The 261,595-nt window shown below is 41.2% G+C and overlaps 3 protein-coding genes and 1 long non-coding RNA gene across 6 annotated transcripts; 2 read left to right on the forward strand and 2 right to left on the reverse strand.

Moving 5' to 3' along the window:
- The first annotated feature begins 42,850 nt into the window (after positions 1-42,850).
- On the forward strand, positions 42,851-61,527 carry LOC111750291 (uncharacterized). Its single transcript, XR_010318066.1, has 3 exons — positions 42,851-43,661; positions 55,348-55,632; positions 59,539-61,527. It is a non-coding gene; the product is annotated as an uncharacterized LOC111750291 (long non-coding RNA).
- A 49,298-nt stretch (positions 61,528-110,825) lies between these two features.
- SMNDC1 (survival motor neuron domain containing 1) lies at positions 110,826-122,960 on the forward strand. Of its 2 annotated transcripts, none has more exons than XM_010588996.3 (6): positions 110,826-111,018; positions 112,282-112,401; positions 117,609-117,751; positions 118,324-118,485; positions 120,633-120,786; positions 121,722-122,960. In XM_010588996.3, exons 2-6 carry the CDS (start codon positions 112,282-112,284, stop codon positions 121,857-121,859), a joined length of 717 nt encoding a protein of 238 aa, XP_010587298.1. In that variant the 5' UTR covers positions 110,826-111,018; the 3' UTR covers positions 121,860-122,960. The 2 variants fall into 2 exon arrangements, with proteins under 2 accessions (XP_010587298.1, XP_003409171.2); XM_003409123.4 differs by lacking the exon at positions 110,826-111,018 and adding an exon at positions 111,029-112,109.
- Positions 122,961-129,402: 6,442 nt separating this feature from the next.
- Positions 129,403-230,761, reverse strand: MXI1 (MAX interactor 1, dimerization protein). 2 transcript variants are annotated; one of them, XM_003409124.4, is made up of 6 exons: positions 230,304-230,761; positions 207,594-207,726; positions 175,312-175,341; positions 141,272-141,386; positions 140,513-140,684; positions 129,403-131,204 (listed from the first exon to the last, which is right to left on the reverse strand). In XM_003409124.4, exons 1-6 carry the CDS (start codon positions 230,572-230,574, stop codon positions 131,041-131,043), a joined length of 885 nt encoding a protein of 294 aa, XP_003409172.2. In that variant the 5' UTR covers positions 230,575-230,761; the 3' UTR covers positions 129,403-131,040. The 2 variants fall into 2 exon arrangements, with proteins under 2 accessions (XP_003409172.2, XP_064125407.1); XM_064269337.1 differs by lacking the exon at positions 230,304-230,761 and adding an exon at positions 210,252-210,404.
- LOC135227953 (uncharacterized) lies at positions 210,640-229,790 on the reverse strand. The gene is made up of 5 exons (XM_064269885.1): positions 229,480-229,790; positions 229,097-229,267; positions 228,412-228,634; positions 221,408-228,327; positions 210,640-219,743 (listed from the first exon to the last, which is right to left on the reverse strand). Exons 1-4 carry the CDS (start codon positions 229,788-229,790, stop codon positions 227,527-227,529), a joined length of 1,506 nt encoding a protein of 501 aa, XP_064125955.1. The 3' UTR covers positions 210,640-219,743; positions 221,408-227,526.
- Positions 230,762-261,595: the final 30,834 nt, after the last annotated feature.

Consider the following 261,595-nt stretch of genomic DNA (forward strand, 5'->3'; position numbering starts at 1 on the left):
CCTTAGTTGCATTCTACTTCTTTTAGGAGGAAAATTGCTGATGACACTTGCATCCTCTGTTCCTAGAGAGCGTCTTTCAGAGCACTTGTGAATTCATGCCAAGGTCCATGCCTCAGAGCACCTGACTATTCCTCCTCCTCAGCATTGTTGTCATAAGTCTGGAAAGTATTTGAAAACAGCCACACGGCCCAAGAAAGCTGAGCCTTCGTGTGGGGCTGAGAGGAAGTGAGGCGGAGGGGAAGGAGGAAGAGACAGGAGGAGGAGGAGCGAGGCTGGAGAAAGGCTGAAGAATGGAAGGGGACCAGCACAGAGGGGCTTTCTGACCAGAAAAGGGGTGATATGCCGCATAATGGAACTCTAGGCAGGGTCTGAAGATAGGAAATGACAGAGATGGCCTCTAGTCTGGGGGAGGGGGTTAGATGCCACTGCCTTGTGGGGCCAGTATGGGAGATGACAAGGAAAGGGGCTTCCTCTCCCACCTGCATCCTTTTCATGACCCCAAATCCTCTCACCTATGGGGGAGGTGCAAGGCAGGGCTCATTGGGCTTCAATTAAAAGGCCCCACCTTGTGAGGTCTCCTGCCCTACCCATTCCTGAATCGCTGCCCTCAGCCCCAGACAGACGCTAGCCAAGAAGGGAGACTCACTCCTCTTGCCTTCTGGGGAGGGCTGGCTAACCCTGGCCGGGGAGGGGTGCTCCCAGGGTCATATTTGGATTCCAGCCAAAAACCCAAACTGAACCCACTGCCATCGAGTCGATTCTGACTCAGTCAAACTCTGTAGGACAGAGTAGAACTGCTCCATAGGGTTTCCAAGGCTGTAAATTTTTACGCAGGCAGGTTGCCACATCTTTCTCCCGTGAAGTAGCTGTTGGATTCAAACCGCTGACCTTTCTGTCAGCGCCACGTGCTTTGACCACTGCTTTACCAGTGCTCCAGATTCCAGCCACACCTGTTAAAACACAACAGAGCCCGACACCCCAGACAGGGCTGCTCCCAAAAAACAATTGCTGGGTTGCTGGGCAAAGCGTTGCCAAATGACTTTCTTCTCCAGAGTTCCGTTTGGGAATGATGCGTAAATAAACATCCTCTCAATACACCGCGGATTGACTCAGGCTAGCTTCCCAGTGGCCCGTGAAATAATAGTAACATTTATTGGGCACTTTTTTTTTTTTTTTTTTTGCCTTGTGCCAAGCACTGTTAAGTGGGTCGTAAGGAGACAAATTACTAGCAGCTTCATTTCTTAGCAGAGGCAAGGTTAAGTAACTCTGCCAGGCTCACATACATGGTCAGTCTATCGTTCCTTATTGTTTGTGGATTCTGTGTTGGCAAAGCTGCCTTATTCACTAAAAACAGCACTTTCATGGACACGTGTTTGCACAGGGCAACGAAAAATGCCCAGCTGTGGTCTAACAAGGCCGTCTTGGTACCCGCTTATTCGGGGTTTGAGGGGGCTTGTCGGCATGTAACTACCGCAAATAACGAAAGTCCACTAGGGAGATCCAGGGCTGAGGCTTGAACCCAGGCAGCTGGCCGCCAGAGCCCTTGCACTTAGCCATCATGCTGCCCTGCTTCTTGAAGAAAAGTAGGCTTGTGAAATGTGGGAGGCAAAGGAAGTCTTCTGTGAGTATCCCAAGGGCCTGAGGAAGCTGAGGTCCTGGAGAAAGTGAGACACAGGGTAAGTGTTCTTGGGAAAGTAGCCCAGCCCAGAGTGGGCTCCCTGACAGTCAGGGCAGGATTTCTGGAAACACCAAATACGAGAGAGAGAGAGAGCAAAGGCTCAGCTTGGTTTGTAGATACAAGGCAGATGGATGACCAAGAAAGAACCAAAGGGCCAAGGAATGAAGGTTCTGGAGATAGGGCTGAGCGTACCTGGAGCAGCAGCTGACTGCACAGTTAGATCCACTGCCTTGTGGCCCGACCCCAGTGCTCCAAGGTCCCTCACTCTGCAAGCAGACTCTGGCATCCTAAACAGCTGCCGAGCCTGTGCTGGCTAGAGAGCACACTGGGGAGTGTGGGTAACCCGAGGGCTGTGATCTTGCAGACAGGTCTTTGTAGGAAGATCTGGTGAGCCCTTGGGTGAGGGTGGAGAAAGGGTCCCAGAACCATTTTTCACTGAGCAATACCTTGAGTTTCTGCCATTATTAGTGTACAAAGAGCCTTTTTGTGCTTTTTCACAGCTGCATGGTATTCTGGTGCGTGGACGTCCGACAGCTTATATGGCCAGTCCCATACTAGTGGACAGTTAGTTAACTAATGGCATACTAGTGGGTGTTTCGGTTGTTTCCTATCTTGGTTATTGCAAATAATGTACCTGTGGGTCAACTTGTAGGGTAAATTCCTAGAAGTGGAATCACCAAACCAAAGAGTACAACAATCCTTGATAGTTTCACTAGATGTTGCCAATTAGCCCTCCATAAAGGTTGTACCAATTTGTCCTCCCCCACTCCCCACCAGTGGAAACCCTGGTGGTGTAGTGGTTAAGAGCTATGGCTACTAGCCAAAAGGTAGGCAGTTCGAATTCATCAGGCACTACTTGGAAACCCTGTGGGGCAGTTCTCTGTCCTATAGGGTCACTATGAGTCAGAATCAACTGGACAGCTATGGGTTTTTTTTAATCCCCACCAATGTTGGCAAACTTCTGGTCAAGTTTTCAGCTAGTGCTTGTTAAGGCACCACATTCACAAATAAGCAGAATGAGTTCGAGTTTACTCAGCAGTTATGTATACATATATATCACTGGTCCATATATATATTTATATACCAGGCGCTCCTTGGAAACTCTATGGGGCAGTTCTCTGTACTATAGGGTTGCTATGACTTGGAATTGACTCGACACCAACGGGTTTGGTTTTTTTGGTATAAATATGTATAAATATCACAAAATATATGTGTTATAAGAGGTCCTTTCTAGATAGTGAGAAATTTTTATTTTCCTATTGTTTTTCTTCTTTTTTTTTTAATGGAATATGCATTATTTGTGTAAAAAGAAAAAACATGTGCTCATCTCCAGCCTTAGAGGTAAGATGTCTTCAGACCCATTTCCAAGTCCAGCGTGGCTGGTAGGGACGACAGCCACTGATCTGGGGCAGCACTCAGGGTCCAAGGTGTTAAAGATATCTTGTCTGGGGTCAGAGGTGGGAATGGATTCATCTTCCCAGCAGCCTTTGGGGAACCATCCTTTTCACCCCTTTACAGAAAGTGGTGGAGTGAGGGAGTGGCTATGGACTCAAGCCGTGGACACTCTGCCCAATGACTGGTATCTAGAGAGCTTTTAAGACTTAAACCTGGCTGAGTTGCCCCCTTGAGATATCTCAAGGGAAGTGTGAAGACCTCAGCCTGCCGGGGGACAAGGGGCAGATGCAAACAGAGGATAGCGCAAAAAAAAAAGATCCTGATTCTTTTTAAAACACTTTTTTAAGGCACCCAATGGGATCATTTTGTGAGTCAATGATGCTATAAACAACGTATCTTCTCGTTTCTAAAATAACCAAACAACTCTAAATTTCTAAGGAAGTTTTGAAATTTAAAACAATTAAGGCCAGAAAAAATAAGCCCAAATATTAACAGTAGCAGAATAGAGGATGGATTAGAAACAGGTTTTAGAGCCAGACACAATGGAGTTGAGCCTAGCTCTACCTGTACTGGCACATCACCTGGTCCTAAAATGGGGCCATAGATAAATGTAGGGCTGCTAAGGACTGGAGGGGAGAGCGTTGGGGAAGCATTTGAAGTTCAGTTCCCAGCACGAGGCACATACGCAATAAATGGTACCTCTTATTACCTCGGGATGGTGGCTTATGGTTAGCTTTTTCTCTTTATACTTTGGTCGGTATTCTATAAGCATATTATTTTTAGAATCAGGAAAAAGAAAGCTTGTGAAACAAAAGAAAGGTGAGGGGTGGTTCAGTTGCAGGGAGCAAAGGGCAGAGAGACAGGTGCTCTTTAGAAACTGTGGTTCTGGGGCTTGGAGTTTAAACAAGGCTGAGAGGCAGGTGGGTGCGCCCACAGGTTTCCTAACCGAGAACTTCCTGCCTTTGAGCCCACTCACCTCCCCCTGGTTCACAGACCTCAGGGAAACCCCAAGGTGATGACCTGCCCCCACCCCTTCCCCCAGTCGAGCATACTTACGGGCCTGGCTGGGATTTACTGAAACTCACCCAAGCCTTGCCCACCTCTCGTCCTCTGCCAACTGGTTTCATCCGCTGGCCGTCTCCCTGGAGTAGGGGTTTGCATCACAAGTGATGTTAGTTTGGGAACAAAGGCCGAGGACCACAGAATCCAAGTTTTGTTCCATTACATCTGCTTTACGTCAAGTCCACACGCCTCTGCCTGATCTTTCTTTTCTTACTTTCTATTCTTCTTCCTTGCTTCTTTCACTTCAAAACCAAAATAAGATACAACTTCACATCCAGTAGGAAGATCATAATAAAAAAGAGAGACAATAACAAGCAAGGCCAGATTAAGGCATGTGGGAGCCCTAAACACTGATAATCTGTGGTGCCCTCCTCTGCTTACTCCCACATTTGAACAGGATATGTGAGTTATATACGTGTATGTGCACGTCTTAGCTATCCGTGCTGTAACTTCTTGTGAAATGTGACTATAATACTAGCAATTGAATGCAAAATTGGCGTATGTCATTTTAGCAGAATGAGATGATCTGGACTATAAAATTTTTAGTGGATGTGGAGTATTAAGATTTTTACTATATACCACATTTTCTACAAAAAGAATATTCCACATATTCTACAACGAAGAAAATGAGCCAGTGAACTTAGTTGTTTCAACAATCAACGTAAGATTCTATTGATTTCCTACAATGAATAATTATGAAAAATTGACTTTCACCAATTTTTGCTTAAAATGGCTCGTGTTTCAATTTTGATGATAGTTTCATAATAAACACTGTAATTATAAATGAACAAATGAAAAGATGTCATAAAAAGAAAACTTAATGATCAGAAAACAAATATTACAACAAATTACTGCATTTCATTTTTAGATAGATCTTTCTTCTCTAACGTGTTATAATTAAAAATATTTCTTTCTATTCTTTGCTCTTACAAATTCTTCATTGATTTCTTCACAATTAAGCTGCCAAACAATATCTACTTCCATACGTAGTAAGATAATGAATTGAGTCTTTCTTGAATCACTGTTGTACACCGAGGGTTTTGAGTCTCTTTGGGGATGAAGACGAGCTTTCTGTCATGCAGTTTGTGATCATTAAAGTTAGGAATATGTGTAAAGCAATTTCAACATGGGGAAATACACATTGTACTTTATCTTCTATTACGGAAAGGTACATGCCTATGTGAGTAAAATTTGTCTTTCCTGAATCTGTAAACTTAGCTCTCGTGTAGGGATGAAATTGTCATGCTTCTCTGTAAAGGTTTGTATTTAAGTCATCAGGATAAGCCTGCACTAATTTCTTGGGTGCCTTCATGCATTCTTTATCAGGTACACCCACATTGTTTAAGAAGGCAAATCTATTTGAAAGAACTTCATACAATTTTGCCTTCTTTTCGTACAAGATTCAATTGTGACAATGACGGTATAGTACGTGGTTACATGAAATTGTTCTCTGGCACTCAGAGATACTTCTGCAGCACTTCCATCATTTACTCATTTCTTTCTGATGCTTCTGTGAGGATGAACTGCTTGATAATCAGTATATGGCAGCGTTTGTTCTGTTGTATTTTCAAAATTTTCTCTTAAATTATATAAATATTCTGTTAATGACTGGTAGAGATCTGTGTATGTCTTGGAGAGCTCAATTCATCTGATGAAAATGCTTTATTATTCCACATAACCAATATAAATACATACTCTTGTGTTTACATTTGGTTGGTGATATTTTCAGCTTTTCTCTTTTGGTGTCTCCTTTTTGTGCCTGGTCTTCAGGAATATTTTCTGAGGCATCTAGGCTCTGAGCATACGATTCCAGGACTGCACTCATTGCTACAGCATATGCTTCCCAACAGGTATTAGAAAGGCATTTTAATACTCAATCATTGCCTAAATAAATTTTAAGAACTGCCCATTGGTGAGTAGAGGCAGCAGATAATGTGTAGGGTAACTGAACAGTAGAGAATAAAAATCAGCTGCTTCAGGACAACGATCTACTGCATTATGTCCTACGGTGAATGGCCAGCACATGGTATGAAAATTGCATAATTTTTTTTTTTTTTTACATTCTAAAATTTCCTGTTGTTGCCTTTATAACACCCTGACATTTTGTCAGCATTGTCATAGAACTGGCCTCTTCACTTAGAAAGTCAATTTTGCAAACTTCACACAGATAGTGAAGTGCTTAATTTGCAATTTCTTCACTGGTATGACTTTTTAAGCTAGTAAATGTGATAAATGGCTTGACAGGCTTTCCATCTGTTGGAGATACGTATCTTAAAACAATACTTAGCTGACCTGTATGAGAAAGATCAGAAGTGGAACCTACAGACAAATAGAGATATCAAGCTATACTTATTTCATTGAAAATAATCGGTTGAACTTTGTCACTTATTAAGTTTATTAATTCTACACACATTGTTTTAACACATACAATGGGTTGCCCTTTCCTGTGTTACTATATTTTGAGATATGACCTGCTAAACATGGATCAAACTGAGCAACAAATTCAAGTAAACCTCAAAAATTTCCATTTTGTGGGGAACCAAACATTTCATTTCTTCCTTGAAAAGATAGTCCACATTCAGAGATTATTATAACAACAGCAACAATGTATTGCAGAACAGCTTTCCAAAACAGACATTCTTCATTTATTTGTGTCTCCAGTTCACAAAATTAAGCCAAGACCATGTCTTTGGTAAAATATGACAACATATAATCTTTGTGAATTGAACTGTTATCATGTTTGTCAGTCGTATTCGAACTGTGCCAATCACTAAATCCATCTGTAGCAAATCGAGAATTAAATGATTTAGGACTGAATAGTTCACAAACAAAACAATACACAGAGTCGACTGATGGAGAATACAGTAGCCACTCCCTCTTACAATTTTCTTTATTAGCTTTGCACCCTAGAAATATATGCTGGCTACAGAGTATTTGTTTACCATTCAGAAATTTTTGACACAAATTTTCAAACGGTCCACTGTGGTGTTGACAATCACTTGGGCTTCTTTTTGATCCAATAATTTACATCACTGGAAGAAAATTTTTTCCACAAAGCAGGATATGTATTTCTGTTATTTATAAAGTCTGCAGATGCCACAATTTCAGATTCTAAAATTTCACTTTCTACACCATTATTAATTTTTTTTTACTACAGCAAGGAATGGACGCAGAATTAGGAACAAATTCTGTTATATTTGTATTGCTATTAGTAATGCAGCACTAGTGGTACTAATACAACAATTTGCACCCACTAAACTTGAGCATTCAATGGAAGAAGTCTCTTCTGATTCATTATGTTTTAAAAAGAAAGTTAATTTTGGGATTATCTTTAGGGATTCACAAATCCTTTTCTTTTATCTTCTGTGAGCTTTCATTTTTGGGCTTAATTGTTGCCATTTCATTTTACCTGCATCAAAAGAAGATGGAAGGAATACACAGAGTCACAGTACCAAAAAGAATTAGTCAATGTTCAACCATTTCAGGAGGTGGCATATGATCAGGAACCGATGGTGCTGAAGGAAAAAGTCCAAGCTGCTCTGAAGGCACTGGCGAAAAACAAGGCTCCAGGAATTGATGGAATATCAATTGAGATGTTTCAGCAAACAGATGCAGCACTGGAGGTGCTCACTTGTCTATGCCAAGAAATATGGAAGACAGCTTCCTGGCCAACTGACTGGAAGAGATCCATATTTATGCCTATTTCCAAGAAAGGTGATCCAACTGAATGTGGAAATTATAGAACAATATCATTAATATCACACACAAACAAAATTTTGCTGAAGATCATTCAAAAACAGCTGCAGCAGTATATTGACAGGGAACTGCCAGAAATTCAGGCCGGTTTCGGAAGAGGGCGTGGAACCAGAAATATCATTGCTGATGTCAGATGGATCCTGGCTGAAAGCAGGGAATACCAGAAGGATGTTTGCCTGTGTCTTATTGACCATGCAAAGGCATTCGACTGTGTGGATCATAACAAATTATGGATAACATTGCAAAGAATGGGAATTCCAGAACACTTAATTGTGCTCATGAGGAACCTTTACATAGATCAAGAGGCAGTTGTTCGGACAGAACAAGGGGGTTACTGGTTGGTTTAAAGTCAGTAAAGGTGTACATCAGGGTTGTATTCTTTCACCATACCTATTCAATCTGTATGCTGAGCGAATAATACGAGAAGCTGGACTATATGAAGAAGAACGGGGCTTCAGGATTGGAGGAAGACTCATTAACAACCTGTATTATGCAGATGGCACAACCTTGCTTGCTGAAAGTGAAGAGGACTTGAAGCACTTACTAATGAAGATCAAAGACCACAGCCTTCAGTATGGATTATATACCTCAACATAAAGGAAACAAAAATCCTCACAACTGGACCAATGAGCAACATCATGATAAGCGGAGAAAAGACTGAAGTTGTCAAGAATTTCACTTTACTGGATCCACAATCAACAGCCATGGAAGCAGCAGTCAAGAAATCAAAAGACGCGTTGCATTGGGCAAATGTGCTGCAAAGGACCTCTTCAAAGTGTTGAAGAGCAAAGATGTCACCTTGAAGACTAAGGTGCACCTTATCCAAACCATGGTATTTTCAATCTAAATCATATGCATGTGAAAGCTGGACAATGAATAAGGAAGACCGAAGAAGAATTGACGTCTTTGAATTGTGGTGTTGGGAAAGAATATTGAATATACCATGGACTGCCAGAAGAATCCAGCAATCCCACTCCTAGGAATATATCCTAGAGAAATAAGAGCCATCACACGAATAGGCATATGTGCACCCACATTCATTACAGCATTATTCACAATAGCAAAAAGATAAAAACAACCTAAGTGCCCATCAACAGAAGAATGAACAAATTATGGTACATACACACAATGGAGTACTATACAATGATAAAGAACATTGATGAATTTGTAAAACATCTCACAACACGGATGAATTTGGAGGGCATTATGCTGAGTGAAATAAGTCAATCACGAAAGGACAAATATTGTATGAGACCACTATTATAAAAACCCAAGAAAAGATTTACATGAAGAAAAAAAAAATCTTTGACAGTTACAAGGGAGGGAAGGGGGAATCAGTAACTAGACAGTAGACAAGTGTTAACTTTGGGGAAGGGAAAGACAACAGACAATATAGGGGAAGTCAGCACAACTTGACCAAAGCAAAGTCATAGAAGCTTCCTAGACACATCCAAACATCTTGAGGGACTGAGTTACTGGGGCTGGGAGGCATAGTCTCAGGGGACATCCAGGTCAATTGGCATAATAAGTTAGTTCATAAAGAAAATGTTCTACATCCTACTTTGGTGAGCAACATCTGGGGTCTTAAAAGCATGTGAGTGTTGTCACGAAAGGAGAGACTGAAAGGGCTGACTCAAGAAGGCGAGAGCAAGTGGGAGTAGGGAATGAGATGTATGTAAACTTATATGTGACAGACTGATTGGATTTGTAAACGTTCACTTGAAGCTTAATAAAAGTTAATAAAATAAAAAAAATAAAAAAATAAAGCATGTGAGTGGCCATCTAAGATACATTTGTTTGTCCCGTCACGTTCAGAGCAAAGAAGATGAAGAAAAATGAAAGACGCAAGGAAAATATTAGTCCAAAGAACTAATGGACCTCATAAGCCACCACCTCCACCAGCCTGAGCCTAGAAGAACTAGAAGGTGCCCAGTTACTACCGCTGACTGCTCTGACAAGGATCACAATAGAGGGTTCTGGACAGAATGGGAGAAAAATGTAGAACGAAATTCAAATTCACAAAAAAGACCCAACTTACTGGTCTGACAGTGCCTGGAAAAACCTCCAAGACCATGGCCTCTGGACACCCTGCTAACTCAGAACTGAAGCCACACCGAAAGTCTACCTTTCAGCCAAAGATTAGACAGGCCTATAAAACAAACGACACGTGTGAGGAAACTGCTTGTTAGTTCAATCAAGTACATGAGAACAAATAGGCAACACCTGCCCAAAAGCAAAGACAAGAAAGCAGGAAGGGACAGGAAAATGGAAGAAGGGACACAGGAAACCCAGAGTAGAAATGAAAAGGAGGAGAGTGCTAAACATTATAAGTATTGCAACTAATGTCACAAAACAATTTGTATATAAAAGTTTTGAATGGAAAAAAAAAAAAAAAGAATAATCAAAGGATGGAAACAACCCAAACATCCATCAATTAATGGATGCATAGATAGAATGTGGTCTATCCATACAATCTACCACTCATCTGTAAGTTTGTTGTACTATGGTGGTTTGAGTGTTGCTATGATGCTGGAAGCCATGCCACAACTATTTCAAATACCAGCAGGGTCACCCATGGTGGACAGATTTCAGCAGAGCTTACAGACTAAGACAGAGTAGGAAGAAAGTCTTGCCACTCTACTTCTGAAAATTAGCCAGTAAAAATCCTATGGATCACAACAGGACATTGCCTTATTATCAATAATCGTGAAGATGGCACTCAGTTCTGTTACACATAGGGGCATTAATGAGTTGGAGCAGACTTGATGGTAATTAACAACATCCGTACAATGGACTATTACTCAGCCATAAAAATGAATGAAATACACTCAACTGATAATAGTGAAGCTATTTCCACGGAGTAAGTTTCTCTTTTTTTCCACAGGAGGATGAAAGCAATTAATTAATTTTTACCATGGTAAAATAAACAAAATTTACCACTTTAATCATTTTCAAGTGTACGATTCAGTGGTATTAAGTACATTCACGAGGTTGTGTTACCATCACTACTATTTCCAGATTTTTTTTTATCATACCAGACAGAAATTCTATACCTATTAAATAACTCCTCATTACCCCCTCACTCCAGCCCCTGGTAACCTCTGTTCTGCTTTCTGTCTCCAGTCATTTGCCTATTTCGGATACCTCATATAAGTGGATCAGATAATATTTGTTGTTCCGTGTCAGGCCTGTTTCACTTAGCATGTCTTCAGGGTTCATTTGTGTTGTAGTACGTATCCAAACTTCATTTCTTTGTATGGCTGCCTAATATTCCATTGCATGTGTATACCAAGGAGCCGTGGTGGTGCAGTGGTTAAAGCACTTGGCTGCTAACCAAAAGGTTGGCGGTTTGAACCCATCAGCTGCTCTGAGGGAGAAAGATGTGGCAATCTGCTTGCTAAAGATTACAGCCTTGGAAACCTTATGAGGCAGTTCTATTCTGTCCTATAGGGTCTCTATGGGTTGGAATTGACTTGATGGCACTGGGATGTATATACCACATTTTGTTTATACATTCATCTGATGATGGACATTTGGGTTGTTTCCACCTTTGGTTATGGTGAATAATGCTGCTGTGAACATTGGTGCACACATATCTGTTTGAGTCCCTCGTTTCAAGTCTCTTGCTTATGTACTGTCATGGGTTGAATTGTGTCCCCCCAAAATATGTATCAACTTGGTTAGGCCATGATTCCTAGTATTGTGTAGTTGTCCTCCATTTTGTGATTTTTCTATGTGTTATAAATCATAACCTCTGCTTGTGGTTAAAGAGGATTAGGGTGGGATTATAACACCCTTACCCAGGTCGCATTCCTGATCCAATGTAAAGGGAGTTTCCCTAGGATGTGGCCTGCAGCAGCTTTTATCTCTCAACAGATTAAAAAAGAAAAGAAAGGGAAGCGAGCAGAGAGGGAGGACTTCATACCACCAAGAAAGCAGTGCTGGGAGCAGAGCCTGTCCTTTGGACCCAGGGTTCCTGCACAGAGAAGCTCCTAGTCTGGGGGAAGATTGAAGACAGGGAACTTCCTCCAGAGCAGACAGAAAGAGAAGGCCTTCCCCTGCACCTGATGCCCTGAATTTGGACTTCTTTCTCTATGTTAAAGCCATCTACTTGTGGTATTTCTGTTATAGCAGCGCTAGATGACTAAGATATATATCCAGGCATGGAATTGCTGGGTTATAATTATATGTTTACTTTTTGAAGAACCACCAAACTGTTTTCTATAGCTGCACCATTTTACATTCCCACCAGCAATGTACGAGGGTTCCAGTTTCTCCACATTCTCATCAACTCTTGTTATTTTCTGTTTATTTGATAATAGCCATCTGTTATAGACTGAATTATGTCCCACCAAAATGTGTGTCAACTTGGCTAGGCTATGATTCCCAGTATCGTGCGGTTGTCCACCATTTTGTGATCTAGTGTGATTACCGTACGTGTTGTAAATCCTAACCTCTATGATGTTAATCAGGTAGGATTAAAGGCAGTTATGTTAATGAGGTAGGGCTCAATCTACAGGATTAGGTTGTATTTTGAGTCAATCTCTTTAGAGATACAAAAGAGAGAATTGAGCAGAGAGGAGAGGGAACTTATACCACCAAGAAAGAAGCACCGGGAGTGGACCCCATCCTTTGGACCCGGGGTCCCTGCACTGAGAAGCTCCTAGACCAGGGGAAGATTGATGACAAGGACCTTCCCCCAGAACCAAGAGAGAGAGAAAATCTTCCTCTGGAGCTGGCACCCTGAATTCGGACTTCTAGCCTCCTAGACTGTGAGAGAATAAATTTGTTAAAACCATCCACTTGAAGTATTTCTGTTACAGCAGCACTAGATAACTAAGACACCATCCTAAATCAAAGCCAAGCCCATTCCTGTCAAGTCAGTTCCAACTCATAGTGATTCCACAGGACACAGCAGAACTGCCCCATATGGTTTCCAAGACTAATCTTTACGGAAGCAGAATGCCACATCGTTCTCCTGTGGAGTGGATAGTGGGTTCGAACTGCCAAGCTTTTGGATAGCAGCTGAACACTTTAACCAGTGTACCACCAAGGCTCCTTTTTTTTTTTTTTTAATTTTTCTTGTGCTTTAAGTGAAAATTTTATAAATCAAGTCAGTCTCTCATACAAAAATTTATGTACACCTTGCTATATACTCCTAGTTGCTCTCCCCCTAATGAGACAGCACACTCCTTCTTTCCACTCTCTATTTTCATGTCCATTTGGCCAGCTTCTGACCCTCTCTGCCCTCTCATCTCCCCTCCAAACAGGAGCTGCTCACATAGTCTCATGTGTCTACTTGATCCAAGAAGCTCACTCCTCACCAGTATAATTTTCTATCCCATAATTCAGTCTAATCCCTGTTTGAAGAGTTGGTTTTGGGAATGGTTCTTGTCGTGGACTTACAGAAGGCCTGGGGACCATGACCTCTGGGGTCCTTCTAGCCTCAGCCAGACCATTAAGTCTGGTCTTTTTATGAGAATTTGAGGTTTGCATCCCACTGCTCTCCTGCTCCCTCAGGGGTTCTCTGTTGTGCTCCCTGGCAGGGCATCATCTAGTTCTTCTGGTCTCAGGCTGATGGAGTCTCTGGTTTATGTGGCCCTTTCTGTCTCTTGGGCTCATAATTAGCTTGTATCTTTGGTGGTCTTCATTTTCCTTTGCTCCAGGTGGGTTGAGACCAATTGATGCATCTTAGATGGCCACGTGCTAGCATTTAAGACCCCATATGCCACTTTCCAAAGTGGGATGCAGAATGTTTTCTTAATAGATTTTATTATGCCAATTGACCTAGATGTCACCTGAAACCATGGTCCCCAAACCCCCGCCCCTGCTATGCTGACCTTCGAAGCATCCACTTTATTCAGGAAACTTCTTTGCTTTTGATTTACTCTAGTTGTGCTGACCTCTCCTGCATTGAGTGTTGTCTTTCCCTTCACCTAAAAGAGTTCTTGTCTACTATCTAATTAGTGAATACCCCCTCCCTCCCTCCCCACTCTTGTAACTATCAAAAAATATTTTCTTCTCTGTTTAAACTATTTCTCAAGTTCTTATAATAGTGGTCTCATACAACATTTGTCCTTTTGCAACTGACTAATTTCACTCAGCATAATACCTTCCAGATTCCTCCATGTTACAAAATGCTTCACAGATTCCTCACTGTTCTTTATCGATGTGTAGTATTCCATTGTGTGAATATACGGTAATTTATTTATCCATTCATCCGTTGATGGACACCTTGGTTGCTTCCATCTTTTTGCTATTGTAAACAGTGTTGCAATGAACATGGGTGTGCATATATCTGTTCGTGTAAAGGCTCTTATTTCTCTAGGATATATTCCAAGAAGTAGGATTGCTGGATCTTATGGTAGTTCTATTTCTAGCTGTTTAAGGAAGTGCCAAATCGATTTCCAAAGTTATTGTACCATGTTACATTCCCACTAGCAGTATACAAGTGTTCCAGTCTCTCCACAGCCTCTCCAGCATTATTATTTTGTGTTTTTTGGATTAATGCCAGCCTTGTTGGAGTGAAATGGAATCTAATTGTAGTTTTGATTTGCATTTCTGTAATGGCTAATGATCGTGAGCGTTTCCTCATGTATCTGTTAGCTACCTGAATATCTTCTTTGGTGAAGTGCCTGTTCATATCCTTTGCACCAGGGCTCCTTTTTAATAGCCATTCTAGTAGGTATGAAGTTGGTATCTTCTTATGGTTTTGATTTGCGTTTTCCCAGTGACTAATGATGTCAAGCATGTTTTCATATGCTTCTTGGCCATTATTTGGAGAAACACCTATTCACGTTCTTGCCCCTTTTTTTTATTGAGTTGTTTGGGGTTTTTGTTGTTTAGTTGTAAGAGTTAATAAAAATATGAAATGAAAGTTATACATAAGTGAAAACTCTGAAAAGAAATGAAAGTAAGTCTTAAAACTGAAAATGGATTACCTTTTTCCTTTCTAGCAAAAGAAACTGGGGTTTAACATTTAAAACATCTGTTCACTCAATTTCTCATTTAAACATATGTCAGCTTTCCACTGGATTCTTTTTACTATACTTCTAGTTTATCAAAAGACCACAAGCAAATAAATGAAAGCACTAGATATATCAGAGGATTATCTATAAAGATGCCTCTTTTTTTTTCTTTTAATTTGAACCTTTCTTTTAAATCCTTCATTTTGATATTACTGACATCAGGTGAGGTTGGTAACTATATGGAGTATTTGTCCTTCCTCCTAGTCCTTTGATGACCGAGACGTTTAGTGAAATGTCATCCATCTTATGAGCCCTAGGAAACACCGTCCTTCAAAAACAATCTTTGAAGTTTCTTTCTCTGCCTTCTCCTATCATTTTCTGCCCATAATTTTCAAGAAAAAAGGGGAAAAAAAAATACAGAAAAATGTGACAATGAACTAATATTTACAAAAACCAGAGCACATGTTCAGAATAGATTCTAGTCTCCTGTACAGAATCGGCCATTTAAAATATTTTCTGTGAATTTGAATTGCAAGGCTTATTTGCAATTTCCCCAATCTTTATGTACAGTGAAAAAATTATACGGAAACCGTAATTGAATTGTCACCTTAATAGAAAAGTATGAAAAGGTGTGAAATGGATATAAAAAGAATTTAAACTCAATATTTAATACCTGCAAAAATAATACCTGCTAAATAAATGTAGAATAATTCATTTTGGATAGGTCATTATTTTTATATTGGATAGTAACTGGCTTACTCTGAAGATATAGCTCATTCAAACTAGAAAAGATATTGTTACTAAAAAAAAAATGAATGAAGTACTGATACACGTTACAACATGGATGAATCTTGAAAAAATTACACTGAGTCAAAGAAGCCAGATACAAAAGGCACATATTGTCTGATTCCATTTATGCAAAGTGTCGCGAATAGACAGATCTATAGAGACAGAAAGAGGTCCCTCAGTGGAGCAAGAGACTTTGCTTGGCTGCCCATCTAAAGGTTAGTGGTTCAATCTCACCCAGAGGCACGGCAGAAGAAAGGCCTGGTGATCTGCTCCTGTAATTACAGCCAGGAAAACCCTATGGGATAGTTCTACTCTGTAACACATGGGGTTGCCGTGAGTTGGGATCAACTTGAAGGCAACAGTTTGTTTTTTTTTTACAGAGACAGAAAGCAGATTTGTAGTTATGAGGGACTACATAGAGGGGGGACAGTGGAGTGACTGTTAATGGTTCCTTTTGGGGGTGATGAAAATGTTCTGGACTTAGATAGTGGTGGTGGATATACAACTCTGTGAAGATACTAAAAACAACTGAATCGTACACTTGAAAAGGGTGAATTTTATGATATGTGAATCTCAGTAAAAGGACAAAGAAAGACACATGTGCACAGTATGTAAGTTGGTAACAGAGAAAGCGGAAAAGCCATGGATAATTACGCCTCTGCGGGAAGGCTTGCTAGAGAGAAGGCACCATCTGAGCCTAGTTTTGAAGGACCAACAGAAACCACCAAACAGACACAGGGAGAGGTAGAGAGGAAGGACTTTCTAAGCGGCAGGAACAGCCTGTGCAAAGGCCCAACATGGAGGCAGGAAGCAGTGTGGCATGTCTTGTAACTACAGGTTTTATGGTCATTTCAGCTATAATCCTTGATGCACAGACCCAGAAGCCATATTTTATAACTCCAGTTCGTTTCTGACTCTGAACTTTATTCCTCCAGGCTGCAGAAAATGCCGCTCCCCTCATTCCTGTGTTTCCAGGTTTGTGGTTTGTTCCAGGATCCTCCATAGTCAGACACAGTCTTGCTGCCTCCATGTGCCCTGCCAGGAGGCAGGGCTGAGGTTCCTGCTGCTGGGGGCCCCCCTTTCCTACTGGAGCAACTGCTCTCTGGGATTGGAATGGGTGAAGCACCTACTCTCCACTGCTCCCCCGGGCATTTTTTCCATCCCAGTAAACTTTTCTGTTTATCTCCTCTTCAAACTTCCCAAAATTGTACTAAATCTTTGAGCAAGCAAAAACCCAGCAAGACTTTCAAATTACTCCTGCTTGAGCGGGGGAAGGAAAAGGAGACACCATAAGGAGAAAAATGACTATCCCAAAATATTCAGGCTTGTAAATGACCAGAGCATCTGATGGTACAGGCTCCAGATGGAACCAGAGCCCAAGGGTGAAGGTCCTACTTGAGAGTCTGAGGAACACAAGCCTAAGACCATTCTGCCCTTCAGTGTTGGGGCCCGTCAATCACAGAGCTGTTTTCAGGCTTGCGTAGTGGGCTCTGCCCTCTGCAAGTCCCTGCCTCCAAAACATTCAATCGCACACAGTTCCCAGGTTCCCAGGGCCTGGGGGGCGAAGGGAAGGAAGGAGGTCTCCACCCATTCCCACCCCCAAAGTAGGGCATGGAATAGGGGGAAAAAAAAAAAAAGGAATAGGGGGAGTAGCGCAAAAACTGACATCATGGAGACGGAAGCAGGAAAGTGGGTCCAAACCCATTGTGGAGACAAGGTGGGGATGAAGAGTGGTGTCAGAAGCAGGAAGAGTTGGCTTCCCAAGTTCAAGAGAGCAAAGTGGACAGCAAGAAGCAGCAGATTAAAAGGCAAGAGCAGGAGGTTGGTCTGGGTTCCCTCCGCCCCTTGTCAAGGTGGGTGGCTGGAGCCATCTAAAAGGTCAGGAGCAGGAGGGACCAGGAGCTGTCAGCCTAAAGAACTGACAACTAGCAATTCCAGGTGGCATTAGGGGTGTGGACCAGGAGAGGGGGAGCTTCCTCAGGCTAAAGAAAGGTCTAGAATGGCTGTAGCTAAAGTGGAGCAAGGACCCCTGGGCCCACTGGTGATTCTGATTCCCAAGCTGTTCCCACACACTGTGATGGGATCAGGGACACAAAGAACCCAGAACACAGAGGTGAAAACAGTTGCCAGGGTCAGCGGGCCCGGCCTCCAACCTTGTGTTGTGGGGAGGATGTTTGTTTAAGGAAATTCACTGTGTTTACTCAAAGCTTTGGGCTGCAGTCCTCAGGGTGGAATTATCAGTGAAAGCTGGGCTATTAATCAACTGTGGGGCCCTGTGACAGTCCTTCTACCGTTCCGGAGAGAGGGAGGGAAGAGAGCGGAAGGAGAGAAATGAGGCTGGCCATGGCCCCAGCCAGTGTGGGAATGACTCTGATCCCAGGAGGAGGAAGGTTACACGGGAAGTGGCCTTGGGGTGGTGCCGGGGGTGGAGGGTGGCGTTTCCATGGCATAGTCGTCATGGGACAAAGCCGGGCGGAAATCTCACTCTGGGATGCTCCCTGGCCAAGGCCAGGTTGCACGGGGAGGAAGGAGAAACTTCCCGGATGGACACTCGGATGATGAGCCCTGGGGAAGAGGGCAGGGTCGGATGGGGGTGCTGCTGGGGCAATGGGTTCTTCTCAGGCCATGGGCCAGGACTTAGGACACAGCCTGAACACCACCTGCCTCGAGAATGCATGCTGGTTGTGGCACTGAGCACGGCGGAGGCATGCGGCCCTCACCAGTTTCCGGCTCCCCTGGGCTCTGCTTGGCAGCCTGGCTGGGCCAATGGTGGGATGTCTGTCCCCACAGTGAGCGTGCAGGCAGGTGGGGTGGGACTGCATGGGTGCCGGGTGGCAAGGCACGGCCCTGAGAGGCGGCACAGGAGGGGCCAGGAGGCCACGGGGAGCCGCAGCCAGCAGGGTAGCTGGTCAGGCCGGGAAGGAACAGAGGAGGGAGGTGTGCAGCAGGTGTGTTCTGGGCCTGGGGCAACTGAGGCCACTGACCCCACACGGCTGACCAAGGTCTCTTTTTAGTGGACTCAGGCCAGAGCAGGGCTGCTAGAGAGAAGCCTAATAAATGTAGAATAATTCATTTTGAATAGGAGGTTATTATTTTTATATTGGATAGTAACTGGCTTACCCTGGAAATACAGCTCATTCAAACCATAAAAGATATTGTTACTAAAAAAAATGAATGAAGTACTGATACATGTTACAACATGGATGAACCTTGAAAAAATTACACTGAGTCAAAGAAGCCAGTTGCTCTGTGGGAGCTAGAGCAGTGATAAGTGAGGGAAGGAAAGAAGGAAGGAGGAAAGAAAAGAGGGAGGGAGGAAGGAGCAAGGGAAAGAGGAGGGCAGGGGAGGAGGAAAGGAAGGATGTCTCTCAATGATGGCATCAGTAGTTCCTACCTGTCTTAGTTATCTAGTGCTTCTATAGCAGAAATACCACCAGCGAATGGTTTTATCAAACAGAAGTTTATTCTCTCACAGTCTAGGAGGCCAGAAGTCGGAATTCAGGGTGCCAGCTCCAGGGGAAGCCTTTATCTCTCTGTTGGCTCTGGAAGAAGGTCCTTGTCATCAATCTCCCCCTGGTCTAGGAGCTTCTCAGTGCAGGGACCTTAGGTCCAAGGGACACGCTGTGCTCCTGGAACTACTTGGTGGTATGAGGTCCCCCATCTCTCTGCTGGCTTCTTTTTTATATCTCAAAAGAGATTGACTCAAGACACAACCTAATCTTGTAGGTTGACTCCTGCCTCATTAACATAACTGCCTCTAATCCTGCCTCATTAACATCGTAGAGGTAGGATTTTCAACACAGAAGAAAATCACATTAGATCACAAAGCGGTAGACAATCAGACAATACTGGGAATCATGGCCTAGCCAAACTGACCCACATTTTGGGGCGACACAATTCAACCCTCATCGCGGTGTTTGTGAGAATGAAATGATACATGGAAAGCATCCGGCCCAGGACCCAGCATACACTAGGGGCTCAGTAAACATCACTGGTTCTGCGGTTATGATTCCTTTTATTACAACGGAGCTTTCTTCTTACCTGGCCCACACTCCACTAGTATGAGAGCTTCCTTCCTCCCTCCAAACAGGCCTGTAGAACCAGGAATCATGGAAACATCCACCTTGCCACCCTGGGTGGCCCCAACGGCCTTCTGGACCCTAGGACCTAAGAGCCCCTTTCCACTGCTTGGTAGCTGTGTATCCTTGGTCTACCTGCTTAACCTCTCTGTGCCTCAGTGTCCTCATTTGCAAAATGGAAGCAATAATGGTATCTTACAGTGTTGCAAGGAGTAAGTGAGCTGGTGCATGTGAAGTGCCTCACACAGGGCCTGGCACAGGATAAGTCTACGTGAAGGTGACTAATGTGGTGGTGGTGTGATTATTTGTGCGCTTGCTCCAAGGTGAGGTTGCCTGGTCTGCTGAGCTACCAGAGCTGGGTGTGCAGGGGTGCCTGACTCTGTCCCCTATGGCATGTAAAGTGGACATAGCCCAGCTCTCACCACAGGGTGGCCTTGGGCACACGAAGAAGGAAGCCTGAGCAGCAGCAGTAGTGGAATCCCCTCAAGGTGCATCCTGATCCCAGTTCTGGCTGGCAAGGCGGGAAGGGAGCCCCGCTTCTGCACATCCAGGTCTGTGCCCTTGGTCCTCCTGGCTCTTCTGAGATCCTTTATCTCCTCGGTAAATGGGCTGTATCTTTAGCCAGGAGACCTCTCCAGATAACAAGCTCCCTGGGGATCCTTCTTGTCTCATAAAGAAGTAGCATTTATAAGAATACAAAAAGGCAATTTAAAAACCTACCTGGGCCCTCTGCGTTATCTCAAAAAAATACAAAAACATTATGAAATGGGGTCAAGCGTGTGGTCCGATGGCCTTTGAGGGAAAAGAGCACTGGACTGTTCTTTTGGGGGGGGGCACCTTTCAAGGAGTCTTCAGTGGTGGTGGAGAGTTGGCAGGAGGGGGCTGGGGAGTGGGGGCCTGGTGGCGGGGTTGCCATGACTCGGTGCCCACTCAAATGCAACTAATAACAACAGCCTTTAAGAAGCGTGATGCATCTAAAGTAAGCAAGTTTCAGACAATATTGTACAGTATACTGGAGGGCCAGTGAAGGCAAGGGAAACCCTCAGTGAAATGGATTCAAGCAATGGCCATGACATACACTTAAACATAGCAATGATCATGAAGATGGTGCAGGACCAGGCAATGTTTATTCAACAAGTATTCAGCAAGGGACCGCTGCGTGCTTGGCATTGTGTTAGGTGCAAGAAATTTGCAGTGAACATGGCGGATACAGTCTCTTCTCCCAGAGAGCCATCAGTCTAACCTACACCTCCCACCACACTAACTAGGAATCCGTCCTCTCCACTGTCTGTACCCTACTAGGAAAGTCCACAAAGTGCTACCTCCTTCTCACTAAGCCTATTCTGACTTCCTCAGCCCTTCTGTTCTTTATACTTCTAAAGGTCTGGTAATACAGGTGCTCTGAGAAGCAAACACCAAGATGGGATTAACCACGAAAGGATTTTATTAGGGAAAATGCCTATGTGTGGAGGGAAAAAAAAAGGGGGGGGGGAGGAAGCCAGAAAAGTTGGGAGAACCATCAAACCTCAAGACAGGTCTGGCCCCAAGTGAAGGACAGAGGGAAGGAAAATTGAAAGCACCCTAGACTGTCATGCAGTTTAAGGATGATTTGTTAGAGGCTACTGGAAAGTCCTTGGCTGAAGCCCTCCGTCAAAGGAGTCCCAGAAGTCCACTGTCTCCCGGGAATGAGACTGCCTTAGTGACCCTGCTACATTGCCATTGGCTGGGAGCAGCAGCAGTGGATTCCAGAACACAGCAGCCAGAGCCCACGGTTAATTCCACTTCCTATAGCTAGAGGTGTGCAATGCTCGTTCTCATGGCCTCCCCAAAGCACTGGACTCTACAAATTACACATTCAATTTGTTGCTTAAGCAAACATCGTTTTCAGCACTCGCAAATTCTCTCGGGTTATATCTTGACCCCTCAAATGGCCTGTGGCAAGGGCAGCATCATAATTCTTCTTCCATCCATTCATCTGTCCTCCCGGCCACCCACCCACCCATCTGTCCATCCATCTATCCATCCATCCATTGATCCAAAACAAAAACACAAACAAAAACTCATTGCCATCAGTCTATTCTGACTCATAGTGACCTTATAGGACAGATTAGAACTGCCCCATAGGGTTTCCAGGGAGCAGCTGGTGGATTTGAACTGCTGACCATCCATCATTTACTCTTTCAACAGATGTTTACTGAGCACACATTGCCTTGGGCACTGAGGGTACAGGGGTGAACGAGATGAAACTCAGGGAGCTTACAGCCTAGAGAGGAGGGACATTAAATGACGAATTGCACAATAAACAGGGAGTTTCTAGGTAAAAAGTCAAGGGAGTCTCTATTTCCCCTTCACACCGCTTGCACTTCCCCCCATGCTAGGCGGAGTTTTCTCCGAAAAGGCAGCGCACTTCCAGGGGACAGCTCCTGCCTTACCAGCATGAGTCGGCCCTCAGTTGGGAAAAACACTCAGGCATGCAGCACGAGTAGGAGCCCAGTGATGACACAGGCCCTGAATTCTCCTGAGGAACCACTCGACGCTACGTCCCTGGAGCCCTGAGGTAGCAGGAAAAGAAATTACTGAGGGCAGCCTTTCTCCAAAGGAGAAACACCCCATCACTTCCTCCGTGGCACATGACAACCTGGGGAGACTCCCTGAGCTATTTCTTCCCCCAGGGGCTCATCAGTGTACTCAACAAAATACAGAAAAATCAAGTCTCTTTTCTTGAAGGTCTTTCAAGAGTAGACTCCCCTTCTTCTCATAGAGAAAAAAATGAAAACATGGTGAATGAATGTTGAACTGGAAACCACGAGAGAAAGGAGGCAGATCACGGTGCTGAGTTATCCTTTTTCCTCTTCACTAGAAGTCAGGCTCTGAGCTAAGCCCCTCCCATGCAGGCTTCCAGCTAATCCCCACCGCAGCTCTGGGAGGGAGGTTCAATTAGGATCCCCATTTTACAGAGGAGGAAACTGAGGCTTGGAGATGGTAAGGAACTTACCAAAAATCACACTACTTGGGGTGTAGTGGGCTCAGGAGGTGACCCCAAACTTTTCTGCCCCCAAAGCCCCATGCTCTTCATCACCCACCATGCCACCATGAGAGGCCTTCCTCTGTCGTTCCTTTCAACTTTGCAGGTTGAGGTGACTTGAGCCATTGGTGAGGAGTCAGCACTTGTAACCAAGCAGAGAATCTGGGCGGGGCTCCCTTGCCCTCTGCCATGTATAGCTGGTGACCAGTTGATCACACAGCATTTCTTCTGTGCCCATATTCTATGGAGTCAATGGCAGAATTGGGGTGCTGAAACCAGAAGAAGCCGTTATAAATCAGACTTCCTTGCAGTTGTGTATAGGGAAAATATGGTTCCAAACCTCGTGGAAAGCTTTCGTCTCACTTTATCTCCCTCTCTCCACCCCGTAAAAGCAACTAGAAAAGGTCAAGGGAACAACCACCATAACCACTGTACACAGAGAGAAACTGAGGCCCAGAGAGTTTGGCTGACTTGCCCAAGGCCACACAATTTACAAGCTCTGTAGCAAACTTTATTCTGAGCCCTTTCCTTCTCTCTCTCTTTTTTTTTATTATGCATTAGGTGAAAGTTTACAGAGCAAATTTAATTCCCCTTCGATAGTTTGTACATAAAGTGTTTCATGGCCTTGGTTTCATTCTCCCAAATGTGTTAGCACTCTCCCCATTTCCGCCGTGGGCTCCCCATTAGCTTTCATCCTGATTTTCTACCCCTTACTGCCTTCTCATCTTTGCTTTTGGGCAAATGTCCTTTTGATCTCTTATAATTGATTGTTCTAAGGAACACGTTCCTCTTGGGTGTTATTGTTTATTTTATGGGCTTGTTTATTGTTTGGCTGAAACATGGTCTCCAGGAATGGCTTCAGTTTCAGGTCAGAAGGGTGTCTTAGGGCCATAGTCTTGGGGTTTCCTCCAGTCTGTCAGACCAGTAAGTCTGGTCTTTTTTGTGAATTTGATTTTTTGGTTCTACATTTTTCTCTCGCTCTGTCCTGGCCCCTCTGTTGTGATTCCAGTCAGAGCCGTCAGTAGTAGTAACTCTAGTTCTTCTGGCTGTGTAGTCTGTGGTTCATGGGGTCCATCAGTCCTTCGGACTGATTGCCTCCTTGGGTGTTTGATTTTCTTCACTCTCCTTTGCTTCTGACTTGAAGAGACCACAGTTGTATCTTAGATGGCCGCTTTCCAGCTTTTAGGGACCTAGACACCACTCACCACGGTAGGATGCAGAACATTGTCTTTATGAACTATGTTGTGTCAGCTGACATAGATGTCCCCTGCGTCTATGGTCCTTTGCCTTCTAGCCTAGGAACTCCATCCTGAGAGGTGTCTGGGTATGTCTAAGAGGTTTCCCTGACTGTGCCCCTTGTGTGCTCTATTGTCTATATTAATATATGAGGACCACCTAAGATCATGAATGTAGAAATACCCACCACCAAACCTATATCTGCTGGTAGATGTGTCCCCTTACACCCTCCCACACCTCTTAGCATATCTATCTACTTATGTATCCATTAGTAAATTATTGTTTGTTAATACTATTGTTGTATGATTGTCTAGATTATAGTAGTTATTTGTCCTTTATTCTTAGTTCCTCTCAGTGTCCTCTCTTGCCTTAGTCATGTGGTGCTGACTTCTCCCACATCGTGTATTGTCTTTCCTTTCACCAATATTAACATGTATCTTCTATCTATTCAGAAATTTTCTCTCCCTCCCCCCCATCCCGGTAACCATTAAGAATGTTTGTTTTTTCTGTGTTTAAACCTTTTGCTGTTACATTATAATAGTGGTCTCTTACAATATTGGTCCTTTTGTGGTTGACTTATTTCACTCAGCATAATGTCCTCCAGATTCATCCATGTTGTGAGCTGTTTCATGGATTTGCCATTATTCTTTATTATTGCATAATATTCCACTGCGTGTATATACCACAGTTTGTTAATCCATTCATCTGTTGATAGGCACTTAGGTTTTTTCCATCTTTTTGTTATTGTGAATAATGCTGCAATGAACATAGGTGTACATGTCCATTTGTGTCATGGCTGTTATTTCTTTAGGGTATATACCTAGGAATGGGATTGCTAGATCATGTGGTGTTTCCATTTCTAGCTTTTTGAGGAAGCGCCATACCATTTTCCATAGTGGTTGTTACCATTTTACATTCTCACCAGCAGTGTGTAAGAGTTCCAGTCTCCCCACAGCCCAGCCAATACTTGTTATTCAATGTTTTTTTTTTTAATTCTTGCCAGTAATGTTGGGGTGAGATGGTATCTCTTTGTAGTTTTGATTTGCATTTCTCTAATAATGATCATGGGTACTTCTTCATATATCTGTTAGCCACCTGCATGGCTTCTTTAATGAAGTGTCTGTTCATATCCTCTGCCCATTTTTCGATTGGATTGTTTGTCTTTTTATTGTAGAGGTGTTGAAGTTTTCTATAAATTTTAGAAATTAGACCCTTGTCAGATATATTGTAGCCTAATTTTTTTCCCCAATCTGTAGGCTTTCTTTTTACTCTTTTGGAGAAGCCTTTTGTTGAGCACAAGTGTTTAATTTTTAGGAGGTCCCATTTAACTAGTTCATCTTCTGCTGTGTGTGCTTTTTTAGTTATATATGGTATTCTAATTATGCCATATATTAGAGTCCCTGGTGTTGCCCTATTTTTCTTCCATTATCTTTATCATTTTAGATTTTCTTTTGGGTCTTTGATCCATTTTAAGTTAGTTTTGGTGTATGGCATGAGTATGGGCCCTGTTTCATTTTCCTACAGATAGAGATCCAGTTTTACTAGCACCATTCGTTGAATAAAGTGTCTCTTTCCCATTTAATGGTCTTTGGTCCTTTGTTGAAGGTCAGCTGTCCATAGGTAGATGGATTTACATCTGGGTTCTCAATTCTGTTACATTAGTCTATGTGACTGTTGTTGCATCACTACTAGGCTGTTTTCACTATCATGGCAGTATAGTAGGTTCTGAAATCAGGTAGCTTGAGGCCTCCTACTTTGTTCTTTAATATTGCTTTACTCATTTGGGGCCTCTTTCCCTTCCATAAAAAGTTAGTGATTAGTTTTTCTATATTGTCGAAGAATGCTGTTGGGATTTGGATCAGGATGGCATTATATCTATATATTGCTTTGGGTAGTAATGAGATATTCACAATGTTAAGTCTACCTCTTCAAGAGCATGGTATGTTTTTCCATTTAGGTAGGTCTCTTGGTTTCTTACAGTAGTGTTTTGTAGTTTGTATAAGTCTTTTATGTTCCTGGTTACATTTATTCCCAAGTATTTTATCTTTTGGGGGGCTATTACAAATGGTATTCCTTTCCTGATCTCCTTTTCAAAGTTCTCTTTGTTGATGTAGAGGAATCTAGCTGAGTGTTCTATGTTGCTCTTGTATCCTGCCACTTTACTGAATATTTCTATTAATTCCAGTAGGTTTCTTGTTGAATCTTTGGGATTTTCTACATATAGGATCATATCATCTGTGAATAGGGATAGTTTTACTTCTTCCTTACTAACTTGGATGTCCTTTATTTCCTTTTCTTGACTTATTGCTCTGGCTAGGACTTCCAATACAATGTTGAATAAGAGTGGTGATAAAGGGCATCTTTGTCTTTACTTCTCTCTTGCAGGAGCCCAATGCTTTCTTCTTTTACCTCTTTTCCAAATTGTTCTTTGCAAAGAGCTGGGAGTTCAGTTATACTAAAGTGTTAATGACTATTGTGATGATAACTACTAACTGCTTTTGCTATTAGCTAATAACAGTCAAGTGCTTATTGTATGCTAGCCACATTGTCAACACATACACTATATAAGAGTTTATAGTTTATAGTGCTACTTCTTCATCTGTGGAGTTTAATGGGTTTCAAGGAGCCCTGGTGTTGCAGTGGTTGAGCACTTGTCTTCTAACTGAAAAGTCAGCAGTTCAAACTCACCAGTCACTCCCTGGGAGAAAGATGTGCCAATCTGCTTCTATAAAGATTATAGCCTTGGTAACCCTATGGGGCAGTTATACTCTGTCCTATAGGGTCACTATGACTTGGAATCAACTCAATGGCAATGGATTTTAATGGGTTTCAAAGCACTCCAATGGTAGCATTTCAGGCAGTAGAAAAGACAGATGCTTTCAATCCATGGGGTCATCACCTTATGTCTCTATATTCACCTCAAACTCTACTGGATACGTCCATTGGAGAAACGTAAGGGAGGGTTTTGAGAAAACTTGGTAGAATCTGGCTGCCAAACAGTAATTCTGAGTGGCATTTCTAAGCTGGCCCAACTTCCTGGGTTGCTCCTGCCCTGTCCAGTAGCCTCTCTTGTTGCTGTGGTCCTCATGGGAATGGTATACCTCTGTGGTCCACCTTCAGAGTCCTCAGCATACAGAATCCTGCCTCCAGGGTGTGTGAGATGAGCTGCTTCCAGGGTGTGTGCACAAGCCTCTGTATCTGAGTCTGGTCATGATTTCTCAAAGAAGAGCCCAGGAGGTGGGTTCTGGAGGTATGGAGGCACAGAGTATCTGGAGAGGAGCAGGAGTGTGAGCACAGGGGCACCTTGGCTGAGCTGACCCTGGTGGGTCCATTTGTCTGAGGGCAGGCCCAGATCGGGAGGCCAGGGCAGGGGGAGGGTTTGGGTGCCAACAGCCTTGGAGCTGAGAGCCTCATTTTCCTTACAAGGTTCTTGGGGTCAACACATCTCTGCTGAGCCCATGTCCATTCACTCTGGTTCCCAGTTAGCGGAGGTACTAATCACAAGCAGACTTCTGTTTTCTTTTCAAAGCCAAAAAGAGACATCAAACTGTCAAAGGGATTTTCCAACACTCAGGCCAGGCTGGGTAGAAAGTGCTCAGATGGTCTTTTGTCTCTTCGCTCCACATGGAAATAGCCAAACATAGGATTGTAATTCATCTTTGTATGAGAAAATGGGGTCTTCCCTCAGGGGTAATAAAGAAACACAACTCTCCAAACTGGGAGCAGATTGCCCCTAAAGTCCCTGCGTCATTTCCCCTAAAGAATAGGACGGCTTTGAGTCAGAGCCACAAACACGTCATGTACATTGAGTACCTCCCTGGGGATGTGGGGGTGGAGGAAGCAGGGAGGAGCCTGGGTACCACCAGCAACACTAGCTAACATTTATTAAGTGCTTGCTGTCTCCCAGGCAGTCTGTTGAGCCTTTTCACAAATTATCTCATTTAAGCCTCACACAAATTGCCTAAGGAAGGTACTGTCATCATTCCCATTATACAGATGAGAAACCGAGGCTTGGAGATCCCACAGCTCGTAAGCGGCAGAGCTGGGGTTTAAATTCTGGTCTGATTTCAGAGTCTGAGCTCCTAACCATGAATGCAGCATTCTCTAGTAGGGTCCAGATACCATCTGCATGGGGACACCTGATAAAAACAGTGTCCGGGGGCCCACCCAGGTGGACTGAATCAGAACCTCAGGGAATGGGGCCGAGGAGCTGCAGTTCTGACAAGCTCTCCAGGTGGCTCTGATGTACCTGGGTTTATAATCCCCCTTTCTGTGCTCACTGTCGGCTTTGTGAGGGGAAGACTGAGTACTGGGGTGAGCGGGGCTGAGGGTAAGAACGTGCCAAGTGGTACAAAGTCCTGAATGACACTAAGGAGTTTAGAATTATTCCAGTGAGCAGGTGTGTCCTTTGGAGAGCTCCTCTGGGGCCTGGCAACTGTTCTGACTACTTGCATTAGCCAATGATGTACCCAGGCCCAGGCCTGAGCCACGCAGGCCAACAGGAGATTCCTCCCAGGAGGCCTGGGATGGTGTTTCTACTATTTTAGTCCAAGTTCTTGCCTGGACTGTGGCCAACTCACCTTGTGGACAATCCAGCCGCCGTGGTTGAGAAGCCGCCCCCTGAAGGCTTCTTTCTCTCGCCTTGCTGGGAACCTCATCATAGCCTGCACACTCAGCACGGCCCTTCTAACCAAGTAACTAGCCCAAGAGGATGTTTCCCCAGCATTAGTGGCAGTGACTTCCTGGGTGGAGGGTATCAGATGGCACATCCATCCTCTGAGGCACAGTTAGAAATAGAGAAGGGAGCCGTGTGGGCTGGGTGCCAGGAGACCCATGACAAGCCAGGCAGGCCACCCTGACTTACCAAGGTGACAGCAGATGGCCTTTGGGCCACAGTGTAGCAGAACGACCCTCCTGGCCTGAATATGCCAGTAGGTGGGCAAGGGAGCGGGCTGCTGCTGAGACCTGCGACTTATAAACCCCTCCACAGACTCTACAATCTATTCCTGTCCCCCAGCCCCCAGCATTACCCCAGGAAATGTGTGGGACCCACTCACACCCTACACACCCTGAGCCCTTGTGACTCAACTGGACCTCACAGGTGCCTTTGAGGCTATTTTTAACCCAAGTTCACCAGGATGGTGGTGACCAGTTTGCCTGGACAATTTCATTACTAGGGCTGGTCCTAAGCAGGAGAGGAAGGTGTGACAAACTCCCTTTCCAGAACCTCAAAGAGCCTTTCCCTGGATCAGCTTTCCCCTTTGGGGCCTGGGAGGAAGAAGCTGGGGCTGCCTGTAAAGTGAATGCCATACAAATCACCCCCAAACTGATGGGCATCCACTCCCCTTTTCCTAGTTCACACGTCAGGCCACTTTTTGTCTTGGGACAGCACCTGGCACCCATCTTGATGGCATCTCCAGGCTAGGCAGGAAGGCATCCCACAGCCTGTGGAGTTCTCCGAGATGGCAGCTCCCACCCAGGGTGGAAGCTGCCCAGATTGCTTTCACTGGGCCAGCTGAACTCTCTTTCTCTTCCACCCACCATCCTACCTCCTCCTTATGTCCTCCAGGATAAGGGCAATGCAAATGGACAAGCTCCCCGTCTGTTCTGTGATGGCTGGTCCAGACAGCAAGTCCTGTTCCTTCTCCATCTGAATGCCTTCCAACCCCACCAGCAGCTCTCCTGCCAGGAGGAGGCCATGCCAGGGAGAGCAGAATAATTGTCTCTCGGGTTGTGCATGCAGAGCCTTCATTAACACATCCCCAGAGTGGCATTTGCAGCCCTCTGTCACAGCAGCCCGCCCTTGAATTGCACGCCATTCATCACCCCCAGAATCTCCCCTGTCTTGAAAAAGCCAATTAGCCCTGGGTTTCCTGCATGTTGCTTTGGCTCACTCAGAAAGTCACGTTGTTGGAGCTGTTGTTATTTATGGAGAGGAGGTTTCTCTATCGTCTTGCTCACTCAATGACACATATAAGCGACCTGGCCCAGTCACTCTATTTTTCATCCTATCTTTGGTATCAGGAACCAATGTTTCTAAGCCAAGGAGAACACGGGAGGAAGAGTATGGGGAAGGGGGACCTCAGGAGTCAGGATACCCGAGTTTCAGTAATGGCTCTGCCAAAGGTTATGTGTGTGTATTAGTTTCCTAGGGCTGCCATAACAAAGTACCACAAACTAGAGGCTAGAAGTCTGAAATCAAGGTGTCAGCAGGGCCATGATCCTTCTGGAGACTCTAGGGAAGTATTCTTCCTTGCTTCTTCCAGCTTCTGGTGGCCCCAGTAATTCCTTGAATTACGGCAGCATCACTCTAATCTCCGCCCCCATCTTCATATGGCCTTTTTCTCTGTGTGTGGTCTCTGTGTGCTTTCTTCTTCTTATAAGAACACCAGCAATTGGACTTAGGCCCACCCTAAACCCAGGATGACTTCCTCTTGAGATAGGCAAAGACCTTATTTCTGAGGTTCCAGGTGGACATGAATTTTGGGGGGACACTACACTATGGTGTGTGACCTTGGCCAAAACTCTACATTTATAATTCTCATTTTCTTCACTTACAAAATAAGGGGGTTGGCACAGACCCACAGACTCAAGGAATCTTAGAGCTCTTCTAGTCTACCCATCATTTTACAGATGAGTAAACTGAAGCCCAGAGTAGCCGTTCAACTCACTCAAGGTTGTACAGCTAGGTAGTGTTAAGACATGGCACCTCAGTTCAGGATTTCTGCCTCCTGGATTCTAGTGGGATTTGGATAACGAGGGAAGTATTTTAGGAGAGCAGAGATGTGGCGAAGGGCTCTTTGTGCATGTAGGGAAACTACTAGAGATGACTCTTCCTTCACATCAAAATTTCCAGGGCTTAGAGCAGTGGTTCTCAACCAGGGACAATGTTGCCCCCCAGGCAATGTTTTATAACGTCTGTAGACATTTTTTATTGTCACAAGTAGTGTGTATGTGTGGGGCGGGAGGGTGCTACTGTCATCTAGTGGGTGGCCAGTGATGCTACTGAACAACCTACAATACACAGGCCAGCCTACCACAGTAAAGAATTATCTGGCCCAAAATGACAACAGTGCCCAGGTTAAGACCCAAGATCTCTTAATCACTGCTACAGCCATCCTTCAGTGTCAGGATAAACCCCCACCCAAAATTTGGTTCTGATGTCATGACTGATGATGCCACATATATACCAAGAGGGTATGGACAGGCTTATTCCTGACGTGACGTGGCTTTCTGGGGAGAAAGGGGCAGGCTCTCAAGCAGGTCTGAAAGTGCTTGAGAGAGCAGAGAAAGAGGCTCGTGTTTCTATGGTGTTTAGAAGTGGGGTTGGGTGATGATTTCTGCAAACAGAAAGGGGCTTTCATGGCTTAAAACTTCCACTGGTGCCGAAGAAGGGAGTACCCGGGCTTTTTTTTTTTTTTTTTTAATCAGCCTTCCGAGACATGAGGCAGAAAGGGGAGAGATAGGGGTGAAACTTAAAAGCTCTCAGCAGTCAAACATCAAAAAATGGAGTCAGATTCTTTGTTACAGCCACCCACCATACTGCCCACACGTTGTTTTTCTTTCAACTTTGCAGGTGGATGTGACTCCAGCCATTGGTGAGGAGTCAGCACTTGTAACCAGACAGAGAATCTGGGTGGGGCCCCCTTGCCCTTTGCCATGTGTAGCTGGTGGTCAGTTGGTCTTCACAGAGCATTTTCTCTGTGTCCATAGGTTATGGAGTCAATGGCAGAATTGGGGGGCTGATACCAGAAAAAGTAGTCTGAAACCAGACTCTGTTGTGGTCATATATAAGATAAATATGGTTCCAAAACCCATAGAAAGTTATTGTCTCACTTTATCTTAATGTAAATAAATAAAGTCTTAGGAGCTAGAGACAGGCAAGGGAACCACTATGACTGCTGTATATAGAGGGAAAGTGAGGGCTGGAAAATTTGGCTGACTTGTCCCAAATGTCAACAGTGCCGAAGTTGAGAAACCCTGGCTTAGAAAAATAGGGAATAAAAAAATAAGTAATAGTCGTGGGTAACTGAATTCTTCTGGAGGGTGCATAGGACTGATTGGTACCATATAAGAATATTGCAAAATAAGTTTTGGGAAAGAACTGCCTTCCTTAAGAACGCCTCACAAAAGGAGAGGAGGTCAAGGTGATATCAAGTAATAAAAGACTGGTTCAAACTTAGGAAGATAAGGGTAAATTTCAAGGTAACCACAAAGAAAATTAACAAACCTACTCATCAGAATAAAAAAGAAGAAAAACATGAAGTCTCAACAAACATAAAATCTATGATAAGAAAAGAAAATCTACAAACAAAAGCACAAGAAAGTAAGAGGAACAAAGAAAGCATCAGCACCACAAAAAAAAAAAAAAAGCACAATATAAATTCATACATATCAATAATCACACTGTATGTAACTGGCTTAAATGCACAGAGAGTGGCAGAATGGGTAAAAAAAAAAAAAATACAACCCATCAATATGTTGTCTACAAGAGACACAAAAACATAAATATGTTAAAAATCAAAAACATAAATATCTTTTAAAAATCAAAGGATGGAAAAAATATACCAAACAAATGTTTATAACCAAAAAAGAGGAGGAGTGGCAATACAAATCTCAGATAAACTTTGAGGCAAAATCAACTATAAACAACAAGGAAGGAATTATATAATGATTAAAGGAACAATCCACCAAAAAGACATAACCCTAATGAATATCTACACACCCAATGACAGGGCTCCAAAATACACAAAACAAGCTCTAACAGCACTGGAAAGAGAAATTGACAGTTCCACAATAATAGCGGACTTCAGCACACCACTAGACTTCAACACACCACTCTTGTAAAGGAGAGAACATCTAGAAAGAAACTCAAAGATACAGAAGATCTAAAGGCCACAATCAACAGACTTGATGGCATAGACATATATAGAACACTCCACTCAACAGCAGCAAAGTATACATTCTTTTCTAACACACATGGAATATTCTCCAGAATAGACCACATTTTAGGCCGCAAACCAACACTTAATAAAATCCAAAACATCAAAATTACACAAAGTATTCTTGCTGATCGTGACACCATAAAAAAAGAAATCAACAACAGGAAGAAGGAGGAGAAAAAATCAAATACATGGAAATTGAATAACACCTTGCTTAAAAACAACTGGGTAATAGAGAAATCAAAGAGGGAATCAAAAAATTCCTAGAAATAAATGAGAATGAAAACACATCATAAGAAAACCTTTGGGACACAGCAAAGGCAGTGCTCAGAGGTCAGTTTATAGCAATAAATGCACACATCAAAAAAAACGAATGGGTCAAAATAAAAATGTTAGCCCTATGACTTGAACAAATAGAAAGAGAACAGCAAAAGGAGCCCACAGCCACCAGAAGAAAGGAAATAATAAAGACTAAAGCAGAAAAAAATGAAATAAAGAACAGAAAAACAACAGAATCAACAAGACCAAAAGTTAGTTCTTTGAAAAGACCAACAAAACTGACAAACCAATGGCCAAAGTAACAAAAGAAAAACAGGAGAGGAAGCAAATAACCCAAATAAGAAATGAGATGGGGGATATTACAACAGACCCAATTGAAATAAAAAGGGTCGTAACAGAATACTATGAAAAACTGTACTCCAACAAATTTGAGAACCTACAGGAAATGGACAAATTTCTAGAAACACACTACCTACCTAAACTAACACAAACTGAGGTTGAAAATCTGAACAGACCCATAATGAGAGAAGAGATTGAAGACGCAATAAAATAAAACTCCCCCCCCAAAAGCCCTGTCCCAGGTGGCTTCACTGGAGAATTCTACCAAACATTCAGAGCAGTACTACTCAAACTACTTCAGACCACAGAAGACGAAGGAACACTCCTGAATTTATTCTGTGGAGCCAGCATAACTCTGATACCAAAGCCAGGCAAACATACCACAAAAAGACAATAACACTCAACAAAATTCTAGTCAACAGAATTCAGGATCATATTTTTAAAAAAGAAAAAAAAAAAACTACGACCAAGTGGAACTCATACCAGGTATGCAAGGATGGGTTGGCATTCGAAAATCAATCAACGTAATCGACCATATAAATAGAAAAAAAAAATTTTTTTTTTTTTTAACAACAACAAAAAAAAGAATCACATGATGTCTGAGTCATCTAGTGCTGCCATAACAGAGATACCACAAGTGGATGGCTTTAACAAAGAGAATTTATTTTCTCACGGTCTAATAGGTTACAAGTTCAAATTCAGGGCACCGGCTCCAGGGGAAGGCTTTCTCTCTCTACTGGCTCTGGAGGAAGGTCCTTGTCCTCAATCTTCCCCTGGTTGAGGAGCTTCTCAGGCGCAGGGACCCTGAGTCCAGATCACACACTCTGCTCCTGGTGCTGCTTTCTTGGTGGTATGAGGTCCCCAACTCTCTGCTTGCTTCCCTTTCCTTTTTATCTCTTAAGAGATAAAAGGTGGTGCAGGCCGCACCCTAGGGAAACTCCCTTTACATTGGATCAGCGATGTGACTTGGGTAAGGGTGGTGTTACAATTCCACCCTAATCCTCTCAACATAAAATTACAATCACAAAATGGAGGACAACCACACAATACTGGGAATCATGGCCTAACCAAGTTGATGCATATTTGGGGGTGACTCAATTCAATCCATGACACATGATAATCTCAATTGACATGGAAAGGGCATTTGAACCCATTCCTAATAAAAACTCTCAGAAAAATAGGAATAGAAGGGAAATTCTTCAGCATAATAAAAAAAAAAGTTGTTTTTTTTTTTCATACACAACCAATAGCCACCATCATTTCAGTGGACAGAGGCTGAAATCATTCCCCCTGAGAACTGGAATAAGACAAGGATGCCCTTTATCACCACTCCTATTTAACATTGTGCTGGAAGTCCTAGCTGGAGCAATAAGCCAAGAAAAAGAAATAAAGGGCATCCGAATTGGAAAGGAAGAAATAAAACTATCCCTATTCACAGATGATATGATACGTAGAGAACCCCAAAGATTCTACAAGAAAACTACTGGAACTAATAAAAAGATTTAGCAGAGTAGCAGGATACAAGATCTATATACCAACAAAGAGAGCTTTGAAAAGAAAATGAGGAAAACAATACCATTTATAGCCCCCAGAAAGAGAAAATACTAAGGAATAAATCTAATCAGGAACATAAAGGACCTGTACAAAGAAAACTACAAACACTACTGCAAGAAACAAAAAGGGACCTGCATAAATGGAAAAACATACATGCTCATGAATAGGAATACTCAACATTGTAAAAATGTCAATTCCACCCAAAGTGATCTACAGATATACTTTGATCCCAATCCAAATACCAACAGCACTCTTTAACAAGATGGAAAAACTAATCACTAACTTTATATGAAAAGGAAAGAGGCCCCAGATAAGCAAAGCATTATTGAAGAAAAAGAACATTCCTGGCATAGTAGACCATATGATTGTCCAATTCAAAATGGCCAGTACCAGTCCATTTCTGCTCGCTAATGCCTAGGATATCAATGTTTATGCATTCCATTTCATTTCTGAGGATTTCCAATTTTCCTAGATTTGTACTTCGTACATTCCATGTTCTGATTATTAATGGATGTTTGCAGCTGTTTCTTCTCATTTTGAGTTGTGCCACATCAGCAAATTAAGGTCCTGAAAGCTCGACTCCATCTACGTCATTAGGGTTGACCCAACTTTGAGGAGGCAGCTTTTCCCTAGTAGGCTTTTCAGTGCCTGTCAACCTGAGGGGCTCATCTTCTGGCACTATATTAAACAATATTCCGCTGCTATTCATAAGGTTTTCACTGTCTAAATCTCTTCAGAAGTAGACTGCCAGGTCCTTCTTCCTAGTTTGTCTTACTCTGGAAGCTTGGCTGAAACCTGTCTGTCATGGGTGACCCTGCTGGTATTTGAATACTGGTGGCATAGTTTCCAACATCTCAGCAACATACAAGCCCCCAGAGCATGACAAACTGGCAGACACATGGGGAAAAATACCTTTTTACACTAACATAATCACTGACTATACATGTGGACCTCAACAGATAGAATACACAGGGATCAAATCGACTACATCTGTGGAAAGAGACAATGGAAAAGCTCAATATTATCAATCAGAACAAGGTCAGGGGCCAACTTTGGAACAGGCCATTAATTGCCCATATGCAAGTTCAAGTTGAAACTGAAGAAAATTTGAACAAGTCTTTAAGAGCCAAGGTGCAACCTTAAGTATATCCCACCTGAATTTAGAGACCATCTCAAGAATAGATTTGATGCATTGAACACTAATGACAGAAGACTAGACAATTTGTGGAATGACATCAAGGGCATCATACATGAAGAAAGCAAGAGATCATTAAAAAGACAGGAAAGAAAGAAAAGACCAAAACAGATGTCAGAAGAGACTCTGAAAGTTGCTTCTGAATGTAGAGCAGCTAAAGCAAAAGCAAAAAATGATAAAGTAAAAGAGCTGAACAGAAGATTTCAAAGGGCGGCTCAGAAAGACAAACTATTATAATGACATGTGCAATGATCTGGAGATGGAAAACCAAAAGGAAAGAACACCCTTAGCATTTCTAAATCTAAAAGAACTGAAGAAAAATTTCAAGCCTCAAGTTGCGATATTGAAGGAGTCTATGGTGAAAATATTAAATGACTCAGGAAGCATCAAAAGAACATGGAACGTATACACACAGTCACTATATGAAAAAGAATTGGTAGATGTTCAACCTTTTCAGGAGGTGCCATACGGTCAGGAACCGATGGTACTGAAGGAAAAAGTCCAAGCTGCACTGAAGGCTTTGGTGAAAAACAAGGCTCCAGGAATTGACAAAATATCAATTGAGATGTTTCAACAACCTGATGCAGCACTGCAAGTACTCACATAGATGTATGGCAAGAAATTTGAAAGACAGCTACATGGCCAACTGACTGAAAGAGATCCATATTTATGCCTATTCCAAAGAAAGGTAATCCAACTGAATGAAGAAATTATCGAACAATATCATTAATATCTCACACAAGTAAAATTTTGCTGAAGATCATTCAAAAGCAGCTGCGGCAGTATATCAACAGGGAACTGCCAGAAATTCAAGCTGGCTTCAGAAGAGGACTTGGAACCAGAGCTATCATTGCAGATGTCAGGTGGATCCTGGCTGAAAGCAGCAAATATCAGAAAGATGTTTACCTGTGTTTTATTAACTATGCAAAGGCATTCGACTTTGTGGATCATAACAAATTATGGATAACATTGTGAAGAATGAGGATTCCAGAACATTTAATTGTGCTCATAAGAAACATGAACATAATCAAGAGGCAGTCGATCAAACAGAACGAGGGGATCCTGGGTGGTTTAAAGTCAAGAAAGGTGTGCGTCACCCATTTGGGAACAAGGAATAATGTAAAGATACCAGGGAAAGATTAGTCCGAAGGACTAATGGACCGCATCTTACACAGCCTCCACCAGACTGAGTCCAGTACAACTAGATGGTGCCCAGCTACCACCACTGATTGCTCTGACAGGGGTCACAATAGAGGGTCCTGGACAGAGCTGGAGAAAAATACAGAAGAAAATTTTAACTCAAAAAGAAAGACTAGACTTGCTGGCCTGACAGAGACTGGAGAAAATCTGAGAGTATGGCCCCTGGACACCCTTTCAGCTCAGTAATGAAGTCACTCCTGAGATTCACACTTCAGCCAAAGATGGGGCAGGACCATAGAACAAAATGAGACCAAAGGGGCACACCAGCCCTGGGGCAAGGACTAGAAGGCAGGAGGGGACATCAGGGTATATCCTTTCACCATACCTATTCAATCTGTATGCTGAGCAAATAATCCTAGAAGCTGGACTGTATGAAGAAAGGGGCATCAGGCTTGGTGGAAGACTCATTAACAACCTGTGATATGCAGATGACACAACCTTGTTTGCTGAAGGTGAAGAGGACTTGAAGCACTTACTGATGAAGATCAAAGACCACACACAGCCTTCAGTATGGATTACACCTCAGCATAAAGAAAACAAAACCCTCACAACTGGACCAATAAGCAACATTATGATAAATGGGGAAAAGATTGAAGTTGTCAAAGATTTCACTTCACTTGGATTAACAACCAACACCCATGGAAACAGCAGTCAAGGAATCAAAAGACACATTGCATTGGGCAAATCTGCTGCAAAAGGCCTCTTTAAAGTGTCAAAAAGCAGAGATGTCACCTTGAAGACTTAAGTGTGCCTGACCCAAGCCATGGTATTTTCAAGTGCCTCATATTCATGTGAAAGCTGGATGATGAATAAGAAAGACTGAAGAAGAATTGATACCTTTGTATTGTGGTGTAAGAGAATATTGAATATACCATGGACTGCCAAAAGAACCAAGAAATCTGTCTTGGAAGTACAACCAGAATGCTCCTTAGAAGCAAGGATGGCAAGACTACATCTCATATACTTTGGACATGTTATCAGGAGGGATCAGTCCCTGGAGAAGGACATCACGCTTGGTAGGGTAAAGGGTCAGCAAAAAAGAGGAAGACCCTCAAGGAGATGGACTGACACAATGGCTGCAACAACGAACTTAAGCAGAACAATGATTGTGAGGATGGTGCAGGATCTGGCAGTGTTTCATTCTGTTGTACATAGTGTCGCTATGAGTCGGTACTGACTCAATGGCCCGTAACATGGAAGAAGCATTATTGATTCCTTTTTACAAATGTGAAAGCTCAGGCTGAGCAAGGCAATGTAACTTGCCCAAGGTCATTGTCTAAAGAGAATAAACTCCAGGGTTTAACCCAGAGTCACTTGGGTCCAAGGCTATTGTTACCTTCCCGAAGTTTCTCAAATCTTGTGGCATCAGCCTGCCCCTGCCCACCTCTGTTTCTACAGCAACAGGCAGCAGGTGGGTGCACCAATGCCTGTGGACAGGATGGCACCATGCAGTGTATCTCCCTTTAGGACGTCACTCAGCCCATTCCAGCTTCTTAGCTGTGGCAATGGTCGGCCAGCTCAGTGAGCTGCAAGGGAGCCTCATGGACAAGGTGTGTGCAACCCAGAATCACAGGAGGCCGAGAAATTGCAGCTGGATGAGCGGCCTGTGGGCAGGTGGCATCATGAAGTATGTCCTCTTGGTCTGGTGCTTCCTGATGCCTTATAGGGAGGCAGGGTGATGGGTGGCTTACCTGCAGACACCTGTCTGCCGGCAGGCAGCCACCCTACTTCTCATTGGCAGGGGGCTGTTCATGGGCCCCTCAGAGCAGGGGAGGGCTGGGGCTGAGTTCTGCCACAGGAAGACACAGCTCTCCTTTCCAGACCATCTCCTCCTTCTGAGCCAGGCTCAGCCCTGCTCTCCAAGGTTCTGAAGTCATTTCTGCTGCTTCTGGTGGGTTCTATTGTCCTTCATGACGTGGCAGACCAAGTGCACAATCAGGCTTAGCTTCGTCCTAAGCCCAGCTCTGCCAGCTAAATGGCTTTGAGTAAGTTGCTTGCCTTTTCAGAGCCTCAGCATCTCCATCTGTAAAACAGGAAGAATGACATCCATCCTTGAAGGGCTGCGATGAGGATTAAATGAATGGTGGAGAGAAATTGAAATGCTGTAGGTGTTTGAGAATCTCTCTCCTCCTTACTGGTAAACATTGGAAGATGGTGGTGGTAGGGTGGTTGAAAACCATGCAGAAGAGAAAAGTGGGTTGGAATGGGGATGCTGGGAGGGACAGGCAAGAAGTGGCCCACCCATTCTTTCCCTTTTGTTTTTCAGCCTGGAGCCAGGGGGAGGGGAATCCCTCTGCCAGTCGCGGGCACGCTTGTTCAAACACACTCAGTCATTCCTCCTGCTTAAACCTATTTTTCTAAAACTCTGTGTGGGCTCAGAGTCAGCTTCACTCCATTTCCATGAGGCAGTGGAGTACAGTGGTTAAAAGAACAGTTTTCAGGCTGTCTGGCACACAGGTTCCACCACTGTGTGGCCTTTGACAAGTTTCTCAACCTTAAGGCCTCAGTTTTCTCATCTCTAAAATGGAAATATTAATAGAAATCATATTACTGGGTTGTATCAGGCAATTAAATTAGATCCTGCATGAGTTGTGTTTGGCTCAGAGCTCGGCAATAAAATGTGGTTTATCAAGGCTAGCTGCTATTGTTCATCATTGTAGTTATCATCAGTCCTAGCCACAGGCTGTGTCCTTAATTTCGGCTGGGTGTTTTGGAGACGTGCCCTTTGGGAGCATAAAGTTGATTTGCCAGGGGCCTTTTAGCCCAATGCCTATCAAGCTGCATCATCTGATGGGTGAGCCAGCTGGTCAGCCTGATCCAGGAGCCCAAGTGTCGGTAGAGACTGCGTCTCAGTGACACTCCTCCTTGGCAGGAACTGCACAACCAGAGGTGCATAATTCAGGTGGGCTGAGGAGGCCTCCAGCATGTCAGACCTGGGTCTGAACCTGACAGTAATGTGGAGTGTGACAAGAAGCATCAACAGTGCTGCTGGTCATCCTGAAGCAGAAATGGGTAGGCATAAGGTTGAGGGTGGGCAGGGGAGAGGGTAAGTCCAGCAGAGGAGGACAAAGTCTGATGGGAGACCCCACTCCACGCTAGGTCTTACGTGAAGCCCCTGGAGACAGAACCCTTCTTCCTTCCACCAGAGCTTCCCAGGACTCTAAAAGCTGTGACCTCCTAGTCCTCGTTATGAGGAAGTCACCTGGCAGGTGGGGAGGAGGTTCAGCAGACCTCCTGACTCATGTTTTCTCCTATGAGAATGAGGACTTCTGGAGCCTCCTATTGTAATAGGCTGGTGGGCAGAGGGAGGCTCCTTTCAGTTGGAGGACTTTCAGTGGCACCCGTTATGAGCTTGACCCGGTGCTAGGTCTGGGAGTCCTGAACTTTGAAAGACCCTAGAGGAGCTCACAGTGCATGGGGAAGGCAGGCAGGTAAGTCCGTGAATTGGCAGAATAGCATAGCATGTAACAGCACAGAACCAGGTTCATGTCCTGCCACCTAGTAGCTGTGTGACCGGCAAGTCACTTATCCCCTGTGTACCTCAGTTTCCTCATCTGTAAAATGTGCATAATAGTACTTGCCTCACAGGGTGATTTTATGGGGATTAAATGAATTAATATGAGAAAAAAATTATAACTTGCTTATAGCAAGTTCTGTATTCGTTAGCTGCCATTATTAAGTGCCCCCAGTGCCATGAGAGATGGATTCAGGTACCAGAAGGAAACAAAAATAGGAGTGGTCAGTGCTGAAGGGGGTGGTATAGTTGGTATAGTGGAAAGTCTTCAAATAGAAGTGATACTTAAACCAAGCTTGAAATTTGAGTTGTTGGTGATAAGTAGAAGGCCAAAGGTCAGGTGGTCAGGCAGAGGTGGGTCATGGAGGTGACAGTGAGTAGTTTAGATTAGTGAGAGCCCAAGAGTGAGATCAGGGTAGAGGAGGCTGGAGAGGGCAGAAGGCCAGTCCTGAAGGGCTGCAAAGCCAAGCTGAGCATGGGAAGAGAGTAGGCACGGGCAAGGCTGGAGGCAGGAGGACCAATATGAACGGGAGGTAGTTGACGGTGTCCAGACCAGAAGCCAGAGACCAAAGATGAGAAGGGTTGACCGGGGCAGTAGCAGCACGGGGGAAGAGGAGAGAACAGGGAAGCAAGATGCAAAAGCTGTAGATCCTACAGCCCTTTGTGGCTGCTGAATGTGGTGCAAAGGGGAGGGGAAGCTCAGAATGCTGCTCAGTTCTGCCTGGTAGGGGGGATATGCTCCACCCATCCTCAGAGACAGTGCAGCCAGAGGCAGAGGAAGGGGCGAGGAAAGGAAAGGCGAGGAAAGCTGAGGCAGAAAACAGGGAGGCAATGAATACGTGTTGAGCACCTACTACATGCCAGACAACTCTGCTAAGAGCTTTACATACATCCGATTGTATAATCCTGAGGTAGGTATCACGGTTCCCCACAAAAAGGAAACTGAGGCACAGGGAGCCTCACACAGCCCAAAGTGCTGATTCTGCATCTCTAACTTCTCATCCTACACCTCTCAGCTTGTTTATCTTCAACCGTCTTCAAGCAAATCAGACTTGAGGGAGGAGGAAAGGTGCCTTTGCCAGTGTGAGCTGGCTTAGCAGAAACTGTACTATTGAGTTACATGACACAAACCAACGCTGTCCCACACAACAGGTAGATATATTTTCATTTATTTGCTTATATTTTAACTCGGCCAAGAACTTAAAGGAGCATTATTCCTGGAGAATTTGTTTGTTGAGATGTCACAGTCTAGCTCTCCAGACTATGAGCCAGAGTGAAATGGGCAGGCTCAAAGACCAAAACATCTGTCCTTTGCAACTTGAACAGCTGGGGAGCCAGGGCTCCTGGGAGCCACAAGAGGGCTGGACTTCACTCTGGTTTGCAGGATTTGGCCATCCCCAGAGCAGGTTAAGGCTTAGACCACTGGTCCAATTCTTCATTTGGGGTGGGAGAAGATGCCAGCAGAGGCAATTCCAGGGCCATGAAAGTGCCCTTGCAGGTCTAGGGCTGCATCAGATCCCTCAGCTCTTCTTGCCACCCCCGGAGGAGGGGAACAATTAATGAGTGCCTGCTGGGAGCTGGGCACTTTATCTGTCACTGCGGTTAAGTCTCACCGAAATTATGTCAACCATTGTTCCATGAGGATGAAGAGCCGGGGCTCAGAGATGTTAAGTAAGCTGGCCTAGGTCACACAGCCAGGTAGACATTGATCTGAGATTCAAACAGGTCCCAAGAGCCGCCATCACCTGCTAGTCCCAGGGCAGCACATGTGAATCTTGTAAAAGTCTTCACTGGCCTGGAGCTGAGTTCCTTTTATGTGTTGCTTTTTTCTGTTTCTTTTCTTATTTGAGGCCTTGGGGTTTGGGGTGGGAGACTGAAGGTGGGGCTGTACTATTTTCTACAACTGACTTGCCTTGCGTGTCATCCAAGCACCAAGTTCTGTTCACAGAGGAAGTGAGAGGTGCCCAATTTGGTCATGCAGAACACAGCTAGGCTCCATGAAACGAAACACAGTGGCTACTCCGAAGGAGGTGTCAGCCCTGGGCCGGTCCAGGGTTGAGTCACAGCAGACGCCACTCCCATGTCAAGAAGAGCAGCTTGGCCCTCACTTAGGGCATTTCCGCCCCACTCCCTGGAATCTACATTAATGGAAAAAAGAAGGGAAAAGAGAGGAAAATAAAAGAAGCCAATACCAGAATGACCAAGCAAGTTGAGCAAGACGAGGGTTGCCTGGTCATAGCAGTGCCTGGTGTGGGTCACAGCATCTGACCAGCCCCACCCAGCCAGGGTTAACCCCCACTGGGGCATCTGAGCCTTGGGTACCTCCAGGACTTATGAGCAAATCTAGGTTGTGTGAGGCCAGAAGATTTACAATTTTGGGGCACTCTTTCAAAAGCAGAATACCAAATTACAAAAACAACATGAAGTATAAAAGTGAATATTCAGATTAAGGGGGGAAATCACATCAAATTGCTGACGTCACTACAGATTTAGGTCTCTTTCTCAGAGGTCTCTTTAGGCAGTTTACCAGAAATGCGTGCATAAAAACGCTTCCTGTTTGTAACTTGGCTTCCTTTCCTTGCCTAGAAAACTTGACAGCTCCCAGCATCTCTCACAGGGCCCTGGAAGCTTCCATCTTATCAGCTTTATGGTAAGTGCACCTGTGATGAGGCTTCAAAGATCCTGGAAGCTGTGGGCTTTTAGCCATCACCGAGGGCAGGGGTTCCTAAACTTTTTGGGGTTTCTGATCCCTTTTGAGAATTGAATGAGAGCTATGGACCCTCCCCAGAAAAATATATAGTACTCACACCCACTAAATTTTCAGTACAATTGCAGGGAGGGATTCTTAGACTCTGTGACACCTACCTATACATCCCAGGTAAGGAACCTAGAACCTAATGCGGTCCATTTGTTTCCCATTCGTTCATTTCACAACAAATGCCCCAAGGGTTAGTGATTTGCTCAAGGTCACTCAGTAAGCTGGTGGCAGAGTCAGGCCTCAAATCCAGCACCCTGACTTTCTCCCCTCCACCAGCACCAGACAGACAGTGGGGGGTCTCCAGGGAAGGAGACCCCACACTAAGGTCTTTCTCTTGTCTCCTTCCGGCCTCTTTCCTAGACATAGATGTTTGCATAGAGTAACTCAGAGAGGGCAGAAACGATGGCACTTAAACACAAGCACAGATGGGGGGGTTTGGGCAGAGGAGATAGCAGGGTCTGGGGATAAATGCAATGAGAGATACAAAAGAAAGGGAAAGACACAGAGAGGTAGGTAAGGAAGGGAGGAAGACAGGAGGGAGGAAAGAGAGAACCAGTAAGCAAATAACATGCAAATCTCTTGAGAACAAGGCTGCTCTGTTGGTACTCAAGCTCCCAAGTCCTGGGGAAATCCCAGGAGAAGTCATATCCGATTGGGCCCTGTCTGAGCCCCTGGCCTCCCCTCATCCCGCTCTTTATCCTCCTACCCAACTCCTGTGCCCGCTCAGTACCCCAAGCTGTGTGCTTTGCACTGCTTCCCCCTTCCCCGGACTCTGAGGCCCACCCACCATGAGACTGCACAGCTGCCTTGCCACTTCCTCAATTAACCTTCCCTGAGCCCCCAACTAACTGAGGTCTTCTGCTACATCCCCTCTTGGCACCTGGTTCTTCTCTTTCCTAGCATGTGATGTCATTTACAGTTCATCCTTTGTTTCAGGCTGTGTTCCTGCCACGCACACACACACACACACACACACACACACACACCTCCATGTGCACAGGGTCTGGGTCCTTGGTGCCTTTGGCCTGGCCTATGGAAGTTCTCTACAATTACCGGCTGATTTAAATGAATGGGGGCATTGAGTGGTTTGGTCTGGGGGCCAGTGTTTTTATCCTGCTGGACTTGGTCACCTGGGACAAATAGCCATTCCCAGCCCATCCCTGAAATCCCAGGCAGGCCTCCCTGCAGTTGGGCACTGGCTTCAGCCTTTAGCTCATGGCCCAGAGGGAAGGACAGCTGGTGGCCAGCTGAGAGGGTCAAGGTGGAGTGATGGTGCCCAGCCCCTTGGAAAAGTGCACCAGCCAAGGGGGCACAGACCTCCAAGATAGGCTTCCTGTGTCTTTAAAGTGGATTCTGTGGCCCTGTCCTTCTTCCAAGAGTCCATGTCTTTGAGCTGGGAGGGTTACCACCCCTCAGCCAGCTAGCTCACCAGCATTTGTGTTAGGTGCTGTCAGCCAAGATCGTGGGGATGTGGCTGAGGTGGGTGCCCTGAGGGCCACAGCACACTGGGTCCTGGTTCTTTTTCCCACCTTGTGGGCTCACCTATAGATAATGGAGCTATCTTGAGAGGGCAGCCTGTTATTCACATCCAAGTATTTTTTCTTTCATTGCATTTAGTGTGGGGTAGAGGTTTTTTTTTTTTTAGAGGGTATTCTTTTCTTTTCAACTTGACACCCACGACTCCATGACTGGTGCTGTGTGTGACTAACTCCCAAGGACCCGGGAACCCCAATCAATTATTCTTTCTTCTTCTTGTCAGCATTGGGTTGGTGGGGTGGGGAGGAGGAGGCTTTATGTGACAAAGAAGCACAACCTGTTTTTCTTCTCCCAGGCTGGCTGCCTGGGGAGCAGTGGGTTGTGGGTGGAGAGGGCTGATACGATTGTGGACAAATTCCCCTTAGCAGTCAGTTTCTCTTCCCCCTGCTCTCTCCCCAGCAGCTGCAGGCGGAGTCTGGCCACAGCCGCCCACAGAGCCGCAGGAGGCCAGGAAAAGGTGAATTGCTTCAGCAGGTGGCTGCGCTGCCCTTAAACACACTCTGAGCAGCCTCCTTCCTTTACCGGTCCCCAGATGAAATGATATAAGAAATTTTGTGTCTCCTGGTAAGACACCAGATACTTAATATTCTTGTACCAATCCGTTTTTGCAGGGGGATGAGAAATAAGCCATGCTAGGCTCTTTAGGGAGCTGATTGGTGCTGATGGGGAGGAGGGGACAGTGCTGGAGTCTGTCGTTCTTGTCATCTCCAGTTCATCACGATGTCTCCTGCACCATCAATAGATGTGAGACGTCCTGGAGGCCACAGTGACTGGCCTCTGAGCGTCACTACAGGCCCACAACCTTCCTCCCTGCCTTACTCAACTGGTGACTCTGTCTTTGATCACTGCACTGTGGCTTTAGCGCTTTATCTCTGTTCCGGAAAAGCCTTTACGTTCTCTCTGTCATCACTTCCCTGACCTCCCAAGGCCAGGGCATCAAACGGGAGTCACCATCCCTCAAAAAGTGTTTCTGCTCCCAGGTGAGTAGCAGGCGTCACATACCAGGGTGTGTGGGGCTTTCAGGAAAATGGTAGGAAATGCCTCAAAAAAAAAAAAATCTTTTATTACAGCACCCAGCACAGCTCAATACATTCTTGTTGAATGAATGACTGCCCAGGACTCCTAAGGGTATGAGAAGCAATATGGAGGTGGTTCTGCACACAGCCACTGGCGTGCACTGCCTGGCTTTAAACACTGGCTCTCCTACTTGCTAGCTGTGCAAGCTCACGCATGTTGATCTCTCCGTGCCCCAATTTTCTCATCTTTAACTTGGGGATGATAATAATAATAACAATAAAGAGTCTGATTTGTGGCGTTGGTGAAGAATACTGAATATACTGCCAGGAGAATGAACAAATCAGTCTTAGAAGAAACACAGCTGGAATGCTCCTTCGAAGGGAGGACGGCAAGACTTACTTGGACACGTCACCAAGAAAGACCAATAGCTGGATAAGGGCATCATGTTTGGTAGAGGGTCAGCAGTGAAAATGAGGGAAATCCTCAATGAGATGGATTGACACAACAATAGGCTCAAACATATCAAAGATCGTGGTGATGTCACAGAACTGGGCAATGTTTTGTTCTGTTACACATAAGGCCACCATGAGTCAGAGCCAACTCAACTACAACTAACAACAACATTGTACATCAGTTAAAACACTGCCTGGCACAAAAGAGGCAACATATGTTTGTATTATTAAGACTAGAAGAATTGTCACTACAAAGAAGTGAATATTACTTTTAACCATGAGCTGTAAATTTCCTTACCTTGTAGGCACTGGAATCTCTCATTCACCCTCTCACCCCACTGTCACATGTCACAAGCTCCTCCCCATACACATGGAGACATCTATTGCAGAGGTTGGCAAACTTTGTATGTAAAGGGTCAGGTAATAAATATTTTAGGCTTTACAGGCCGCACAGTTTCTGTCACAGCTACTTAACTTTGCTTTGTAGCATAAAAGCTACCATAAACAATAGGTAAAAGGATGAGCATGTTCTAATAAAACTTTATTTACAAAAGCAGGAAGGGAACAGATTTAGCCCAAGGACCACGGTTTGCCAGTCCCTGATCTATTACCATTCCACTGTTCTACAAGACCTTGTTCAAACCCCACCTCTTCTGAGATGCCTGCCTGGATTCCTGCTGTGAGACTTCAATTTCCCCTCCTTCGGACTTCCAAAGCACTGGTTTGGAGGGAGTTTAGAGAGTAAGGCAGAAAATCTGGGTTTAAGTTCTGGCCCTGCTGCATGATTTTGAACAAGGCACTTAAAATCTCTGAGGCCTCAGTTTGCCCATTTGCAAAATAGGTATAAAAATTTCTGCCTTCCCTACCTCACAGGATGGTTTGAAGATCACACAGACACACGGTTGTGGCTTGCAAACTCAAAAGCACTACACAAGTAGAAGTGGATCTTCACAGCATCCCCAGTGCGCAATGCCCAGCACAGGGCTTGGCACTTGGTTAATGTTGACTGAACACCAGCTATAAATTTGTTTGTTATCAGACATACTGATATGTGTCTATATGTGTGTCAATCTTGTTGACTGAGTGAAGAACTCAAAGGACACAGGCCCAGGAGAGGAAGGGCAGCGTTTCCTAGGATGGTTCTGCAGAATGTTCATCCACTTGAGTTGTAGACTGGGGTCAGACTGCAGTGGATCTGATCGCCATGACAGGGAGTAAAGTATCTGAAAGCATATGCAGTTTGAAATCTGTGGTAAATTGTTACAGCACAAACATGGTGACTTAAACAACAGGAATTTATTCTCTCAGAATTCTGGAGGCCAGAGATCTGAAATCAAGATGGTAGCAAGGCCACGCTTCCTCCAAAGACAGTAGAGGGGTATCCTTCCTTGCCTCTTCCAGCTTCTGGTGGCTGTTGGCATTCCTTGGCGTTGCTTGGCTTGTAGTCACATCACCCCAACCTTTGCCTCCATCTTCACATCACCTTCTCCTCTTTTTGTGTCTTCTGTCCTCTTGTAAGGATGCTTGTCATTGGATTTAGGGCCCACCTGGGCAATCCAGGATAATCTCATCTCCAGATTCTTACCTTAATTACATCTGCAAAGGCCCTTTTTCCAGGTAAGGTAACATTCAGATTGCGGGGATTTGGACATAGACATCATCCTTGGGGGGGTGGGGGAACCATCACTATTTGTGCTTAGCCTTCTATCTAAAGTATTTCTTACACCATTGAACGGTCTTTCAAAAACATTATCTTTGTTAACTGTATATTATATATTGTGAACACACTATAACTCAGTTTGTTTTCCTGTTGCTAGACATTTAGATTGCTTATGATTTACCTATGTAATGCATGGACTTTGGAGTCTACTTTTCCGGTCAAATTCTGGTTTTGTCATTTACCAGGGCTGTGACAGTAGTCAAGTTTCATAAACTTCTCCAAGCCTCAGTTTCTCATTTATAAAATAGGGATCATAATACTTATCTCATGGGGTGGCTAAGAAGACTAAATGAAAGAATATATGTAAAGTAGCCAGGAGCAGAGTGTTGGCACATGTAAGTGCTTAGTAAATTTCAGTCAACTATTATTTTATTAATATCGATGACATCTCAGCTGATTTCTATCGGTAATGAAGTGCCATCACCCAAAACCAAACCCATTGCTGTCAAAACAATCCCAACTCATACCAACCCATGTGATGGTGTAGAACTGCCCCATAGGGTTTTCTTGGCTGTAATCCTTTTTTTTTACGCTTTAGGTGAAAGTTTATGGTTCAAGTTAGTTTCTCACAGAAAAATTTACACACATTGTTATGTGACCCCAGTTGCGATCCATATAATGTGACCACACATTCCTCCTTTCCATCCTGGATTTCCTGTGTCCATTCAGCTAGCTCCTATCCCTTTCTGCCTTCTCCCCTCACCTCCAGACAGGAGCTGCCCATTTAGTCTCGTGTATCTGCTTGAACTAAGAAGCACACTCTTCATGAGTATCATCTTATGTCTTATAAACTTCAGTCTAATCTTTGTCTGAAGAGTTGGCTTTGGGAATGGTTTTAGTTCTGGGTTAACAGAGAGGCTGGGGGCCATGTCTTCTGGGATTTCTCTGGTCTCATTTAGACCATTAAGTCTGATCTTTTTACTAGAATTTGAGTTCTGCACCCCACTTTTCTCTTGCTCCATCAGGGATTCTCTGTTGTGTTCCCTGTCAGGGCAGTTACTGGTGGTAGCCAGGCACTATCTAGTTCTTCTGGTCTCAGGCTGATGGAGTCTGGTTTATGTAGCCCCTTTTGTCTCTTGGGCTAATATTTTCCTTGTGTCTTTGGTGTTCATTCTCCTTTGCTCCAGGTGGGCTGGGACCAATCAATGCATCTTAGCTGGCCACTTTCTAGCTTTTAAGACCCCAGAAGCCACTCTCCAAAGTGGGATGCAGAACATTTTCCTAATAGACTTTGTGATGCCAGTAGACCTAGATGTCCCCTGAAAGCATGGTCCCCAGACCCCCACCCCGATACACTGTCCCTCAAAATGTTTGGTTGTATTCAGGAAACTTCTTAGCTTCTGCTGACTTCCCCCGTATTGTATGCTGTCCTTCCCTTCACCTCAGATAATTCCATTTAGTTAGTGAATTCCTATCTCCCTCTCTCCCCACCCTCATAACCCTCAAATAATGTTCTCTTCTGTGTTTAAACCTTTTCTTGAGTTCTTATAATAGTGGTGTCATACAATATTTGTCTTTTTGCGACTAACAGATTTCACTCAGCATGATGCCTTCCGGATTCGTCTATGTTTTAGATGCTTCACTGATTCTTCATTGTTCTTTATCACTGCGGGTAGTATTCCATTGTGTGTATGTACCATAATTTGTTTATCCATTCATCTGTTGATGGGCACTTAGGTTGTTTCCATCTTTTCACTATTGTGAACAACGCTGCAGTGAACATGGGTGTGCATATGTCTAGTCATGTGATGGCGCTTATTTCTCTAGGATATATTCCAAGGAGTGGGATTGCTGGATCGTATGGTATTTCTATTTCTACCTTTTTAAGGAAGTGCCAAATTGATTTCCAAAGTGGTTGTACCATTTTACATTCCCACCAGCAGTGTATAATGGTTTCAGTCTCTCCACAACCTCTCCAACATTTATTATGTTGTGGTTTTTAGATTAATGCTAGCCTTGTTGGGATGAGACGGTATCTCATTATAGTTTTGATTTGCATTTCTCTGGTGGCTAATGATCGTGAGCATTTCCTCATTTATCTGTTAGCCGTCTTGGCTGTAATCTTTATGGAAACAGATCACCAGGCCTTTCTTCCGTGGTGCCACTGAGTGGGTTTGAACCACCATCCTTTTGGTTAGTAGCTGAGAGCAAACCATTTATACAACCTAGGGACCTAATGAAGTGCTATTAGTACTACTAAATAGCACTAGAAGTACTATTCCCAGGGCAAGACCCCACAATACCAGCACATTCCAGACATTGGTAACAAGAGCTGGAGGGACTCTGGGGATACCATATGGGTATCGACTGAGTTGACTCCTTCTGAGAGCTCTGAGACTCTGGAGGGACTCTGGGGACATGCCATGTGTATGGAGAACCCCTCTTCCAACCCAACCACAAGGCCCATTCCTGAGTCATAGGCCCAGCGGTGGAAGTGAGAGGTTGGCTTACTTAGTATCTTCTCAGAACACAGACAGAAAGAATTACTTCCCTAATTTCCTCCCATTCCTGTAAATTGGGCCTTACAATGCACCCCTACCCAGAAAGGCATGACGATTGTCTAGGAACTCAGGCAAACCTACTGAGGTCACTTCACAGTGACCCACGCTCTGGGTTCTCCTGGGTTTCACTGAAGTCGGGAAAGGGTGACATACACTGACCCCTGCTCAGGGGACCCACGTGAGCTGTTAGAACTGGTGGTATGTTCCAGATCACTTGGCCAGCCCCTCATAGCACAGAGAGGAGCAGCAATGCACAGGGCCACTCATCAGCATGCAGATCTCCTGTATCCAGACTGGAGGCCCTCCCATTGCTTTGCCAGGAGGCTGGAAGGTGGTCTGCCCTTCTTGAAGGTGGTTTTCACCAATAGAGGTGATTTCAGTCTACTATTACCTGGTACATCCCTCTTTTACTTAAAAATAGCAAAGTTCCTAAATAGGTCAGAAAAATTAATGAATCCATCTCAACCTCAAACAAAAACAACCCAGGTAAAACCACAAAAGTTTAGAAAAACTTGTCATAGGGAGACTACTTACTTTTCCTACACAACCAAAGATGAGTGTTACTGAGGGCCAGTGTTGAGATGGAAGAAAGGGAAACTGAGGAAGTTCTTACCAAATGGCCTTTATTTTGAGGGAGAATGGGGTAAGGAACTTAAACAGAATGGGCAAGGTTAGGAAAGCCTACGAGAGGAAATACAAAAAGGATCTTACCAGGAACAAGAAGAAGTGATCCATGGAAGCTGGGGACCTTCTTCTGCCTACACATGGTAGGCACTTGGGACATAGCGCTGAGGGACGAAATTGGTGGTACGAAAGCCTCCAGTTCACAAAGGGCCCTTTGAGAAGTCCAGCTCATTCAAGGACCTGGAATTTATGAATGATCTAAACTCTTGATTGTCTGGAATTATACTCCATGCTTTACTGCCTTTGACCCTTAGTTCATGCTGTTTTTCTCTGATCTGCTCTTCCCGGCCATCTCAGTCTGCTGACATCCATTATAGATTGAACTGTGCCCCCGCCCCAAAAGACACATAGAAAGCCTAACCCCTGTACCTGTGAATATGACCCTGTTTGGAAATAGGGTCTTTGAAGATGTTATCAGTTAGGTCAACATGAGTAGGGTGGGTTCTAATCCTATATGAATGGCGTCTTTATAAAAGAGAAGATACACAGAGACAGAGGAAGGTTGCCATGTGATGCTGCAACTGCAAGCCAAGGAACGCCTCGAGCTACCAGAAGCTAGGGGAGAGGCCTGAAACAGAAGGAGTCAACACAGCCAGTACCCTGGTTTGGACTTCTGGCCTCAGGACTGTGAGACAACAAATTTCTGTTCTTCAAAGCCTCCTACCTTGTGGTATTTTGTTTATGGGATCCCTAGGGAACTAAAATACAACACCCTAACAATCCTTTCATTCATTTATCAGTGTATAATGAGCACTCAATTTGTGCCACAGGCTGGAGATACAACTAGGAACAAGACAAACGGGGTAACTGCCCTCCCTGAGCTCATGTTTGGATGATGGTAGAGGTGGTGGTGGCAGAAACCAAACAATAAATTGCACAGGTAATTACTGGACAACAGCCATGATAAGTGCTATGAAAGAGAAGTGCAGGATATTCTGTGCATGTGACAGGTTCAGCCTAGTCCAGAGCAGTCAGGAAGGGCTTCTTTGAGGAAGTGACATTTTGTGTGGAACTCTAGAGAATGAGTGTGAATTAACGAGGGGGAGAGACGAGAGGACACTGCAGAAAGAGGGGTGAGAATATGTGAGGATCCTAGGGTGGGATGGCATGTAACTTACTTAAAGGCTTGAAAGGCAGCTGTGGAGAGTGTGGCCCAGTGAGGCGGTGGGTGAGCAGAGTTTTGTACTCTTGTTGAGGAGCTGGGTCATTCTTCTAACAGCCACGGGAAAGCCATGGAGGAATTCTAGTGGGAGTTTCAAGGCCAAGATCAAATGGGTCTTCCTCTGCAAAACCTCCCATGATCCTCCACCCCACATGTGGCTTCTCTTTCCTCTCAATGCCTCACACACTTGTGGCACTGCCACTGACACTTTGTGCAGTAACCATTTGTGTACCCATCCTACCTATCCTTCAAGATGGAAAACTCATCAAGGAGAAGGAATTCCACAAGGCTCTGTATATACCTAAAACCAAACCAAACCAAACCAAACCCATTGCCATCGATTCTGACTCATAGTGACCCTATGCCTAGCAGGTGTTCAATAATTTCCATGGACTTGAATTGACGGATCAATGGATTCCTGACACTTCTTGAAAGTGGAGCAACTTATAGGATAATTTTAAAGAGGGTCCAGCATACTCCCCTTCTCCCGCCTCCTTTTTGTCTACCTCCTGTGGTAGCCCCTTTCTCTACCTCCAAACCTCTAGGGCCGCAGGATCCTCTTAACAGAATCTGCTGTCAGGAGTATGTGTGCGTGTGCATGCATGCATGTGTATATGTGCGTGTGTGTGTGTGCATGTGCGTATGTGTGTATGTATGTGTGCATGTGTGGTATGAATGTGTATTTGAGTGTGTGTGCATGTGTGCACGTGAGTGTGTGTGTGTTGACAGATGGGGAAGGGAAGGAAGAAGATGATTAGCACACTCTTTGCAGCCCCCTGCTGGGGTTACTTCCAGCCTACTGCTCAGGACAAACAGCTGCACAGGAATTCTCTCCTTCCTTCTCTACACCCCACCCTGGCTCCTCTCTCAGGAGGGTGACGACTGACTTATGTGAATGGTGAGAAGGGAACAGGGCCCATGAGCAGCCATTCTTGGCTCAGGAGGGCCTGTCTCGTCCACCTGCTCTGCCTCTAACTAGGTGGAAGGGCCCCTCGAGAGGGTGAGGAGAGCAGGAAGCCAGCTCCAGCCAGAGGATGGAATTATCACTCTCAACCAGAAAAAAACTGTCACTTGCTCCTCATTGTGAGTGAGTCTAAATTCAATCTGTTCTCTCTCTCAGAGGTTCCTGGAATTTACTCCCTTTCTAAAAGGGTCTTTCACCCCAACAACCATGCCAGAAAAGTTTTGATCTCAGGTGAAGAAACCTCAGGCAGGAAAAACCATGTGCACCTGCCCATTTTTCCCTTAAAAGATCAGCTTCCTTGAGCTTGAAATGCAGATGAATGGAGCGGAGGCATGGGAAGAGGCGGACACCCAAGTCTGAGTCATTACTTGAGGCTGTTTACTTCAGGCAGAAAGAAAGGAGGAGAGAAAATTAAGGGGGTTCAAATAAAAGGGTTGACATATAACCCACCAACTTAAGGTTGGAATCACAAACTCATGGGATGGGCAGATAAGGTACATTAGTGGAGCAGGCTTGTGTAAGACAATAGGGAGTGGTGGGGACTGTGGAGCTGAAGGATGTATACTGCACCCAAAGGCATTTACAATTAAAATAATGTTAAAACTTGTTAGTGGCCAAACAACTCTGTGGGTCAACAGAGTTTGGGGCCCCTGATAAAAGGGGAATAGGTTGCCTGGTAGCAAAGAGGGTGAAGGAAAGAGCTGGGAGCTCCTCATCCATGGGACCAGGAAAAAGCTGAGATCTCCCTCTCGTTCGTTCTTTTTCTTCCCTGTGACCATCAGATTATCTGCTCTCCACTCACGGCTTGTGGCCCCCTGCAGCCTGCTGGGGCTCCCCTCTCCCCAGAGTCAGCCCACTCCCCCTTGCAACCAGATTGCTGGTGGCAAGGACTGCTGGCTTCTCCTGTCCTCAGTGAGACTGGCAAGCTCTGGTGACTTGAGGATTTGGGGGTGGGGTGCAGCTGGGAAAATGAACAGAAGGAGGATGCAGGAAGGAGCTGAAACCAATTCATAAGCCAAGAGAATAAGATCAGAAAGTTGACAAACGCATCAGTTATTTCAGCGTTCATTTCCTAGCACAATTTAGGGTCGTTTGCATCTCATTATTGGCTCTTTTAAAGCTTGAAGGTGGGGGAGCTTATTTGGATATGTCCCCTGCTATCTATTGGTGACACTAAAAGCACAGCTGAGCTCATCTTAAAGCCCATCTTAAAACATGCTTGTTCAAAAAACAATGCCTGCTTCTTCCCTCTTTGCTAGATTTAAATGGGCTATGCTATTGGCAGTTTCCTGCTCCTAATCCCTTCTCAGGTGTGCAGAGGGACGATGCCTGGCCTCTGTGTTTTCACTTTCCCTGCAACTGATTAAGAACTGAATTCATTTTGCCAGACCTTTGTAGGGCAAACCTCTTTACCTGACGGGAGGAAGTTTTTCTCCTGTCTCATAAAGGAAGAAATATTTTTCAAGGCCATTTCAATGCGTAAACATTTCTCTTGCCACACATATACGTCTAATTGCTTGTTTCCGCCACCCCCGACAACAGAACACAGAGATATTCCTGGAAGGGAAAACTCAGCTGTCTGAGCCAGAATTCGGCAACGACTGGCTCACGAATGAGCACCAAGTGCAGGTGCGCTTCAAGACCCCAGAGGCCAAATAATCTCCACAGGAGCAACTGCGACAACCACAGTGACGACAGGCGCCAGGGGCAGCGGGAAGCCAAGAACCCATCGAGGACCCTCCCTCAACCCCACAACGTGTGTGTACCAAGCCGGGTGGGCTCTGTAGAAGAGAAAGGCTCCAGCACTGGACTTTACAAAATTTATAGGTGAGTCTATCTGGGCGATGCCCTGAAGATCCCAAGGGGAACCAGACCAGACCAAGGGAGCTGTCTGCAAGCTTGGCCTGCGTTATTGCCTGAACCTGGGGCTTACTGGTTTTCAGTAGTGTTTCCACAGTGTAAACACAATACCATTTGTTTATCCTATCTGCTGTTGGTGGACGTTTGGCTTATTTTCACTTTACAACGCTGCTGTGAATGTTCCCATCTTCTTAATTGTGTTGCCATTTTCTTCGTCGGGTTCGTACTCTTCGTTCCTAGACCCAGGACTAGGGGTGGAATTGCTGTTCTTGGGTGTGCATATGTTCAGTTTCCTAAAAGGCTCTGACCGCTTTACTCTCCCACCAGCCTGGTTTGAGGCCTCCTGCTGCTCCATGTCCTCACCAACATTTGGGATTGGGAGACTTTAGTTGCGGGTGAATTGGTGCCTTGGTGGCTTTCATTGTGGCTTTAATATTCATTTCCCTGGTGTCTGTTCACATTTTTTGCCCATTTTTATTTGAATCGATTCTTATAACTCCCTTGATGACTTATGTGTTGCATTTTCCCCCCATATTGTGGTTTGTTTTATCATCTTTTGTGTGTCTTTTTATGAACAGAATTTCTTGATTTTAATGTTGTCTATTCCATTGCTTCTTGAACTGTGATGACGGACCAGTTTTTTCTTCTTTTTTTTCATTTCTGTCAGTGGCAGACCAATATGTTTTACAATTAAGTAAGATTGTGTCGTTGTTGTCGTTGTAAGGTGCCGTCCAGTTGGTTCTGACTCATAGTAAGCCTATCCACAACAGAGCGAAACAGTCCTGCACCATCCTCACCATTGTTACTAGGTTTGAGACCATTAGGTTAATAAAAAGTTTTTTAAAAAAATGTATTAAGACAGTTGTCAAGAAAAACTTGTACAGCCTGTTTTCTGTGAATTTGGCTTTTCATAGTCTATTGGTTTTTCTTCAAGTGAAGTACTTGTATTGAGCCAGATACATTTAGACACTCAATAGATGCTTTAGGATCTAAAATAGAGAGGACAAAGATATCACATGTTGAAATGCTGAAGATGGAGCATGACAGAAAAGAAAATTGAGCTATGAGACATAAAAAAGAAGAATGCTAGAAAAATAATGTTAATGACAAAATGTCCTCAAGCAGAAAAGTCTGGAAACAACTTGATTAAGTATGGAATACATTCTACCCTAGCATATTTCTTGCCATATGAAATTGTCTACCAGAATCAAAAACAGGGAACACAGTGATCTGCTCATTGACATGCTATTACCCAGAATGCTCTCTGGGCTTATCATTTTGCGGAAGAACTCTTTGAATGTCAGAGTTTGGAAATGAAAGCACATTAATTTTAGATATGACAAGATCATCTATTCCATTTGTTCATGGGATTCTTCATTAAAGTTTAGTTTTACATCACAGATGGTACCTGGATTATTCTCTAAACTTCAGGCTTTGACGGAGTAAACCCAGGGTAGCCCATTCCAAAAAGGTCTCTTTAAAAGCCATGTTGTTGTTGTCTTTAGGTGCCATCTAGTCAGTTTCAACTCATAGCAACCCTGTGTACAACAGAACAAAACACTGCCTGGTCCTGTGCCATCCTCACAATCTTTGTTGTGTGTGAGCCCATTGTTGTAGCCACTGTGTCAATCCATCTTGTTGAGTGTCTTCCACTTTTTCGCTGACCCTCTACTTTACCAAGCATGGTATCCTTCTCCAGGGACTGATAACATGTCCAAAGTTCCTGAGATGAAGTCTCACCATCCTTGCTTCTAAGGAGCATTCTGGTTCTACTTCTTTCAAGACAGATTTGTTCATTCTTCTGGCAGTCCATGGTATATTCAATATTCTTTGCCAATACCATATTAAATTTTTGTTGAGCTCATTTCTAAATGGATCATCCTCTGAGGCAGCTTTTCCATAATCAGAGAAAGAGAAATGGGAATACAGAGTCAGAGACAGACAGGTGGGGGGGGTGGGAAGAGCACGCTATGTCAGTTCTATCTTCTTTTGTAAGAATTACTTGTGCTTTTTTTTTTTTTTAATCCCCTTTCCACCAGATTCTGATCTGGCAAGCAAGAGGAATAATACTATAATTGAAAGTGGTGAATCTTTTCTGACTCACTTCAATTTTCCACAGTGGCCAACTTTCAGTTTACTGGGAAATAAAGGCTAAGAAATGAGAAGTATCTCGTAGCTCACGAGCATCACGAATGCTCAGATTTTGCATGAATGTTAGTGTAAGAGTTGAATGTGTAGGTGCTGAGTATGTGTGTGGTGTGTGTGTGTGTGTGGACTGCACGTGTATCTGTTGAGTATGTATGCGTGTGTGTTGAGTACAGATATTGTTTGTATATGTATTTTCAGTATATGCATTGCGCGTCCGTGTGTATTAAATGTCTGGGTATTGTGTGTGCTGAGTGTATATGTATTGTTTGTGTTGAATGTGTGTGTTCTCAGTGTGTGTGTTGAGTGTATAGGTATGGTAAATGTACGTGTCAAATGTATGGGCTGTGAGTGTGTGTGTGTACCCACATGTGTGCCTGTGCTAGGGATGTGTGTGGCAAGGACACCAGGGGGATTAAAACACACCTACTCTAGGTCAGACATGTTGCATCAGGAGTCAAAAGGGCTGCTCCCAGAATCTAATTTATTTTGTGTGGTTGAAGTTTGGCATAAAGGAAACAATAGAGACCAGCTATTATTTGGAGGAGATCATTTTGAATAGCTTGGACAAAAGCAGAGAGGACATCAGGGTTGGTGTCTGTCCTTGGCCCACTCTGTGATCTCATGGTTGGTATCTTGTTAATCGTCTCTTTCTTCACTGGGGCTCACAACCCACTCTTGCTTCCTTTCAAGTTCAAAAGAAACCTTAATTATCTAGAGACAATCACTGGATGAAGCACAATTCACCAAGGAGGCACAAGTGGGGTGGGGCAATGACAACAAATTGACCACCAAGGAAACCAAGTAACTCTTGTCTAGTTATCTACGTAACAGGTATAAATTAGACCCTCAACTAGATGGAAAGACCTTCAAGGCTTGGGATTTCTTCTTTGTTTCTCTATCCTGCCTCCCTCTCTCATACTTGGCACATTGCTAAGCTCTTAATAATGGTGAGTACTAACATTGAGTGGGTACCTGCTCTGTGCCAAGCATGGTCCTGAAGCTTCACTTTAGTCCACAAGGCGCATGAGCTGGATCCTGCAGACCTCTACCTTCTCAGCTTATACCCCTTTCTCTCTGTACTTCCGCCACACCAGCCTTCTTTCCATTTGTTGGACACACGAAACTTGTCCCCACCTCAGGGCCTTTGTACTGGCAGTTTCCTCTGCTTGAAATGATCTCCCTCCTACTCAGCATTGTCAACTCTGCCATATACTTCCAAAGGCCAACTAAGTTCAAAATAGAGCAGTAATCATGCAACTTGGGCAACATACACATTATTGGTGATGCTGATAGATGCCATCTCAGTGGCTTAGGGGTGACAGAAGCCCAACTACAGAGGACCGAGGAGAGAACAGAGAGGGAATAAGCAGAGACAGTTGCTGCAAAAACATTGCTATGAAGGGAAGCAGGAAATAAGGAGATGGCAGGAGGGAGACATGTTCAAAAAAGGTTTTTTGTTTGCTTGCTTGTTTCTTTTTAGGGTAAAAGATAACAGAGCATGTGTGTATGTGGATGGAAATGATCTAGGCCCCTGGCATGAGGCCCAGACACTGGAGAGGAGGGATAATAGCCAGGAAGAGTGGTTTTAGAGAGGAGAAAAGTGAAAATGGGGCCTGGTAGGAAAGCACTGTAGGATTGCCAGGCAATATTGAGTTTGTTCAATGAATTTAATCCTCACCAAATCCTATGAACTGTGTAGATATTGTTTTTCTCCTTACTTTATAGATGAGGAACCAAGCGCCAATGATGAGAAGTAGCTGCTCAAGGTCACACTGCCAGCAAGTGGAGAAGTTGGGGTTTGAACCGGGGTTCAGACTCCTGGTAGATCCAAGTGCAAGATTATGAAGAGTGAAAAATCAACTCCTTAAATCAAAGCAAAGCCTGAGAGAATCACAGAAACACCCTGAGGATCACAATTCAGATGCTAGAGAAATGTAGTCATTCTCATGATTTATAAATGGGGAAATTTTCAAGATTTTATTTAATTGTCAAAATAGTATCTGTTGGCAATGCTCTATTTCTCAACCTGGGAGGTGGACACTTGGGTGTTTCTTTGAGCTAAATCATTTCACCACATTTGTTTTGTATGCTTTCTCTGTGTTGTTGCATTTCACAATAAAAGGTTTAAAAATAAGCCTGAGCTGCCCTATGGATGGATGATATACAACCATCTTCCCTTTAAAAAGTGGCCCAATTTAGTAGTTCCCAAACCTGGCTGGCCATTAGAAGCACATGAGGAAACCTTTAAAATGCAGATTCCCACCCAAGACCTGGGGACTCAAATTCCCTGGCTTGTATCCTCAGAAAGCTCCCTGTGGTTCTACTGCTCAGTCAAGTTTGGGAACTCCAGGCCCCAAGTCCTTCGGCTCAGTTAAAACTGATGTTTTCTGCGGAGTTGTTTCTTATGGCCTCTTGAGATGCTCAGAATAAGCCTCGTGCCAGACAGAAGCCTGGTCAATTCAACAATGTTGTGTGTTCTGCTTTCCTGCCCTACACCCTGAACTCAGCTTTCTTCTGAACTTTTGATCACTCTTTACCATGGAACTAAGAAAATATATACATGTTATAAGAAAAACCCTTTAGCTTAAACATCAAATGAACATACATCTGATTCCTTTAGCCTATCTCCCTCTTGATACCTTCTGGGGAAAGACCCCATGACACCCAGAGAAGAGACCTATGTGGGGAGGTCAGAGGTTGGGTGGAGGCAGTCACATCCATGTGGGATTCTACCAGCTCCTCCATTCCTGAAATTAACGTACTAGCAGTTAGTTCATACACCTGCTAAGAAGGTACACTGGTCAGGGAAGGAGACATTCCCCACATTCTTCTTTAATCTAGAGACAATTGAGGAACCATAGCAGCCATGGCCACTCTTGGAAAGGAAGGGCAGGCAGAAGGGCTTAGGTGTGGGTTGATGATTCAGGAGAAGGAGAGAACACCACCCCCGTGTTCAAGAGCAAGACTCATGGGGACCTTAAAGCAGCCAGCTTTGAGAGTATCACTTTCCCTCATTCTTTATCCTAGAAAGAACACAATCAAAATACAGTTCCATACGCTGCCCTTCCCCAAAAGAAAAAAGAAGGGAGCAGGAGTTTGGGACTTGCTTTGCAATTTGAATCTCAGGAATGCATAAGAAACAGCAGTTGCTGCCTTCTGAGCAAAGACGCTCTATTGAAATTTGACTCATCCCTGGCAGTTTATTGTGTTTTTTTTCCCCCTTCTTCCTTGTGACACAGAGGAGTGAGGTGAGTAATGCCCTGCGCAGCAAGAGAAAAATAGAGCCCCAAATGCCTTCCATTATGCTAAAGGCCTATGTCACCAGCTGTGGTGCAGGGGGTGTGGCCACCACCCATTCGTAGGGGAAGATTCAGAACATCTGACTCCCTCTCTCCGAGGCTATTTGTGGTTCTAAAAATGGAACAAGCAGGGACTAAAAACTGATAAACACAGAGATGTTGAAAAGCCCTGCTGGGGGTCTTGTCGTAAGAGCTGAGGTGGTAGAGGGCCCTGGTATGCAGGAGTTCCCAAGGCCACACAAAAGGAAAATAGTTGGCCCATTTTCTGTTGCTTAACACCTCCTTCCCCGCAGGGGTAAGAACGGCCTCTTCTTCCAAGAGTAAAAATAGCTAATATTTACCGAGTGCCTGTTATAAGGCAGGCAGCGAGCAAAGAATTTTCCAGGGGTTATGTATGTCATCTAGTATGTATACACTTGTGCTCACACACACACCATGCACAAATGCCACACACACCACATGCACATGAACCTGGAGGTGGGTACTATCAGCATCTCCTTATACAGATGAGAAAATTAAGGCTTAGGAAGCTTCGAAAACTTGACCAGGGTCACTAGGTGAACACAGGCCTCAAGTGCAGATACTCTTCAGAACAGAGCTCTAAACAAACATCTACCTACCAGTTGCCGTTGAATTGATACCAACTCACAGTGACCCCAGGTGTGTCAGAGTAGAATCGTGCTCCACAGGGCTTTCAATGGCTGATTTTTCGGAAGTAGATCACCAGGTCTTTCTTCTAAGATGCCTCTGGGTGGACTCAAACCTCCAACCGTTAGGTTTACAGCTGACCTTTAACTGTTTTCACCAACACACACCAGCCCAACTGACCCATTGCCGTCGAGTTGATTCCAACTCATAGCAACACTATAGGATAGAGTAGAACTGCCCCATAGAGTTTCCAAGGATCACCTGGTGGATTTGAACTGCTGGCCTTTTGGTTAGTAGCTGTAGCTCTTAACCACTATGCCACCAGGGCTTCCACCAATAAACACATTGTCATAACTGCTTGGTTAAATGTAGTTGTTTGAATGAGGATCAAGGGACATATAGGAAAAAACTTCTGTTTATTTTGTTTTATAGACTCATCCCCAATCTATGCAAGTATCATGTCAGGAACAGGACTGCCAACTGGTAACCCTCACCTTCCCAGAAGCATTTTTTGTTATCAAAGACCTCCTAACAGGAGGAAATGGGGATGTGCTCATTGCTAGAGCTATAGGCTTGTTAATAAGGCTACAGAGGCTGTAAATCACAGGCAATTATTTTGAAGCTTCTTCCTCCCTTAAAGAAACTTAAAAAAAAAAAAAAAATTTAAAAGCCTCTATCTTCCCCTCTGCAGTTAAAAAAAAAAAAAAAGTTCTATTATATCAGAAACATATTTCTCCCCCTTCCTGAAACTGACCACATTATCTTCCTACCCAGCTGGAACCGTGCTCGGGAGAAAAATAAATGTTTGTCTCAATGGCATTCTCTTATTCAGCTAATTGATTTTTTAAAATAACAATAATGCTTGAACATCCTGCCACCTAATTACCAGCAGCTTTTTATTTGGACTATCATTAACTTCACAGCTGCCTTGTTGGTGACAAGTGGTACCACAGAGACGTCAGCCGCAACTGTTTCTCAAAGGAAGAAGAGGTACATGAGAAAGCCCGGATCTCCCTCTCCAAGGTTAGCGCAGACTCCAGGCAGGCTTCAGCAGCCCAACTTCAGATGTAGGAGACTGGCAGTTGAACCATGAGATGTTGGGTGGAAGGGTCCTTGGAGGGCATCTGATTCAACCCTCTCCATTTACAGATGAGGTAACTGGATGTCCAAGGAGGTTAAGCCACTTCCCAGGATTGCACAGTCCTGGAATTGAAACCTAGGCCTTCTGGTTCCTTAGGCATTTAAAAAAATTTTTTTTAATTGACGCATACATACAGAAAAGTACACATATCCTAACTGTATACCTTGAGTAATTATTTTTATGTGAATACATCCATATAACCACCACCCAGGTCAAGAGATAGACCATTGCTAGCACTCAGGAGCCCCTCTGATGCTCTCCTCTCATTTCCTACAAACTCTCTTCCTGCTCAAAGGTAACTACGCTGCTGACTTCTAACATCATGGATTAGTTTGGATTGGCCAATGTTCTTTAGATAAAGAGTTGTTTTATGTGGAGCTCAGCTATTGGACCTAAAAAATGAATCTTGCTCTTTCTTGAAGTGTATTAAATGGTGTACTCAGACAGCATGTTCCTAAAAAAGGGCTCATCAATACATTCCTCATGTCTAAGTTGCCCTATGGTGCCTGGCCAGAAAGCCTTACATTACCCCCTGGATTTTTCCTCTGGCTCTATTCTCATCACACTGCAACACAGCTTTTGTCCTCATCCCTCCACTGAAAGGGCTCTTATTAGGGTCACTTGCCAAAGCCAAAGGTCAGTTCTCATCTCCCTCTTATTTAACCTCTTGGCAGTGTTCAACCTAGATGAGAACCCTCTTGCTCTTGAAACACTTGCCTAGGCTTCTGGATCACCACATTTGTTTGGTTTCTTCCTATCTCACTGGCCATTCCTCATTCTTGTTGGCAGTCCTTCTCCCCCTCCTCTGAATGGTACAGAGCCCAGCTTCTATTTTTGACCATCTCTCTCTCTTTTCTTTACCTGGGTGATCTCATCCAATCCATCTATATGTCTATGACTACAGACATGACTTGCAAATAAATATCTCCAGCCTACACATCTTCCTTGGACTCCAGGAGTGTATATCCAACTGCCCATTTGACATCTCTACTTGGATGTCTCACACAGCTGAGATGGAAATATTGATTCCTTCCGACCTAGTCTGCTCCCCACCTAGTGTTTTCTCATTTTCTAAATGGCACCACCATCCACCTAGCTGCTCAGGCTAAAACTTAGTCATCATGCTTGAATCATCTCTTTTCCTCACACCTCACTTCTAACCCATCAGTACATCCTGTTGGTTCTGCCTCCAAAACGTATCCTGAATCTAACCACTTTTCTCTATTTCCATCTCTGTTGCTTCAACCTTGATCCAGGGTCCCACCATTATCTCTTGCCTGGACTATTGCCTTATTTCCTAAAAGGTCTTCCTTACTACCCTCTGGCCTTCATTTAATCCAAACTTCAGCCAGCAACCAGAATCATGTTTTTAAAAGGTAAATTGGGTCCCATCAACACTCCAGTGGCTGCCTGTTGCATTCAGAATAAAATCCAAACTCACAAGGTCTAGGGCTCTGCCCTACGCTACCTCTCCAGCCTTGTCTCTTTCCACTCATCCTCTCACTCACGACACTCCAGCCAAACTTGCCTTCTCTCTGTCTTTGAATGTGCCAGTCTTGTTCCTGTCTCAGGGTCTTTACATTTGATCTTCTTTCTGCTGGGAATGTGCGTCCCAAGTCTTTGTACAGCTGCCTTTTATTATTTCATTATGACCTCAATTCAAATGTCGTCTCTAAGGCTAACCTGGCTAAAAATGGCTTCTCCGGCTCACGATTCTATTCAACCTTCCTGGTAGCTCTTTTCTGTACCCAAATTTTTCCTATGTATTATTTGTTTACTTGTTCAATGACTGTGTCCTCTAAGGCTCTGCCCTAGCCTAGCTCTCCAGCTTGAATGTAAGTTCCTTGAGGGCAAGGGCTCTATTTCGCTCATGGCTGTATCCCCAGTGCTTAGGACAGTATCTAGCAATAGAGGCAGAGTCATCAGTGCCTTTAAGACTAGTCAGACTTGAGAATCAATTTTAAAAACTCATCCTTACAATTTTGTTTTCTCTAGAACCAGTCCTGGTACCAAATGTCTTCGGCTGGGTTCTCTAGAGAAGCAAAACCAGTGAAGTGTATATATATACAGAGAGAGATTTATCTCAAGGAAATGGCTTACATGGTTGTAGAGGCTGGCAAGTCCCAAGTCTGTGTGTCAGGCATCAGGCTGAAGGCTTCTCCTGACTCACACAGCTGCGAGCGCTAACAAGCCCAAGATCGGCAGGTCAGATGGAGGCTACTGGCTCATGGGCTGAGGAGGCTGATGAATCCAAGATTGGCAGGTAAGATGGCACAATGCTGACTCACAGGCTGTGGAGACTGATGAATCCCAAGATCACCAGGCAATGTGGCAGGCAGACAGCTGGCTTAAGTTCCAAGAACCAGAGGTCAGATGATGATTGGTGGATGCAGGATCCAGAGCAAGCATGTGAGCTTTGCCAGAGTGTCCATATATATATTGGACAGGCCACTCCCCCAAAGAAACTCCCTGTCATGGATTGAATTATGTCCTCCAAAAAATGTGTGTATGGGTTTGGCTGGGCCATAATTCCCAGTATTGTGTGATTTTCCTACAGGTTGTAAATCCTGCCTCTATGATGTTAATGAGGGAGGATGCGTGGCAATTGTGTTAGTGAGGCAGGACTCAATCTACAAGATTGGAATGTGTCTTGAGGCAATCTCTTGAGATATAAAAGAGAGAAGCCAGGGGACCTCATACCATCAAAAAGAGTGCCCAAAGCAGAGCACGTCCTTTGGACCCGGGGTACCTGTGCAGAGAAGCTCCTAATCTAGGCGAAGATTGATGAGAAAGCCAACAGAGAAAGAAAGCCTTCCCCTGGAGCTCACACTCTGAATTTGGACTTCTAGCCTACTTTACTGTGAGAAAATAAACTTCTCTTTGTTAAAGCTAGCCACTTGTGGTATTTCTGTTATAGTAGCTATAGATGACTAAGACACTCCCCTTGCAACTGATTGGCTGATCACATTAGATCACATCATGGAGGATGACTACATCATTACATAACTGCTGAACTACTTCATTACAGAACTGCCAAACCACTGAGAATCATGGCCAAGCCAAGTTGACACACAGTCTTAACCATCACACTTGCTAAAAATGGCCTTTCCTGCTCATAATTCTATTTAATCTCCTGGTAGCTCTTACTTGTACCTACATTTTTATTATGTATTTATTTGCTTACTTGTTTAATAACTATGTCCTCTAAGGCTCTGCCCTAGCCTACCTCTCCAGCTAGAATGTAAGTTCCTTGAGGGCAAGGGCTCTATTTTGCTCATGGCTGTATCCTCAGTGCTTAGAATATACTGGCTGAATCTTTTCCACTCTATCTGAGAAGATTGTAAAGCAAAGCTTTTTATGATACTATGGTCTCTACATCTCTATTATTTATCAGTTCAACACGCCAGGTTGCAAGTAATAGATACCCAATTCAGACTGTAATTCACAATAGTCACACAGAAGGCTAGGGGTAGGCCCGTCTTCAGGCACAGCTGGTACCAGAGGCCCACATTATATCACCAGAAATGTCTATCAATCCCCCAATCCACCCTCCCACCCCCCACACCCCCCAGTTTCCTCTGTGTTGGTTCCACTTGCTAGCAGGCCCTGTCTGTACAGTGGCTCCTGCCAGCTCCTAGCTTACATTCTACATTGTACAGCTCAGCAACCCCAGCATAAAGAGAACTGCCCTTCCCCACTAGTTCCAGCAAAAATCTCAGATTTGACTTTCATTGGACCAACTTGGATCATGTGACCATCCCTGAACCAATCACTGTGTTTAGAGGGATGGGATATACTAATTAGCCAAGCCAAATCACTTGCTCACTCCTAGGTGGGAGTGTGGTTGAGATTTGGCATCACCTGAACCAAATGTTGAGGACAGAGGAGGGGTGATCCCCCAAAGAAAACTACAGTGCTATCAACAGGGGAAGAGATATAAGTTAGAAAAAGAAATGTCTACCATGATTATCTTTTTCAGAGAACTAAGACATATCACTGAAATGTTACCAGTTCCAGAAGAACATATAATTTTAGAGCATAAGGATGAAGAACTGTCTGATTGCTGCCATCTCACAGCCCAGCCCAGTGACCTCACTCACCCACTCAATATTTATACAATACCGACCATGTACAGGAGCCCTGGTGGTGCAGTGGTTAAGAGCTCAGCTGCTAGCCAAAAGGTTGGAGGTTTGAATCCACACAGGGAAGCCCTATGGGGCAGTTCCACTCTGTTCTACAGGGTCGCTATGAGTCAGAATTGACTCAACAGCAATGGGTTTGGTTTGGTTTTGTGCCATGTACAAAGTCTCACCAGGCCTATACAGCACCCTCTTACTCTAAAACTAAAACCAAATCCATTGCCATTGAGTCGATTCTGACCCATAGCAACCTTATAGGACAGAGTAGAACTGCCCCACCAGGTTTCCAAGGTGCTCCTGGCGGATTCAAACTGCCGAACATTTTGGTTAGCAGCTGTAGCACTTAACCACTATACCACCAGGGTTTCCCCCTGTACTCTAGATTGGGTTATTCTTTGCCAGTTTCCTTTCCATTGGCCGGTGCTGAGTTTTATTACTAAGGCCTATTTGCCTCAGTCCTGACCTCTGGACCTTAGGGCCAAAGCCCTTGACTCTTGTTTTTCCAGTGTCCAGGCTTTAAAGCTCCAGACCCTGCTCCATAAAGTTCTCTATCTAAAGTCTAGATCTAGAGACCTACCTTTGCCCTGCATCACTGCTGATCTTCCTGATTTTGCCCCTTACCTTGTTTTGCCGGTCTCCTTCCTACCCTACCACCCTGAATTTAGTCTCTGACCAGTCCGGCTTGGGCACCCTGTGATCCTGCTGAATCATCAGATCTGTAGCCACCCATGGTCAGTGTTCATATCAGTCATGTCACTTGCCAAGTGGCTCCTTTCTTAATCTTCAGAGATGGATGTATTCACCTTAGCCAGTGTCCCCCAGAAAAGTAATGGGATCATCCCGTCACCTGTGCAAAGAATACTTCTAAAGCAGTCTTAAAAGTATATCTATCCTAAACTTGGAGCCCTGGTGGCACAATGGTTAAAAGCTTTCGACTGGTAACTGAAAGGTCAGCAGTTCGAGACCATCAGTGGCTCCACAGGAGAAAGTGGAGTGGCAGTCTGCTTCCATAAAGACCTACATTGAAAACCCTATGGGGTTGCTATGATTCAGAACCAATTTGACAGCACTGAGTTTGGATACTAAACTTAAATACCTCTCTACATCATAACCCACTGCCATCAAGGCGACCCTATAAAACAGAGTAGAACTGCCCCATAAGGTTTCCAAGGAGCAGCTGATGGATTCGAACTGCTGATCTTTTGGTTAGCAGCCGTAGCTCTTAAATACTGCACCACCAGGAAGGCTATCTTCCAGTTTTAGCTGGTGATAGAGTATCTTTAAGATGAAGACATCTTTCTTGCTTTTACACAGAGGGAAGCCATGGAGACAAGCTGGTCACTACCTCTTATGATTACCTTTCACAAGCTCAAGGACTGACATTCAGTAGGTCATCAGTTTTCCCTTCTCACAGTTTCATTCACTTATTAAAATCACGTTTTCCTAACCTTTTCAGGTTGTTACTCCCCCTTTGGATCTCCACAATTACCTGTGTTATTATGTTGGGGCTGAGATCTTGGAACCAGATCACTGCAGTTTTCTTCTGAGTCATAAACTTGGGGGCCAAGTACTCTTCATGATCCCCCCTTGTCATTTCCCTTTTTTTAACTACAGAAAACCTCTCTAGTGGTCAGGTGAATTCCTAAGCAGTGACTCTTTGGCACGAGTGCTCCCATTCTAACCGCTTCTGTTGGTTGAACCCGTCAAATTTCACAAGTAGAAACATAACACATATTTCTCTAGAGAAGCTGCTAACCTGACCCACAAATGCAGTTTTATTCCTACCAGAATGTAAAACCCACAAGGATAGAGACTTTAGTTCTGACTTTATCTCTTACACCTAGAATAGTACTCAGCATATATTCATTCATTCAACAAATGCTAATTGAGCATTTACTAAAGAGGTGATACTTGGGATAGAAGGAATAAAAACAAATGTGTCTCAGAGGATGTTTCCAGCCACAAGTAACAGAACTGACTTAAACAATGAGGCATTTATTAGCACACATAACTGGAAGCCCAAAATTAGATCAGTCCAGGCTTGCTCAACCAAGGATTTAGGCTTTTTCACAGCTTCGTCCTAAGACTTGTTCTCTTTGGAGCAGGGGAAGATGGGAGGGAGAAGAGTCATAGGATGGCTGCCAGTAGCAGGGGTAGAGAGAGGAGAGAGTAAAGCTTCCAACAAGAGTGAGAAAGATCCTTCCCAGAAGCCTCCAGGACCCTTCCCACATCTCACTGGCCAGAATTCTTGAACCATGAATTTACCCTCAGACCAATGAGACCCTCACCTGATGGTGAGAGTGGGGCCGACTTCCCCAGAAGCAAAGTGGCTGAATGAAGGAGGGGTGGCCCTCTGAACACACTGAGGTTCTGTTAGAAAGGAAGAAAGAGAATGGGAGCTGAGGGGAGGAGGTGGGGAGAGGCCATAGCATTCACTATAAACCGTAACCAGCATTTGCAATGAAAGTCTATGGTTTAGAAAAGTGCCTGTCCTATATGTTAGCACATGTGATCCTTCCAATAACAGTAGAGCAGTGGTTCTTATTCCAGGGGTAAATCAGAATCACCTATGCAGTGATTCTGATTCAGAAGGTGTGGTGTAGGGGCAGTTCTGATGCCCAGCCTGCATTGTGCACCAGTGCTGTAAGCTAAGCAGCATCATCCCACAGGTGCTGCCTGCACTAGGTATCAGTAAGAGATTCTGACCAGGGCTTCAAACCAGTTTGTTCTACCCCAGGTATACTGAATCAGAATATACAGTTTAACAAGATCCCCAGGTGATTCTTATACATAACTTTCTGGGACCTTGTTAGAAATGCACATTCTCACCAGGAAACTTGTTAGAAACACAAATTCTCAGCAGGGGTTCAAACCGGAAACCAAATGGTTCAAAGCCCTGGTTCTGACCTATGCTAGAGAGCTCAGGGACTGAAAAGCTTACCATAGGCCAGTATGTTGGGGAATGCAACTGGAAGCCAGTGGGACCTCCACAGAAGAATAAGACTTTACTAGAGAACTAGGGGAACAATGTAGCCAGAAGGGCACAGCATGAGCTGGGGTGGAAAAAGATGGAACACGCAAATTCATGCATCATCTTTGTCAGAGGACAGGCTGATCTCTGGTGTGTTGGCATGTTAGTACATGGGGAAGGGGGAAGTTTTCTCAGCTTTAGAGTTTTCTCATCTTGAACCAATGTCTGGAGAAACTGAGCTTTGCTTCCAGAACTCGGTGAATCAGTGCTATTTGATATTCCCGATATTTTGCTGAAACTATCCATCAAGCTTCCTCTTTGAGCACAAAGGGGATTTTAAGAGGCAACAACTGGGGCTTTCACATTTTTATGTTTTTAAAATCAGATTCAATGGGTGGAAAAACCCTATGAGATCACCTCTCTGTTCTACCCAATCTGTACAGGGAATACAAAATGATCTTCTTAGAGAAGCAGGCATTTCAATTCTTCCACAAAGCAAATAAAAGGTAAACTGGATCAAATCTAGCCAGGCTGCAGAAGTGATGAGGGGGAAGGTTAGAAACAAACTGGAGAATTTGGAGGAGTGTGTAAATTGGCTGGCAATTGGATTACATTTAAAGATTCATTAGTGACAGAGCCAGAATAAAGTTTCCTTTAGTGAGTTTGTTAACCAACCCGCAGAGGCTTGGTGGTTTGGTGATAGCACAGAAGGTGAGTCACCCCGTGCTGGCTCGCTCAGCTGGGCTGGGACAAATGTCACCCACTCACTTTGATGGATGTACCCTATGCACAGAAATATGTGGACAAAGATCAATTTTTTTTAACACTACCATTATTCACTGTTGTTGACGATTTATTTTCCTCCTTTGTAACCTTTGTTGCTGCTACTACTGCTGCTTCTAAATTGTTTTTCAGTGAACTCTAAAGAGGTCTCCCTCATGCCAAAGGAGTTTTGTCAGAGGTAGAAAGAGTGGGCAATAGACTTGTGATGCGTGGATTGGGCTGGACACTCTGAAGGAATGCTGCCTCTTCCAGGTTTTGAGGACTCTGCCTGTGTTACCTATCAAGAAGGGTCAGGATAGAAACTGTAGGCAGGTCAAGAGTTATCAACAGAAAGCACTAATATGGTAATTAGCTTTGGCAATAAAAGAAACAAAATGTGTTCATACCTTTCAAGAGTAGCTGTTGTTAGTTGCTGTTGAGTCTGGGCTGACTCATGGCAACCCCATGCACAATGAAACAAAACACTGCCCAGTCTTGTGCCATCTCCATGACCTGTTGCCAATCAGATCTTTGTGATCCATTGGCTTTCATTGGCTGATTTTTGGAAGTAGATCACCAGGCCTTTCTTCCTAGTCTGTCTTAGACTGGGAACTCCACTGAAACACGTTCAGCATCATAGCAACACTCAAGCCTTCATTGACAGATAGGTGGTAGCTGTGCGTGAGGTGCAGTGGCCATGAATCAAAGCTGGGTCTCTATCTCAGTTATCTAGTGCTGCTAGAGCAGAAATATCACAAGAGGATGGCTTTAACAAAGAGAAATCTATTCTTTCACAGTTTAGGAGGCTAGAAGGCCAAATTCAGGGTACAAGCTCTAGGGGAAGGCTTTCTCTGTCTGTTGGTTCTGAGGGAAGATCCTTGTCATCAATCTGGTCTAGGAGCTTCTCTGCACAGAAATCCCAGGTCCAAAGGATGTGCTCTGCTCCTGGAATTGCTTTCTTGGTGGTATTAGGTCCCCCTGTCTCTTTGCTCACTTCTCTCTTTTATATCTCAAAAGAGATTGGCTTCCCACTTTGAAATGTGGCTTCTGGGGTCTTAAATGCTAACAAGTGGCCATCTAAGATGCATCAATTGGTCTCAACCCATCTGGATCAAAGGAGAATGAACAACACCAAGGTCACACGATAACTATGAGCCCAAGAGACAGAAAGGGCCACATGAACTAGAGACTTACATCATCCTGAGACCAGAAGAACTAGATGGTGCCCAGCCACAACCAATGACTGCCCTGACAGGGAGCACAACAGAGAACCCCTGAGGGAGCAGAACAGTGGGAAAAAAAAAAAAATTTTTTTTTTTTTGATGCAGGCCCCAAATTCTCATAAAAAGACCGGACTTAATGGTCTGACTGAGACTAGAGGAATCCCAGCGGTCATGGTCCCCAAACCTTCTGTTGGCTCAGGACAGGAACCATTCTTGAAGACAACTCATCAGACATGGAAGGGACTAGACAATGGGTTGGAGAGAGATGCTGACAAAGAGTGAGCTACTTGTATCAGGTGGACACTGGAGACTGTGTTGGCATCTCCTGTCTAGAGGGGAGATAGGAGGATAGAGAGGGTTAGAAACTGGCAAAACCGTCACGAAAGGAGAGACTGGAAGGAGGGAGTGGGCTGACTCATTAGGGGGAGAGTAAGTGGGAGTATGGAGTAAGGTGTATATAAGCTTGTATGTGACAGACTGACTTGATTTGTAAACTTTCACTTAAAGCACAATAAAAATTATTAAAAAAAAAAAAGAGATTGGCTTAAGACACAATCTACTCTTGTAGATTGAGTCCTGCCTCATTAACATAACTGCCGCTAATCCCATCTCATCAATATCATAGAGACAGGATTTAAAACACATAGGAAAATCACATCTGATAACAAAATGGTGGACAATCAGACAATACTGGGAGTCATGGCCCAGCCAAGTTGACAGATATTTTGGGGGGACACAATTCAATCCATGACAGTCTCCTGCATGGAAGATGAGAATTTCCCACTGAACCATCAATGCTCCCATCTTTCAAGTGGGGGGTCATAATGTAACCTTTACAGAAGACGGTTCGTCTGGGAGCTCCTAGAGAGAAAAACACCAAGCCACATAGGAGAGGACTGGCATCAACCAGTGAGGGCAGATGTAACAGCAGGTTCACCCAGTTCCCAGCTGGTTGTGCCCAATCAACTTTGGAAGATGGGACAGAAGCAAGAGCAGGAATGTGCAAGGGGGTTGTTGACGTGGGGGTGATGCAGTAGCAGAAGTTTCCCCATCAAGTCAAAGAAGCCTCACAATTGTTCAGCTGGGAAAGCTGGATCTTTCTGTGGTCCCATCTTTCCTGTTTGAGCTGGTCTCTAAGTTCAGCGAGAATCATTTTCCTAGTGTCAACTCTTGTGATCATCTCTTCATGGTGGACCTGAAATTAAGAATGCTGATGAGCTAAAACTGATTGTAAAAAACAAAGAGTATATTTGGAGTGTCTTGGGCCTTGTTTTGGCAAATGAGCTGCTTAAACTCATTCTGGATAGACTCATAAACGGACTTACCACTTCTAGGTTAGAAGCAAAGACCCCAGAAATATGAAATGATGGGCATGAGTACTAGTTTATGGTATAAAAAGTAAATAAGGGGGGGACGGAGCCAAGATGGCGGACTAGGCAGACGCTACCTCGGATCCCTCTTACAACAAAGACACGGAAAAACAAGTGAATCAATCACATACATAACAATCTACAAACCCTGAATAACAAACACAGATTTAGAGATGGAGAACGAACTAATCTCGAGAAGCAGCGATTGTTTCCAGAGCCTGGAGCCAGGGTACCAGTCAGGTATGGCACAAGCACAGAGAGTTGCTCCACCCCCCTGAACTAACCCCAGGAGGGAGACCAGCCGGTTCCGCAGGCGGCGTGGGACGCAGCCAGTAGGAGAAGTCTCTGGGAGGCAGTGACTGGTCTTGGAGCAGGAAGAGCAGCGTCCCAGCCGGGGAACCGTCTCCCCGGGATTTGGACTGGACGCAGGCGGCTTCATTAACATCCGAATAGCCTGAGCCAGAGGGAGAACTCTGATAGGGGTCTCACTGCATTTTTTTTTTGCGGATTTTCGGGAAAAACTAGTTTCCCAGTGATGGCTCGGAGACAACAATCCATATCAAACCACTTAAAGAAGCAGACCATGACAGCTTCTCCAACCCCTCAAACAAAAGAATCAAAATCTTTCCCAAATGAAGATACAATCCTGGAATTATCAGATACAGAATATAAAAAACTAATTTACAGAATGCTTAAAGATATCACAAATGAAATTAGGATAACTGCAGAAAAAGCCAAGGAACACACTGATAAAACTGTTGAAGAACTCAAAAAGATTATTCAAGAACATAGTGGAAAAATTAATAAGTTGCAAGAATCCATAGAGAGACAACATGTAGAAATCCAAAAGATTAACAATAAAATTACAGAATTAGACAACACAATAGGAAGTCAGAGGAGCAGACTCGAGCAATTAGAATGCAGACTGGGACATCTGGAGGACCAGGGAATCAACACCAACATAGCTGAAAAAAAATCAGATAAAAGAATTAAAAAAAAATGAAGAACCCTAAGAATCATGTGGGACTCTATCAAGAAGGATAACTTGCAGGTGATTGGAGTCCCAGAACAGGGAGGGGGGACAGAAAACATAGAGAAAATAGTTGAAGAACTCCTGACACAAAACTTCCCTGACATCATGAAAGACGAAAGGATATCTATCCAAGATGCTCATCGAACCCCATTTAAGATTGATCCAAAAAGAAAAACACCAAGACATATTATCATCAAACTCACCAAAACCAAAGATAAACAGAAAATTTTAAAAGCAGCCAGGGAGAAAAGAAAGGTTTCCTTCAAGGGAGAATCAATAAGAATAAGTTCAGACTACTCAGCAGAAACCATGCAGGCAAGAAGGGAATGGGACGACATATACAGAACACTGAAGGAGAAAAACTGCCAGCCAAGGATCATATATCCAGCAAAACTCTCTCTGAAATATGAAGGCGAAATTAAGATATTTACAGACAAACACAAGTTTAGAGAATTTGCAAAAACCAAACCAAAGCTACAAGAAACACTAAAGGATATTGCTTGGTCAGAGAACCAATAATATCAGATATCAGCACAACACAAGGTCACAAAACAGAACGTCCTGATATCAACTCAAATAGGGAAATCACAAAAACAAACAAATTAAGATTAATTAAAAAAAAAAATACACATAACAGGGAATCACGGAAGTCAATAGGTAAAAGATCACAATAATCAAAAAGAGGGACTAAATACAGGAGGCACTGAATTGCCATATGGAGAGTGATACAAGTCGATATAGAACAATACAAGTTAGGTTTTTACTTAGAAAAATAGGGGTAAATAATAAGGTAACCACAAAAAGGTATAACAACTCTATAACTCAAGATAAAAGCCAAGAAAAACGTAACGACTCAACTAACATAAAGTCAAACACTATGAAAATGAGGATCTCACAATTTACTAAGAAAAACGCCTCAGCACAAAAAAGTATGTGGAAAAATGAAATTGTCAACAACACACATAAAAAGGCATCAAAATGACAGCACTAAAAACATATTTATCTATAATTACCCTGAATGTAAATGGACTAAATGCACCAATAAAGAGACAGAGAATCACAGACTGGATAAAGAAACACGATCCATCTATATGCTGCCTACAAGAGACACACCTTAGACTTAGAGACACAAACAAACTAAAACTCAAAGGATGGAAAAAAGTATATCAAGCAAATAATAAGCAAAAAAGAAGAGGAGTAGCAATATTAATTTCTGACAAAATAGACTTTAGACTTAAATCCATCACAAAGGATAAAGAAGGACACTATATAATGATAGAAGGGACAATTGATCAGGAAGACATAACCATATTAAATATTTATGCACCCAATGACAGGGCTGCAAGATACATAAATCAAATTTTAACAGAATTGAAAAGTGAGATAGATACCTCCACAATTATAGTAGGAGACTTCAACACACCACTTTCGGAGAAGGACAGGACATCCAGTAAGAAGCTCAACAGAGACACGGAAGATCTAATTACAACAATCAACCAACTTGACCTCATTGACTTATACAGAACTCTCCACCCAACTGCTGCAAAATATACTTTTTTTTCTAGCGCACATGGAACATTCTCTAGAATAGACCACATATTAGGTCCTAAAACAAACCTTTGCAGAGTCCAAAACATCGAAATATTACAAAGCATCTTCTCAGACCACAAGGCAATAAAACTAGAGATCAATAACAGAAAAACTAGGGAAAAGAAATCAAATACTTGGAAAATGAACAATACCCTCCTGAAAAAAGACTGGGTTATAGAAGACATCAAGGAGGGAATAAGGAAATTCATAGAAAGCAACGAGAATGAAAATACTTCCTATCAAAACCTCTGGGACACAGCAAAAGCAGTGCTCAGAGGCCAATTTATATCGATAAATGCACACATACAAAAAGAAGAAAGAGCCAAAATCAGAGAACTGTCCCGACAACTTGAACAAATAGAAACTGAGCAACAAAAGAATCCATCAGGCACCAGAAGAAAACAAATAATAAAAATTAGAGCTGAACTAAATGAATTAGAGAACAGAAAAACAATTGAAAGAATTAACAAAGCCAAAAGCTGGTTCTTTGAAAAAATTAACAAAATTGATAAACCATTGGCTAGACTGACTAAAGAAATACAGGAAAGGAAACAAATAACCCGAATAAGAAACGAGAAGGACCACATCACAACAGAGCCAAATGAAATTAAAAGAATCATTTCAGATTATTATGAAAAATTGTACTCTAAGAAATTTGAAAACCTAGAAGAAATGGATGTATTCCTGGAAAAACACTACCTACCTAAACTAACACATCCAGAAGTAGAACAACTAAACAGACCCATAACAATAAAAGAGATTGAAACGGTAATCAAAAAACTCCCAACAAAAAAAAGCCCTGGCCCGGACGGCTTCACTGCAGAGTTCTACCAAACTTTCAGAGAAGAGTTAACACCACTACTTCTGAAGGTATTCCAAAGCATAGAAAATGACGGAATACTACCCAACTCATTCTATGAAGCCACCATCTCCCTGATACCAAAACCAGGTAAAGACATTACAAAAAAAGAAAATTATAGACCTATATCCCTCATGAACATTGATGCAAAAATCCTCAACAAAATTCTAGCCAATAGAATCCAACAACACATCAAAAAAATAATTCACCCTGATCAAGTGGGATTTATACCAGGTATGCAAGGCTGGTTTAATATCAGAAAAACCATTAATGTAATCCACCACATAAATAAAACAAAAGACAAAAACCACATGATCTTATCAATTGATGCAGAAAAGGCATTTGACAAAGTCCAACACCCATTTATGATAAAAACTCTTACCAAAATAGGAATTGAAGGAAAATTCCTCAACATAATAAAGGGCATCTATGCAAAGCCAACAGCCAATATCACTCTAAATGGAGAGAACCTGAAAGCATTTCCCTTGAGAACGGGAACCAGACAAGGATGCCCTTTATCACCGCTCTTATTCAACATCGTGCTAGAAGTCCTAGCCAGGGCAATTAGGCTAGACAAAGAAATAAAAGGTATCCGGATTGGCAAGGAAGAAGTAAAGTTATCACTATTTGCAGATGACATGATTATATACACAGAAAACCCTAAGGAATCCTCCAGAAAACTACTGAAACTAATAGAAGAGTTTGGCAGAGTCTCAGGCTATAAAATAAACATACAAAAATCACTTGGATTCCTCTACATCAACAAAAAGAACACCGAAGAGGAAATAACCAAATCAATACCATTCACAGTAGCCCCCAAGAAGATAAAATACTTAGGAATAAATCTTACCAAGGATGTAAAAGACCTATACAAAGAAAACTACAAAGCTCTACTACAAGAAATTAAAAAGGACATACTTAAGTGGAAAAACATACCTTGCTCATGGATAGGAAGACTTAACATAGTAAAAATGTCTATTCTACCAAAAGCCATCTATACATTTAACGCACTTCCGATCCAAATTCCAATGCCATATTTTAAGGGGATAGAGAAACAAATCACCAATTTCATATGGAAGGGAAAGAAGCCCCGGATAAGCAAAGCACTACTGAAAAAGAAGAAGAAAGTGGGAGGCCTCACCTTACCTGACTTCAGAACCTATTATACAGCCACAGTAGTCAAAACAGCCTGGTACTGGTACAACAACAGGCACATAGACCAATGGAACAGAATTGAGAACCCAGACATAGATCCATCCACATATGAGCAGCTGATATTTGACAAAGGACCAGTGTCAATTAATTGGGGAAAAGATAGCCTTTTTAACAAATGGTGCTGGCATAACTGGGTATCCATTTGCAAAAAAATGAAACAGGACCCATACCTCACACCATGCACAAAAACTAACTCCAAGTGGATCAAAGACCTAAACATAAAGACTAAAACGATAAAGATCATGGAAGAAAAAATTGGGACAACCCTAGGAGCCCTAATACAAGGTATAAACAGAATACAAAACATTACCAAAAATGATGAAGAGAAACCCAATAACTGGGAGCTCCTAAAAATCAAACACCTATGCTCATCTAGAGACTTCTCCAAAAGAGTAAAAAGACCACCTACAGACTGGGAAAGAATTTTCAGCTATGACATCTCCGACCAGCGCCTGATCTCTAAAATCTACATGATTCTGTCAAAACTCAACCACGAAAAGACAAACAACCCAATCAAGAAGTGGGCAAAGGATATGAACACACATTTCACTAAAGAAGATATTCAGGCAGCCAACAGATACATGAGAAAATGCTCTCGATCATTAGCCATTAGAGAAATGCAAATTAAAACTACGATGAGATTCCATCTCACACCAGCAAGGCTGGCATTAATCCAAAAAACACAAAATAATAAATGTTGGAGAGGCTGCGGAGAGATTGGAACTCTCATACACTGCTGGTGGGAATGTAAAATGGTACAACCACTTTGGAAATCTATCTGGCGTTATCTTAAACAGTTAGAAATAGAACTACCATACAACCCAGAAATCCCACTCCTGGGAATATACCCTAGAGATACAAGAGCCTTCATACAAACAGATATATGCACACCCATGTTTATTGCAGCTCTGTTTACAATAGCAAAAAGTTGGAAGCAACCAAGGTGTCCATCCACGGATGAATGGGTAAATAAATTCTGGTATATTCACACAATGGAATACTACTCATCGATAAAGAACAGTGACGAATCTGTGAAACATTTCATAACATGGAGGAACCTGGAAGGCATTATGCTGAGCGAAATTAGTCAGAGGCAAAAGGACAAATATTGTATAAGACCACTATTATAAGATCTTGAGAAATAGTAAACCTGAGAAGAACACATACTTATGCGGTTACGAGGGGGGGAGGGAGGGAGGGTGGGAGAGGGTTTTTTATTGATTAATCAGTAGATAAGAACTGCTTTAGGTGAAGGGAAAGACAACACTCAATACATGGAAGGTCAGCTCAATTGGACTGGACCAAAAGCAAAGAAGTTTCCGGGATAAAATGAATGCTTCAAAGGTCAGGGGAGCAAGTGCGGGGGTCTGGGGAACATGGTTTGTGGGGACTTCTAAGTCAATTGGCAAAATAATTCTATTATGAAATCATTCTGCATCCCACTTTGAAATGTGGCATCTGGGGTCTTAAATGCTAACAAGCAGCCATCTAAGATGCATCAATTGGTCTCAACCCACCTGGAGCAAAGGAAAATGAAGAACACCAAGGCCACAGGACAACTAAGAGCCCAAGAGACAGAAAGGGCCACATGAACCAGAGACCTACATCATCCTGAGACCAAAAGAACTAGTTGGTGCCCGGCCACAATCGATGACTGCCCTGACAGGGAGCACAGCAGAGGACCCCTGAGGGAGCAGGAGATCAGTGGGATACAGACCCCAAATTCTCATAAAAAGACCAAACTTAATGGTCTGACTGAGACTAGAGGAATCCCGGCGGCCATGCTCCCCAGACCTTCTGTTGGCACAGGACAGGAACCATCCCCGAAGACAACTCATTAGACATGAAAGGGACTGGTCAGCAGGTGGGAGAGAGACGCTGATGAAGAGTGAGCTAATTATATCAGGTGGACACTTGAGATTGTGTTGGCAACTCTTGTCTGGAGGGGGGATGGGAGGATAGAGAGAGAGGGAAGCCGGCAAAATTGTCAAGAAAGGAGAGACTGAAAGGGCTGACTCAAGAGGGGGAGCGCAAGTGGGAGTAGGGAGTGAGATGTATGTAAACTTATATGTGACAGACTGATTGGATTTGTAAACGTTCACTTGAAGCTTAATAAAAGTTATTAAAAAAAAAAAAAGTAAATAAGGGTAGCCTATCACCTATAGCTGAAAAGAGTGTTAAAAACAATTTCACCATAAAGGACCAAGTTACTAATTTAAGCCAGCTGGTCTACTCATATGCTAATACTCAAACAAGGTTAGGGAGGTGAACTATTCAGCCCATGATGGGAAAATAAGCCCAGTATGCTTCATTGCTGTCAGATTCCCTTACCTAAGCATGTGTACACATTTCTTCTCCTTGGATTTTTATGGCTAAGAAATGGATAGGATACATATAGGCAATAAATTCAAGTTCTGTCTCATTCAGGAATTCATTCAACAAACATTGAACACTTATATATGTCATGTTCTAGAGATCCACAAATGAATGAAACCTGATCCTAAAGGAAAATCAATGACAGTAGAGTGGCATGCAGATATAATAGAAGTATGCACAGGATATCATGGCTTCACAAGGAAAAAGCACAGGGTATGTCCAGTTTCATTTGGAGAGCTCTTCCAAGAGAGGTGATCCTTGAGTTGAGGATTGAAGAATGACTGCAGGTTAGCCAGAGAAATGACAAGAACCTTCCACCAAAAAAGATCAACACTGGCAAAGCCACAGAGGTATGATACTATGGCTCTTTCAGAAGCCTACAAATGGTTTGGTATGATTAAGGCTGGAGATGTTGACAGGACCCAGATCTTGAAAAAACTTCTAAGTTATGCCAAAGTACAGAAAATTTGTCTCCAAAGAGATGGCAGATTTTAAACTGGGAAGTAACATAATCAGAATTGGGGCTTAAATGGCCATCCTGGTAGATGAAAGAGGCTAGAGCAGGATGAGAATTTAGGAGGCTCCCAGTATAGAAATGATAAGGAACTGAACTAAGCAGCAGCAAGAGGAAAAGAGGTTTGAGCTACATAAATAGGTAACAGATGGACCTGGGGTCCTAACAATGTAGAGAAGGGAGAAGAATGAGTCCACGGGAGTTCCAGTCTTCCATCTTGTAGGAAAATGTGACAGGTGGCATCATTTCCTGACAAAGGAAACATAAGAAGAGCATCTTTGAAGGGAAGAAGATAAATTCCATTTTGAACACGTGTGTGAAGTGTCCAGGGCCATCCAGGTAATGGCCATTTGAGATTTTAAAAAATGTGTCTGGAGCTCAGTAAAAAAGTCTTGGCTAAAGAAAGTTCTGTGAGAAGAGGGACTACAGCTACCTTCTTCACTATTTTTTTCCAGAGCCCAAAATTGTGTGTGGCACATAGTAAGCACTCAATAAACACTTTTAAGGGTCTTTTGTTCTTAGCAGTTTGACTATGATGTCTCTAGGTATGGTTTTCCTTATATTTATCCTGCTTTGGGGTTTACTAAGATTCTTGAATCTATAATTTTGTCTTAAACCAAGGAAAAATTTTAACTATTATTTAAAAAAAAAAAATTCTGTATTATTTTCTCTCTTTGGGGATACCCATTATACCTATGTTAGAACCTTTGATATTAACACAGAGGTCGTTGTTGCTGTTGTTGTTAGGTGCCATCGAGTCAATTTCAACTCATAGTGACGCTATGCACAACAGAATGAAACACTGCCTGGTCCTGCGCCATCCTCTCAATTGTTGCTATGCTTGTGCCTATTGTTGCAGCCACTGTGTCAATCCAGCTTGTTGAGGGTCTTCCTCTTCTTCACTGACTCTCTACTTTACCAAGCATGATGTCCTTCTCCAGTAACTGATCCCTCCTGATAACATGTCCAAAGTATGTGAGATGTAGTCTCACCACCCTTGCTTCTAAGGAGCATTCTGTTTGTACTTCTTCCAAGACAGATTTGTTTGTTCTTTTGGCAGTCCATGGTATATTCAATATTCTTTGCCAACACCACAATTCAAAGGCATCAATTCTTCTTTGGTCTTCCTTATTCATTGTCCAGCTTTTGCATACATATGAGGCAATTGAAAACACTATGGCTTGGGTCACGCGTACCTTAGTCCTCAAGGTGAGGTCTTTGCTTTTCAACACTTAAAGGAGGTCTTTTGCAGTCAATTTTTCCAATGCAATGCATCTTTTGATTTCTTGACTGCTGTTCCATGGGTGTTGATTGTGGATTCAAGTAAAATGAAATCCCTGACAACCTCAATCTTTTCTCCATTCATCATGATGTTGCTTATTGGTCCAGTTTTGAGAATTTTTGTTTTATGTTGAGGCATAATCCATACTGAAGGCTATGGTTTTTGATCTTCATCAGTGAGTGCTTCAAGTCCTCTTCACTTTTCAGCAAGCAAGGTTGTGTCATCTGCATAACACAGGTTGTTAATGAGTGAAATTATACAACCCTGATGCGCACCTTTCCTGACTTTAAACCACACAGTATCCCCTTGTTCTGTTCGAACAACCGCCTATTGATCCATGTACAGATCCCTCATGACCACAATTAAGTGTTCTGGAATTCCTATTCTCCACAATGTAACCCATTATTTGTTATGGTTACACAGTCTAATACCTTAGCATAGTCAATAAAACACAGGTAAACATCTTTCTGATATTTTCTGCTTTCAGCCAGGATCCATCTGACATCAGCAGTGAGATCGCTGGTTCTACAAAAAAAAAAAAAAATTGGTTCTACATCCTCTTCTAAATCCATCTTGAATTTCTGGCAGTTCCCTGGTGATATACTGCTGCAGCTGCTTTTGAATGATCTTCAGCAAAATTTTCCTTGCATTTGATATTAATGATTTTGTTCGATAATTCCCACATTCAGTTGGATTATCCTTCTTGGGAATAGGCATAAATATGGATCTCTTCCAGTCAGTTGGCCAGGTAGTTGTCTTCCAAATTTGTTGGCATAGACAAGTGAGCACTTCCAGCGCTGCATCCATTTGCTGAAACATCTCAATTGGTATTCCGTCAGTTCCCGGAGCCTTGTTGTTTGCCAATGCCTTCAGTGCAGCTTGGACTTCTTCCTTCAGCACCATTGATTCCTGATCATATGTTACCTCCTTAAATGGTTGAACATCAATTGTTTTTGATATTCCTTCCATCTTCTTTTGATGCTTCCTGCATCATTTAATATTTTCCCCATAGAATCCCTCAATATTGCAACTCGAGACTTGAATTTTTTCTTCAGTTCTTTCAGCTTGAGAAATGCTGAGTGTGCTCTCCCCTTTTGGTTTTCTATCTTCCAGTCTTTGCACATGTCATCGTAATACTTTGTATTTTTGAGCCGCCATTTGAAATCTTCTGTTCAACTTTTTTGCTGCATCATTTTTTCCTTTTTTTTTTAGCTATTAGACGTTGAAGAGCAAGTTTCAGTCTCTTCTGACATCCATTTTGGTCTTTTCTTTCTCTCCTCTCTTTTTAATGACCTCTTGCTTTCTTCACGTATGATGTCCTTGATGTCATTCCACAACTCGTCTGGTCTTTGGTCATTAGTGTTCACTGTGTCAAATGTATTCTTGAGATGGCCTCTAAATTCAGGTAGCAATTTTTTTTTTTTTTTTTAATACTCAAGGTTGTGCTTGGCTCTCGTCGACCTGTTCAAATTTTCTTCAGTTTCAACTTGAACTTGCCTACGAGTAATTGATGGTCCAATCCACAGTCAGCTTCTGACCTTGTTCTAACTGATATTGTGCTTTTCCTCTCTTTCCACAGATGTAGTCTGTGTGATTCCTGTGAATCCCATCTGTCAAGGTCCATGAGTATAGTCACTGTTTATGTTGGTGAAAAAAGATATTTGCAATGAAGAAGTCATTGGTCTTGTAAAATTCTATCATGTGATCTCCAGCATTGCTTCTATCGCCAAGGCCATATTTTCCAACTACCGATCCCTCTTCTTTGTTTTCAGCTTTCACATTCCAATCACCAGTAATTTATCAGTGCATCCTGATTGCATGTTCAATCAATTTCAGACTGCCGCAATTGGTAAAAATCTTCAATTTCTTCATCTTTGGCCTTAGTGGTTGGTGCATAAATTTGAATAATAGTCATATTAACTGGTCTTCCTTGTAGGCGTATGGATATTATCCTATCACTGACAGTGTTGTAATTCAGGATAGATCTTGAAATGTTCTTTTTGACAATGAATGCAACGCTGTTCCTCTCCAAGTTGTCATTCCCAGCATAGTAGGCCATATGATTTTCCAAATCAAAATGATCAATACCAGTTCATTTCGGCTAATGCCTAGGATATCAATGTTTATGCATTCCATTTCATTTTTGATGATTTCCAATCTTCCTCGATTCATACTTCTTACATTCCATGTTTTGATTATTAATGCATGTTTGCAGCTGTTTCTTCTCATTTTGAGTTGTGCCACATCAGCAAATGAAGGTCCCGAAAGCTTGACTCCGCCCACATCATTAAGGTGGACTCCACTTTGAGGAGGCAGCTCTCCTCCAGTCACACTTTGAGTGCCTTCCAACCCGAAGGACTCATCTTCTGGCGCTACATCAATGTTCCACTGTTATTCATAAGGTTTTCACTGGCTAGTTCTTTTCAGGAGTATACTTTTGGGTCCTTCTTCCTCGTCTATGTTAGTCTGGAAACTCAGCTGAAACCTGTCTGCCATGAGTGACCCTGCTTGTATTTAAACACCAGTGGCATAGCTTCCAGCATCGCAGCAACAGACAACCCCCACAGACAGACAGACTGACAGACATGTGGGGGAGAGGTCATTGAGGCTTTATTAATTTTCTACAATCTTTCTTCTCTCATATCTTCAGCTTTGATAATTTCTTTTGATTTATTTTCAAGTTCACTTTTTCACTTGCCATGTCCAATCTGCTAAGTTCATTGAGTGGATTTTATATTTCAGATATGGTATTTTTTAGTTCTAGAATTTCCTTTTAGTTCCTTTTTATAATTTCTGTTTCTCTGTTGAGTTTCTTAACTTTCCATTCATTATGGGCATATTTTTCTTTATGTCTCTGAGCAATTATAATAAAAAAAAATTTTTTTTTTTTTTTAGCTAGTTTAAAATAATTGTCTGCTAATTTCATCTTCTGGGCGATCTTCATTGTCTTTTCTCTTGAATATAGGTCACATCATTCTGTTTCTTTGTCTAGTACTTTTGGATTATGTCCTGCACGTTGTGAGTGATACATTGTAAAGACCATGGATTCTGTTATGTTCCTGTGAAAAGTGTCATTGTTTTGTTTTTAAACTAAATGGTTAACTTGGCTAGACCCAAGCTCCAAACTCATTCTCCTCTGTGATGGACAGCACTTGAAATTTCTGTTCAGCTATCATTAGCTAGGGTGTTTGGTGTCTGCCTCACATGTGTGTAGTTCAGAGGTCATCCAGAGATTTGGGAAGTTTATAAATAGAATATGGGGCTTCCCCCTCTGTGGTTCTCTCCTTCTAAAATATCCCCTCTCATTTACCAGTGGTTGTGATAGCCCCCAAACTCTGTCTTCTAATTCCTCAAACCAATTCCTCAAAATTGTGGCTTTCTATCATCCAAATCCTAACTGTCCCAGCATGGACCTGTCTGGGGCCTGTTCAGGTAAAAAAAAAAAAAAAAAGCCACTTAAAAAACAAAACAGACAAGAAATTCATCTAGTACCATTCCCTTCTTCCGAGTGTCAACTTTCCTCTAGTTTCTGTCTCTTTTGGTCACTCTTTAATGTATTCAGATCATCTTTTTCCTCCAGAGCTTACAATTATTATTTGCAGGAAGATTAATTCATTCAATATAAACTACACTGCTGTTAACAGACATGGTACTCCACGTGCTCAATAAATATTTGTTGAACAAATTCAAGTACATACTCTATATCTTCATGTGGATCTCTAATAGACATCCCACGCTTAACCAATCCCAAACTAAATTCCTGATTCTCTCCTTTTCCCACCTGCTCCTCATGTCTACTCAATTTATATTTCTAATTGGTATATATATTCAGCTGCTTTCTTGACATTTCTGCTTAAATACAAGGTCTTAGACTCGGCCAAGATGTGGTATATTATAGGTCAGGCCTTTCTTGCAGGGGTTGAGGAGGCCAGCCATCCTTCACCCTGGTGGAAATGGCTTGAGCTGTGCTGTGGGACAGGCCAGCTGATGTATATCAGGTACCAGTAGTAGGGCATGAGCCCACTGACCTTTTGTAGTTTCTATTAAATTTGAACCAAGACCTTGATGATTATATATATATATTTTATATAATAAAATATAATTTTTATAATACAAAATATTAAATAATACTACCCATTCCCTCCTTTTGCATTACCCATTCCCTTACTCCCCTTTACTTTTCTCCGTAGCACTTATCATCTAAATATTATAGATCTACTTTTAAAACTGTTGCTGTCTGTCTCCCCTCACATGAGTGTGATCTCCATGAGGGCAGGGCCATTTCACTGCTTTAGCCCCAGCACTGAGAAAAGAGCATGGCATGAACCAGGTGTTCAACAAATATTTGGTAAGTGAAGAGAGCGAGAGGAAAAAAAATGGATTAGGAAAGAGTACTAACATTTACAGGCTGTCTGGTGGAAGAAGAGCTTCCACTGATGGATGAATGGTGGCTGCGTATGAGGTACTTTGGCCGCAAATCAAACCCATGTCTCCCACATGGAAGGTGAGACTTCTACTCATATCATATGCCCAAGTGTTAGAGAATTATCATAACACTAATTACAAGAAATCTTCAGAATATTCTTCAAAGTTAAATATAATGCTCACTGCTATCAAAAGTTTGTTTCCTCCATGTTCTTGATGAGACCAAATTCAATCCAACCAAACAATCATGTATCAAGAACCTACTAGTGCCAGGCACTCCTTGCTAGGTGTTGAAGCTACAAAGGAGAAGATGTGGCCATTGCCCCTTAGATATGATGCCTACAGGAGTCCAGTTCTAAATACCAATAGTCTAGAATGCTCTTAATACATGTAAAAGTGCTGAGGGAGCAGAAGAGAAAACCAAGGAGATCTGCCTGTGAAAGCAAGTTGAGTAGGCACCAATTTATATTTTCGCCTGGGTCTTTAAAGATAGTCTTCTAGGCAGGGAAGTGAGGAAGGGCATGTGAGGTAGCGCAGACATTAGGAGCAAAGGTGTAAGGCATGGAACAGGAGGACAGGTTCATACATGGAACATGTGGTCAGTGCTGAGGCTGAAAGGCAAATTGTAGCCATATCACCAATGGCCTTATATGGTGGGCTAAAAGCTGGGATTTTAACATGTCAGTGCAGACATGCTCAGAAGATCAGTTGGCTGCCAAGTGTGGAGGCTGCATCTCGGGGAAGGAATTCCATTCTTAGGTTATTGCATCAGGCTAGGTGAGAAATGACAGCCTGGTCTGAGGCTGGAGAAAAGGGAATACATCCAAGAGATAACTGGAGATAGAATTAGTCAAATGAATATAAGAGGGGAAAGTGATTCCTTTAAGTGGAACTGGAAAAAAAATTAGGAAGACCACTAGTGCCACAGATTATAAAAGAAGTCAAAGTCAGGCAAAAAATATAACCTAAAAAGCTAGGTGGTGCAAATGGTTTGTGCTTGACTACTAACCTAAAGTTTGATGATTCGAACCACCGAGGAGCAGTGCAGAAGAAAGGCCTGGTCATCTGCTTCCATAAAGATTACAGCCATGAAAACCTATGGAGCAGTTCTACTCTGTAACACGTGGGGTCACCATGATTTGGAATCGACTTGATGGCAGCAAGTTTGGTTTCACATAGTCAACCATACATTTACTACCTGTTAAAAGGCTACTTTCAGAAATTATCATTTATTCATTTTTTTAAAAATAAAATTCACCTTAATGTCTTGATGTGCTAGAGGAAGTAATCGCCAATTGTGCCAAAAAAAAAAAAAATTGGAGCACTCTTCAAGAACGGAAATGCTTACTTAGCCTTTGTATCTGAGATGTTTATGCATAAGCAAGCTCTTCTACAGCATAAAATATGTATCAGAAATCAATTGGAAACAAACATGGTATCATCTGCAGGAAGTGCCTAGGCATTTTTCCCACTAGCTTTAACCTGGGGAAAACTAGATGAGGAGGTAACATTATTTCTTCTACCAGACAGACAGCATCAGAGGAGCCAGAAACAGGGGCGAAATGGGAAAAGCACACCTTCTCCCCTACTATACGGGATGCTGTGGTGTGCTGCCCAGATTCTTGCTTCAGGACTGAGGCTTCCATTCTCTTGGCAGTTGGGTGTGTTGGCAGCTGAAAGTTCTCAGCTGAACTGTCCTCAGCCTGCAGGTATTGGCTGGTCAATTGTGGGGGGGGTGGGCGTGCAGGGGGGGCATAAAGTCCTGGCCTCTCTGCCATAAGGTGGGGCATCTCTGAAGAGCCAGAGCTCCTATGGGATTGGCTGAGGTCTTTGCTGCAACTGCACTGCAGCTTACCTTCTCCCTTTGCCTAGTCCTGATCCTGTCATCCCTTACAAGTGACGTTTCAGAGGGCACACCCCAATAAACCTCCTGTACAGAAATCTCAGTCCTTTTCCCAGGAAACCTGATCTATGACACCTACCTGAATCATACCAAAAAACCCGCGGCCGTCGAGTCGATCCTGACTCCTAATGACCCTATAGGACAGAGTAGAATTGCCCCATAGAGTTTCCAAGGAGCGTCTGGTGGATTCAAACTGCCAATCCTTTGGTTAGCAGCCATAGCACTTAACCACTTCTGAGGATGAGGGTGTCAGCATGACAGTATGTATTAAATGTACTGGGTCCTGACCAAAATTAGACACGCTTGTCCTACCCTCTCATAGCTTGAGTTCTAAGGCTGACAACACAGAGTCGTAAACAGCACAGAAGTGGTCTAAAGGGCTTGGGATGTAATGCGGCATTCTATTAAAGGAAAAATTTTTAAAAGTTGTATATTTAAACCAAGAGCAAGCAGGAGTTTAGCACAGACAATTTGCAGTTCATTCTTGGATACTGTAAGCAGATTTTTTTTGTTGCTGTTTGTTTTTTTTTTTCCTCTGTCCTCTTTCCCCCTAAAGTTGCTTGACGATGTTCTTTCTTCCTGTGCATCCTTCACTGGGGAACTACGACATCAAAAGATGCCTGTATCCTGACTGCCACCTAGTGGAACATCTGAGCATTAAGGTCTGCATTTTGTGGTTTGTTTTGGTTGCTTTAAATTTTTATTGTGGTGAAGTATAGGTAACATTTGCCAAGCCAATGATTTTTACGTGTACAATTTAGTGACATTAATTACGTTCACAATGTTGTGCAACTATCACCGTTTCCAGTTTTTTCATCACCCTTAACAGAAACCCTGTACCCATCCTTCCCTCTTTTTTTCCAACTGCTGTCACTGTATCAAGAAAATGGTAAAGTATGGCCATATCAAATCATGGGCCACTAGTCTTGATGGGGCAAAACTCTGGGGTTCATTCTGACTTCTGGAAAAAAGTCAAATAACTGTCTTCTCTTTTTCTCTCTTTTTGGGAAAGGGTATCTCCTGTCATAGCAGGTTGTTTGGTTTAAGCACCCTTTAAAAAAAAAAAAAGACTGTGCAATAAAGTAAATGTTTCAGGCTTTTTCTACGATGAACAAGCTGAATGAGACACGAACACAGGGGTGGGAAATAATACCTTGATAAGGTGAGTACTTACAGGGGCTGTGATGCAAATGAATCCAATGAAATCTTAAGACCACCAAGGAGGGCTGTTTTATGAGGATGCCAATCATGGCCAAACATGGAAAAAAAAAAAAAAAACTGCTATCACCACATCAGAGGGCCAGGCCAACTGGACTCTCTCCTCTCTGCGGTACAGTAATTCTTCCACATGGTAATCATGCTTTCCTTCCTGGCCTTCAAAGAGCTTCTGGTGACTGCTTCAGCCTCCGCTGCCCACATCTTTCCTGGTAAGCCTTGACCCATTGACTTTCTACAGTCTTTTAAAGTTTCTGATAACCACGTATGCTTGTGTAACACCCTGCATTACCTCTCAGCCTGTTAAGCCACTACCAGCTCCTAGAGTTCCCCTCAATTATCTCCTGCTCCTCCTGCCCATTGCCCCTACTCTGTATACACACACACAGCATCCCTGAAAAACTATTCTAGGCGGTCTAGCCAGTCTATGAACACTTTTCTCTATCTTTTTATCTTGAAAAATTTGAAATGTACAGAAAAGTTGAAAGTTCCACCTAGGGTCAATGACTGTTAACATTTTGCCATTTTTATTTTTCCTTTCCTTTATTCTTTCTCTCCATATATATAAAAAAAATGTATATAAATGTACACGTGTGTGTGTATATATATACACATTTATATACATACATATATTCATATAGAAACCCTGGTGGCATAGTGGTTAAGAGCTACAGCTGCTAATGAAAGGGTCAGCAGTTCAAATCCACCAGGTGCTCCTTGGAAACTCTATGGGTCAGTTCTACTCTGTCCTATTGGGTTGCTATGAGTCGGAATTGACTCCACTGCAATGGGTATGGGTATATTCATAAATACACATATATGAATTTTGTGAAATTACACTTTTTTTTTTCTAAGCCATTTGAAAGCAAGTTACAGATGTCATGACACTTCACCCCTATATACCTGAGCATAGGGCATTCTCCTAAGTAGCCATGAAATAATTTTCACACCTAAAAAAATTAATAACTCAGTATCATCTGCTATCCAGACCATATTCCAATTTCCCGAAGTGTCCCCATAATTTCTTTTACAGCTTTCTTTTTCCAAACCAGGACCCATTCAAGATTCACCCATTGTATTTGGTTGTTACATCTTTTTGCCTCTTAATCTAAAACAGTTTCCACTCTTTTTAAGGACATTGATATTTTGAAGAATTGTTCTAATGTCCCAGGTTCTGGATCTGATTCTTTCCTCATGATGTTATTTTGCTTGTTCCTCTATCCCTGTATTTCCCGTAAACTGGAAGTTAGGCCAGAAGCCTGGATTATATTCAGGTTAAGCATTTTTGGCAAGGAGTCTTCATAGGTGATGCTGTTTCTTTGTGTTGCAGCACATCAAGATCAAGAGGCATAAAAACTCAAGTTCTTCCACCATTAGTGGTACTAAGTTTGATCACTCACTGGGCTAAGCTGGTGACCACTAGATTTCTTCATTGTCAGGTATATATCCCTCTTTGTAATTATTAAGTAACCTGTGGGGTCATGCTTTGACACTCTTTTCCCAGCCTTTCATCTGATGGGTTTTAGCATCCATTGATGATCCCTGCCTGAATCACTGGGGATTGCAAATAGTGATTTTTCTAATTCTATTACTCCATTTACATTCATTGGCTGCCATTCTTCTGTAAAGGAAAACTCCATCCCCCTACCCTTCATTTTGAATATCACTGATACTCTCATAATCTGGTATGGTTATTATTTTTATTGTCCAAATTGGCTTATATGCACCCACTGGGAGCACCCTCAAGCTGGGCTCTGTGAGCTTTTGACTTGACCTATTACCTTTACAGCACTTCCTTGTTTTTTGGCAACAACTTCAGTATCACCTCTGTACTTTTGTGCTTTCTGAGTCTCAGACCTGAAAACGGCCATTTTTCTAAGAAATGCTAATTCCTGTTAATGGGGAATAGTATTTAGAAACCAAGATACGTGCACTCTCTACTAGGTGACTTTACTTCTAAAAAATTATATACACAATTCTAACTCAACATCAGGGGATTGTTTTCCGATACCTTCTTTTATATTTATATTTCCTCTTGGATTTTCTACTAACATAAATGGTATTATTTACTTTATCTATAGTACACATGGAAACCCTGGTGGCATAGTGGTTAACAGTTTGGCTGCTAACCAAAAGGTCTGCAGTTCGAATCCACCAGGCACTCCTTGGAAACCCTATGCAGCAGATCTACTCTGTCCTACAGAATTGCTTCAAAATTATATTATCAATACTACTACTAAGAATAAATCTGGTTTTTTTTTTTTTTTTTTTGGTTCCTTTTACTCCTAGAATATATTCCACTAAGAATGTATAGTTAGAGCGCTATTATAAACCATTTCTAAATAGGTCTAAAGAACTTTGAATGACTCAAGGATTGTAAGGATTTTTGTTTGCTTACAATTTTGGACAGAAATCCTTACAATTTCTGATCCTTATAAAGCTTTAGATTATAATTTTTTTTCAAACTGAAGGAATCTTTGTTTTCTGTTTTTAGTGGCATGTTTTCTGTTCTTTGGTGGTACAGTGGTACAGTTATTTGCTCTTTAGTGGTATGTGTAAAACAGAATAGCTGAAAATGCACATCCTATGACTACCTGTGTTTTACTGACTATGCAAAGGCATTCAGCTATGTGGATCATAACAAATCATGAATAGCACTGCGAAGAACAGGAATTCCAGAGCACTTAATTGTGTTCATGAGTAATCTGTACGTGGATCAAGAGGCAGTGGTTTGAACAGAACAAAGGAATTACCATATCATTTAAAGTCAGAAAAGGTGTGCATCAGGGTTGTATCCTTTCACTGCACTTACTCAATCTGTATCTGAGCAAACAATCCAAGAAGCTGGACTAAGAAGAATGCAGCATCAGGACTGGAGGACGACTCATTAACAACCTGCAATATGCAAATGACACAACCTTGTTGCAAGTGAAAAGGACTTGAAGCACTTACTGATGAAGATTAAAGGCCACAGCCTTCAGTGTAGATTACATCTCAACATAAAGAAAAATCCTTACAGCTGGATACATCATAACGTTATGATAAATGGAGAAGAGACTGAAGTTGTAAAGGGTTTCATTTTACTTGGATCCACAATCAATGCCCATGGAAGCAGCAATCAAGAAATTAAAGGACACATTGCATTGGGTAAATCTGCTGCAAAAGATCTCTTTAAAGTGTTAGAAAGCAAAGAGGTCACTTTAAGGACTACTGTGTGCCTGACCTAAGCCATGGTGTTTTCAACTGCCTCATATGCATGTGAAAGCTGGATAATGAATAAGGAAGAGTGAAGAAGAATTAATGCCTTTGAATTATAGTGTTGGTGAAGCATACTGAATATACCACAGACTGCCAGAAGAATGAACAAATCTGTCTTGAAAGAAGTACAGCCAGAATGCTCCTTAGAGTAACCATCTCACATACTTTGTACATGTTATCAGGAGGGTCCAGTCCCTAGAGAAGGACATCATGCTTGGCAGAGTAGAGGGTCAGAGAAAAAGAGGAAGACCCTCAATGGGATGAATTGACACAGTGGCTGCAACAATGGCTCAGGCATAACAACGATTGTGAGGATGGTGCAGGACCGGACAGTGTTTTGTTCTTTTGTACATAGGGTCGCTACGAGTTGGAACTGATTCAAAGGCACCTAACAACAACATGACTAGCAAGGCATTGCAAATTTAAGCGAATCAAGTCATGATTGCTATGACTGAGGAATATCTGCACACCTTCGCTGACCAGCATCCATTTAATATTGTTTTTTCATCAACCTTAAATGGATAATGCCATGTAAGGGTCATCCCAAGATATATAAACGTTCAATGCACTGTTCATAAAAACACTCAACAAGCACAAAAAACAAGTCACTTGCCCTACAGCAAATCTCCATGCAAAGATTCAAAACACCTACTATGACTGAAGAAGGAGAGGGCATGGCTATTATTGCTACATACACATCTCTAATGCATCACCTTAGGCATTTGTTGAGATAGAAAAATATGGGGCTACTATTAGGAATGAATGCAATAAAAGCTAAGCTGAAGAATGCAGTCTCTCATTTAACTAACATGTACTCGTGTATTACATACTATTGTGCTTTGCAGTGGGCTGGCACATTTCCAAAGGCAGCTGTGTACTTGGATTTTCTTTGGTAAGTTCTTTAATTTTCTGCAGCAGTGAAAAGAAATACCTGTGCCTTCTGATGACGATTTGGAATCTTTAAATTTTATTTACTTACTGGATTTCAGTAAAATATAGGGTTTAAAGAACTAGAGGTTTTAGATACTGCTCTTTTTGAAGAATAAGTATGATTAAGTTTGAATGCAAATCAGACAGTGAAAGTAGATTTTGACACTTCAAAGGAGGTTCTAAGTCAGAAAGCCTATTTGAAGCATCACTCTCAAAGTTTATACTTGGCTCCAGTATTGTCTATAACAGCACATAGAATTGTTATGAAAATTAAAGGAATTAATACATGTAAAGTGCTTAGAATGGTGCCTGGCACATACAGTTGTTACTATCTCTTTGTGAAAACTAAAATTCAATATAGTTTTTCTTCCCAAATAAAATCTATGTTGCACAGATGGAGATATTAAACACAATCCTGAAAACGAAACCACCAAGATGGTACAGAAGTCTATACTTGATCTTATAATAAATATTTACCTATTTTCTGATCTAGGGGTTCAGGAAGAGTTCTCATTTGAGAGGTTTTTATACAACTGTAAAGTTTATATAAGGAGCCCTGGTGGCACAGTAGTGCTCAGCTGCTAACCTAAAATTTTGAACCCACCAGCCATTCTGTGGGAGAAAGATGTGGCAGTCTGCTTCTGTAAAGATATAGCCTTGGAAACCCTACGGGGCAGTTCTACTCTGTCCTATAGCGCTGCTATGAGTTGGAACTGACTCTATGGCAATGGAATGGGTAAAGTTTACTTTATATTCAATGAAGAGCCTCCTGGCATTTTGAAAATATACAGTTGCATAAGCGCAGTTGAAAATTACATTTTATATTAAACAAATTTCTACTCTAATTATGGAAAAGTACATCCCTTCTGTTTGTCTTCCTTTTTAATTTTAGCTACACACTGCTGCCCTCTACAGCATTTTCACTTCTACAAGTTGACTGCCACCCCAGTCACACTCACAAACCTGATCTAGTTTCCATCATTCTATAGGTGCACATGGGGTTGCCAGGAGATGGAATCGACTCTTGGCAACTAACAACAATAGGTTATCTGACTCAGTATAAGGCCTATGTGTGTGTCTGTACAGAAAAAAATGGAGGGCTCAAATTGAGAACAATTTGAGCATCAGATTTATTAAGCATCATTTAATAATAAACTATATCCCATTGAATAAATAAGAATCCATGTGTACCTTCTTATATAACTAAATAAATAGATGAGATAGGAAAGCTTTCTTTACAGTAAAAAGCCAATAATAACTATAGAAGGAATGATGGAGGTAGAAAGCCATCAATGGTGAAAGTTTGATGAGGGCACAGGACTTTTATGTTGTCTCAAAATATCTCCCCAGAAATCATTAATTAATGACAAAGGGGAAAGCAGCAACATTACAGTAGAAAAATAGACATCACTTTAACCAACTGATCAAACCTACCACTACCACCACCACCACCACTATTGGGACAAACCATCATCCAGAGCCTCCTGCGTAGAGAAAAACACATCACTTCTATGGTATTCCTGCCAAAGACGTATAACTAGAATGTAATCATGAGGAAATGTCAGTCAAACTCAAATTGAGAGACATTCTATAAAATAACTAGCCTATACTCTTCAAAAATATCAAGGTCAGAAAAGACAAAGAAAAGCTGGGGAACTGCTTCAGATTAAAGGAGACTAAAGCAGACAACTAAATGCAAGGAATGATCCTGGACTGACCTCTAGACTGGAAAAGAACAAATAAATAACATTATTGTTCTAATATTAAATTTCCTAATTTTGATAGCTCACTTTGGCTATGTAACAGAATGTCCTTTGGTAAAAAATATACATTGAAGTATATATGGACAAAGGCACATGATGGCTTGGTTGTCTTAAAAGGTTCTGAAAAAAATAGTATGCACACATGTGCCAAACCCACTCCTGTCGATTTGATGTCGCCTCATAGCAACCCAATAGGGTTTCCAAGGCTGCAAATCTCTACGGAAGCAGACTGCTACATCTTTCTCCCCAGGAGCCACTGGTGGTAATGAACCGCTGGCCACTTTAACCACTGCCACCAGGGCTCCTTGCATATATGTAAAAATATATATACATATATACAGTAAGGGATGCATGTACATATATATTTTATATGGATCCTTGGTGGCACAGTGGTTAAGCACTCAGCTGCTAACCTAAAAGGTCAGCAGTTTGAACCCACCAGCCACTCTGTGGGAGAAAGACGTGGCAGTCTGCTTCCGTAAAGATTTACAGCCTTGGAAACCCTGTGGTGCAGACTCCATGGCAGCCGGTTTGGTTTTTGGTTTCTGTATCTGTATATACACACACACAAATGATAAAGCAAATATGTCCAAATGTAAAACATTGGTGAATCTGGATAAGGAATACGAATTCTTTGCATTTTTCTTCCAACTTTTCTGTAAGTTTGAAATTATATCAAAATAAAATATAAGGAGGCAGAGCCAAGATGGCGGAATAGACAGACACTTCCGGCGAGCCCTCTTTACAACAGTGACCTGAAGAAACAAGTGAAATGAGTATATTTGTGACAAGCTGGGAGCCCTGAGCATCAAAGGCAGCTTAGAAAACAAACTGAGGGGCAGGGGGAGGAAGAGACCATTCAGAAACGGAGAGGACTTACTGGACCTGAATCACAGGGAGACCTCTGGCACCATTCCTGGAGCGGCGGTGGCAGCGGGCTGGTACTAGCATTCAGGCTCAGTTTCCTCAGGGAGAAGCAGCCAGCCACACAGCCCACTCACACCTCTGGAACCTGAGGAGAATGGCGCTCTCGGTAACAGCTAAGTACTTGCGTACATTTTACTGCGCCCCACCCCCCCAAAGCCGGCTTCAGTGGCTGAATCCCTGGGCCTGAGATAGACCCTGGTGAACACCTAGAGCCATCCTCCCGGCCTTGGGGAGAGAAAAAACTTGCAATTGGGGGGAAAAGATAATTTGCTAGCTCTATTTTTTATTAACTGGGGGAGCTCAGGACAGAAACGGCTCCTGTCCAGGCATAAACCGCCCGTGGACCTTGAGCACCTTTCCCTTCTGCATGGGCCTGTGTGGGCCTATTTTGGGAGAATAGGCCCATTTCAGCTATGCGGTGCAGATGTGGGTGTTTGACGTCTGACATTGCTTTGCCTATTAAACAAGGTCCTCACCTACCCACATCAAGGACCTAAGGACTAGTAGCTCCACTCAGGTCACCCAGCCACCCACAATAGGGGTCCAAAGATAACTGGTACCTCCCAGTCCTTACAACCAAAAACTCTGGGTGCCCATGGTCTGTCTGCAGGACCCACCCACCAGCACGCTGTAGGGAACAGGGATGCATTTTCCTCAGAGACACTTGGGGCTCAGTTCTCAGCCTCCTGCCTTGTTCAGAGGTGACCCCCTGCTGCAATCAGATACCGGTATATACGCCAGGCACAACTGCCCCTCTAAGGCTGTAGGACAGAGCCTGTACCACACACTTGATGATCAGCTACCTGGAAACCTGAGATAAATTCATACAAGAAAACTGAATGGACTCCTAGACTGATATACCTGACAATAGCTCTAGCCAGCTGGGGACAGGACACCAGAGCTCCAAAGGTGAAAATAATCAAGCTAGCTCACTCAAGCAACCCACAGGGGTATACCAAAACAAAACAAAGCAAGCAGCTACAATACAGTAGGCAAGCATAAACTAATACAATAACTTATAGATGGCTCGGAGACAACAGTAAATATCAAGTCACATAAAGAAACAGATCACCTCAACAAGCTCTCAAAACAAACAATCCAGGGATCTTCTAGATGAAAGTGCATTCCTGGAATTACCAGATGCAGAATACAAAAGTTTAATATACAGAACCCTTCAAGACATCAGGAAGGAAATGAGGCAATATGCAGAAGAAGCCAAGGAACACACAGATAAAGTAAAGAAATTAGAAAGATTATTCAGGAATATAACGAAAAGTTTAACAAGCTGGAAAATCCATAGACAAGCAGCAATCAGAAATTCAGAAGATTAACAATAAAATTACAGAAGTAGACAGCTCAATAGAAACTCAGAGGAGCAGAATTGAGCACGTAGAAGCTAGAATTTCTGAACTCAAAGATAAATCACTTAGCACTAATATATTTGAAGAAAAATCAGTTAAAGAATTTTAAAAAATGATGGAACCGTAAGAATCATGTGGGACTCAATCAAGAGAAATAACCTACGAGTGACTGGAGTACCAGAACAGGGAGGGATAACAGAAAACACAGAGAAAATTGTTGAAGATTTGTTGGCAGAAAACTTCTCTGATATTTTGAAAGTTGAGAAGATATCTATCCAAGATGCTCATTGAACTCCACATAAGGTAGCTGTTAAAAGAAAGTCACCAAGACATATTATAATCAAACTTGCCAAAACCAAAGATAAAGAGAGAAGTATAAGAGCAGCAAGGGATAAACGAAAAGTCACCTACAAAGGAGAGCCAATAAGAATAAGCTCGGACTACTCAGCGGAAACCACGCAGGCAAGAAGGCAATGGGATGACATACTTAAAAAACTGAAGGAAAAAAATTGCCTGCCAAGAATCATATATCCAGCAAAACTATCTCTTAAATATGGAGGTGAAATTAAGACGTTTCCAGATAAACACAAGTTGAGGGAATTTGTAAAAACCAAACCAAAACTAAAAGAAATACTAAAGGGAGTTCTTTGGTTAGAAAATCAATAATATCAGGTATCAACCCAAGACTAGAACACTGGGCAGAGCAACCAGAAGTCAACCCAAACAGGGAAATCCAAAAAAAACAAAGCAAGATTATAATAATTAAAAAAGCCCAAAACAGGGTAACAGCGATGTTATTAAATAAAAGAAGACAACATTAAAATAATAAAGAGGGACTAAGAAATGTAATCATACACCTTCCATATGGAGAGGAAGATATGGCGGTACAAAGAAATAAAAGTTAGTTTTAAATTTAGAAAAATAGGGGTAAATAGTAAGGTAACCACAAAGGAGACAAACTATCCATAAAATACAAGGGAAAAATACAGACTCAGCAGAAACAAAATCAACAACAACAAACATGAGGAACGGACAATATGTAAAGAAAATCTACTCAGCACATAAAATTAAGTGGGAAAAAGAAACTGTCAACAACACACAAAAAAAGACATTAAAATGACAGCACTAAATTCATACCTATCCATAATTACCCTGAATGTAAATGGACTAAATGCACCAATAAAGAGACAAGAGAGTGGCAGAATGCATTAAAAAACAAGATTCGTCTATACGCTACCTACAAAAGACACACCTTAGACTTAGAGACACAAACTAAAACTCAAAGGATGCAAAAAAATATATCAAGCATACAACAATCAAAAAAGAGCAGGAGTGGCAATATTAATTTCTGACAAAATAGACTTTAAAGTTAAATCCATCAGAAAGGATAAGGAAGGACACTATATAATGATTAAAGGGACAATACACCAAGAAGATAAAACCATATTAAATATTTATGCACCCAATGACAGGCCTGCAAGATACATAAAACAAACTCTATCAGCACTGAAAAGTGAGATAGACAGCTCCACAATAATAGTGGAAGACTTCAACACACCACTTTTGGTGAAGGACAGGACATCCAGAAAGAAGCTCAATAAAGACACGGAAGATCTAAATGCCACAATCAACCAGCGTGACCTCGCAGACATATACAGAGCACTCCACCCAACAGCAACCAAGTATACTTTCTTTTCTAGTGCACATGGAACATTCTCTAGAATAGACCACATATTAGTCATAAAGCAAGCCTTAGCAGAATCAAAACACTGAAATATTACAAAGCATCTTCTCTGACCATAAGGCCATAAAAGCAGAAATCAATAACAGGAAAAGAAATCAAACACTTGGAAACTGAACAATACCCGGCTCAAAAAAGACTGGATTATAAAAGACATTAAGGATGGAATGAAGAAATTCAGAATCCAATGAGAATAAAAACACTTCCTATCAGAACCCTTGGAACACAGCAAAAGCGGTGCTCAGAGGCCAATTTATATCAATAAATGCACACATCCCAAAAGAAGAAAGGGCCAAAATCAAAGAATTATCCCTATGAGCTGAACGAATAGAAAGAGAGCAACAAAAGAAACTCACAGGCACCACAAGAAAACAAATAATAAAAATTAGAGCTGAACTGAACGAAATAGAAAACAGAAAAAAAACTGAAAGAGTTAACAAGACCGAAAGCTAGTTTTTTGAAAAAAATCAACAAAATTGATAAACCACTGGCCAAACTGACAAAAGAAAAACAGGAGAGGAAGCAAATAACCCGAATAAGAAATGAGATGGGCGATATTACAACAGACCCCAAGGAAATTAAAAGAATCATATCAGATTACTACGAAAAACTTACTCAAACAAATTTGAAAACCTAGAGAAATAGATGAATTCCTAGAAACATACTACCTACCTAAACTAACACAAACAGAGGTAGAAAAACTAAATAGACCCATAACAAAAGAAGAGATTGAGAAGGTAACAAAAAACTCCCAACAAAAAAAAGCACTGGTCCGGATGGCTTCACTGCAGAGTTCTACCAAACTTTCAGAGAAGACGTAACACCACTACTACTAAAGGTATTTCAGAGCATAGAAAAGGGCGGAATACTGCCAAGCTCATTCTATGAAGCCACCATATCCCTGATTCCAAAACCACGTAAAGACACCACAAGAAAAGAAACTTATAGACCTATATCCCACATGAACACAGATGCAAAAATCCTCAACAGAGGCGGGGCCAAGATGGCGGACTAGGTAGATGCTACCTCAGATCCCTCTTGCAGCAAAGACTCGGAAAAACAAGTGAATCGATCACATACACAACAATCTACGAACTTTGAACAACAAACACAGATTTAGAGACGGAAAACGAACAAATACGGGGAAGCAGCGACTGTTTTCGGAGCCGGGAGCCAGCGTCCCAGTCAGCGGATTTTCTGGAAAAACTAGTTTCCCAGTGATGGCTCAGAGACAGCAGTCCATATCAAACCACATAAAGAAGCAGACCATGACAGCTTCTACAACCCCCCAAACAAAAGAATCAAAATCTTTCCCAAATGAAGATACAATCCTGGAATTATCAGATACAGAATATAAAAAACTAATTTACAGAATGCTTAATGATATCACAAATGAAATTAGGATAAATGCAGAAAAAGCCAAGGAACACACTGATAAAACTGTTGAAGAACTCAAAAAGATTATTCAAGAACATAGTGGAAAAATTAATAAGTTGCAAGAATCCATAGAGAGACAGCATGTAGAAATCCAAAAGATTAACAATAAAATTACAGAATTAGACAACGCAATAGGAAGTCAGAGGAGCAGACTCAAGCAATTCGAATGCAGACTGGGAAATCTGGAGGACCAGGGAATTAACACCAACATAGCTGAAAAAAAATCAGATAAAAGAATTAAAAAAAAATGAAGAAACCCTAAGAATCATGTGGGACTCTATCAAGAAGGATAACTTGCGTGTGATTGGAGTCCCAGAACAGGAAGGGAGGACAGAAAACACAGAGAAAATAGTTGAAGATCTCCTGACAGAAAACTTCCCTGACATCATGAAAGACGAAAGGATATCTATCCAAGATGCTCATCGAACCCCATTTAAGATTGATCCAAAAAGAAAAACACCAAGACATATTATCATCAAACTTGCCAAAACCAGAGATAAAGAAAAAATTTTAAAAGCAGCCAGGGAGAAAAGAAAGGTTTCCTTCAAGGGAGAATCAATAAGAATAAGTTCAGACTACTCAGCAGAAACCATGCAGGCAAGAAGGGAATGGGATGACATATACAGAGCACTGAAGGAGAAAAACTGCCAGCCAAGGATCATATATCCAGCAAAACTCTCTCTGAAATATGAAGGCGAAATTAAGATATTTACAGATAAACATCAGTTTAGAGAATTTGCAAAAACGAAACCAAAGCTACAAGAAATACTAAAGGATATTGTTTGGTCAGAAAACCAATAATATCAGACACCAGCACAACACAAGGTCACAAAACAGAACATCCCGATATCAACTCAAATAGGGAAATCACAAAAACAAATTAAGATTAATTAAAAAAAAATGCTCATAACAGGGAATCACTGAAGTCAATATGTAAAAGATCACAATAATCAAAAAGAGGGACTAAATACAGGTGGCATAGAACTGCCATATGGAGAGTGATACAAGGCGAAATAGAACAATACAAGTTACGTTTTTACTTAGAAAAATAGGGGTAAATAATAAGGTAACCACAAAGAGGTATAACAACTCCATAACTCAAGATAAAAGCCAAGAAAAACGTTAACGACTCAACAAACATAAAGTTAAACACTACGAAAATGAGGATCTCACAATTTACTAAGAAAAACGTCTCAGCACAACACAGTATGTGGAAAAATGAAACTGTCAACAACACACATAAAAAGGCATCAAAATGACAACACTAAACACTTACTTATCTATAATTACGCTGAATGTAAATGGACTAAATGCACCAATAAAGAGACAGAGAGTCACAGACTGGATAAAGAAACACGATCCATCTATATGCTGCCTACAAGAGACACACCTTAGACTTAGAGACACAAACAAACTAAAACTCAAAGGATGGAAAAAAATATATCAAGCAAACAATAAGCAAAAAAGAAGAGGAGTAGCAATATTAATTTCTGACAAAATAGACTTTAGACTTAAATCCACCACAAAGGATAAAGAAGGACACTACATAATGATAAAAGGGACAATTGATCAGGAAGACATAACCATATTAAATATTTATGCACCCAATCACAGGGCTCCAAGATACATAAATCAAATTTTAACAGAACTGAAAAGTGAGATAGACACCTCCACAATTATAGTAGGAGACTTCAACACACCACTTTCGGAGAAGGACAGGACATCCAGTAAGAAGCTCAATAGAGACACAGAAGACCTAATTACAACAATCAACCAATTTGACCTCATTGACTTATACAGAACTCTCCACCCAACTGCTGCAAAGTATACTTCTTTTTCTAGTGCACATGGAACATTCTCTAGAATAGACCACATATTAGGTCATAAAACAAACCTTTGCAGAATCCAAAACATCGAAATATTACAAAGCATCTTCTCAGACCACAAGGCAATAAAACTAGAACTCAATAACAGAAAAACTAGGGAAAAGAAATCAAATAGTTGGAAACTGAACAATACCCTCCTGAAAAAAGACTGGGTTATAGAAGACATCAAGGAGGGAATAAGAAAATTCATAGAATGCAACGAGAAGGAAGATACTTCCTATCAAAACCTCTGGGACACAGCAAAAGCAGTGCTCAGAGGCCAATTTATATCTATAAATGCACACATACAAAAAGAAGAAAGAGCCAAAATCAGAGAACTGTCCCTACAACTCGAAAAAATAGAAAGTGAGCAACAAAAGAACCCATCAGGCACCAGAAGAAAACAAATAATAAAAATTAGAGCTGAACTAAATGAATTAGAGAACAGAAAAACAATTGAAAGAATTAACAAAGCCAAAAGCTGGTTCTTTGAAAAAATTAACAAAATTGATAAACCATTGGCTAGACTGACTAAAGAAAAACAGGAAAGGAAACAAATAACCCGAATAAGAAACGAGAAGGACCACATCACAACAGAACCAAATGAAATTAAAAGAATCATTTCAGATTATTATGAAAAATTGTACTCTAAGAAATCTGAAAACCTAGAAGAAATGGATGAATTCCTGGAAAAACACTACCTACCTAAACTAACACATTCAGAAGTAGAACAACTAAACAGACCCATAACAAAAAAAGAGATTGAAACGGTAATCAAAAAACTCCCAACAAAAAAAAGCCCTGGCCCGGACAGCTTCACTGCAGAGTTCTACCAAACTTTCAGAGAAGAGTTAACACCACTACTACTGAAGGTATTTCAAAGCATAAAAAATGACGGAATACTACCCAACTCATTCTACGAAGCCACCATCTCCCTGATACCAAAACCAGGTAAAGACATTACAAAAAAAGAAAATTATAGACCTATATCCCTCATGAACATAGATGCAAAAACCCTCAACAAAATTCTAGCCAATAGAATCCAACAACACATCAAAAAAATAATTCACCCTGATCAAGTGGGATTTATACCAGGTATGCAAGGCTGGTTTAATATCAGAAAAACCATTAATGTAATCCACCACATAAATAAAACAAAAGACAAAAACCACATGATCTTATCAATTGATGCAGAAAAGGCATTTGACAAAGTCCAACACCCATTTATGATAAAAACTCTTACCAAAATAGGACTTGAAAGAAAATTCCTCAACATAATAAAGGGCATCTATGCAAAGCCAACAGCCAATATCACTCTAAATGCAGAGAGCCTGAAAGCATTTCCCTTGAGAACGGGAACCAGACAAGGATGCCCTTTATCACCACTCTTATTCAACATCGTGCTAGAAGTCCTAGCCAGGGCAATTACGCTAGACAAAGAAATAAAGGGCATCCGGATTGCCAAGGAGGAAGTAAAATTATCTCTATTTGCAGATGACATGATCTTATACACAGAAAACCCTAAGGAATTCTCCAGAAAACTACTGAAACTAACAGAAGAGTTTGGCAGAGTCTCAGGTTATAAGATAAACATACAAAAATCACTTGGATTCCTCTCCATCAACAAAAAGAACATCGAAGAGGAAATAACCAAATCAATACCATTCACAGTAGGCCCCAAGAAGATAAAATACTTAGGAATAAATCTTACCAAGGATGTAAAAGACCTATACAAAGAAAACTACAAAGCTCTACTAGAAGAAATTAAAAAGGACATACTTAAGTGGAAAAAACATAGCTTGCTCATGGATAGGAAGACTTAACATAGTAAAAATGTCTATTCTACCAAAAGCCATCTATACATAAAATGCACTTCTGATCCAAATTCCAATGTCATTTTTTAAGGTGATAGAGAAACAAATCACCAATTTCATATGGAAGGGAAAGAACCCTCGGATAAGCAAAGCATTACTGAAAAAGAAGAAAGTGGGAGGCCTCACTCTACCTGATTTCAGAAGCTATTATACAGCCACAGTAGTCAAAACAGCCTGGTACTGGTACAACAACAGGCACATAGACCAATGGAACAGAATTGAGAACCCAGATATAAATCCATCCACGTATGAGCAGCTGATATTTGACAAAGGACCATTGTCAGTTAATTGGGGAAAAGATAGTCTTTTTAACAAATGGTGCTGGCATAACTGGATATCGATTTGCAGAAAAATGAAACAGGACCCATACCTCACACCATGCACAAAAACTAACTCCAAGTGGATCAAAGACCTAAACATAAAGACTAAAATGATAAAGATCATGGAAGAAAAAATAGGGACAACCCTAGGAGCCCTAATACAAGGCATAAACAGAATACAAAAATTACCAAAAATGACAAAGAGAAACCCGATAACTGGGAGCTCCTAAAAATCAAACACCTATGCTCAGCTAAAGACTTCACCAAAAGAGTAAGAAGACCACCTACACACTGGGAAAGAATTTTCAGCTATGACATCTCAGACCAGCGCCTGATCTCTAAAATCTACATGATTCTGTCAAAACTCAACCACAAAAAGACAAACAACCCAATCAAGAAGTGGGCAAAGGATATGAACACACATTTCACTACAGAAGATATTCAGGCAGCCAACAGATACATGAGAAAATGCTCCCGATCATTAGCCATTAGAGAAATGCAAATTAAAACTACAATGAGATTCCATCTCACACCAACTAGACTGGCATTAATCCAAAAAACACAAAATAATAAATGTTGGAGAGGCTGCGGAGAGATTGGAACTCTCATACACTGCTGGTGGGAATGTAAAATGGTACAACCACTTTGGAAATCCATCTGGCGTTATCTTAAACAGTTAGAAATAGAACTACCATACAACCCAGAAATCCCACTCCTCGGAATATACCCTAGAGATACAAGAGCCTTCACACAAACAGATATATGCACACCCATGTTTATTGCAGCTCTGTTTACAATAGCAAAAAGCTGGAAGCAACCAAGATGTCCGTCAACGGATGAATGGGTAAATAAATTGTGGTATATTCACACAATGGAATACTACTCATCGATAAAGAACAGTGACGAATCTCTGAAACATTTCATAACATGGAGGAATCTGGAAGGCATTATGCTGAGCGAAATGGGTCAGTTGCAAAAGGACAAATATTGTATAAGACCACTATTATAAGATCTTGAGAAATAGAAAAAACGGAGAAGAACACATACTTTTGTGGTTGCAAAGGGGGGAGGGAGGGAGGGAGGGAGGGAGGGAGGGGGCTTTTTATTGATCAATCTGTAGATAAGAACTGCTTTGGGTGAAGGGAAAGACAACACTCAATACAAGGAAGGTCAGCCTAATTGGACTGGACTAAAAGCAAAGAGGTTTCCGGGATAAAATGAAAGCTTCAAAGGTCAGCGGAGCAGGGGCTGGGGTCTGGGGAACTTGGTTTGAGGAGACTTCTAAGTCAATGGGCAAAATAATTCTATTATGAAAACATTCTGCATCCCACTTTGCATTGTGGCGCCTGGGATCCTAAATCCCAACAAGCGGCCATCTAAGATACATCAATTGGTCTCAACCCACCTGGAGCAAAGGCAAAGGAAGAACACCAAGGTCACACGACAACTAAGAACCCAAGAGACAGAAAGGGCCACATGAACCAGAGACCTACATTATCCTGAGACCAGAAGAACTAGTTGGTGCCCGGCCACAATCGATGTCTGCCCTGTCAGGGAGCACAACAGACAACTCCTGAGGGAGCAGGAGACCAATGGGATACAGACCCCAAATTCTCATGAAAAGACCATACCTAATGGTATGACTGCGAGTAGAGGAATCCCAGAGACAATGCTCCCCAGAACTTCTGATGGCACAGGACAGGAACCATCCCCGAAGACAAATCATCAGGCATGAAAAGGACTGGTCAGTGGAGGGGAGAGAGATGCTGATGAAGAGTGAGCTAATTAAATCTGGTGGACACTGGAGAGTGTGTTGGCAACTCTTGACTGGAGGCAGGATGGGAAGATAGAGAGAGAGGGAAGATGGCAAAATTGGCACGAAACGAGAGACTGAAAGGGCTGACTCAATAGGGGGAGAGCAAGTGGGAGAAGGGAGTAAGATGTATGTAAACCTACATGTGACAGACTGATTGGAATGGTAAATGTTCACTTGAAGCTTAATAAAAATTAATTTAAAAAAATGTCTATTCTACCAAAAGCGATCTATACAGTTAATGCAATTCCGATCCGATCCAAATCCCAATGACATTCTTCAATGAGATGGAGAAACAAATCACCAACTTCATATGGAGGGGAAAGAGGCCCCGGATAAATAAGGCACTAATGAAAAAGAAGAACAAAGTGGGAGGCCTTACTTTACCTGATTTTAGAACCTATTATATCGCCACAGTAGTCAAAACAGCCTGGTACTGGTACAACAACAGATACATGGAACAATGGAACAGAATTGAGAATCCAGACATAAATCCATCCATATATGAGCAGTTGATATTTGACAAAGGCCCCAAAACAGTGAAATGGGGAAAAGACAGTCTTTTTAACAAATCGTGCTGGCATAACTGGATATCCATCTGTAAAAAAAATGAAACAAGACCCATACCTCACTCCATGCACAAAAATGAGCTCAAAATGGATCAAAGACCTAAATATAAAATCTAAAACGATAAAGATCATGGAAGAAAAAATAGGGACAACCTCAGGAGCTCTAATACATGGCATAAACGGTATACAAAACATTATTAAGAATGCAGAAGAAAAACTAGATAACTGGGAGCTCCTAAAAATCAAACACCTATGCTCATCCAAAGACTTCACGAAAAGAGTAAAAAGACCACCTACAGACTGGGAAAAGGTTTTTAGCTGTGACTTTTCTGATCAGCGCCTGATCTCTAAAATCTACATGACACTGCAAAAACTCAACTGCACAAAGACAAATAACCCAATTAAAAAATGGGCAAAAGATATGAATAGACACTTCACTAAAGAAGACATTCAGGCTGCTAACAGATACATGAGGAAATGTTCACGATCATTAGCCATTAGAGAAATGCAGATCAAAACTACCATGAGATTTCATCTCACTCCAACAAGGCTGGCATTAATCCAAAAAACACAAAATAATAAATGTTGGAGGGCTGTGGCGAGATTGGAACACTTATATGCTATTGGTGGGAATGTAAATTGGTACAACCACTTTGGAAATCGATTTGACACTTCATTATAAAGCTAGAAATAGAACTACCATACGATCCAGCAATCCCACTCCTTGAACTATACCCTAGAGAAATAAGAGCCTTTACACGAACAGATATATGCACACCCATGTTTACTGCAGCACTGTTGACAATAGCAAAAAGATGGAAGCAACCAAGGTGTCCATCAACGGATGAATGGATAAATTATGGCATATTCACACAATGGAATACTACGCATTGATAAAGAACAGTGAGGATTCTGTGAAACATTTCATAACATGGAGGAACCTGGAAGGCATTATGCTGAGTGAAATTAGTTGCAAAAGTACAAATATTGTATAAGACCACTATCATAAGAACTTGAGAAACAGTTTAAACTGAGAATAAAACATTCTTTTGTGGTTACGAGAGGAGGGAGGGAGACAGAAGGCTATTCACTAATTAGATAGTAGATAGGAACTACTTTAGGTGAAGGGAAAGACAGCACACAATACAAGGGAGGTCAGCACAACCGGACTAAACCGAAAGCAAAGAAGTTTCCTGAAAAAACCGAATGCTTCGAAGGCCAGCATAGCAGGGGCAGGGGTGTGGGGCCCATGGTTTCAGGGGACATCTAAGTCAATTGGCATAATAAAATCTATTAAGAAAACATTCTGCATCCCACTTTGGAGAGTGGCGTCTGGGGTCTTAAACGCTAGCAAGTGGCCATCTAAGATGCATCAATTGGTCTCAACCCACCTGGAGCAAAGGAGAATGAAGAACAGGAAGGACACAAGGTGATTACGAGCCCAAGAGACAGAAAGGGCCACATGAACCAGAGACTACATCATACTGAGTCCAGAAGAACTAGTAGTGCCCGGCTACAACTGATGACTGCCCTGACAGGGAACACAACAGAGAACCCCTAAGGGAGCAGGAGAGCAGTGGGATGCAGACCCCAAATTCTCATAAGACCAGACTTAATGGTCTGACTGAGACTAGAAGGGCCCCGGTAGTCATGGCCTCAAGACCTTCTGTTGGCCCAGGACAGGAACATTTCCGAAGCCAACTCTTCAGACATGGACTGGACTGGACAATGGGTTGGAGAGAGATGCTGGTGAGAAGTGAGCTTCTTGGATCAGGTGGACACTTGAGACTATGTTGGCATCTCCTGCCTGGAGGGGAGATGAGCGGGTGGAGGGGGTTAGAAGCTGGCAAAATGGACAGGAAAAGAGAGAGCGGAGGGAGAGAGCCAGCTGTTTCATTAGGGTGAGAGTAACTGGGAGTGTGTAGCAAGGTGTATATAGGTTTTTGTGTGCGACTGACTTCATTTGTAGACTTTCACTTAAAGCACAATAAAAATTATTAAAAAATAAATAAAATATACAGTAAAAGAAAGCAAAAAGGCGCTAAAGCAGGATGATGCCACGGTCCACGTTCAAAGGAGTCCATTTGTGAGACGGGCCTTCTTAAGAGTACAACAGAGGTTAATCCCCCAGGAAAGGATCCTTCCGTGCCTCCATCTAGGCGCTTTGTGTCTGAGGACTTTAATTGAAAACAAGTAACATATGCATACGGTTAAAAAAGGAACAATAAAGGTAAACAGTACAAAGGGTAACCAATGAAAGCATTTGGCTTCCACTCCAAACCTCTTGATATGTTTGTGTGTTCGTCCAGAAATAGCATTATTACGTCACACACACTTAATACGCATTTCTTTTTAAACGTAAGTGGGACTATCACACGCTCTGCTTTTCACGCAACCATAACTTAGAGACTGTTCCGGAGAGACAGGTTTAACCTATTTAATTTGTTGTTGTTGTTAGGTGCCGTGGAGTGGGTTCCTACTCATAGCGACCTCTATTGCACAGATGAACACTGCCCGGTCCTGAGCCATCCTCACAATCTTATTAAAATCGAATAGGTTTAACAAAATAGGTTTTAAGTAAATCAACCTCCTCTCCAACAGGTCTGCCACAATTCAGTCTGCTTTGTTTCTAATGCTTTTACGGCTACATAAAGCAGTGGTTCTCAAACTTGAGTGGACACGAGTAGTACCTGGAAGGCTTGTTAAAACCGATTGCTGAGTCCTATCCCTAGAGCTTAGATCCGGGAGGTGTGAGGTGGGGCTTGATGATTTGCACTGCTAATAAATTACCAGGAGATGCTGACGCTGCAGGTTCAGGGACTACATTTTGAGAACCAACTACTATTATAAAAAAAAACAAAAACTAGTATAAAGAGTGCATTAATCCCTGTCCCTCCAACTTCTTAGCATCGGTCGCCGAAGAAGGCACAAGCGATTATCTCTGCGGGAGCCCCTAGAAAAGGTCGACAGCACTCAGCCCTAACTGAACAATCCAACAGCTACCGTCTCCAAGCCGGAAGTGAGGTAAGACTAACCTACCTCCCGCGCCTGGCGCAGCCCAGGAACGCCATTTCCTTCTTACTAAATCCCGCCCACTAACGCGAGTAAGAGCCGGCCTCCCAATGGATGCCAGGAACCACGTGAGTCGAGCGACGTCTCGCGAGGGCTCGAAAATCTCGCGAGACATCACGCGCCTGTCTAGTCCTTCTTCCAGTGCCGGGGCTTGCTCCCCTCCCCCTCGCGGCCGACAGATTTCTTCTTTTCAAACCCAGTCGCCTTGTTGTCGACGCCGCGGAGATTTTCCCTGCTGCTGCCGCTACCACTGTACTCAATCGCCCCGACCCTTTCCCGCCGCCCCGCCCCGCTCCCGGCCCCACACAAGGTAACAAAACCAGTGAGGGAGGGAGTAAGGCCTCGCGGGGCCTCGGCTTGTTTGAGTTGAAGCGGAGGCCTGAAGCCGAGGGGGCCGCCGTGCTCGAAGGGCGGGGGCGCCGGCCAAAGTATTAGGAGCTACGGCCTCCTTTCCCACCCAGAGTTGGGCCCTGACCGGCCTTGGCGCGTCTGGGGCCTTCGGGCCGTGGCGGCGAACGTGGCTGCTCTGGACAACCCGTCGGGTGGGGTCGGGACGCGGGAGGCCGCTTTGGGACGCCCGCAGCCGTTCCGAGTAGGGCTGTTTGGGGATGTGCGGCGCCGGCACCTCTGGGCTCCGCTGAGTTCGTGTTTTTAGTTTCCCTGGAAGCCGATGTTTGAATTTGAGGTCTGAAATAATCGGCCAAGGTGTGGCGGGTTTGGGGTTGTTGGGTGATTTGAGAGGAGAGCAACCTGTCTGCTTTAACACCTTTAGAGCCTTTCCAGATTCCAGGCCGTCCTTGGGGAGGAATTTTAAGAAAGAGAAAGGTTCTGAAATATCTTTTATAAATCATTTATAAAGGGTTAATTTGTATCTTATTTTCAGGAGAATGAGTTAGCCCGGTTGGGTGAAAGGCACTTTCCTTAAAATGCTTAAAAGAAAGAATATTTGTGCTGTTTCTTTTTACTGAAGAAATGCATCGGCACTATTTAAGTAGGTGGAAGAATTTTGCTCTGGAGAAGAGCCTTTAAATAAACTCGTATTACTGGAATAGCTCAAGAAGAGAGTTATTAATGTAGTTAGTCCAAAGCCATTTGTAATGGGCTTTGGAAGTTTTCTTTGGTGCTTAAAAAAAATTTTTTTTTTGGTAGTATTTTCCAACAGGTTAGTATTTTTTGTTGTTTGTTTTGGGGTTTTTTTTGGAAGATACAATAACCCTGTTAACTGAGCTGAACACAGTACTTGCCATGTAAGAAAAGAAAATTAGAATTTTCTGTTTCACCTTTGTCTTATTTTTTGCAGTTTTTCTTACTGTATGAAATTTATCTGACATGTTTATAATCTTCAGAATCCATTGCCTTCAAGTTTGTGGTTTGGCTCACAACTTTGAACTAAAAGTAAAGGTAATGGTGATGAATTAAGCTACAGTGTTAATAAGGAGTTGGGAACAAAACTGGTAAAGATTAATTGTGACAGGGAAATTACATTTTATGAGTTTTTTTAATTTCATTTTTATGATCTTTATCTCTCCCACCCCCACCCCACCTATCCACCCTTCCCTCCCCCACCCCCAAGATGTCAGAGGATCTAGCAAAGCAGCTGGCAAGCTATAAAGCTCAACTCCAGCAAGTCGAAGCTGCATTATCTGGAAATGGAGAAAATGAAGATTTGCTAAAATTGAAAAAAGATTTACAGGTAAGTATGGAGGGACACTTTGAGTTACATTCCTTGTAGGGTATTTTTGTGTTTTTCAAATGGTTTATTACTTAAGATCCCTTGGTACCCAGAGCACTCTTTGGAGGGGGTACTCTCCATGTATCCATGTGTATATGCTCTTAGGCACATCTGGCTCAGAAGTAGAGTTGTTTCCTCTGTGTGTATGCATCAAAATGAGTGGATCAGCATTGTTCTTTGTTATGCAAATCTTGAATGCTCATATGATTTTTAAAATAAGAGTTGATTTTGGAAGTCTCGTTTTCAGGAGAGGAGGTACACATAACTTTACAATGGAAAGTGCATTGTTTTTTTTCTTTTTAAAAAAAAAGATCTGGCAAAGAATATTTAGTTAAAAAGATAATGAAGATTAAAAGAAAAAAGTATAGCCTGTCAAGATTCTTTTTAATGCCACAATAGTCTTTGAAAATGAAATAAGTGTGTGTGTTTCAAAGCTAATGAGTTATACCCAGTGTTGAAAACAAATTAGAAAAATAACTAAAGAGATACTTGTTTTCAGCATAAATGTTACATAGGCCAAGTTTTACAGTGTAGTCCTTGGCACTCAATTGAAATTAATGTGTTAGAAAGGAAATCTTAATGTGTTTTGTTTTTGTGGGTCAAGAAGAGTTCAATAGGTACAGAAGCTGCTTTTTTTTAAAACCCACAGTGGGGTTTCAAGACAAAAGTCGTGATAGTAAATAGCTGTTGTTTCTCACGTTGATTAAGAAAAACACGATATATTAATATTTGTAAATATTTATGACTTTTCATCTTAACAAATTTGAGGACTTCTTTAAAATCTGAACCTGATGTTAAAAAGTTTGAAATGATGTTTTATTTAGATCTTTCCTTATTGATTCACTACAAAACTTGGATCACCTTTGTCCTGTCTAAATAATTTTTCTCTGCCTTTCTCATCCCCTTATTCTTTAAAACAATTAATATTTTATATATATTGGAACTTCAAACAAATGAAACTTATTTGAAATAGGGTCCAGATTTGGGATTCTGAAAGAGCCTACCTGGGCATAATTAAGATGAGCTGAATATTTTCAGGTTCAAATTCTAGATTTTTGATAAACTTCCATATAGTTAGAATAGTTATTTATTTATTTAAAACACAGAATACATCTGGGAAAACTTCAGTATGAACAGGACCCCTCTTCAATATGTAGAAGTCAGGCCTGTGGATATCGAAGTGCCCAGTCAGTAAGAAAATGGTGTTTTGGAGGAACTTCTCCCACTCCCAGGCCCCTTAGTAAAAATAGCCCAACAGTTTGGTACCTGTCCAATCATTTGATTTGTACATGTGTTCGGTAAGTATATATCGAAGATGAAGAATATGCATTAAAGATAAAGAGACAGGCAAACTGACCACTTGTATATCTACTTATTTGCTGTAAAGCACCACCTTTCTGCATGCCTCAGAGATGTCCCAGCATGTCCCATCTGCCTTTACCAACTTAAAAGTAGCACTGAAGAAAATGAAACATTGTGTGCTGGTGTTGCATATATTGTTTCCTAGGCAGTGGGAGGAGGCCTGTGGTGGAACTGGTAGAAGGGAGAGTTAGGAATGGAAGTTGAAACAGCATTATGAGAACGTTTTAATATTTCTAGAATACATTATCATTAGAATCTGGGCAGAAATGCCTTACTATGACATGATCTGTAGTGGAAAATACTGTACAGGGAGAGAGACCATTGTGGTTGGCATTTTAGTAAGCACGTAAATGGCTTACCTAGGATTCAGTTAATAATGAGTTGGGAGTCATTTATCTGTAAAGTAGCCCTTTTTCTTTAGCCATTTAGGGCAGTGCTGTCCAGTAGAACTTTCTGTGATGATGGAAATATGTATCTGTGCTGTTCAAAACCATAGCTACTAGCCATGTGTGGCTATTGAATATTTAAAATGTGGCTAATGTGATTGAGGAATTTTGGTTTTCACTTTATTTAAGTAAATAGTCATATTGGATGGCACAGATTTAGAAGCTTAAGTTCTAACTCTTGAGATAGCAATAATAGAGAATGTTTTTACTGACTTGATCACAGTTTCTTTCCCTTTTACTCTGTCATGGAAAAAAAAAGTTTCATTTGGTTACTAAATATAGGTCTGTTTTGAATAAATACTACTCAAAGATGGAAGATATCCTCTAAGATTAGATGAGATTTTGAAAAGTAATTATTGTCTCCTTTGAGACTATAGTTACAGGCTGTATTTTGCCATAGGTTGTTCTCTTTTTTCTTCTCTGCTTTCTGGGCTATACTTTTTGCCATCGTTACAGTGAAACCTGTGAGAGCCGGAACTCCACGGGGCTGCCTTGTTTTTCCAGGTCTTACAAGTTTTCCACCTTTGACAGGGTTCAGTCATACCACTTTCTATCGCTATTAGTGGAAGATATTTGGTTTCCTTCTCTGACAGGTTTCTGCCTTACACAGGTTCCGGCTTTCACAGGCTTTGTTGTATTTAATTCTTCCTGTTATATTTGATGAAACGTCCGTTTAGACGTGGTTCTTAATCACTGAATTTGTGGCCTGCTTATTTTCATATTTTTCAACCATCATATGGTTTCTAGTTTTTGTTTCTCCTGCAGAATTATATCCTGGTTATGAATTGTTTGTCCTTTATTCGATTTAAGATAAAATGCCCTTTCTGCATTTTTTCAGTGACTTCCATTTACCGTAAAATTTCTGTATTTATCTTTCTGTGTACTGTCTTTTGAGTAGAATAAAGTTACTCAGCAGGCAGCACATCAATCTACTGAAATCCTAATGGCCTTTTTTCATGGAAAAAAAAAAAAAAAAAGGGTGTAGTAAAATCCAGGCTAGCTAGCTAACTAGCTCCCCAAGCAGGCTATGATAATCACAAGAATAGTGAATATATTAGGCTGTTTTGCTGAATAAACTGGTTCTAAAGGAGGCAGGGGTCAAGTCACTTGTCTCATATATTACAGTGGCTCTCTGCATCCCCGAAACGCCTTCCTTCAGTAAGCAGAGTGCTTGAGTGCACCCCCTTTGACCTGCTGATATGTAGATCACAACACCTGATGCTTCCTGGAATTGCCGATTACTGTAACTGCTGCCCATCTGTCAATGAAGGAGCAGTTTCAGAACTCAGACTTGGGGGAGGAAAAGTAATTAATGGTATGTACCTTCAAGAACCCCCTCATACATAAAATAGTTTTTCTTTCTGATACTTTGGTCCATGTGCACATGTGGAGAAAAAAATTTAGAAGGTCCTTTCATGGTTTGTTGCGGGGGGGGGAGTTTGTAAAACAGTGGCAAACTTTAATGGACACTAGGGGTATGGCGCAGTGGCTAAGAACTCGGCTGCTAACCAAAAGGTTGGCAGATCAGATCTACCAGCCTCTCCTTGGAAACCCTATGAGGCAGTTTTACTCTGTCCTGTAGGGTCTCCATGAGTTGGAATCACCTTGACAGCAATGAGTTTGGTTTGGTTTGGTTAGGAGTAAATGCTCTGAAATTAAAAAAAATAATAGGGTCATTTTAGTACAGGGCTCTGAAATTATAACACCCATAGCTTTTCAGGACCGTTTTCTTTCATTAAAATTGGTGTTTCCCTATTATGAAAATATAGTGGGAAGTTGTTCTATCCTAAGAGAAATAGAATTCTAAATCTGAGACATACAAATACAGAATTCATGTTCGTGCTTTACTAGTTCAATGACCTGCGGGAGGACATGGGATATACCTTGTGATTATAATCATAAGTGATTACATGGGCTCTCGAGTAAGGCTTACTGGATTACATTCCTGGCTCTAAAAGTGATTAACTGAAAACAAAACTGGATAATTTACTTTCTTTGTATATGGTCTATTTATTTGGAAGTTCTTTGCATTTGCAAAGCAGTGTCTAATTAAAAGCCACTGGGCAACTAATAAAACTCATTAGAGATATTTACTGAATTCTTACATCTGAATCTTCTAGTTAATACATCTGTTCCTTTTATTCACAAAACTGACTTTTCTCCAAGGGCTTAGTGCTTCTCTTTCCCACCGCCCCTTTCTTTTCCTTTTTATTTTCATTTTTTTTAAGGCTCAAATAATTTTTTTTCAGAAAGATTTAGAATTTTTAGGAGAGAAGTAATATTTAACTTTCTTGACTGCTGAGCCAGAATTATTATAAAACCTCAGTGGGAGCCAGAAGAAACTCAGTACAGGATTTAACTTTGCTAACCTTTCTCCCCAAACACACAATGTGGCGTTTTAAGGTGTTTTATATACAACATTTTAGTAGGGGTATGCAAGCTCTTAAATCAGATAAGATGATACATAGTATCAATCTTCATTAGAGTAAAAATATAGCAAATAGCAGAATATATCGGTTTCTACTAGTTCTCAAGTATTTTTAACCAACCTGACCAAACATCTTTGAATGAAACCAATAAGTGTAAGTCTGAAGTTGAAAAAAAAAAAATAAAAAAAATGGTCACACAGAGAAGCATTGCCTGCCTATGTGTGTTAAGCTTTTTATTTTTTCCATTTAAATGAAGCTGTGCTAATGCATTTAAGATTAAGGTATTGGAATATTTTAAATCTAACCTGGTAATTTGCTTACCTAAGTGGAAAAAGTTTTATAATGAATGGTTTCTTTTATATGTGCTGATTGTATTTTAGACGAAACCTGTATAAGCAGGTACATTTATTGCTACAATTAAGGGTGCTTCAAGTGTTTTGGTTTTGGGGGGAAAGGAGGGCCAGGATGGCTAGGCGTTTAATACTACTACCGAGTAATGCCCTGTAAAGCAGTACAGTTGCATGAAATATATGTGGCAGTGATGTACGTGATAAGTGATCTCAAATTTAGTTCAATCCCTCGTACTTGACCTTATTTCTCATCTTTAGAGAGATCTATTGAGCTCCAAAGGGCTCTTAGAAATAATGTATATGCTTAACTTTCTACCCTCTTTCCATTAGTGTTTGTGTTTCATTAAGTTGAAAGGCAATATCATAGTTAAGAGCACAGACTAGAGCCAGACTTTAAGTCCTAGCTCTACCACTTACTGGCTGTATAAAATACCTTATGTCAGTTTCTACTTGTGTAGAGCACTTACGAAGTGCTATATGGTGAGAGCTGTTGTCATAAAAAAAGAAAACTTATTCTTGAAAGTAGCTGACAATATACATTATGAAAATGTTATGTAATGTGTTTTGTTTTTCCTTTTTAGGAAGTTATAGAACTAACCAAAGACCTTCTTTCAACTCAACCTTCGGAAACTCTTGCAAGTTCAGACAGTTTTGCTTCTACACAGCCTACTCATTCATGGAAAGTAGGAGACAAGTGTATGGCAATCTGGAGTGAAGATGGACAGTAAGTGTAGAAAAAACCCTCTAACTATAACATGAAATAATAAAATACAATGGTAAGATGATTTTATTCAGTTTGAAACACCCTATTTTAATCTTTATAACTAATATGATTTATAGTGTCAGTTTGATTCTTGGGTGGTTACCATTAATACGTTAAATTTTTAGCTTTAGATTAAGTTTGGGAGAGGGAAATGATTTGTGTCCTAGAGGGAAGAAAGTGAAAATGGGAAAGTAAATGGGTATTTTCTAAAATAATCTAAATTCTTTTCTCCTCAAATTGAAAATTAAGCTATCTCATGCTTCTATGAAGCACATACATTGAAATCATTCCCATATCTTTTTCACAAAGATTAAAGCACACTCAGACATACAAGAGCCTTTCCTGGCAGTATGTTGATTAGAACTTTCTTTTTTTTTATTTTGGCACATGGCTAACTCCAACTACTCTCTTGAGTAGGTGATTACAGATGTTTCATTTTAGACACATGTAATAGTTGAATCACTGCAGTATAAGTCTTATAGGCTGAGTATTAAACCTTTACTCACCTGCTTACAGCCATGATATCTTTACAGGTGTTATGAAGCAGAGATTGAGGAGATAGATGAAGAAAATGGCACCGCTGCAATCACCTTTGCTGGCTATGGTAATGCTGAAGTGACTCCACTGTTGAACCTCAAGCCTGTAGAAGAAGGAAGGAAGGCAAAGGAGGACAGTGGCAACAAACCCATGTCGAAGTAAGTGATTTTGACTTAAGCATTTTAGATGTAATCTTCCCCGTTTGGGTAGTTGATGTCATCTGCAGAGACAATCTGTGCAGGCTGGATTGGGGTGAGAAAACTATAACGTTTACCATTGTTTTGAAGATTGATCAGCGATACATGGCCAACATTGTCTGAGTAGGGTATGCCTGGGTAAAGTGAAGACAGTTTGGTTCCCACTTAGGCATTCAATGAATATTTATTAAGAGGGTGCCATGTACCTGGCAGAGTCCTAGGTGGTGCATATGGTTAACGCACCTGGGATGCTAAGTGAAAGGTTAAGTGGTTCTGGTTCACCCAGAGGCACCTTGGAAGAAAGGTCTGGTGATATACTTCCAAAAAAATTAGCCATTGAAACCCCTATGAAGCACTTTCTACTCTGACAAATGGGTCACAATGAGTTGGAATCTACTCCATGGTATTTTTTTTTTTTTTTTTTAATGTATCTGGCACTAACCCAGGTGCTGGAACTACACCACAGTGAATAGACCAACTCAGGCCTTGCCCTGACTGAGGTTGTCGTTGAGAGGAGAAAATGCATAATTAAAGAAGCACTTACAATAAAGTGCGGAAGTTACGAAGGGGACATAACTGGTACTTTGAGGGGAACAAAGAAGAGGTACCTAAACTGCACTTTAATGATCAGGACAAGCTTTTTGAGAAAGTAAGAATAGTATCTACCTTACAGGGTTGTGAGGGTTAAATGACAGCATTAATAAAGTGTGTAGCACAGTTCTTGACATGCAGTAAGAGCTCAGTAAATGTTTGCTTTAAAAAAAAAAAATGGAGTCAGAGGTAACAGAAATAACTTGTGACAAAAACTTGGGCTGGGGAGGTGGTTTGACAAGAGAAGAGGTTAAGGAGGTAAAGTCCAGATCATAAAGGAGCTTGTAAGCCAGGAAGCATTTTACATAGAGGGGATATGATGTGATCACATGAGTTTTAGAATGATCACTGGGAGAGAGAAGGCAGCTACTGCTGTGATTCAGGCATAAGATGATGGTGGTCTGAACCTAGGGAGTGGCAATGAGGGTGGAGAAAAGTGTACAATTTTGGAAAGTATCTCAAGAGGTAGAATTAATAGTATTTTGGATAACTGCTGCATATTTGCCACAATTTGCTCTTCTGGATTTGGCAAGAGTTTTAAGTTGCTACATAACTATATTTGAATTCGGGAAAATTATATTGTCTGTTTAAATAACATTTACGCTTCCCAATAAGAAAATTAGATTGTAAAACAACGTACAATATCTGTTTTTAGTGTTTGACCTCTGTGTAATAAAGCCACACTTAGCTTCATGGTGGTGATTATATGGTAGAGGGGAGTCTAGATTTTATCGCTTCTCTTTTAAAGGCCTTTTTCATCATCCTTGTTTTAGTGAGAAGTCAGTGTTAAGTGAGCAGGATTTATTGTGACAAGGTTTAGGGTCTGACCCTATTTAGAATAAGACTTCTTGGAAAACTCAAGAGTGTTTTTGTTATTTCATAAGAATTGTTAGCAGTAATTGCCCTTTGTGCGGCTGCTCTCTTCCAGGCTAGGTGAAGTAGAGTTTTATCTGCATTCAGTCTTCTCTTTATATGTATTTATATAAATCTCTCTCTTTAGATTTCCAAATCCTGCTCACTATACTTGCTAACTATGTCCAGTTGGAAGCTGATAAAGGTTTAGACAGCCATTAGTGTTGAAACTCATCTTATTCCTAAACACAACTGGCTAAAGCTATGTAAAAGTCAAAACAATCAGCCTATCTGATTTACACGTGTAATAGATTACAGTTATGTTTGAAATCTTACAAGCATGTACGTACCGGTATTTTTTCAGTAGTGCTGGGTGATTCGCATTGGTTTTAATGAATTAGTGCTTTTACTCATGGAAGGAGTATGTGAGTTTTTTTTTTTTTGCACGGCTAGTATTTTCAGGGCTTGGAGCCCAGGTGGCGTAGTGGTGAAGAGCTCGGCTGCTAACCAAAAGATCAGCCGTTCAAATCCACCAAGCACTCCTGGGAAACACTATGGGGCAGTTCCACTCTGTCCTATAAGGTCACTGTGAGCCCACACAACAATATCTAAAAGGAAGTTATCTTTTAAATCTCAAAAGTTAAATTTTTATTTCTTCTACACAGAAAAGAAATGCTTGCCCAGCAGCGTGAATATAAAAAGAAGAAAGCTTTGAAAAAAGCACAGAGAATAAAAGAACTTGAGCAGGAAAGAGAGGACCAGAAGGTGAAATGGCAACAATTCAACAATAGAGCCTATTCTAAAAACAAAAAAGGCCAGGTTAGTAAATCGTTTCATCATACTTTGAATTTGAAAGCTGCAGCTGGCATTAATACAACTTTAAATTGAAAAAGGAGGCACATAAGTGTAAGAAAATATCATATGATAACCAGACTTGAATTCAAAATCCTCTTCAATCCTCAAATTTGGCTTATTGAAAAAAATCTCCATCAGCCACTGTCTCTGCAATATAAACAGTTTGAATTTACATGAGAAATTGAAAAAGGCTTACTAGGCTCTTTACGGAAACTTAAATTTGGAAAGTGATTTGCTACGTCACATACCATTTAGAGGCAGTGTGCTGAACTCTTTGCTGTATTAATGTGTCTAATGCTGATTGTCACTGGTAGATTTTATTTAAAAGAGCACTGAATGAGTTCCATCGGCATACTTTGCTTTCTAAGTGTATGTTGAATAGAAAGTATCCATAATATTCATATAGTTCAGAATAAGGGTAACCTGACTTTCACCCTAGTATAGTTCTCTTTTGTATCAAGAGAGCCCCTCCACTGATGGACATGGCTCTGGAAAGTAGTGCTTCCTTTTCATAAAGATGTTTTGTGACTAACGAAGGCTGAGGGGCTCTACAATTTAGACATCATAATAGGCCCTGTAGTAGACTTCGTTCGGTACAGCCAGAGTTCTGGTCATGCTAAAATGGATAATCATAGCTGAAGTTAGGATTTGAGTCTACAAAACTACTTAGATGCCTGAAGGTAAATATGAATGTTAGTGTGTAGTGATAACAGTTTGTCAGAGTGAATGGCTTCCAACATGATACCACTTCACCACTCATTTTTTACACTGAACAATGCAGCATACTTTTTTTTAAAAAAAAATACTGAAACCAGAGTATATTTTAACATAACTTAAAATTTGAATATTCTTTTTCTTTCTGAAACTAATCAGGAATGGTTTCTGTTTTATTTCCCTAGGTAAAGAGGAGTATTTTTGCTTCACCTGAGAGTGTAACTGGCAAAGTTGGAGTAGGAACTTGTGGAATTGCTGATAAACCTATGACACAGTATCAGGATACCTCTAAATACAACGTTAGGCATTTGATGCCTCAATAATCAGAAAAAACTGTTGGATTTCATCTCTGCAGGGCTTTACATTTACCTTTTTATCCTTATATTTTTCTAAAGGTAAATTATTTGTTAGATGAGTAAGGAAGAATACCGTTGTCGTCATTGACTTCAATAGAATGAAACTTGAAGAAACTGTATTTGATAACTGCTATTCATGTAACTTTTTTCATTACTACTACCACAGTTCCCTTAAAGTTTGTTGAATAAAGTGACTTTTCTAGATAAGACACTGCTTAAATAGAGCACCTAGAATTGTTGATCTTCCTAATGTCAGATCCCCATTCAACTGATGGTATACATACTTTTTTGTAAGGTTGTAACTTGGACTTTTCAGATCCTTTGAACTTGTTACATATTCTTGCAATTCATCAGAACTTCAAGGCAAAAACACCACCCTACTAAAGAGATCTTTTCTTTTTCCTTACCTTCAACTTAAACCAATTAAGCCTAAATATAGGTTAATTTGTAAATGGCAACAATTTGTTCTGAGGTTTTTCCTTCAAGAACTTGTTTCCTAATCCTATTAGGCCATCTCTAAAATTGATTCAGCTTTCATTCTTTTCATGAGTTTTGTGTAAGCAACCATGTTTAGGACCACCTTGCCTTTTCTAAGATTTTTTTTTTTGTTGTACATCTGCTTTTTTTTTTGGCTGTTGATTTTTCACTTATGGTAGTGGTACCATTTTTTGGATGTAATGTTTATATGGGAAAACAAAAAGCTAATGTATAGCCCTGTATACAGTGTAGATACTATTTTTGTAAAAAAAAAAAAAACCCCAAGGCTAAATTAATGAACAAGAGTACTGAATGTTTTCATCATTAAAAATCTACTGTATTTCTTGTGCATTAATATGACCATAATTTCCCTGTATATTATGTTCATGTAGTTGTTTGTAATTTTTGTTAACTAGATCAAGTTGTCAGCATTTGTTGGTGTAAGTGAACATCACAGTTATCCTGAGTTGAGTTTAAGCCAAATACATACATAGAAAAGGATCTTCCTATTGGAAGAACGGGATTTTTAGGATGTGTGTTAATTTCAGTTTTGTATGTTTAACTTTTATTAAATAAAGTGCTTTAAAAATCTCCAGGGTGTGTTAACCAAAGGTTGAACTCTTAAGTCATCAGTGTTGATAAAATGATTAAGCTGCTATGTACTTGCACACATCATTGCTACAGAAAATACTGAGTATGTAATACAGGTTTCAATAAATCATTGAGCATTCCTTCCTTTAGAATTAAATAGGATTCTAAAATACAAGCCAGTTTTATTTAAAGAGCTTGTGCTATGTTTGGAGGTGCTTGTAAACTTTTGGTGGAAGGGGAAAATAAAAGTTTGTATTTCATGAATTTCAAATTTTTTTGTAAAATGAAACTTAGGACAGTGATGAGAGGTAGAATTCCCCATCTCTCCCTGCCACCTCCCTCCCAACTGAGATCACAGTTCTTCTGTATAATCCATGGTCACAAGGTAGAGCATCTGGGATAGAAAGTTTAAATAAACAGTTTTTTAAACACAAGGCACAGACTAATTGAAAAAGGCCTACTTAGCCTGAAAACTTTCAAATAAAATAGATTGTTTTCATTACCATTGTAAAAAGCATTTTAAGATCATACTAATCAATAGTATTTAGGGTCGCTATGAGTTGGAATTGACTCGACGGCAACAGGGAATCAATAGTAGCCTTTAGGCCACATAAACAAGAGACTCAATCAGCCTGAGACCAGAAGAACTAGATGGTACCCAGCTACCACTGATCACTGCCCTGACAGGGAACACAACAGAGAATCCCTGGTGGAGCAGAACAGTGGGATGCAGATCTCAAATTGTTAAAAAACCAGGCTTAATGGTCTGACTGAGATTGGAGAGACCCTGATGGTCACGGTCCCTGGACCCTTTGTAAGCCCAAGATCGGAACCATTCCCGAAGCCAACTTTCCAGACAGGGATTGGGCCAGACTATAAGACAATGATACTTGGTGAGGAGTGAGCTTCTTGGCTCAAGTAGACACATGAGACTGTGGGCAACTCCTGTGAGGGAACAGGGGAACAGGAGCTGGTTGAATGGACATGGAGAATACAGGGTTGAGAGGAGGAATGTGCTCTCAGGAGAAGAGCAGCTAGGAGTACATAGCAAGGCATGTGTAACTGTGAGACTGAATTTGTAAATTTTCACCTAAAGCACAATAAATAAATTAGTAGCTTTTAAGGATTGCAAGGAAGATCCTTTGAACAGCAAAGGAAATTTAATTGTATGGCCACAGGAAATGGCTTCTGATGAGATTTACCTTGGTATGGCTGTCGGGATAGTGGTTCACCTGGTGTTTATGTAGGAAGGGCTATTGTAACTGACACTTCCTACTCCTTTGGCCCTGTGGGCCTTCCTTTCTGCACATTAACTTTCCTCATTGGTTTTGCAGTAGCAGAGAAAAAAAAAGTAAAAGACCATACCATAATAAAACATGTGTTTTGAAAACTGGAGGCCTATAGCGTGAGGTAAGTTAAGGATCCCTTGTCGCAAAGACTTAGATGTGGCCTTCAGGAAAACAGTGTCAGGATGGTCATCTGGACTGTAAAAGGGTCTTTGGGGACATAAGACTACCTATCAGTGTGCTGAATTTGAGAAGATGCTTAATGAAAAGTATGTCTATACACTAAATGTGAAGCTTGGTGGCTTTAAGTTTTGTTAAAATTTTATTTTTTCCTTCTGTGTCAAGAAGCTTCACTTGAAGCTCTGAAACTGACAGACTGAAATATTAAATACTGATTTATGGCCCTAAATTGCTGTGGTTACATGTATCTTCTCAAAGGTTGACATTTCACTTTGTTGTTCACCTTCAAGGAACAGTCCTAACATCCCCAAAATTAGTAAACAATTTTAATTTTAGTAGTAATTACAGATAACGCTGTTTTAATTAATGTGTAGAGGCGCAGTGGAGTACAGTGAAGAGTAAGGATGACTAACTCCTCTTTGCCTCAATTTTTTTCAGCTATAAAATGGAAATACTGTTCCATAGGTTGTAAGAATTTGTGCTTAACAGAAACTGGTTCATGGAAAACACTATAGAAGTGTTTGCTATTACTATGTAGAATGGTAATAGTTATCTTTTTTCCTTAATAATTTACATAACAATGGATAATTGCACCATTGCTTATGATTTGAGGCCCCAATTACAATTGTATTCCTGAAGTGTTACCAAATTACCAGAGATATAACATTAAATCCAGTAAAGGTTTCAGTTAATGTTTGTATCAGAATATCCTAGGGCATGGTTCTGAACAGGAAGGGGGTGCAAATTATAATAAAATTACCCCAATGCTTGTTTGAAAAAAGGAATTCCTGTGTCTGGGTCCCATCCTACCCAAGACCTATCCCTGGGCCAAGGCGCGTCTATCTTTGACAACCACCGCCAGTGATTCTGATGCACATACCTGGTGAAGAACCGTATTTTAGGTTAAATGTAAAAGCAGTTTGATTTTTGAAGTGGCAGTTTCATTAGCCCAATTATGAAGACTAGGCATCAAGCCAAAATGAACTGCATCAGTTAACAACTCATTTTAAAAAGTGCTTGTTTTTATCACGAAGGATGTGTATGTTCTCATGATGCAGTTTTAATGCTGAGTGTCTGCCTTGAAAATAGCAAGGGAAAACCATCAGGTAATACAAAGGAAAACTACATTTGTGAATTGCTAAGCATGTGTACAGATTATGAAAAGGAAAAAAAAAAAGCTAGGAATTCAGCCAAAAAGTATTTTTAAAGTTTTGATTTGACTTTATGCCTCAATTATGGATGTTAATTGGAATATAAAAGAAAACCTATTAAAACCAACAAGATTTTATGTTAAAATCTTTAGAGGGTTCATTAAGTATCTCCTCAATCTATTGAATATATTATACTATGAAGCAACCAATTAGTATAAATGGTAATTTACAAGTTCAACAGTAAATGTAAATATTCTTTATATCTAGGATTTTTGAGTTGCAAGTTAAACTGAATTTTTACTGCAGTGGAGAGGAAGAGCATAGGCAAAGTAACAGGTAATGACAGTTTAAACAAAAACAAGTAATTCAATCCCTTTATCCCATCTATATCTGAATATATATATTCCTATAAGACATCTTAAGAGGCTCAAAAACCAATATTGTAGATGGGACGTTCTAAGAACTTTTTGTTTTGGCCTAGACAAAAGTAAGTCTAGTAAAAGAAAACTTAAGATGAGGATGTTAGATTTGTGAAGATTTTCATTTGCCCTTTTAGCTTATGTATAGAGAATAGGTTGCTCTTTTGTGGTCTTGAGTGGGATAAAGCAGATGGACAGGTGAACTAGCGAAAATGCCAAATTTTGGATACACTCAATCTTTCAGCTCTCGGGCAATAAACACTGGCAATTTACTTCCACCAAGCACCTTACCAATTCCCTTTTAGGAAACCAGTACAGACTTAAAACCAAAAATGAACCAAACCCGCTGCTGTGGAGTCTATTCCGACTCATAGCAACCCTATAGCACAGAGTAGAACTGCCCCACAGGGTTTCCAAGGAGCACCTGGTGGATCCGAACTGAACTTTTTTAGCAGCCAAACTCTTCACCACTTCGCCAACAGGGTTTCCAGTACAGACTTAAGTCACTAGTATTTATTTAAGTTGTAATCTGTCCCCCCATTTAGTCTTTTTTAAGAGCATAACTAAAAGGAGCCCTAGTTACACTTCATTACGAGAAAGGTTGGTTTTAGAGGTACTTACAGCCCAAATTTATGGTTCTTATTTTGTTGGCTCATGATTTTCCTTCCTTGGTGAAAATGGACGTGCATTTGCTTTTTCCCCTTTCAAGCCCTGTGCTAGACTTTAGCAAGATGCAGTGAACTTCTGACCAGAAAAAGAATTAGGCTTGGAGGAAACACTGACTGCATCCTGGGAGAACTAGAGTTGAAGCCTAAGATCTATGGTAACCGTCCAACTGGTCATTGCTCAGAAGCAGCAGGAAGGAAGTATCCCTTTGGTTCTTTAGCCTGGAATTTTTCCTCAAAAACATGTTAATTTAGAAACAGTTGACCTCAAATTTACATTATTTTTGCATACATTTTAAATTGTTTTAGGGCTTTCACTGTGGACTTTTACAAAATTCTATTCTGTGCCCTGGTGTCATTTATTCATGAATAATACTATTTTAAAAATCTAAAATATCCCAGTCATTGCCCTAGCAATTAAGACTGTTTAAGCATTCCCTCACGACTAAGAACAAAGTAGTTCACAGTACTTTAAAAGAGCTTCCTTTTAAGCCATTTGCCCTAATAATTTATGATTTCACAGAAAGGCAAAACCAGAACCATGAAGTTGTTAGCCAGTACATATATTCTGAACTACACGGTCTGTTTAAGGGAGTCAGACATACTCCACAAGAAAACCAGTCTCCTATTAGATCTGGTATACGAGCCAAGAAGATGGCTGCTGGAATCCGCCCCCGTTTCTTTTTGGCAAGGCCAGCACCAAATACTGAAACTAGGGCACTCGATTATTAGGTAGTCATTACTATCAGTGTGTAATAATGTTCTCAAACTCAAGTTATGCAGTCCTTTTTAAAAAAGAGCACATAATCACTGAAACTGGTAATAATATCAATCTTACTATAAAGACTTTATTTTAAAAATTCTATACGACATCAAAATTGGCTTCTTACAAAGTATAACCTGCCATGGAATTTTGTTAAAATGAACTAATATATATTTAGAAATAGCCCTTTTAATCAGACAAAGAAATACCTCTTAACTTCCTTTTGGTGCTACAAGTTCCTAGATTTGGGGAAAGGGTAATTTATATATATCACCTTTAGTCCTTGCAACCTTCCAAGATAGAGGTAGTGTTTTTAACAATTTTTTTAGAAGGAAACAGGCCAAATTAAGAAATTAAGTAACTTCTGTTTGGAGTGTAGCCAATGTCAGAACTGGGATTTAAATCTGATCAAAAACCCTTGTTCTTCCCACCTTATCCTGGTTTTGGTAGGTACGCTGGGTTAGTTTGACAATTTGAGGTGGAGGGATAACACAAAAACGGGAAAACACTGTTGCTTCTTTAAGTGAAAGAAAACAACACACACAAACATCATTCTCCATGAGGCTAAACAATTTCAGGAGGCAGTGTGGTCTTAGGTTAGGAGCTTTGCAATCCTGCTTTGCAATGCTAAAAGTGGTCATTGCCATGTGGATTAGAAAAGGCATTCTACAGGGTTCTCATACCTATTCTAACCAGGAACTGCAGGTCATAATAGCGATTATCAGAATCCTTCCCTGGTGGCACAATGGTTAAGCAGCTGAGCACTTAACCACTAAGCCACCACAGCTCCTCAATATAAATATCTTTTATAGACATTTTACATTTCCGGTACCTTAAGGCAGGTTAGTGGGGACTAATTGGAAACAGACTTGAAAAGTATTTGAATAGTGTAGCCAAAGGGATTCCCTAAAAAGTTATTTGGAGAACAGAAAATGAGAATGACAGACAGCTTTGCATCTAACGTGAAGCAGTTAAGATTATCAGATACTACACCATCTGCAGTCAGATTGTGAGGAGTCATCAGTAGGCTTGGCACCTGTTTAAACTGTGGAACAGAAAATAGAAATGATCATTCAAGCTGCCAGTAATTCCTGACTGCTGAGGTATCAACACAGGCATTCATAAGGCAGTTGCCGCTCAAGGTGTGGATTCTCATCCGTAATTTTTTCCTTCACAGAGAAGGGTGGTACAAAAAGCACTCGGGTATTCTTCTTTCACAATTTTTATTTCTTGCAGTTAACTGTTGTATCTTCAAAGTCGATTTGTCTTTTAAAAAATTAATACTCCTTACTCATGGTACAATCCACCCCCCGCCCACCCTCCTCAAGGAAAACAAACCCAGGGAAGGAGTAATTTCGGGGGCAGCTGAAATACGTACTGTAGTTTTGCAACAAAGGCTTTCCAGCCCACCACCTTGTACATATACAACAAAATGGCAGCACCTCTCAAGTTCACCTGAATGAAGTCCCGAATTTCAACCCTAGGCAAAATGACATAAGCGAATGCCATGGGAATAACAAAATGAAAGCTTAGTCATCAGCTTCTATTTAATTTCCATGGTAGTTGGCACAGTCTTCAAACCATGTCTCACTTGGGAAAGTCAAAATTAAGCAAATATATAGAGCAACATTTTGATCTGGCCAGGAGTAATTTTAAATGAAACCAGAAATAATTTACCTGGGCCAGATAAATGAATTTGTCATGTTTTTCATTAAGTCTCCAGCCAGCACCTGAAGTAGCAGGTTTAATGATGGGCTTCTAAAAGCATGCAGTTTTTCACACCCATCTACTTCAAAGAATTCTTCTGCTCAAACATAGCACAATCAATAATAAAATATTTCTGGAAGCACAGGAAGAGCACAAGAACAGGTAAGTAAATGCTGAGGCCTTACGTACGGTACACTTCATAGACAGAAGCAGCTAATGCTGTTAAAGTGCTACTTACAAAGGATAGTCTAACATTAACACACAACTCAACTGCACTGCTAAATATGGTTGTCTTTATTTTCTTTTTCCTTGCCCAGCCCTACCTAAAACATAAAATAAAACTACAGGACTGAAATTAACAACCCATTAAAATCAGCAATAAGTTATGAAAGTCATAAAGCTTTTTTTTTTTTTTTTTAAGTAATTAGGGTAGTTAAATTATTTAAAGTATACAAAGTTCAAACAGCCAGGGGTAAGGTCTCCAGGAATGCTCCCTGTGGTAAGGAAGAGGGCAAGAGGGGAACCTTGGAGTTTAAAAGACAGAGGGAACACACGACATCAAAGTGCAGGCTAGAAATTTCACTTTTAAGAAAATAACATTTCTGAAAATATTCATAACAGCAACAATAGCACCTGCACAGTGGAATTTTGAGGAAGGAGAGAGACTGCCTGCAGGAACATGGAAGCAAATCTTTACACTAAAATAAGACAAGTGCTGAACTTAACTATGTTAACTATGATAGCCTACTATAGATACCAGATGGTTAAAAGCTGGTAAAGGGTAATGATTCTAAAAGAAAACAAAAACATTAGCATTGACCTTTTTTCTACCTAGCCCAGACCTCATTCATTTTGTGCACTATAAAGAGTGAGGTGTGAGGTGTTTTATCATTATCAAATGCTGCATCAAAATAGATGATTTTTTCCCATGTGTTTTTCCACTATAAAAGACATCTATGTTTTTTATGGACAAGCTTTTAAAAAGATGTCATTTTGGTTTCAACATATACAAACAGTTATCAAAATCTGAAATAAAAATGCTGCCGTGGCTCAGACCTTGGCCTGCTTATCTGCGTGCAAAATCCTTCTGGCCCACGCAGACACAGAGGCACGTGGAGCTTTTTCCTTCTGGCCCCCCAATCCATACTCACGGGCCTTGTATGGTGGAGGCTGTCACGCACTGACTGCCTCCCTGCTGCCCAGGGGCCTAGAGGCGGCTGGCAAGCTGGCGGTTTGGTGCCCTAGTGCTAACAATGCAGGATAAGGTTAGCCTGCTTAGCATGGAATCCAACAGAAAGCTGAGCTGCGTGATGATCCCTCTCAACAGGCTTCATGGGAATCTCTCCTTTAGCAGAGCATGAAATGAGTTTGTTTTTTTTTTTTTTTTAAAGTATTGATCATCCACAGGCTTCATGATAATCTGTCCCAGGCTGAGTAACAATAGCTCTTCAGCTATCCAGGATTAATGCCTGATTTCATCTTGTCATTACTACAGGTTTGATTTTATTTGTTTTTAGGACCATAAAGCTCAGGAAGGGTTCATAACCCATCCTTAAAACGTGTCTACTCTGTGTAGTATGAGCAAACTAGAAAAGAAAGAGAGGATGGGATTTCCAATGTCCTCTTTTAAATCAACTAAATCAAATCAAAGAAATTTCTCACAAGTTTTCTGCTGCCATTAGAAATTGTGATTTTCCAATATGAGTATTACAAGTATTTATTCAGCTGGGGAGGCTCTGCTCCACTTTTTGCTATGTATTTGCTTAAATACAGGTCTTTTGAGACCCTTTTGTTCAAGTATAGTTTTGTTTTAAAGAGGAGACTGCATCATGAACCCAATTTAAGAGATTGTTTGGATTGAATTGGCCCAGTGAATATTTTGCCCTGCACTGTTATGTCATGCTGGGTTCTAGGAAGTGAACGAAATTTTGACACTGGCACTGGAGTAACCCTCGTCACTCCCAATACTCTGCAGGCTGCTGTGGTCATCAATGTCACTGATGCTGGTGGTACTGATATTGTCCACTTCTCCATGGGAGAACTCTGTGCTTTCAACATCCACTTCAATCTCCTCTGCCAAAGAGAAAAAAGGAAGAACATTAGTAATATGTGGTATATGCAAACCTTCAAAAAATAACGGGGCATGAGGAAAAAAATCATAAAATAATTATTACATATACAAGCTTATTATTGGTGATCTCTGCAGACAAAGAACTAAAGGTGAAGACACAGGGATATTTTTTGGAAAGGTGAATATGTGGTTGTCTCAGTCATCTAGTGCTGCTATAACACAAATACCACAAGGGGACAGCTTTAATAAAGAGAAATTTATTCTCTCACAGTCTAGGAGGCTGGAAGTCCAAATTCAGGGCGCTAGCTCCAGAGGAAGCCTCTCTCTCTGTCAGCTCTGGGGGAAGGTCCTTGTCGTCAATATTCCCCTAACCTAGGGGCTTCTCAGTGCAGGAACCCCGGGTTCAAAGGACGTGCTCTGCTCTTGGCACTGCTTTCTTGGTGGTATGAGGTCCCCTGTATTTGTCCCGCTTTTCTATCTCAAAAGAGATTAACTCAACACACAACCTAATCTTACAGACTGAGTCTTGCCTCATTAGCATAACTGCCTCTAACCCTGCCTCATTAACATCATAGAGGCAGGATTTACAACACATAGGGAAATCATATCAGATGACAAAATGATGGACAATCACACAATATAGGGAATCATGGCCTAGCCAAGTTAACACATTTTTGGGGGACACAATTCAATCCATGACATTGGTATATTATGGTGATTTCAATTTAGGGAGCAAGTTTACTAAACCCTGTGATGCCAGTTCGTCTGGACCTCCCACTAATAAAATCACTTAGCCTATTTGAGAATTAGTGCTTAATATTAAAAGATTCCAACCCCAACTGGTTAAATAACATCTGTTTTGCACCAAACCAGAATCTAATTCTCAATCCTGTTTATTAATAAAGATTGCCTTAAAGGGGAAAAAACATAAACTTAATATAGGTGAATTTGAATATTTATCTATGCAGACCTTTGGTGGTGTCATTCTATAGATAATTCTACAGACTTCTAGGATTCATCATAAAGATCTCTGACTATTCAGTAACCAAAATAAACCAGTCATTACAAAGACTCAGAGATTTGTCTTCAAGTCACTGTAATTTTCTTACATTAAACATAGCTTAAAGTAAGGGCCTGAGGCTTTAAAATCTCTGAATTATAGTGAGACCTGTAGTAAAGACTATAATAAAGGCATTTTGGTGGTGGTATTTAACTTTTACTTCAAAAGCCAAGCATTATAAACCAAAACCCAAAACCACTGCCATCAAGTCAATTCTGACTCATAGCGACCCTACAGGACAAAGTAGAACTTGCTCCACAGGGTTTCCAAGGAGCAGTTGCAGATTCGAACTGTCAATTTTTTGGTTAACAGCTGAGCTCTTAACCACAGTGCCGCCAGGGCTCCAGCATAATAACGCAACCAAACCCAGTGCCGTCGAGTCGATTCCGACTCATAGCGACCCTATAGGACAGAGTAGAACTGCCCCATAGAGTTTCCAAGCCAGCATAATAAAGAAACCCTAAATATATACATGATCCAGCTATCAGTGGGTACCTTAAAACCTTAATGGTTAAATATTACACACATAATCACCAAAAACCAAACCCACTGCCACTGAGTTGATTCCAACTCACAGCAACAACCCTACGGGACAGAACAGAACTGCCCCATAATGTTTCCAAGGAGCAAGTGGTGGATTTGAATTGCCAACCTTTTGGTTAGTAGCCAAACACTTAAACCACTGTGCCACCAGGGCTCCATATAATCACCTATATGAAAGCAAACCATATTTTAAAAACAAAAGGCAACTGAAAAATGTTTCCCCCACAGCAGCTAGAACAAACTCAGGATTTTTTAATTCTCTTAAGAAAGACTATCTGCAAGCCTGATGTTTCCTATTTGGCACTGACTTTAAGGGCTCACACTGATCACAACTGCTTCAGGAAAAGTGGACTCTTGCTAAGCCCAAGAAGACACAGTAAAATTATTTCAAAGTATAATTTTTCAAAAGGGCTCGTTGCTTCAAAAGTTTTAGAGATCTGCTTTTAAAATGCGGGTGGCTGGCCAAACAAGCTATATAAATAATCCTAAGAATTCATAACTATTTGCTCTATATCCATAATGCTTCATAGGCCATTCAGTGTTTCCTAGCACCACAGACACTCATCCAACCTACAACTGGAAAATAAAATCAAGACACCCTGTCCAACAACACATGCTAAACTCAATCAAATCAAAGTAAAAAGAAAGACTGCTCTAGCCAGATGGGCTAGAAATGTTAATAAAAGTCCCTTGTAACAATGGGAAAAAGGCACTGCCAGATAAGAACAAGAATGGTACTCAGGTGCTAGCAAAAAATAAAAAATGAGAGCTATAATAGAAAGAAGATATACCCTCTCTGAAATCTGGAGGTGGGGGGTGGGAGGTGCTCGTAAGCAGTAGAGAGGAGTACAACTAAGATCCGCCTCCTAATTGAGGGTTATTTCTGTCACACTTCACTGTCACTCATACAGGGAGCATGTCCTTAAAATTTCTGCTGCTGTCTTGGGTAGATTTTATTCTTCAAAACAGGGTGCCACAATCATAACACAGTTTATAATGTTCTACATCCTAATTTAGTGAGTAGCATCTGGGGTCTTAAAAGCTTGGGAGCAGCCATCTAATATACACATTGGTCTCTACTCAACTGGAGCAAAAGAGAACTAAGGAAACCAAAGACTCAAAGAAGAAAATGGTTCACAGGGCTAAAAGCCCACACACACCATGACTTCTTCTAGCCTGAGACCAGAAGAAATAGATGGTGCCTGGCTATCATTACCGACCATCTGACCAGGGACATAATAGAAGGTCCTGGATAGAATGAGAGAAAAATGTAGAACAAAATTCAAATTCCTAAAAAAGGTCAGGCTTACTGGACAGATAGAAACTAGAGGAACCCCCGAGACTATCACCCTAAGATACCTTTGAACTTGGGAAGTTGGAACTAAAGCTATGACTCCTGGAGGTCACCTTTCAGCCAAATAATAGATTGGCTTATAACATAAATAGTATCACTGGTGAGTAATGTGCTCACTTAAACAATCAAGTATATGAAACTAAACAGTCAACATTTACCCAAAGCAAAGATGAGAAGGCAAAGAGGGGGAGGGAAGCTAGATTGATGAAAACAGAACAGAATGTAAATAATGAGAAAGCTGACACAATGTGGAAACTTAACTAATGTCATAGAACCATTTGTATAAAAATTGTTAAATGGGAACCTAATTTGCTGTGTAAACTTTCTCCTGAAACACAATATTGAAAAAAGAAAAAGCGCCATAAAAAAATTAACTCTTGTGTAACGAAAAAAAACAAAAACAAAGACTTCCAGAGTTGTATTAAAGGGGATTAAAAACCAATTTGAAGGATTCCTACTGACTAATTATGGGACAGCTTGAGCATTAAAAAGAATAATGATAGCAATGGATGGGAACACATTTGATACATTAAAACATATGAGGTCATAAGGTATTAAAAAAACAACCAAACAAAAACCTTATCACACGGTTGCTAAGGTACCAAAACTCATTATTCAGAATATCCATAAAGCAAAAAAAAAAATCAAACATTTATCTCATCTTTCCTGAATTGGACATTACTTCTGGGTATCCCAAAAGTTGGTAAGGAAATGATCTTCTTTATAGAAGGAAAACAGTTAATAAACGCAAGAATGACAGAATTTTTAAAAATCACTGTAATACCTAATGAAATGATCGGGGCAATGATCAGCAATGACTTCTGAAACCATTAAGTGAAAGGCTGACAGAGAACTTTACATAAATGTATGAAAATAACATTACCTAAACCCACTGATCAATCTCAACATCACTAAAAGTAGGACAACCAGACATAATGATGCAATATGAAGTACACAGCACTACCTATGAAGCACTCTTGCTCCAAAAAAGAACCTTAATTCAATCAAGCCTCCAGATCTATCTTTCTTTCTACAGGGAATAAGAGGGACAGAAGAACATGTTAAATGACACCAAGAGGATTCAATCAGCCAAATCTATAAAGTGGGAAATTCTGTAAGAAAGATGACCCAGGTTTCCATTTTCTAAAACAAATAAATGGCAAGGAAGAAAAGGTAGGGGAAGAAAAACTTCTAGATTAAAAGTGACTTAAAAGTCATATTAAACAAATGCAGTGTGTGGACGTTGTTTGGATCCTGATTCAAACATACCAATGGTAAAAAGCCATTTTTGAGACAACAGGAAAAAATCTATCAGAGACTAAGTATTAAAACCCCTTGTCATCACATCTATTCTGACTCATAGTGACCCCACAGAACAGAGGAAAAATGCATGAGAGGGTTTCCAAGGGTGTAATCTTTATGTAAGCAGAGCACCACATCCTTCTCCCATGGAGTGGCTGGTGGGTTCTAACCGCTAACCTTTTGGTTAGCAGCCTAGCTTAACCACTGTGCCACCAGGGCTCAGAGTGGGTATTAAACAAACAAAAACAAAAAACCAACCCACTGCCATGGAGTTTATCCTGACTCACAGTGATGCCACAGGACAGAGAACAACTGTCCCATAAGGTTTCCAAAGCTGTAAATCTTTACGGAAGCATACTGCCAGATCTTTCTCCCACAGAGCAGCTGGTGGGATGCAACCATTGACCTTTTTGTTTGCAGCAAGTGCTTTAACCACTGAGACACCAGGGCTCCTTAGACTAGGTATTCCAAAGAACCAAAACCAAACCCCTTGCCATCAAGTTGGTTCCAACTCAAAGCAATCCTACAGGACAGAGCAGAACTGCTCCATAAGGTTTCCAAGGAGTGGCTGGTGGTTTAAACTGCTGACCTTTTGGTTAGCTGCCGAGCTCTTAACCACTGTGACACCAGGGCTCCTTAGACTAGGTATTAAAAAAAAACCTGCTGCCATCGAGTTGATTCCGACTCATAGCGACCCTGTAAGACAGAGCAGAACTGCCCTGTAGGGTTTCCATGGGGTGCCTGGTGGATTGAGCTGCCGATCTTTTGGTTCGCAGCAGTAGTTCTTAACCACTACGCACCAGGGTTTCCAGACAAGGTATTAAAAAAAAAAAATTGATGCTATTAAATAACATTAGTTTATTGCACAACATGGTGAATGTAATTAATGTCACAGAACTGTAAACTTAAAAATGGTTAAAATGGCAAATGTTTTGTTATACATATTTTACCACAATCAAATTTAAAAAAGGATAATGTAAGAAGACAAAAAGGATTAGCTGATTTTATTAATTTTTTGAGGTTTTATAATGGTACTATACTTTTAAAGTCCTATTTATCAAAGATACATACTGAAGTATTTAGGGGAAAACGATAATGTTACCTGGGATTTACTTTAAACACTCCAGAAAAAATATTCAAGGTAACATTGGTAGAAGATAGATGAAACAAGAATGACAGAATGTTGACAACTGTTCAAACTGGATAATGGGTATATGGGAATCCATTCTATTCTCTCTACTTTTGTGTGTGTTTGAATTTCTCTAATAAAAAGTTAAAACAACAAAAAAATCAGTCTTAAAAAGGAAGTGTCACTAATCTAATATTTTACAATCCTGATGATCTAAATGAGCTCTATTTTCCCAAATGTAAAGCTTAAAATTACCAGAAATCACCTTCGCAATCTATTTTATTGTGGTATGAGGCCTGATGTGGCGGGAGCTATAGATAAAACAGATGAGTAAAATTCTGAACCACCACTCGTCTGCCAGTTTGTTGTACTGTGGTGACTTGCACGTTGCTGTGATGCTGGAAGCGAAGCCACCGGTATTTCAAATACCAGCAGGTTCACCCACGGTGGACAAGTTTCAGCAAAGCTTCCACACTAAGACAAACTGGGAAAAAGGGCCTGGAGATCTACTCCTGAAAAAAACTGACCAGTGAAAATCTTATGGATAGCAGGGCAACATTGTCTGATATAGTGACAGCTGGAAGATAAGCCCCTCAGGTTGGAAGGCACTCAACATAAGACTGGGGAAGAGGTGCCTTCTCAAAGTAGAGTCGACCTTAATGACGTGGACAGGATCAAGTTTTCGGGATCTTCACTTGCTGATGCGGCATGATTCAAAGTGAGAAGAAACAGCTGCAAACATCTGTTAATAATTAGAACATGAAATGTATGAAGTATGAATCTAGGAAAACTGGAAGCTGTCAAAAATTAAATGGAACACTTGAAGATCAATTATCCCAGGCATTAGTGAGCTGAAATGGACTGGTATTGGCCATTCTGAATCAGACAATAATATGATCTACTATGCCGGGAATGACAAACTGAAGAGAAATAGAGTCGCATTCATTGTCAAAAAGAACTTTTCAAGATATATACTGAAGTATGACACTATCAGTGATAGGATAATATCCATACACCTACAAGGAAGACCAGTTAATACGACTATTCAAATTTATGCACCAACCACTAATGCCAAAGATGAAGAAATTCAAAGTTTTTACTAACTTCTACAATCTGAAATTGATCAAATACACAATCAGGATGCAGTGATAATTACTGGTGACTGGAGTGCTAAAGTTGGAAGCAAAGAAGGATCAGTAGTTGGAAAAAATGGCCTTGGCGATAGAAACAACGTGGGAGATTGCATGATAGAATTTTGCACGACCAATGACATATTCATCCGCAATACCTTTTATCAAAACATAAACAGCTACTATACACATGGACATCGCCAGGTGGAATATACAGGAATCAAACTGACTACATCTGTGGAAGGAGACAATGGAGAAGCTCAGTATCAATCAGAACAAGGCTGGGGCCAACTACAAAACAGATCATCAATTGCTCATATGCAAGTTCAAGATGAATGTGAAGAATATCAAAACAAGTCCACAAGAGCCAATGTACAACCTTGAGTATATCCCACCTGAATTTAGAAACCACTTCAAGAACAAATTTGATGGATTGAACACTAATGACCAAAGACCTGACAAGTCATAGGACATCATACAAGAAGAAAGCAAAAGGTCGTTAAAAGAAAGAAAGAAAAAAAAAAAGACCAAAACGGATGTCAGAAGAGACTCTGAAACTTGCTCTTGAACACAGAACAGCTAAAGCAAATGGAAGAAATGATGAAGTAAAAGAGCTGAACAGAAGATTTCAAACAGCAGCTCAAGAAGACAAAGTATTATGATGAAATATGCAAAGATCTAGAGTTAGAAAACCAAAATGGGAGAACATACTTGGCATTTCTCAAGCTGAAAGAACTGAAGAAATTGAAGTCTCAAGTTGCAGTACTGAAAGGATTCTATGGGCAAAAAATTGAACAATGCAGCTCTACCAAAAAGAATTGGTCGTCATTCAACCATTTCAGGAGGTGACATACGATAAGGAATCAAAAGTACTGAAGGAAGAAGTCTAAGCTGCCCTGAAGACACTGGCGAGAAACAAAGCTCCAGGAATTGACGGAATACCAATTGAGACGTTTCAACGAATGGATGCAGCACTGGAAGTGCTCACTCATCTACACCAAGAAATCTGGAAGACATCTACCTGGCCAACCAACTGGAACAGATCCATATTTATGCCTATTCCCAATAAAGGTGATCCAACCAAATGTGGAGATTATCGAACAATATCGACGGCACTCAGTTTTGGGTTTTATCATTAACTATCACACGCAAGTAAAAGTTTGCTGAAGATCATTCAAAAGCAGCTGCAGCAGTATATTGATAGGGGAACTGCAAGAAATCCTTGCTTGCTGAAAGTGAAGAGGACTTGAAGCATTTACTAATGAAGATCAAAGGCTACAGCCTTCAGTATCGATTATACTTTAACATAAAGAAAACAAAAAGCCTTATGACTGGACTAGTAAGTAACGTTTTGATAAAAGGAGAAAATACTGAAGTTGTCAAGGATTTCATTTACTTGGATTCACAATCAATGCCCATGGAAGCAGGAGTCAAGGAATCAAATGACATATTACATTGGGCAAATCTGCTGCAAAAGACCTCTTTAAAGTGTTAAAAAGCAAAGATGTCACCTTGAAGACTAAGGTGCACCTGACCCAAGCTGTGGTATTTTCAATTGCCTCATATTCATGTGAAAGCTGGACAATGAATAAGGAAGATGGAAGAAGAGTTGATGTATATGAATCATGGTTTTGGTGAAGAATATCAAATATACCATGGGCTGCCAAAAGAACGAGCAGATCTGTCTTGGAAGAAATGCAGCCAGAATTAGAAGGAAGGATGGCAAGTCTTCATTTCATGTACTTTGGACGTGTTATCAGAAGGGACCAGTTCCTGGAGAATGACATCATGCCTGGTAAAGTAGAGGGTCAGCAAGAAAGAGAAAGACCCTCAGTGAGATGCGTGACACAGTGGTCTGCAACAATAGGATTAAACACAGCAATGCCTGTGAGGATGGCGTTGGACTGGGCAGTGTTTTATTCTGTCGTATACAGGGTCATTATGATTTGGAACTGACTTTAAGGCACCTAATAACAACAAAATCCTGACAATGTTTTTTGTTGTTGTTGTTGATTTTTGTTTTTTAATTCTGCTAAAGGCAACTGTTCTGGGAAAATGGAGAGAGAAATGAAGGATGAGATACTTATTTTAAAAAGAAAGTACCTCCTGACATAATGTACTGAGAAGGGTACAACATCACTTCTGTCTTATTCCTTGCCTCAAATGTCATGTCCTCAATCTAATCATGAGAAAACACCAGACAAACCCCCATATTGTGGGACACTTTATAAAATAACTGGTCAGTATTCTTCACAAGTGTCAAAGTCATGAAAGAAAGACTGAAGAACTGTCATAAAAAAAAAAAAATAGATTGGAGAAAACTGGAGAGACATGACATCTAACTGAGGACCCTATATTGGATCCTGGACTAGAAAAAGGACTTGGCAATACTGTTATCAATTAGTGGAAAAAATGGTGAAATTGGAATAAAGCCTGTAGACTAGTTAATAGTATATCAATGTTAATTTCTTGGTTTTGATAACTGTACTATCATTATATAGACGTTAACCTTAGGAGAAGCTATATGAAGGGTATATGAGAGCTCTATAATTTTTACAACTTTTCTGTAAGTCTATTATTATTTAAAAATAGAAAGTATATATTTTTAAAAAGAAAAGTTCTGTAATTTACAGATACTGCTAGACAATTTTGTGGTTGCAGAAATTAGCATGTTAAAGTGTTGGTTTAAAAAGAAGAAAACAAACACTGCTACAGTGCCTCACAACCTACCCTCTCTAAATCCAGATACAGAGATGTTTAGTGTTTCTTTAGGAAAGGGGCACACTGCCTACCTCGCTCTGAATCAGAACGATCTGAAGAAATAGTTGATCCAATGCTGTCCATTCGTATTCGTTCCAACTCCTGCGGACCCTGCAGCTGTTCCAGTCGCCGCTTTAAAAATCTCTGTTCTCGTTCCAAGTTCTCAAGCTGGTGCTGGCTCTTCCTTTCAGCTTCTTCAAGTTTCTAAAGTGATAAAATTATATTTACATTTATGCACAGTCCAGTACAAACAACAAAACGTAATGACTTCTATGTAACATCTCAAAAGATTTCTTCTTTGGCAGAGAAAACATGAATATACATGTATGTAAGTATGGGTGCGTATAAATAATAGTTCCGTCTTCACATTTTTTGTGTGTATAATGAAAGCTACATTATTTGAACAAGATGGAATTCTTGAACCCTGTAATCGCCATGAAGGAGAAACTTCCCCTTCGAGTGTGTTCGATGGAAAAATACTGAGGGATACAGCCAAGTGAAGTTATCTCCAGCAGAGGGCACAACTGCCTTTCTTCTGTGGACAGGAGAGTAATTGTTATTTTCCTAGTGTTCCCAGCTCTTCACATGGCCATGCTGTCAAAACAATTTAGTTTAATCAGGTTATGTTGCTCCCATCAGATTAGCTGATAAATTTTTAGAAATATTTCTCTTGAGGTCACTTATTATGGAGGGCATGGTGAGCTAGCTGAAATGTATGAATAGGTATCATTGCTAATAATTAAACCAGGACCGAGAGAACCACATGCAAATATGAAGGTAAATTTTTTCACCTTGATGTGTGCTTTGGCTTTGTTGAGCAAACCAAGTGTTGTATGCCTGGTACAGTCTGGTCCTAGCGGAATCAGAACTTTTAAACGTTCTAAACACAGGCGCAGATGAGCTCGTCTAAGAAAGACAAAAAAAATAAATCAGCACAGCCTGGATATTATACTAGAAACATCCCAAAACCTATTTTCAGGAAAACAATAATTTGCGCATTATTAAGCCTATAACCAGTTTACTACAACCCTAATTCCTCTGTTTCAAAGTAGCTGCCCGAGTACAGCATACTTGTTTTTTGGTCTCTCCCGTTTCTACTGTGCTCTTCAAAAATCCAGTCACTTCATACTATTATCCCCAATGGTAATCTCTGTCAGAGATGGCTTATTTTTTTGCCCACCCCATAAACTGTCTCAACTGTATAAATATGGAGGTGGAAAAGTATACTAGCACACCTGTATTTGGTTTGATTGCCTAAAACCACAAGCTAAAGTAGGGGTTTTCACCCAGATGGTATAAAATGCGCACAAATTTCCATTTCATCCCGCCCACCTTTTCCTTATATACACACACCTCTCTACACCTGCGGCTGTCCTACATGTTACACGTTAGTATACATTAGGTTGAACCATATGAAACTTCTCATATTCAACCATTTCTTACTTATAAAAATGGCAATTTCATATGATTTAACCCAACAGAAACAGCAAAACCTTGTGACTGGCTAAGACAGGGTTAGACAGAATATATGGCCCTTTGGTCAACTGTAGCCACTGAAACAACAACCCATAACAAGTCCCCTGTTTCCTAATATCTAAGTATACCAACTCATTAGCTTTTAATTTTTATTTCTCTCTCTCTTCCTCTCACCACCCCCTCCGTTTCTCTATACAAAGAAAAAAAAAAAAAAAACAGTTGACAAAATCCTTTACTAAAAATCACTGCATTCTCTAATCCATCCATCCTGTGGGAAATTCTGAAGTTGGGAGAAATTTCTGCTGAAATGCTAGCAAAGAGCACCTCATGTATTTACCTTTCCTTTGACTCCAAGGAATTATGATCACTCTGATCTGAAGTGAATTCTGTGTACATAATTCCCACCTACAACAAAAGTAATCCCTTTCTTTTGTCCTGTGATTTATAAGGCATGACATATCTCAACAGTTAACATGTCTGAAAAGAAAATCCTGAAAGCTGTCCATAGGCTACCCCTAACTTCTTAAAGAACTAAAAACTAAAAACTTTTAGCAACTGTCTCCAAAACTGCACCAACAACAAAACATGTCTTCCATTTTCTCCCCAAAGAGGGCCAAAATGGTTTTACTGGCCCACCCACCAAACTATGCTATGTCTTAATACACAAGAAATAATGTCAAGTGAAATTCTTAAATGTTAACAGTTTGAAAGAAGGGTAGGAGAAGGTCTGATAAGCAGCCATTTATATCACTGGCAAGCAAGGATAGTTAAGGGCAGTAAGGTCAGGGGTTTGGCTGATGAACTGTCAAGATTCTTCCAGCACTCACTTGCCCAGGTATAGTTAAAGGTCCGTTAGTATTTCCACGCAAATCTCTTCACTGAGTTCAACAACTAAGTTCTAATAATTGGCTCCAGGCTGAAAACTGACATATCTGAGTTTGAACAAAAGAATTTTTTTTTTAATTTTCGCTAAATTTCAGGTATATCAATGGATTCCCTTTAATGAGATTTAACAATTTTAAAGTCACCCTCCTCCCCTGCTGTGCCACCCAAATTCATAGAGCCTCTAGCAAAATTTTCATTTTCAACTGGGAAATCTCATAGGAGTCTCACATGATCACACAATGCTCTTGCTGGGTAGAGTGGAAGAAGGAAAACACACACACATATACACAGTAAGAAGTGCCTTTAACCTATTAGGACTGTTACAGCATATGCCTCACAAGTAAGATGATGTGACTTAGAGGGTGGAGAGGGAGACTAGCAGTTCTCTTGCTAATAAGTAATGTCCTGTCCACAGGGGTTCTGAATTCAGTCATCTAAAAAAGTTAACAAAGCAACTAGTAAAAGTTAACAAGTAGTACAACTTGAAGAATGAAATCAATATCACTGAATTGTACATGTAAAAATTGTTGAATGGGTATATGTTCTGTTGTGTATGTTTTCAACATCAACAAAAAATAATTTTTTTAAGAAGTTAACAAGTATATTGCCAGAAGAATAGCTTGTCAATTTTGTTTGAATTACTTAAACTCAGAAATTCAGTATATATAGGAAATATCTTTTATTTTTTGGCTTAAGACACTGCAAAATGGCTCCTTACTATAGTTTCAGGTCAAGGGAAAAAATGGGTAGATCGATTTTCTATTAACCTAGGCTGAAATCAACTAACGTAATATTAAAATAGCTATGTTTTCTTTTTTAAATCAGTCATGAAGCTGTGTGTTGTGTATTTGTTACATGACTTTTGCATACCCAGGGCTGTTTCAGACACTTGCTTGAACAGCAATAGTAGAAAAGAAATGTGAACTCCAACAGTTTATAATCTAGACTACAGAATAAAACATATTTTGTTCCATATTTCATACTGAAATGGGTTATACAGGTATCAAGGGCAACAGAATCTTAATAAAAGGAGAGGCTGTACGTAATGAGAGGGGAAAGACTTGTAAAAAAGGCTAAGATTTAACTTGGGACTAAATGAAAAAGCAGGGGTTTTCCAGGTAATCAAAAGAAGAGTAGAAGGACCCAAATTTGTAAGTGGGGACCAAGTTTAAACCTAAAACTAAAAATACCTTAGTTTCTTTCATTCAAGAGAAAACAACTGAGTTGGAATTCTATAAGGAAATATCAGCCAAGTTCAGCAATCTGGAGGACTGGAATAGCACTGTCAAATCAGGAGCTACTAAAGCAAAAGGAGTCAAGGTTTAAATAATACTTAAACCAAGCAAGGCGGCAGAATACCCTCCAAAATACTTTTTTAGTAGCCACTTCAGTCAAGTAATTATAAATTCTCCAAGATGTAGCTTACACCAAGAAAATATACCCTGAGACATCATGTCACAAAGGCCAGAGATGCTATTTCACATGTTCTGTAAATACAGCCCTCAAAAATAGATATTAGTGTGAAGCATGAGTGGTGAATGATGTCTTCTGCTTCCTGTGAGGCGAGGTCAATCTGTGGGAACTAATGTTATTTCCTCTAGTTTTTGTATTTGTAAGTGGATCAGGTGTTTAGGGAGTAGAATAACAAAGGGTCAACAGCAGTTGAAGGACAGCAGCTGACCAAGGGGGAGCCATACTTTTCAGTCACCATCCAAATACTGCACACAGTTTTCCACATGTGCTTATGTGCCACTTAGGTAAAGGCACCCTTCCAAGAGCAATGGATATTCTGACTGTTAAGTATACAGAGTTAAATTAGAAAAACCATTCACATCAATGTGAAAGCTGTTTCTCTCCAGCAAATTCTTCAAACAAGAACTGTATGTTAAAATTCCTCTTCCCTTACATGTATGGGGCTGTTCTCCACCTTTTCCCCCATAATCTCCCTGTTGGTAACCAGATTGCAAGCTTAACCACCAACGACCTAGAAAAGCATATCTTTTGATGCCATCTGGTCCTTTCTTTTCTTGCCTTCATTCCCATGTGACTGGTGGCTCAGGAGCCTCCTGTATAGGGTTGCCAAATCATGGGCTGTAAGATTTGGGGGGAAGGGAAAGAGAACAGCAGACAGAGAAGAAAAAGGCTTGGTTTCATTCGAAAATCCTTGTGGATTGAGAAAATTTTACAAGTATCATACAATGATGTTTTTCTAGTCTCCAAGGAGTAGAGCAGCTGACAGAATAAGGATTTATGAGCAGAATGGTCTTGTACCTCTCTCTAGTCAAAGTGGGGAAAGAAGACTGGGGAAAGCTGAGGCTGCTGTTCTAGATATTCTAATGAACACTAAACAGTCAGGAGAAAAAACCTGATATTGTAAAATTTATGGAACTAGGATTGATGGAAAATGAGAAAAAAAAATTAGCCCCTTGATGAACACATACTTAACTTTTCACAACACATGGATAGCTCAAATAAAATCTATAAAGCTGAAATCTTTCCTAATTTAGCCTGAGTGACAGTAAAGAAAAATTAGGATTAGACACTGCAGCAGAAGACGCCTGAGAGAAAACTGGAGTCTCCTTGCTGAGAGGGAGGGGACTAGAGAATGGAGATATACTCACGTACTTTTATTTTCAAAGACGCTTAAGGTCTATTCAAAAACGAGATTAAGAAATGGGTTTTACCCAGGGGGAAGGGTAATTCCCAGTCTCCAATTCTACTAGAGAGAAGGGTCCTGTCAAGGCAGCCCCTTGTGGGAAAAGGAACAATTAAGAGTCTGTCTGGCTTTTACTGTGGTAGATTGGGATCATTTTTCCCTGAAGGAACTGATGCTGCTTTTGATTTCAAATCTTGTAAACAATACTGCCAAACTGAAGTATCTCAGAACATGAAGGGTAAATTATTTTGCTATAAAATGGCCCCTCCCAGTACCTGTGATATTTTTAAAGCACAGGTCTATCAGCCACAAGCACATAGTGTTGAGGGGAAAAGCATTCCCTTTCAAAAAAGAAATGCAGGTTATCATACAATGATGTTTTTCAAGTTGTCTCTGGAAACTCTAGTCCCCTTGCCCAACAACAATAAGAAATCTAACACTGGCCCAGCCCCACAAACCACCCATTGGCTGATGCCATTAGAGGCCTGGTCCTTCTTTGGAACTTGCTTGTCTTTTATTCCTCCACTACAGGACACCAAGACTTTGCCAAGGAACTAAATCAAAATGGAAAATAAGTCAAGCGATGGAGACAGAGCTTGTATTTTCCTCTCTGCTGAATGTTACGCAATGGGTTTCGAGTCCTCCCTTGAGCCACGTTCTTCAAAGCTGTGGTGGCTTGTGGCCAGGTTTCCCAACTCCCCACACACACACTTGCACATGACAGTGGCTAGGGGCTTATCCTACACATTCTACATACCAAAGTTTCTCTGAAATTTAATGCTAAGAATCTCGTGAAAATATACAAACTTAAAAAAAAAAACCCTCTGCCTGACTCTTTTTCTTATGAAAAACAACCTTACAAATTCAGAGATGAGGTCCACTGACATTGCTGCTCATCGATTCGTATTTACAAAAACGTGACCATATTCTGTTGTTTGGCTTATTCTGTTTGTGAAATAAGAAAAGGAAACAAGCTATTCCCATAAAATGGCATTTGATAATTACAGGTTTCACCTACAATTTATGTATTATCTACTTCACAGGAAATAAACAGACTATTAACTCCCAGCCAGTAACCTGCCAAGTGGCATTTCCCTAGTGTCAGACCTGTTTGTGGTAGTCATGGGGCTCAGTGACAACAGAAATAAAAACTTAGGGAGAATAACAGGGACCCTCCTACTCTGCTCACTTTTCAAAAAGAAGCTGTTTTCACTTAATACACCTCTTAATTCATCTGGTATCTTGTAAAAGTACCAAACAGGAATATCAACAGGTGTTATAAAAGTTATAAATTATATAAGTCACTCTACTGTGACACACTGTCAACCTTAAAAAAACCGAAACCCAATGCTGCAGACTCAATTCTGACTCATGGTGACCCCAGGTGTTATGGAGTAGAACTGCTCCATAGTGTTTTCTTGGTTGTAATCTTTATAGAAGCAGATCCCCAGGCCTATCTTCCAAGGCACCTCTAGTTGGGTTTGAACTGCTAACCTTTAGGTTAGTAGTTGAGTGCTTAACCATTTATGCCACCCAAGGACTCCTGGCACTATACAGTGCTCATCTATACAGAAATAAGAGTTAAAATTGGGAAGGTTGAGATACACATGTTACTCACTCTTGGAAGACTTTAAAAACACTTCCTTCCAATAAAATTTAAATAGTTCTTATGGTAGCGTATGCACACCCATAGGAATAGTCAATACCTAGCCAGAGGGTTAAATATGGTGTTCCTTCCAGAGGTCCCTGATTTTCCTTAAAGATTTGGAAGAAAAACACTGTTTTATATAAAAACAAGCACAGATAATGCAAAATGTACTTTTAAGAAAAAAGAAGACTTCAAATAAATCCCATGTGTACTGCCAGCTATATTACTTTCATACTACATTCCAGGACCTCCAGAAATCTGTTTAAACTGCTACAACCAATTGCTATAGGTTACTATTAGAGTTTTGGACTTCAGAACATCATTTCTGATTCATGTCTGGTATTGTATCTTTCAAAGGTTTAGGGAGAGAGAGATAAAAAGGAGTAGAGAAAACGAAGTGAAGGGAGAGGTTCATAGACTGATTGGATTACTCAGTAAATTAATGATGACAAAATAAGTAGCCTATTCTTTCTCAAACTACACAGATTCCATGTAAGCTGAAATTTTATTTAGTCTTCACATCTCAAAGATGCCAAGAGGATGAAGTGCCACTCAGCAAATAACAAAGATCATCAGTAACAGTGAGCTGCACCCTATTATGCCACTGAGCTAGATCCTGTATGCCAGTAGTAATCTCTATCTGTTTGAAGACTCTCTATAATCTGGCCCTCTGCCTACCACTTTTCCAGCCTCATTTCCCATTACTCATAGCCTTGTTCCTGTCATACCAAACTTCTGCCACAAACCAAATGTGCTTTTGCACTTACTCACCTCTCTGCCTGGAATGCCCTTCTAGCCACTGTTTACCTGCTGAGCACCCAACCCATTTTTTCAAACGAATACTCCACAGCCAAAATATTGCCTCTTCTATGAGGCCTTCCTTTCCATATCCCTTTCCTCTGATAATTAATACTTGAGTTTTACACTGACGCCACTTTTTAATTATCTTCCAGATAAGACTGAACCCATACTTTAATCATTTCAGGTCTTCCAGTAATAAACAGAATGACTGGCACACAGTGTGTGGGGAGGAGGGATGTAACATAATTTCTAGTGGATGTTTCTGGGACTCTCCAACTCACTAAGCTGAGGAAACAATATCAGGGCCTCCAAACAGTATGATCAGATCCCAGGCCAACATTCATGAGCAATCTGCTTGTGAATACCAGAACTCTGAACACCTGTTTTCTCTTGTGCAGGTGTGGTCACCAGTGAATGTTAGGGTAAGCCCCACCAAAACCTACTACTCATCAACGACAGCCTCAACCTAACTCTTAACTAGAGTCAACATCTCTTTTAATAGTGAGACAGAGGTTTGAAGAATTGCAGCCATTACAACCGAATCGCTGTCAAATTACTTACAGTGATGAAGGACTAGAACAACAATGTCAAATGAAATTCACAATCTTTTTAAATCCATTTTTTTTTTCCAATCAACATCAACCTTCTGTCCTTTATAACAGGCCTCCTAAGGGGAAAATGTGACTGATTTAAGTTTCACCTCCTGTTTCAGCTGTTGTTTAAGAAATAGTGATAATAACAAGCGCAATGGCAGGAACGTAATCACTATGGAGAAAACTGAACAGAAACAACTAAAAAAACTTAGGTATGAGAGGGCAAAGTCTAAAAACAAATATTCCAAAATGCAAGGGAGACAAAAATCAAATGAACAGTTTTTACCCATCTGATAACATGAGAATCGAGTGTCTGAACAGCTTTACAAGACCCCAGAATTGCTAACCAGTTGAAGCTGACAGTGCAGAACACATAAACGAATTATTTTTTTATTGTCCTGCATTCACCTCTAAGAAGACTTTTGAGTCTCATTAAAGAAAAAAAAAATTTAAAAACATGTACCAGAGGCATATGTTCTTCAGTGGGACTCCAACACGGAACCCAACCTCCAAAGTGATTTAACAAAAACTGCTCACTTGACATCCATGCTGTGCTAAATTTAGCTTCCATGCATATACCCTCTCCCTTATCTGTTTATAAGAATTCAGTGAAAAAAAAAAAACAAAAAACTTGATCATTCATTCACTATATTTCTTCTTAGGTCACACAAGAACTTTCTGTATTCTAAGTTCCAAAGTCTGGGAAATAGGGCTACATCACTGGAGAAAACAGTGGCAATTTGTTCTAAATACAAAATAGCTTATTTTCCTTTGGCAACTCTCCAGGGGTTTGGGTGGAGGGAAAGGATACTCCTCTCTGGAGAGATCAGGCTCTATCTTCTGAAACTGGCCTACTGTCAAAATTTAGTTGTGGGTGGGAGACAATTTTTTTTTTTTTTAATTTTCACATCAATTTGGAAGCTGACTAAAGATTTTTGCCTTATTAACAGTTTTTTCTATTCTTCAGCCTTTTGTTGGTGTTCATCACTATTCTGGCAGCCCCCGTTGGCTGATTTAATGGTACCAAGGGGCTGAGATGTGGTGCTGTCCAAAAGAAAAAGCATTCTCTCACAGGGATGGGGAAAGCAATCTGCAATCACAACAGTAGCTACTTGTTAATTTTCTATTTGAAACACAGTGATGTCAATGGTATTGTACCCTGCCAGCTACCATGGGGTAAAGTACATTTTGAAACCAAAACAAACTTCCTACGTGCTGGCAAGTCAGATTTGGGGAACAGTGATAACACTCTGTAAGACACTGCCCTAGTTTTTATATACAAAAGGCAGGCACATAAGCATCAGTCTATTCGTCCACAAAAATGTAAGTCTAATCCTCACAGGCCCATTCCTACTTCCAACCCAGTACAATTGTTTAATATATGCAAATTATATATGACAGCAGGATATGAAGAGACATTGTCACGGATCTCTAATAGGGTGGTGATCCTACGCAGGACAAACAGCACACTCAAAGAATGCTCTGTAATGTAATCGTTCATCTAGAAGTATAAAATGATAACAGCGTAACACCTTTTTAAAAAAAAAAGGCCCCGCTAATAATATGTGATTTTAAGGGGGTGAATATAGGGTTGATATGAGTTGGAATCGACTCGATGGCACTGGGTTTGGTTTTTTTGGTTTATTTACTTCGGGGAGCCCTGGTGGCACAGTGGTTAACAGCTTGGCTGCTAGCCAAAAGGTCAGCACTTCAAATCCACCAGCCGCTCCCTGGAAACCCTACAGGGCAGTTCTACTTTGTCCTACAGGGTCGCTATGAGCCGGAACCAAGTTGACGGCAACTAGTTTGGTGTTCTGGTTTATTTACTTCACAGGAAACACATCTTTTTATTAAATGGAGCACTCTGGCCTAAAAATTAGCACATTCCTGGAAAGTGAATATTCCCAATTTGTATTGAATTTGAGTAGCCTGAAATAGAGAGCTAAATGATTAAAAGTGGTAACCATGTTTATCACTGGCAGACAGCAAAATGGTTTGGCATTGCTGAACATGTGTCAATTCAGTCAAGTCAGCCAGGGATTATTTTTAAAGCTCCATTTTAGCATAATTTTCTAAAAATCAAAATACACTTTTTTTTTTCTTTGAGGGGGTGGTAAACTTGGAACAGGAAAAGGGTAACAAATAGCAACTGCTGGCCAAGGTCTTTTTTTTTTTTAAGAATCCTAAGGCCTTCATAAAGTATTTGGAACTTCTGAAAAAATCAGGATTCACAGAATTTTAAATATGCCACAGTCCCGATCATTACAGAGGATTAATGTTCTGGTACATCTTTTCATTTCTAAATTACCTAACTGTTCTGATCTTTCTCTTTCATCACATTCTTTCTGACCACAAAGGATCCAACTGAAGAGTAGTTTCTGAGTTACTTTTGGAGGCGGCCTAGCATAGCACCTGGCACCAATCCTCAGCATGCTCTCCCCTGATAAGGCAGAAATTTTTCAGTGTTGTATTAGGGCACTGACAGTTGAGCACTTTTAAGCAGACAGAAAGTGAACATGCCTTAGGAATGATTTTACTTTTTTAAATCCTTCTGAAAATGAAAACATGTTTAACGGATTAAAAACAATTATAGTAGTCTCCTAAAAGGCAAACTTTTATCAAATAAACGACTGGGTGCGAATTATGACTGGAAGGCAACATCGTAATTTTTTACTTGCTTCTATTTATATTTCTCTGAATTTTAGTTTGACTCTCATCTAGAATCTGAGATCTAGTATTTATTTTATATGATATCAGCTTCAACTCAATACCATTGTAGTTTTCTAAAAAGGACTGCTACACAAGTGCCACTGCACTTTGATTTCACCAATAGCTCAAAAGAGCACTCCTGGAAAACCTATACAGTTCCATGGATTTAGGAAGAAGGGAGAGGTAGGCTGAGGTAATATACTTTATTTTGTTACCACCACCATTCAAAATCCTAACTGCTCATCAGGGCACACTGTGTGGCTCTCTCGCCTAAGTATATCTCAACAGAAAAAAAGAACATAAAAACTGTTGCTCCAACCAAAGAAGGTAGAAAAGTTTAGAGGATAAGTTTGCCTATCTTGGCTACACTTCCTTTCAGATATTACAGGATGAAAGTCCTAAAACATCTTTAAGGATTATCAACATCTCTCATGGAAGGGAACAAAAGATATATATTAAGATCCTTAGAAATTATAAAAAACAAAACTCAACACTTATTCAGTATTTTCTTTTAAAAGCACTTTCCAAACTTTGCAGGACAGCAGACCCATGTTTCCTCCTTCATCTGACCCAATAGAGACAGCACTAAATTCCAATTGCTTTCAAAGGAGCTCTAAGAGTCCAATATGACCAAATCACTCTTTAGGAAAAGCCTCCTCCATTATAAAAACAGCAGTCTTGCAAAGTTTTTCAGCTCTATCTAAATTGTGTTATGTTTACAAATGTTTTAACTGCAAAGATGAAATTTCCTATTGAAAAAAACCTTATTTAGAAGAGTGTGGTTTTTTTTTACAGCTATGCCAAATACAAGCTGTTCTACCATTCTGTAAAGAGATAATTGTGGATCAAGCTGGAATAGAGGGAATCAAGATAGGAAACCCATACAGAATTACAACTGTAGAGAAAAATGCCATTATTGGCTACACCAGTGATCCAAATGCCAATGTATATGTTGTTGTCAGTGATGCCAAGGGATAGCTCAGGGGAAACTGACGGTTATCCTCCATGACAGTAACCTATATATTACGGAAGCATGCCCCTAACATCTTACTAAAGTCCAAGGGCAATATTTTATCAAAGAACTGACCTAAAAATGGTTTGATTTTATTTTCATTTTCCACTAGGGTAATAAAGTCCCTGTGGAGCCCTGATAGCTCAGTGGTTAAGGGCTCAGCTGCTAATCAAAAGGTCGGCTGTTCAAATCCACCAGCTGCTCCTTAGAAACCCTATGGGGCAGTTCTACTCTGTCCTATAGGGCCACTGTGAGTCAAAATCGACTCATGGGCAAAGAGTATTATACAGTTACCACTCACTATGTTAAGTAGGACTGTTCTTTAAAAAAAATAATTCTCATCAAACACACTCATCAAAAGACTTCACCAAAAGAGTGAAAAGATGACCTACAGACTGGGAAAAAAAAATTGGCTATGACAAATCTAATCTCTAAAATCTATGAGATACTGCAAAACTTCAACAACAAAAAGACAAATAACCCTATTAAAAAATGGGCAAAGGATATGAACAGGCACTTCACCAAAGGAGACATTCAGGCAGCTAACAGATACATGAGGAAATGCTCACGATCTTTAGCCATTAGAGAAACGCAAATCAAAACTGCAACGAGATACCATCTCACTCCAAAAAGGCTGGCATTAATCCAAAAAACACAAAATAATAAATGTTGGAGAGGCTGTGGACAGACTGGAACACATATACACTGCTGGTGGGAATATAAAATGGTACAACCACTCTGGAAATCAATTTGGAGCTTCCTTAAAAAGCCAGAAAGAGGAGTACCATACGATCCAGCAATTCCACTCCTTGGAATATATCCTAGAGAAATAAGAGCCCTCACACAAACAGATACATGCACACCCATGTTCACTGCATCACTGTTTACAACAGCAAAAAGATGGAAGCAACCAAGGTGCCCATCAATGAATGAATGAATAAACAAATTATGGTATATTCACACAACGGAATACTATGCAACGATAAAGAACAATGCATCTTGAAACATCTCATAACGTGGATTAATCTGGAAGGCATTATGCTTAGTGAAATTAGTCAGTCACAAAAGGGCAAATATTACATGAGACCACTATTATAAGAACTCAAGAAAAGGTTGAAACACAGAAGACGACATTATTTGATGGTTACAAGGGTGGGGAGGCAGGGAAGGAGGTATTCACTAACTAGAGTAGATGAGAATTATTTCAGGTAAAGGGAAACACAACACACAATACAGGGGAAGTCAGCACGACTTGACTAAACCAAAAGCTAAGAAGTTTCCTGAATACAACCAAACACTTTAAGAGAAAGAGTGGCCGGGGCAGGGATCTGGGGACCATGGTTTCAAGGGACATCTAGGTCAACAGGCATAACAAAGTCTATCAAGAAAATGTTCTGCAACCCACTTTGGTGAGTGGTGCCTGGTATCTTAAAACATAGCAAGCAGCCATTCAAGATGCATCAATTGGTCCCAACCCACCTGGAGCAAAGGGGAATGAAGAACACCAAAAACACAAGGAAAACATGAGCGCAGAAGACAGAAAGGGCCATATAAACCACAGACTCCATCAGCCTGAAACCAGAAGCACTAGATGGTGCCCGGCTACCACCCATGACTGCCCTGAACAGGGAACACAACAGAGAGTCCCTGATGGAGCAGGAGAAAAGTGGGATGCAGAACTCAAATTCTAGTAAAAGACCAGACTTAATGGCCTGACTGAGACTGGAGGGACCCTGGAAGACACGGCCCCTGGACTCTCTGTTAGCCCAAAACTAAAACCATTCCCAAAGCCAACTCTTCAGCCAAAAACTAGACTGGACCATAAGATATAAAATGATACTCATGAGGAGTGTGCCTCTTAGCTCAAGTAGACACATGAGACTAAATGGGCAGCTCCTGTCCGGGGATGAGATAAGAAGGCAGAAACAGACAGAAGCTCGTTGAACGGACATGGGAAATCTGCGACGGAAAGGAGGAGTGTGCTATCACATTATAGGGAGAACAACCACAGTCATGTAACAATGTGTGTACAAATTTTAGTATGAGAAACTAACTTGAACTGTAAGCTTTCACTTAAAGCACAGTAAATATACATTAAAAAAAATTCTAAAATTCCTCATTCAATCTTCAAAGGGGTACACTCCCTAATTACTGTCATCATGATTCTGGGGACCAATTCTAAATGTACACTTTCTTAATTTCCAGATATCTTCCTCATTCTAATTTAGCCATTGCATTTCCAGATTAGAAAGCTCGTATCTTTCTCATTTATTTTTAAATTATTTTAAAGGACCAGCTTTGCTCTAACTACTTTAGGATACAAGTATCGGAAAATAAAGCATTCTATGGAAAATAGATTTTTTTGTAATGGTATAAAATCATACATTAACCTCAGTTTTTTTGACAAACTTAAAAAGATAGTGTGGTGAAATAAGTTCCTTTATGTGGTAAACTTTTAGCCTTAGTTCTTTGGAAAAACACCTTGAGAGATTTTTCCCCTAAACCCTGAGGATTTACCTCTGCCCTAATTCTTTGAAGCAGCACCTTCAAGGGTAGGACTCCTAGGTTGTTTTCTACTCCAGAGGGTTTGTTAACTTTTGTCCAGGTTGCCTGACACTTCCTGGGTAAGCTGTAAAAAACGTAATGGTTTGATACTTTTTGTCTAGCCCTGGGGTGCCGTCTGCCCTGTGATTGGTCTATATTATGCACCTTGCATGGAGTGGTCAGTTTACTGTGCAAACTGAGGGACTTCTGGTACACGGAGGGGATTGGTCAGTCCCTGCTGGGAGGGCCATGCCTTGAAATTGACAAGGAGTCTGCTTATATAAGCAGCCAATCCCACAATGGTTTTTTAGAGGTAAGAAGAGAGAACAGAGACAAAGCAGAGAGGGAAGAGGCAAGAAACCTCCTAAAACAGCTGTGACACGGGTCAGTGGAAAAGAGGAAGATCTTCAAGAAGATGGATTGACGCAGTGGCTGCAACAATGGGCTCAACCATAACAATGATTGTAAGGATAACGCAGGACCGGGCAGTATTTTGTTCTGTGGTACATAAGGTCACTCTGAGTTGGAAAAGACTCAACGGCACCAAACGACATTATAGTTTTCCCCTCTTTTGTAGTGGCAGTGTTAGTGAATGCCCAAGTATCTTATGAAAACAACCAAAAGTTTCAACTGGGACAGAGAAATCTTTTATGGCTCTGGGTAAATGAGGGTAACTCAAAGCCCATTTCTTTAGCCCTCCAGAATCTCTTCAATGTTATGCTGTTTTGGAGTACTACGGAAGGTGTTAATTTTATTCCAGTAAGCCTTATATGATAAAGAGCATAGTAACTCTTAAGATTATGTCTTTCCCCGTGTACCTTATATTTCATCTTTGTGCTTCTCCATTTAACCTTTAACAGATAACCCCAAATAAGCTGTTTCCATGGAAAATCTGTGCCTTTTTAAATTTTCTGCCTGTTCTAGTATATCAACTCTAGCTTAATGATTTGTTAAAAATTTCAGTCCATAACCTGTTATACTCTACGGTCAGAAATACTCTAAATTCCTGAGGGACAGTAAGAATCAGGATGAGCACAAACGTGGTTCCTGTAAGGTAGAAGTCAGACATACCTCCACCCTCCAACATCATCATTCTGACACCAGCCATTTCCCTCCCATGGCACTCTCTAGTCTGCTGGGTTCAATAATTCATACTGTTTATTCCTAACTACTTCTGTTGAACCTGTACTAGCATCCAACCCCTATGTACTAAAGTACTGACAGAACGCTATAAAAAATGTTGAGAGACCTCTGATTAATCTTTACTTGCCAAGAAGGGTGAGCCATTTTGCAAATTGTAGCTGTCAAGTTCCCAGGATATGCATACGTTTGAACTTCAGCTTTTCTATGCCCAAACTCAAAAATCCTAGATAAAAATAGAATTCAGTTCTTTATACACCATTTCCAAAAAATTTTCTCCTTTAGAGGGCCACCATTTGAAAAACTTTCTTTTTAAATTAAAGCATTAATGATAATTAAAAAAAAAGGCCTTCAAGTTAATATTTTTAAAAAATATTGGATTCTAGTCAAATATTACTAAATTAAATATTCTGACTAAAATTTTAAAATGAAAGATTTTACTGGAGCAAATTATAAGGCTAATTAAAGTTCTGAAAATAATAGGAAAATGCCTATTAACTTTACTGTGAGTAAATTAATACACATAAAAAATCTTATCTGTATGAAAATAAAAAACTTATGATCTCAACAATAAAAAAGATGAACCACTAATATCCTTCCTTCTAAGCATAGTAGATCAGAATGTGCTAAATATAATTATTTTTTAAAGTTCTAATAAAATGTTTAATAGAGCAAGAACAAGTTTCAATACACCATGTTTTTTTTTAGTAGTTACAGATCACTTCCTATTTAATAAACTCTTGTTATCTCCATTTTAATTGCTTGACATCTCTCAAACTCATAACTGCTTTTTGTATAAAGCAAAAAAATAAAAACATATATAGATAAATAGATAAAAGTTATTTTTTTTAACTCTGGCAACAAGAGTGGTTCCAGATGAATACACAGGAGTACCAATTGGCCATTTCAATAATAATCTCCTTGGCTAGTAGCATTTATGGAAATTCAGAGCATCCTATGATGCTTTCCTAAAGCTTTTAATTCTAAACTAACTTCCAAAAAATCCTTAAGTCTTCCCAAGACCCTGCCCAGGAACACTGTTACAACTGGATCATGGAAACTACTATGAAAAAATCTACACATTTAAAGAATTTTACTTTTAATGATGTCAAATTATACAGCTATCAAAATCAACCAAGTTTCAAAAAAATCAGAAGCAAAACAGAATTAACAATAACTGTAGATGAGCATCACAGAAAAGTGTCTATATCTTAAAATCCAAACCAAACCCATCGCCGCTGAGTCAATTCTGACTCAAAGCAACCACACAGGATTTCCAAGGCTGTAAATCTTTATGAAAGCAGACTGCCATATCTTTCTGCCACAGAGCCCCTGATGGTTTCGAACCGCCGACCTTTGGGTTAGCAGTCCATTGCTTTGCCCACTGTGCCACCAGGACTCTTTGTATCTCAAAAAGCAAAGCTGAAATTTAGTAAGATGTTAATACCAAGTTATACAGCTATGTAGACAGAACACAGTGACAACACATCAAGGGCAAGACACGTGTATAAATTCCAAACATGTTGAGGAAATGTTTTCACAACAACAAAAGAGATCTGTAACACCTTCTATGCTATTTATAGTAAAACCTTAAGTCACAGTTGAGTTTCTTGGTCTGCTGTACAAATTCGAATACAGAAAGCAATGTACCTTCATCTGTAAAATCACCACACTCAAGAGGCACTTTCTCATGGTACAACAACTTTAGCAGAGGTTACTTTATGAAGCACAATCACCACATATTTCATAAGTGGGTCATATTACCTAGAATATCCCATGGAGAACAAACTGTTTTCTCTGAAGCAGGAGCGGAGAACAAAACTATTTTCTTTGGAAAAGGAAGATATTTGCAGGGTAGCAAAGATCTCACTGTGTGCCTTCTTAAAATATTTTCTATTTTGAAGTGGCAGGTTTCACTAAAAGATAAATAAATTTTAAAAAGCACAACTATTTATTTAACTTAGCATTCAGCCTTTTTCTCTTAATAAAAGCCTACTACAGAAATGGGCATTACTAATGCATTGAGCACCTGTTATGTAGAAGGCATTGTATCAGATACAAAAATGAGCAAGTTACAGTCAGTGTCATCATAGATATATATGACCTAGAAAGGGAGGGTCGATAAAAAAAAAGGAAGACCCTCAACGATATGGAATGACACTGTGGCTGCAACAATGGGCTCAAACACAGCAACAACTGTGAGGATGGCACAGGACAGAGCAGCGTTTCATTCTGTTGTACACAGGGTCACTGTGAGTTGTAACTGACTCGATGGCACCTAACAGCAACAACAGAAAGTGAGGAAATCACAGTATAAAAGTGTATAGGTTGAAATTCATGTGACATAAACACTGACTATGAGTTGGAAAGTATGGGTCCTAGCCCTTGGTTCAAAAGCTAGATCTGAGAATAAAGAGTAGGATTGGGTACCTGGAATCTCAGAATTTTTTTGAACTGTAAGAGATCTTAAAAATCATTTAATTTTACAAGCTAATTTTAGAGAAACTAAAAGTCCCGTCTGTAAACTAGAATCTGATTTTGATGACTCCCAGTTTTGTGCTTTTCCCTCATACTCTGCTGGAGTGGGGGTAAATTCAAAAAAAAAAAAAAAGGTTTTAACAGTCACTATGATAATATGATAAATGCTATAGTGACACAAGAAATAAGAATGGCCAGTCTATAGGAAGGTTGCAATGAAATAAAAGACAGCATAAACTTCTAGTGGACCCAGTCAGCACAGCTCTCATTTCCAGCAACCCTCAGCAACTTCAAAGGGGAAAAAAACAAACAATGGAGATATCCCAGAATTAGATTATCAAAGAAGTGAAAACATTATCGAAAAGCTACTTTTATTGCCTGAATGGTAAGGAAGAGAGTTTCCAATATACTGACCTGCAGCTACTTCAGGTTATTTATAGATCAATATTTAAAAAAAACTAAACCTTCCTTCCTTGAAGTTTTGCATAACAGCAGTGTGCTTTTCCCTGTTGGTATGACACACCTCATCTAGTGATCCCTGGGGCCTAGTGAAGTGATTAATGTCATCTATGTTGAACTCCAGGTATTCTTTTTGACAATTTGGCTCCTAAACCATGTTCAGTATTAAAATCTGCCTTTCTCCATTGGCATTCTCCAAAATAATAGCAAAACAAGAAAGTCATTTACTTATGAATTCATTGTTTTACCTTTTCCTGAATTAGAAGATACAAATATAAAATATGTCATTTGTTTTTCCAATTGCTGAATTAATTATTTTCCAAGCAAATTTTTCTTCAAGAACTAGTATTCTAGGCATTTAGGTTACCTTTAATGTTTTGCTATTAAAAATAATTCCACAATGAACACCTTATTTAAAGCTCATGCAACACAAGACTGGGTATGTCTGTTAGAGAACTTCCTAAAAGTGCACCTGCTGAGTCAAAGGCTTTGCACATCTTACATTTTGATAAGCATTTCCAAATTGTTCTCCAAAGAGGATGTATGCATTGTACTTTTCTGTCATTATGCATTTTCTTAATAAACAGGAACAAAAAGTAAAAAAAAAAAAAAAAGCCTGGTTAGAAAGTAGCCAGATTAGGAAATTCTGATCTCATTACTGAAACCTTACTTAAACCTGTGGTTCTTCACAAATGACACCCATGGGACTTTCGATTGATGTTATTCACTAGAATAGGTAGAAAAAGATAATCAAGTACAAAACAATTATCCTCTTCCCCGAAACAGCTAAAATATGTCAAAAGAATCTGAACTTCTTCAATTTTAAAAGATAAATGTAAGATACTAAGGAATCTCTCAACTAATAAAAAGATTTCTTACTGATATACCTCTTGGCATGCTCTTTAACTACCAAAATTTGCCCCAAAATAGAAATTTCTTGAAACTACCAGCTTAAGAAAAAATATTTTAATGGTAGTTATTATTATTAAATCTTCAGTATTTATCAGAACATTTATCCTTTATCATACAGCAAAACAGCATACTGCCTTTAAGTCTAACAGAATTATGCTACTGTATAATTATTATGAGCATCGATACTATAGAAATAGTCAGTTTTGTGAATCAAACACATTCCTCAAAACTGCATATTAAGTTTTGTATATTGCATTATCTAAAATGTATGAGGAAAATCTAGTTGAACTATTATTATTTTTAAAAATTACAAATTCAGTTTGAGAAGAATTTTCTTAAACAAGTTATAGCTTTACTGAATAAAAAACTGCAATCATTTGAATAAAAAAACTACACACTTTAACTATAATATTCATCATGTCAATCAATTATTTAAAGTCTGGCTTAATTTTTACTTCTAGACCTACTTTCAGAATCTGAGTTTCAAGTTATAACATTTCGGGGTTGTTTTTAAGGCCTAATGATCTCATCTCTCCCCATGTATCAGTTGCAGAATTGATTTAAACATAGGAATTGGACAGCTGAAGTACTGAGAACACTTGGTTTCTAGAATGCAATTCTTGTCTCTGAGTCAGCCTGTCACCTTGCTGTATATGTAGCCTAGGTCAGGGAGTATAAAGCTCAGCCTTAATGAGCTATTTCTGACAAAGGTCAATATAGAAACTGTGAATCTATCTAGGCACAACTGCAATGACTTCACCGCACAGGCTGTATTTTAGATGTGTAGTTTTATCCTGGCTATGCTTCCTCTATTAACCATAAATTTTATTCCCAAAACCCACCCATTACTTTATCTCTATCTCATATAACCTTTAATTCTAACTTTAACGGGTGTCTATCTCTGCACTCTGACAGCTATTTTTAGGTTGTCCACAGTTTTCAACATTCCTACTCCCATAAAAGTACAGTTAAAATATTCATTTATTTTCATACAAAAAGAAATGCATCAATTACATGTCTCTCTTACAGATGATGAGGTTTCTCTTCATACTGTGATAATGTTAACTTCCATATTATCTGGTTCTGTTGTTGCTCTTAGGTGCCATCAAGTCAGTTCCGACTCATAGCCACCCTACAGGGCAGAGTAGAACTGCCCTATGGGGTTTCCAAGGAGTAGATGGTAGATTTGAACTGCTGACCTTTCGATCAGCAGCTGAGCTCTTAACCACTATGCCACTGGGGCTCCTATCTGGTTCTACAGCTTCATAAATAGTCACATGCTATTAAATGAGTGTCCTCTAGTTTCCAAGGCATGGTTAGTTTTTACCCTTTAAACTCAGTACTGTAACTGAACTCCTACTGTCTAAACAAGTACAAAAATATAATTATCTTCAAGTCTTTTATGTGAATTAAAAATAAGTGTGTCAGTTTTCTACCTTCAGACTAAAAAAGGGAGTAGCCATCATTTTTAGTTGCCAAATCAGAAAACTTGATCAGTAGTTACCTGCTGATCACTGGACAATAATGTTTCTCCCTTCCCCCTACAGCTGTACTTTTTAATTTTGTTGTTCAAGGCATAACAAATACAGTCAAGTTATATACTTTATTACACTTTAGGTGGAACTGGTAAAATTACTACATTCATTCAATATCTGGTCTTAATTTTATTAAATTTTATTCTTAATCAGAGGCTTTTAAAAATGCTTAAGCACACCCTTTTTATATTCTATATAGAGCCCAATCTTTCCCCATTATCAGATACTCATACCACATAAGGTACTAGCACCACACAGTAAACTGGAAACTTACCTGTGGTTAATTCGTACACGTCTTCTTCTCGTTAGGTGCTGTCAAGTCAGTTCTGACTCACAGCAACCCTATGTACAACAGAACGAGACACTACCGAGTCCTGCGTCATCCTCAGAATAGTTGCTATGTTTGAGCCCACTGTTGCAGCTACTGGTTCAACCCATCTCATTGAGGGTTTTCTTTTTCACTGACCCTCTACTCTACCAAGTATGATGTCATTCTCCAGGGACTGGTCTCTTCTGATAGTATGTCCAGAAGTATGTGAGACAAAGTCTCCCAATCCTAGCTTCTAAAGAACATTCTGGCTGTACTTCTTCCAAGACAGATTTGTTCATTCTTCTGGCAGTCCATGGTATATTCAATATTCTCACCAACACCATAATTCTAAGGCATCAATTCTTCTTCAGTCTTCATTTACTGTCCAGCTTTCACATGCATACGAGGCGACTGAAAATACCATGGCTTAGGTCAGGTGCACCTTAGCGCTCATAGTGATGTCTTTGTTTTTTAACACTTTAAAGAGGTCTTTTGCAGTAGATCTGCCCAATGCAATACATCATTTGATTTCCTGGCTGCTGCTTTCATGAGCATTGATTGTGGATCCAAACAAAATGAAATCCTTGACAACTTCAGTATTTTCTCTGTTTATCACAATGCTGCTTATCGGTCTAGTTGTGAAGGTTTTTGTTTTCTTTATGTTGAGGTGCAGTTTATACTGAAGGCTATAGTCTTTGATCTTCATCAGTAAGTGCTTCAACTCTGTTTTCAGCAAGCAAGGCTGTGTCATCTGCATATCACAAATTGTTAACAAGTGTTCCTTCCAATCCTGATGCCACATTCTTCTTCATATAGTCCAGCTTCTCAGATTATTTTATCAGCATACAGACTGAGTAAGTATGGTGAAAGGATACAACTCTGATGCACACCTTTACTGATTTTAAACCACACAGTATCCCCTTGTTCTGTTCGAAAACTGCCTCTTGGTCCATACACATGTTCCACATGAGCACAATTAAGTGTCCTAGAATTCCCATTCTTCACGATGTTATCCCTAATTTATTATGATCCACGCAGTCGAATGCCTTTGCATAGTCAATAAAATACTGGTAAACATCTTTCTGGCATTCTCTGCTTTCAGTCAAGGTCCATCTGACATAAGTAATGATATTCCTCATTCCATGCCCTCTTTCTGAATTCACCTTGAATTTCTGGCATTTCCCCGTTGAGGTACTGCTGCAACCACTTTTGAATGATCTTCAGCAAAATTTTACTTGTGTGTGATATTGTTTGATAACTTCTGCATTCTGTTGATCACCTTTATTTGGAATGGGCATAAATATGAATCTCTTCCAGTCGGTTGGCCAGGTAGCTATATACCAAATTCCTTGGCAGAGACAAATGAGCAGCATCCATCTGTTGAAACATCTCAATTCGTATTCTATCAATTCCTGGAGCCTTGTTTTTTGCCAATGTCTTCAGTGCAGCTTGGACTTCTTCCTTCAATTCCATTGATTCTTGATCACATGCTACCTCCTGAAATGGCTGAATATCAATCAATTCTTTTAGGTACACTGGCTGTGTATTTTGTCTTCTTTTGATATTTCCTGCATCGTTCAGTATTTTCCCTGTAGAATCCTTCAATATTGTAACTCGAGGCTTGAATTTTTTCTTCAGTTCTTTCAGCCTAAGAAATGCCCAGCATGTTCTTTCCTTGTGGTTTTCTAACTCCAGGTTTCTGCACATTATAATACTTTGTCTTCTTGAGCCGCCCTTTGGAATCTTCTGTTCAGTTCCTTTACTTAATCATTTCTTCCATTCACTTTTGCTATTCCACATTCAAAAGCAAGTTTCAGAGTCTCTTCTGACATCCAGTTTGGTCTTTTCTTTCTTTCCTATGTTTTTAATGACCTTTTCCTTTCTTCATGTGTGATGTCATTCCACAACTCTTCTGGTGTTGGGTCATTAGTACTCAATGCATCAAATCTACTCTTGAGATGGTCTCTAAATTCAGGTGGGATATACCCAAGGTCATATTTTGGCTCTTGTGGACTTCCTCTAATTTTCTTCAGATTCAACTTGAACTTGCATATGAGCAACTGATGGTCTGTTCCACAGTTACCCCTGGCCTTATTCTGACTAAAGATATAGAACTTCTCCATCACCTCTTGCCACAGATGTTGTCGATTTGATTCCTGTGTATTCCATCCAGAGAGATCCACTTATATACTTGCAATTTATGTTGTTGAAAAGAAGGTATTTGCAATGAATAGGTCGTTTGTCTTGCAAAATCCTGTCGTGCGATCACCAGTGTTGTTTCTATCACCGTTATTTTCCAACTAGTGATCCTTCTTCTTTGTTTCCAACTTTTGCGTTCCAATCACCAGTAATTATCAATGAATCTTGATTGCATGTTTGAGCAATTTCAGACTGCAGAAGTTAGTGAAAATCTTCAATTTCTTCATCTTTAGCCTTAGTGGTTGGTGCATAAATTTGAATAATAGTCTATAAACTTGTCTTCCACATAGGCATATCAATATCATCCTATCACTGACAGTGTCACGCTTCAGGATAGATCTTGAAATGTTCTTTTTGACAATGAGTGTGATGCCTTTTGTCTTCAACTTTGTCATTCCCAGCATAGGAGACCATAAGGCTGTCTGATTCAAAATGGCCAGAACCATTCCATTTCAGCTCACTAATGTCTAGAGTATCAATCTTTATGTGTTCAATTTCAATTTTTGACGACTTCCAATTTTCCCAGAGTCATACTTTACACATTCCACGTTCTCATTATTAATGGATGTGTGCAGCTGGTTCTTCTTCTCTTAAAAATCCTTAAATATACCCTTTTTATTGGCAACGGGCTATATGCTACATAAAGCCCAATTTTTCCCCATTATCAAATACCCATACCACATAAAATACTAACGACAACAACAAAAAACCCCAATGCCATCAAGTCAATTCTGACTCATCGCGACCCTACAGGACAGAGTAGACCAGCCCTGTAGGGTTTCCAAGGAGCAGCTGGAGGATTTGAACTGAAGACCTTTTGGTTACTAGCCAAACACTTAACCAGTGAACCACCAGGGCCTCACTGATTTGATACTGATATTTACTACAGATGAATAAGAAAAATACATTAAAAACTTAATGGATCATCCTTGGGACTAATTTACATATAATAACTCTTAAGCTAACTCAGTTATTGGTTTCCATTTCCCAACAATTTATTGTACTAGCACCACATAATAAACTGGAAACTTATCTGTGGTTAATTAGTAAGTCTTAAGTAATTGTAAAGTGTTGAGTCATTTGTGCAGTGCCATCAACTGATGATGACATCAGTACTTTCTAAGTGCCAAACTGTCTGGTCCCCGTAAATGACAAATGGTGTGGTGAACAGATCAACACAAATTGCTGAGCAATATTAGTTAGGCATAATAGAGAAAATACTACTGGTCATCAATTACACGTGATTTTCATTGATAATGAATTGTTGAGAAATGGAAACAAATAACTGGGTTAGCTTAAGAGTTATTATATGTAAACTAGTCCCAAAGATGACCTATTAAATTTTTTATGTATTTTTTTATTTATCTGTAGTAATATCAATATCAAATCAGTCTACAGAAAAAAGAAGCACTTTAAGAACAAATAAACTATCTCAATGTCACTTATATTTCTTTACCACCACAGTGACCATATCACATTTGTCCAATTAAGACAAGATTAAGGAAATTTGTCAACTGTCTCTACCATCTTTATGATACAAAGTAACTAATCAAGTCTAGTATTCACTTGCTACTTTCCAGAAATAGTTTTAGTGGCTTGTCTTCTATAAAACTCCCTCCAAGGGGCTCATGCAACCTACATCTGCTAAACTTCACTACTCTATCTTTAAAGACCAGTGATTCTACCTTATGACCAAATTCCTGAAGGAAAAGAGCTATTTTTTACGTATGCCCAAATAATATAAGGTACAATTCAGTGGCTTTTAGTATATTCACAGTTGTATGTCCATAGCCACTTTCTAATTCCAGAACATTTTCGTCACCCTCCCCACCACCCAAAAAAAATCTCCTACCCTTTACCACTCACTCTCCATTCCCCGCATGCCTCCCAGGCCCAGACAACCACTAATCTATTTTCTGTCTCTATGATTCGCCTATTTTGAACATTTCATATAAATGGAATCATATAATATGTGGTCTTTTGTAACTGACTTCTTTCAAGATTCATCTATGTTGTAGCATGTACCAGTACTTCTTCATTCCCTTCTATGGCCAAATAATGTTCCATTGTATGAAATTTCCACATACTTAGACTATAGAAAAATTATAGTAGCCTACTAGACAAAAACAAATATACTCCATTGTATGGATATTCCATATTTTATTTACCTATTCATCAGTTGGACAATTGGGTTGCTCCCACTTTTTAGATACAATGAATAATGCTGCTATGAACATTAATGTACAAGTGTTTAGGTGGACGTATGTTCTGATTTCCCTTGGGCATATACCTGGGAGTGGAATTCTATGCTTAACATTTTGAGGAACTACCGAACTATTTTTCAAGTAGCTACCTCATTTTACAATCTCACAAGTAATGTGGGAGGGCTCCAATTTCTCCACATCCTAGCCAAGATTTGTTAATGCCTTTATTATTTCAGTCATCCTAAGTGGGTGTGAAGTGGTATCTCACAGTGGCTTTGATTTGCATTTCCCTACTGATTACTAGGAAACCCCTGGTGGTGTAGTGGTTAAGTGCTACGGCTCCTAACCAAAGGGTCGGCACTTCGAATCCGCCAGGCACTCCTTGGAAACTCTATGGGGCAGTTCTACTCTGTCCTATAGAGTTGCTATGAGTCAGAATTGACTCAACTGCACTGGGTTTGGTTTTTGGTGTTTGGACTGACTACTAATGTTGAGCATCTTTCCATGTGCTTATTGGCCACTTGTATAATTTCTCTGAAGAAATGTCTATTCAGAGCCTTTGCCTGTTTTTTGGTTGTCTTTTTATTGTTTAGTTGTAAGAGTTCTTTATACATTCTGGATTCAAGTCCCTGTCAGACATAGGATTCGCAAATATCTCTCATTCTATGGGTTATCTTTTCACTTTCTTGATGATGTCCTCTGAGACACAAATGTTTCTAATTTTGATGAAGCCTAATTTATCTTTTTTTTTCTTTTGCTGCTTGTGCGTTTGGCGTCATTTCTAAGAAACTGTTGCTTACCCAATGTCATGAAAGTTTACTCATTTTTTTTTCTTAGAGTTTTATACCTTTGGCTCTTACATTTAGGTCAATGATTCATTCTGAGTTAGTTTTTGTGTGTGTGTAAGATAGGGATCCAACTTCATCCTTTTGCATGTAGATATCTACCTGTCTCAGGACTATCTGTTGAAGAGACATTGAATTGTCTCAACACCCTTGTTGAAAATTCATTGGCCACAAATGAGAGAGTTTATTTCTAGACTATTAATTCTATTTCATCGATCTATCAGTCTCTCTTTAGCTCAGTAGTATGCCATCTTGACTACTGTAGTTTTACAGTAAGTTTTAAAATTGAGAAGTGTGAGTCCTCCAACTTTGTTCTTCCTTTCAAGCCTGTTACGGCTATTTTGGGACCCTTGCGTTTCCATATGAATTTTAGGATCAGCTTGTCAATTTCTGCAAAAAAGGAAGCTAGGATTTTGATAGGACTTGCAATGAATCTGTAGATCAATTTGGAGAATACTGCCCTCTTAACAGTAACAAGTCTTCTAATCCATGAACACAGGCTATATCTTTCCATCTACTTAGGTTTTCTTTCAAAAATGTTTCGTAGTTTTCAGTGTACGAGCTGCATGTCTTTTGGTAAATTTATTCCTAAATATTCCTTTTAATGCTACTCTAAACAGAATTGTTTAATTTCATTTTGGATCATTTATTGCTAGTGTATAGAAATGCAATTGATTTTTGTATATTTATCTTGTATCTTGCAAGCTTGCTAACTTGTTTTAGTTCTAATAGGTATTTTTGTGGATTCATTAGGATTCTATGTTCATAAGGTTACGTTATCTGCAAATAGAGGTAGTTCTTTTTTTTCTAATCTGGATGTCTCTTATTTCTTTTTCTTGCCTAAGTGCACTGATTAGTACTTCAAGTACAATATTGAATAGAAGTGGTGAAGAGTAGCCATCCTGGTCTTATTCCAGATCTTAGGTGAAAAGCATTCAGTCTCTCACTAGAGTATGTATGATCTCAGCTGCGCAGTTTTCATACCTGCCCTTTATCAGGTTGAGAAAGTTACTATAAGATATTTTTATATTGAGACATACTGATACTGCTTGTATTTTAATCATAAACCGAAGGCTAGGAAGAGCTTTTAACTAAGCTTTCTGGAATTACAGGGCCCAATCTAAAACTGCGGACTTTTGATCCAACTGCAATTATAGGCTAACTTCAAACCTACAATAAAGGTTTGGTTGCCCTAACCCTATAACTAGTCTTTAATGCAAGCAAGTACTTTTTAGGTACCATTAGTTAAAGTAAAATTTTTAAAGTTTTGCCAAACCAATCTTGTTTTCTCCTCTTAACAAAACAAATGTAGATTTTTTTTACCTAGAAAGTGAACACTGTGTATAAAAGTTTATGTTCTTTTTATATGAATGTCATGTAAGTACACAAAATATACAGCTAAAACCAGTTATGATCCTCCTGTCAAGGAATACTAAGTGGTTACGTAATGTATAATGTACAATACTGCACTAGATATATATGATAATATACTAAATAAAGCAGACCAAAACAATCGGTCAAAATATCCATGTCAAATGGGGATGTGTTAGATAGCCTAGAAAAATATATTCACTATCATGTCGAAACAAGGGGGACAACTATAACTAATACATCAAATTTTTTAATACAAAAAAGTTGAAATTATAGGATTCTAGTCTCCAACTATACATAAACCTTTACCTTCTAAGAATGGTTACCATTTTCAAGTTATGGAATGAAAAAGAAACAGTTTACTCAATCAGGCAAGCTGTTCCCCTTTACAAAATTACCTGCCCTTATCTTAGTACACTGTGTAATACCCTAAAGAACTGAAAGAGTCAATATACCTTTTTTAAAAAAAAAAAGTTATCGTCTTATAAGGAGAACTAAGTCCTACATGACAAAAATTCACTAAGATGCTCCCAATTATCAGGTTTTCTCATATAATTTATTCACATTTTAAGAATTCACTACATTTTCATTTCTCTCCCATTGAGCTCTCAAGAATAATTGGTTTTACGTATTTATCACTTTTTACTTATGTCATTATAATTCAAAAACATAAGCTGACTACAGATCTACTCAATACCACAATCATTCTTCCATTTAATGAATATTTATGTACATAGAGTACCTGATAGGTGCTAAGGAGTATGCTAGGTAATGATATTATAGTGGTAAATAAGATAAAGTCCCTGCCTTCACGAAACTAATATTCTAGTACTATGTTAGATAGTGCAAATAAATAACTTCTGACAGAGATAAACATAAAGGTGAGCTGTGAACTAAATAATGATTAAGAACTAGAGCAAGGGAGTTCCAAACAGAAGGAACCGCAAATGCAAAAGCCCTAAGATGAAATATGCATAGTGTGTTTGAGGAAAGAAAGAAGAGAGTGTCAGGTGGACTACAGAGTGGTAGGACTTTGTAGGCCATAGATTTTATCTAATTGCAATGGGAAGCCAATGGAGAATTATAAACAGAAACGACATAATTTGATCTATTCTTTGAGAAGATCACTCTTGCTGCTATGTGAAGAACGAAATGTATGAAGGAATAAGTAGTAGCGGTTAACAGAAAATAATATTCTTTCGATAAGGTGTTTCTTAGTCCTCTCTCTTTCTTTCTGTTCCCAATTCCATCACCTGCATGCTGGCTGTTATATATTCCTACTACATGGACTACTTCAAAAGCACCCAAACTGGTCTCCCTGTTTCTATAGCTACACTGCATTTTTTCCTTTCTTTCTTTTAATGCTTTGATCATGCCCATCTCATTGCTTCAAAAGCCTCAATAACTCACCACTGCAAACAAAGTAAAATCCAAACTGATTGGCATTCAAAAACTTTCCACAATTCTAATCCCCAACCACCTTTCCAGTCATCGCCCACTACTAATCTGACTCTGCTGTTCCACTCCATATGGTCTGCTCACTCTTTCCTGAACACAGTTATGATGCCACCTTCTTGCTTTCACGTCTCTACTCACATCAATCCCTTTTCCTTATTCAAATTCTCTCTCTTCTTCTTGGCTCAACACAAATTCTCCTTGGATATTCAGAGCAGTGGCTTTTTGACTATGACCCATAGTATTTTACATCATGACCCAGTATATAACAAGTTCCATACTTCTCTATTTAACTTTACTTCATGCAATGCATTTTGATATTTTCTTATTCTATTTCTTTTTCTATATGTTCACATAGACTACTAAGGGGTTTCAACCTTCAGTTTGAAAAACGCTACTAGTATACCTTTCTAGGACATTCACTGGTCACTTAACTAGATCATAGCATTGAAAGATGAAATCTATAATTACCAACTATAAAGACCTTAAGCTGAAGGACAGGATAGGGTTAGTATCTTATACTTCCTTTTATCTACCACAATGCTAAACACAGTATTAATCATTACTAAATAGAAAGGCTTATATTAAACACAGCTATCTTATTCTTGATCACGTAGGATAACAGTACTGTTTTCTGTTCACATTCACTTGGTTTGAAATTATGATGGTCAAAACGGCCAGTTTACAATGACACTTTGACCCACACTTTCTGCCCTCCTACCCTGCACATGAGTACTCACAGTAAATACTCCATAAATACTAATTTTCATCTTTCTTTTCCTAAGATGTATGAGTAAGACCCTAGATGTAAGACATCTATTACCATTCACTGAATATCCTTCTCCACTGTCATAAATACTCAAGCACTTTTGCTCTGCCTAGGGAAGCATTATTAGTCCCACGTCCTCATTTGGCCCTTCTAGCTTTGCCAAAGTTGTAATCAGGGTAAGCCTTTTGTTTCGATGGAATGACAGCTATTAAGGTTGAATGGCCTCTCCTGCAGTCAGCACTAAGGCTCTTGACCATTAAAGTCCTGTTAAAGTTGTTCACTCTCCAAAAAATTATCAGTAATTTGAATTAAGAAAATAAAAAAAGGAATGAAGCCATGTAAAACCTGTACTGAATGATCTCTTCTCTGGCAAAGGATCTAACTTATAAGGTAAGCCAAACAGGCAAAGCAAATTCTTGATTCTTAAATCTCAAAGACTCATTAAGTTTACCCTGAAATGATTCACAAAGGTTCCTGAGGAATGCAGGGCATCTAAGGGTATTCTGCTTCCCTTTCACTTCCACCTCCTGGGCCTCTTATGACCTGTTGTGGGTCCAGGGAGACAGGGAGAATACACAGATAACCAAATGCTCTGAATCATCTAGACCAGGTTCAGTGTAGTCAACAGGGTTTTAGGCAAAATAAGCCCGCAGAACCTTCCAAGAAAGAATAAATTTCTATATCAGTCTTCAAACTATCTGAATCGCCCTAACTGGCTGTAGGCATCCTGGGATAAATGTGGGCCAAAACAAACTACTCTGGGCCTTCCAGACACCATGTTTTCACCATTAAGCTTCCCTCTGAGATGTGGGGCTAAGAAAGAACCTCAACATTTGCTGTCTATAGCCTCCTCAAAGTCAGACTCTGGGCTTCAGCAATCTTGGGGATTTGTACAGCCATCTGGAATTACAATGCTATTCACTATGAATTTAAAATCAACTATTCTAATTCTCACTGCATTTGCCCAGGTTAAAAAAAAAAAGAAAAAACTAACTCAGAGCAGCTTTATATATAAGATATTAGAACCAAACTAAAAGGAAAAAAAAATTCCAACATAAATATATTGCATATAAAGTGGCAAAATTTCAATAATATCATTACTTTCAGAAGTGTCTTTTCAGAAAGAAGACAAAATCAAACTACCCTATTGATAGTGAGTTGCTATCTTCACATTAAGTTCACATTCAAAGGCAGATGAAAGGTAAAGCCAAAATTCCATTACTTTCAAAGGATGCCAAAACTTTTTTTTTTTTAAAACATGTCAAACGAAAACTGTGCCTTGGTAAAAAGGACCATTAAATAGAACTGTGGGGCGGAAGGAAGGGGTGCTTAAAAAATATAGTAATATAGGCTTAATTTTTTTTTAATATTTCTATGTTACCTTCTTGCTATTTGGCTGAAACATCTCCCCCTTTAGTATATTTTTGTCACTAGCAAGTGGCCATCTAAGATGCATCAATTGGTCTCAACCCACCTGGAGCAAAGGAGAATGAAGAACACCAAAGATACAAGGTAATTATCAGCACGAGACAGAAAGGGCCACATAAATCAGAGATTACATCAGCTTGAGACCAGAAGAACTAGATGGTGTCTGGCTACAACCAGTAACTACCCTGACAGGGAACACAATAGAGAATCCCTGATGGGGCAGCAGAGAAATGCAATGCAGGCCTCAAATTCTTGTAAAAACACCAGACTTAATGGCCTGACTGAGGCTAGAAGGACCCCGGAGGTCATGGTCCCCAGATCTTCTGTTAGCCCAAGACTGGAGCCATTCCCAAAGCCAACTCTTCAGACAGGGATTGGACTGGCCTACAAGACAGAAAATGATAGTGGTGAAGAGTGAGCTTCTTGGCTCAACTAGACACATGAGACTATGTAGGCAGTTCCTGTCTGGAGGGGAGATGAGAAGGCAGAGGGGGACAGAAGCTGGCTGAATAGACACAAGGAATACAAGGTGGAGAGAAGGAGTGTGCTGTCTCATTAGGGGGAGAGCAACTAGGAGTACACAGCAAGGTGTATACAAATTTTTGTATGAGAGACTAACTTGATTTGTAAACTTTCACTTAAAGCACAATAAAAAATATATATATACATACTTTTGTGTCTACCAATCTTTTTTTTTTTTTGCTAGATCACAGGCCAATAACTTTTCAGAAGTGGGATACAGGTTATTAAATTTCATTCTTTCTTTGGCACTGACCCTCTGACATTCTCCACTGAATTAGAGGTTTATTTGTTTATCCTTCTTTTAAAACATATATGTCTTGGAAAGGTTAATGCTATATCACCTTTCAATGAATTCTTGAAGAGAGGGAAGGAGGGAAAGAAAGAAGGGGGCAAGAGGAAGGTAAGGAAGAAATAATTTGAGATATAAAATAATAAAGACACATGGGGTCACCATAAGTCGGAATCAACTCAATGACAACTAACAATAATAGTATTAGCCCTTCTGAGAGTAACAGACACTCACTTCGGGGGCTAGCAGAAGAGAACAGAAGAGGATAAGGCAAGCATGCCTTAAGTGAAGTAGGGTAGGAAACCAGCCACAAAGTCTTAGACAAATCAATAAAAGAAAATAAGAAAGACCTTCACTGGATATCACCTGGAGCCCAGATGATAAAAATCACACATGTTGCACCTGTGCCACAGTCACACAGTAGTTTAAACGATGTATAAACCAACAAAACCCAGTGCCCTTGAGTCGATTCCAACTCATAGGGACCCTATAGGACAGAGTAGAACTGCCCTGTAGAGTATCGAAGGAGCGCCTGGCAGATTTGAACTGCCGACCTCTTGGTTAACAGCCATAGCACTTAACCACTACACCACCAGGGTTTCCTAAATAACGTATAGAACAACGTTTAGGTCTTATTAAAGGTAAAACTATGGGTGATAAAATATCTTTTTTTTTTTTTTAATCAGTATGTCAGAATTCATATACACAAAGCATTAAAGTTTACTCAAAGACCAAAAAGCTGCATTCTAAATAGTTTACTAAGAAGAGTTTCTTTTTTCCAATGGGAGTCTCCCAAGGACCATATCCAGATAAGTGAAAAAATTATAAACTAATGTTTATTGGCATTTAACCAATGTGACCCAAATTTCTCTCTGTGCTCTAAATTTAAAGTTCAATGTTAGGTTTTACTTTCAGAATCCCCAAGCTGTACATTTCTTGGTATTTTTGGCTGTTTAAACTAGCCAAATACTTCCTTTAACCCACCCAGATCTTTAATATATCAGAAACATAAGGCAGAAGAGAGATTGTGAAAAAAGGAGAATGTCCTGCTGAAAACTGCTTTGCCACAAACTAGCAAAATTCTTTGACTAGACCACTGAATTTTGAGCTCCAGTTTTACCCTTCATTCGGTATTACAATAGGCATCATCTACTGTACATGCATCAAGTATTAGGACTGAAGATACAAAACTGAACAAGACAGAATCTTGCCTCTCAGGTAGTCATAGTCATATGGCAGAAACTCTTACAATAGGAGATACGAAAAGAGCATTATACAAAGTGGTAAAAGCCACTAAGTTTGCCTGGAAGACTATGCTAAGACTATTTACAGGGGATATGATATTTTAACTCATTGCAAAATGAGGCAGTAAGCTAGTCAATGTATAAAGACCCACCTATTTAAAAAAAAGGATGAAAAAAAAATTGAAGGTCACAGAGCTCTTGCTCGTCAAAAATGGCTGTTACAGATGACTCCAGTTTGTTGGCTATTAATCGCTGTACCAAAAAGAATCTTATACTCCTACCGTCCTCATTTTCTCTCCAAAATGTGTCCTTTTCATATGTTCCTTTTCTCCATAAATGGTAATACCATCTAAAACTTAACATTCCATACCCAACTAATCACAAATTTCTATTGATTCTACTCCATACTATCTCTTTATTCTGTCTACTGTCTCTGTGATCTGGATTACTGCAATAGTTCCATAAGGGTCTTCCTGTCTTTGGTTTTCCAAACCTCCCCACTGTAGCCAACGTGGTCTTTCTAAAACACAAATCCGATCATATGACAACCCATCTTATAATCATACAATTGCTTCTTATTACTCTCAAGTCCAAACTTTTCGGCATAGTTGAAATGACCCTTCAACATCTAGCCTGGTTTGCCTTGCGCTACAATCTTTAACACTTATAATGAACCCCTTGCTGTTTCCTCAATATATAATGCTCGTTCACGCTCCTGTGATGACTCTTCCAAGAGTTCTTCAAAGGAGCATTAGATGCCCCACCAAGATGATCTTTCAGTACCCTCTACTTCTCCATTATTATACTTACCCCACTACATAGTATTTTAATTGTCTATATGTCTCTCCCATAAAGGTGTATGTTCCTTAAGGATAGAAACTATCACATAAATTTGTGTATTTGTGCCTAACCTGGCCTGGCACTAACATGCCTGATAAATATTTGAATGTATGAATAAATGAATGAACAAACTGCAAAGAGAACTTCAATGTCCTACACAATTTGTCATAATGTTTATTACCTACACTTAAGAAACCTAATCCTTTAAGTCATGAGCCTATCACGATGAATCTTTTTTGAAAGACAGAAATAAAGCAAGCAATATCATTAACTGAAAATTCAAATGAGCTTAAAAATATACGTACTTCTTCCAGCTTAGATAATATAGGCTTACTTACTTTTAAAGACTCTTTTTTATTTGGCGGGAACACATATACATCAGAACTACGATGACATACAGTTTAAAAATAAAATTCAAGCACATATATACTACTACATTACTATCACAGGTAAACTGTGAGTTTGCTTTTTAACATGAATTATAGCTGTACCTCATCAATGACTCACCGATTCTTTTCCAGCTCATTGTGTGTAGACCTACAAGAAGAAAGAAAAGAAAAAAAAGCATTAGCCATGTTTTGTTGTTAAGTCTATAGAAAGGAGGACTAGTTTAGTTACTGCTACATCACACTCAATGAATTTAACAGTGCACTATCTGGTCAGACTTCCATAATCTCACTCATCAAGAAGAAACAGTCTACATTCATTCCCACATCATCACCTACCCACCCCTAAACACAGAAAAAAACACCGTTGGCTAGCATAAAAGCTGAAAACAGTCTTGTCTTACTCTAAGGGATATAGGCAAATTCAAGCCTTCTACCTTTTGTATGAAATGTAAACAAGAAAAAATTATACTAGAAAAAAAAGTTAACATAAAGAAAGAAAATACATTAATAAAATCAAACTTTTTTTTAAAACTGGAAGGATATACCTTCAAATGCTAACAATAGTTGTTTTCTTTTGGTGACTTTTTTTCTTTTTTCTTTTCAGTATTTGTTATAATACTTAGCTTTGAACTAACACAGCGTCTGCCAGACATCGTCCTAAGCAGCTAACATACATCATCTCATTTTAGCTCTAAAACAGCCCTTGTTTTATAAACAAGAATACTGAGGCTAAGAGAGGACAAAAGGCATACTCTCATCCCAAGAGTATTCTAAGTGGCAATCATGATTTCAGCCCCAAGTTCTTAACTACCTGGCAAGAGGCAATATTAAATAGAGGTTAAGAGCATGAACTCTAAGGCCAAACTGCCTGGGTTCAAATACTGTGTGGCCTTGGGGAAGTCCCTGGATTTCTCTGTGCTCAGTGTCCTTATTTATGAAATAGAAAAAAGTAACAGTACCGCCCTCATATAATTGTTATGAGAGCTAAACAAGTTTACACTGAACTGCAAAGTATAATAAACTCTATATAAAGTTAGCTACTCTTGGGATTATGCGATATTTATTCCCTTGAATGAACATGTATGGCTTTTGCAATAATTTAGCATTAAGAATATACAAATATTACAAAGGAGAACTTAAGTTTCTGTCACTGAAACTAAAACTTTAATCATTTTATATATTCTAATTAGTGTCAAATGCCTTCAGAATATTACATTGCTGATTGCTTTAATCTGATTTATTATCCTAATGAATATTTAATAATCAGCTTCCCAAACCTTAATAAGAGTGTTCTTTGCTAGTTTCATAATTTTTTGGAAATTTTACCTACTGTCTTAGTTCAAGAACCAAAAGGCTAAACTGCAGGAAAGAAGGTCAACACACAGAAATCAGTTGGGTTTCTATACACCAGCAATGAGAAATCTGAAAAGGAGATGAAAGAAACAACTCCATTTATAAAGGCAGCTAAGAGAATAAAATATCTAGGAATAAATTTAGGCAGGGATGTAGAAGACTTATACAGTGAAAATTACAAAAACACTGCTGAAAGAGACTATAGATAGATAGAAAGACGTCCAATGTTCATGGATTGGAAGACTTAATATAGTCAAGATGTCAATACTACCCAAAGCAATCTATAGGTACAATGCAATCCCAATCAAAATTCCAATGACATTCTTTACAGAAAGGGAAAAACAAATCCTCAGTTTTATACGGAAAGACCAGACACCTCTAAAAGCCAAAGCAATTTTAATATACAACAAAGTAGAAGGCCTCACACTTCCTGACTTCAAAACATACTACACAGCTAGAGTAATCAAAACAGCCTGATACTGGTTTGAATACAGACACATAGACCAATGGAATAGAACTGAAAATCCAGAAATAAATCCAAACATCTATGGTCAATTGATTTTGACAAGGTGCCAAATTCATTCACCGAGGAAGGAACAGTTTCTTTAACGGTGCTGGCAAAACTGCATTTCCGCACGCAGAAAAAATAAAACAAGATCCATACCTCACATCATACACAAAAACTAAGTCAAAATGGATCAAGGACCTAAATATTAAATCTAAAACCATAAAATTCTCAGAAGAAAATACAGGAGCAAAGCTTTAGGACCCACTTTTTTTCAATGATGGATTATCAAACACAACAGTGAATGTATAAGCAACAGATAGAGGCACACTTCAGATACACTGTGGGTTCAGTTCCAGATCACCACAATAAAGCAAATACAGCAATAAAGCAAGTCACACGAATATTTTGGTTTCCCAGTGCATATAAAAGTTATGTTTACACTATACTGTAGACTACTAAGCATGCAATAGCATTATATCTAAAAAAAAAAAAAATGTACATACCTTAATTAAAAAATACTTTATTGCCAAAAAATGCTAACCATCATCTAAGCCTTCAGTGAGTCATAATCTTTTTGCTGGTGGAAGGTCTTGCCTCGATGATGATGACTGCTGGCTGATCAGGGTGAAAGTTGGGGTGGCAGTGGCAATTTCTTAAAATAAGACAACAATGATGGTTGCCACATTGATTGACTCCTCCTTTTGTGAAAGATTTCTCAGTAGCATTTGGATGCTGTTTGATAGCATTTCACCCACAGTAGAACTTCTTTCAAAATTGGAGCCAATCCTATCAAATCCTGCCACTGCTTTATCAACTAAGTTTATGTAATATTGTAAATCCTTTGTCATTTCAACAATGTTCACAGAATCTTCACCAGGAATAGATTCCATCTCAAGACACCACTTTCTTTGCTCATCCATAAGAAGCAAATCCTCATCTGTTAAACTGTATCATGAGATTGCAGCATTTCAGTCACATCTTCAGGTTCCACTTCTAATTCTATTGCTCTTGCTATTTCTACCACATCTGCAGTTACTTCCTCCACTGAAGTCTTAAACCCCTTAAAGGCATCCATGAGGGTTGGAATCAACTTCTTCCAAACACCTGTTAATGTTGATATTTTGTGATTCTCCTCATTTTGAAATCACAAATGTTCTTAATGGCATCTAGTACGGTGAATCCTTTCCAGGAGGTTTTCATCTACTTTGCCTAGATCATCAGAGGAATCATCAGGTATAGCCGTAAGAAATGTATTTCTTAAATAATAAGACTTAAAAGTCAAAATTATTCCTTGATCCACAGGGTACAAAATGTCTGTTGCATTAGCAGGCATGAAAACAACATTAATCTCATACATTTCTATCAGAGCTCTTAGGTGATCAGCTGCACTGTCAATGAGCAGTAATGTTTTGAAAGGTATCTTTTTTTCTGAGCAGTAGGTCTCAACAGTGGGTTTAAAATCGTCAGCAAACCGTGCTGTAAAACAGGTGTGCTGTCACTCGGGCTTTGTTGTTCCATTTATGGAGCACAATGGAGCAGAATGGATTTAGCATAATTCTTACGGACCCCAGGATTTTCAGAATAGTACATGAGCATTGACTTCAACTTAAAGTCACCAGCTGCATTAGACCCTAACAAGAGAGTCAGGTTGTCCTTTTAAGCCAGGCATTGACTTTTCGTCTCTAGCTATGGAAGTCCTAGATGGCATGTTCTTCCAATATAAGGCTGTTTCATCTACACTGAAAATCTGTTGTTCAGTGTAGCCATCTTCAACAAATTATCTTAGCTAGATCTTCTGGATGGCTTGCCGCAGTTACTACATCAGCACTTGCTACTTCACCTCATAATTTTATGTTAGGGAGACAGCTTCTTTCCTTAAACCTCATGAGCCAGCCCCTGCTAGTTTCAAACTTTTCTTCTACAGCTTCCTCACCTCTCCAAGCCTTCATGGAATTGAAGAGAGTTAGGGTCTTGCTCTGGATTAAGCTTTTGCTTAAGGAAATGTTTTGGCTGGTTTGATCATCTATCCAGACCACTAAAACTTTCTCCACATCAGCAATAATGCTGTTCCGCTTATCATTTGTGTGTTCTCTGAAGTAGCGCTTTTAATTTCCTTCAAGAACTTTTCCTTTGCATTCACAACTTGGCTGTTTGGCACAAGAGGCCTATCTCCGCTTTCGACAAGCATTCTTCACTGAGCAGTAAGAGCCCACGCAACATTTATCGATTAAGTTCACCGTCTTATATGGTCTTGGTTCACAGCACTCCAAAACGATTACAACGGTAACGTTAAAGATCACTGATCACAGATCACCATAACAGATATTATAATAATGAAAAAGTTTTAAATACTTCGGGAAATACCAAAATGTGACACAGAGACATGAAGCAAGCACATGCTGTTGGAAAAATGGTGCAAACAGACTTGCTTGACACAAGACCACAAACCTTCAATTTGTAAAAAATACAGTATCTGCAAAGCACAATAAAGTGAGAGGTGCAATAAAAAGAGGTATGCCTGTAATGGGGACCTCATAAAAGTACTTACGTTTACTAAAATACTTATCGAAAGAGTGAAGAGACAGCCTACAAACTGGGGAAAAAAGTTCTTCAGGAATCATATAACTGATGTGGGTCTAAAACATTTAGAAAACTTTCACAACTTAAAAACAAAAAGACAAATAACCCAATCAAAAACTGGGCAAAGAACATGAACAGACACTTCACCAAAGATGATATTCAAATGGCCAACGGACACATGAAGTTGATGGCTCAACTCCAACAGCCATCAGAGGAATGCAAATCAAAACTACAATGAGATATCATTTCACTCCTCCTTGGTGGCACAGTGTTTAAGCATTCAGCTGCTAACCAAAGGGTTGGCAGTTTGAATCCACGAGCCAGCCATTCCTTGGAAACCCTATGGAGTAGTTCTACTCTGTCCTATAGAGTTGTTACTAGTCGGAATCAACTCAATGGCAACAGCTTTGGTTTTTTAAAATTTTTAGGATGACCAAGATTTAAAAAATAAAATAAAATAACGAGTGTTAGAGGGGATGTAGGGAAACTAACTAGACCCTCATCCATTGCTGGTGGGAATGCAAAATGGTACAGCCATTATGGAAAACAGTCTGGTGGTTCCTCAAAAAACTAGAGGTAGAGCTGCCATATGACCCAGCAATTCTACTCCTAGGTATACACTGTACACCCTAAGGATCTAATACAAGTGACACAAAGAGACGTATGCACACCTATGTTCATCATAGCACTATTCACAATAGCAAAAAGATGGAAGTGGACAAGTGAAATGTGGTATATACATACAATGGAATACTATCAACAATAAAGAAAAATGAGTTCCCAAAACACCTTTGGAACCTGAATGAACCTGGAGGACATTATGCTGAACAAAACAAGTTAATCACAAAAAAAAAAAACAAATATTGTATATTCTCACTTTCATGAAATACTATGGACAAATAAATATAAAGAAACTAATGTTCATTAGTGGTTACGAGGGATGGGGGTGGCGGGAGGAGGAAGTTCACTCTCTAGAATAGACACTTGTTATTTTTGGTGATGGGAAAGGTAACACCGAATGAGGGTGAAGTGTACCCAGCTTAACAAAGGTAAACGATGTCACTAAAAAGCACACAAGACAAAATGACCTGTTGGTAACTGCTAAGGCATACATAATTTTTAAAGACCAACGAAAACAACCAAAAAATGTATGTGTGGGTATATATGCATGTACGTAGGCACATATACATACGTATGCATATAAATCAAAAAGCCAAACCCACTGCTGTCAAGTCGATTCCGACTCATAGTAACCCTATAAGACAGAGCAGACCTGCCCCACTGAGTTTCCAAGGAGCAGCTGAGGATTCAAACTGCCGATCTTTTGGTTAACAGCTCAGCTCTTAACCACTGCGCTACCAGGGTTCCATAGGTATATGTGCATATATATAAAACCAAATCAAACCCATTGCTGTGGAGTCAATTCCAATTCATAGAGACCCTACACAGGACAGAACAGAACTGCTCCATAGGGTTTCCAAGGAGCAGCTGGTGGACTCGAACTTCTGACCTTGCGGTTAGCAGCTGAGCTCTTAACCAGTGTGCCACCAGGGCTCCCATATATGTATGTATGCATGCATATATATGTATAAGTATGTACGTATGGTGTATATCTGGGTATATGTATGTGTATATGTATCTATGTGACTGCATGCACATATATACAATAAAGCACATGGGGGCACAGTTACAGATACTTCTTAGACATAACTAAGCACCTTGTGGGATTAGATTTCTGGGTTTGAAGAATTAGGACCATGGTCTCATGGCACATCTCCGTCAACTGGCATAACACACCTCATAAAGTTATGTTCTAAATCCCAGTTTAGTGAGTGGTGTATGGGGTCTTAAACACTTGTGAGCAGCCATCTAAGACACAACTGTTCGCCTCTACTCATCCAGAGTAAAAAAGAAAGAAGGAAATCAAAGACTCAAAGAAGGAACTAGTCTACACAAACCATGGCCTCATCTACCCTGAAAACAGAAGCGCTAGATGGGGCCCGGCTACCACTACCAGCTGTTCTCATGAGGGCCACAACAGATGGACCCTGATAGAACAGGAGATAAATGTGGAACGGAACCCCAAATTCCTTTAAAAAAGAAAAAAACCCAGACCTACTGGACTGGTTGAAACTGCAGGACTTCCCGAGACTACTGCCGGGAGATACTCTTCAACCTTAAACCAAAACTAACCCCTGAGGTCACCTTGTAGCTAAATAACAAAGTGGTTCAAAAAATATTGAATATCATTCATAAGTACTGTGCTCCTTTAAGACCAAATGGTAAACAATTACTTTAAAACAAAGATGAGAATGTAAGGGGGGCAGAGAAACTAGATTAACGGAAACAAAACAACTAGAACGGAAATAATGACAGTTCACACATTGTGAAGAATGTAACCAATGTCACTGAACAACCTGTGTAGAAACTGTCGAATGGGAATTTAAACTGTGATGTAAACATTCACCGAAAACACAATAAAACGTTATTTAGATAAAAGAAAGAACCAAAATGCTTCTTTGAATTACTGTCTCCGGTCTACCTTTTTGCTTTCTTAGCAGTTTCATAAGGTCCAAGAGACATGAAACGAAAAAGAAAGTATGGTTATTTTAAAGAGACTATTTTAAATGAAAGGACTTCTCTCTCAAAGGAGGTAAAAAGAGTATGTTTCAAGACCCTCATGCATCTGTCAGTTTGTCCTACTCTAAGAGTGTGCGTGTTGCTACGATACTGGAAGCTATGCCTTTGGTGTTCAAATACTAGCAGGGCACCCATGGCAGACAGATTTCAGCTGAGCTTCCAGACTAAGACAGACTAGGAAAAAGGATCCAGCTGTCTACTTCTGAAAAGCATTAGCCAGTGAAAACATGACAAATAGCAGCAGAACATTGTCTGATACACTGCTGGAAGATGGAACCCCTCAGGTTGGAAGGTACTCAAAATATGACTGGGGAGGAGGTGCCTCCTCAAAGTGGAGTCAACCTTAATGACATGGATGGAGTCAAGCTTTTAGGACTTTCATCTGCTTATGTGTCACGACTCAAAGTGAGAAGAAATAGCTGCGAAAACCTATTAATCAGAATGTTGTACGTATAAAACATGAATCTAGGAAAATTAGAAATTGTCAAAAATGAAATGGAACACATAAACATTGATATTCTAGGCATTAGTGAGCTGAAATGGACTGGTATTGGCCATTTAGAATCAGATAGTCATATGGTCTACTATGCCGGAAATAACAATTTGAAGAAATGGCCTTGCATTCATCGTCAAAAAGAACATTTCAAGATCTACCCTCAAGTACAATGCTGTCAGTGACAGGATAATATCTATACGCCTACAAGGAAGACCAGTTAATAACACTATTATTCAAATTTATGCACCAACCACTAAGGCCAAAGATGAAGAAATTGAAGATTTTTACCAATTTCTACAGTCTGAAATTGATCAAACATGCAATCAGGCTACACTGATAATTACTGGTGATTGGAATGCGAGAGTTGGAAACAAAGAAGAAGGTTCGATAGCTGGAAAATATGGCCTTGGTAATAGAAACAATACTGGAGATCACATGATAGAATTCTGCAAGACCAATTACTTCTTCACTGCAAATACCTTTTTTCATCAACATTAAAGCGACTATAACACATGGACCTCACCAGATGGAATACACTGGAATAAAATCAACTACATTTGTGGAAAGAGACTATGGAAAAGCTCAATATCATCAGTCAGAACAAGGCCAGAGGCTGACTTTAAAACAGATGATCAATTGCTCATATGCAAGTTCAAGTTCAAACTGAAGAAAATTTGAACAAGTCTACCAGAACCAAAGTAGAACCTTGAGATATCCCACCTGAATTTAAAGACCAACTGAAAAATAGATTTGATGCACTGAAACTAATGACCCAATACCAGAAGAGTTGTGAAATGACATCAAAGATATTATACACGAAGAAAACGAGCTCGTTAAAAAGAAAGGAAAGACCAAGATGGATGTCAAAAGAGACTCTGAAACTTGCTCTTGAACGTCGAGTAGCTGAAGCAAAAGGAAGAAATGATAAAGTAAAAGAGCTGAACAGAAGATTTCAAAGGGCAGCTCGAGAAGACAAAGTAAAATATCATAATGACATGTGCAAAGACCTGAAGATTGAAAACCAAAAGGGAAGAACGATGAATAAGGAAGACTGAAGAAGAACTGACGCCTTTGAATTATGGTATTGGTGAAGAATTAAATATATCATGGACTGCCAGAAGAACGAACAAATCTGTCTTGGAAGAAGTACAACCAGAATGCTCCTTAGAAGCAAGGACGGTGAGACTACATCTTACATACTCTGGACATGGTATTAGAAGGGATCAGTCCCTGGAGAAGGACATCATGCCTGGTAAAGTAGAGGGTCAGTGAAAAAGAGGAAACCCTCAACAAGATGGCTGCCAACAATGATCTCAAGCATAACAATGACTGTGAGGATGGCGCAGGACTGGGCAGTGTTTTGTCCTGTTGTACACAGGGTAACTATGAGTCGTAATCAACTTGACGGCACATAGCAACAACATGTTTCAAGAGTTCAGCCAAATTAACAGTGAAGAACCCATAAAAAGGGTTTAAGAGAGACTCAGAGGTCAAAACTCAATAAATCAATTAAACAACCAGACCTCTACAATCACAAAAGTACTTATAAAAAGTTTCCCTTGTTCTTTTTTGTTTGAATAAAATGTCAAAGCAAATCAGTAAGTTGGAAGATTTTAAAGAAATTTAAACCAAAGCTCTCCTTCAAAATCTGAATTGGTAATTTATAATGAGATTCCTCCACCTTGGTGAGTTTGGTTTAAATACATTTCTGACAAGAAAACTAAGAACAAATAAAATGACAGAGACAATACACATATGGAATACCAAAGTAAATAATAAATACAAACATTCTACTTTGAGGAGAGTAGACTATTTGCCATATACTTATTCTGAACAGTCTGGTAATCCCACCAAAAGCCATAAAGGCAAAAAATAATATACCCAAAGGTAACCAACTGCTGAATTCCAATATTATATTCTATTATCAAAACAAGCACCAAAAGAACATAATCTCATCCACTGCTGTGAACAAAATTAGAACAGCATCTTCTTCCAACATCTCTCAAACAGACATTTCTTTATTTTTTATCTTATAATATTATTTATTGAAAAAATAAAATGACAGCTAAGAATATTAACCTTTTCACCAAATCAGGAAATACATGCCATTGTTTAGTTACACCACAAGGGAAATAACAAGATTTCTAAATATTAAGAAGCAAAACTGATCATAAATGCATTAAATAATCGTTACAATATTGACATGTTTTTCCAATTTTTTTAAAAAAAAAACCATCGGTAGTATTTATTCCTATTTTGATGGCCTTTTCCCCATAGTATCAAGTCGACAAATACAGAATGTCTTCAGTGTTCAAAGACAGTCTCCAGGTGGTAAATTAAGAAATATATAGGAATAATTATGAGTCCCTGGGTGGCACAAACAGTGAAGCACTCAGCTACTAACCAAAAGGTTGGTGGTTCAAATCCACCCAGAGACGCCTCAAAAGAAAGGTCTGGTTATCTACTTCTAGAAGATCGCAGCCACTGAAAAACCCTACAAAGGGTAGTTTTACTCTGAAACATATGGGCGTCAACTAGATGGCAACTGGTTCTGGTTTCTAGGATTATAATTTAAGGCAAAATAAATAAATAAAACAGGTACAATGTGTTATGGGAATTAAAAGGAAGCAGTGTTCACTTCCAAATGAGACTACCAGTGGATACTTTAGAAAGAGGTAGCATTTTGTCTGGGGCTTGAATATTGGGTACATTTGCTACTGGTCGAGGCTAGGACCTGATAGAGACGACATTGGAAGTGGAAGGGGCAGCATGAACAAGCACAGTTGTGAAGTCCAAAGTAAAACTGGGGATCAACATGGTGTTCATGGAAAAAAGTCCTAGGTTAAAATATTAACTGTCACTCACACTAGCTGTGTAGGCTTCAACAAATTACTTAACTTCTCTGATCCCGTTTTCTCATTTGTAAAATTGGGATAATACTACATGCTTTGGATAGATCACTGTTAAGAATCAGATAAAAATACGCAAAAGCATCTAGCACATAATAACCAAACCAAGCCAAATCAATTGTCGAGTCAATTTCAACTCACGGCTATCCCATGTGTTTCACGGTAGGACTGCATTCACAGGGTTGTCAATGGTTGTGATTTTTTTCAGAAGTAGATGGCCAGGCCTTTCTTCTGAGACACCTCTAGGTGGGTTCAGACCACCAAAATTTTGATTTGTAGCCAAGCCCTTAACTGTTTGTGCCACCCAGGGACTCACCACATAATAAATATTCAATAAATGTTATCTATTGCTAATATTTTTCTTATTTTTAACAAGACTAAAAGTATACTACCCAAAACCAAATCAAATCAAACCCATTGCCGTCAAGTCAATTCCGACTCATAGCGACCCTACAGAACAGAGCAGAACTACCCCATAGAGTTTCCAAGGTGCACCTGGCAGATTCGAACTGACAACCTCTTGGTTAGCAGCCACAGCACTTAACCACTACACCACCAGGGTTTCCATACTCCCCAAAACAATGTTAAATATGCTACATGTGACAAAAAATTGACAAGTAATTAATAACACTTGGAATCAACCTGGAAATAAATAAATAAACAAACAACTAACTATAACTATGAAAAGCAAAACTGAAAGAAATGATAGGTGACTGAAGCCACTTGATCATTTAACCAGCTGTAAGGACAGTACAAGGTTTAGCAGTATAACAAAGAAAGATGCCTAATTACACATACATAAAAAAATAATGATGCAAATGGTGCTGGCAATAAATCAATAATTGAATATATCACACACTAGCACATTCAGAAACAACCCCTTTGCTTCTCTAAACCTGTGTGTCCAACCAGGCCCTTCCAATAATGCGCCACTGAAATAGTCAATTATAATAAATCCTCTGAAAGGCTGAGATGTTCTGAATAATCTATCTAGTTACTCCCACTTAAATTATCCAAATAAAATGTACCTCTAAGAACAAACACTAACCAACTATCTTACATTCAGATACCGTTACTCAATGTTTAACAACTTCCAAGGACAGAGAAAAACATTCCTATCATTGAATCACAGCTATTTTATTTTTTCCACAAATAGCATTCCTTAAGAGAGACATCCTAATACATTTTCTGTTTGAATGGAGTCATTATCAACCAGGTCTGTGGCTTTTCATTGACTACAACACATCTCTTATACATAAACTTTCAATTCTTTAGGGTGCAGTTTGGTGACAGTCAATGAAATGAAGCACAGAACTGAAACTGTACAAAATGGTACAGTTTGGCTCATGAGTAATGCCACCATGGAAGTAAAATAAGTCTCCATTCCCAGAATTAATATTCCCTTCTAGCAAAAAAAAAAAAAATTTTTTTTCTAGCAAAAGATCTCTATCTTTGTTGCATTAATGAGCTCACTCCCAATTTGTTAAAAATTTTTGTTTCATTTACTTTCCTCAAATGTCTAACAGAAGTTGCCCTCCACACAATGAAAAGAACACATTTTACAGAGGTAAATATCTTCTAACTGGTATCCCTCATGGCACAGCAGTTAAGAACTTGGTTGCTAACCAAAAGGTCAGCAGTTCGAATCTACCAGCCAATCCCCGGAAACCCTAAGAGGCAGTTCTACTCTGTCCTACAGGGTCACTATGAGTTGGAATTAACTCTACGGCAATGGGAACTGGTATCCTAAAGCTTACACTTGATGTATACATATTCAAAGGGCAAGACAACCAGAAAAATTCAGGTGGAGTAGTGCAAGCATCTCCAAAATGAGAACATACACCCGAAGGAGGCTGAGAAAGGAAAAATCCTAATTATATTTATTTTTACTCTTCTTAAATTTTATTTCATATTTATAAAATATTAGTACAGTAATACATGGATACAATTATAAACAGATATATATCTATCGAATATATATAACTGTTTTGATTCTGTTGTTGCTGTGTGCTGTCCAGTTGATTCTGACTCACAGCTACCCTAAAGGACAGAACAGAACTGCTCCATAAGGTTTCCAAGGCTATAATTTTTATGGAAGCAGACTGCCACATCTTTATCCTGAGGAGCTGCTGGTGGGTTTGAACCATCAACCTTTTGGTTAGCAGCCGAACATTTAACCACCGCAAGCCTCCTTCATTTTGCTATTAGTGCTAATATATCACTAAAGTTTGAAAGACATTGAAATAGAGAAGAAAATCACTCTGCCAAAGAAGTCTAAAATGCAAAACCTAATACTATAAAACTGTTAGAAGAAAGCTTACGAGAAAAATCTTTGTAATCCTGGATTATGCAAAGATTTCTTAGGACATAAGAAGTATGAACCATAAAAGACAAATGTGATAAACTGGATATCATCAAAATTTAAACCTTTTGTTCTTTTAAAGGCATTGTTAACCTATCTATGCTCATCCAAAGACTTCACCAAAAGAGTAAAAAGACTACCTACAGACTGGGAAAAAGTTTGTAGCTATGATATTTCCGATTAGCGCCTTACCTCTAAAATCTACATGATTTTGCAAAAACTCAACTACAAAAAGACAAATAACCCAATTAAAAAATGGACAAAGGATATGAACAGGCACTTCACTAAAGAAGACATTCAGGCTGCTAACAGATACATGAAGAAATGCTCACGATCTTTAGCCATTAAACAAAAAAACCAAACACAGTGCCATTGAGTCAATTCTGACTCTAAGCGACCCTACAGGACAGAGTAGAACTGCCCCATAGAGTTTCCAAGGAGCACCTGGTAGATCTGAACTGCCAACCCTTTGGTTAGCAGTCGTAGCACTTAACCACTACGCCACCAGGGTTCCCCTTTAGCCATTAAACCCAAACCCAGTGCTGTCGAGTCGATTCCGACTCATAGCGACCCTATAAGACAGAGTAGAACTGCCCCATAGAGTTTCCAAGGAGTGCCTGTCGGATTTGAACTGCCAACCCTTGGGTTAGCAGCCGTAGCACTTACTACTACGCCACCAGGCTTTAGCCATTAGAGAAATGCAAATCAAAACTACAATGAGATTCCATCTCACTCCAACAAGGCTGGCATTAATCCAAAAACACAAAATGATAAATGTTGGAGAGGTTGCGGAGAGACTGGAACACTTATACACTGCTGGTGGGAATGTAAAATAGTACAACCACCTCGGAAATCCATTTAGCGCTTCCTTAAAAAACTAGAATTAAACTACTATACATACGATCCAGCAATCCCACTCATTGAAATACATCCTAGAGAAATAAGAGCCTTTACATGAACAGATATATCCACACTCATGTTCACTGCAGCACTGTTTATAATAGCAAAAAGATGGAAGCAACCAAGGTGATCATCAACAGATGAATGGATAAATAAACTATGGTATATATTCACACAGTGGAATATCACGCATAGATAAAGAACAATGATGAATCCATAAACATTTCATAACATGGAGAAATCTGGAAGATGTAATGCTGAGTGAAATTAGTCAGTTGTAAAAGGTCAAATATTGTATAAGACCACTGTTACAAGAACTGGAGAAACAGCTTAAACAGAGAAGGAAATACTCTTTGATGGTTATGGGGGGGACGGGGAGGGAGGGAGAGGGGCGAAGGGAGGGAGAGGGGCTTTCACTAAATAGATAGTAGATAAGCCTTTTTTTTAGGTGAAGGGAAAGACAACACACAACACAGGAGAGGTCAATACAACTGGACTAAACCAAAAGCAAATAAGTTTCCTGAATAAACTGAATGCTTCAAAGGCCAGCATAGCAGGGGTGGGGGTTTGGGGACCATAGTTTCGGGGGACATCTAAGTCAATTGACATAATAAAGTCTATTAAGAGAACATTCTGCATCCCACTTTGGAGAGTGGCTTCCGGGGTCTTAAACGCTAGCAAGCGGCCATCTAAGACGCATCAATTGGTCTAAACTCACCTGGAGCAAGGAAGAATGAAGAACACCAAAGACACAAGGTAATCATGAGCCTAAAAGAAAGAAAGGACCACATAAACCAGAGACTACATCAGCCTGTGACCAGAAGAACTAGATGGAAACCGGCCACAACCGATAACTGCTCTGACAGGGAACACAACAGAGAATCCCTGAGGGAGCAGGAGAGCAGTGGGATGCAGACCCCAAATTCTCATAAAAAGACCAGACTTAATGGTCAGACTGGGACTAGAAGGACCCCAGAGGCCATGGTCCCCAGACCTTCTGTTAGCCCAGGACAGGAACCATTCCCAGACTCAACTCTTCAGACAGGGATTGAACTGGAATATAGGACGGAAAATGATACTGGTGAAAAACGAGCTTCTTAGATCAAGTAGACACGTGAGACTGTGTTGACATCTCCAGTCTGGAGGGGAGATGAGAGGGCAGAGGGGGCCAGAAGCTGCCCAAAATGGACTTGAGGAGAGAGAGTGGAGGAAGGACTGTGCTGTCTCATTAGGGAGAGAGCAATTAGGGTTGTATAGCAAGGTGTGTGTAAGTTTTTGTATGAGAGGCTGACCTATTTGTGAACTTTCACTTATAGCACAATTAAAATTAATTAAAAAAAAAAGACATTGTTAAGAAAATAACAAAGGCAAATTGCTGTGGGAGAAAATATATGCAAAACACATATCTAATGAAGAACTCTTATCCAGAATTTACAAAGAACTCTTACAACTCAATAAGAAACAACCCAATAAAAAACAGGCAAAGATTTGAACAGACACTTCATCAAAGAAGATATATGAATGGCAAAGAGACACATTAAAAGATGCTCAAGATCATTATAATCATAAAGAAAATGCAAATTAAAACACAGTGAGATACCATGACACACCCACTAGAGTGGATAAAATTAAAAAGACAGACAACACCAAGTGGTGCTAGTCAAGATTTTAAGAGTTAAATTCTCATCTTGTATAGTTAATAGATAACAAGCAAGATAAGCTTGTTATTTAGAGATATGAAGGCAAACAGCAGAAGAAACTGCTAAATCATTGGAAGCAGTAGCCTCCAGGAAGCAGAAATTGGACGGGGAGACATGGGATAGAGGAATGTTATTTTTCTTTATAAGCCATTTAGTATTAATTGACTTTTTAAACTATATACATATATTACCTTTTTTAAAGGTTAAGAATAAATTTAAATAAAAGATAGCTCACTGTCTATTCTTAGCAGTGCCAGAAATTAAGAAGCACCTTATACATACTAACCCAAGTCACACATTATTGTGAACTAATCAATTCTTAGATAAGAGAGCAAAATATTGGGAAGCTACAAAAAATTTTGAAGCTGAGAATTATTGCTTTAAACATTTTTTCACGAGTTAAAACAGGATATTTAAGAAGATAAACCACTAAAGATCTACACTACTTCCCTAGCTGACAACACATTCTATTATAGAGCAACGTTTTTAAAACTTTAAAAATGAGAAAATATGAGTGATTTCCTAAATCACTTGCTTTCCAAATTATAATACAATATTTTAGAAGTCAAGCATGAAATACATTCAGTGCATACTTGTTGGGGGTAAACATGGTACTATAATCAACAATACTATCCGTAAGAAATACGTTGTTAGCTGCCATGGAGTCGACCCCAACTCACGGCAACCTTGTATAGAACAGAACGAAACATTGCCTTGTCCTGTGTCATCCTCACAACTGCCAGCATATTCAAGTCCATCATTACAGTTTTTGTGCCAATTCATCTTACCAAAGGTCTCCCACACCCTCGTTGGCCCTCCACTTTACCAACTATGATGTCCTTTTCCAACTATAAAAAAAAAAAAAACTATAGGTTCCTCCTAATGATGCATCCAAAGCAAGCAAGCCAAAGTCTCAGACTATATTCTGTGATCCATAGGGTTTTCATTGGTTAATTTTCAGAAGTAGATCACCAAGCCTTTCTTCCTAGTCTGTCTTAGTCTGGAAACTCCACTGAAACCTGTCCACCATGGGTGACCCTCCTGGTATCTGAAATACTGGTGGCACAGCTTCCGGCACCACAAGGACCTGCAAGCCACCACAGTATGACAAACTGACAGACTGGTGGTGGGCAGTAAATACAAAGCCCATTTTTTGAAGTTAATCCTAAATTTTTATTACTAATGTATTCACTTCCTCTCTATAGTACTAGCAACAGATATAGATGTTACACACGTGTCAAAGGACCTTTTGGAAACACACCACACAGAAAAGTGATTCTCAAAGAGAATAAGGTTAAGGGAGGTTGGCAGGATAGCTGAAATCTTGCTCTGGGGGTTGTGAGGGAGTGGGAAGTGCCTTCTTCCAACTGGCTCACATTTCCACTCCTTATTGGTTTATTCCAAGTGTTAAAGGTATGACTGCTTAACTTTCATGCATGCCTTCAACCTTTAGTTCTTTTTAGCATTTGTAACGTTTAAATGCAACCCTGGAGGCGCAGTGGTTAAAGCACTAGGCTGCTATGGGTTTGAACCAACTCGATGGCAACTGGTTTTTTGTTTACACTCATTGGAGACAAAGCTATGCTTCTGTTTTTAATATTTGAAGTTGAGGCTCATGTTATCAGAAATAATGTTTCTTTTATTCTTTCAGCAAACATTTATTAAGTATCAGAGGACAGAGTAGAAGTGCTCCATACAGTTTCCAAGATGCAGCTGGTGGATTTGAACTGCCAACCTTTTGGTTAGCAGCTGTAGCACTTAACCACTGTGCCACCAGGGCTCCAATGAGTGTGTATTCACTATAAATATACCAACAATGAGAATAAAGAAAAGTAAACGTCCTTAGATCAGTTTTACAAAAACTGGGCCTAAGTTTCTCCAGATGTATTCTCAAAGATACCTATCAACATCTCATCAAAAAATACCTTCACCAAAAATATCCCCTGAAGCCTTCTTAAAACCAAACAATAGTTTAGCTTAACTAGTAAAGAATGTCTGCCTTGAACATTATGCTCTTTTAAGAACTACCTATACAGGGTCAGGAAACCGTGGTGGTGTAGTGGTTAAGTGCTACAGCTGCTAACCAAAAGGTCGGCAGTTCAAATATACCAGGCGCTCCTTGGAAATTCTACAGGGCAGTTCTACTCTGTCCTATAGGGTCACTATGAGTCAGAATCAACTCGACGGCAAAGGGTTTTATTTTTATACAGGATCAAATTGACAACAACTGGAAAGACGGATTAGATAGGAAAGTTAGGGGCAGTGAGTTTAGGCCAGTGAGAGAGGAACAATTCAGAAAAGGAGGATGCGAATGGGTACACACCTTGGGGTTGTAATCAATGTTACTGAACTGTACGTGTAGAAACTATTGAACTGGTATATGCTCTGCTGTGTATATTCTCAACAACAAAAAATTAATTAATTGAAAAAAACCTTCAGATTTCCGTGATTCTGCTCAAAGTGTTCACCCACCCACTTGTACATTCCATAAATATTTATTGCATATATTGGGAATATAGGTACTCTGAAAGTACAAAGTCCCTGCCCTCATGAAGTTCACATTTGATCATCAACTTTTTTGCATTAATAAATAAAGCAGGACTCACTAAGAAAATACATTATGACACCGTATCCTTACATTGCTATAGAATTACCATATGATTCTCTCTGATTAATTTATACATACTTTAAAATGTTTATATAGGTAAGTCACTTTGTTTCTTTAAACAGTCTGTAGATTAAATATGGTGTTTGTGATAAATTCTATAATAATATTATTGGACTTTGAGTTTTTGGTAACTACCTAATAAATAGTGATTCTAAAGAAAAACGAGATTCAAATACTTCTTTTTGACTTTACTGCCGTTTTCAAGAATGTAACCTGTCTTATAAATGAAAACTGTATAGTAAGAAATAGATGTTAAAATGATAATACTAAGTACACCAAAAGGTTTTAGTAGAAACAACCCCAGAAATCCAAATTTTAAATTACTAACTTATGTGCCTTAACTATTAACAACCAAGATTACAAAAACCAATCCTAACAGACTTGGTATTAATGACAACAGATTGCCCAAAGTTTTTATGGGGACTGAAGATCACTTTAGTTCTGTTATTCATATCGAAGATATGTATTACCACATAAGACCACAGTGATAAAAACACCTAAAAATTCACATTTCTTCTAATACCAAGACAAACTTACTACACTTTACTCTCTAGTCTCTTTTATTACATTTAAAAAAAGGTTCTTTACAGTTTCTTAAACCCAGAGAATCCTAAATTGTCCCTGTGTAATTAAACCGAAAATACAGGAAAATCAGTTACTTAATCAAAATATATAACTGAAGACTAAAAGTATGGCCTTCTATAATTTAGAAATGCGCATTTCAAATGGCTTTAAAGCTCTGGTCATTTGGCCTCCAAAATGTTTACATCGTATTTTCAAAACCCAAAACCAAACCAAACCCGCTGCCATCAATTTTGACTCATAGCAACCCTATAGAGACTACCAAAAATATTTCCCTTGATAAACAATGGTAAGGAAATAAATACCACAATGTAACCCAAAAACCCTTTTTACTCAAATCATAAAACTAAATTAACACAAAGAGTGGACACTAATGTAAACTATGAACTTTAATCAGTAATAATATGTTGATATTGGTTCATAAATTGTAATAAATATACCACACTAATGCCAGATGTTAATATTAGGAGAAACTGTGAGGGAAGGAGGCATACATGGGAACTCTCTGTATTCTCCGCCCTATTTTTTATAAACCTAAAACTGCTCTAGAAAATAAAGCATATCAAAAAACAATCCGTAACACATTTCCCTGAAATGTATGCAGTTACATTAATAATAAAGTTATCTACTATATCAAATATTTTCTAAGAAATTAGTTACTTAGAACATGAGGAATTTTGCTCTAATACACCAAATTATAGAATTCCTCTATCTCCTGGAATGCATGTTGAAGTTAATCAATGGACAAGTACATACTACGAATCTATATAGCCTTTCTATAATAACCCATTATAATCTTTTTCTATAAAGTTAGACAATTTGCTTTTTCCATCTGACACAATAACTGCTCTGCCTATAACATCTTATTGACTTGTATCATTTACCACTCTCCTATATGTATATCACATCTTTCCAGATACACCATAAGCTCCTATATGGCCAGGAAGTATGTATAGCCAACAGTTCTGTAGACACAGTATAAGTTCAGTAAATCTGATTAGTAATTACCTTCAAGACAGCAGTTTCAATAGCTAGTGAAAAAGGAAGAAAGCAGCAGAGTGAAGATGAGCACTGGTGGAAGGCATTAAAAGGAGCAGGTGCAGACCACGGTTTCAGGCATTCGGCAGAGCAGAAAAGGAAAGCACTAACACACAAATTTCAGGTTACAGTCACTGAGTCTTAATTTTCAAGTAAATTATTACTAAAGGCTGCTTCCTGATGCCAGAGGAACAAAGCGCTGAGATTTATCTCTTCTCCGACTTCTACCTGTAGAAGTTACTTGGCAGCCTAGTCCACAGTTTCCTCATCAAAAATATGGGGGAAATAATTCCCCTCTACCTCACGGAATTTTTTTGAAATTCAAATGAGGTAATAATGCATGTTCAAGGGCTTTGTACACAAGTAAAACAGTATATTAAATGCAAGGTACTACTAATGTTACTGAAGATGTATTCTACCCTTTGACCCAACGATTCTAATTCTTCGCATTTATCCTAAAAAGGATCTAGGTAGACAAATGCACAAAGGTATCTTGTCCACAAAGGTGAACAAATCCACAAAGATGTTCATAGCCGTCATGTTGGAATGAAAAAAAAAAATCTGGAAATAACCTAAATATCATCAATGGAGGATTGGTTTAATAAATTATGATACTATGTGGATCAATCAAATCCACTTTTTCTGACAACAACTATGTGAGTAATAAATACATCAATATAAATCAAAATCCCTACCCTTCTGGCTCAATTCTGACACCAGGTGCTCATGCAGCACTTCTTCCTCTGACCCTAACCAACTGGAACTAGGTCAGAGCTCACAAGTTAAAGGACATAGTCCTCCAGGCTAAGTCAGCCCCAAGACTTCAGATGCCAGCCACAAATTCAGGAGCCCCCATGGCTCCCCTCATTTCTGATCTGCTGGCTATCAAATTCGGGGATGCCAACCATAAGCTCAGGGATTCCCAGGGCCCCTCACTTCTGACTTGCTGGCTTCCACTACTCCTTGGGTTTGATAATTCACTAGAACCACTCGGAGAATTCATGGAAAGTGCTATACTTAGACTACGGTTTTATTGTAGGAAAAAGGATGAAAAGAAGAGACACATACAGCAAAATCTGGGAGGATTCCCAGCGTGAGGCTTCCATGTCCCAAAAAGGGATGCTGTACCCTCTTCCATGCATCAGTATCTTTCAACAACCAGGAAGCCAATGGATCTTTTATTGGGGCCTCATTGCATAGGCATGATTCATTGAATCATGCCCCCACCCCTAGGTCAGCTGGTATCAGGTCATGCAGTGGTCTTTCTGGCCAGGTCACCCCCCACTCATTAGCACAAACCCTCAGGTGTGGTCTGGAGGCCTTAGATAACAAAAGTACCTCAATCAACTCAGGAAATTCCAATGGTTTAGAGTTATTGCTTAGTAAACAACGGCAAAGACCAAATTACTCTGGGTAAATTCTTTACCCCACAGATACACACAAAAAATAGAATCATGCAGCAATTAAAAATGATGTCACAGAGGTATAAATATGAACATGAAAAAATGTTCAGCATAAGTAAAAGCAAGATTGCAAGAGGTTCAACCTGGAAAAGCCTTCCCTCATCCACCAAACTTCAGCAAGTCCTCTGTTATATACCTTGTAACAACAACAACAACAACAAAAAAAACCGTTGCTGTGGAGTCGATTCCGACTCACAGTGACTCTATAGGACAAAGTAGAACTGCCCCACAGGGTTTCCAAGGCGTGACTGGTGGATTCACACTGCCAACCTTTTGGTTAGCAGCTGAGCTCTTAACCACTGCGCCACTACGGCTTCTATATATGTCATAGGATTCCCTATTTTTCCTTAAGCTCGTCACAGTTTAAAATAACATATATCTCCTTCATTAGACTGTAAACTCCCTAAGGGCATGGAAATATAGTATGCATCCACATATAAGGAGCCCTGGTGGTGTGATGGTTAAGAGCTCAGCTGCTAACCAAAAGGTCAGCAGTTTGAATCTACCAGCCATTCCTTGGAATCTGTATAGGGCTGGTCTACTGTGTCCTATAGGGTCACCATGAGTCAGAATCCACTCGATGACAATAAGCATGTGTATATAAACACAAACACATATATACATACTGAGAAAAATAAAAGTTAAGCAGGATTTGAAAATGTAGGAGGCCAAATGAAAAAAATAAAAACAATAAAACAAAAGACATACAAGCTTAAATTACATCAGCCTTATAAAATCAGACTAAAAATGGGATCTAGAAATAACAATTTGTCAAACCATGCCATTTAACTTGTTTGATTACATTAATATGTGGAAAATTGTCTCCGCTTAAGGAAGGAAAAAAAAAAAAATGCTGTATCCAAAAGGACGCAATGTTTCATTTTTAAGGAGAAATCTAAAAGAGAAAGCTTTCTTCAAGTCAGTAATCCTACCTGGTCAGAATGCTGTATAAAAAAAACAAAACCCACTGCCGTAGAGTGGATCCAGACTCACAGAGACCTTATAGGACAGAACAGAATTGCCCCATAGGGTTTCCAACCAGTGGCTGGTGGATTCAAACTGCAGACCTTTTGGTTAGTGGCTGAGCTCCTAGCCACCTGCGCCACCAGGGCTCCAGAATGATGTACATACTGCTTAAAATTCAGCTTGATATTGAAGTCAACTACCACCTATAGCCAGAAGGCTTAGGCAACTCACTCACCATCTCTAGGCTACATGTACTTTCTCTATGAGTGATAGTATCTTACCTTCATAAAGCAAAGAACTGTACCAGACAAAATCTTGAATTTCCTTTCTATGATCTGTGTTCTTCCACACTGTATATTCAATATTCTGGCAAAAGGTCTCTCATCAAATAGTGACAGAAGCAACTGTCCTACTGACTGACAAGGTACGATTATGCAAGTCTCCTCTTTAAGAAACCACAGACAGCAAACTTATGGCTTCAATGAAGCATTTACTAATGGAAAATCTGAGTTTCTTTAACATGAGGCACCCAAGTAATTCCCCCAAATTTTTTCATTTAATTTGATATTGGCAAAAGAATATCACAGAATACATCACACAGGATGTGTCAATCACTCAATTGTGGAAAACACTAAAGAATGGTACTGGCATCATTAAAAGTTTAACTGCTACTAATTTTCATTAGGTCTTGACACTTTGAGAGTTTTCTACTGAACAAAGAACCAGAAACCACTTTTTAAAACGGAAAATTTGAAAAACACAGAAAAGTAGAAAGAAAATTTTATAAAAAAATAAGGCTTCTTCACTCAATTCTTCTACAAACAAAAAGGTACATGTTTAAGAATAAAAATACAACATGAAGCAAATCTCAAATTACTTCCACTAAGAAAAAAAAAAAAAAACTTCCACTAGGGGTATAAAAAAAATCCTCTCTACTATAACTAACCTAGAAAATGAATTCACTTTTCCCTGACCCCAAAAAAAAAAAATTCATTAACGGCCAGAAAGTATATAAAGCTGAAAAATACAATACAATCATTCCCTCTAAAATAAGACTGTAACATCTTTAGTCTGTAGTTTAAGAAAAGTTTAACTAAAGTCTTATAAGCGGTAGGAAAAGTTGTTTTGTTCTTTAATGGCTTCAATCTTAGCAGGTGGTACTGAAATTTTGAGATTCTAAAGAGAACGTATTATTCATCAACTTGAAATTCACGCATAAACCAATTATTTTTATTCTTCAGCTACTATATATTGTTTTCCTTTCCAAATATATTATCATTAACATCCCTTAGAACACAAAGTAACCAAAGAGTGTGCCAAAGCAGACAGTGCCTATTTTTCCATCATTTCTCCTTCCAGGGTCCAATATGGTACTCAGCAAAAAAGAAGAACTCAGTTCTGATTTAGAATAGTTTACCTGGAGCCTGAAAATCTATCATTCTTTAAGAAATATCTACTGTGTACAAAAGAAGAATTGACGCATTTGAATGGTGATGCTGGCGAAGAATACTGAATATACTGTGGACTGCCAGAAAAATGAACAAATCAGTCTTAGAAGATATACAACTGAAATGCTCCTCAAAAGCAAGGATGGCGAGACTTGATCTTGCTTACTTTGAACACATCATCAGGAAAGACCAATCGCTAAAAAAAGGGTGTCATCTTTGGTAAAGTAGAGGGTCAATGAAAACGAGGAAAACCCTCAGTAAGATGGACTGACCCAACATCCTCAACAATGGGCTCATGGAGTTTATGCTCCAATGAACAAGACACAAACTTATCAAACAATCAGATAAATGTATTCACACAAACTGTGATAAACACGATGAAAAAAAAAGTAAGAGAGTCGTAAGATATGCGAAGACCTGACCTACCATACTACAGCAGATGAGGAAAAGCTTCTCTGAGGAAATTATAAATGAGCTGAAGGAAGAGAGTTATTAGATAGAAATAACTTGGCAAAAGATAAAGGAAAAACTATGCCCAGCCAAAGGAAAAAAAAAAAACTATTTATATTGAAAGAAGAGTGGTTGCAGAAACACTAGCTAGGAGGCTACTACACTTGTCCAGGTGAGAGACAGTGGCAGCTTAGACTAGGAGAGTAGCAATGAAGATAAAGAAAAGGCAGATTGAAGAAATATTTAGGGGGAAATCAGTATTACACTGAAGTACGGCTTATTTAGCAGCATTTTAAAGATGACAGATCTTGAGATTTTTTTTTTCAGTTGTGAAATCAAACATTAGAGAAGTTAAAAATTTGAGTTTATCTGATGCTCCTCAAAGAGCCAGATAGCTCTCCTGACCAAGTCTCTAATAGTAGTAACATGTTAGCATGAGTGACATCAGAAGTGTGTCAGAAGGCTGTGGCCAAGACCACTGTAAAGTCAAGCACATATTTTAAAAATATGTATTATAGGTCCCTCTTTCCAGTTGTCAGAAGGTTTCCAAATGATAAAATCACTGGGATTTGTAAGGTACATACTTGTAATGTCACATTGTATGTTTTCTCTCCTTTGTACTTTTGTGAAAACAAAATTTCAAGACTTAGGAAAAAGGAAGAATAGATTATAATATCATGAGTCAACTTTCAGCATAAATTTATGACATAACATTTTATATCACAAATATATTATACCTGAGAGCATTATAAAACTAAAAACCCATTGCCGTCAAGACAACTTCGACTCAGGACAGAGTAGAACTGCCCCATAGGGTTTCTAAAGAGTGCCTGGTGGATTCGAAATGGTGACCTTCTGGTTAGCAGCCGTTACCTCTTAGCCAACATTATACCATAAAGATGCTACAATGTCAGGGAAATAAATGTCATTTTACGACATACAAGATCTCAACGTTCAAGATGCATAGTTCGAACAGCAACATATACACAGCTAACTTTTTGATCAGGAAAAAATAAGACACATACACTCATCAATTCTATTCCTTTCCTTGTTTCAAATGACTAATAAATGGAAATTTCTACAAAACTTTTTAATTTCACCTTTATGTAACCAATATAATAAAATCTTCTTAAAATGCAGTAATAAGCTTAAAGTTAACAGGCCTATGTCCCTTATGAACGGTAACAACGCTTTTTCCCAAGTACCCCACCATTGGAATTTGATCTTCTGCGCCCCTATTTCCATGAACCAGAATTTTAAATAAATGGCTAAGGAGAAATAATTTCCAGTGTTTTGCTTTAACATACTAGCTCTCTTCCACAGCCCCTGCTTAAACCTCACACAGGTAAACCTTTGAGAGAACATATTGTAAAATCTATTTCTTGTTACTTATGTTTCCATGAAAAATTACCTTCCTTAATCTTACATGGTCCAATGTACACGTAGATACTTTCCCTTGGGTACTAGTGATTTGCTTCCGTGAAGATTAAAGTCTAGGAAATCCCGTGGAACAGTTCTACTCTGTTCTGTAATGTCGCTATGAGTTGGAAATTGACTCGACGGCACACAACAACTATCAAAGCAGTATGGCATACTAGTAGTTTTACAAATTTTCTAACATGCTGCACTAAAATACACAGTAATTAACACTGTGGTCCCACACAATAGTAGAATCCTAACAGGAACACTAGCATGAAAAAAAAACATCACTTGGTCAAAATTCTAAGCTGGGCAAAGTCTAAGTCAACAGATGATGAAGACTCCCGTATTAATGGCCCATTATATAATTGGTAAAGCCTAGAAATGCATGTCTTATTTATGCCTCTATAATCCTTGAATTTTCAGAAAAATGCCACATCTGTATGATGGAAAGGTATACTGAACGTAACAGTATAGTAATTGATCTCCAAAACTGTAAATAAATAAGAGTCACAGAATTTCAAGGAACATAGGTACCTTGGTTAACGATTTAGTCCATAATCTCATTTACAAATGAGAGCAACAAGGGACAGAGAGGAAAACAGGATTTCTGGAAAACAGGAAAGACTTAATGTGTACTTGTGGCATGACAGAACCCAGGCCTAGTTTCCTACCTGGTACTCTTTCTATGTCTCTGAAGTTTTTTAAAAAAGAACTCGGGGGGAAAAAAAAAAACCTTACAAATTGATTGAAAGATACAGAAATTCCTGAATAAGTCTTAATTTCTCATACCTTAAGTAGAAATTTTAAGGGCAAGCAAACTTACACTTATTTTTTAAACACTGCATATCTTACTATATGTTTTCATCTCAAAAATACCATACCACAACAGACTCTCTAGACTCAAATACAAATACATACATATACTAAGCTTAAGGCTAGTTATTCTTGTAATTAAGTTTAAAAATACAGAAAATGTGATACCAAAATCAACAGCAACAACAAAAAATTAAAAGTCAAAATTAAAAATATTTGTGCATCAAAAGGCTTTATCAAGAAGGTCAAGACGCGACCCACAGAATGGGAGAAAATATTTGAAAATCATATATCTGATAATGGTTTAATATCCAAAATATATAAAGAGCTCCTACAACTCAACAACAAAAAAACAATCCGAGTAAGAAATGGGCAAAGGGCTTGAATAGACATTTCTTCAAAGAACATAAAAATGGCCAATAAATACGTGAGAAGACACTCAACATCATTAGTGACTGTTGTTGTGAGGTGCCATCGAGTTGGTTCCATTCATAATGACCCTATGTACAACAGAACAAAACTCTACTAGGTCCTGTGCAAGCCTCACAACTGTTGCTACGTCTAAGCCCGTTGTTGCAGCCACTGTGTCAATCCATCTCGTTGAGCGTCTTCCTCTTTTTCACTGTCCTTCTTGGAAGCCCTGGTGGCATAGTGGTTAAGACCTATGGCTGCTAACCAAAAGTCAGAAGTTCGAATCCACCAAGCGCTCCTTGGAAACCGTATGGGGCAGTTCTACTCTGTCCTATAGGGTCACTATGAGTTGGAATTGGCTTGATAGCAACGGGGTGTTTTTTTTTGGTTCTACTTTACCAAGTATGATGTCCTTCTCCAGGACTGGTCCCTTCTGATAACACGTCCAAAGTACCTAAGACAAAGTCTTGCCATCCTCACTTCTAAGGGGCGTTCTGGCTGTACTTTTTCCGAGACAGATTTGTTTGTTCGTCTAGCAGTCCATCGTATATTCAATATTTTCACCAACACAATAATTCAAACGCATCAATCCTTCTTCTGTCTTCTTTATTCACTGTCCGGCTTTCATATGCATATAAGGCAACTGAAAATTCTATGGTTTGGGTCAGGTGGACATTAGTCCTAAAGGTGACATCTTTGCTTTTCAACGCTTTAAAGAGATCTTTTGCAGCAGATCTGCCCGATGCAATACATCATCTGATTTCTTGACTACCACTTCCATGGGCATTGATTGTGGATCCAAGTAAAATGAAATCCTCAACAATTTCAATCTTTTCTCCATTTATCATGATGTTGCTTATTGGTCCAGTTGTGAAGATTTTTATTTTCTTTATGTTGAGGTGTAATCCACACTGTTTCAGCAAGAAGGGTTGTGCTATTTGCATAAAGCACGTTGTTAATGACTTCTCCAATTCTGATGCCACATTCTTCTTCATATAGCTCAGCTTCTTGGATTATTTGCTCAGCATACAGATCGAGTAAGTATGGTGAAAAGATACAACCCTGATGCACACCTTTCCTGATTTTAAACCACATGGCATCCCCTTGCTGTGTTCGAACAACTGCCTCTTGGTCTATGTAGAGGCTCCTCATGAGCAAAATTAAGGGTTCTGGAATTCCCATTCTTGGCGATGGTATCCATAATTTGTTATGATCCACACAGTCAAATGCCTTTTCATAATCAATACAACACAAGTAAACACCTTTCTAGTATTCTGTTTTCACCCAAGAGCCATCTGACATCAGCAATGATATCCCTCCTTCCACGTCCTCCTCTGAATTCGGCTTGAATTCCTGGCAGTTTCCTGTCAACACAGTGCTGCAACTGCTTTTGAATTATTTTCAGCAAAATCTTACTTGTGTATGATATTAACATTGTTTGATAATTTCCTGTTGGATCACTTTTCTTTGGAATGGGCACAAGTACGGATCTCTTCCAGTCAGTTGGCCAGGCAACTGTCTTCCAAATTTCTCGGCATAGATGAGTGAACGCCTCCAGGCTGCATCCGTTTGTTCAAACATCTCAACTGGTATTCCCTCAATTCCTAGAGCCTTGTTTTTCACCAACGCCTTCAGTGCAGCTTGAACTTCTTCAGTACCATCGGTTCTTGATCATATGCTACCTTCTGAAATAGCTGAACATTGACCAATTCTTTTTGAAACAGTGATTTCTGGGTATTCCTTCCATCTTTTTTGATGCTTCCTGCATCATTCAATTTTTTGCCCACAGAATCCTTCAATATTGCAACTCCAGGCCCGAATTTTTTCCTCATTTCTTCCCAGCTTGAGAAATGCCCAGCGTGTTCTTCCCTTGTGGTTTTCTAACTCCAAGTCCTTGCACATTTCATTATAATACTTAACTTCTCAAGATGCCATTTGAAATCTTCTGTTCAAGAGCAAGTTTCAGAGTCTCTTCTGACATCCATTTTGGTCTTTTCTTTCATTTTTGTCTTTTTAACGATCTTTTGCTTTCTTCACGTATGATGTCCTTGATGTCTTCCCACAACGCGTCTAGCCTTCAGTAATTAATGTTCAATGCATCAAATCTATTTTTAAGATGGTCTCTAAATTCAGGTGAGAGATACTCAAGTTTATATTTTGGCTCTTGTAGACTTATGTTTTAATTTTCTTCAGCTTCAACTTGAAATTGCATATAAACAATGATGGTCTGTCCACAGTCAGCCCCTGGTCTTGTTCTGATTGATGATGTTGAGCTTCTCTATCATCTCCTTCCACAGATGTAGCCGATTTGGTTCCTGTGTATTTCATTTGGCGAGGTCTGTGTGTATAGTCACCATCTATGTTGATGAAAAAAAGGTATCTACAATGTAGAAGTCATTGGTCTTGCAAAATTCTATCATGCAATCTCTGGGGTCATTTCTATCACCAAGGCCATTATTTTCCAACTATCAATCCTTCTTTGTTTCCAACTTTCACATTCCAATCACCGGTAATTATCAATGCATGTTGACTGCATCTGAGATCAATTTCAGAGTGCAAAAGTTGGTAAAAATCTCCTATTTCTTCATCTTTGGTGTCAGCACATAAATTTGAGCAATAGTTGTACTAACCTGTCTTCCTTGTAGGTGTATCAATATTATCCTATCACTGGCAGCATTGTGCTTCAGAAGACATCCTGAAATGTTCTTTTTGACAATGAATGCAATGCCATTCTACTTCAAGTTGTCATTCCTTGCATAGTAGACCATATGATTATCTGATTCAAAATAGCCAATACCAGTCCACTGCAGCTCACTAGTACCCAGGGTATCAATCTTCAAGCATTCTGTTTCATTTTTGACAACTTCCAATTTTCTTAGGTGCATACTTCGTACATTCCACAGTCCGATTTATTAATGGATGTTTGCAGCTGTTTCTTCTCATTTTGAGTCATGCCACATCAGCAAATGAAGGTCCCAAAAGCTTTACTCTATCCCCATCATTAAGGTTGACTCTACTTTGAAGATTCTTCCAGCATCTCAGTAACACACAAATATCCATAGTAGGACAAATAGATGAGTGGTGATTAGACAAATGCAAATCAATGACAGTGAGATACCACTTTACATCCATTAGGATGGCTATTATCAAAAAAAAGGGAAATAACAAGTGTTAGACAGGGTGTGGAAAAACTGAAACCCTCACCTAATATTTGTCGGACTGTAAAATGGTACTGTCTTTGTGGATGACAGATCCTCTAAAAGTTAAGCATAGAATTACACTATGACCCAGCAATTCCACTCCTAGGTATATACCCAAAAGATCTCAAGGCAGAGACTCAAAGCCTCATGGTCATTAGATGTTAATGGCAGCATTATTCACAATAGCCAAAAGATAGAAAAAAAACAAATGTCTACCAACAGATGAATGAATAAACAAAAATGTGATATTTACAGACAATGGAATATTACTCAGCCCTCAAGAAAAATGAAGTTCTGATACATCCTAAGACACTGATGAACCTTCAAACCATTATGCTAAACGAAAGAAATCAAACACAAAAAGACAAATAGTGTATAACCTTACTTATATGAAATACGTAGAATAGTCAAATGCATAGAGACACAAGTTTATTGATGGTTAGTAAGGGCTGGAAGGAGGGGAAATAGGGAATTATTGCTTAAGAGGTACTGAGTTTCCATTTGGGGTGATGAAAAACTGGAAATAGCAGTGATGGTCGTACAACACAGTCAGTGTAATTAATATCAATGCATTGTACCCTTAAAACAGCCAACTTTTTGTTACATATATTTTATCACAATAACATTACAAGAAAAAAATGCAGAATAATCTCAATGAAAAAAGTTAAGGAAGAAAAAGAAACGTGCAGCTTTAAGATAAATGAAAGGGGGAGGAACAAACCCTATTCTGGCCTCAGTGATGTCAGAGGGGAAGAGTAGGAATATCCAAGCACATGAGCTCTGTCATCTATAGGTGCATCAAATTTTCTTCATCAATTAGAAAGAGCCCCTACTTCTGCTCCCTCCTCAACCACTCGGCTGAAGCTCCCCAAAACCTTCAAGCAAACTTAGTTACCTGCAGATTGCTCTGTCTACCTAAAATGAATATTTATTATTGTCTAGACAAAGCTTTGGGAATAAACAACAAAAGTCTCATTTAATTTTCCTCTTATCAATGAGAAAGGCAGGATCTGATGAACTTTCAAGTAAGACCTTTTGAAAGCTTTGTATTAAGATGAATCTTTGGAACTTACTGGATCCCTGGAACAAAAACACTGAAGAGACAGCCAGACACCACCAAAAACTTACAAAAATGGAAGTCAACTATGTCTGAGTAAATCCAGGCAGGCATTTTCTAGGAATCTGTACTCTTGAAGGATAAACGGCTTTTTTTTTTTTTTTTAAAGACCGCTCTTTCCAATCCAATCTTGTGTATCATTTTTGAGGCAAAACTTCCACAGCATAGTCTTTCTTTCCTTTCCTCCTTAAATAACAAATAGACCATGCTCACTAACTTCCTACTCAAATATGTTTTTTCCATTAACAAAGCTTTTGACTCTGCTTTATACCAACAGATCTATTTTCGGTTTTTAAAAATTCTTCTTAACCTACCCAAATGGACAAGAGTAGAGAGAGTGGAGGGAAGTACCATGCTATCTCATTAGAGGGAGAGCAAGGTGTACGTAAATTTTTGTATGAGACTGATGTGCTTTGTAAACTTTCACTTAAAGCAAGATAAAAATTAATTAAAAATAAATAAATAGCCATAATATTTAAAAAAAAAAAAACTTCTTAGATCATTTGTCATGGATTGAATTGTCTTCCCAAAAAAGTGTGTATCAATTTGGCTGGGCCATGATTCCCAGTATTGTGTGGTTGTCCTCCATTTTGTGACTGTAATTTTATGTTAAAGAGGATTAGGGTGGGATTGTAACACCCTTACTAAGGTCACATCCCTGATCCAATGTAGACGGAGTTTCCCTGGGGCACTGCCTGCACCACCTTTTATCTTCCAAGACATGAAAAGAAAGCAAGCAGAGAGTGGGGGATCTCATACCACCAAGAAAGCAGTGCCAAGAGCATAGCACGTTCTTTGGACTCAGGGTTCCTGTGCAGACAAGCTCCTAATCCAGGGGAAGATTGACAAGAACGACCTTCCTCCAGAGTCGATAAAGAGAAAAAGCCTTCTCCTGGAGCTGAAACCCTGAATTAGGACTTCTAGCCTACTAGACTGGGAGAAAATAAACTCTGTTAAAGCCATCCACTTGTGGTATTTCTGTTATAGCAGCGCTAGGTAACTAAGACATCATCCTAAACTTGGACAGAACAACGAAAGCTGGCCCAAGATTACTTTTAGCATGTGGTGTATGCATGGACATACGCTGCCAATTCTCTCAACTTACTGTCCTCTCAGTCATAGACCTCCTCATGTTAATATTTTCAGCAAGAAAGTGTATGATTGTTTTCCCAGGTTCTATCCTTCCATTCCATACAAAGTCAAGTTATGATTCCTAGGACCAAATCCCCAGGGATGGTGGTAAAGGAACCCATGTGGCTCCTTTACTGTTGCTCCAGACTTGGCATTAAAGCAGAATTTAATTCAGTAGGGCTGGCACTTTTGTTTGTGCTCCTTCTCTGCAGCTCCTCCTTTTAAACCTCCCCTGCGTGCTACCTGTTGGCAGTGCTGGTGTTGCTGCTCCCAGTGCTATGTTTCTGTGCCCGGCTCAACCTCCGTGGGGGCTTTGAATGCTGCAGCCGGGGGCTTGGCATGGAGGGGAACGTTGAGGCATAGCCATGTTCACACTCTAAAAAAATAGCAAGAAAAAAGTATCTGTTAAGAGGAATATATTCAAATTCAAGATCCACACATCCAAAGTCCTTGCAATAACGAGTTGTTAAAAGTAGAAGGAAAAGAGCTGAAGTTCTCCCACTCTTTATGGCTGGAAGATAAAAATTTCAGCCCTTGCCTGGACATCAATCCTACGACATTTTATATACAGACCCGATCCATCCCCTGGAAGGTGTACTGATATCTCCTCTAAACCAAGTAATTTCTCCATCCTCTCAGAAATCCTTTCCTCCGTGAATTTTCCTTGACTGAAACACCCCAATTTCTGAGACCAGTTACCATTCACCTCAATGATTTCACTTGCTTCAAAACCGCCTTTCCCTTTAACTCTCTCCATTCTTGAAGGTGTCTCTCTAAGCCCCACATTTTCATGTACTTCAAATAATTCAATCACTTAGTCCTCACTATGCAACTCGATGGCAGTGGTAGTGGAGTTCTAGAGGACCATTTTCTTTCCTGACACCCCAATTTCCAGAGTTCTTGCTCTTCATACCCCAATTTCTTTACATCTCCAAAGGGATCCCATCTCATCACACTTCAGATACTCAGATAAGCCTTGCCCACAATTTTTCTTCCTCCTCCCTCCTCTTCAGCTAAGCATTTCCTTCCTCTACTCTCATCTGGCCTTGTCTCCTCACCCCTTGTGCCCAGCTCCCATCCCCTTCCTTCTTCTCTTTCTTTCCTTTCTCCTAAGTGCTAAGACTCACCTCCTCATCTCCAATACCCTCTTCCCTTCTCCTCCTGTTCAGCTCCCCTCATTCTACTTCTCTCTTTCCACACCTCCCCCAGCTCTGCCTTCACCCTCTCTCCAATGATCCCTCCTTTCCCCTCTCCTGTATTTTGCTGTTGTGTGCCCTCAAGCTGATTCCAACTCATAACGACCCTATAGGACAGGGCAGAACTGGCCCATAGGGTTTCCAAGGCTGTAAATTTTTACAGAAGCAGACTGCCAAATCTTTCTCCCATGGGGCAGCTGGTGGGTTGGAACTGCAGATCTTTTTGTTAGAAGCAGAGCGTTTAACCACTGTGCCATCAGGGCTCCTTTTCCTCTCTCCTAGGATCCCAAACCTCCCCATGCTCCCCTCACCTGCCCCTCACACACTTAACAGCCCCTTCACCCTCCACACACAAACACACACGTATCCACCCCTCACACTCATGTGTACCTCCTCACATATGCACGTGACTCCCTTCACAGGCCTATCCTCTCATACACACCTCCTCTCAAACTTACTCGCACCCCTGCTCACACAAGCATACTACTGTCCTCATACATACCACCTCTCACACACACACCTCCCCTCACATGCACACCCTCCTCTCACAGGCATCTCCACTCACTCAAGCACATCTCTCCTCACACACTTACATGCCCCTCATACACCCCCCTTCCCTCATACACATACATGCCCCTCCCCTGCCCTGGACACTTGCATCCTGCCCTCACACACGCACCCCTCCTCTCACTCACAGGCATCTCCAATCATTCAAGCGCATCTCCGCTCACACATCTGCCTCCCCTCGCTCACATGCATCTCCCCCACACATGCAGCTGCGTCACACACACAGCTGCCATCACACACGCAGCTCCCCTCACAAATGCGCCGCTCCTCACACACAGCACTCCCCTCGCACACACATACGCCTCCGCTCACACACACGCACCCCTACCCTCATACACCCCCCTCCCTCACACAGGTGTCACCCCTCTTCTCTCACGCAGGCGCCTCACAAACATGCGCCACGCCTCACGCGCCTCGCCTCACGCGCCTCGCCTCACGCGCGCGCCTCCCCTCACGCGCGCGCCTCCCCTCACATGCGCGCACCCCTGCCCTCACATACGCGTCTCCCCCCTCACACACATACCTCCCCTCACACATACCTGCCCCTCTTCACACACACACATACACACACACACACACCGACCTTCCCTCGCACACGCACTCCTTCCCTCGCGCGCGCCTTCCCTCACGCGCGCCTCCCCTCACATGCGCGCACCCCTTCCCTCACACACGCATCTCCCCCCTCACACACATACCTCCCCTCACACATACCTGCCCGTCCACACACACACACACACACGGACCTTTCCTCGCACACGCACTCCTTCCCTCACGCGCGCACTCCTTCCCTCACGGGCGCGCCTCCCCCATGCGCGCCTCCCCTCACTCACAGGCGCGCACCCCTGGCCTCACACACGCATCTCCCCCCCCACACACATACCTCCCCTCACACATACCTGCCCCTCCTCTCACACACACACACACGGACCTTTCCTCGCACACGCACTCCTTCCCTCACACACATGCCTTTCCCCACACACGCACCTCCCCTCACACACGCACCTCCCTCACGCGCACCCCTCCCCTCACACACACGCCTCCCCTCACGCACGCGACTCCCCTCACCCGCCGCACCGCACTACCCGCGTGAAACAGGAGCCCGCGGGCATAGACGGCGGCGGCAGTGCTCAGCCGTTACCTCGCTCTCGGCGCTCCAAAAACTCTGCCGCCTCCAGCAGGCGCTGCACGTTGATCATCCTCACCCGCTCCATGGACACCGCAGGTGGTGGCCGGGGCCTCCCCGCGCCCCCTTCCCTCGCCGACAGGAGGCGCCGCAGACGGCTACAGTCCGGCACCGCCCCGGGACATGTGCGGCTGGCGGGCGGGCCAGTCCGGCCGCGGCTCGGCGCGCACTCCGCCGCCCCCCGCCCGCCGCCTTCACTGCCCTAGCTTAGCCGCCGCGTCGCCGGCAGCCCGCGCGCGGTTTGTTTACCTCTCAGCATGAGCACGGGGGAGGGGTGGGGGCAGCGCGTCGTCCCGCCCCCTCCCGCCCCTTCCTCAGCCCCCTGGGAAATGTAGTCCCGCCCCCGCCCACTGCACGTTGGGAATCGTAGTACGCATGCCGCCTCAGTACGCCTGCGTCCTGCAGGGATTCCTCAATGCCCGCTGGGAAATGTAGTCCCGCTCGGCTTACTTCGCTCTTTCCAGGGTGGAAAGACTAAAGAAGCTGCCTGCCAGGCTTTTCTTCTGGGAGAGGAGGGTTTGAGGGAGCTGTGAGTTCACTCCCGAGGAATCCCTTTTCTCAGCGGACCGCCCCCCCACCCCTCAGGGTGGCCAGGAGCTGGCGCATTCCTTATCTGAAGTGTCATGTTGCAGTCCTCTACCTTTACTTTCTCTTGTAACTTCTGTGCCTCAGTCTCCTCACCTGCAAAATGGAGACAATAACCCCTGTACGGACAGCACACACAGAAACACTTTGAAAAGCCAAAATCACTGTTCAAAAACAAGGAATGATTTATCTAGTGTGAGCGCTTCCCTGATGCCCTTCATCCATATCAATTTCCACATTAACAACAAAAAAAAAGTTTCCATTGAGTTGATCCCGACTCATGGCTATTCCACGTGTCTCAGAACTGTGCTCCACAGGGTTTTCAATGGCTGAATTTTCAGAAGTAGATTGCCAGGCCTTCCTTTCAAGGTGCCTCTAGACAGACTCAAACCTCCAACCTTTCAGTTAGCAGCCCAGAGCATTAACCATTTGCACCATCCTGGGTTTCCTTCCACATAAAAAATATATATATATATTAATTTTTTTTTAATAGGTAGTTTTTTTAATTTATTGTTTAAAACTTCTTTCCGTTCCCTCAGCACCTCACTAGTATTTAAAAAAAAAAGTATTTTTAGAGGCCAGAAAATCTCTCTGGTGCTGTAAGTGAAGGACATAATTCAGTGGGTAAGTGAGTGAATGCTGGAGTTACAAAGAACTCAGTTCACATCCTGACTCTGCTATTTATGCTAGCTGTGTAGTTTTTTCTTTTTTTCTTGTGGTTAGTATATATGTAACAAAACATGTTCCATTTGAACACTCTTCATATGTATGGTTCTGTGACATTAATTATATTCACCATGTGCTGTGTCAATTCTTAAGCCTCATTTTCCTCATGTATAAAATGTATATAATTACTCCATTTATCGAAGACATTGAGGGCCTGCCATGTGCCAGACACTGTACTAGACATAAGGTATACAGTAATGAAAGAAACAGACACAGGTCCTGGTCTCAAGAAGCATATAGTCAGTAGGGTTTATTGTGAAGATTAAATGAAATAATTCCAGTATTCAGTACACACTAGGCACTCTAAATAAGCAGAAGCTTTTTTTATGAGAAAGCTGGACAAGGAAAAAAGAGAGAAGAACTGATGCATTTGAACTATGGTGTTGGTGAAGAATATCAAATATACCATGTGTTGCCAGAAGAACAAACAAATCAATCTCAGAAGGAATACAACCAGAATGCACCTTAGAAGCATGGATGGCGAGACTACCTCATTTACTTTGGACATGTCATTAGGAAAAACCAATCGCTAGAAAAGGACATCATGTTTGGCAGAGAGTCAGCGAAAACGAGGTAAACCCTCAGTGAGAGGGACTGACACAATAGCCTCAAAAATGGACTCAATGATCATGGAGATGATAAAGAACTGTGTAACATTTCATTTTGTGATACATGAGGTGACCATGAGTTGGAGCTGTCTTAATGGCAACCGACAACAACACATTGATGATTGTTTCTGCTCATGCTCTCCTCCATGGAAGGATAACTGAAAGCCGTGGCTGAAAAGAGTGGGGCCCACATTAAAAAACTGCCCCAAGCTGCTCTCACCACCACTCTCTTTTCATGCCCTCAGTATAACAAGTCCTAGATCAGCATTTCTTAACCTTGACATTATTGACAATTTGGGCCAGATCATTTTTTACTGTAGGAGGCTGACCTGTGCGTTGTAGGATGTTTAGCAGCATCCCTGGTCTCTACCCGACAGATGCCAGTAGCACTCTACCCGCCCCCCGCCCCCCGCCAGGCGTGACAACCAGATATGTCTCCAATGTCTCCAGATATTGTCAAATGTCTCCTGAGGGACAAATCACCTCTGGTTGAGAACCACTGATCTAGGGAGAGGAAAGGGCAAGAGGGTCATAACTACTGAATGTTCTAGGAGAAAGCTGGGAATTGTGTAAACATATCCATAACTTTTCCCCACCCTGATTATTTTAACCTGCTTGTAGACATCCAAAATAGCAGGAAGCTCCTGATGAGGGGAGAATGTCCCCTTCCCTGTGGTCATTCCAATGGCTACTGCAGAAAATACCATCTTAGGATAGAAATATTACCTCTCAAAAATGTCATGAACTTCATGCTGCATTTTAACATCCTCTCCTCGCGTACTTCTCTTTTTATTTCCAGAGCGAACATGATCTCTAATGTGGTCACAAGTTGCAAAATCCTGCCAGCCCTTTTAAATATTGTACTTGGCACGACATTTAAGAACCAAAGAGATATTCCATCAAATGCAGGGAGACCCAAAATGAGAGGTGTTTGCAAACCACAGGAGAATTAATTTTTTTGTACAGGCTTTGAAACTGAGGCTGTGCTTTTTCAGCTGTTGGCTAGGTTAGGTCAGATCTAGGCTTCCCCGTTAGGTGTAACAAGCACTTTCCACCCTCAACAAGGGACATGTTATATAGGGAAGAGACAAAGTTATCTAACAGAAAATATCTACCCACTCAGAATATTTCTTAGTTGAAGGTAGAAATTTGTAGGATGAAGGTTTTCACCAGTTGCAGGACCTCTTTAAGCTTTAGATCCCAAATTGCCAAGGGCTACCCCAAACAAAAAACCAAACCCACTGCCACCAAGTCAATTTTGACTCATAGCAACCGTGTAGGACACAGTAGAACTGCCCCATGAGGTTTCCAAGGCTGCAAATCTTTATAGAAGCAGACTGCCACATCTTTCTCCCTTAGAGCATCTGGTGGGTTCGAGCCACTGACCTTTCGGTTAGCAGCTGAGCCTTTTACCCACTGTGTCACCAGGGCTACCCCAGGAACTTAAAAGGAGCAGTTTTATGACAAATAAAAGAAAGTCTACTTTACCTATGGGAGACAAACCCATATGATGTACAAGCAAGAAAAGTAATCCAAACTAAAAATATACGTGGATTCAAGACGCGTTTAAATCCATAGGTCACAGAGCACTAGCAGGTTATTAAGAGAAAACTAGATGCTTAGGGCTGAGTCCCTGGTGGTACAGACAGTTAAGTGCTTGGCTACTAACTGAAACATTATAAATTTGAGTCTACCCAGAGGTGCCTGGAAAGAAAGTCCTGGTAACTTACTTCCAAAAAATCAGCCATTGAAAGCCTATAGGGAACAGTTCCATTCTGACACACATGGGGTCGCCATAAATCAGAATGGACAGATGGCAACAGTAAAAAGAAAAAAAAAAAAAAATGCTTGGGGCACTTGGAGTGTGTGTCTGGCTTTTCACAGTTGACCTCGTTGTGAATTACTAGAGCCATGGCAAAGAGTGAGAGGAAGGGAAAAAAAGTAGGGTGAGAGTCACCCAAAGGCCACCTGGGTATGTGTGAAGAAGAGGAGAGGTGCTAAGGGCTGGGTTATGCACAAAAATCGCCAACCTTTTCTAGCAGCCACCTCCTTTTCCCTACTTGAGCCTCCCAGAGTCGCTACTTGGACACAGGCTACAGCACAAAGCTTAAGGATCTATCCTCTAGAGAGTAATGCCACCCATAAACCATCCCTCAGCATCAGTCCCAACCTGGAAGAAGCCATGGCCTTCCTTCTGCTCAGATGAATTCAGTCTGCGTTACAACTGCAGACGGGAAAACTGAGGAAAAGCAAGCCTTCCAAAGTCTACTAACAAAAGTCTCAATTGAAGATGGAAAAAAAATCTCCCAGAAGTCCCCCAACAAGCCTCTAACAAGCACAGTGCAGTTGGGGACAATCTGCCTTCTGGAGGAAGCTGGCAAAGGTCTCAACTCTAGGGGTCCCTTCTTGGCTCAGTTTACTAAATGCAAATTTCCAAGTGACTTATTGCAGATTCATGAGCAATGGAGGCCAGTCTGTGTTATACCTTTTCTGCAGGTAGGAGACAGGAAGGGACCATGAGGTTAAATTACAAGTCCACCGTCACTGTGTTGATGCCACCTGGTGCTAGGCGAACTTCGATGAAGCTGCAAAGTGCTAACTGTGCAGGGCACTGTTTTCTGCAATTGTTTTTGAGCATGAGGGGTTTTAAATAAACAAGGTTGGAGTCTGGGGAAGGCGAGCTCCGAGTTCCTAAATGAGAACCAGAACAGTTATACATCTTCCATCCCCCACCCCCAAATTGCAACCGCAACCTCCTCTCCACCTCTCCCCCCAGAGCCCAGAAACGTAAAGAGCAGCAGCAAAGCTTTCCCTCCGTTCGGTGAGTCAGCCTTGTCCAACTTCATGCGTAAGCTCTCAAGCCAGCGGCGGCTCAGAGCTGCGGGTGCACCCGAGATAAATTTGGGTCTAGAAGGGATGACGTAATGCTAAACCCGAGAGGTAGCTGCCGCCTCCCAGGGCTCCGGTCGCCAGGGCTGCCGGCTGACAGCTCAACCATACGGAAACACACCAAGCAACCCAGGTGCCCGAGCCGGGGAGAAAGGAGAAAGGGAAAGTAAAGGACATGGGGGACAGGGGGTAGGATGGGGGGGTTAGAACAGGGGAGGCAATATGAATCTGAGATCGATGAATCTTGAACTTTGTTGTTGTTTAACTTCAGTTTTCTGGTGAGATCAGGCCCCTGGCAGAGGCTCAAATAGCTGCACTTGACTTCTATCCTGGCCTCTCTCTTCCCCTTTAGAAAAGGGCTTCTTACGTTTTATTAAATGATCCTTATTATGGTAGCATATTTCAGTGATTGTAATGGATGTGTTAATCTCTCAGGTGTCCTTTTTCTTCTTTTTTGCATGAACTTGGATCTATGAAGAAATCTGCATTGCAGGACTCAATTATTACGTATGGCTAAGTGGCTTGCTTATTCTAGAGCACCCTACTGGGGGGGATATTAGGGGGCATGTGATAAGCTATTTGCATTTTGTTAGGGCCATCCCAAATAAATGCTCCTCCAGATAACATGACATGGTTTGTTTCACGGACATTTATATCATGAAGCTGATCCCTCACCCCACTTCCCATTTTTCAGATGAGAAAACTGAAGCTCAGAGAAGTATGTTAACTTGCCCAAGGCCACACAGCTATCTGTCTAAATGGTAAAGCAAGGGTTAGAGCTCAGGCCTTCAGACTCTATAATTCTTTTTCTGGATGATTCATTAAAAACAAAAATATTAAAGTGGAGCAAGTTTTCTGATCTTTTAACCTGTGGGGCCCCATCCTTACAGATCAAGTTACATTCCAAAGGGATCCGATGCCTGCTTTTGTTTTCTGTTCAGGGTTCATTTTTTCTAAGGAAAGGCTGTTCTCAGAATCAACTCCTTTGCCAACGATGACCATGAGCCCTAGGACCAACTTCACCACAACATTTTCCATTAAAAGACCACCATAGGTAAATAATCTTTGTTGTATCTAAGCAGTTTTCCTTCATTAAGAGTGCCTCCTGAATGCTTTTTTCCAAATGACATTTCATCATTTGATGCTTTAATCTGTGGTTGTAATCATTTAAACGGATAGATTCCTTGACTTTCCGCCATCTTTGGCATACAACCTGGTCATCGTGGTATGTTACTCGTTTGATGCACTGCTCGATTTCATGAGTTAATATATTGTTCAGAATTTTTTGCATTGCTATTCAAAAGCGAGAATAAACTACAGCTTTCTTTTTTTGTTGCATCTATCAGGTTTTGGTATTGCAATAGTCCTTTCAAAGTTATATGGTTTTGATTTTCAAACCTTTAAGGGAAAAAAAAAAAAAAAACTATCTGAGGCTTTCCCCTTCTGCTAAGAGGATGCTCCACGTTCTTGCTGCAGCCTTGGGTAACCCTCTCTCTTCCTTGCCAGGAGCTGGCCTCAAGTTGCCCTGCCACCCTTGGCATTACCACCCCCCTCCAGGCAACAGGACTTGTGGAGGTCACTCTTAGACCCAGCCAGGCCCTGGACACTAAATCACACATCCAGCCCTTGCTGCCTTAGCCTCAGGTCCAGCATTTATTCAAAAAAAAAAAACAAAAGAAAACAAAAACACAGCCAGGCTCTTGCCTGTCTGAGGACTCTGATGATCTCACTATCTCTTTCAGCTTCAGCATTCTGATTCTGGGATTCTCCAGTGATCCCAGAATAATATATCTCCATTTGCCTAGCTGTTGTTTAATGATAGTGAACTATATGTACAGTGCTTCGAGAACAGTCAGTTCATTTAACCCTCAGCACACCTCTGAGACTCCCGTTTTACAGATGAGGCCCAGAAAGGTTAAGTAATTTGCCCAAGGTCACACAGGTAGTTAACGGACTCAAACCTGGATTTTCTGACTCTAAGCCCACAGCATACATCATGGTATGTTCAATACGACAAGGCAAAACAAAATTTGTAGGAGAGTCTTTTTGAGTGTCACAATGACTAGGAGGGCTCAACTAGCATTTATTAAGTGGAAAGCAAGGATGTCAAAATCCTGCAGCATTCGGGAATAACCCACATAAGGAAGAACTGTCCCACCTATAGCTCCCTGGTTGAAAAACACTAGGCTAGAAGGTTAAAGGCAGAGAACTCAGTTCATTCAACAAATATTCCTAAGTATCTATTATGTGCTTTAGACCCTATGCTAGCTAGTGAATATAGAATAATGAACAAAACTACTTACAGTCCCTATATTCGAGGTGCTTATATTCTAGTCCAAAAAATAAATAAATAGATAAATATGTAACCCATTGCCGTCAAGTCTATTCCAACTCATGGCGACCCTATAGGACAGAGTAGAACTGCCCCACAGGGTTTCCAAGGCTGTAATCTTTATGGAAGCAGACAGCCACATCTTTCTCCCATGGAATAGTGAGTGGGTTCGAACCGCTGACCTGTCAGTTGGCAGCCAGGCACTTAGCCACTGTGTCACCAGGGTTCCTTATTCTAGGCCAACAGACTGAGAATAAATGAGTAAAATAATTACAAACTGTGATAAGTAGGATAAAGAATAAATAACAAAGGGGGGAGTAGCTTTAGGTAAAAGGGGTGACTAGGAAAGGTCCCAAAGTTGTCTAGGCCAGCTTCTCAAACTTTAATGGGCACATACAACACCTGGGAATTGTGATAAAATGCAGAATCTGATTCAGGAGGACTGGGTGGGTCCTGGAAGTCTGCATTTCTGCCTAGCTCTCAAAGAATGCCAAAGATGCTCATCCAGAGACCACACTCTAAGCAGCAAGGGTGAAGGCCATGGCAAGGAGTTTAGATTTCATTCTAAGGAGACAGGAAAGAAACTATGGGAGGGCATCAAACAAGGGAGTGACATGAACTCAGTTATATTTAAGATCACTCTTGTTTCCTAGATCTCAATCAGGAAGAGAAAGAGGTTGGACCCATGCCTTCTACCAGGACCAGCTGGCCCACACTGTCACAGTGGCAGCCAGGGTCTAAAGCTCATCTCTGTGGCTTATGCTTGCCTCTCTTCTCTGGCTCCTCTGGCACAAGCCCTTGGCTTCCAGCATGGGCCAGCCCAGTTGCCCGACAAGCTTGGGCGCCTTCAGGAAGCCTAGTACAGCCTGACAGGGCGTGGATTCACACCTTGATACCCTGGTGGGAAGAGCCATACTGGTTGGGTGAGTTCCCTTGAAGGTGCTGGGCTGGGTGGTACCACAGGCACAAGCATCAACACTCCAGACCACTGCCCTCCAGAGAAAGGGGCCTAAGTTGGCTTCAGTGTCAATACTCAAAGAGCCCAGGAAGGTTTTGGTCACCTCCCTTTCTGCCTCAGGATGAGTGGGAAGAAAGTGAGGACCCTTGGCCTGGACTTTAAACATTCCAGATTCTCTTTCTTGCCTCTTGCTAACTTCTTGTTCCCTGAAGCTTCTCCCAGAGCCCTAGGATCTCCCGGTGAGTCTCAGCTCCACAGTTGTTAGCATGCAGCCTTGGAAAAGTTAGTCAGCCTTGCTGATATTCCACTTTTCTCATCTATGAAATGAGAATAGTTTTAAGGCCAGTTGCTCTTGAATCCATCCTGACTCATAGGGATCCAGTGTGCACGTGTGTCAGAGTAGAAGTGTGTTCCACAGGGTTTTCAATGGCTCATTTTTTGGAAGCAGATTGCTAGGCCTTTCTTCTGAGACACTTCTGGGTAGACCGGGACTCCAGCGCTTTGGTTACCAGTGGAGCGCATTAACCAGTTGCACTACTCAGGGATTCAGGGACTTCCTGTTGGAAGACTGTGAGGATTTAATGAGCAAAGCTATGTAAAGCACTTAGCACTGTGCTGGCCCATCCAGAAAACTAAGAGCCAAACCCACTGCCGTCGAGTTGATTCCGACTCAGTGACCCCATAGGACAGAGTCTGCCCCATAGAGTTTCCAAGGAGCATCTGGCGGATTTGAACTGCTGACCTCTTGGTTAGCAGCCGTAGTACTTAACCACTACGCCACCAGGGTTTCCAATGCTGGCCCATAGTAAATGCTTAATAAACAGGGAAACCCTGGTGGCATAGTGGTTAAGATATCTGGCTGCTAACCTAAAGGTTAGCAGTTCGAATCCACCAGATGCTCCTTGGAAACCCTATGGGGCAGTTCTACTCTGTCCTATGGTGTCACTATTAGTCAGAATCAACTTGATGGCAACAGGCTTGTTTTGGGGAAACAGAGAGCACGTTGCACTTGTCAGCTGCCTTCCTGGGGACAAGTTACCAGACTCCAGAAGACAGACAAGGATTGCTCATTGGTCTCTATTTGCCTATTATTTGAAGTAGAACATAGAACTGAAACTGGAGCACATGCATATTTCACTTTGGAAGCACCAAGCCCAGTCCTTGGCTCCTACAGATTTTAAAAATTATTTGTTGCATTGAGCTAAACTTTTCAGCTGGCGGGATGAATGAAAGAAAGCTGTATGCAAGGCACTCGGAATCCTGGGAGTCAAGAAATATGGCTGGGATGGTCAGGCTGTGGTGGAGGTAAAAGGGGATGACACAGTGACCCCAAAGGTAGTTCTGGGCACCTGTAGAAGAAAAAACAAAGTCAACAACAGGTCCCACCTGCCACCCATGGCTGGAGTCAGAACATCCCTCGGCATGCCATCCATTTTAACACTATAGCCTGCCTAGTCCCAAGTCATCTTTATTCAAGTATCCTTTCTAATGACAATAAAAATACATAATAAACTCTCTCAAATAGGAGGTAGTCCAGATCCCCTATTATTGGCTTTAGCTTGAATTTCCAATCCCCTTCTCCCTCAGGGCAGTGTTCAGTTTTGCTACATTTGAATATCCTTAGTGGACACTAGAGGAAGCCCTGGCTAGTTAAAGTGCTTAGCTGCTAACCATAAGGTTAGAGGTTCAAGTCCACCCAGAGACATCTTGGAAGAAAGGCTTGGTATTCTACTTCTGAAAAATTAGCCATTGAAAACTTTATGGAGCACAGTTCTACTCTAACACACACTGGGTCGTCATGAGTCGGAACTGACTTGATGGCAACTGGTTTGGACTTTTTAGCAAATACTGGAGCTAGATATTAGAGGAATGTGGGCAAGGGCATGTTTTATGGAGAGTGAGCTTAGTGGGAACACTGGTGTAGACAATCCTCCAAGTGCAGAAGGCCCCTATCTCCAAAGAACTGAGAGTGGAATGCATCTGTTTACAAGGCTGCTTACGTGGTATTTGGTTTCCTAAACTCTGGCCATTAAAAAAAAAAAAAGAGTCAGACCCATAGACATTACAAGGACAAATACAAAAACACAAAGAATTTTAAACATGGAGGTTTGTGGGGGAGGAACTACCTCTTTGGAAAGCTCAGGATAAGTTTTTGTTCAGTCTGTAAGGATGGCTAGAACCAAAGACACAAAGCCCAAGTCAGAAGCTGTCCCGCATGGTTGGGATTCACTTTAAGACAACTGACTTTCTAAAACCTAGCAGTAGCACTCAGCTGCTAAATGAAAGGTCTGCAGTTCAATCCCACCAGTCACTCCACGAGAGAAAAGACCTGGTGATCTGCTTCCATAAAGATTACAGCCTACGAAACCCTATGGGGCACTTCTGCTCTGTCCCGTAGAGTTGCTATGAGTCGAAATCAACTCAGTGGCCTACAACAGCAGCAGCACTGGAATACAGTACACACTCCATGAGAGCAGGAACTATATCTACCTCCAGAGCCTAGCACAGGGCCTGCCATACAGCAAGTACGTGCTCCTTAAATATCAGTTTAATGAATAAATGAACAAACTCATAGAACAAATTTAGAGAGAATTATTGGCACGCAACATAATTCCACATTTTACAAAAGCATTTGCCAAAGGGTCCTTTCAAGAAAGTTCCTCTAGGTTAAATTTTAAAAAGTAATTCTGTTTACGTATATTTCCTGGAGACCTATTGCTGAAAGTGAGAGTCACCTGAACTTTCAAAATGCTTCACAAGCAAGGGGCCCAACGCAGCCCCCAGCTCAGGATGGTCATGGCAAATGCCCATTATTTTTGGCCAGAGAGATCATGTCAACTGTGGACAGCTTTAACACTTCTGGCTGGGCTACTCAGGGACAATGATATCAAAGACAATTGCTTCCCTTAAGTTTAGCAGAAGTGCCAGAGAGCAGGTGTCTGTCCCTGGGGAGTTGAAGCCTCTCTCCCGTGTGAGCCCAGAGCTCCACCCTCCACCCCCAGAAAGAGGCTACCTCTGGGAAGACTTGAATTCCTCCTCCTCAGTTAAGGCTTGGGCAGCCATCCCATCCCTGTCACAGCCTTCTGGTGCTTTCTTTCCCCCAAATGTAAAAAGAAAATATTTTTCTAAATATGGAAAATTCAAATTAGCTTCATTTTGAAAGACTATTGAGAATGTTGCAATGACCTTTGCAATAGCTGGACACACCCTGGGATTCAGTAAACCGGGTTTGAGAATTGCTCACTTTATAACCAAGTGACCTGTAAAACAAAAGCCAAGTATGGGGCTCTGCCTGGGACCCATTCTCACATCAAGCAGCAGAGAACAAAGTCTAGAAGGCCCTCTGCTGTGTCATCTTGGACAGGCCACTGTCCCTCTCTAGGCCTCAGCTTCCCCATCTGTGTAGCAAGGATGATGGCTGCTGTGTGTGACCTCTGGGGCTCCTTCTGGCCCTGACACTGTTGAATTACCTGTCTCCTTAAAAAAAAGCCAAAATGGAGAGAAAGAAGGGAAAAGGGAAGAGAATGGTTCAGAGGCCAGGCTACTATAAACCTCCCCCACTTCTGCCTGCTGAGGACTGCTTTCTTCATTCTGCAAGAAGATTCCCACTTCTTGTTGGGTTGTTACTTTTTTACTTCATTTTCTTTTTTCTTAATTCAAAAGCCACAAAACCACAACTCACCTCCCCAAAACGGGTCATTTGGAAACCAGAGCTGTCTGGGTTAGGTGTGTCAGGCCTGACTTACTGGTGGTATCTAAGTGAAGACCAGGCCAGGGCAAGCATGTGCTTCTCCTCCAGAAACCCAGTTTAAATCAATATTTATCCAACTGTATTTATAGAAAGTGGTGGTGGTAGGGCGGAGTAGGGGGGATGGGGAGGCAGGGGGATCTAAAACAGAACAAGCCACAATGACTGATGCAGATCTTTGTGGCCAATTCCTTTCTGCTGGGCCAGGCTGTTTTTTTTTTTTTTTTTTTTTAAAGGCAAAAGACTCGCTTTTGATGAACCTGCTGTTGGCCTTAGTACCATAGCAACAGCCCCAAGTCCTCTAATATGCCCAGAGGACAGACTGGGAAAGGCAGCAGGGGGTGGGGGTGGGAGTTTCCTAGGAGCCCTAGACTTGAGCTAGGGCCAGGAGAGTTGAACAACTCTGAAAAAACAAAACAAAAAAAACCCTCTCTGGTTGGCTATTTTGTCTCCAGCCTCACTTCTTAACCTTTTCTAAGGAGGGTATGCGCAAGAAGACGCCACTTTAGACAATCAACAGGGCACTTAAATACCACCTCTGCTTCAGGTTGCTGGGTGACCTTGAGCAAGTCATTTCACCTTTCTGGACTTCGTTCCTTGGCTGTAAAATGAGCACACATGTATGTGGTTAAGACCGCAGGCTCTGGAATCAGAGGTCTAGGTTCAAAACTCAGATCTGCTGCTTACTAACCATGTGACATTGGCAAGTTACCCAATATTCTTGCTCTTCTGTTACCTCTTCTGTAAAACAGGAGTAACAAAATTGTCCAAGTCATAGGGTTGTTGTGCAGACTGGCTTAGATAATGCATGTTTAACCCCGTATTTTTTTTAAATGGTAGCCAGTATTGAGAGCATGCAATTAGTTGCTGCTGTTGCATTCGGCACCCTCTCCGTTTCCCTCAGTTTCACCTCCAGACTTTTGCCAAGCCAACTCCAGATGAAAAGCCACGTTTCTAGGTGTGTCAATGGGACACCGTTTGGGTCAGAGAGGGAAGGTAGGTGAGCAGCTGTTGTTTCGCCCGGGTGGCTGGTGGAGCCTCCTTTTTCCTGCCCAAACCAGGAATAGCTCAGTTCAGTTTCTTTAACTCCTCCAAGCCCTGCCCCCTTTCCCTGAGTCCCCTCCATAGGACACCTTGTCCCTAGGAGCTTTGGGACTCTGAATGCCACAATTATATCCTCAAAAGTCTGTATTTGGTATTTACTAGTGGGCAGACATATTTAAAACTGGAAGAAAAAAAAAAAAGCAAATTAAATCTGGGAAGCATACCTCAGGATGCAGAGGAAATAAGAGCCAGATTTAAGAATGCTCTTCATACAACCCCAACAAAAACAAATACCCCACCCCATTCCCAAGTTTTCACCAAAAAAGCAATTGCACATGGTAGATACTCAATGAATACTTGTGGAATGAATGAATGAATTGATAAGAAGCCTGCCATGTGTAAATGTGACCTACATGACCACTGTTGGGTGCCATTGAGTCAATTTTGACTTATACCAACCCTGTGTGACAGAGTAGAACTGCCCCATAGGGTTTTCTTGGCTGTAATCTTTATGGAAGCAGATCACCAGTCTTTCTACTGTGGAGCCACCGGGTGGGTTTGAACCGCCAACCTTTTGGTTAGCAGCTGAGTGTTTAACCATTGCACTACCAGGCCTCCTCATTAGCTGCCATCGCTGCCCTCAATTTTAGCATAAGCGGCCCTATTCCCTACCTTATAAGCCAGTAACATTATTCTTTCTCAGGGTCGCAGCCAGTGACAGTATGCAGCTTTAACTCTCCAGGCCTGACCCACCATCTCCCTGCAGACCATGGTCTTACAGTCCAAGGGCAGTCTATGTTGATTATGAGGAGACCCCCAGCAGTGGCATCACTAGGGTTAGTGTCACCCAGTGTGGTAACTCATGGTGTCACTCCCCACTGCCCATGGACCTCCTCCCATACTAGACCAACAGAATCTTTAGTAACGTGTATTATCAAATTTAATCATAGAACAATGTGATAAATACAGTTGTAAATTGTTTAAATGTAATATTTCTTAGATTATATGAATACAAACAACAAAATTGTTCTGTGAAATTCTCCTACACTGAATTACAACATTATTAATTATAAGATTATTAGTAACTGAACGGAAGCCTTTGATTTTTCTTTTTTTCCTTTAATTACTACTTCATTCTCAAATTAATTATTGATATAGGCTCACAAATGCTAATTACCACAATATTGTAGCTACACCAGAGACTGTGACAAAATCAGCAACTATAAAAAACCTATATCGAGTCGATTCCGACTCCTAGTAACCCTATAGGACAGAGTAGAGCTGCCCCATATGGTTTACCAGGGAGCCCCTGGTGCATTTGAACTGTCGACCTTTTGGTTAGCAGCCATAGCTCTTAAACACTATGCCACCAGGGTTTCCATAAAAAACTGGCAACTAGAAAGCAACAGCAACAGCACCTACTTGTAGCATGTGCAGACAAAACCATGTGATTCGAAGTGTTGTTGTAATTGGGTAATAATGACAGCTTTGATCAGAATGCATTACAAGGTTCAAAAAGTAATTTAGCATAGAGTTTTAACCTTGTAAGGTAGTGCTAGTGGCACGAGCTTGCTTGCTAACCAAAAGGTGGGCAGTTTGAATCCAGCAGCAGCTCTTTGGAAACTGTATGGGGCAGTTCTACTCTCTCCTATAGGGTCGCTATGAGTTGCAATCAACTTGACAACAACAGATTTTTAGCCTTAGAGGTATATCAATACATGTAAGCTGGGCTTACAAAAAATGTTTCTGTTGTTATAGCTAACTACAAGGATTTTTTTATAAAAAATAATAAATTTCTGCCGAAACACTGCACAAAAATTTTACAGACAGTCATTTTGGTGTCACCCCTCTGACAGTGTCACCCAGTGCAGTCTGTACCTCTCTGGTGACACCATTGAACCCCAGACCCTTTGAAGGAGATCGATATTTCCAACTCCTCTCCAAGTCTGCAGAAAGTCTGTCATGAATCCCCTGGCCTCTAAACCTGATTGCCATACCATAGCCAGTAAATGATAAATCCAACCAAACAAGCAATTAATATTAAATGTCTACTATTTGCACTAGTGGCACTGTGGTTAGGCCTTTGGCTGCTAACCCAAAGGTTGGCAGTTCAAATGCACCAGCTGCTCCTTGGAAACCCTATGGGGCAGTTCTACTCTGTCCTATAGGATCGCTATGAGTCAGAATCGACTCGAAGGCAACAGGTTTGGTTTGGTTTGGTTTTTTAAATGCAGTGGTGACATATACTAAAATACCGTAGCTGATCCTCCCTCTTAAGGTGCTTATAATCTCTCTGTGAGGATAAAGCTAACGCATAGGGAGCAAGTAGAGAATTGCATGGTTCCGGTTATCAAAGTCCAGAGAAATTAGTATTTCTTGGTCACTGACTACTATATTCTAGGTTCTTTAAATGTTTAAATGCAGTGCTTCATTTGGTTTTTCAGCAATGATGTGAGGCTGATGCTATTTTTTTTTTTTTCCAAAAAAAAAAGAAAGAAATGAAACCTAGGAGTTAGATAACTTGTGCCCAAGGTCACACAGCCAGTAAACAGTGGAGTGGGAATTTGGGCCCTGCTCTGTGTGACTCCAAAGCTTTCATTCTTTCAACTACTCAGACTTAAGGAGTAGTCCCAGTGGACTGAAATAGCCCGGGGAAGCTTCCTGGAGGAGGTGAGAATTGACCTAGGTCTTGAAGGATGAGTAGGATGCAGATAACCCCAAGCAAGTAGCAGATGAGAGCATTCCAGGCTGACTGAAGAGTCCAAGTCAAGCACAGAGGTGTGACCATGAGGTCTGCTTGCCCATGGACTCGCTGGACAGGAGCAGAGGTTTCACCGCGGGCAAAGGAGAATAAGTCAGGGAGGCAGGGTGGGGCCAAATGACACCATGCATCAGGCTTCCTTCTCTAGGAGAAAGAGACTGCCTCTTGGCCAGTCCACACTTCTAGCAAAACACCCCACCTTCAAACCCAGGTAATCCACTCTGTAGAGCAACCCTGGGCTATTTACTCTCATCTAACGCCTCTACCGTATGTTGTCTCCACAGCCACTCTCCCCAAACACTGGGAAGGCCATTTCTCTCCTCCAGACCTGGCCTCCTATTATAGCTTCCACTGGCCTGCCAACATGCTTTTATGCATGTCAGCATTCCTTTGTGAATCTTTCTTTTTCTCTTTCAGCTTGAACTTTTTCCAAAACAGGGACTAAAGCTTTTTCTAATTATGAGTCAGTCCTAAAGTGCCACCCTCACCATTGAACTCCAAATGGGTACAGGTGATGATGGGTATTTACACATAATTTCTCAATTTGTGACAACAAGATCACAGTCTCCGTGATTAATATTTCTGGAGGCCTTCAATTTGAGATTCTTAGATTCACATCTGTTGAGACTTCGGGGGACTGTACCTGCAGAATCTCCCAAGCTGGAAACGTTCCTTCTTTTCCTACGGAAATCCCTCGCCTCGCACACAGCAGGCAGTCAATACTGGGTGACTTAATTTGAGCCCCCTCCCCCAAGAAAACTCACCCTGTTTACCGGAAATAATTCAGCGTTGTGGCCAAACTTGGTAAGCACTCCTAGTACGGAAACCTCAACGAGGCAATGAAAAGCAGTTCTGGATACAATGGAAAATAAGGCAAGCTCCTGCCAAGTAAGTACTTTGCAAACAACGGTAAAAACGGAACGTGTGAACCCGTGACTAGGGTCTATCGGTGCATCTCCGGAAGATCTCACAGAGCCCGAAATGGAGACTCGAGGACCGTCACCCGTCTTGGAGAAAAGCGTCCCTTTAAGAAGAGACCGGAGAAGGGAGCGGGCTGACTCATTATTAGGGGCAGAGTAAATGAGAGTATGTAGTAAGGTGTATATAAGCTTATATGTATGTGACAGACTGACTTGATTCGTAAACTTTCACTTCAAGCACAATAAAAATTATTCAAAAAAAAAAAAAAAGAAGAAGAGACCGGGACCAGCTGGCTGCACTACAGCTCCCAGAGCTTTCCTCGCTCGCCTGCTGGCCCCACCCCCGAGCATTCGGCCTCAGCGACGCGTGACGTCACAGGAGGCTGAAGCTGCCGATTGGCTGAACGACGCAGCTGGGTCAAGTCCAGTCAGAGGAAAGAAGTTTGTCTCCATGTGGAAACCATGTGTCTCTAGCTGGGAGGGGGAGGAGGAGGAGGCGGAGAAACTGAGATCAAGTGATTACAGGGGAACTGGCTGAAATGAAGGCGGAGAGGTTGTGCACCTGAGCCGGACAGCAATGCCCTTTGCAGTAGTGACCTAAAAAACTTGCACGGCAACCAAAACCTGAGGCGCCGTCTCTGATAATGACAGTTAAATATCTACAGTCCCTGCTTCCTTTCCCAAACCAGGAACCTCAGCAATGCTGGAATCCTATCGGAACGCCCAGATCCCTCTCCCTCCCCCAGCCACTGAATGATGTAAGCGTTTCGAAAAGCGGGGCTCTGGAGCAAAACAAGCCCCGCGCGCGCGGAGCGACCCGCAGTGCCCGAGCCCGGCACACGCACGACCCGCTCCCTGACTCGCGTTATTGCTGTGCACACGCGGGCCGCCGTGACGCGCGGGCATTGTGTGCAAGGAGCAGAAAACAACGGCGAGTGCCGCCAGCGCGAAAAGCGCCCCCAATCAGACAGACAGATGTAGGGCCCGCGTTTCCCATCCTGGAGACCCAGACCCGGGAGGGAGGCAGCAAGTGGGGAGAAGAAATCGGTGGGTTGCTCCTGTTTGCAGGGGATGGGGGGGGTAATGGAAGGCACCGCGACGGTAGCAAGGAGTTTGCTGGAGAGCCCCCCCGTCTGCGTGAGCTGTTGGAGAGGTGGCGAGGGCCTGGAGCCGGGTCGCCCAGCCGAGTCGGGCAAAGCGCAGCGCCCTACGCGCTCGGGGAAATCTGGGGGCCGTTGGCATCTCGTCATGCAGAGCCAAACAGCGGCTGCGAAAAGAGGCGAGAGAGCTAAAAATACTCCCGCGGGGAGCCGGCTGCAGGAGGGGGTCTGAGGGCTGATTACGCACACGAAGTTGACTTTGGCTGGGGCGCTGGGGCGCCGGAGCCCCTCTGGGGGGCAGGCGGGCTTGCAGCGCGGACGCCTCGGGAGAGGGTCCACGAGGACGCCGCCGCGGCTTTCCTGGCCTCAGGAGCCCAGCTCCGCTGCCACGGGCCCGCCCCGCGCGGGGGCAGCCCTGCCCCGCGCACCCGGCCCTCTGCTTACGTGACTGGTGGCCACGCCGGAGCCCCGGCACGGGGTAAACAAGGAGGTGGCGGCGGCCGGGGGGGGGGCGGGGGAGATCTGCGATTGTCTGAGGGACGCGGAGGAAGCGCGGGCCGCTCCCTTAATACACCTCGCGAGGAGGGGGGACAGACCAGGCTCGCCACACACTGCCAAGGTGCCCTGTTCGGTGCACCCCCCGCAAGAGCCGGCGCCGCGGGACAGACTCGGGAGAACAGGGGGTAGCTAAAGCGCGCCCCTCCCCCAGCCAACAAAAGCAAACACACCAAACAAAACCACGTCCTCACCCAGCTCCCCGCCAGCTTTTCAGAAACTACCCTCCGGACTAATGCACCCCCCCAACCCCCGCCATGAATAATCGCACAGCCATTCGGCTACACAGCCTGCGACGCGCCCCGCTCGCAAACCAGGCACTCGGGGAAAACAAGCGAGAAGAGAAAGAACACACCGCCGACAGCCTAGCACAAATCCTTGTTTTTGCCTTCCAGCGTCTCCACAATTGCCTGCCAACACAACGGTTACTTTAATCCTGGAGGCCCGGGTGTCGGTCAGCTAAGGTGTTTTTGTGTGTTTGCGGGTTTTTGCTGTTGTTGTGTGTTGAGGGGGTTCATGATCTGACACGTTGCAATCGGATCTTTTTTCTCTCTGGTCTCCTTGAGCTTCCTACTTGTTAGAACAGAGTAACACAGCCCAGGTCTCTCCTATCTGTTGGTCTGTCTGCTTCGACTCCTTCCCCCTCCTCGCAGCTATTATTGTGAGGACCGTGCTGGAGACGCCGTACACGCGTGCCCCCGTTAGGGCGCTGAGCAGACTGCCAGGGGAGGGCTGGGGGACCCGGCTGGCAGGAGCAAAAAAGAAAAACACACACAAAAAGGAGGCCAGGCCGGGGTGGGGCTCCCAGCACCCCCACCAAAGCGTCGCTCTCCACTTGAATGGGGCGGGGGGGTGGCGGTAGAAATCGACCAGGAAGGCGTTTGCCTTCCTCGCCCTGCGCGTTCACTCGGGAGCAGTCTCCCGGAAAATAATGAAACCGCACACAACAGCCCACACCTTTTTAGCCAACTATTGTTTCCTGCGAGATCCCAAAGTTTCCTTCTAGCCTCGTCCCCCTCTCCAGTTTCCCAGGCACAGGACAGAGGGTCCCAGTTGAGCTGTTGGCGCTGCCTGGCCTCGCCGGCCTGAACCTTCTTTTGGCGGGGCGGGGGGGGGGGCGGTAGCACCCCAGGGCAACTGAGGCATTGAGGGACTGTGTCCGTGGGCGCGATGGCCTGAGCCCAGCCCTGCTCCGCGAGGGGAGGAAAAAGCGAAGTAGACCGGAGCGAGAGACGGAGCCCGAGCCAGCCTGAGCCCACGCCGCGCATGGCTGTGTGCTGGTGTTGGTGGTTGTTATTGTTATATTGTGTGTATGTGTTTTCTTTCTGCCACTGCTGAGCTCTGCCCACGGTTTCCAACTTTCGGCTTCTGAATCCCCACCCCACCCAGGAACGAGCGACAGAAAAACAACACTTGTCTGCCCGAGAAGCCTCCGAAAAAAAAAGGAAGAAAGGCGACCTCGAAGAGATGAGCTCTCCGCTCAGTTGTCAGCAAACAACAACACTCGCTGGCTCCTGGGCCGGGCGGTCCTCCCAGTCCCCGGGAGACTGACAGACGGACGCACCGACAGACCCCCTCTCCCCCCGCTCGTCTTTGTTACATCTTTAGCAGCTTTGTGCGTGCGTGTCCTTTCTCCGGTGTCATCGGCTTTACTGCCGAGGGCTGCTGGATGTGTGTGTGTTGGGGGGAGGGGGTGTGGGCTGAGCAAGGGACAGGGGTCGCACAAGTGGGCGAGGAAGAAAGAGCCGGGCGCGGAGAGGAGCCGGGGCCCCCAAACTTACTTTTGTTTTCTTTCTCGATCTGCTCCAGGTAACTGGCGGCCTCGAGGAGAATCTGCACGTTCTGCAGAAAAGTGTTGAGCTTCTCCATCGAGTTCTCGCTGGTGTTGAAGATGTCCGAGAAGGGGCACCTGGGCTTGGCCCCGGCGGGCTCCTCGGACTGGGCCGGGGGCTGGGGCGCGGCCGGGGCCGGGGACACGGCCGGGGGCGCGGCGGGGACCGGCCCCGCGCCCTCGCAGCGCGCCTCCTTGCGCGGCCGCCCGCGTTTGCCCATGGAGGGACGGGGGTCCGCCAAGCTCTTCCCCTTGCCCGGCTGAGCAGCCCGCTCGAGCGTCAAGCCCCCGGGAGACCGGCCGGCTGCAGCGGAGGAGGCGCCTGGGCGAGAAGCCGGCCTGACTTCCCGAGCCTCGCTGCGTGCAGTTGTGTGTGTGTGAGTGTGTTGGGCTCTCTGTGGGTGTGTGTGTATGGGAGATTGAATGAACCTACAGGACAGACAGAGGCGCTCTGGCGCCTGGGTCCTAGTGCGAGCCTGCCGCCAGCGGACCGGTCAAAATAAAAGGTGGAGACAGGCGAGGCAGAGACCGCCTCCTGCAGGCCTCCGCACCCCACCCCCGCCGCCTCGCCCCAAAATTTAACACAACAAGTTTTAATCGGAATGGAAAAAAATATTCGATGCCTTTGAATATACCTGGATAAAAACAAACTACTAAGAATTTTTTTTTTTACTCTTCACATAAAAATAACACCTTGTAAAGAGTCCAGCACAATGCCTGGCACATAGAAGGTCCCCAATAAAGCCCAATTCAAATGGGAAGAATGAAACCATTACACGTAACCTTCCTCCACGATATACATTTCACACACACACGCACACACACCAGGATGTCCGTGCACTGTCACACAGTCCATGAAATCCCCAGGCGGCCCAAGTCCGGTTACAGATTTACTCACCCTTTCTTTATCTCTTCAAATGCAAAGGAATTTTCCAGGAAAGGGAGGAGATGTAAGCATCTCTCTCCACACTCCCCTTCCCGGCCTTGGTCCAGCTGTGCAAAGCTCGCACGCAGCCGGAGGCCTCCACACCTGGCTCCCTTTTATTTGACAGGCAGAAGTGGCAGCCCAGGGACGCCTCCCCCCCCCCCCGCATCTGAACTCCACCTTGTGGCTCTGAAGACCCCTCCCCCAGTTGACATTGTTGTTTTCACTGCTGTTGCTGTCACCCAGTCAGGGTCTACGAAACCATGGATGCTTCCAGCCCTGGGGGGCATCATTGGAGTCAGGGGAATAGTTAGGGGCTGCTCTGGCAAGCCATAAAGATGGATTCTAGTCCTAGCTCTGCGGCACACAGACTCTGTGAGCTTGGGCAAGTCCCTTAACCTCTCTTAGCCTAAGTTTCCGCATTTGTGAGACCTTTGATAAGATTCTTGTGCAATTAAATCATATCTGCACTTACCATACTGCCTGGCCCATGGTAAGATCCTTCCTTCCAGTCCAGACCCAGCCAAGATCCTGGGTCCCCTATTCTGATATAACTTGCATCAAAGATGATTACAAGATGCGGAAAGCGAGATGCTCTGCACTTCACTGGGAAACATCCGTACAAGTCCATCTAAATATTGCTTCCTTACAAGGCATTTGGAGATGTCTTCCAGCAGAACCATTTACACGGAAGACACAGGGAATGCTGCCCCTTGGAGTTGTTCAAGGCAGCCACCCTGCTCAGAAGTGGTTCAAACCCTGCTGAGAATTTACATTTCACTCCAGATATACTGAATCAGAATCTACTGTTCGACAAGATCCTCAGGTGGTTCTTATGTATAATAAATTTTGAGAACAACTGCTCTACTAGTGGCTCTCAGAACTGGTCCCTAACCAGCAGTATTAGTATCCCCTGGGCATTTGTTAGAAATGCAAATTCTCAGCAGGGGTTCAGAGTGGAACCAGTTCGAAACTCTGGGCTTCATATGCATTTGTCATAAAGACTCTTACTGGAAATGGGAAGTTTTAGAAATAAGGAGAGAAAGTACATTTCTTTGTAAAACACTGTATAAACTTACAGAGCGTGTATACACATACACACCCCCTCCCAGAACCTCAAGAAAATCTTTGTGCACTTTTAAAATATAATAACCTGCCGCTGAGATGACAGGAATCAGTAACTGGCATTTTAAAGCCAATTAATTCATATTTGGGACCATAATATAATCATACTACTCACCCAGGGGAGGGAGAAAGACCTGGCAATCTGTTTCTGTAAAGATTACAGCCTAGGAAACCCTATAGGCCAGTTCTACTCTGTCACATGGGGCCACTTTGAGTGGAAAATCAACTGGACGGCACAAAGCAACAACATAACAACATATATTCTCTGCTCATTTTCCATACTGTGAAACATTTTACATGATTGATCTCTGCAACCTTTGGCTAGAATAGAAGCTCCTAAGAGCTGTGAGATAAAAGCTCGGCTTCCAATATCAAAAGAATTACTTACTTTGTTTGTTTGTTTCTATTAGAACCACAACCTGAGTTATTAATTTTTAGAGATCTATAAATTTTAAGAGCTCAGGCTGCTAACCAAAAGGTCAGCAGTTCTAATCCACCACCCACTCCTTGGAAACCCTGTGGGGCAGTTCTACTCTTCGGAATCGACCTGACAGCGACGAGTTTGTTTTTTGTTTTTAATAAATGTTTTTTTAAGGACTTAGGAAGCCCTTGTGTATGCACAGTTTCAAACAAACTTTATCCAAAACCGTTTTGCAAAAACTAGAAAGGTGTGAAATAGGCCTGGCCTTCCTTGCCCCAAATGAAAGATGACAGTGAAACAATGAACCAGCTAAGCCCCAGGAAAAAACTTGGTCTCTCTTTAATTCTCTGCAGGAGGCGTGGGCCAAATGTGTACATATACAGTACCGCAAACTCACGTGTATACATATACACACCCACTGATTCAGGCACACCTCCACACTAGTGCCAGGGTGGGGATAGCTTGTTTTGTAATTATTTATTTATCCCTTTTCTATCTCTCATAGGTCTGTAAGCCTCAGAAAGCCCAGTGGGAATCTTCAGGCTGGGCCACAGATCTAACCAATGCCAAGATAAACAATGGCTTGAAGAAAATCTACAAAAAAGTGCTGATTTGCACTATTCCCACAGTCAGCCTCAGCCCCACCATCATTCCCATGGAAAACATCACTTTTTTTTTTTTTTTAAACTGGTGCCAAATCAAGTTTTCCCCCCATCGTAGGGTCATTGTTTTTTGTTATTATGTGAGTTCTTAACATCAGACAATGGCACCACAAGAGACACAGTGGAGGCGGGAGAAACGCCTTTTTGTTTCACAAAGTCTGTGCTATTGTGCCCTCAAGTCCCTCATATAGTTTAGTTGCATATATTCATTTTGGTAACACGTATGTGGAATGATGAATGTGCCAAGATAAAGCCTGAAGCCCCTTCCTTATTTTTTTCAGAGCCCATCAAGTGTTAAATCATATTAGCATCGCATTGCTTTCTCCTCCTCCTCCTCCTTCCCCCAATTAACAAATTTCTCTAATAAAGTTGGCCCCAACAGAGAGCGTGGTGTTGCAGGGGTTATATCATGGGACAGGCATCCAGGATGCTGGGTTACAAGCTCAGCTCCATTCCTGATTAGCTTTGCTTCCCAGGGGGAGCCATTCAAACCCTTTGCACCTCAGTTTCTCTGGGGGGCTTTGACTCCAGAAGGAAACAGGCATCTTTGGGAACTTGCTGAGAATTTCTGCAGAGGTAGCAGAAAACAGGTAAGGGATGAGAAGGCAGCCACCCTGATAAGGACATTTTAGCTCTTTGAAAGAAAAGCATTGATGAAACCAGCACCATGCCTCTAACCGAAAAATCAAACCCAGTGCTGATGAGTCGATTCTGACTCATAGCGACCCTATAGGACAGAGTAGAACTGCCCCATAGAGTTTCCAAGGAGCACCTGGTGGATTCAAACTGCTGGCCTCTTGGTTAGCAGCCGTAGCACTTAACCACTACGCCCCCAGGGTTTCCACCATGCCTCTGGAAGGGCCAAAATTATCTTAGGTGTCCTCTCAGCCTAAGTCTTGCTTTCCCAACCTTATCTTTCTCTGTTTGGTTTATTCGCTTGTTTGGTAATATTTTTCCGTTGACTTTGCATATTAAAGCAAGATTGTTCTCTCTTTTATTTGCCCCTTCATTCCCCCCATTCTACGCTCTCTTACATCAAAGGAGTTGTTTTGCCTGTAATTATGTCTTTACATACACAGAGGCTTGTTAATTACTGAGAAGGTGTTAGGAGAGTTGCCACTTCCACCTGCATTCAGATGGAATGCTCTTCCCTCTGACATGGACCATTTTGGTTTTCCTGGGCTCTTTAGCCCTGTTCTTCCTCCTTCACCAGCTTAAGCCCACCTCCCCAACCTCTAGCTTTTTCTTGGAGCTTGCCAGCACAGCAGGTCAGGTTCCTCCCTGCTCTTTGCTCTGTGGTCTTTGTACTCATGCTTGGTAAACACCATCAAGAGATCTTCTGTCCCCTGCATTGTCACTTGACTCTTAACCCCGGAGTTTTCCTAGCCAAGCTTCTCCTGGGCACCTTTCCCTTTGGAAAGAAATTGTCCAGCAATGAGCTGAGGAGCTGGCTCAGAACCCCCTCTCCTTGGGCCTTTCATCTTGCCTTCATCTGTCAGAGGGAGGACAGGGTTCCAGGAAAGGCCAGGAGTAGAGGGTTAAGGACTAAAAGACCCAACGGAATGGCAGGAACAAGGAGAACAGCGGGATCCAGCCTCTCCCACTAGCTCAGCATACAACCTGAAAAGTGCTGACCAGGCTTCTTCCAGCCACCCCTCCTGCCCTCACCCCCATCCTGCATTCACCAGTGTGTATAGTCCTGGGCGGAGGATAAGTAGCCTTCGCCCTAACATTGGAGCTCATCCGGGTGTCACCTGTTGCCTGGGCATTGTCTCTGTTCTCCTGGACCCTGCTTCCCTTCTCCTGGACCTCTGAGGCCACCAGGCCGTCCTGGATCACCCAAATCTTGGGCTTCTCCCATCCAGTATCCAGTACTACAGGGTTCATTAGACTATGAGCTCATCAAAGGCAGCTAGCGAGCCTTGCCTGTCCTGGCATCCCCGGCCCCCGAACCTAGTACAGCACAGGCATGGCAGAAAACAGGGGCTCAGGTCAGGAGGATTGCAGGAACGAACACCCATTCCTGCCTGGCCAGAGCCTTGATGCTGGCCCTCTGTGGCTTCCTTGTGCCAGTGTGGCAAGAGGCATTTGACACTGTCTGCAAAGTTATTCTTGAGTCGCTCACATTAAAGTTTAAATATCTAAATGCTGTCTTTGTGGAGAAGCCAGAAACCCACTGAGCCAGATGGTTGAGGTTCCCTTACCAAAAAGTGCAGAGACTTGCCTGCCCTTTCCCTGTCCTTATTGGTATACATATCTGGTGACAAGGCGGGTTTCCTCTGTAATAAGATGCCTCCAATGGAGGATTTTCAAAAACCACCAAGCAATGAAGTCAGTCGGCTAAGAGCAAACTGGCAATCGTGTGAAGCTTATTTTTTCATATCTCCCCACCATAGGGTGTCCTCTCAGTCCTTTAGGCCCCCAGTTTCTGTAACAACTCCATATTTTTTTTAATTAATTCTGCAAAAGATTCTAAATTCGTATACATTAAGGTATCACTGACTGACGATAACTTAAATATGATCGTTTCCAGAGGCATTTGGAATTAAAAATGGCTAGTCCTTTTTTTTTTTTTTAGTCCTTAGGTTAAAGGAATGAAATTCTAATGGTGAAATATCAGGCGTCAGGAGATGGAAAGGAAAGGTAGTTCACAGGCGGCAAAGAGTCTTCCTCTTGTTTATTAGCTGACTGAACTTGGTCAGTCACTTAACCTCTCAGAGCCTCAGTGTTTGCATCTACAAGGTGGGAAGAACAAAGCTTGCCTTGTTGAAGGGGTGTATACAAAGAAACTTTGGAAACTGTAAAGTGCAGTGCACATGTTGGGAATATTATTAGGCTAGAAGATTCTTGGCAGACTTTCAGGGAAAACAAAAACAATGAAAAGATGGAAGTGGGAGTTAGACCAGCAAAATTTTGGACTAGCTACGCAACTGTGTTGTTGTGTGCTGTCAAGTCCATTCTAACTCACAGCAACCCTATATGACAGAGCAGAACTGCCCCATAGGGTTTTCTAGGCTGTAACATTTAGGGGAAGGTTCCATGGTGGCACAGTGGTTAAGCAGTCATCTGTTAACTCAAACGTCTGCGGTTCCAACCCACCAGCCATCCTGGTGGCAGTCTGCTTCTGTAAAGATGTACAGCCTTGGAAACACTATGGGGGCAGTTCTTATCTCTCCTATAGGGTCGCTATGAGTTGGAATCTAATTGACAGATGTACGGGAGCAGATTACCAGGTCTTTTCTCTCCCAGAGCCCCTGGTAAGTTCAAACTGCTGACCTTTTGGTTAGCAGTCCAGCACCACCAGGGCTCCCTCACAACTGTGCAATTTTGTATAAATAATCTTGCCATCTGAGGTCTCAGTGTCTGCGCCTATGAAAAGAGGGTTCCGCTGGCACAGAGTCAACCTCTCTTCCCATTCCAAAAAAAGCATCATTTATTCATCTCCCCCATTTCTATTAATCACAGACGGGATTGTCACTGCCCATTGTGGTTTTGGATAAGCACAGGAGAAACTGCAGGACCACACTGAACTGGTAAAATTCTAGCCAAGAGCAAAGAAACTTGCGTTTCAGGTCACCTGATCTGCCTTATCTCTGAGAAAGGTCTGTTTCCCACTGGCTCTTTTCTGAAAAGCTAAAAATACAGCTGGAGGAGCCCCATTCCTGTCTTCAGGGGATCCTAGGGGCCCAGGACCCCCGTCTGTGAACAACTGGACTGAATAACTTGAAAGGCAGCATTGGGGGTGTGCAAAGTTGACAGGAAAGCAGTGTCCCGGAATGGTGCTTCTTCTAGCTCCTGACCTTCTGCCTAGATGCCTGTCACCACCCGCCCTCTCCTCCATTCTCAAGCCTATTTTCTTTCTCCTTTCTCCATCTCTCCTGCTTCAGGCCTGGAAGTTGCCCTCTCCTTTTCCTAACCTGAAGCTCAGTTGTTGTGTGTGCAAAGGCTGATGAGCACTGAAGTGGGTCTGTTTATCAGGAGACATTGAGAACCTTCTGTGGGCCAGGCTTGGCCTGGGTGCAGGGACACAGCAGTGATTAAAGAGCCAGTACTTCCACTCCCATGGAACTCACCTTCTACTCAGGTACACACATCAGTATACAGACCAGACATACACATGCAGATATACATATAGCAACACATGCCCACAAAGACGAGCTCCTTTCCTTGCTCCTATGTCTTTCAGAAACTCCAAGTTAGGACTAGAGTAGAAGGATCCATACAGAGGGACTATTACATGTTCTGATGTGTTCTTGTTATTAGGTGCTGTTAAGTCGATTTTGACTCAAAGCAACCCCATGGGACAGAGTAGAACTAGTCCATAGGGTTTTCTAGGCTGCAATCTTTATGGGCAGGAGCTGTGGTGGTGCAGCGTTTAAGCACTCAGCTGCTAACCCAAAGGTCTGCGGTGTGAACCCACTAACTGCTCTGCAGGAGAAAGACACGGCAACCTGCTTCCGTAAAAAACCCTATGGAGAAGTTCAGCTCTGTCCTATAGGGTTGCTATGAGTCAAATTGACTTGATGGCAGCATTAAGGAAACAGGTCACCAGGTCTTTCTCCCTTTCAGTTAGTAGCTGTTGTGTGACCGGGGCTCTTCTCACACATCACAGAAATAGTCATAAAAGAGTGAGGAAAGATTCACCTTCACGATTCCCTTTTCTCTCTTCTTACTTATACTGGAAATTTATGTGTTTGCATACAACTGACCCTTCACATGTTTCAACAGAAGCAACGTATACTTCTCTATAGGTAAGAATCGTATACTTTTCAAAAAATTTCACCTCATTCTAATTCACAGAGGTGTGAAGATCTCACAGGTATGTGCTCCCTGCCAAACAGTCTCATCAAAACAACTGCTTAAAATTATAACCTACCTAGAAAGTCAGAAATGTAATCAGAGGCTATTTCCATATAACTACACCCTAAAAAACCCATCCCAGACAGGCAGGCACATGAGAATAACATGTTGGCATACAGTGGCAAGAATCTGCCATAGACTTTTCATACTTAATTGCATCATTATTAAAGTAGAATTGAGCAAAAATCCCAAACACAGATTCCAAGAGGCTGGAATTGGAAAATTCTCAGTTTTCTGGTTCACTTTTCAAAGACTTGGGAGGATGGGACTCTATCAGATCTTAGACTTAAAAAATGCTAGGAAAATATCTTCTCGTTTTGTTGATTTTAATCTAACATTCTTTGGACATAAATACTTCTGAGGTTGTTGTTGTTGCTGTTAGGTGCTGTCGAGTCACTTCCTATTCAAAGTGACCCAGTGCACAACAGAACAAAACACTGCCCAGTCCTGCTCCATCCTCACAATTGTTGCTATATTTGAGCCCATTTTTGCAGCCACTGTGTCAATCCATCTCGTTGAGGATCTCACTCTTTTCCACTGACTCTCTGCTTTACCCAGCATGATGTTCCTTCCCAGGGATTGGTCCCTCATGATAACATGTCCAAAGTATGTAAGACGAAGTCTCACCATCCTCCCTTCTAAAGAGCATTCTGGCTGTACTTCTTCCAAGACAGATTTGTTCATTCTTTTGGCAGTCCATGGTAAATTTAATATTCTTTGCCAACACAGTAAATCAAAGGCATCAATTCTTCTTCAGTTCCCACGCATATGAGGTGATTGAAAATACCATGGCTTGGGTCAGGTGCACCTTAGTCCTCAAAGTGACATCTTTTTTTTTAACACTTCAAAGAAGTCTTTTAAGCATATATGCCCAATGCAATACATCCTTTGATTTCTTCACTGCTGCTTCCATGGGCATTGACTGTGGATCTAAGTAAAATGAAATCCCTGGTAACTTCAATCTTTTCTCCATTTAACATGATGTTGCTTATTGGTCCAGTTGTGAGGATTTTTGTTTTCTTTATGTCGAGGTGTAATCCTTACTGAAGGCTATGTAGTCTTTTTTCTTCATCAGTGTTTCAAGTCCTCTTCACTTTCAGCAAGCAAGGTTGTATCATCTGTGTATCAAAGGTTGTTAATGAGTCTTCCTCAAATCCTGATGCTGCATTCTTCTTCACATAGTCCATCTTCTCAGACTATTTGCTCAGCATACAGATTGAATAAGTGTGGTGGAAGGGTACAACCCTGACACACATCTTTCCTGATTTTAAACCAAGCAGTATCCTCTTGTTCCATTTGAACAAACTACCTCTCGGTCTGTGAGCAGTTTCCTCATGAGCACAATTAAGTGTTCTGGAATTCCCTTTCTTTGCAATGTTATCCATAATTTGTTATGATCCACGCAGTTGAATACCTTTGCATAGTCAATGAAAGACAGGTAAACATCTTTCTGTTATTCTCTGCTTTTAACCAAGATCCATCCGACATCTGAATTCAGCTTGAATTTCTGGCAGTTCCCTGTTGATGTACTGCTACAACCGCTTTTGAGTTATCTTCAGCAAAATATTACTTGCATGTGGTATTAAAATAATTTCCACATTCTGTTGGATTGTCTTTCTTTGAAATATGCACAAATATGCATCTCTTCCAGTAGGTTGGCCAGGTAGATATCTTCCAAATTTCTTGGCATAGACAAGTGAGCAGCATCCATTTGTTGAAACATCTCAGTTGGTATTCCATCAATTCCTGAAGCCTTGTTTTTCACCAATGCCTTCAGTGCAGCTTGGACGTCTTCCTTCAATACTATTGGCTCTTGATAATATGCTGCATCCTGAAATAGTTGAACATTGACCAATTCTTTTTGGTATAGTGATTCTGTGTATTCCTTCCATCTTCTTTTGATGCTGCCTGTGTTGTTTAATATTTTGCCCGTAGAAATACTTCAGTATAGCAACCCCAGGCTTGAATTTTTTTCTTCAGTTCTTTCAGCTTAAGAAATACGGAGTGCGTTCTTCTCTTTTGATTTTCTAACTCCAGGTCTTTGCACATTTCATCCTAATACCTTAATTTATCTTCTCAAGCCACCCTTTGGAATCTGCTGTTCAGCTCTTTTACTTCATCATTTCTTACGTTCTTTTTAGCTGCTCTACATTCAACAGCAGGTTTCAGAGTCTCTTCTAACATCCATTTTGGTCTTTCCTTTCTTTCTTGTCTTTTTAATGACCTCTTGCTTTCTTCATGTATGATGTCCTTGATGTCATCCCACAACTCATCTGGTTTTTGGTCATTAACGTTCAATAAGTAAATCTATTCTTGAGATGGTCTCTAAATTCAGGAGGGATATACTCAAGGTTGTACTTTGGCTCTTGTGGACTTGTTTTAGTTTTCTTCAGCTTCTGCTTGAACTTGCATATCAGCAATTGATGGTCTGTTCCACAGTCAGCCTATGGCCTTGTTCTGACTTATGTATTGAGCTTTGTCTCTTTCCATAAACGTAGTCGATTTGATTTCTGTGTACTTTATCCACTGAGGTCCACATGCGTAGGTGCCATTTATGTTGTTGATAAAAGGTATTTCTGATGAATATGTTGTCCGTCTTGTAAAATTCCATTATGGGATCTCCTACATCATTTCTATCACCAAGGTCATGTTTTCCCACTACTGATCCTTGTTTCTTGCTTTCGCACTCCAACCATCAGTAATTATCCTTGCGTCCTGATTGCATGTGTGATCAATTTCAAACTGCAGAAGTTAGTAAAAACTTTCAATTACTTCATCCTTGGCATTAGTGGTTGGTGTGTAAATTTGAATAATAGCCGTATTAACTGGTCTTCCTTGTAGGAATATGGATGTTATCCTATCATTGACAGCATTGTACTTCAGGACGGATCTTGGAATGTTCTTTTTGACAATGAATGTGATGCTGTTCCCCTTTATTTTGTGTTTTCTGGCATAGTAGAACATATGACTGTCTGATTCAAAATGGCCAAATCCAGTCCATTTCAGCTCACTAATGCCTAGGATATCAATCGTTCAGCATTCCACTTCATTTTTGACAACTTCCAATTTCCCTAGATTCATACTTTGCACATCCCATGTTCCGGTTATTAATGGGTGTTTACAGCTGTTTCTTCTCATTTTGAGTCATGCTACTTCAACAAATGAAGGCCCAGAAAGCTTTACTCCAACACATCACTAAGGTTGACTCTACTCTGAGGAAGCAGCTCTTCCCTGGTTGTATTTTGAGTGCCTTCAGACCTGAGAGTCTCATCTTCCAGTATTATATTAGACAATATTCCTCTGCACTTCATAAGGTTTTCACTGGCCAATTTTTTCAGAAGTAGGTCATCAGGTCCTTCTTCCTAATCTCTCTTAGTCTGGAAGCTCCATGAAATCTGTCCACTATGGGTGACCCTGCTGGCATTCGAAATACTGGTGGGCTTCCCATGTCACAGCAATATGCAAGCCACCGAAATATGACAAACTGACAGAGAAGTGGTAGCTTTTGAGGGTAGGTGTGTATATAAGTATATGTATACTGTCTTTGAGACAGTGTAACTATAAAAGCTAGTATCCATAGAAAGCTTGTCTTGTAGGCCCTGTTCACCACGCACAATTTTATTCATGCTCATAATCACTCTCTGAGCTACTATCATCACCTCCATTTTACAGATGAGGAAAAGTAAGACCTTTCCCCAGATGGCACAACTAGTGAGTGGCAGAGCTAGGGCTCTCCCTGATCTCCTGCCTGGCACTGCAGGACTGCTCTCCTTACTGTTCTGTACCCCACTTATCTTCATTCAGCTCTGTCCAGGCACACTTGGATGGGGTGTAAGTTTTTGAAGTCTTGCTAACTGGGTTTATGTGCATACCAAAGGTGCTTGCTCCAGACCCTCATTAGATTGTAGACAGAAAATTTCTCCAGCAAAGGGAACTTGAATTTTCCACCTCTGGGCTGTGAGCTCTTCCAGAGCAGGGGCATGGCATCCCATGCAGTGCCCAGCACAGAGTAGCTGCTCCATATGCATTTAGTTATTACAAACTGTGTGCAGGACCAGCACTGGAGTAGACAGCACCTCCACTGTTATCTGTCAGACATCACCAACCTTCTGTTAACAACTAGGCTGACCTCCCATGGTGTCTGCCCTTGCCTTTACTCAATCTACCCCACTGCTGGGTTAAAGGAACACACGGTGCCAATGTCTGCAGAAGGCCCAAAGAAAACATACCTATTGGCTGCCTGGGCCAGGGGCTATGAAGCTGAAAGTAACCCACAAATGCATTTGGAAGGGCCAAGGTTCATGTAGGGCACAGATTTTGAACCTGTGGCTCTGTGTTAGAATCACCTGGGGATAGGGCTGCTGGATTTAGCAAATGAAAATGCAGGACACCCAGTTAAATTTGAATTTCAGAAAAATGAGGAAATTGTTTTTTAGTATAAGTATGACCCATGCAATATTTTGGACATACTTACACTAAAAATGATTCATTGCTCATCTGAATGTCAAATTTGACTGGGTGTCCTGTATTTTACCTGGCAACCCTAATCTGAGGGGCTTAAAAATATATATACTGATTATCATGGATTGAATTACATCCCCCCAAATATGTGCACCAATTGGCTAGGCCATGATTCCTGGTATCGTGTGATTTTCGAGGCAGGATAGGTGGCAGTTGTGTTAGTGAGGCAGGACTCAGCCTATATATAGACTGGATTGTATCTTGAGACAATCTCTTGAGATACAAAAGACAGAAGCAAGCAGAAGGACAGAGGACCTCATACCACCAAGAAAACAGTGCCAGGAGAAAAGCACGTCCTTTGAACATGGGGTTCCTGCGCAAAGAAGCTCCTAGTCCAGAGAAAGATTGATGAGAAGGCCGACAATGAGAGAAAGCCTTCCCTTGGAGCTGACACCTTGAATTTAGACTTTTAGCTTGCTTTACTGTGAAGAAATAAATTTCTCTTTGTTAAAGCCATCCACTTGCAGTATTTCTGTTACAGGAGCACTAGATGACTAAGGCACTGATGCATAGACTTCATTCCAGAACAACTAAATCAGAATCTCTGGAAATGGGGGCAATAATTTTCAAAAGCTTCCTAGGTGATTCTAATACGCAGTTATGCTTGGGAATCACTGATAGAGAGAAAGGAGGTAAGACAGAGTTTAGCCCAGGGAGAGCAACCTCTGAGTAGGGAGCAGGAGGAGACATGTGGCAAACTTCACCTACCCAAGGTTCTGTCTTTGGGGAGCTCTGTTGGGCCACATCCCAGAGACCAAGCTGACCATAGCCAGAGAGGAACTAGGCTGTGCAGTCAACTGAGGGTCCTCAGGGCCACACCAGGGTGCCCAGCACCGTCTCTAGGGAGCTCAGTGCCCTCCAGAGACACTGAGCATCCTCCTACCACCTCCATCCCAGAACAGCTAAACCAGCATGTATTGAATTTCATTTGCCTCATGTATCTGAGTTAAGCAGGCATTAGGAGCTGTGTAAAGTCTGCCTTTTGAGAAGTGGTACAACACAGGTTAAAAGCTTGGAGTATGGACCCAGGTAGAGACAGGTTCAAATTTTGCTTGTGTCATTTACTAGGTATATAAGCTTAAGCAAGTTATATAACCTCTCCTAACATCAGTTTTTCACCTGTAAATTGGGAATTATAATTATTCTTACCTCACATGGTTATTTGTGAGGATCAAATGAGAATGCTTGTAAAGTGCTCTGCATAGTTCTTGGCATGGAAAAAGCAATAAATAAGTAGCTGCTATTATATTTCACTGCTACTACCTCTCCCAGTAGGCATCCCTGAGGAATGCAAATGGTTAACATGCTGGCTGCTAACCGAAAAGTTGGAGGTTCAAGTCCATCCAGAGGCCCCTCAGAAGAAAGGCCCTGTGATCTACTTCCAAAAAATCGGCCACTGAAAATCCTGCAGAGCACAGTTCTACTCTGACACTCATGGGGTCGCTATGAGTCAGGATGAGCTGGTTTATCTCTCCCAGAAGCCCCTGCAGATTTCCCATCTCCCAAGGTTTGGCAGCAAAAGGAGAGCAGGAGCTGTTAGTCCGTATGGGTGTGGCTGCTATATTACACAACCCAGAGTTCCCCAAGGAGTCCCTCTGCGGAACAGAACTTAGGCTCTAACTCCTTTGGTCCCACCTTTCTGGCTTGAAGCCCTCAGCCACATCTGTTAATATTGAATTACTCATAGCACAAAAGAAAGGGCTTAGGTTGAACACAAGGGACCAAGTTCCCTGAATTCCAGTTGTAACTAATGGTCATGACCTTAGGCAGACCATTGCATATCTTGGGTCTCAGTTTCTTCATCTGTAAAATAGCGATAGGCAAGATGGTCACTTCCAACCATAATGCTCTGTGATCAGCTCACTTGTAAAAACTCGGGCCTTGACTCCATAGCCACCTTTTCCGGAGAATGAAAATTCTTCTCCCAATTCGCAGGCTCCTGAGGGGAAGTATTGGGACTTATGCAGTGTGGAGAACTTTGAGAGTTGTGTGTTTTCTGCCTTCCTTTCAGGTACATTTGTGCTTCTGTTTTGCTAAAAAGTGTAACATACCCTCTTTTAGTTATGTTGTCTCTCCAAAGAACGGAGAGAAACTTCTGGGCTCATTCTACCTTTGGCCCTTCTTTCAGATGACCCAACTCACCAACACTGACCATTGTCAAAGTCTGTGGGTGTAAATGGAACTGAAATGCGAAGGGGCTATTTTGAGGGTGTCATTCAAAAGCTGAAATCCCTCCCCTCCAAACTGGAGCACCCTGATACACCTGTTCTTTTTCTCTTAGATAATCCTTTCCTAATCCTTTTTCAAATTTCACCTGCTGTTGAGAGTCCACTGCTGTTGTCATTTTTGAAGGACAAACCTGTTTTTCAAGTGATAATTGCATTGGCCATCTGTCTCCATTAGCTGCTTTCCCCCATCTTTCTCCCCACCCCCAAAGACTGACAATATTGAGATCAAAGCATCTGATTACAATAGGCAACATTTTATCCATGTTTGTTCAATAACAGGGTGGACCTAAGACTAAACCAGGTATCAAAGGAAAAACTGTCTTTGGATTTCTAGTAGTCTTCCTGCCACAGGGCTCAGAGCTAGAGAAGCAGCCTTCTCTCACCTCTAACGCAGAGAGTCATTTTTTTAGTGTGGATCCCAGGGAAGGGTTGAGTAGCTTTCTTTTACTGGGGACATAACTAGCTAACATTCATGCTGATGGTTATTCTGAAACAATGTCTATATCCTTTAGTGGTCATGAACTCCTTTTGAAGCTGCACAGGAAATTTCTGGGAAACAGTTGAAAAGATTCCAGTTCAAAGAAAATTCCTCCTTATTAATAATATTCAGAGATTTGTTCCTGATTTGGTTTTAGTATCTTGTTTTGCTGAAAGAAACACAACTGGAATTTAGGCAGTATCTTTGGAAGAACAAGTCCAGAAGGTGGGCTGGGTGTTGAAGACCTTGTCAGCCACCAGTTGGATTTTTGGCATGGTAAAGCAAGACCCAACAGTTAGTAGCCTGATCAATCCCTTGCTTTTCAGCTGGTCATACTGGTATAAAAAAACAGTCCTCCAACACATCACAAACTATCAAGATTGGTTTAATACTCCTTGATAGGATTAATTCTACTGCAATAACAGATTTACCCAGAGAGGATCCTAGCATAATTCAGGCCTGATTATCTCTCTGGAAAAATGGGCCCAATATTTCTTACGGAGACATTCTATTAGCAAAGGACTTTGATCACTCAAAAATGTTGATGACTGGCGCTAAAAGTCAGAATGAAACTGAAATTCTGGCACGTTTTTACTTTGGTTAAGAGGTGTGAGTAAAAACAGGAGGAAAGAACTTCCACTTCAAAGAAGATGGAGTAGACATGCTTTTCTCTATTCTTCCTGGTAAGTACAACTAAAAACCGTGAACATTATACGTAAAATAAACTTAAGACTCTGAAAAGTGGAGAGAAGAAGGCAAATCATGTAGGGACCTCAGGACCTAAGGAACAACACAAGGATGAGTTTTATAGATTTTCTTTTTCTTTTTGCCTTACATATCCCAGAATTAGAGCTGAAAAAGGCAGCAACCTGGAAACACCAACAGGTGCAGACAAAAGAAGGCCCAACAAAAGCCTGTTCTCTCTAGCCAAAGCACCAGGAAAGGGGCAGCTTAGCAAGACAAAAAACTTCTAGACAATAACCATTCTACTCCAGACAAACATGTTGCCCACAGTAGAAAAGGCTGACTGAGGAGCCTAGACTTACAGTCTAGCCAGGCTATAGCAATGCACCCCAACACCCTTGCCAGAGTGGTATCAGAGAAGGCAGAGAAGGAACCTGGGACCTTAAACCCACCAGCCAGTAATGAGAGTCACCCCCACCCTGGGGTGTCAGTGGAGACCACAAGGGGAACTGCCATTCCTGCCCAGACTAATGAGACGCTCTCCTCCTCAGGGGTCAATGGAAATGGAGAGGGGATCCTCAACTTCAATCTGCACCTGGCAGTAATGAGGCAGCACTTTCCTTCCCTTGCCACAGTGGTATCAGAAAAAGTTAGATGAAAACAGAAGGTGTAAATAAGATCCAGTGTCTTATAACGTAACGTGAAAATGCCCAGGTTTTCATAAAAAATTAGTCATATTCTAAGAACTGGGAAAATCTCAAGCTGTATGAAAAAAGATAATCAAGAGACGCCAACACCAAGATGACAAGGATGCTAGAATTATTTGACAAAGATTTTAAAATAGCCACGATAAAATGCTTTAATGATCAATTATGTACATGTCTGAAACAAACAGAAAAAAAATAGAAAGTCTCAGTAAAAAAAAAATAGAAGATACAAAGAAAAAAATACAAATTTTAAACGTGAAAAATACAATAACCAGAATAAAAATCTCAGTGAATGGGCTCAATAGCAGAATAGAAGAAACAGAGGAAAGAATCAGTAAACTAGAACAACTGGGAGAAAATAAGCTGAAAAACAAAACAAAACAGAATACAAAGATCACAGCCTCAGAAACACGTGGGACTGTAACAAAAGATCTAATATTCATGTCATCAGAGTGCTGGAAGAAGAGGAGAAAGAGGGTGCAACTGAAAAAGTATGTAAAGAAATAATATTTGAGAAAGTCTCAAATTTGGCAAAAGATATAAACTTACAGATTCAAGAAGCTGAGTAAACAGAAAAAATCCAAAGAAATCCGTATCAAGACACAACACAAATAAACCTCTGAAAACTAAAGACAAGCAAAAATATTTGAAAACAGCCAGAGAAAAATGATACTTTACCATAGGGGAAAATAAACAAATGACAGATTATTTCTCATCAGAAACTGTAGGGGCCAGAAGGAAGTGGAACAACATTTTTTCAAGTGCTGAAAAAAAACTGTCAACTAAGAATCCGATACCTAGCAAAAATATCCTTCAGATCAGAAAGGAAGAAACAAGACTAACCCTACTTGCAGATGACATGATTGCCTATGTAGAAAATCCCAAGGAATCAATAAAAACCTACTAGAACTAATAAGTGAGTTCAGCAAGGCTGCCAGATACAAGATAACTATAAAAAAAAATCAATTGTATTTCTATATACTAAACCCATTGCCATCACATTGATTTGACTCATAACAAACTATAGGAAAGAGCAGAACTACCCCATAGGGTTTCCTAAGCTATAATCTTTATGGAAGCAGACTGCCACATCTTTCTTCCATGGAGTGACTGGTGGGTTCTACACACTAAGAATGAACAAATGGGCACCAAAATTAAAAAAAATATAATACCATTTATAACTACTCAAAAAAAAAATTAAATAGGTATAAATCCAATAAAACATGTACAGGACTTGCATACTGAACACTACACAACACTGATGAAAGAAATCAAAGAGGTAAATAAACGGAGAGACATACTGTATTCATGGACTGGACGACTCAACATAGTAAAGATGTCAATTCTCCCCCAAACTGATATACTAGTTTAATGCAATTTCTATCAAAATCACAGTCAGAATAGAGAAGACTATTCTAAAATTTGCTTGGAAATGCAAAGAAATTAGAATAGCTAAAACAATTTTGAAAGAAGAATAAAGTGAAAGGAATTGGTTACCTGATTTCAACACTTATTATCCAGCTATATCATCAAGATTGTGTGGTATTGGTGGATGGAAAGGTTCTCTGATCAATGGGGTAGAATAGAGTCTTCAGAAATAGTCCCACACAAATATGCCCAAATGATTTTTGGCAAAGAAGCAAAAGCAATTCAAAGGAGAAAAAAGAGCCTTTTCAACAAATGGTGCTCAAGCAATTGGCCATACATAAGCAAAAAAAAAAAAAGTCTTAAGTCTCACACCTTGAACGAAAACCAACTAGTTAACTCAAATGGATCACTGGTTTAAATGTAAAACTTAAAAATATTAAATTTCTAGAAAAAAACATAGAATATCTTTGGGATCTAGGCCTAGACAGAATTCTTAGACTTGCCAAGAAAAGCACAACCCATAAAAGGAAAAAGTGACAAATTTTATGAAAATTAAAATGTTTGCTGTGTAAAAGCCCTTGTTAAGAGGACAAAAAGACAAGTTACAGACTGAAAGAAAACATTTCTAAGTCACATATCTGACTTATCCAAGCTATATAAAGAAATTTCAAAACTCAACAGTGAAAAAAGCAAATGATCCAGTTAGAACATGAAAAAAAAGACACGAAGAAACATTTCACTGAAGAAGATACACAGACTGCAAATAAGCACATGAAAAGATGTTCAACATCATTAGCCATGAAAATTAAGACCACAGTGAGATATCCAGTACACACCTATCACGATGGCTAAAATAAAACATAGTGACAGCATGGAATGTTGGTGAGAATGCAGAGAAGTGGAATCCCTCATACACTGCTGGTGGGGATATAACATGGTACAGCCATTCTGTAAACACGGTTTGGCAGCTTCTTAAAAAATGAATAATTCACCATCCTGACCAGGGACGCAATGGATGGTCCTAAATAGAATGGGAGAAAAATGTAGAACAAAACTCAAATTCTTAAAAAAGGTCAAACTTACTGGAGCAAAAGAGGCTAGAGTAACCCCGCAAGACTATTGCCCTGAGATAGCCTTTAAACTTTGTACTGAAACCACACCCAGAGGTCTCCTTTCAACTAAATAACAGATTGGCTCGTAAAATAAACAGTATCACCCGTGAGTACTGTGATCCTTTAAAACGTCATCTGTATGAGACCAATTGGTTAACTTTTACCCTAAAGCAAAGATGAGAAGGTAAGGAGGGTAGGCAGGGAAGGTAGGGTAATGGAAATGGAGCAACTGGAACAGAAATAAGGAGAATTTTTGTACACTGTAAAAATGTAACCAATGTCATTGAACAGTATGTATAGAAATTGTTAAATGGGAACTTAATTTGCTGTGTAAACTTTCACTGAAAACACAGTAAAATATAATCATAATAATAATAAATTAATGATGCAAGTACTGTACAAACCAGCAAGTGCACTCTTGGCCATTTATCCAAGAGAAATGAAAGTGTATATTCACACCGAAATCTGTGTACAAATGCTCATGGTAGCTTTATTTGTTATAGCCAAAAACTGGAAAAAGCCCAGATGTCCTTCAATGGGTGAGGGCCAAAAAAATAGAAAAGTGGTACGTCCATACCACGGAATACTACTCAGCAATAAAAAGAAACAAAACATTGATACGCACGACAACCTGAATGAATGTCAAGTGAATTATGCTGAATAAAAAAAAAAAATAGAGCTAATTCCTAAAGATTACACACTGTATGATTCCATTTAAATATATATTCTTGAAAAAGACAAAATTGTAGAGATGAAGAAAAATTAGTGGTTGCCAGGGATTAAGGTAAGGAGGGGATGGGTGCAAGAGTGAAGTAGGTGTGATCGTAAAAGGGCAACACGAGGGATCCTTGTGTCTATGGAAATGTTCTGTATCTTGACTGTATCATCGTCAGTATCTTGGCTGTGATATTGTATTACAGTGTTGCAAAATGTTATTACCATTGGGGGAAACTGGGTAAAGCGTAGACAGGATCTAAAATTATATCGAAAATAGAAGTTTATATATAAAAAAGTATCAGAATTACCCTTTAAGACTCAATTATGTCCCCCATTCATAAATGCAAAATATATGTATGTCAAAATATACCTCAATCCACTTCAACATGGTTAACCTCTGGTCCAAAAAGAACTGGAATTATAGTATAAATTTAAAATTTTTGAACTAAGTTATGATCTAAAATTTAAGAAAACAAAAATGCATTGGTGTTGAATAGTGCTCCTCTAACACAAACACTTGGTATAACATGCTTATTCAGTTCAATTACTCTATGTTATATTTAACGATATTTTTATTAAATGATGGTTTCAGGGAAGAAAAATCTATACCACAACAACAACTAAAAATAGGCAGGAGCTCTTTCTGGGTGTTTTCTCGGGTCCTTGAGTTGGAGCTCTCTCTCGCATGTACTGAGATCAGTAGCCGCCACTGGTTCCCATTCACAGCCCTCCTGCACAACAGTGGTTTTAGTTTCCTTTTGATTTTCCTCCTTCCCAGGCCTCACCAAAAGTGAGGTACCAAGTGACAAAGTTAGGCCAAGAAGGCCTGGTGTCTTCCCAGAGGTAGAATCTAGCACATGTCCATACGGTCACCCTTAGGAGACATGACCATAGGATCTGGCAATTGGTGCATGTGTCCAAGAAGGCACCAGGTAAGGACATGGCATTGATCCCTGAGAGACTGTGGGTGAGATTCTAAAGCAATTGGAGTTTGCCTGGGTACTCTCTCAACTCACCTCTTCTCTCTCCCAGCCCTCATGGCCCTCCATCCATCTAGCTTAGGTTTCTGTTAGTCCTTGTTTGTTTGTTTGTTTTAATAACTTTAAAATATTTTCAAATAAGTGAATAATCACAGAAATACAAAGAAGACAAAAAAAAAAAAAAAGATAATAAAAAGTCTCCATAATCCTAGTTGCCGCTGATAACATTTTTGGTTGATACCAAACACACGTAATTTTTTCTCCTTAAGACTCCTAATTTGTTACCCCTCCCCCCCACCACCCCCAGACCACCCTGTCTTAGTTTTGTAGTGCTGCTATAACAGAAATACCACAAGTGGATGGCTTTAACAAACAGAAATTTATTCTCTCATAGTTTAGGAGGCTAGAAGTCTGAATTCAGGGTGCCAGCTCCAGGGGAAGGCTTCTATCAGCTTTGGGGGAAGGTCCTTGTCATCAATCTTCCCCTGGGTCTAGGAGTTTCTCAGCGCAGGGACCCTGGGACATGCGGTGGACATGCTCCACTCTTGGCTCCTCTTTCTTGGTGATAGGAAGGCCCCCTCCTCTCTGCTCCCATAGAAGGTCCCCCTCCTCTCTTTTATATCTCAAAAGAGATTGTGTCAGGATACAACCCAATCCTGTAGATTGTGTCCTGCCTAATTAACATAACTGCCTCTAATCCTGCCTCATCAACCTCACAGAGGCTAGGATTTACAACACATAGGGTAATTACAAAATGGAGGACAACCATAATACTGGGAACCATGGCCTAGCCAAGCTGACACATATTTTCCGGGGATACAATTTAATCCATAACACCCCCCAACTGGGATGAAGTCAAAACATATCAAGTTAAAACATTGTACTACCGCAAAGCTGACGCATAATGAATAAAACCCTGTGTTACATGTCCCTCTACCAGTGGCATCACTAGAGTTGGTGTCAACCAGTGGGGTAGCTTATGGTGTCACCTCCCCCCCTCCATGGACCTCCTTCTGTACCAGACCATACAGAATCCTTAGCAAAGTTTTTTGTACTAATATTTCTCAGAAATCATACTTTCCACATATCACTCCTTCTTTCCTTTAATTTCTACTTCATTCTCAAAAAAGTTATTGATACAGGTTCACAAATACTAATTGCCACAATATCGTAGCTAAAACACCAGAAGGTTTGACTATAAAATCACCTGCAACAACAAAAACAACAGCGTGTGCTTGTAGCATGTGCAGATGAAACTTTGAAGCATCGTTGTAATTGCTTTATAATGACGGCTCTTAATGAAGCACGTTAGAAGGTACAAGGAGTAAATTGGCACAGCGTTTCAGCCTTGTAGGTATAATCATACATTTCTGCTGAAATACTGCACGAAAATTTTATAGACAGTCGTTTTGGTGTTACTCCCTCTGACAGTGTCACCTGGACCAATCAGCACCCCCACCCCCCTAGTGACACCACTGCCCTCTAACCAAGTCCTCCCTAAAAGAATGCTCCCCCCAGCTATGTAGCATGTGTGTGTGTGTTTTAATTAAAAAATGGGGTCGTACTGTATAGACTGTTTTGTAGCCTCCTTTTTTTTTTTTTGCTCAGTAATGAACCTTAAACATAATTCCAGGCCGACAAATGTGCTTTCATGATATTTTAATAGCTGCACAATGTTCCACTGCATGGCTATACCATAATTTATGTAATAGGTTTCCCAATGGTAGACATTTAAACTGTTTCCAAATATTTTTTGCTGTTGTAAACAATGTTACAATAAACATCCTGTAGCAAAATCTTTGCCCACATCCTTAATTATTTCCTTAGGGTAGTTCCTGGAAGGGAATAGCTGGGTATACATTTGCACATTTTTAAGGTTATAGAAAGGTTTTGTCAAGTTGTCTGGCAGTTTATTTACTCCCATCAACTGTGTATGAAAATGTCCGTTTTCCATCCTCCTCTCCGATACATACACACAGAGACACACATACACAGTCTCCCCATCAATTGGATGTTGATCTAATTTTCAGAGAACTGCCAACTAATTCCTGATGGGCTTTGAACTGATGCTAAAGGTTTAGGCTGATGACACACTTTTGCACCTCTCCCCTGGCAATTCGCACTTTAGATGTGAGTGTCTTAGGAGGATGGTGGGTTGGTGTCCTCCCTTTAATGGACCACAGCTCTGTAGTGTTTGCTGCTGGCACTCAGAGATTGGAGGAGGTATTTTTGGGGTGCCCCTGACTACTGCCCACCACAGTGGAGGTGATTTGCTGGGAGCAGCCCAGCCCCTGCCCCTTTTGGGAAGGAGTGACTCCATGAAAATCAACCAAGCCCAAGTCTGAGAGGGGCTAACCCAGCAGGGCAAATGGATCCCATCTCTTCTCAGAGTTGAGGGTTTGCTAAGTTCAGTGGTGGCAAAGCCCATTCCAGGCCATCTCTGGTTTCCAGTTTGCCTTGAAACCCCACACTTGTCATCCTCCCTTTCGTGGGGCCTGCCCTTGTGGACACTCAGTCTGACTGCCTGGCCAGGCTGCCTTAGTGGCCCAGATTGAGAAATGAGCGTTGGTCCTGAAACCAGGGAAACGGGGGTCTTGGGCTTCAGTTCTTTCCCTCAGGCAGCAGGAGACACGGAGTAAAACCTCTTCCCTCTGTTTTATCCATCTGGGGAATGGGAAGAAGGCACATCCTCCTCCATACCTCTTCCAGTTTAACAGGATTGGACAACTGAGAGAATGTCTGATGAGAAAGAAGGCTCTGAGCCTCCGGATATGCTGGCCTTGAGGCTTATCACTATTATTACTGATAATAAAACCCACTGCCTTCAGGTTGATTCTGACTTTATAGGACAGAGTAGAACTGGCCCATAGGGTTTCCAAGGCTGTAATCTTTGCAGAAGGCTCATGTGGGGCTTCTCCAGCAGCCACAAAGCCCTGGTCGGCCTTGACTGCGGATTCCAGGATTTCGAAGACAGCACCTGTGTTCATGTTCCCTAGGACCCCGGCAGACATTACCCCTCTCACTGCTCCCTGGCTTATCTCCTCATTAAGCATTTTGTCAAGCAAGTGGCTTTTTGTCCTCAAAGCAGAACTTCTCTTTCCTACAGAAAAAAGCAATTTCCTCAACGTCAAAGTTGCCAATATCTTTTCATTGTTGTTTCCTGGAGTGGGGGCCTTGCGACACCATCAACAATGTGGCTTGTTGCAGCACCCACTGCCCTCCCACCACCCTCCCCCTCCAGCCTTCCTGAGGGCTTTGGCCTTATTTGCAGGTACCCTGTTATCAGTCTTTAAAGCAGTAGGCTTTCTTCATTTCCAGAGAAGAGCAGGAAGAATCTTCAGGCTTTGACAAGATTGGGATGCCAGTCCAAATCCAGCTGAAACAGCTCTCAAGGGCAGATGGAACCTCACTTCCCCCAGGACTGGTGTTCCTAGACCAGCTATGGGCCTCCTGACCTCAGGGTCCTTTTTTTTTTTAATTAAAAAAGTTATGTCTTTGTACACATAACAATATTTGTAATGATATGGAATATAAAAAATCCATTGCCATTAAGTTGATTCTGACTCATAGCAACCCGATAGGACAGAGTAGAACTGTCCATAAGATTTCCAAGACTGTTATCTTCTTTACAAAACAGACTATCACATCTTTCTCCCACAGAGCTCATGGTGGGTTTGAACCACCGACCTTTTGATAGTAGCCAAGCACTTAGCCACTGTGCCACCAGGTTTCCTTATGGGATATATAGAAGAGTGTACAATTCTCATTTATCCTTGAGATAATCACCACCACCCTTCCAGAATTTTTTTTTTCATATATTTGCATCCATCTTTTGGTGGTACAACCCTATGGGGCAGTTCTACTCTACTCTGTCCTATAGGGTCGCTATGAGTCAGAATTGACTCGATGGCAATAGGTTTGGTTTTTTGTTTTTTGGTTTATCGATGCCTAAGATGGTTAAGTGTTTGGGTACTCTCCAAAAGGTTGGTGGTTCAAATTCACTCAGAGGTGCCTTGGAAGAAAGGCCTAGTGATCTACTTCTGAAAGGTCACAGCCATTGAAAACCCTATGGTATGCAGTTCTACCCTGAAACACATGGGATAACCATGAGTTTGAATTGACTCAACAGCAACCAGTTTGGTTGGTTTGGTTTTTATGTAAACGAATACATAGAATTTTGATTTTGTAGATGTACGTTTTTTTACACACAGAAAATATACAGTATATATTGTGATTTTTCTAGTGCTGAAATATATCTTAGTGTTCTTTCCTTTTTTTTTGTATTCAATAGTGTGGATGTTATTTTTCCTTCTCTATCTTATATATTAAAACGGTTATTTTTATTTTTAAAAGGAAATACACACATGGAAAAAGTCGAACAGTACAAAGACACATATTCTGTGTCTCTCTTATCCACTGAAGTATCTCCAGTTCCTAAAACAGTGCCTGACACATAGTGACTTAATAAACAAAGGGTTTATCTCACCAGCTTCCTGCATATTCACTTGGAGATATTCTATGCACACACAAACATACTGTCAATATAGTCTGTAATTGAAATACAATTCTTTCCAGCACAGGACACTTTCAGAGAAGTGAAACTATTCTGTATGATACTATAATGGTGGACATATGACATTATGCATTAATGTAAACAGTGGACTTTACTTAATAATAATGTGTCAGTATTACTTCATCCATTGCAACAAACATACCATAGGAATGCAAGATGTTAACATTAGGAGAAACTGCACAGAGAAGGTCCTTGGGCGGTACAATCAGTGCAAACGCTATTTGAAACCACCTAGCAGTTCCCTGGAAGATAGGCCTGGTGATCTGCACCTGTTAAGATGACAGCCAAGAAAACCCTGTGGAGAAGTTCTACTCTATGCCACATGCGGTTGCCATGAGTCAGAATGGACTTGAAGGCAGCTAACGACAACACTCCACATGGGGAAGAGTGGGTATATAGGAACTCTGTACTTTCTGTAAACATAAAACTATTTTAAAAAATAAGGCCTCTTTAAAAAAAAAAAAAAAGAGAGAGAAACCAAGGCGCCCATCAACGGATGAAAGGATAAATAAATTATGGTATATTCACACAATAGTATACTCTGCACCGATAAAGAACAACAATGAATCCGTGAAACACATAACATGGAGGAACCTGGAAGGGGTTATGCTGAGCGAAATTAGTCAGTTGCAGAAGGACAAATATTGTATGAGATCACTATTATAAGAACTCAAGAAATAGTTTAAACAGAGAAGGAAATATTCTTTGATTGTTACGAGAGGCGGAAGGGAGGGAGAAGGGAGAGAGGGATTAACTAATTAGATAGTAGACAAGAACTAATTTAGGTGAAAGGAAGGGCAACACACAATACAGGAGAGGTCAGCGCAACTGGACTAAACCAAAAGCAGTTTCCTGAATACATTGAATGTTTTCAAGGCCAGCGTAGCAGGGGAGGGGGTTTGCGGACCATGGTTTCAGGGAACATCTAGGTCAACTGGCATAATAAAACCTACGAAGAAAACCTTCTGCATCCCATTTTGGAGAGTGGCGTCTGGGGTCTTAAATGCTAGCAAGCGACCATCTAAGATGCATCAATTGGTCTCAACCCACATAGAGCAAAGGAGAACAAGAACACCAAAGACACAAGGTAAGTATGACCCAAGAGTCAGAATGGGCCACATAAATCAGAGACTACATCAGCCTGAGACCAGAAGAACTAGATGGTGTCCAGCTACAACCAATGACTGCTCTGACAGAGAGCACAACAGAGAACCCCTGAGGGAGCAGGAGAGCAGTGGGATGCAGACCTCAAATTCTCATAAAAAGACCAGACTTAATGGTCTGACAGAGACTAGAAGGACCCCAGAGGTCCCAGTCCCCAGACCTTCTGTCATCCCAAGACAGAAACCATTCCCAAAGCCAACTCTTCAGACAGGGATCGGACCGGACTGTAAGACATAAAATGATACTGGTGAGGAGTGAGCTTCTTGGATCAAGTAGACACACGAGACTATATGTGCAGCTCCTGTCTGGAGGGAGATGTGAAGGCCAAGGGGGACAGAAACTGGCTGAAAGGACATGGAAATATAGGGTGGAGAGAAGGAGTGTGCTGTCTCATTAGGGGGAGAGCAACTAGGAGTATATAAAAACCCACTGCTGTCGAGTCGATTCCAACTCACAGTGACCCTATAGGACAGAGTAGAACTGCTCCGTATAGTTTCCAAGGAGCACCTGGTAGATTCAAACTGCCGACCTTTTGGTTAGCAGCCATAGCACTTAACCACTACGCCACCAGGGTTTCAGGTATATAGCAAGGTGTGTATAAGGTTTTGTATGAGAGACTGACTTGATTTGTAAACTTTCACATAAAACACAATAAAAATAAAAAAAGAGAGAGAGAAATACAGTTCCACCCCACCTCCTTTCTTCCTTCCTCCCATCCCCATGCAGGTTGGCAGGGGCAGAACTTTCAGGGAGGGCTAACAGCCCATGTGAGGACTGTTGTGCTGGTCATTCCACAAGCAGTAAGGTCAAGTGGTAAGAATCATGGCCTTCACATTGGATCTGAATCCAGACTTACTAGCTCTGTGGTCTTATGGGTGGTACTCAGAGCTTCAGTTGCCTCATAGGCAAAGTGTAGACAATTGCATGGACCACACAGGGCTGTTCTGTGGAGACTGCGAGGGAATGTGTGTGAAAGCAAGACGCACACGGTAAGCGTGCAATCAACTGAAAGAGGTGATGGATGCTGAGCTAGCTGCTCTACCTACTGCCCTGGCCTGGAGGATACAAGACACCCGAAAAGACGGGGAGAAGTCAAAGTCTTAACTTTCTGAGATCAGACAAACCTTTAGAGCAATCTATTTTCACACCATGGCTCACTGCTATTAATTAATCAATCAAGACTATATTTGAGAACTCTCTTAAAGAATTATCTGTATGTGATCAGATTGACAACAGCAACTCAAAAGGATAGATGAGGAGCTTGGGGGGCAGTGAGTTTGTGTTAATGATGGCAGAATACTCTGGAAAAGATTGTTGAGTAAGGTGGCACAGCATGAAGAATGTAACCACAGTCATGGAATCGTACGTGTAGAAATTGCTGAAGCGGTGTATGTTTTGTTCTGTATATTTTTCAGCAAAAAAAAAAAAAAAAAAAGAATACATTTGAGGAGTTACCACGTGCCAGGCATTCTGCTAAAAAGAAGGAAAAGTTTATGCCCCCAAGATCCTCATTCTATTTGGGAAGAAAGACATAGCCATTCAACATATATTTACTGAGTGCCTAGAATAGGCATAGGGATACAGCAGTGAACAAAACAAATACAAATACATACAGCCTAGCACAAACCAAAACCAAACTCACTGCCATCAAATTGATTCCAACTCATAGTGACCCTATAGGACAGAGTAGAACTGCCCCATAGGGTTTCCAAGGCTGTAAATCTTTACAGAGCCAGGCTGCCGCATCTTTCTCCTACAGAGAGGCTGGTGGGTTCAAACTGCTAACCTTTTGGTTAGCAGCCAAGCACTTTAACCACTGCACCACCAGGGCTCCTGAGCCTACCACAAGGGCTTGTGTAAAGTGGTTTGGAGAAGGGGCAGCTGGACCAGCCTGAAGGGCCAGGGAACGATTCATATAAGAGATGACACTTGAGATCAGTCTTGAAGGATGAGAAAGAATTAATTCACAAATAGCCAAAAGGAGGAGGGCATTTGAGTCAGAGGGAACAGCCTTTGCAAAATGTGTGAAAGAGAATTGTGTATTTGGGGGAAATCTGCATGGCTGGGGGGCTGAGAAACTAGGAAAGGTGTGGGGAGAGGGAGACACCAAATATGAAGTTGGCAAGGTAGGTCACAGGAAAACCTTGAAGGGCCCTGAATTCGTTTCATAGTGCTGCTGTAACAAATTACTGCAAATTTACTGCTTAAAACAACACAAATTTATTATCTTACATATCTGGAGGTCAGAAGGCTGGAATGTATCTCACGGGCTGAAATCAAGGTGTCCTCAGGGCTATGTCCCTTCTGGAGGCGCTAGAAAATAATCCACGTCATTGCCTTTTCCAGCTTTTAGAGGTTATCTGCATTCCTTGGCCTGTGGCCCCTTCCTGCATCTTCAAAGCCAGGAGTGTAACATTTTCAAACCTTTCTGGTGCTAAGAACTGGTGGCCAGAGGTGGCTTCTAGGGAGGTGACCATATGCTGAGTTAAAACAAAAACAAGCAAACAAGTGGGTGGGCGAGAAAGGGGAAAGGGTATTCCAAGTGGAAGGAACACCTTGTGCAATGTCACGGCAGTTTTCAGCAATGTAATGGGTTCAGGGACCTTAGATGAAAGTGTCAAACTCAGAGGGCTGTCGCCAGCTCATACTTTCATCTTGTGGACTTTCCAAAGCCCAAAGCACATCCCAGTTTGTCCTTATCCAGACTGGGGTTCCTGCAGCTGCGTCCCTGCCCTGAACATAACTCTATCCAGTTATGGAACCCAGGGAGCTCCCAAAGGTTGGCCAGTCAACTTTGGCTCCTTTTCCATAGAGGTAGGCAGGAGCTTCATCTCCTAAAATATATCTGCCTCATAGACAGCCAGTCTGTCACGAACGAGTTCCTCACTGAAGGTAATTTTGTTATTAGGCAGAAAAAAAGCCTCCTGTCTTCCCCCAACTCCCTGACATGAGTCCGTGTCATTAGTTACTCGCTTCGGCAGTTTTATTATGGAAATGACATATTGAAATACAAATTGGAATGCAATACAGTATAATTACTAATACTGCATATTCATTTCCTCCTTTTGTTACTGTTGAGTCCCCATAAAGCCCTCTCACCAGCCACGTTGCAATTCTCTGTGCAGTTGGTTCTGTGTGTCTCTTTTCTTCTGAGGACTGGGTGGGGCTTAGAGGGGAAACCAGCCAGAGGAAGTACCTGCCTTCCCTGAGAAGGGCTATTTTTATGACAATGCTGAGCTGATGAGGCTGCCCAGACCTCCCAGGTCCAAGGGCTTCCCAGCTTTTCCCAAATAGCTCGCTGACCAAGCCAGGCACAGGAAGTCTTAGCCAGGGGTCCTTTCTAAAAAATTGAATGCAAGAAAACAAACATTTTCAGTGATATGGGGGCCATGGCCCAGGCTAGGCTATGCCATCCTCTAGGGCCCCCTCACCATTCTTCCCTCAGCACCTACTATGGAGAAGGAAGTCACATAAGAAGGAAGTCACATGACCTCCTGCCAGAACTGCACAGTTGGACATTCTATGCTGTGGAACCTGCCCCACTTCTCTTGATGGCCTTGCTTCTTGTCCTCCCCAGGAAGCACCATGCTACACACACCTCACTGTGAGGCACAGGTGGCCAAGAGAGTGGTTCTGGTTCAAGTTTTGCCTCTACCACTTGACCATTGTGCTACTTTAGACAAGTTTGCTTAATTCCTCTGCACCTCAATGTTCCCAGCTATAAAATGAGGCTACTAGTAGTTTCCATTTCATCAAGATATTATGAGGATTAAATGGCTTAATGCGGGTGAAGCACATAGAAGAGTAGTGTAGTAGATTACACTGATAGCTCTATTAACATCCTCCTTGTATCTAAACCCACTAAAAACCCACTGCCATCGAGTTGATTCCGACTTATAGCGACCCTATAGGACAGAGTAGAACTGCCCCATAGAGTTTCCAAGGAGCGCCTGGCAGATTTGAACTGCCGACCTCTTGGTTAGCAGCCGTAGCACTTAACCACTACACAACTCCCTGTATCTAGCCCTTTGCAATGTGGCTTTGCAGGAACTCCCATCAGAGCTAGAATCTGTTTCTCCACTCTTTGAATCTGAGTTGGCTTTGTGTCTTTCTTTGGCCAGGAGAATGTGGCAGAAGTGATAATGGGCCAGTTCTGAGTCTAGGCTCCAAAAAGCCTTGTACAGCTCTTTTCTCTCTTGGAATCCTGCCTCTGCCGTGAGAACAAGCCCAGGCTAGCCTGCTGGATGGATGATAAGAAACTATGTGAGGCAGAGCTGAGTCAGCCTCATTGTCCCAGTTGAGGACCCACACATGAGAAAACCCAGCCAAGATTAACAAAGCAACCCACAGATGGCCCACAGCTGACAACAGGAACATCAGTGAGGCCGTCCCAGACCAGAACCACAGACTCATGAGCTAAATAAATGCTTATTATTTTAAACCACTGAGCTTTGGGGTTTGTTATGCAGCAATGGCTAACTGATACATAGAGAAAGCTCTCAGTGAATCTCAGCTATTACTGCATTTTCTCCCTCCTTTAGTATCCCATCTATAGCTCTTGACCTATTTCCCTTCATAGACAAAAGTCCCAGAGGTGTCAAGAGGTATAAAGGCAAGAGCATAGGCCCTGGAGTCAGATAAATTGTGTTCAAATCTCAGCTCTGCCACTTACAAATATATGGCCTTCGTCAAGCAATTTCTCTTTCATTACACGGGA

This window comes from Loxodonta africana, chromosome 16 (assembly GCF_030014295.1).
Source record: "Loxodonta africana isolate mLoxAfr1 chromosome 16, mLoxAfr1.hap2, whole genome shotgun sequence".
Classification (NCBI taxonomy): Eukaryota; Metazoa; Chordata; class Mammalia; order Proboscidea; family Elephantidae; genus Loxodonta; species Loxodonta africana.

What these genes read in the sequence shown, in the direction of transcription:
- SMNDC1 (XM_003409123.4), top strand. Translation starts at nt 112,038, where the DNA reads ATGTTTATAATCTTCAGAATCCATTGCCTTCAAGTTTGTGGTTTGGCT. An exon ending in AATTGAAAAAAGATTTACAG is followed by an intron (nt 112,402 to 117,608) that starts GTAAGTATGGAG and finishes TTTCCTTTTTAG; the next exon opens with GAAGTTATAGAACTAACCAA. An exon ending in GGCAACAAACCCATGTCGAA is followed by an intron (nt 118,486 to 120,632) that starts GTAAGTGATTTT and finishes TCTTCTACACAG; the next exon opens with AAAAGAAATGCTTGCCCAGC.
- LOC135227953 (XM_064269885.1), bottom strand. Translation starts at nt 229,790, where the DNA reads ATGCGCGGCGTGGGCTCAGGCTGGCTCGGGCTCCGTCTCTCGCTCCGG. An exon ending in AACAATAGTTGGCTAAAAAG is followed by an intron (nt 229,268 to 229,479) that starts GTGTGGGCTGTT and finishes TGCTCCTGCCAG; the next exon opens with CCGGGTCCCCCAGCCCTCCC. An exon ending in CCGGCGTGGCCACCAGTCAC is followed by an intron (nt 228,328 to 228,411) that starts GTAAGCAGAGGG and finishes TCCTGAGGCCAG; the next exon opens with GAAAGCCGCGGCGGCGTCCT.
- MXI1 (XM_003409124.4), bottom strand. Translation starts at nt 230,574, where the DNA reads ATGGGCAAACGCGGGCGGCCGCGCAAGGAGGCGCGCTGCGAGGGCGCG. An exon ending in AATGAGCTGGAAAAGAATCG is followed by an intron (nt 141,387 to 175,311) that starts GTGAGTCATTGA and finishes TGTCTTTCTTAG; the next exon opens with ACGAGCTCATCTGCGCCTGT. An exon ending in TCGTTCTGATTCAGAGCGAG is followed by an intron (nt 131,205 to 140,512) that starts GTAGGCAGTGTG and finishes TCTCTTTGGCAG; the next exon opens with AGGAGATTGAAGTGGATGTT.